General features: G+C 33.3%; 2 protein-coding genes across 4 annotated transcripts; one reads left to right on the top strand and one right to left on the bottom strand.

The window, feature by feature from the left end:
- Nucleotides 1-36,163: 36,163 nt before the first annotated feature.
- On the bottom strand, nt 36,164-37,140 carry LOC126885185 (uncharacterized). The gene is made up of 2 exons (XM_050651619.1): nt 36,615-37,140; nt 36,164-36,512 (listed from the first exon to the last, which is right to left on the bottom strand). The coding sequence occupies exons 1-2, from the start codon at nt 37,085-37,087 to the stop codon at nt 36,164-36,166; spliced, it is 822 nt and encodes a 273-aa protein (XP_050507576.1). The 5' UTR covers nt 37,088-37,140.
- Nucleotides 37,141-68,012: 30,872 nt separating this feature from the next.
- On the top strand, nt 68,013-285,759 carry LOC126885184 (uncharacterized). 3 transcript variants are annotated; one of them, XM_050651617.1, is made up of 4 exons: nt 68,013-68,179; nt 247,506-247,638; nt 278,028-278,319; nt 284,218-285,759. In XM_050651617.1, exons 2-4 carry the CDS (start codon nt 247,530-247,532, stop codon nt 285,728-285,730), a joined length of 1,914 nt encoding a protein of 637 aa, XP_050507574.1. In that variant the 5' UTR covers nt 68,013-68,179; nt 247,506-247,529; the 3' UTR covers nt 285,731-285,759. The 3 variants fall into 3 exon arrangements, with proteins under 3 accessions (XP_050507574.1, XP_050507573.1, XP_050507575.1); XM_050651616.1 differs by lacking the exon at nt 68,013-68,179 and adding an exon at nt 181,096-181,351; XM_050651618.1 differs by lacking the exon at nt 68,013-68,179 and adding an exon at nt 224,698-224,807.
- The last annotated feature ends 2,599 nt before the right edge of the window (nt 285,760-288,358 follow it).

Raw genomic sequence — 288,358 nt, 5'->3', positions numbered from 1 at the left:
TTGTAGCCAAAAACCTAGGACTGCAATCAGAATTAATCACGCTGGACGAAGGATCAACTGACCACCACCCCATCCTACTAGAAATCGGAACATGGGAAGAGACAAACCCGCCAAAAAGAACAAAAAAGAAAATAAAGTGGACTAACTACAAAAGGTTAGTAAGTGAAGGAATAAACATAGTGCCAGTAATAAACAATCCAGAAGAAATAGAAGGAAAAGTCCTAGAGTTCGAAAATATCATCCAAGAGGCAATTAGAAACAGCACAACAGAGGAAGATGTCGAGATATTCATGGGAAGGTTCAAAGACATACCACAAGAAACACAAGAGTTGATAAGGGAAAAAAATAGAGCAAAGAAAACAGCAAGAAGAACAAGAAACAGAGTAGATAAATCCTGGGCAAATATTTTAAATAGGGAGGTCCAAACGGCCCTAAAACTCCACCGTAGCGAAAAATGGGACAACTTCGTACAAGAGATGGAAGAACAAGACTCAAACATGAGAAATGTCTGGAAGCTCCAGAAAATGCTGAGAAGCGACAGGAAACCCATCCCCCCACTACATGGAAGATACGGCATGGTATACACCATAGAAGACAAAGCAGAGGCGATGAGGACTACACTCGAAGATGAATGCAGACTGAACTTCCACCAAGACGAAGACGACGACTTCCTGGAAGAAGTCGAAGAACAAGAAGAAGGACCAGAAGACCCAGATGACTTCATCCCCCCAACATCACCGGAAGAAATCAATGAACATATCAAAAATAGTTCACCGAGAAAAGCGCCTGGCCTCGACGAAATAACCAACAGAGCCCTAAAATATTTGCCCAGAAAAGCTATAGTGTATTTCACAAATATTATAAACGCAATATTAAGATTCAAGACATTCCCAAACAGATGGAAAGAGGCCCGTGTCATCATGATTCCAAAACCTGGCAAGAATCACACATTCCCACAGAACTACAGGCCAATCAGCTTACTTCCAGCGATCAGCAAGATAGTGGAAAGAATCATCCTCAGCAGACTGCAAGCGGAAACAACCCGACTAAATATCATCCCAGAGGCTCAATTCGGATTTAGAGCAGAGCACTCCAGCGAACTACAAGTCCTCAGGCTAACCGAGTACATAGCAGCCGGTTTCAATGATAAGCAGTACACTGGAGCAGCGTTCCTGGATGTAAGCAAGGCATTCGACAGAGTCTGGCACAAGGGGCTCCTATTCAAAATGCGGGATTACGGGTACAGCGGAGCGATTACGAGGCTAATCTCGTCGTACTTGGGCGGCCGGAGGTTCAGGATTCGGATAGGACAAGTCCTGTCCGAACTCGGAATCCCGGAGGCTGGAGTACCACAGGGAGCGGTCCTGTCACCCCTGCTGTACACGATATACACCGCAGATGTACCTAGAACACCAGGTACCCTCATGAGCCTCTACGCCGACGATACAGCAATAGCGGCCAAGCATAGAAACGCAGATATAGCAGTGACCAACCTACAAACTGCACTAGAAGAAATTGAAGCATGGTGTATCAAATGGAAGATAGCCATAAATTCAGAGAAAACACAAGCGGTTCTATACAAGAAAGGGAGACAGCAGCCAGAGGAACAATTGAGGGTGCAGAACAGGCCCATCGAGTGGAAAAACGAAGCCAAATACCTAGGAGTCATTATGGATAAAGGATTAACCTTCCAAAAACACGTAGAAGCCACAGTCCAGAAGGCCAACATAGCAAGAGCGAATCTAAGAGGACTCACAGGCAGAAAAAGTAAACTAACACTCAAAACAAGGTTAAGATTGATAAATAGTATAATCCTACCGGTATTAACTTATGCGTCTCTCGCATGGGGACACGTATGTAATACACACAAGAAGAAGATCCAAGCAGTCCATAACAACAGCTTGAGGGAGGCCGTCAGAGTCCCAAGATATGTAGCTGAAAGATTCCTGTTCAGAGAACTCCAACAGGTGAGAGTCACAGAAACCATGACAGACAAGGCAAGGGTCAAATTCGCAGAGTTAGAACATCACCCAAATTACATACTGCGAGAGACGCTAAGATACGACGAGTTCCACCGATGGAAGCACAGACGCCCGAAACAACAAATTATAGGATAAACTAAAAGTGATAAGTGATAGTAGTGTGTTCGTAGCTCGAAACAAGTGCCGAAGATAGCGTTACCCACGAAGTCCAAGTACCACGACCACCTCCAAGGTAAGCAAATATTAGAAAATTAGAAGGGCCTTAAGCCCCCAAAAAAATTTATATAAAATAAAAAACGGCGAAAGCCCCCAAAAAAAATTAAAAAAAAACCAAAAACACATAAAAATTAGAGCATCGAGTCATCGGGCGGGGCCCAGCAGGGCCCAACAGGGCTCAGTGGGGCTCGGCACGATGACTCGGGGCCCAAGCAAGCAATTTTTAGTACCGCGGATAAGTTATTAAGAAGATAAAGGCATAGAGCGCATCACGCTGGGCCTAGTTTTTTGCATTCGATTAGGGTACCACAGTGGAATCTTATTACCCAGGGTTCCATTGTGAAGAGCATTTGGCTACGATAGTTGTGCCTCCATCGCGCATCAGCGTGCTATGGGGGGGAAAGGGATGGCCTGGGGCATTGGAGCGGTGATCCCTGGTGGGGTGATCCCTGTATAACTCGGGTCAAAACACCTCGCCCCAATGACTTGTTACACCCGAATGTACTCCTTCGAGAGGGTGAACAAATCCCACAGGTCGGGTTAAATCAAATTGCTTGCTTGCTTGCTTGCTTGCTTGCTACCTCATTTGAAAGGTTATTCAATTCTCTATTCAGTAATATTAACATTGACATAATTATTTATACAGTGTGTCCAAGAAAAACTATTTTGAATTAAATTAATTGAGAGAAAAAGAAGAATGTATGCAATTTATTTAAATCAAAATAAATTCTATTACTGACAGAAAACAAAGAAAAATGTTTATTTGACAAATGGATATTGTTTTTCGCTTAAATAATATTCAACCTACCAAGAGGCAGATGGGTGGCAGCTTGAATATTGAAATTAAGCGAAGAGCAATATTTATTTATCAAAAAACATTATTTCTCTTTTGTGACAGCAGTATCATGTATTTTGAATTAAATAAATTACATACATTCTTCTTTTTGTGTCAATTAATTTAACTAAAATATTTTTTTCTTGAACACCCTGTATACATAATTATGTTAATATTTATATTACTGAATAGAGAATTGAGTAACCTTTTAAATGAGCTAGCACACGACCCCTACTCCCTATTTAAAAATAAGGGGTGGGGAAGTGGAAGGGAGGGGGTTAACAAATGACAAATGTATGTACCGTAAAAATGTGTCCCACTTAGATCAAAAATCGACCTGTTTCGTCATTTCCTTAAAATCCAATAAATACTGCCAAATATCGAGTTGGACTGTTTTCTTTGGCCCACTCTGTATATGTATGTATATTACAGTCTAATAAAATGTTCGCACTTGAAATTTTTAGATTCCTAACCTGGTTTAACTTAAAATCAACCTTTTTCTATTTTGTAAATAAAATTTGAAAGTCATCAAGTATGTAATTGGTTCTAAGTACTTCATCTAAAACTTCAAATTTCTTAACTGATTTGTGGTTAAGTTTTTATTTTTAGTCAAATATTTTTCAACAATTTAGTATAACAGTAAGTAGACACTTTTATGTGAAACATTTTTACAGACCCAGAAGTAAAGTGAATGTTTATATTATTTCTGTTTTATTTTTTTTTAATATACTATGGTAAATGTATATTGGACAACAGATACTTAAAATCTTTATTTTTCAATGAAAATGACAGTAAAAAGAATATAAAATACAATTTCTTATTTAAAAGGTGATGATAAGTACATAATTTTAAAATTCGAACAATATTACCGCTTCATTTAGCATTGCCGGATGAAAATGAAGGTTCCCATATGACGTCACGCGTTCGCCTTCCATGCGTGCGAACATACCGGTTCTCGGTGTACCGTGGTTTTAACCATTCAAAACCAGTCAATAACCATTACTCGGGGATTTTTGGGGCCTCGAAGTACGAATTTCATGTCGGCGATGGTCTCCAAAGTACCTGGTGCCTAGGGTGGAACTCGTCGCCTGCAGTTTTATGTTATATTCATTCAAAATCAGTCAATATCCATTACTTCGGTGTTTTGGAGGTCGCTAAATATATTTTTCATTAGTATTTTTCTTAAAACACTTTTATATTATATCTTAAAAAATTACCTATTTAAAAATTATTTTAAAATTTTGTCGCTTTTAAAGCAGTTGTCGTTAAATTTTGACACTAATGACATTTATGAAATTTTGACATAATTGGCATTTCAAGGGTAATTCAGTTATATAATCTGTTCGCTAAACTCAGACGCAACTTTCTAGATATTTTAGTCGGTAATTTTGCCAATTTTAGCAAAATTGGCAAAAAATAATTTTTAAATAGTTAATAATCACTAAATATTTAGTAATTTTGCCGATTTTTTCAAAATTGGCAAAAAACAAAAAAAATATCGACTAAAATATCTAGCCAGTTGCGTCTGAGTTTAGCGAACCGACTTTATCAGCGATTTTTTGTGTTTTTTGCGGTATTATTTTAATTTTTAGATTTCTAGTCTGCTTTTATATAAAAAAAAACAGTGGTTTTTAGAACTCTTTAGCAACGTATTAGTATAATATAACGTTGATGGATTACCGTCGAAGGCCGATATGATCAACCAAAAAAGAAGATGTAGGTATATGGTGATTTTTCTATTGACTTTCTTGGGTGTGAATCTGTCTTTTTATATTACTGCTCCTGGTTTAAAAATAAAGCATAACATAAAGCATAAATACCTCCAAGCTACACTTTATGTACTAGTTCTGTTCTTTTAAAAAATTTTAATTAATTATAAAAAAACATCTAAAAAGTGATACCGTATTTAAAGCAAAGTAAGTTTTTAATGTTGGTGTTTTGAAAAAGTCATATATTTTATACTTATTAGTTTTGTTAATTACAGACTAAATAATAATAATATAATATCAAGATGTTCAAGATTGGTATTAAAGGAATTTTCGGTTTCGAAAACATTTGGTTTTCGAAATTGCGGAAGAGAGAAATTTGTGTAACTTCAAGTAAGTAAATATATTTTTTTATTTTATTTTACTTTTTTATTAATTTTTTCATTATATTATACAAATAAATTGATTATGAATACGTGCACTAACATTTAATTTACCACGTATTTTTTAGATTATTGTATACCTACCTTGAAGACCATCGCCAACATGAAATTGATGCCCAACGACCCTAAAACCTTCATAGTAATGGTTATTGACTGATTTTGTATGATTATACCATAAAACTCCAGGCGACGTGTTCCACCCTGGGCACCAGGTACCTTGGAGACCATCACTGTCATGAAATTCATGTTCAGCGACCCCCAAAACTCCCCAAGTAATGGTTTTAAATGATTTGTAATAATTATAACATAAAACTCTAGACGACGAGTTTCACTTTGGGCACCAGGTACCTTGGAGACCATCGAACACATGAAATTATTGTTCAGCGACCCCCAAAATCCTCAGAGTAATGGATATTGACTGATTTTGAATGATTATAACATAAAATTCCAGGCGACGAGTTCCACCCTGGGCACCAGGTACACAGGAGACCATCGCCGTTATGAAATTCGTGCTCAGCGATCCCCAGAACCCCCCGCGTAATGGTTTAAAATGATTTGGAATAATTATAACGTAATACTCCAGACGACGAGCTCCACCCTGGGCACCAGGTATCTTGGAGACCATCGACCACATGAAACTCTTGTTCAGCGACCCCCAAAACCCTCAGAGTAATGGTTATTGACTGATTTTGAATGATTATAACATAAAACTCCAGGCGACGAGTTCCACCCTGGGCACCAAGTATCTTGGAAACCATCGCCAACACTAAATTCGTGGCCGGCGACCCCAAAAATCCCCCGAGTAATGGATATTGACTGATTTTTAATGATTATAACGTAAAACTCTAGGCGACGAGTTCCACCGTGGGCACCAGGTACCTTGGAGACCATCGCCGATGTGAAATTCGTACTCAGCGATCCCCAAAACCCCCGATTATAAAAATTCAACTCATTTCCCTCAATATTGCCCGAGTTCTAAATTTTTCATTTTCACCTCTTCGAGATGCACATTTAAAATGCATTTTCTTATGCACAAAAATTTTTTCCCTAGATGAATTTAGTTCACAAAGTTGCCTGACACTCTCTCTAATCGAATGCAAAAAGTTTCATGACGATTCATCTTACTGCACAAAATTCCTAGGTTTAATGCTTCGTTGCTTCGTCTATTATAAATATGTAAAAGAGCGCATGCCGTATCCATTTGAACACGGAGCACAGAGCACCAACCTAATGGATACGTACCTTTAGACTATGTCTATAATTTATCTAGCTCTAGTTTAGGGTATCATAGTAGGAGAGCTAGTGAACCCTCCGAGTAACGGTCTTCCTGTAGGCTAAAAATTTGTATAGTGATACTGATAAGGCATAGCACACCAAGGCTAAAAATGACCTGGCAGGCATCAGCCCTGTACGTGTATCTACCAGGTGAATCGAAAGGTGCATAGTTTAGGTTTAGTGGGTAAAATAAACTTTCTCTTATAAAGTTTAGATTTAAGTATGCGTTTGAGTAAGTCATTTAGAAGAAATGTGTACAATGACAGGCGATTCTGAACAGCATAAGACGCTTGCCAGGCGAGGTAAAAAGTAGGGTTTCTTTTGTTTTTTTTTCTAAAATTTTTTTTTTGCATCGAACGAAGTTTTTTTGGTTTTTTGAATCATTCCAAACAGAAAAGGTCTTTAGTGACTTTTCTCTTATTTTAATAGTTTTTGACTATTAAGAGATTAAAAATTTGAAAATTGCGAAATCGGCCATTTTTAACCCTCAAAAACTATGTGAAAAACTGAAAATTTCAATGTTGCCAAGGTAGGTAGATATTCTTTAAACATCGATTAATGATGTCGCGAAGAGATTTTTGCAATACAATACAATATAGAAAACCCCTTAGTTTTTTAATTGCTAATCAAGCGAGCGCGACACTATAGTATTGTACTATGCGTAAAAACATTTATGTGCAGAAAAATATTCTGGTTCAATTTTTTTTCACCATCTCGCTTGAAAAGGCCTATTAACAAATTTGCATGTCGCCATGGTCAAAAATGTTTCAAAAATACTTTAAACAATTTTTTTTTAAACTTGAAAATCTTCCGCATATACAGGGTGTAAGAAAAATGCAGGTCGTAAATTAAATCGCATATTCTAGGGAAAAATAGATGGATTAAAACCTAACTTACCTTAGTACAAATGTGCACATAAATAAATTTACAGCCCTTTGAAGTTACAGAATGAAAATTGATTTTGTAACTTCAAAGGGCTGTAATTAGATACACGTGCAGGGCTGATTGATGCCTGCCAGGTCATGGTTTTTAGCCTTGGTGTGCTATGACTTATCACTATACAAATTTCTAGCCTTACAGGAACCGAGACCGTTACTTGGATGGTTCACTAGCTCTTAGACTATCACGATAAATAGTTTTTTCCGATTATAGCGCCTTCTATCCACAATTCCAAAAAATGTCTCGAATCAAAATTGGTTATTGAAATCCAAATCAACAATAAAAGATTGGGGTTCCTATTTAATATTTTTAATTTACCCCCACCACACATCCAGGGGTGGAGTGGGGGGTTGTGTTTGGTGTCATTCGATGGATTTTTAAAATACGGATATTGAATATATATTTTTCAGAGACGAAGTAGTTTTCAATCCTAATAGTAAATTATTAATATTGAAAATATCAAAAATATTACTAAAAGATTTTTAAATTGAAAACTTATGGTATACATTTATGAATAAAAATGGTATACATTTTTATTTTATTATATATTTTTCAGTTTTTCGATCCAATATTTTCATTTCGCTAAATACTCGACCGTCAGGACCGTTGGGACACCCTGTATAAAAATCGACTAGTCTCAGCGTTTTTAAATTTATTGTAAAACAAGAACAGAAATAATTTTATTCCATAAGTGCCCTTCACCCTATATGTCTCTTGCAAATTGACTGCAAACGTCTGGCATGTAGCCGCCAACACTATGAATATTCATAACTTTTTATCGTGTTAAGTTTTTAAATAATGTTATTGTTATTAAATAGAATCGTTTATGTACCCATAGTTCGTGTTTTTACTGCGGGACACGTACATTTATGCCCGAAAATTACGGTTGTGCAAACGGGAGCAGTACAGAAAATATTTCCCATGTTGGTGAGAATAATCAGTATTTCTTAAGGAATTTAAAAACGCAAAAAATATACAGGGTGTCCCATTTGAAATAAGTTTATTAGATTTCGAGAAAAACGGAAGATCTGACAACCATGCAAATACCACCATAATATCGGCCGCATCACAATACCCTTAGGCTGATGCCACATTATGCGTTTTGACCGGATGCGGTGAAAACGCATCCGTTTCCAACGCAACCGGACCGACCTGTCACACTATGCGTTTAGTCTGGTGAAGTTTGTAAGCGTGTACCGATGACTCAAAACGCATCCGTTTCCAACGCAACCGGACCGATCTGTCACACTATGCGTTTTCACCGGATGCGGCGGAAACGCATCCGGTCAAAACGCATAATGTGGCATCGGCCTTACTTGCTAAAAGCAATAAAAATCGTGCAAGCCGTTTCCGAGATAATTGAGGTGCTCAATACATAAAACTCGCTCTGTATGTTTAGAAAGTGCAGATTTATATTTAAAAGTTGACGGGTCTCAACGTTTTAATTTTTTTAAACTAAGTACCTACACAAATAATTTGATTTCATAAGCGGTTTCCACACTGTGTATACAGTGTGAACAGGGCCGCCGAGAGGGATGAGCGGGCCCCGGTAAAAAGTGAAGGGCGGGCCCCCGGCAAAAAGTGAAGAGCGAAGAAATTGTTTAGTTTTTATAGAAATAAAATTATTAATAATAAATAATAAGAAACATTTCAAATATAAATTTTATTAAATTTTGATTATATTTATAATAGGTAGTGATTATTTAATTCATAGGAGATTCTGACCAATAGAAAGCTACAGAAATAAAAATTAAAGTGATAATTTTTGATAATATCCCGTCGTCAAGCATTACATCAGATGCCCTTCGTTACTATGCAAAAATGACAATTCAGTGATACTAATGACAATTAATGTTTTCAACTTGTCACAGAGAACATCAAGAAACACGTTTTAGCAAATATTCAGGTGAAGATATCAATAAAATATTAGTTAAAATTATTTAAAAAACAGTTTTATTCATGAAATAATCTCAGCGAATTCCCCTTGATCTCTAAAAATATTATCGACTTGTTGCCCTCGTGCCACTTTGACCAATTAAAACTGTCAAAGTGTCACTCGAGAAACAAATCGATAATTTTAAAACTCTCGTGCAATTACTACTGAAAATATTTATGATAAAGGTGATTTTCGAGTTTTCTGAACGGCAAAAATGTCTCTAATTTTCGAAAAATCGTATGATTTTGCCAAATCATTCTCAATTCACAAAGTTGATAGGCAGCTAACCGATCCTGTTTCATTGCAGCTATTATTACCTCATAGCATTTTTTATGCGAAAAAGAAAACTAAAGGATCTTTCTGCTTCTGCGACTGTAACCGGTAATGTGCAAAATATTCTTAACGCAATAACGATTCAAATTTGAGATGTTTAATTTTATTAAGCAAATATATTGGAGAAAGTTGAGATTCATCATTATCCGTATTATCCGTGTATATATCACTCTCAAATGAAAAATTTCATCTATCAATTCTTTACTGATGTCTTCTTTATAAAACTCGCGCAATACATATCATTTTTTTTTAAATTGTCTTCATCTTCATCTCGGAATATCCATAAAATTTTAAATAGCGAATGAATTTTATTTTCCGCATTAATTTAATTATTCTTCTGGTTAAATTGCTTATTATATGACAATATTAAATATTTCCCAGCGAAATATTGCGCCGGGCTTAAAATTATCAGTCGCATCACTACTAGACCCAGGCAATTATCAAAAAATCTCACAAGCTTTTTGCGTCGTTTTTCTTTATTTGATGTAAATACTGGATTATTCCATAATTGCTGGTAACTAATTTAGATTCTTCAACATAGATTCTTCTGATTTTTTGTAAATCTTCTAGAAGCCCTGATATATTTTTAATCTACATATCCATACCATAGTTTTATTTGATTGCACTGTGTAGTACTTGACTCCTGTGATTTATTGCTGTTAAAATTTTAAACCAAATCGATTAAAGGTCATAATATTAAATATAGCCGAGTATTAATTAAAAGCATTATGGACATAAAGTGAAGAGCAAAAAAAAACGGGAAAAATTACGTCTTTGGTCTGGTAGACGCCGCGGCGTGGACCAGACCGGCCCGGCGCGCCGGGCCCCTTACATCGCCGGGCCCCGGTAAAATGTACCGGCTGTACCGCCCTCTCGGCGGCCCTGAGTGTGAAAGCCACTTATGGAATAAAATTATTTCTGTCCTTGTTTCAAAAAATTATAAAAAACGAGTAACGTCAATTTCTATACAGGGCGTTTCATTGGGAAAGTAACATACATTAACTGTAGAAAGAGGACACTTAGGCGATCTCAAAAATACCATACTTAATGGATCTTACTCCATTAATAACAAAGACACTGGGTGTTTTATCTATTTTGCCATTTTCTTATTTGGTTCATAACTTTTTAACCACACTGTATATTCATTTTATATTTGGCACGCAAATATTCTTTAAGGTGTACAATAAATTAATTTATTTACTTCTTCTTCTTCTTTTCTTCCTCTTTATAAGCAATTCTGCTTGCTCATTGGCGGATTGATACCTCTAGGGAAGGTTGTCACTCCATCTTTTGCGCGGTCGGCCGATACTTCTTCTACCGATTGGTGATTTATCTCGTGCTATTTTGACCACACGTGTCTCCCCCATTCTGGTTATGTGGTTGTTCCATTCTTTTTTTTCTATTTAGTGTCCATTCGTTTATACACTGTACGTTACATTGTCTTCTAATATCTTCGCTCCTCTTTCGATCTCTCAATGTACTTTCTGTAATTCTTCTCAGTACTCTCATCTCTGCCGTTTCCAGTAGTCTTTCTGTTGTGGCTGTATCGGGTCTTGTTTCTGATGCATATGTCATTATTGGTCTTACACTGGCTTTATAAATTCTTGACTTCATCTCAGTGTTAATACGTCGGTTTCGCCATATAGTGTTATTAAGGCATCCTGCCAATCTATTTGCTTTTTGTACTTGATTTCTCACTTCTTTGTCTAGGTCTCCGTAACTTGACAATGTAATTCCAAGGTATTTTACTTCCATTACTTGTTTAATACTGATACCATCAATTTCTATTTTGCATCTGATTGGTTCTTTACTGATTACTATTGTTTTGGTTTTCTGAGATGAAATTGTCATATTGAATTCTTTTGCTCTTATGTTAAATCTGTGGACTAATCTTTGCAGACTATCTTCACCTTGGGCTATCAATGTTGCGTCGTCTGTGTAGCAAAGTATTTTTACTTCTTTGTTTCCCATTCTATATCCTCTTCCTTTGTTGACGTTTTTGATGATTTCATCCATGATTAAATTGAAAAGCATAGGACTCAATGAGTCTCCCTGTCTTATTCCGCTGCCTATATCTATAGGTTCTGTAAGTTGTCCATCTATTCTGACTTCCATTTTGTTGTTTTGGTAGATGTTCTCAATAGTTTTTATGATATCTAGAGGGACTTCTCTATTATACAGAAGATGGATTACATCTTTGAGTCTTACTCTGTCAAATGCTTTCTTTAAGTCAATCAGACATAGAAATGCTGGTCTATTATACTCTAGTGATTTCTCAGTAATTTGCTTTATGACGAATATTGCATGTTTTATTTACAATTTATTTTGTATTTATTTACAATTGGAATTTATTTACAATTGTAAAAATTCCAGGTCCGGATTAAAAAATATTGTAAAAATATTCCGACTAAAAAACCACACCCTGTACATTAAATTTTTTTAAAATGGATTTTGCATTTGAACAAAGTATGAAAAACTTAATTTAGTGGCATACTTTAAATTTTTTGGCAAAATTATTTTTCGGGTAAAATTTTAAATTTGAATTCTGAAATTATGTGAATTGCGAGTGTTCTAAGTAGAAAAAAAATTAAAATACAAGTTACAACTTGTTAACCACACTGTACATTTATTTTATATTTAATACGCGAATATTCTTTAATGTGTCCAATCAACTAATTTATTTACAATTATAAAAAAATCCAGGTCCGGATTTAAAAATATTGCTGCCCAAAAAAAACTTTTTTAAAAATGGATTTTGCATTTGAATATATTATGAAAAACTAAATTTAGTGGTACACATTGAATTTTTGGCAAAATGATTTTTCTGGTAAAATTTAAAAATTGAACAAAACTAAAATGCGCCTTGATTTTAATTAACCCCATTACTTACTCTAAATTGGTAAAATGTTAACATTTCAGTGTTTTTGATTATGTGCGACCAATAGTTTATAGCGAATATTCATCTTTAAATAATGAATAAATAATAAAGAGCCAATAAAAAATACATCAACAAAGTATCTTAAAATTAAAACAAAACAGCGAAAATTTGCAGGGTAATAACTAGGCAAAACTAAAGTGCTTATTCAAAATTATCACCATTAAAAATTATTGTTGTATCAAAATGTTAATATTTTACCAATTTAAATTAAATAATGGTATTAATTAAAATTAAGTCATATTTTAATTTTTTTACGTCGCGCTTTGCAATTCACATAATTTCAGAATTCAAGTTCAAAATTTTACCCTAAAAATCATTTTGACGAAAATTCAAAGTGTACCACTAAATTTAGGATTTTATCACATTTTGAAATGCAAAATCCACTTAAAAAAATTAATGTACAGGGTGTTTCTTTGGGTCGGAACATTTTTCCAATATTTTTTAATCCGGCCCTGGATTTTTTATAATTGAAAATAAATTAATTGATTGTGCACCTTAAATAATATTCGCGTGTTAAAGATAAATAAATATGCAGTGTGGTTAAAAAGTAGTAAGTCGTATTTCAATTTTTTTCTACTTCAAGCTCTCGCAATTCACAAAATTGCCGAATTCAAATTCAAAATTTCACCAGAAAAATCGTCTTGCCGAAAATTCAAAGTACCTATACCACTAAATTTAGTTTTTCATCCTATTTTCAAATGCCAAAATCCATTTTAAAAAAATCTAATGTACAGGGTGTTGTTTTTGGATCGGAATATTTTTCCAATATTCGTTAATCCGGACCTGGATTTTTTACAATTATAAATAAATTGGTTGATTGCACACTTTACAAAATATTGGCGTGCCAAATATAAAATAAATATATAGTGTGGTTAAAAAGTTATGAACCAAATAAGAAAATGGCAAAATAGATAAAATACCCAGTATCTTTGTTATTAATGAAGTAAGGCCCATTAAGTATGGTATTTTTTAAACCTACTAAGTGTCCTCTTTCTACAGTTACCCAATGTTACTTTCACAATGAAACACCCTGTATAAAAATGCGCACTATTTAAAAATATAAATTTAAATGTACAGGTTGATTTATGCAAGCCTATCAAAGCCCATAAGCTTTATTTTTAACGAAGCACCTTGTATATTTTTATATTTTTAAAAGCTGCTTAACAAGCTAATTTCAAAGAACTATATCATATAGGCCAGGGTGTATTTTGAATAATGCAGGTGAAATTTTCAAATTATAAAATATGGAAACCACTTATGAAATAAAATTGTTTGTGTCCTTATTTTAGAAAATTATAAAAACTACTGGGACACGTGAACTTTTAAATTCAAATGGGCGTTGTAAAAACATAAACGCAAGTTTAGAATAGTCCCTTATCTTTAGTTTTAATGAACCACCCTGTATATTTTTATATTCAGAAGCTACTTAAGAACCTCATCTTAAAAAAGTGTATTAAGTAGGGTCACACATTATAAAGTCAAAATTTAGCTATATGATATAGTTCATTGAAATCAGGTTGTTAATCAGCTTTTAAAGTATAAAAATGTACAGGGTGTTCCATTAAAAATAAAGCTTATGAACTATGCTAGACTTGCATGAATAACCCTATACAGTGAAATTTATGTTTAAAAAATGTACATTGATAAACATCGACGGGTCTCAGCGTTTTTCATAATTTTTTATAACAAGGACAGAAATAATTTTAATCCATACGTGCCTTGTACACTGTAAAAACAGTCTACATTCGCAGTCGGACGGACAGACAGCCTAGGTCAAATTTTTCACATTTAGTACCATCCTTGCATTATAAGCTTTTATTTGACACCTCATTTGTCATTCTACCTGGTATAATGACGGAGGAGTTATATTCGCGGTCGGACGGACCGACGGACAGACAGCCTAGGTCAAATATCTCACCTTTAGTACCATCCTTGGATTATATGCTTTCATTTTACACCTTATTTGTCATTCTACCTGGTATACTGACGGACGAGTCATATTCGCGGTCGGACGGACCGACGTACAGACAGCCTAGGTCAAATTTATCACCTTTAGTACCATCCTTGGATTATAAGCTTTTATTTGACACCTCATTTGTCATTCTACCTGGTATAATGCCGGAGGAGTTATATTCGCGGTCGGACAGACCGACGGACTGACAGCCTAGGTCAAATATCTCACCTTTAGTAGCATCCTTGGATTATAAGCTTTCATTTGACACCTCATTTGTCATTATAGCTGGTATATTGACGGAGGAGTTGTGATTACAGACAGATAGACGGACAGACAGACGTGGATAATTCAAAGTTTTCACATTTTTTCAAAATTGGGTGAAAACAAAAAATGGGGGTCCTATATAAGATTGCAAAGTTATCCCCGCCTTAACCCCAGAATATGGACGTGGAAGGGTGTAGTGTTTAGTGTCATTTGATAGGTTTTTGAAAAATATTAAACGTTTTTTCAACGAAAACTTTTCGTTTATAAATTCGCAAAAGTGTGTGTTATTGCGTTGCCGCTCCTGCAATACTCAGATCAGATTTTTCGATGGATTCTTATGGAGTTTTTTCTTCTGAATCCAAATCTGAAAACGACATTTCGATATCTCTAACCGTCTTCGAGATAATCGCCCTCAAAGTCTAAAATGTAACGTCACAATCCATTTATTTTCTTTCGACACACTACACCTCAGCTGAAATCGTTGATAGTAAGTAGTAGTGATGTAACGAATATTCGTATTGGCATTCGCATTCGCGAATATTCGCATGTTTTTGCATATTCGCATTCGCTTCCGCATTCGCGAAATTTGTGCGAACGTTTTGCGAATATGAAAACCAGAAAAAAAAATAACTTGAAGATAATATTAGGTTAATAAAATCAAAATCTATTCACTTCTAATCTTTTTTTATTAAGACGAGGGCTGAAAACCATAGGGTTCCAAGCGACATTCACAAAAATTTTCAGGAAACGAATTTTAAAGTTTGCTGTCAAATAAAACGGTTATGACAAAATTATACTTTGCTAGATATGTCATATATTATTGTTTAAGGACTTGATAATACAGTGATTCTTAAATCAATGTTGTCATTGTGGTATAAAATGCAGATTTCATGGTTTTTTCAAAATGTTACACTTGTACTTGGAACCTTAGGGCACTGTAACCGCTGTACTTGGAACTTTGTGTCCCTAAATAAATTTGAAGTTTTAAAAATGTCATATTATGACATATTATGTCAACATTGTAGACTTTATTGACTTTGTAGCACTGAAAACAATAATAGTGTATACCATGATGTTGGAAGAATTTTTAAAACGAAGGAACAAGAAAATTAAGGAAGCATAGAAATTTACTAAAATTAAATATTTTAATTAATTAATTTAGTTACTTAATTAATTTATAAATTATATGTAATTAATCAATTAATTAATTTATAATTAATTAATAAAATTAATTATTTTCATAATTTTTCATTGCTATTTTTTAGTAGATATTCAGAAGAGGAGCTACTCTAATGCGCCCAAAATTCATTTTCGGACATAGAGGACATTGCAAAACAAGAAAATGGTAATTTTAACTGATAAAACTGACATTTAACTTTCACCAATACTCTCACTGTAGTACATGGAACCATATGGTTCGAACTTTAAAGCATTTCGCGCGCTTGGAACTAGATTTCAATGTTGACTGTGGCGCTATATGTTAACGAATGACAGAACTTTCAATACCATGCGATGCAGAACTCAAAGAACAATAGATTTCTGTTAAAAAACAAGTTTTGTACAAACTGTCGCTTGGAACCCTATGGTTCTCAGCCCTCGAAGAAAAGGTAACTTAACCTCAAACATGCAGCTACTCTCAAATGGAAATATGCAGGGCACAACAGCAGACAAAGAGACGGAAGATGGAATGAAGCGATTACTCACTGGAGACCTTGGGACTACAAAAGGGGAAGGGGCAGACCACAGACGAGATGGTCGAATGACCTAAAGAGATACGCAGGGACCAGATCGACAGCATTAGCACTGAACCGAGAAGAGTGGAAAAATAAGGGGGAGGCCTACGTTCAATTTTGGACAAATGAAGGGCAGTAGATAGATAGAACTTAACCTTGTATCCTAATCACATTATCAGCCTTCACTTTTTTTTATTATTTGGTATTATGTAATAAAGCTTAAGATTCAGATTGATTTACACTAAATATCAATTAACTTTTCATTATAAATTTAGGAAACATTACAAAAATAGAAACAAATTACAAAAATTGGACATTTGCATTCGCATCCGCATTCGCGAATGTCAGTAGCACATATTCGCATTCGTATCCGCGAATGTTAAAAAATGACATTCGTTACATCACTAGTAAGTACGCTAGTTTTTGAATCTCGATTTGTTAAGCAAAGCATAGGTTATTTACATTATTTGAGTTTGACACTTCGTGAATGTCAAACTAAATTTTAAATTAAGTATTAATAAAATATCAATGACATTTAATAGTGAATTTAATTAGGTATTATTTAAAATAAATAAGATGTACAAAAATACAATTTGAGTATATTTTAAAAGCAATAATTTATTAACCGCTTTAAAAAGGTTTATACGAGTAAACTCCCTCCCCTTTAATGATAAATGGACTGTTCCATTCATTATGAAATGAAAATTGTTATTATAGTCGGTTCGCTAAACTCGACACAACCGGCTAGTGATTTTAGTAGGTATTTTTTTGTTTCTTGCGAATTTTGCCAAAATTGACAAAATTACTAATCATTTAGTACTTATTAACTATTTAGTAATTATTTTTTTTGCCAAATTGGCAAAATTATTGACTAAAATCACTAGCCAGTTGTGTCTGAGTTTAGCGAACCGACTACATGGAATAATATTGTTTGGAATAAGAAATTATGGTCTGATATGTGCAATTACATCCTTCTAATGGAAAAAAATATTTGAAGATTTTTCTCAAATTATGGATACCAACAACATTTTCATTTATAACTCTTTTATTTTAAATTTGATGAAGAAAAGTTATTCTTCATAAAAAGCTCTTCGTGGTCTAAGATTTATGATGCAACCATCACATATAAAATTTTATTAATTTTATACGAGGTATATAAAAAATATGAATTTCGATCAAGAGTAAAGTGCCTTTATAGTTCATAACATTTAAATTAGAATGATATAATTGCACATTAAAACATAACTATTAATTCTTAACAACTTTTCATAATAGCAATTTTCCATATTATGAATTAAAATACGTAAATAAACGAAGTTTTCGTTATGATAATGCTCGCATTTTCAGCTTGTTTGGTTTTACATTTGGAAGTGTACTTCTCTTTCTCGAGATAATAGACCGTTTCTATAATTATTTATGTAGGGTATCACGATAAATAGCTTTTTCCGATTAGGGCGCCATCTATCCACAATTCGAAAAAATGTTTCGAATCAAAGTAGGTTATTGTTATTCCAGAGGCCCGAATATTGAATGCGTATTTTTCATTTTTTCGATCCGATGTTCCTTTCGCGAAATATTCGACCGTCCTCTACTTTTGGGACACCCTGTATAAAAATTAACAGGTCTCATCGTTTTTTAAAAAATTTAAACAAGGATAGAAATAATTTTATTCTGTAAATGCCTTTCACCCTATATAGTCTAGGCGCCAAATAGAGGTCACCGTGTCCTTTTCAATTCTGATGGACAAACTCAACGGTTTATTATGCATTTTTGGCTGCTGATTACGAATTTCGAAAGTGGATTTCGATCCTAGTGGTCAAAAAATTGTTATAAACAATTTAATTGTTTATAAATTGTTTATAAGACTCTGGCTCATAAACTAAGAGATAAACAAATGTTTTAAATAAAATTTGTTCCTTAATAAAAAACGAAGAAAAACGTTTAATAAACTTAACTCCAACAATTAGAACTTAAGATATTGTAAAATTAGTGCACAATGCAAATCGCAAATTGCAAAATAAGTATTTTTCGAAGCTTTATCGATCGTAACTCGGCTTCTACGCAAGCAAATTAGCCTTAGTAGGTCTCATTTTAAAGCTTAATTAATAGGCTTCCAAACGAAGTTTGTTAAATTACTGATTTGATCTTCATTTGTTTTAAAGTTATACCCGTTTGAAGTTATAATTTTCTTAAACAGTTGTACATTAAGTTGTTTATAAGGGTTTCAAGCAAAGTTGAGCTATAAACATTTATACTTTAATTAACAACAATGATAGAAGAACTCAAAGAAATTGTTCGTAAATTTATTTTTGGTCAAGATATCGATATTTTAATGGCGCGCTATGAGGCGCAAGATTGGCTCACAAGGTTCACGCGCTAACTTCTCAATGCAAATTATAATTTCTATGTAGTATATATTGTATATACGTTATGTTCATTTTTCATTTTTGAAGATCCTAATAAAATTTTATCATATACCTCGTATCACCTTTCATTCTATTTAATTTGTCTTCTATTTTTTGTGCTAAGTGAGAATAACAACCATTAAAAACTAATATTTCAGAAATACAGCTAAACAGTAAGTTTATATTATTTATTATTACTATTTTTACAGACATTTTCTTTCATACATCTGCATCGAGATATACAGGGAATCTTAGCTTTTTTACATCTGCATAAGTTCTTAGAGCAATTTTTACAGGCACATGGTGATACTAAATCTGATCTTGAAGGCATTAAAATTAAAACTTTTTGGGGCTTCAGAATACTTACTTGACTGTGAGCCGATCTTGCGCCTCATAGCGCTCCATTAAAATATCGACATCTTGGCCAAAAATAAACTCACGAACATTTTCATAAGCTCAAATTGGTCCTTTTGAGTTCTTCTATCATTATTGTTTCTTAACGTATAAATGTTTATAGCTCAAATTTGCTTGAAACCCTTATAAACAAATTAATGTAGAATTTCTTTAAGAAAATTATAACTTCAAACGGGTATAACTTTAAAACAAATGAAGATAAAGTAATCTAACAAACTTTGTTTGGAAGCCTATTAATCAATCTTTAAAATGAGATCTCCTATGGCTTAATTGCATGCGTAGAAGCCGAGTTAAGATCGATAAAGCTTCGAAAAATACTTATTTTGCAATTTGCAATTTACATTGTGCACTAATTTTACAATATCTTGAGTTCTAATAGTTGGATTTAAGTTTAGTAAACGTTTTTTCCACCTACCTCTACCGAAAGTATACTTTTCCGGACCTGATTGTAGGGAGCAAAGTTGTACTTTTCCTCCCTAGGGAGGAAAATATTTTTCCTCCCTAGGGAGGAAAAGTAAAAGTGACGTCATGGTATTTCATTCATGAAATATAACTTATTGACGCCCTGTATAATATCTATTTTCTATTACGAAGTATCTATACATTTTAACGTTTATTTATAAAACATCCTGTATTTTGCAGAATGGTAAAAAACAGTAAATTGTTAGTTTGATTTAACAATGTTTACATTAATAATTTGACTTATATTTGACAGTTGACAGTTATATTGTACCTACTTGTTGTTTTAGTTCTAATACATTTTGTTGGTTAGTTACATAAATAAATTAAGTAAAAATTAAAAAATGACTTGTTATTTGAGGAAGGTGGAAAACCCATATGTATAACATGGGAGTAAAGTGCCTTTTCCTCCCTTGAATGATTACTGCCCTCCGCTACGCGTCGGGCAGTAAACTTCATTCTCGGGAGGAAAAGTTACACTTTCCTCCCTTGTTATACAAATAGCTATTTTTCTTCGTTTTTTATTATGGAACAAATTTTATTTGAAACATTTTTTTTATCTCTTTTAGTTTATGAGCCAGAGCCTTATAATCAATTTAACAATCAAATAAACAATTAAATTGTTTATAACAAATTTTTTGACCACTCGGATCGAAATCCACCCTCGATATTCGTAATCAGCAGCCAAAAATCCATAAGAAACCATTGAGTTTGTCCATCGCAGAATTGAAAAGGACACGGTGACCCCTCTGGCGCCTAGACTAATATGTCTCTTGCAAATTGACTGCAAACGTCTGGCATGTAGCCGCCAACACAATGAATATTCAATATTCATAAGTTTTTATCATGTTAAGTTTTTAAATGTTATTGTCTTTGTCATTAAAATAGGATCGTTTTAAGTAGTTCGTGTTTTTACTGCGGGACGCGGGACACGCATATCCATGTCCGAAAATTACGGTTTTGCTTTTGCAAACGGGAGCTGTACGAAAGTTATTCCCCATGTTGGTGAATTCGATAAAAAGGGGTGAGGGGAAGTTCATTGACTTAGGGTGGTGTTGGTATCGCACGTGTTGTTGCCGATTCAGCGAAGGAACAGTTCAGATCAGTGAAAGTTTTTAATAATTTAGTTATTTAGATGTTGAAACAGTTTTTTGAAAGTTGTGTACGGAAAATGAAACTGCTTCCACAAAAAGGTAATTTAATTTCATTCTTTTTTTATGATATAACAGAGCATTCAGAAAATTTTAAGGTTATGTTGTGTTCTATGCGAAAATGTGCATCGACTTGATTATTTTTTATGTAGGTAGATATTTACGTATTTTTATGAATTACAATTTCATTATAAAGTTGTAATAAATATGTATGTGTAAAATATATAGTAGTAAACATGTATATTATGTATTATGTTGATTTATACAATATTATGCAAATACAGGCAATGCTTAATGATATGTGAATTATGCATATAAATATAGGTAAATGATTTTTTAAGAGTATCTAACGTTTTTGTAACTTTTTCATGGTAAAATGAGTGTTTTATCTGCTTGATTAAGAATTTTACACACAATTTTTGTTAGGGGTGGCAACACAGACTGGTCTCCCCTAATGCATTAACATTAACATTAGCATGTAATTTATTTAGCATATTTATACAGGAAGAAATTTGCGAAGAACAAAAAATAATGAAAGAATCAGAAACAGATCCCTACACCTCAGGGTAGAAGGGATAAAGATTATATATCTATATACAATATTTATACAGGGTAATCGAAAAATATTTAATTTTTGAATTAGGTAGGTATAGTTGTTCTATTATATCTTTGCACAAACGTCATGATTCATTTGAAAACAAGTTAAATCAAAACATTAATAGCCCGGGAGATAGTGTCAAATTTAACCGGAGCATTTTAGCATGGCTGTTTTCTTTTTATTCGGTTAGGTGTTCCAAAGCTTATTAACAAATCATGTATCAGCTGGCCCAAAACCGGGGATTTTAGGCAAGAAAAGGTAAAATGTGAAACTTGATGGAAAAACGCTACAACTTATATGTCAAATATTTATCTCCGTGACTTATGTGTATAATAGTCAAGAATACCTAGCTACTGTCTTTCACCCAGACGACTTGGGTTCAAATCCTGGCCCTGGAAATCTTTTTTGTTTTTAAAATTGACATTTTGATTTGAAAAATGATTATTTTTTTGATAATACCACGTTTTTATTATTTATACGACACAATATAAAAAAAGTCTGTATAGAATTGTAAACTTTGCATTTGATCATATACATATATTTAGCTGACGCTTTTTTCTTACAATCTAAAATTCATAAATTAATGATTTATACTTTTTAGTATTTGCCAAACTACATAGTTCAAGAATATTTTTTTATTATTAACTAGCTGACCCGACAAACTTCGTACCGCCTTAGAACTAAAAAATAATGTTTAAAAGTTAAATAAGTACTTAAAAATTACCAGAAAGCCAAAAAATACTCAAAAATATTGCGTATAGGTACTTTTTTCTAATAAACAATATTGTTTTTGTAGTGTCTGCGTAAATAATAATTACTTAGATTGGTCGTATTAACTCAGAAACCTTCCCGGTTTCATGTACAACAACTTTGCTTGAGTTCATCATAATTAATTATGATCAAATGCATAGTTTACGATTAGATAAGGGGCATACAAACAAACATTCATTTTTATATATCATAGAGAACAAGAAAATATTTAGATTAATAAGGGGTTGGTGATAGAACGATGAAAAATTACGGTTCAAAAAAATAAAAAAGAACGTCGGGAGGTGGAGGGGGACAACACCCTTTTTCACTTAGATTGGTCGTACTAACTAAGGAAGCTTTAGGGGATTATGTACAACAACTTTGTTTATTAAGGAGCTCAATCATAATAATATTATGATATTATCATATTATGATCAAATGCATAGTTTATGATTTTAAAGACATACAGACTTTTTATATTGTGTCGTATAAATAATAAAAAGGGGATATTATCAAAAAATAATTAATTTTCAAATCAAAACGTCAATTTTAAAAACAAAAAGATTGTCAGGGCCAGGATTTGAACCCGAGTCGTCCGGATGAAAGCCAGTAGCTAGGTATTCTTGGCTATTATACACGTAAGTCACGGAGATAAATATTTGACATATAAGTTATAGCGTTTTTCCATCAAGTTTCACATTTTACCTTTTCTTGCCTAAAATTACCGGTTTTGGGCCAGCTGACACATCATTTGTTAATAAGCTTTGGAACACCTAACTAAATAAAAAGAAAACAGTCTTTCCGGTTAAATGCTCCGGTTAAATTTGACACTATCTCCCGGGCTATAAGTGAATGGCTATTATCGGTGGCCGTATTTTATAAAGTTGTATGGTACATTTATATTTAACTGTGTTTAATATATTTAACACAATATAACTTTATAAAATAAACAGAATATAAGTTATAAATTGCAATAGGCACAAAAATGCGCTGATTTCACTGAGATTGAAAACGATAAACATCAAAATACTGTTCTTACGATGTCAGTTGGACCAGTATAAAAACAAAATTCGACACCGATTGTCGGCGCCGTTTGTAAAACATAGGCGGCGCAATAGAAATTAATGAGTAAACTTTTATTTTTAAATTATGGTTCAATATTTGTTAAACAGTAATAATGTTGTTAATTGTTCACATTTCTTTATGAAATTGACACCAAAGATAATTAAAAATACATAATACAAATGAAATTTAACGTGCTTATTAATTTGAGAACTAAAGAAATAAGACTACACTTTGAATATACACATAAAATACATGAAAACGAACAATTCGTCTTCCAGTCGAATTGTCTTAATTCATGACTAATGGAGAGATCACTTTTACTACTGTACATGGGACATATTTTTGATAAGTTGAAATATATCACTATCCGTGTGTTCAGAACTTGATTCGACACTTGTTGTGTTTATAACTACCACACCAATATTGGAAAAGAAGTGAAAGGCGCAATTTACACAACAGTTATCAGACCAATAGTGACATAAATACGCGGCAGAAACACGACTTGATACAGAAAGGACAGAAAGAATGCTAGAAACAGCAGAGATGAAAATACTTTGAAAAATCGATGGGATATGGGAAGAGCTAGAAGTGCAGATATACGACAGATATGCAAGGTGGACAACATTAATAACTGGGTAAAAAGCAGAAGAGTATAATGGAACAACTACATGAGCCAAATGACAAAAAACAAAGTAGTAAGGACGGCGAGAGACGGTTCCCCAATAGGAAGACGATCAGTTAGGTCTGTATCCCGCGTATGAAAAAAAAGTTGATTAATAGTAAGCTGAAAATTTGTTAATAGCTTAAACGGTGTCTAGTGGGATAAACTGTGATATATGAGAACACTGTAACAGGGGCAGTTTTAATTGTGGAACAGGTTAAAAATTTGGAACGGTCAGACTTAAACTCTCCGAACAGAGATTAAACTCTCATGCAAAAATCAGACTGCTATTTATCACCTGTCATAATTCCTGTCATTTGACATATTCTACATGTTCCACTCATTAAAACGCCCATTTGGTGATAAATAGTAGGCTGATTTTTGCATGAGAGTTTAATCTCTGTTCGGAGAGTTTAAGTCTGTTCTGTCGGACAAAATACATGTGCCGTTTTCGTGGTCTGGCCGTTCCAAATTTTTAACCTGTTCCACAATTAAAACTTCCCCTGTTCCAGTGTTCCCATATATCAAAGTTTCTCCAACTAGACACCCTTAAGCTATTAAAAAATTTTCAGCTTGCTATTAATCAACTTTTTTTCATACGCGGGACCCAAACCTAAGTGGTAAGACCACGAAAACGATGGAATGACAACTTACTGGAGGCACATTGAAAAACACACAGAGTCATGTCTACACAAGAAGAAGAAGAAGGAAAAGAAGAAGAAGGAAAAGAAGAAGAAGACATTAATATTGGTGACAAAGCAAGATAATATTTTTATTTTACTTGAACATGAGCTACACAATTTTTCCAAATGTCACTTTTGACTTGTAAGTATATATATTGTATTAAAACAGAAAATAGTGAAGAATTACAAGGAATGATGGAAGCACTAGATAGTGAATCGACAAAGATGGGACTGAACATCGCTTACAGTAAAACAAAAGCCATGACCAATCAACAAGGAGAACCAATAATTACAGTGGCACAAACAAGAATAAAGCAAGTAAAAGAGATATTCTAGGCCAAATCACTAAATTAAATAAAAAAAATCAGACCGAAGAAATAAAAAAATTAATGAGATTGGCCTGGGCATCATTCGGAAAACTGTCTTTTATTCTAAAGAAAAAAAATACCCCCAATACCTAAAATCAAGAGTCTTCAATCAATGTACACTCCCTCTCCTCATATATGGCTCTTAGACATGGACACATACAAAGGAAAATATGGAAAAAATAAAAATACGAAACATGAAAAATTCCATTAATTACATTATCCAGTCAGCGGACTGAGCAAATTGACGTCATTAAATCTCGCATAATATATGGGACATCCTGTATAAACAATACAGTTATTAAAATTTAAAATTGATCATTAAAAGTAGAACAGTACTTACAAATGCAATTTAATGTGCTTATTCATTTTTTAAGTACTAAAGAAATGAGACAAAAAATGTATTATAAAAATAAAATAATTGTAAGTTATGACGACGACACTGTTTATATAGTGTTTATATTGCTTGCCGCCTTTGAAACATGAGAAGGTATTTTGACCAGAAAACGATATGATTTGAGCCTAAGCACTTCCGAACAATTTGACCAATTACTCTTCAGTATTGCCCAATAAGATACGTTAGAAAGTAGTAAGCCACACCCGCGCCCATGTGGACTAATACAAGGAGTGATTAATTTTGAAGCAAGCAAATGTTTATATGGTTTATCTTTATTTATATGCTCTTCGTAGAATTACTGACCGGACCCCAAAAATGCTTCTGGTCCAACTGACATCGTAAGAACACGTAGTAAGAAAGATATCGATATCGTAAGAAAGACATATTGTATTGTTCATCCTTGTTTAACTTATTGTGGTTTATAGGATACTAGTTTCTGTGAGTAAAAGAGAGACCTAGTGTAAAAAGTAATTCGTGAATAATTTCATGCATGTGCAAAATTCCGTTGGAATAGCTGTACGTAAACATTTACCTATAAAATGTTTCAAAATCTTTTATTTTATACACCTTGTTATTACCAGAGAACGGCAGTTCTCGCCAGTGGCGCATACCTATACCCCCTACACGCGACACTATAGGGTGAGGCAGATAACTGGCCTATTAGAAATATCTCGAGAACTAAAGGCAACAGAATCATGAAAATTGGAATAAAGGGGTTTTGAAGGATGATCTATTAAATGAAAATATTTTCATCTCTTTGCAACTTCCGGTTATACCGGAAGTTGCTTATAACTTCGTTTTTTTAAATGGGACACCCTGTATATTTTTACATTTTTGAATTCTCTTCGATGTCTTCTTTCCTAAAATATAAGGTTTTGTAATATTATACAGGGTATTGTAAAAGATAATTACGTTTTTTTATTAATTTCGTAGCAATATTCACACCCTGTAGAATTGTAATAGTTTGACATTAAAAACTCTGCTTACGTTCAAGTGATTTTTAATATAGTCTACTATTGTTAAGAATCATTAGTATAGATAATTTTGAAATTTTAGTATACAGGGTTAGTCGAAACTTGGAATGAATATTTTCTGAATTTTCTTAAATGGAATACCCTGTATTTTAGTATTGTAATGAAATGATATTTCATGGTACAGTGGAACCTCGATAACTCGGATTAATCGGGACCGCGGCCGATCCGGGTTATCGAAAATCCGGGTTAGCCGGAGAATATAGTAAAAATTAATAAATAACCTCCATTACAATTACAAAAACATGAAACACATATGCACAGTACACATCTAAATTACGTATAGTTGTATAGAGTGTAGAGTTTTGTTCATTTCTTGGTAAAAAACTCAGTCATACTGTAGAGATGTACCGACACCATAATATGGTAGGTCTGGATCCTGCGTACAAAAAAAATTGATAAATAGCAAGCTGAAAATTTGTTATTAGCTTAAGGGTGTCTAGTCGGACAAACATTAATATATGGGAACACTGGAACAGGGGAAGTTTTAACTGTGGAACAGGTTAAAAATTTGGAACGGTCAGACCACGAAAACGGCACATGTATTTTTTCCGACAGAACAGACTTAAACTCTCCGAACAGAGATTAAACTCTCATGCAAAAATCAGACTGCTATTTATCACCAAATTGGCGTTTTAATGAGTGGAACATGTAGAATATGTCAAATGACAGGAATTATGACAGGTGATAAATAGCAGTCTGATTTTTGCATGAGAGTTTAATCTCTGTTCGGAGAGTTTATGTCTGTTCTGTCGGACAAAACAAATGTGCCATTTTCGTGTTCTGACCGTTCCAAATTTTTGACCTGTTCCACAATTAAAACTGCCCCTGTTCCAGTGTTCTCATATATCAAAGTTTATCCGACTAGACACCCTTAAGCTATTAATAAATTTTTAGCTTGCTATTAATCAACTTTTTTTTCATACGCGGGATCCAGACCTATGGTAGCATAATATCATATTATGATGCTGCAATAAATTTATTTTAAAGATTCGTCTTTATCAATCCTACCTAATGTTTCTAGTTTCTTTTCCATTGTCACTGCAACATTTTTACGTTTTGTTACCATTACGTAGACAAAGCAAACACAATCTGAAGCACGATTACATTACAGAACGGAAGTGATTAATAGGCTGTACTACACACAATACAAGAATTTTTAAATAGTCACGTCTTTTTTAAACAATGCTAAGACAGTTTGACATAAATAAAGAAAAAGGAATACAGACAGGTGTCTGTTCTTTCCGATAAGCTGAGACGGTCGCTCTGGCTGCCGCCGTGTGCATGAATCATTTTTACTATTGTACTTATGTGTTCAAATTACACAAATACACATTATCTCTGAAATATTATTTGGCCTACATACATTTTTATTTGGTAAAATTGTTAAATTGTTTATTTGTTAAATTTTTGTCTGATGAAAATCGGTCCGGGTTAGCCGGACTTCCGGGTTATCGGGGGCCGACTTATCGGGGTTCCACTGTACTTTTTTTATTTTATAAGTATTCCCTATACCAAATTGCTCTAAATTGTGAGTTATTGGTGATTCAAGCTAAACATTAATTGCAACAAAAAATACGTAAAATTTTATTAGGTTGGCCGTGAATAAATTCAATCACAAATAATTTTTCAGAAATAAATACATATTAATCCAGACTGATCCTTAAAATTACCAATAATGGTTTAGCTATCAAAATACCTACATAGTTAAGATTGTTGGTGCGATTAACAATTAAGCACAAATTAAAGCAGTTAGGTATAGGGAATACTTAAGAAATAAACAAGTACCATAAAATATCATTTCATTACAATACTAAAATACAGGGTGTTCCATTTAAGAAAACTCAGAAAATACTCATTCCGAGTTTCGACCAACCCTGTATACTAAAATTAAAAATTTAGCTATACTAATGATTCTTAACAATAGTAGACTATATTAAAAGTCATTTGAACGTAAGTAGAGTTTTAGATGTCAAACTACTACAATTCTACAGGGTGTGAATGTTGCTCAGGAAATTAATAAAAAATCGTAATTATCTTTAAAAATACCCTGTATAACATTACAAAACCTCATATTTTAAGAAAGACGACATCGAAGAGAATCCAAAAATGTAGAAATATACAGGGTGTCCCATTTAAAAAAACGAAGTTATAAGCAACTTCCGGTATAAGCGGAAGTAGCAAATAGATGAAAATATTTTCATTAAATAGATGACTCTCCAAAACCCCTTAATTCAAATTTTCATGATTCTGTTGCCTTTATTTCTCGAGATATTTCTAATAGGCCCTTTATTTGCCTCACCCTGTATATATATATATACACTGTGTCGGTAAAGTATGGAACAAATTCTTTTTTAGCTAAACAGAGCATTTTAAGAAATAATCCTGAAACACGTCGATTTTTGATTTTAATTTACCGTATTTTAAAATAATACTCTAATATACAGGGTGAATTACTTTCGAGTAATGACGTCACCGTCATTTTTTTTTAATGGAACACCCCCATTTTGTCTCAATTTTCGGATTACTCTAGCTGAGCTGATTCCAAAAATGTATCACATGTTGATTCAAATTGGTACAGGGTGGACAAAAATACAATAGTTTTGTGCTACTTATCAAAACTATTATGAACTTATTACTTACTTGAAAATTACTATGAACTTATCAAAAAAATTTAGCCCTACGCGCAGATGAATGGCAGCGGATACGTTATACGTTTGCTCTGATTGAGCATTCCAATGGCCTGTCAAAAATTATTAAAACAAATATTGCTCGCACCTTTGAGCAAACAAATGTTGTTTTAGTTTTTATTGTTGTGAGAACAGCGACAAAAGTAAGTTTATAGTTCAAGTGAATTATTAAATAGTTTTTAAAAACAGCAGGTACTTAACGTTTAAGTATTGTAATATGTTTGTATTGTAATATTGTAAATATAGTACTAAAAGATTATATACCTATTTGGAAAATATAAAATGTAGTAGTACTTATATTTTCACAATTTGATTTCCAACAAAATTTCTACCAATCTTCATCTAATATAGATTATTCTATATTTTGTTGTATTTTAATATTTTAATTCCACAAAAATCAAACTAATTTGATTAATTCAGACAATAAGTAAATACGAGCAACTGTAAAAAAGTTTAAAACATCCAGTTGGCGTGTCTAATTGGGTGAATTTTTGTCGACGGTCTCCAATACACGCTGTACGCAGCCTGCGGCGTCTATTGGATACCACCGGCGAATTCGGTGGTCACTTCAATTCACCTCGTAATTTAAATTTGTTTTAGAATTACTCTTTTTGAATTATTTTCGGTTGCAAGATAGTTTTTGTCCTTCAAAGTTTATTAAAAGTAATGGAAATGAACAATTTTCCTACGGCGCGGCGTGACGTTGTACACAGCCTACAGCGTCTATTAGAGACCACCGGCTTAACGTTCTTGATTCACAACCTAATATACATGGCTTCGATCCCCACCGCGAATTTTTATTTTTTATTTTTTTTTATACATTTTATGATTATAAGTAGCTATATATTATATAAATTATTTTTTTAGAAAATACGTATTTAGTTAAAATGTTTGCCAAGCATTGTTCCGAAATCATTGTGGCATCTTTCAATTAGTTTTGTGTGTGTTTTATTGGCACGATTTCAACAACCAACTGGTCAGTCAATTTTTTGAGTTCTCTTTATATACAAGATAGGGCTGGTATGTACATTTAATACTATTGTATTAAATGTAAACCATTTATCCATGTTATCCATTTTCGGGCTTATTTTAAACACTCGTTTTTTCACCCCCGAGAAGAGGTGACTGTCATCCCCCAAGTAAATGCAACCAACGGCACAAATTCAACTTTGAACTGGAGGGTAAGTAGAACCTAAATCCAAATTTTCATGCAATTCGAAGTTGCCCAAGAAAATTACACTCTAAAATGGTCATTTATTGGGCTATTATGGAAATGCCCTGAAATAATAGATGAACACTTTCTGTTTAATTAAGTAAGCGGCAGACAAAATAATCAATTCACAGTAATGTTCGAAATAGTGACCGTTCCCTTCAAGACAGAACTGGAGTCATTGAGAAACATTGAGAAATTTATTTCAGCCATTGCAAGTCATAAACGTCAGTGTATTGAAATCGAAGATTGTACAGGGTGTTTGGTAAAGAATGGGCCATAGCATAGTCTCAGATTCCTGAGGTTAAAATAGGTCGATTTAAGCAACTTACCTTAGTAGGAAAGTTGATAATAACCGAAATACAGGGTGTCAAAGTTAATTTTTTATTTAATTTATTCTTGAATATCTCCTAACAGGTATGGGATAATAACACGAAATTTGGTGAACGGGGGTTTTTCGGGACGAGAAATCTAAATTCGCCACCAAAAATGATGTATTACCCAGAGGACGCCACATACGCCTTTCAGCGCTCATTTAATATGTTCAATTTTTTTTATTATCCACTCTACATACTTTTTGAATCAAAACTTTTATTATCTTAATATCTTTACTTAAAAAAGGTATACTAACTTTGACACCCTGTATTTCGGTTACTATCAACTTTAGTACTAAGGTAAGTTAGCTTAAATCGACCTATTTTAAGCTCAGGAATCTAAAGTTAAGCTATGGCCCATTCTTTACCAAACACCCTGTATATTTGAATTTGTATTTGGCTGTTAAGTCCAGTCATCACAGATTTAATGTCTAAAAATGAGACAAACAAGCTGAATTTTTCTGAGAATTCCAATTTTGGGACCCCATAACAAATGCAGAAAAGTTTGCCATTCTTCCCCCTAAAACCATCCCTCGCATGATGGGGCGGAAAACTTTGATTTACCAAGAATCTCTACGTCGTAGAAAAAAAAAGAGTGTGTGTTGTGTACTTTGTACGCACGTAAGAAGTTATACTTCTATTTTTATGAGTTCAACAAAACAAATATATTTTAAACATTTTAATTGTATTTTTATTTAAATATTAAACTAATTTTACTACTTAAAATAATAACAAAGATTAAAAATAACCTTTAATACGTCATTTTTTATGAACTAGAGCGTCCCCGCAATTGCTTTTCTCGTGAGGAATCGTATAAACTCTAAAAAACGTTTTTCGACAAACAATTTATACTATAATTTTTTCATGGGTTTTTCTAGTTTCTGCTGTATTTTCGTCAAATTTTAAAATCATTAAAAATGGTAAATTCTCGAAAATTAATGTTAATAAGTCATTTTTTGACGAACTGTAGCGTCCCAACAATTGCTTTTCCCTTGAGGAATCGTAGAAGATTTTCAAAAAAATGTCAAAAACGTTAAATTTTCTACACAATTTTAATAGAACTATAACTTCCAACGTGCGTACAAAGTACACACACATTATTTTTTTTCTATATTAATAAGTCCAAAAATATATTGTTGTGATCTACTTTTTATTACTTTTATATCAATTAGTCTTTATTTGATTACTCCAATTAATTATTTAATCAATTATCCAATTGTCACAAATCATACAAAAATAATTAAGAAAAAATCTCAGGGTGCCTTTTTATAAAAAAAAAATATCTAAATTATCTTATGTTATACTTATCTTGTCTCGTGGTTTCAGTATCTCTTAGTTGGTTCTAATCGGGAAAAATATTAGGAAAAGGAATTAAATAGAAATATAAAATAAGCATATGGAATTGTCTTTTATTATAAAAACCAATACTCTAAAAATTGATCAAATTAAAACCTGTGGACACAGCTGTCCGAATGAAATTTTTACCACTTAAATTTATTTTAGTTCAAATAACAATTTATCGGTTTGTTTCCGATGACTTTGATAAAACAAGCTAAACAAACAAATCTAAGTATTTGCAAAATTACTTATACTTCCTATTTAAGTTTTGAAATATTGGAATCTTAATTCATATGCTTTTACTCAAAATTTTAGTTTCCGAACATAAAAATATCTTTCACATAAATTGGCTGACCTTTTGCTTCACTCACTCTGACGTCTTCTCTTGACCCAAAACAGCTCTCCCTTGTTGACTGTGTTAGGCTAACCATCAAAGCCCTCTCCGTTCTCAAGTTTCAATCTAGCAGCACACCAGCACCAATTCTCCAACGAGCCAGGCCTTTTTTTAACCAGTACTCGATTCAAACAGACTCCAAAAATTCTCTCCTCTCCTTCTCACAATAATACAGAATCAAAGAGGTATTTCGTCTCAATTTGATCTGTCTCTCGTTCCACTTTTCAGCTCTATTCTCCACTATCAAACAACCACTGGTACTTGCTATCTAACTATCCACGAAAACGTTGACTGCTCTTCAGCGATGCCAATAGCATAATAATCTTTTCTTTTTCAAACTGTCTCAACTTTCAAGCTTCTCTTTCCCCATTCCAAAATTCCCTAGCCAATCAGAAACATTTATCTCTCCACCTTCCTCTCTTTTCATTCGAAAACAAACAGTAATTCTTTCAAAAATATTCCTACCATCATATTAATTACTTTCGGGGAATTCTACAACATTTACTCGGGGTTAAACAAAAAGAGATTAAAATTCCAAACTTTCTTTTAAACTATTTTTCTAGAAACTAATAATTACCGCTACCTGTAGATTCTACCTTTCCCGTAATAAACAATCTTTTTACATTATAATCCTAAATAAATCTTCCTTTCACTTTAATTATTCACAAAAGTCTTTAAGTCTTTATCGAAAAACTCATTAAAGGAGAAAGCCACTTACATGCTCGCTAACTTCTAATAAATATTTACAAATCAATATACAGGGTGGATGAAATTTATGTGCCCGTGTTATATAAAAAAATAAATTTTTTATTCTATCTTTGATTGATAGATTGATACACAATAATATATAAAAACTATTTAAAATATTTATTTAATAACTCTACCTTATCGGTAATACTCTACAGGAAGTGAAAAGAAATGTATGTATGTCTTTGCACTGACTTTATAATGCTCAGAAAATTACGGGATCTGGATTTCAATGCATATTTTTTGAAGTTATACTTCTTTACCGGCGATAGAGGGTGATTTTTTTATATGTTAAAACCTATCAGCCCGGCGCATGCGCATTATAACTTTGTTCTGATTGGATGTTCAAATGACATGTCAAAAATTATCCGATATGGCAGCTGTGGTTTGGAGGTAAAGGTAAAGGTAAACAAATGTATAATATATTAGTTTTATTGTTGTGAGGACAGAAACAAAAAAGTTTATAATATTGTAGTGACTTTTAAATAGTTTTTAAAAGCAACAGGTACGTAATAATTGTTAATGTATCATGGGTATAAACCTACCTATTTGATCTGCCAAAATACATAGTATGTAATACTTTTATTTATATAATTTGATTACCATCAAAATTTATATCAATATTCACCTAATATATTGTTTTTTACTCTATGTTTTGTTGTATTTTTTCAATTCTAAATCATTTCAATTCAAAATTAAAATAATTTGATCAATTTTCAAAATATCAAAATATCACAAGTTTAATCCGTTTAGTTAGTCGACCTTCGTAAAGAATGACACATAGTGCCCGTGGCTAAGCGGAGAAGGCGAATGAATTCCAATACCAACCGCTCTTATCAGCGCTGGTTCGAGTCCCAATAGAAACTTTCTTTTTTGTTTTTTTTTTAATACATTTTATGATTGTAAGTATATTTATTATATAATTGTATTCTCACAAAATACGTATTTAGTTAAAAATTTTTTCGACAATTAATGTTCAGACATCATTTGTGGCTTGTTTAATGTGTTTGTGTGTGTTTTATTCTTTTATTATTTTAATTTTTGGCACTGTTCTAATAAAAATGTTTGAGAAGTAGTAAGTATAAATTAGTTTAATATTTAAATAAAATATAAATTAAAAGTATGTGTGTTCTTACGTGCGTACAAAGTACACACACATTCTTTTTTTTTATAATTCTCGTATCAAAGTTGCGCGTGAAGTTAGGCATGCTGAGATTTTTGGGTCGACCGCATTTGCGGCCCAATGGAAAAGTGCATACCAAAGCTGCACTTTTCATCTTTAACCCTTAAACGCCCAACCTTTTTTAGGTTCCATGTACGCCCAAGGGTGGGTAAAAAATGTCCACCTCGAAAATAGCCAATATATTTATTGAGAGTTGTTGGAAATGGATTAAACTTAAGAATCTTATGCTTAATAAACACAGCAACTTCTAAAATATTAATATAAATAATTTACAAACCTTACAACAAAATTACAATGTATTTCAAAATTAACATACCAGTAAAAGCCAGTAATTCAAATTTGTCGATTTTCTCCACATTCTTCCTTTAAACCTCCTCATTGGCGGACAATTATGTAGATTATGTAATTATACGTCGATAATTATATGGATGATCTTTCTACCAACGAGAAATTAGATAGAAACCTTTAGTAACAAATTTTACCAAGGGTTTATTTTTTATGCCCACCCATATTTAACTCAAGATGCTACTTTTATTTTCAAAAATATCGATAGAAACAAATTAACATTCGATAAAGGGCTGTCTTTTTAACAATAAATAATTTTTAAAAAAATTTTAAACACGTAATAAATATGTAACAAGGGAATACGCATTAGGTGGACATTTTTTACCCACCCTTGGGCGTTTAAGGGTTAAAACGCATTTTGATTTTTGTCCATAGAACTCTGATCAAAAGATATTGAATATTTACCGTGAAGTTGATACAAATTTTATTTTAAAAATAATTGATTTTGTTAGATTTTCTAACATAAAGCTAATTATCATTTCTACTTATATAAGAATCTTAATAAAATTCGTTGAATCATTGATAATTTCAAACGAACACTTCTGCCCTTTGTAGCTTCCAAAATTAACCAATTCCGAGAAAACATTTGCTTGTCCCGTGGCCTCCCATTTCAGTCGGCGATACAAGGACCCGTGCACTACGAAAACATTCTAGGTTAAGATATATCCGGTTCCCAGGGTTTGGATCGAAATTAAGAACAATTCTTTCAACTTGACAATGTGTGAAGCTGTCTTGCTGTCGGATTTATGTATCCTTAAACCAATAAAGGCCTTTGTCGTTACTGGACTAAATTAAACCTTCTGTTTATTTCTGAACGTAAATTAGACACGCATAGGACATTGATGAATGAGTTCCACTTCTTTTTGGGGACCCAAAGGAAAAAGGAATTCTTATGCCTAAGTCGTTTTTAGTCTCTCGTCTCTCAATCTCAATCACTTATTCGTCAACTACCGAGCTAATCGGTCGCGTCTCTCGCTCAACTCTGAAAGTGTTCACGTCTCGTATTTTCCTATCGCATTACACGGTTTTTCACGCGAATCTTCTCTCACTTGTTACTAATCACATGTTTCACTCTTAAATCGCGGTTCACTTTACTGTCAATTGCACATAGCAAATTTATGTATGTTTTTTTGTTGTAGTAAAAACAATAATAATTATTTTGTACGATACTTGTAAATATTAGTGTTTGTGTTAAATAAACTAATTATCTCACACGTATTTTAATCATTTCAACACCGATTTACACCTTGCTTCGACTCGACAAAGAATATCAGAGTCTAATTATATCAACCACTATAGAAGCTGGTTCCCCTCTTGTGTGAAGGACAGGAGATATTCAGCAGGTCCTTTTACCACAGGTGAAGCGTCCTACACATAATTTGGTACCCCTGGTGGGACGATTCAAAGAATCGTCTGCATACCCAGAAGCAAGGCTCGCGGTGTTGAAATTGAATCGAATCGTTATCGGCTGTTCCGGTGATCCTATTACCTCTACTTGGACCGTTGCTGTCCCGCTGACCGCCTCTACCTTGGACCGTTGCTGTCCCGCTGATCGACTCCACCTTGGACCGTTGTTGTCCCGCTGATCGCCACCACTTTGGACCATTGCTGTCCCGCTGACCGTCTCCACCTTGGACCGTTGCTGTCCCGCGGATCGACTCCACCTTGGACCGTTGCTGTCCCGCTGACCGTCTCCACCTTGGACCGTTGCGGTCCCGCTGATCGACTCCACCTTGGACCATTGCTGTCCCGCTGACCGTCTCCACCTTGGACCGTTGCTGTCCCGCTGACCGCCTCTACCTTGGACCGTTGCTGTCCCGCTGATCGACTCCACCTTGGACCATTGCTGTCCCGCTGAACGTTTCCACCTTGGACCGTTGCTGTCCTGCTGATCGCCTCCAGCTTGGACCGTCGCTGTCCCGCTGACCGCCTCCACCTTGGACCGTTGCTGTCCCGCTGATCGCCTCCACCTTGGACCATTGCTGTCCCGCTGAACGTTTCCACCTTGGACCGTTGCTGTCCTGCTGATCGCCTCCAGCTTGGACCGTCGCTGTCCCGCTGACCGCCTCCACCTTGGACCGTTGCTGTCCCGCTGATCGCCTCCACCTTGGACCGTCGCTGTCCCACTGACTGCCTCCACCTTGGACCGTTGCTGTCCCGCTGATCGCCTCCACCTTGGACCGTTGCTGTCCCGTTGACCGCCTCCACCTAGGACCGTTGCTGTTCCGCTGATCGACCCCACCTTGCACTGTTGCTCTCACGCTGATTGCCATCCAACTTGGACCGTCGCTGTCCCGCTGACCGCCTCCACCTTGGACCGTTTGCTGTCCCGCTGACCGCCTTCAACTTGGACCGTTGCTGTCCCGCTGATCGCCTCCACCTCGGCCTGGTTCTGCTCCCGCTGCCCGCCGCCACGCTGACACAGTCCCATTCTTCAAGAACAACGCTTTCTTGACGCATACTAAGGTAACATCGCAATAATAAAAAAACTTTATGAACTTTTATTTTATTTCCTTAAATATTACTCCACATATTATCTTTCACTCAATAAGTTTGTGTACGCATGTGCTTTAAAGGACAATTTATTTGTTTACTCTTTATTTTTTATATATATCTGCTCATCTCTTTTTTAAATATTTTGCATAATTTTTATTTCTTTTTACACTACATACTCACTTTACTCACTCTATTTTCAACCACGATCTCTCTTTGTGTAATACCGTTAAAATCACAATATTTACAGATTGTCACTGGACAATCAATATTTTAATTTTTTTTAAATTTTGGTATATTTTAATTATGGACGCACTGAAGAGGGAGATTGGTACATGCAAATCATCACTTGAACGAAATTTGAATTGGATAAGCAATTTTCTCGATAGTCAAACTGAAACATTTGAACTAAGTCATAGAAGAATTCACTTAATTAATGCATTTAATAATTATAATGATATTTGTAATAAGATAGACACTCACAAAAATGCTGATTTGCACACAGAAAATAGAGAAGAAGTTGAAAATAAATACTTCTCTGCTATGTCTCGAATTGACGGTAAATTGGCGCAATTTTCGAAAGTTAATTCTTCTTCTTCGGTACCTTCTCAGTATCAACACGGTAATCATGCTAACTCCAACGTACGCTTACCACCTGTTTCTGTTCCTATATATCATGGCGAGCCCAGTAAATGGGTCTCATTTTACCAATTGTTTTCCTCAATTATAAAGGATAATCACACACTCACCAAAGCTCAAAAGCTAATTTATTTGAAATCTTCCCTCCGCGGAGAACCCTTAAATTTAATTGATTCGCTTGACGTAACTAACGAAAACTTTGATCTCGCTATTGACATACTCGAAAAGAAGTACGACAACAGTCTTGCTATTATCAATTCTCACATCAATCTTATCATAGATTTCCCTACACTCACAAGGAGCAACTATCGGTCACTACGTGATTTTACAAACGATTTAAAAAGAAATATTGACTCCTTAAAGGCTCTACAAGCTCCCGTCGAATCGTGGGATTATCTCTTAATTAATTTAATAACAAGAAAGCTCGATTTTGCCACCAAACGATATTATGGGGAAAGAAGAGATAGAAATTACACTCCCACAATTATCGAACTTTTTGAGATCCTCAATGAACGCTGCAACATTCTTGCAGACCTCACAAATATCCCTGAAACAAAAAGGGACAAACCACATGCTAAATCTCACGCCACTGCTCTTCTCTCAAATACCTCTCCACCTCTCTCCCCTAGTAATAACATCAAATGCAATTACTGTAATAATTCAGCGCACAAGATATATTCATGTAGGCAATTTGCTGCCCTCTCTCACTCAGAAAAATATAATTTTTTAAAATCGCGACACATGTGCTCTAATTGTCTTGGTACAAAACACACTCATGCTCAGTGTACTTCTCGCGGTTGTTTTATTTGTTCTAAAAACCATCACACCCTTCTGCACCAAAACTCGTATGCAGAAAACACTAAACGTACTCGTTCTTCTCACGCTTCTCACCCCGAAGATAATCGCAATGCAAGCACACATGTAAATTCTGCTAGATTTACGCCCTATGCACAAACCGATCAACAGAATAGTAACAGAAATACACGTTATAATGCTTCTCGTTTTAATAATGATGCAAATTCGCAAGCACAAGTTGCTGATGCTCGCAGTCTCTCACCCCGCACCACAAATGCCATAAATTCCACTAACTCACTCCACGCAAATATTGCTCAGCCATCTTATTTTAATGACTCCCAAGAAGATGAATGTAACCCTAACGTAGCTCTAACCGTCACAAATAAACCTTTTACACACTCTTCGACTCTTTTACCCACCGCTCAAGTAATTTTAATTGACAAATCTGGAAATGCCATATTTGCTAAGGCAATCCTTGACTCTGGTAGTCAAAATTCTTTTATAACGGAAAATCTCGCTAATAAAATTAATCCCGAAATTTCTCGCAATGAACTACAAGTTTGTGGCATTGCCCAAAGTTCTCTCACTTCGAAATCAATGGCAAAAATCATGCTTTACACACCTGGTTTCGAACGTAATGTCAATTTAAACTGTGCAATACTTCCAAAGATTTCTTGCCAGCTACCGCAATTAGATATCAACCCTGATCTTCTTAAAATTCCAAAAGATCTCATCCTGGCTGATAAATATTTTTATATGGAATCAAATATTGAAATTCTGATAGGAGCAGATGCTTACTACGAAATCCTCTTACCGGGTATCGTAAAATTAGGAAAAAATCTACCCACACTCTTCAATACAATATTTGGATGGGTAATCGCCGGTAATATTCCAAACGCAGCCCATTCTAAACAACAAAACATTTCTTTATTTTCTCACTCTACAAATGTGTATTTTGACAAAATCAATTTAACCCATAAAACACCATCCGAGAATTTGAATATTGACGAATCATTTCCTATCCCAAGAAAACGTCTAAAATCTCATTTTAAAAGGCATTAACAAAAATGAAAATATTTCTTCCCTTTTTAGGAAACACAGTTCAATAACCGACCTTACCCTCAAAATATTACCGCTAGCATTGCATAACTAGACAATGCCTCTATCTACTCAAGTACCCAAGTCACCCGCACTTTCACTTGTTGACAATAAATTTGAAAAATAAAAACACCACAACAGTTCACTCAGGGCAAAACGCCTATAATTTATGACACATTTACAGTTACCCGCGACAACTGATTTGTAAATTTAGGTCAAAACCCTTTTGTACAAAATAGTATATACACTAAGAAAAATGAAAAAAAAAAAACAAGTTTTGTTTATTATTGTAAAGAATTATCTCTTGATTTTTCGCAATTTATTTGTAAATATAATTTTTAAATAACTCACAACTGAAGATAAAGTTTCCCATAATCTCTTCTTCTCTCAAGCAAATTTACTAAAAACCGCACTCTCTCTCTCTCCCTCTCTCGCTCTCTCTCTCTCTTTCGATCTCTCTCTCCCAATCGCTATCTCTCTCCATCGCTCTCTCTTTCTCTATCTTGCTCTTAACATTTATTTTTCCTCCTCTGGCGCGGGGGGCAATTTATGTTAGATTTTCTAACATAAAGCTAATTATCATTTCTACTTATATAAGAATCTTAATAAAATTCGTTGAATCATTGATAATTTCAAACGAACACTTCTGCCCTTTGTAGCTTCCAAAATTAACCAATTCCGAGAAAACATTTGCTTGTCCCGTGGCCTCCCATTTCAGTCGGCGATACAAGGACCCGTGCACTACGAAAACATTCTAGGTTAAGATATATCCGGTTCCCAGGGTTTGGATCGAAATTAAGAACAATTCTTTCAACTTGACAATGTGTGAAGCTGTCTTGCTGTCGGATTTATGTATCCTTAAACCAATAAAGGCCTTTGTCGTTACTGGACTAAATTAAACCTTCTGTTTATTTCTGAACGTAAATTAGACACGCATAGGACATTGATGAATGAGTTCCACTTCTTTTTGGGGACCCAAAGGAAAAAGGAATTCTTATGCCTAAGTCGTTTTTAGTCTCTCGTCTCTCAATCTCAATCACTTATTCGTCAACTACCGAGCTAATCGGTCGCGTCTCTCGCTCAACTCTGAAAGTGTTCACGTCTCGTATTTTCCTATCGCATTACACGGTTTTTCACGCGAATCTTCTCTCACTTGTTACTAATCACATGTTTCACTCTTAAATCGCGGTTCACTTTACTGTCAATTGCACATAGCAAATTTATGTATGTTTTTTTGTTGTAGTAAAAACAATAATAATTATTTTGTACGATACTTGTAAATATTAGTGTTTGTGTTAAATAAACTAATTATCTCACACGTATTTTAATCATTTCAACACCGATTTACACCTTGCTTCGACTCGACAAAGAATATCAGAGTCTAATTATATCAACCACTATAGAAGCTGGTTCCCCTCTTGTGTGAAGGACAGGAGATATTCACCAGGTCCTTTTACCACAGGTGAAGCGTCCTACACAGATTTCGAGTGCGTAACTGACATTCCTTCAGTTAAATTTTTTATTTAAAAACATTTTTTAGGCGTAGAGATTATTGGTCAATCGATTTCCTCGCCCCCTTCCCCTTCTGAGGGGGGTGTGTTTACACCGGGAGCAGAGGTGGCGAATCTTTATGCATCTTTTTTGGGCTCTTAAAATTGATATTCTCATCAAAATTCTGCTTGTACGATTTTTAGAGGTTCAGTAGCATTTTCGTCTCTGACGACTGGATAAATTATTTATTTTTGGTGTTAAAAAATGTGCCATTAAATTAACGAATGGTACTGATGTCCGATACTTAAGGGGGTAGACGCAAAATCTTGGTTCAATGCTATTTAAATGCATTCATTTTTTTTCGAATCCTGAGAAAACTAATCTAAGTTTTCTAAAATATTAACTTTCTATAGTGAAGCCATTCGGAGCAAAATAAGATGCTAAATACTGTTTCTTCGACAATAAGGCTTCGCCATCATATATTATAATTTTTTTTACAATATTCGGTATCGGTCAATAGATAAACAGAACAGGAAGAAATTTATTATAGGTAGGCGGTGGATTTTATTACAGCACTACCCTCGATAACCGCACAGATGTTGGGAATTTATGTATACAGGTAGTTAAGGTATTTACTTATAGCCATTACAGCGCTAAAAATAGATAAAGAATAATAAAGATACATATTTTACGATTTCATTTTTCCTCGTTATATCCAAATATGCCTCGTTATAGAGGTGTTCAGTTCCATAGGAATTTCATGGAACATCTAGTGTACCTAGCACACGACCCCTATTCTCATTTCAAAAATTTGGCTTTGTCACACTGTATACTAAATGATAACTTATGATAAATTAAATATCTTAATTATGACAATGAATTCATTAAATATATGTGGCATACCAAACTTAAATTTACAGTAAGACATTCAGCAGGTAAGATGGGGTTCTTGTTGAAATTATTCCATGTCGTGGCCAATTATTAATTATTTGTTTTGTTTTTTGAGTAGGTAGTCAAAAGTCTCCATATTCACCCTGAAATATGCTTTTAATTTGACGAGATCACCCTGTAGCTCTTTGAATAAATGGCGAAATTCACCTTGATTACCGCGGGATTGATTAATACGATGATTTCTCTAACATTTTCCGCGAGTCAGAAAGTACCACGTTTTCAATGAGGAGTTTTCGAAAAAAAAAAAAAACAAAAAAATCCCTAAAAAATAACTATCTATGACTGCCGAGTGGGAAAGAACTAAACTCTCGTCTCGCGTAACTACCAGCTCCCACTCTGGTATAGCACTTCTTTGCTCTTTGCTCGTGCTTTTTGCTCTTTACTCTTTGCTCTTTGCTCGCACTCTTTCTTCGCTCCACTCTGAACGTGCACTAAGGAAAAATCCTGAAATAGGTCGATTTTTATTTTTAAATTTCAATTTTCTGGGCTATATATCGTTCTAGTGACGTCATCCATGTGATAGCTCATTTGAAAGGATATTCAATTCTCTATTCAATATTATAAACATTAACATTATTTATACAGGGTGTTAAATTTTTTTTTAATTAAATTAATTGAGACAAAAAGAAGAATGTCTGTAATTTATTTAATTCAAAATACGTTTTACTGTTATTAGAAAGCAGGAAAAAAATGTTTATCTGACAAATATATATTGTGTTTCGCTTAAATTCAATATGAAAGCTGCCACCCACCTACCTTTTGGCAGTTTGAACATTTCGTTTAAGGGAAAGTCAATGTCTATTTTTCATATAAAACTTTTTTGTGTTTTTGACAGCAGTAAAATATATGTAGAATTAAATAAATTGCATAAATTCACCTTTTTGTGTCAATTCATTTAATTAAAAAAAATTGGGACACCCTATATAAATAGTTATGTTAATGTTTATATTATTGAATAGAGAATTGAAAACCCTTTCAAATGAGCTATCACATGACCCCTATTATCATATAAAAAAATCATCGATTAAGTCATCACGCCCAGATTTATGACGTCACCAGTATGATATATATGCCAAAAAATCGTAATTTAAAAATAAAAATCGACCTCTTTCGGGATTTTTCCTCAAAGTCGCCGGTTTACGAAATAATGAATTTATGCGTTACTTTATGGACGCACTGTAGAAGTTTTCAGGGACTTTCGATCCTCGGTAATAATGTAATCTTTCATTCTGCGTTTAAATTTTTCAAAAATACTAAATACTTATCAGTTTTCGCAAGATTCGAAAAAAATGAATGAATAGCATGAGACCAAGGTTTTGGGCCTATCCCATTAATGCAAATAAGTTTAAAAATAGTTGACCATAGTATAAATAAACTCATAAAGGTTCAAAGGGGAAATAGATTATCTCATCATTACAGTAATTAAAAATATAACAGTTCCATTCAATTTTCATTTTCGAAATGGATTAATGGAAGTTCCATTAATCCATTTCGAAAATGAAAATTGCACGAAAACAATTACACAAAAACGTTAATAAATAATATTATTAAATTTTACACATTTAATAATTAAGGGTTAATTAATTTTAGTGCATTTTGAAAATAAAGTGAAATACGAAGTGTTCCATTTAGGTTAATGTAGTTCTTTTGTTCAATTAACTAGAAAGTTACAACTAAAATAATAATTTATTTCTTTATAGGTACTGGGTTTATACAGGGTGTAACAAAAATACAGGTCATAAATTAAATCACTTATTCTGGGACTAAAAATAGTTCCAATAAACCTAACTTACCTTAGTACAAATATGCACAGAAAAAAAGTTATAGCCCTTTGAAGTTACAAAATGAAAACTATATATCGAATATATCGAAAACTATTAGAGATTTTTTATTGAAATGAGATATGTGGCATTCTTATGACAGGAGAATCTTAAAGAAAAATTATAGTGAAATTTGTGCTCCCCATAAAAATTTTATGGTGGTTTTGTTCCCTTAAACCCCCCAAACTTTTCTGTGCTTTCCAATTAAATTATTATTGTGATACTATTAGTTAAATTTAATATTTTTAAAACTTTTTTGACTCTTAGTTTTTTTTGGATAAGGTAGTTGTTATCTAGTTGCGGCTTCTTTTTTAATATGTTTACATAAAAATTTTATGGGGGTTTTGTTCCTTTAAACCCCCAAAATGTTTGTGTACTCTCCAATTAAACTATCACTGCGATACCGTTAGTTAAACAAACTGTTTTTAAAACTTTTTTGCCTCTTTGTATTTTTTCGAGAAGGCACCTTTTATCGAGATATGGCTTCTTTTTTACTACGGTTCAAAATATACCTAAAAATGTAAATCATACATAAATTTTCATATTATTACCAAGTCTCCATAATCGTACTTAACCATACAGTGCGTCCATAAAGTAACGCATAAATTCGTTATTTCGTAAACCGACGACTATAAGGAAAAATCCCGAAACAGGTCGATTTTTGTTTTTAAATTACTATTTTTTGGCATATATATCACACTAGTGACGTCATCCATCTGGGCGTGATGACGTAATCAATGATTTTTAAAAAAATGAGAATAGGGGTCATGTGATAGCTCATTTGAAAGGGTATTCAATTCTCTATCCAATAATATAAACATTAATATAAATATTTATACAGGGTGTTCAAAAACCGTTTTTTTTTTAAATTAAAATAAGTGAGACAAAAAGAAGAATATATGTAATTTATTTAATTCAAAATACATTTTAATACTGTCAGAAAACAAAAAAAAATTATTTGACAAATAAACATTGATTTTCGCTTAAACGAAATGTTCAAACTGCCAAGACACAGGTGGGTGGCAGCTTTAACATTGAATTTAAGTGAAAAACAATATTTATTTGTCAAATAAACATTTTTTTCCTGTTTTCTGACAACAGTAAAACGTATTTTAAATTAAGTAAATTACATACATTCTTCTTTTTTTCTCAATTATTTTAATAAAAAAAAATGTTTTTTTGAACACCTTGTATAAATAATTATATTAATGTTTATATTAGTGAAGAGAGAATTGAATACCCTTTCAAATGAGCTATCACATGATCCCTATTCTCATTTAAAAAAATCATCGATTACGTCATCACGCCCAGATGGATGACGTCACTAGTATAATATATATGCCAAAAAATCGGAATTTAAAAATAAAAATCGACCTGTTTGGGGATTTTTCCTTAATGTCGCCGGTTTACGAAATAATGAATTTATGCGTTACTTTATGGACGCACTGTATACAAATATGTGGTGTATTTGACAAATATTCAAAATATCTTAATAAAAACTGACTTTTTGAAAAAGTACTAAGAGCCAAAAAAGTTTTAGAAATATTGTGTTTAAGTAATGGTACTACAATCATAATTTAATTGGAACGTACACAAAAGTTCGGGGGGTTTTAAAGGAACTAAACCCCCATAAAGTTTTTATAGGGTGTCCAAATTTCACTATAATTTTTTCTTAAGATGCTACTGTCATAAGAATGCCATATGTCCATTTTCAATAAAAAATCTTTAATAGTTTTCGATATATTGAAAAAAATCGATTTTCATTTTGTAACTTCAAAGAGTTGTAACTTTTTTTATACGCACATTTGTACTAAGGTAAGTTAGGTTCAATCAAACTATTTTTGGTCCCAGAATATGTGATTAAATTTATGACCTGTATTTTCGTTACACCCTGTATATTATGATAAAATATTATGAGATTATCAATAAATTAATGTGTGTGCATGTAAATAGTTGTTACGGTACCTTTTTGATGAGTAGCTCGACTTCTTCTTTTCCTAGTCGACTAGGCTGGATTGGCTTGGTTTTCTGAAACTTTATATTTGTTGGGAAGATAAAACATAACACTGTGTGTCTTTCGTGAACATTTATACATTACTAGAAGGTGCGTGTGTATGCTTAGTTTGCCTAAAGCCCTCTTAACTTGGTTTGGGCTTGGGGTAGTGCCTACAGTACCCCCAAATATTGGTAAAATATTGGTAACGTGGTAAGGACATATACACACAAAAAATTAAACTAAATATAAAATGAATAAAAATGAAATACTTAGATATTTATTACTAGTTAACATATAAAAGAAAATTATAATATGTGGAGGGACGGAACAGTAGTAATTATACCAAATTTAAAATATCTCTTTTTGTTTGTTATTGGTTTTGTAGTTTCACGTACACCAGATACAATTCATGTTTTAATAGCATCCCAGATTCGAGTTGGTGGTGGTTGTGGTGGACCAGTCTATGGTTTCGGTTGACAGAATTCACTGTCATTAGTTTTATGGCAACGTAAGACTTAGCTTATGGTCGAAGCCGCATATGGTACCCTGTGAAGTACAGGAAATGGTAACTGATATTCGCCAACGCGTTCTGATTCATATTTAATCTACGTAGTTTTAATTTAACTAACCATAGTTAAATAACGCTCTTCTTCGTCAACCATTTTCCATATATTCCCGAATGTAGGTCTCCCCCAATTTCTTCAATCTTTCTCTATATTGTGCCCATCTAATCTACTGTTCGCATGTCACTTCTCTTATGTCATCTATCCACATGTTTTGAGGTATTCCCATTCTTCTTGTCGTCCTCCTTGGTCTTCATTCTATGATTCTCCGTGTCCACCTTTTATCATTATATGTATCTGGATACATGACCAGCCCACCGCCATTTCATGTTTGTAATTTCTTCTTTCTACGTCTGATCTTCGTTCTACGTCTTATCGCGGTTTTCTAATCTTGTCTCTCAGTGATACTCCAAGCATGTTTCGTTCCATGGCCCGTTGCGTTGTTTCTAGTTTTTTAACAGATTTTCTTTAAACCGTAGGTACAAACTGGTAGTATGCATGTGCTATATACCTTTTTCGTTAAGTTTATATGAATGGAGGTGTTTTTCAAGAGATATGCTAGTTTACTGAAATGCTGACTGGTGTAACGTTCCTGTTTTCTTTGAGAAACATGTCTCACTTGTAGTCAAGATTTTTTTGATGGGTGAGAGGAGTGTGTATTGTTAAAAACGTCACATCTTTGCTATTTTATTTTTAAATAATTATTTTATTCTATTTTCTTTAATATTTTATTAATCATTTTCTTCTATTTGTTTTACCTGTTTTCTTCGTTAAAAACTCGTTGGCGCCCGCCCACTTTTATTATCCTCTATTTACTATATCTCTTTTCATTTAAATCATCAACTGAACATACTGAACGTACCCCGTATATCCTTACTCTCTAGATATCTGTCTTTTAATACGGAATATGCCTGCCACCCCATACGTTGCACTGTCATGACAATGACACTTCGTCTCTCAATTCTCAAAATGGTGGTGGAAAATTAATTTTGTTATAAAAGCCAATTACAGGGCTGATAATAGCTATATATTTAGAGACTTTGATATTCTCTTGGGTTTTTGGGATAAAGATCACCGTCCTTCTTTCGGGAGCTTCAAGCCATCCTCACCGGTGATGGAACTAATAAGGCTAATACAATGAAGACCATGTCATCTAGACTGCAACAACTACCATCTCCAGCTGCAGGGGCTAGGGCCACAACATCTGCCCAGGTCTACAAGAAGTCTACAGCAGTAGGTACCTAGTGTCATGTGTAGTGTCTTGAGTAAGTCTCTTCTTACTTTGCAAAGTCGACGTCATTATCTTTGCAAAGAGACGCTAATTGTATCCGAACGTCTGCGGTCCCTCCGGTGAGTACCGATCCCATAAGGACAGAAACTATTTTCATTTATTAATTTATAAAAAACGAAAAATTTCTGACCCTGGTGAGATTCGAACTCACGACCATTCGGACCGTTCGATCCAAAGGTAGGCGCCCTTACCACTGAGCCACAGAGGGGGTAGACGTCAAGTTATTATTATATTCGTTCAAAAGATATCATTCTGAACGTAAGTCACATCTAAATGACGTCAGTTAAATAAGTTTAATTGACGTCAGAAGAATATTCGGATGTCAGAATTTCGCATGATTAACGAATAATATTAGATGTAAATTGGACGTCGCGTCGTCCGACGAGCGTAGTTTGTGTCTTCTTGAATTAAAATTCCAAGGCCGTTATAAAAAATGATAAACTGTGTAGTCCGTTTACTGACGGTAAAATATTGCAAAACATATAAATTTTAAAGAACCGCTTGGATTGAAATGAAATTTGGCATACACATAGCTAACATGTCAAAGAAAAAAGTGATATTGTGCCGATGTGTGCTTTTGCCTTGGGGATGACCCCTTCTTAGGGGTGAAAACTATACGTTCAAAATAAGTCCCAAAATGGATAAACTGACTAATTCTAAGATACTTGCATTCCGTAGCGTTTTTTCACTGTTAATACTTTTCGAGTTATTTGCGAGTAAATAATATGTTACTTTTTCAACAGAAAACCATGTTTTTCGTAAATAACTCAAAAAGTAAGTATTTTATAGAAAAAATATTCCTATCAAAAATATACATAAAAAAGTGAAAAAAAATGGTGTAGTTATGCGATCTCCAGACCCAGTAAAAGAGGAGTTGTAGCTAATGAAAAATAGGTTCACACTCGCCAAATTCCAAATCGAATATTACAACGTGAAATAACCAAAAATGAAGCACTTTTTGGGGAAAACTCATTACAACTTTTTTAAAGTATTTAAGAAAAGTCAAAAATGACTAACCATTTTCAATTTCGTTGCAAAACGAAAATACAGCCGCATCATATTCAAGTCCAATCAGAGAGTGCAGCAAGCACCTCTACCGGTTTCGAAACTTGTCTCTCATCAGGAGGCACATATGCTGCTCTCTCTGATCCAACCAAAACAAACCCCGGCGTGCAGTCACGGATTGCAACGAACGAAATGGCATAGATGCCCTAGCGGTAACTGCTAGCAAAAGACTAAGTATTCACTCTAATGACATACAAAACAATATAATGTTACTCTATATCCCACCAGACTGAAAACAATGGGGACCTTCTCTGGTTACACCTCCGAGGCTTCTACAATTCGCAAACCATACGGATGCTGAGACTAATTAACAAAAGCTTTATTTTTGTTTTTTTTTAAGATTCTAGCATTAAAAGTAAGCACGTTACGCTCAAAATAAAGTTACCCCCTTTTTTGGTAAAAAAAATCGTTTAAATCACCCCCTAATTAGCATCCCAAATGAAATTAATAGTTACCACTTCACAAGTTGATTTGCTCGTATATGTATTGTTTATATTTATGATCTGTAAGTTTCATCTGTTCAAAGTGCTTATTTTTAAAAGGGCTGTAGTTGAAAGGGCTGGAACAAGTCACTAATCACGAGTGTATGCAAATTTTGGACAGCCATATCTTAACCAAGTCTTGTCTTACAAAAAAACAAAAAATTCAAACTAGAAAAGCAAAACCTACATTTTTCTACACCTTGAGATTTTTGGTATCACTAATAATTTTTAAGTTATTTTGAAAAAAATGCACTTTTTTCAAAATTAAAATTACAAAAAAATAAACTTCAAAACCAATTTTTTTCAAAAATAGACACTTTCAACCGATGAACTTACAGATCATATAAATAATATACATAAGTATAGTAACTTGTGAAGCAGTAACGATTAATTTCATTTGAGATGCTAATTAGGGGGTGATTTTCCCGATTTTATTTTTACCAAAAAAAAAGGGACCAACTTTATTTTGAGCGAACTTGCTTACTTTTGATGCTGAAAACTAAAAAAAAGAACAAAAATAAAGTTTTTTTTATACTCTGGGCTAATTAGCAAAATACAAGGAAAAGTTATTTACCAGCAATTTTATTGCTGGAATCGAATCTTATGATTGTATATATTAATAATATAGCTATGCAAAGTCCGCAGACAGTGTGCTACTTTTTTATAAACAAAATGGTGCCCGAAAATCGTGTTTTTTTTTCTCAATTTTTGCTCTATAACTCCAAAGATTTTAACTTTACACCAAAAACACCCAAATAAAAATTCACCGTAATTTAATTCTGCATAGAGACGTGTTTTTCCCGATTTACTTCGACGAAAATTTTCCCCGGAAAATGCGAGTTTTTCCAACAAAGTTTTTAATTTTCAATTAAAATTTTAGACAAATAATTGTTTATCAATAAGTAAATAACTTGGTAGTATAAAAGCTCTTTTCGTATAGATTATTGAATTGGTATTATAGGTAATTGAATTGTTAATTAAAAATTTACGGTCGATATAATAACCACAGTACTTATGATACATAAGAATAACTATGATTTTTGTATAAAAAGACACTGTACCTATCTAATGTACTATACAGAATTGAAATTGGGCTATTTAAGCGGCCTCAGGAATATTTTAAAATTATAAACAATTTTTTGACTTATAAACAAATATAATATCTCGGGAAATATTAAATTAAATTAAATCGTGAAAGCGGTATTGGAAAAAAAGCGGCAGGACGCTTCTTTTAAAGACAAAACGTTTTATTGTGATAGTGGTTCCTGAGATACAATCGGTTAAAGTTGACCGGCATTTAAGGCAAATTTTAACTATTTATAATGGGAAATAAGCCACAATATTATTAAAGAATGATTTTTATTAACGTTTCGACGCCCAAATCGGGTGCCGTTGTCAAAATACAAAATACTATTGATAGTATTTTGACAACGGCACCCGATTTGGGCGTCGAAACGTTAATAAAAATCATTTTTTAATAATATTGTGGCTTATTTCCCATTATAAATAGTTAAAATTGTAAAAATGCCACAAGAAAATAGATTCAAAACAACATTATTTAAGGCAAAGATATAAACAATAGGATCATCATTTTTAACCGTCACCTTTTTATTTTTATCCTCTTTCTTCGCACCAATTTTCATATCTTTAAAATAATCATAACATTATATTATTATAATAAAAACTATCGATATTACGAGTGAAAATTGCCAAAAATAGCAAAATTTCAATCAAAAATCAGGTTGGAGAAAATGTAATCTCAAAGTTCAAAATCGGTATATTTTAAAAAAATGCATTTTTTCGGCTTCCCAGGGAGCAATTTTCTTCATTCTTTTTTTGTTCCCAAGTAACTCGAGTAGAGCCATCTAACTAACGCATTACTAAATGTCAAACTTACTTTTGTTTTGTTATATCATTATTTATTTATAAGAAAAGAAAACTACATATTTTGTCCAGTTGTAGACTTTTTTTAGATAAACTTACTACACGTGTACCTTTTAACGTTAAAAACACAAATATTCTCATTTGAAAGCTGAATAATTATTTAAACAATCTTTATTTAAATAAATTAAAAATTGTGTTATAATAAATAAATTAATTTATTATAACAAAACAAAAGCAAAATTGATATTTAATAATGTGTTAGTTAGATGGCTCTACTCGAGTTACTTGCGAACAAAAAAAGAATGAAGAAAATTGCTACATGAGAAGCCAAGAAAATGCATTTTTTTAACGTATACCAATTTTGAACTTTGAGATTACATTTTCTCCAACCTAATTTTTGATGGGAATTTTGTTATTTTTGGCAATTTTCACTCGTAATATCGATAGTTTTTATTATAATAATATACGTTATGATTATTTTAAAGATATGAAAATTGGTGTGAAGAAAGAGGATAAAAATAAAAAGGTGATGGTTCAAAAATTATGATTCTATTGTTTATAACTTTGCCGTAAATACCTGTCAACTTTGACCGGTTGTATCTCAGGAACCACTCATCACAATTAAAAGTATTTTCTTTTAAAAGAAGCGTCCTGCCGCTTTTTTTCCAATACCGTTTACGTGATTTAATTTAATTTAATATTTCCGGAGATATTCTATTTGTTTATAAGCCAAAAAATTGTTTATACTTTTAAAATATTCCTGAGGCCGCCTAAATAGTGCAATTTCAATTCTGTAAAGTACATTAGATAGGTACAGTGTCTTTTTATACAAAAATCATAGTTATTATTATGTATCATAATTATTGTGGTTATTATCTTCTTCTTTAAGTTCCATCTACTATCGAAGGTTGGAAATCATCATGGCAATGCGGACCCTGTTGACTGCCGCTCTAGACTGCAGTGGTTATTATAGCGACCGTAAATTTTTAATTAACAATTCAATTGTTGCTAAACTGTTCATTCAATTTCTATCGGCTTCTGGAATTATAATTTATAAGAAAAGAGCTTTTATACTACCAAGTTATTTAATTATTGATAAACAATTACTTATCTAAAATTTTAGTTGAAAATTAAAGATTTTGTTGGAAAAACTCCCATTTTCTGGGGAAAATGTTCGTCGAAGTAAATCGGGAAAAACACGTCTCTATGCAAAATTTAATTACGGTGAATTTTTATTTGGGTGTTTTTGGCGTAAAGTTAAAATCTTTGGAGTTATAGAGCAAACAGTGAAAAAACACGATTTTCGAGCGTCATTTTGTTTATAAAAAAAGTAGCACACTATCTGCAGACTTTGCATACCTACATTATTAATATATACAATCATAAGATTCGATTCCAGCAATAATATTGCTGGTAAATAACTTTTCCCAAAAATGGCCTATTCTCCGATAATCTGCCCAGACTATAATTAAAAAAGCTGTAATGAGCTTTTCCCAAAAAGTGCATCATTTTTTGGTTAGTTCACGTTGGAATAGTCGCTTTGGAATTTGGACGAATATGAACCTATTTTTCATTAGCTTCAACTCAGCTTGTATGTCTGTTTTTAAACAAAGAGGAGTAATTCAAAGTTACCGCGCCGTAATGCTTGTTTGTAATTGGTACAACCTCGAGCAAGTTTACTCCACTGTTATCAAATTTTGACACTAATGACATTTATAAAATTTTGGCACTACTGGCATCTCATAGGTTAATTAAGTTATATTGGCTATTTTTTGTGTTTTCTGCGTTATTCCTTTAATTTGTAGATATTTAGTCTGCATTTATATAAAAAAACAGTTGTTTTTAGAACTCTTTAGCGACGTATTACTACCTATAATATAGTATTTCTGGATTACCGTCGAAGACCGACATGATCAACCAAAAATAAGATGTATTTCTTGGGTGTGAATATGTCTTTTTAGTTTACTCCTCCTGGTTTAAAAACAAACCATAGAGACGTCGTAGATACACCATAGTTTTTACTTTTTTATAAGCTATATTTTTGCTAAGATTATTTTTTTTCGATAAAATAATTACTTTTTGAATTATTTGCGAAAAAACGTCTAAAACGTGTTTTTTTTTTTTGTTGAAAAATGAACATATTCACTCGCAAATAACTCGAAAAGTATTGACTTAGTGAAGAAACGCTATAGAACAAAAGTTGCTTAGAATTAGTCAGGTTATCCACTTCCGGACATATTTTGAACCCAATTTTTTCCACACCCGAGGAGGGTTAAAACTCACCCCCAGGGCAAAAGCACACATCGACACAATATCACTATTTTTCTTTGACATGTTAGCTATGTGTATGCCAAATTTCATATAAATCCAGCGGTTCTTTAAAATTTGGAGCAAAATCCGTGAGTAAATGGACTTAAGCACGATATAAAATTCATTTATTTTTAGTATCACTACCATTTTAAAACAATTTAAATAAGTTTAATTAGTTTCTAGATTTGTCCTGGTGTACTTTTGTAGTACAAATAAGTTTGGAATTTCATTAATTGCTTTCCTTAAAAAAAACTTTTATTTGCTCGAAGGCTTTAAAATGTCTATCACATACACAAATTAATATTTTCGTAAATACAGTAGTAGGTAGTAGGTATTTAACCATTAACAAAAGGTATTTCTTTCATTCTTCTGGCCTAAAAACAACACTGGTTAGTTGAAATCTCGGTACAATCCGGGACACATTTTTTTATTTGTATCGTGAGTTTCTTTTGTTTTAACAATGTTTATGTTTAAGGCCATCGGTACATAATTCGCAAATATTTTACGGCTATCCCTACTTTTTCTGTCTTTACACGGCAAATAACGCGTAGTAAAATTCACACTGGTATGGATATGCAAACATTACTAGAATGTCATTCTACTTGAAAATGTCATTATTAACTTTAAAGAGATGGCTTTTGAATGTTCTTGGAGAACTGATATATGTATAATTGCAAATTATTAATTCAGTTAATAAATGTGATAATTTTTTCACTAACTATGTATGCAGTGATTGTAATAATTTATATGTACAACAAAAACTAATACTCAATCGAGAAAAGAGGAAAAGTGGTAAAGTGATTTTTTAATAATATATTGTTACTATGGAACGCTTACAATTTTGAATATCTAACAAAAAAATACTTGGATCGCAGAATATACCCTGATGTATTCTCTGCTTGGATCTTTCCTAAAATAATAAACAATAAATTAATAACTTTTTATTAAGTTCACGTCGTAAATCAATTTTTTATCAAATACACTATCAATATTATTTAATCAACAACTCAAAATATTCCCGATGCCATGTCCAATATTTAAAACTGTCACTGTCTGGTCATCCTATTCTATTTGACTCAGTGCGTTGCATGACAAAGATAGCGAATGTTCGATTTGGAAAATATCACCACGGACATGGAGCCCATTTTTATCGAATCCTGAAAAAACTAATAAATATTTTTAAAAAATTTAAACGCAGAATGAAAGACTAAATTATTATCGAGGGCCTAAAGTCCCTCAAAATAAATAAAAAGTTTTTTTAATGAGATATTTGAAATTAAAAATCACACTACATTTTCTCTTTGTTTTTCACCCCTGTAATTTATTAAAATATACATTATAGAAGTTTTCAGGGACTTTCGGCCCTCGGCAATAACGTAGTCTTCCATTCTGCGTTTAAATTTTTCAAAAATACTTAATAGTTTTCTCAGGATTCGAAAAAAATTAATCCCCATTTGAATAGCATTGCAGCCGAAAATACGTACCCATCCCCTTAATATAGATATAAACTTACGTTTATGCGCTTTAGTGCGGCAGATTCGTGCCAAAAATTATAAGAATTGTGCATTTAATGATAGAAGCATATCATTTGGACCACATATACTACACATATAAAGGTTCAAATTCAGATACGAGGCCATCTCAGATTTTGCCTTTTACAAAAATGGCGGGCGTTCAAAATGGCGACTATACATATGTGACTAATAGCACGATAACTTTTGAACGAGACGTCAGATTTCAACCAAGTTTGCTACATAGGTTCTTTTTTTGATGTAAAAGATCGAGTTCTTCAACCGGAAGAATCGGTTTACCATAAGTTGTGTTTTTCCTGATTTTTTATGTAGAGATATTTTGTTTATTTTTTTCAATTCTTTCACCCTGTATATATTAATTTTTCAAAAAGCTAATACGGGCATTAAAGAGAGCATAAAAATATTTTTAAAAAATATTTTGAAATCTTTAGTTATGTTAATTACCACTTAATAAATGCATAACGTATGTACCTATGAACATATGTGCTGCAGATTCGTGCAAATAATATCAGAATTATTGTGCATTTAACGGTAGAAGCATATAATTTGGACCACACACACTACACATACGTAGATTCAAATTTTGATATGAGGCCATCTCAGATTTTGTCTTTTACAAAAATGGCGGGCATTCAAAATGTATCTGCCACAAATAGGTACATGTGAAGATACGTTATACATTTATTAAATGGCAATTAACATAACTAAAAATTTCAAAATATTTGCAAAAAGCATTTTTACTCTCTTTTCAATGGCCGTATTATCTTTTTAAAAAATTAATATACATATACAGGGTGAAATAATTGAAAAATGAAACAACATATTTTTACATAAAAAAACAGTAAAATACAACTTCTGGTAAACCGATTCTTCTAGTTCAAGACCTCGATCATATTCATCAAAAAAGAACCTTTTTACCAAATTTGGTTGAAATCGGACGTCTTGTTCAAAAGTTATCGTGCTATTAGTCACATTAGTCACAACCACACACTCTCCGCACTTCTGCCTTGGCATTATGTTTTTCGGCCGCGAAGTTTAGACCACCAGTATGGGCAAACTCTGCTCACGCAAAGAACGTCGACGTGGCTCTAAATGAAACGGTCCGTATAATATCGGGTTGCCTGAAACCGACACCTATCGAAGAGGTATACCCCATTGCTGGAATTGCTCCACCACCTATCAGGAGGAAGGTCACGTCAGAGGTAGAACGGAAAAAGCAGGAGACGGACCGAAGACACCCCTTATATGACCACCAAAGTCAGCCAAGCAGACTAAGATCTCGGAAAAGCTTCCTGAAAACATCAAGATCCATCCCCGAAGCGCCAGAGACGCGCCGAATACACCTATGGCAAGCGTCAGCTACCGCGACACATTTTCCTCCCTCGAAGGAAATGGCTGCTGGACACAATTTACCGTATCCGACTTGGAAAGCGCTAAACAGACTAAGAACCGGCGTTTCAGGTTGTGCTAGTAACCTGAAAAAATTGGGATACCAGGAGGACGATACCTGCGACTGTGGCGCGGTTCAGACCAGCCGGCATCTACTATCATGCATAGAGATGAGAGAGACCTGCACAGAACAAGACTTAATTATAGCAAATGACAGGGCCATCTATGTGACCAACCATTGGAAATACAGAATTTAAAGTTGTTGGTGTTCCGGACACGGAAAGTAAGTAAGTAAGTCACATATGTATAGTCGCCATTTTGAATGCCCGTCATTTTTGTAAAAGGCATAATCTGAGATGGCCTTATATCTAAATTTGAACCTTTGTATGTGTAGTATATGTGGTTTAAATTATATGCTTCTACCATTAAATGCACAATAATTCTTATAATATTTGCACCAGTCTGCCGTACATATGTACATGTGAAGATACGTTATGCATTTATTCAATGGTAATTAACATAACTAAAAAGTTCCAAATAGTTCCTAAAAAATATTTTTACGCTAATTTCAATGGCGGCAAAAACTTTTTGAAAAATTAATATATACGGGGTGAAAGCATTGAAAAAAAAAACAACGTATTTTTACATAAAAACCAGGAAAAACACAACTTTTGGTAAACCGATTCTTTCGGTTCAAGATCTCGATCTTTAACATCAAGAAAAGAACCTATGTACCAAATTTGGTTGAAATCGGAAGTCTCGTTCAAAAGTTATAGTGCTAATAGTCACATATGTATAGTCGCCATTTTGAACGCCCGCCATTTTTGTAAAAGGCAAAATCTGAGATGGCCTTGTATCTGAATTTGAACCTTTATCTGTGAAGAATATGTGGTCCAAATTATATGCTTCTACCATTAAATGCACAATTGTTTCACATATCGGCTGCACTACTTTTCATGTACCTTTTATGGAAATTTGATATGTATTATAAAAAAACCGATACTTCGGTAAATCACGGATATGCAAACATGCCTGTTGTCGCATGTACAATGAGTACAGAGTGCAATGGAAAGATGCAGCAATATTCATGGAAGAAACAGACATGAAAATGAGAAAAATCAAGGAAGCAGCGCACTCCGATCAGCATAATATAGCAGGGTCTGGTTTCAAGAAACAAAAATAATTTTCTTTAGATGATTTATTACGATTATTTTTTAATGATTTTAGTTTCCAATCGTGTAGTAAGATATTTTCATCACATATGTTTAATTCTGTCCAATCAGATTAACTGGGAATATTCTACTGTACATTATTATAGTGGTTATTTTTTAATGATTTTAACTTCCAATCGTACCCTTGTCCTTATCACAAAATGTTTATTAAGATTAATTTAACAAAAATTCACTTTGAAAAAAAATGTTTATTATATCTATTCTTAACAAAAAGGTCGGTTAGACTTAGATAACCTTAACTTAGATTACTAATTAGATAATTTAGATAAGATATATTATGGTTATGTATGTATTACCTACTTACTTTGTTTCTGGCCGCATGGTCTAATCCTAAAGCCAATAAAAAAATAAAATAAAAAAATTTCAACCATGTAGTGAGATGTTTCGCTGTGACTAGGTATACATTAACTTGTACGCAAATCAAAAAGTTAAATACATGCAAAAGAAACGTCATCAAGCAAGTGACGTCATTATTTAGCGTGCGCTGTGACTGTATTTTTGTTAATCTCCTTCTCAGAGGCATCTTTCAGTGCTTCACAGTTTTTCGATTTCTTTCTAACGTATTAAGTTGGAAGTGACAGAAAAAAAGGTACGTCCGTGATTAAAGTCATTTATAACATTTATTGTAGTTGTTGATAGATGGCGCTATAATCGAACAAAAAATGATTTATGTATTATCTATACGACTATAATCTGTACAATTTATAAGACTATACAAATCAAAGAAATAAACACAATTGATTTGTTTTTATACCAAATTACGATTACGATTGTGACAACTGTCAGATTTAACTAAAAGGTTATGCTATGATTCTCTACATTCTTAAAATCATATATTACGTAATTAATGACACACTGAAAGGCTGAGAAGAACTTTAAATTATAGTCGTATAGATGTAATAGGTAAATAATGGGTAAATACCTAAATCATTTATTTTCCGATTATAGCGCCATCTATCACCAACTGGAATAAATGTTATAAATGTGTCTGTATCTCGGACGTACCTTTTTTTCTGTCACTTGTGTCGCACTGAAAAAAGCCTCTGAGAAGCACCATACACGCTAATTTTCCGATTTTTTAGCGTGTTTAGTGTTTGTTTGACATACAAATATTTGTGATTAAGGGAAGGGGAGCAGAACTATTGAGATGCCTCAAACTTAATTGTAACAAATCAATGTGTATATAAAAATAAATATTCAGGTTAGCAAAATATACATTTATTTGATATCAAATGTACAAAATACTGTTAAAATAATTTTTATACGTAAGATAATAATTATTATTGTCAAAGCTGAGAAAATTATTTTTTAATTCGTTTTCGCTTTAATCTAATAATGGTTTGATCGGTACCACTTTTATTTTTTTGGGTGGTAATACAATTTTACTTATATCTAAAAAAATATATTAATTTACGATTAAAGCGATTACAAATAAAACGTATCTATGAAAATCTTACCTTGATTTTTCGTTGCTTTCTATAGTTAAAACTCATTCTCCACGCCAACTTTCGATTTTTTGCGAATTTTCTGAAAAAATTTCCTCTTTTACTGTTTTTGTTACGTTTTGTAACTGAAACGAATTCCTATTCGTTAGGTCTGACACTCATTGTACTAGCACAGCATACAAGCGGTACAAGTTAGCGTGTACCAAAAATACAGTCACAGCGCACGCTAAATAATGATGTCACTGGCTTGATGACGTTTGGCTTGCGTGAATTTAACTTTTTTATTTGCTTACAAGTTAGCGTGTATGTCTCTTTTCATGAGCATTTTTCAGTGCGTCACAAATCATAGAAAAAAAGGTAAGTCTGTGACAATGGCCGCTGGGCACACATTTATGGACACATTATAGATTGTTTTAAATATTTAATTTATTTAATCAGAGTTGATGATATTCGTTTCTGTGAAATAAAAAAATATCTGTGAGATAATACAGACTAAATTTTATTCATTGTTTTTAAAAGAATTCGATCGATCCGATACGTTAACTGATCCCTGTGCGCTGTGCGTAAGAGACTTTTCAAATTAATGATCCTATAGCCATGCACCCGATTGCGATAGGCCCGCTTAGGCAAGCCGTCATCAGATTGACGATTTGCTTGTAATAAGAAGCAAAGGAATATTAGCTGATAGGCAACCAATTATACATTCCCCGTATTTATTTGAATGGCAAGTCCGGCAGATACCAATCTGCCGATCGGTGATCTGCAAACGGCAGCAAGGCACGTAGGTACCTAGCCACGTACCTTGCTAGCGCTCCCGTGGTGAAACTATGAAATTAAGTAGTTTTACGTCGTTTAATTATCGATATTGTAGTTTTTTTTAGTTGCCAGGAATTGCAATTTAGGGGACAGGATGAATCGAAGCATTCGTTAAATCAAGTTAATTATAGAGAACAAATAAAATTGTTTAACAAATACGATCTGGAATTTTCTAATTTACTTTCTGTCTCGAAGAGATTTAGCAGCGTACCTAAAACAGCACAGAATGAAAGAATCAATAATTAGTAGTTACATTTTGATCCTTTTCGGTAGAAGTAGACGAAACTACTGATAGAGGAAACATGTCATTCACAATTATCAATTGTTCTTCGATACGCCTTACGTCTAATATTTATGAGAGGCTTTCAGACGTGAGTAGAAGCCATAAGACAGAATATATTTTTGGTGTTTTAAAGGACAGATTAAAATTTTTTAATATCAAAAATAAATTGGTAAGTCAAACTTATGACTGCGCTGCCTTGATGTCTGGTGAATTGTATGGTCTCCAGGCAAAAGTTAAAACTATGTATTACACCCCCGCTTTATTTACTCACTGTCATAAGTCATTTACCTCTTTGACGATTCAAAATTTAAAAGTTACGCCAAAGAATTTTCAAAATATCTATTAGACAAGTTCATTAAAAATTATCCATCATTCTTTAATAAAATAAAATAAGAAAATGAAATTTTATATGCTGATTCAAATATTTTCGGAAGGTGGGATAAGTTACAAAATATATATTACAATTTTATATAGGTACTGCAATTCATTAGGTACAACAAGCTGTTCCCGAAATTAATAAATTATTGTTCTCAAATGTGGGCAAATTCTGCCTCAAATGAACGGGATTTCTCTTGTCTCAAAAGAGTCAAAACGTATTGTCGAAACATCATGAAACAAGAGATAAAGATAAGCTTGTCTCAAATGTCAATAGAAAAAATTTTTTTATAATCTCTCCAAAACAATAATAAATTTTACAATGACGTTATAACCCATTTTACTACTTCGAAACAACATAGACTAGAGTTAATTTATAAACAGGTTTAGGTTCTAAATTTATAGGAAAAAAACAAAAAAAAAATAAAAAAAATAAAAATAAACAAAAACCAAAAATCTCCTATGAAATTGAAGCCTTTTAATTAGATGACATACCTATCTGAGGAGACAAAACCTTGCCGACCCTGTCCCTAAAGCCACGAGCCGCCACTGGTCTGTGATAATATACATTTTAGTGACATGGCATTTTAGTTAAATCTGACAGTTGCCACATTTTATTTGCAATTTGGCATAAAAACAAATCAATTGTATTTATTGCATTTATAAAATGGTATTTTCTTTGATTTGTAGTCTTTTTTTTTGAAAATTATTTGTAGAAATTTTTTTTTGGATTATAGCGCCATCTATTGACAACTAGAATAAATTTTATAAATGTCACCGATGAAATGTAATCACCGACGTGCGTTTTTTCTGTCACATACAATTTAATGCGTTAGAATGACATCGAAAAACCGTGACGCGCTGAAAGATGCTCATGAGAAAAAGCATACCTAGACACAGCGAAAATTTTTCATCCCGTGTTTAATTCTGTCCAATCATATTATTATTATTATACTATTATTCTACCTAAGTAGATTATTATACTGAGAATATTTTTAAGTAGATTGTTTCTTACAATGAGTTTCCTAGTTTTGACAACTGTCACATTTAAGAAAATAAACCATAATAAACTTTTAGTTCTGCATCTAATGTCAAATTGTCACGAGGACAACACAAATCGGCAATTTTAAGTGTTCGAGTGCACTTCGGTACGATTATTTCATGAATAAAACTGTATTTATAAATAATTTTAACTAATAATTTATTGATATCTTCGTCTGAATATTTGCTAAAATGTGCTGTTCACTTCGGTAAGTTGAAAAATGTGTGTCACATTAATTGAGATAAATGTCACTGAATGTTTTTATACAAAGACTTACATTTTGTATGTAAATATTAAAAAATAACCTATCGAATATCACACGATAGTAAGAATAAATAAGAAAATGATGCTCCAATTTTTTTCTCAAACTTGTTTCCATTCGGCAATAGTCACTCGAGCCTTCCGGGCTCTCGTGTCTCTTGTCGGGCAACAAGTTTTCGAAAACTTGTCGCATTATTGTCAATTTATTCTCACTCTCTTGTGATACCTATTAATGTTGAGAATAAAGTACCCCGCACAAATCTTATGGAAATTAGGTCCCAGTGGATTTAGTTCATACTTTGGGAAAATACTCTTTAAAGCATCCTGATAAAAAGTTCTCATGGGCACATCTCGATCGTATGGAGGATTTTCAAGATATAAAGGCACAAACTCGGAAAATTATTAGATTTACCGGGTATTCCAATTCGCCGAGTTACTGGTTATTTGGCAACATGTAGAAGTTTGGATTAAATAAAAGTACTATAGTCTGTTTTTAAACCAAGAGGAGTAATTCAAATTTACCGCGCTGTAATGCTTGTATGTAATTGGTTCATCCTCAGGCAAGTTTACTCCACTGTTATGAAATTTTGACATGAATGACATTTATGAAATTTTGACACTTCTAGCATTTCATAGGTTAACTAAGTAGTTATATCAGTGATCTTTTGTGTTTTCTGCGTTATTCTTTTAATTTTTAGACTTTAAGTCTACTTTTATATAAAAAACAGTTGTTTTTAGAACTATTTAGCGACAGTATAATATAATACCTATGGATTACAGTCGAAGGCTGATATGATCAACCAAAAAAGATCTATTTGTTGATTTTTCTAGTGACTTTCTTGGGTGTGAATCTATCTTTTTAGTTTACTCCTCTTGGTTTGAAAAACAAACCATAGTAGTCTATGATTGTTTCCTGGCTATCCAATGGCGGCCTCTACTTTGACCTTGACCTTCAACGGACGTCATCTTCTAGAGTTTAAATTGATATAAACAGATTACTCATGGGTTTTTGGGATCGCTAAACACGAATATACCATCAGAATTGACCTCCGGAGGACGTGGTGGCCAGGGCCACTGCAAGGGACGTCATCTTCTAGAGTTTCGATGGTTTTCGGCATTTAATTAATGCAAGTGAATTACTGGAGGGTTTATTGAGGTCGCTAAACACGAATATGCCACCAGAACCGGCTCCCGGAGCACCTGGCTTCCAAGGTCAATGAAAGGGCTCCTAAAGTTTCGAGGGTCTTCAGTACTACATTGGTGCAAACGGATTACTCATATTTTTGGAGCTTCTTAACACGATTACCCCATCAGAACAGATATCGGAGTACCCAAAAAGCCTCGAAACTCCAGAAGATGACGTTCCGTAGGCACGTTTAAGAGTAATCCCAAAACCCCAAAAACCTAAGAGTAATCCATTTGATTCCTCCTAAACTCCAGAAGATGACCTGTCTTAGGTACCAGATGCTCCTGTGTCTGTGCTGATCACGTATTCGTGTACAGCAACCCCAAAAACCTATAACTAATTCGTTTACATTAATGTAGTACCGAAGACCCTCGAAACTCCAGAAGCCCATTTCATTGACCTTGGAAACCAGGTGCTCCCGGAGTCGGTTCTAGTGGCATATTCGTGTTAAGCGACCTCAAAAGCGCAGCAGTAATTCATTTGCATCAATTAAATGCCGAAAACCATCGAAACTCTACAAGATGACGTTCCTTGCATTGGCCCTGGCCACCACGTGCTTCGGAGGTCCATTTTGAGAGCATATTAGTGTTTAGCGATCCGAAAAACCCATGAGTAATCTGTTTATATCAATTTAATGCCGAAAACCCTCGAAACTCTAGAAGATGTCGTCGGTTGAAGGTCAAGGTCAAAGTAAAGGTCGCCGTTGGATAGCCAGAAAAAAATCTTAGACTACTAATACTTTTCTTTAATCCAAACTTCTAGATGTTGCCAGATAACCAGTAACTTAGAGAATTGGAATATCCGCAGTAAATCTTATAATTTTCCGTGTTTGTGCCTCTATATCAGGGGTGGCCAAGCTCCATGATAGTCCGAGCCATTTTTCAAAATTTGAAATTTTTCGCGAGCCGTAATTAAACAATTATTTTAAAAGTGTAAAAAGGTATTCAACTTTTCTCTCAGTTTTTGGATTTATCACGAATTTTAAAGTGAATAAAATGGTTCACATCGTTATTTCAAATATGCAAATAATTCTACAAGCAGCCTTTATTATTTCAGAATACTTCGATTCTTCATCGTTCTTCCATTTTTTTCTGGGACGGCCTACTGATCTTCTACCGTCTCTCAAAAAACACTGTCTTTAACACTCTGTCTTCCTCTAATCTTTCGACTCAACCTGCCCATCTTATCTTAGCTTTTATATGTCTAACGATGTTTTCAGTACCATCCACAGTCACCAATTCAGCTTTGCGGCGCCTTCTCCACTCTCCTGTCAATTCATCTCTATGAGAGCTTTTCAATATGATTTTGAAAACTTCCCTTTCAAAAATCAGCAGCATATTTATTTCCAGCTGATATAGAGTCCATGTTTCACTTCCATGTGTAATTATTGGGCGAATAATTGGCTTGTAAAGTCTTAATTTAGATTGTCTTTTTAGTAACTTAGATCTTAATAATGATGATAGGGAGTATAATGCTCTATTCACCGCAGCTCTCCTTGCGGAGACTTCTTTTTATATGCGGTTGCCATCTGTGATTACCGCCCCTAGATATTTAAACTCTTTTACTTCTTCGAAGTTGTGGTTATTGATGTTTTGCCTAACTCTTTGTCTTGGATTTTTGTTTACTAGCATGTATTTAGTCTTCTCTTCATTTATTCGAAGGCCCGGACTACCTGTTTCTTCCTCGAGTTGTGAAAACACCTCTCTCACGTCTCTTGTAGAATGAGCGACTGCACCTAGATCATCAACAAACGCAAACAATAGTTTTGATCAGCGATTCGCAAATCCTCCTGTCAAATCAAATGATATTTTACTTATTACATATTCTAAGGACAAATTAAATGGCAACGGTGATAAGGGGTCTCCTTGTCAAAGTCCGTATGTTACACTTAATCTTTTACATTTCTTGTCACTAATTTAAGACATTTTGAAACACAAAAATTAAAAGTAATTCAGGTACAAATAATCCTTCAAAGAGCCACATGTGGCTCGCGAGCCACAGTTTGGCCACCCCTGCTCTATATCTTGAAAATCCTCCATACGATCGAGTTGTGCCCATGAGAACTTTTCATCACTGCTTCAAAGAGTATTTTCCCAAAGTATGAACTAAATCCACTGGGACCTAATTTCCATAAGGTTTGTCGCAGAGGCGGCTTTACCTATTGTGCAGGGTGTGCGGTGCACACGGGCGCCGGTATGTTGGGGGGCGCCGAGCGCCAAAGAGCGGGTCCCTTACTTTGATTCAACATAAAATATGCTTTAAAACGATTAATGAAAAATTGCATTGGCACTTAAGTGCGATTTATAGATTGCCGCCTACCCGGCTGTGCTTCCACCGGATGGGCGGCAATCTTTTGATTCGTTCGAAGACATACCGACAATGATTCCGAAATCGGTTGTGGAACCTATAAAGAACCTATAAAGATCAAATTGCTTGGGACTAAAAATTGAAGTAAGTGATATTATTCAAGATTTTGCTAATGCAAAAGCACGAATTTTTGAAGTTATACTTCTTTACGATCGAGAGTGAATAAGTCATTAAAAGGATGTATTAGTGTTTTTAGTAAATGTATTATTTATTATAATTTTTGTGTCTTTGGATTTGTCTTCCTCGGAAATAAAATATTTTATAATAATAGTAAGTATATTTAAAGTATTTTTGTATTTTTCACTTCGTCTATTAAATTTGTCAGTATGTATGAGAAATCTTGTAACCTGTCAAAGCAAAGGGATATAGCTGAGTGGTAGAGTGTGTGATCGGAGATCAAGTGGTCCCGAGTTCAAATCCCGGACGATTCATTTTTTTTTTTAAGTTTTGGTATCGTTTTAATAAAATTTTTTTAAAAGTGGTAGGTAAGAAAGTTAGTTTAATATTTAAATAAAATACAAATAACCTGTTAAGTATATTAATTTCGTTGAAATCATAATAATAGAAGTATAACTTCTTACGTGCGTACAAAGTACACACACATTCTTTTTTTTTATATATAATTATATGTTGTAACGTTACACACGTCACATCTTTGCTATTTTATTTTTAAATAATTATTTTATTTTATTTTCTTTAATAATTCATTAATAATTATCTTTTTTATTTGTTTTACCTGTTTTCCTCGTTAAAACTTGTTTGGCGCCCTCTTTTGTTATCCTCTTTTAATATCTCTCTTTTCATCTAACATCTAACTAAGTCATACTTAATATTCTCTTACTCTCTATGTATCTCAATGATATTTCAATTATCGTGACAATGTGAATTTGTCGTAACAATGTTGTAGTACCTATGTGCGTCCTGTAATGATTCGTTAATTATTATTATTTTTTTAAATAATCACAAAGTTGTTCTTTTTTTATTGATCTAACCAATTCCTTCCTACAAGTACTATTTACTCGTGTACTCAAACCTGTCAAATTTCCTCAACCAATTTTCAACCTCACCTCATAGATAAAAAAGTTCATTTTTAATTAAATATTTTTAACAGATTTGGGTAGGTTGTTCTGATGTCGTGAATACATATTGGCTCCCGACATCATCTAATATTGCACTATTTGCATCTGGATTTTTGTTTACATTATAAGCGTACCTAATACCCTCTAATACTCTATATACTAGTACTAGGTAAGTACCTCTTCAACTATTCCATTTTGACTGCGCGTCTACCAAAGGGCGCCAGGGCATCGACTGCACACGGGCGCTACATGGGCTAGAGCCGCCTCTGAGTTTGTGCGGGGTACTTTGGGGTATTTTATTTCTGTTTAATTACACCGAGTTTCCTAGTTTTTACAACTGTCACATTTCAGAAAATGAATCATAATAAACTTTTAGTTCTGCATCTAATGTCAAATTAGCTGGAAGCTCTGGAGTGTACCTAATTCGGTGAGATTATTTCGCGAATAAAACTGTATTTATAAATAAGTTTAACTAATATATTATTAATATCTTCGTCTGAATGTTTTCTAAACTGTGCGGTTCACTTTGACAAGTTGAAAGACATTAATTGCGATAAATGTCACTGAATGTTTATTTATTCTTGCATTTTGTATGTAAGTATTAAAAAATAATCTTACGAATATCACACGATAGCAAGAATAAATAAGATAATAATGCTCCAATTTGCTTCTCAAACCTGTTTTCATTCTGCAATAGTCACTCGAGCCCTGCGGGCTCTCCTGTTGCCAGGAAACAAGTTTTCGCAAAATTGTCGCATTATTTTCAATTTATTCTCACTCTCTTGTTATATTAATGTTGATAATAAATTAATTATGTGTATTAAATAAAAATTATAAGGATATTAGTAAATCGACTTACGAAATAAGGAGAAACACTCGTGAATTTAGAACGATGTGTACTTAGCGAGAGCCAACCTAAGACTATCTACCTATAACTTTCTCTAACTTATTAAAGAACCCTCGTAGTGTACCTACGAATATTAGAGCTTCTGGAAACATAAATAAAATTCCTTTTTTGGCCTTGTTTCCTCCACAAGGCTTATGTTTTTAAAGCAATCATTATTAGCCGATCTTGATGCTAGAAATAATTGAATTTTGCGATTCCATCTCTAAAAGACCGGTCGATAGAGTTTCTCGGTTCATTTCGGAATTTTCTTTCATGGATTTGATACTCAGATGTTTATTTAGTTGGCGGTGATTGTAGCAGAATAGAAGCAGAGCAAAACGGAGACTCGACTCAACTCGGGAGAGTGCAATGCAATCCATGGCGCAATTCGTATGCAGTCTCGTTCTCGTAGCTGCAGTTGCACGGCCAACGCAAGGGCAGTTGCGTATCGACATTGGGTTCTCGCACTTTGGGCGGACCGGGGATCTCAAGGACGTTTTTGGTTCACAGTCGGTTAAAGAGTTAATACAAGTGTTGGTGAATTGTAGACGGCAGACGCGAAACATCGAATTCTTCCAGCTTAAATGATCACGTGTAAGTGTGCTTAAAATATAACGTAACTTACGCGTACTTACAAGTTCTTTGGCATTTTAAGTTACTTTTTACGTTTTGTATAATCTGTTAAAACAACACTCCATCGCGAACTTGCTTAATGCCAACTCTCTTCAAACTTAAATTTGTTAAAGTATGAAAACTATAAAACAATAATTAATTATGTATTTATAATACACCTAGTTTCAAAAGTTATGCACCACCTAAAATTATACTCATTTTCATAGTTGAGTTTTTCGTGAACAGATTATAGTGTAGGAAACAGAGGGTTAACCTCGCAAAATGGATAAAGTCCGGTTATATTTTTTTTCTGGTATATTAAGGGATGCTTGTTATGAGACTAACTTTTTCTTAAAAAAATTTGCCCCGGAACCCGCCTTTTCATCCCTTCAATCGGGGTAATTTGTGGTTTTTGCGAAACGTAGCCCTTCCTGTACGTTTTGCAAAAAAAATATTTAATAGTAAAATGAAGAGGACTATATTTCCTACTATTTTATTTCCCGACAGCATATGTCTATCACCCACCGTTTAGCGGGGGTGGCGCCCCAAAGTTGACAATTTTTTAAAAAAGATATTTTAAAAAACATTATTTTTCCCTAACTGTAATGAAAATTAAGAAGAAATTATAGGTTTCATTTAAGGGCAATTGCAAATTTTTTAATTACAGGGTGTTACATTTAAAAAAAAACCCTTTTTATATTATCTGAACCGCTTATAATAGAGTAAAAAAACTTTAAGCGATTATCCATGTACTAGTGTTATTTACAAATTTGTTTAATGCACCCCCATATTTTCCCGAAACCACCCCAAAAAAGGAGAATTAATAAAGAAAATAATCAAAAATTGATTTTGGGCCACCACTGTGGCTTTAGGGTGCAAAGAAAATAAAATATGCATAGGTTATAATGTGTAGCAGACAGTGTGTTCTTATTTTCCATAAGTACGTTTCCATAACATGAATAGGTGACGAACAATAAACAAAAACTGGAGCCCGCCAAAGCATTTCTGAGGTTTGCGGCGCCACTGTGCCGTAACGGTTGCTTATACGAAAAAAATGCATATAACCTTATTTGTAGAGAAAATAGTGGTCTTTAATTCTGTATAAGTTTTGTTAAAAAAAAAGCATAGGTAATGAGAAAATCGTCAAAACATGCTCTCCAAGGGATAGGGGTAGTTTCTGCAGTTTATTTTCAAGGATAGGGGTAGTTTCCGCAGGGATGTTGCAATAATCATATATATTTATGAAAACCCTATTGATGGAGCATATGCCCATATGGGTCAAAACCAAAAAAAAAAGAATTTTCAACCCCCCTTTATTTATCTTTTTTGCTACAGGGGTTGCATTAAGAAATCGCTTTTGTTGCCCATGTATGGGTAATAAGAACGTGCACAAAATGATATATGAAGCATTTTAATAAAGGGCATGGTGTGCGAGGGATTCCAAGAAAATCACTTTCTTTATTAATTCTCTTTTTTTTGGGTGATTCCGGAAAAAAATGGGGGTACATTATAGAAATTTGTAAATAACTCCATTATATGGATAATCGCTGAAAGTTTTTTTACTCTAGCATAGGCGGTTCAGGTGGTATAAAAAGGGGTTTTTTAAAATGTAACACCCCGTAATTAAAAATGTGCAATTTCCCTTAAATGAAGCCTATACCAAAAAATCAGCCACTTATTTGTGATTAATTTCCCCAGGGTTTCTTCTTAATTTTTATTACAGTTAGGGAAAAATATTTTTTTAAAAAACCTCTTATTAAAATTTGTCAACTTCGCGGCGCCACCCCCTCTAAACGGTGGGTGATAGACATATGCTGTCGGGAAATAAATAGTAGGAAATATAGTCCACTTTATTTTACTATTAAGTAAATTTTTTTCAAAACGTACAGGAAGGGCTACGTTTCGCAAAAACCACAAATTACCCCATTTAAAGGGATGAAAAGGGGGGTTCCGGGGCGAAATTTTTTAAGAAAAAGTTAGTCTCATAATAAGCACCCCTCGGTATACCAGAAAAAAATTAAAACCGCACTTGTGTCCATTTTGCGAGGTTTAACCTCTGTTTCCTACACTAGTAACGGATTCCGCTAATTTTTTTTATTATGTTACATTTTTCTTTGGTATTTACACAGTTGGGCAAAAGTTTAGTCAAACTTATTTTTTGTACTTCTATCGGATGGAAGAATAGAAATGTTTTTCTTGTGATTAGTTTGAGACACTCTACTTATAGGGAGGACAAGGTACAAGTGTGAGTATACCTCGAAATCGTATTTTATTCTCATGTTTTATGAACATTTTGTTTTTTGAATGTCCCTGATATCTTTAGAATTGTGGTTTAGCATTGTGGTTTTCAACGTCCATGTCTCACAACGATACAATAAAATAAGCCACACATAACATTTCAGGACCTTCTTGTGAATATTCGTCGACAGGTTTCTGTTACATAAAACTGGTTTCCAGGTCATAAAAGCCTTACGTGATATTCCGATATTGGTTATTATCTCTTCATCATAGTCGCAATTTACATTTAACCAACTGCCAAAGTATTTAAAATGGTTTACCCGTTTTATTTCTTCTCCATCAAGAGAAAGCAGAGGTATAACCAGGATGATCCTAAGGGGGGGTTACATCTACTTGAAGGTCTCTGGGGGGTATGGAATAATAATGGTGTTAAGCGTATAGAGCTCAAAGTACATCCAAAAGGGGGGTATAACCCCCAAAACCACCCCCTGGTTACGCCTATGAGAGAAAGCATACCTTGATCTATATTAATCTTTCCAACTACCATCCACTCTGTCTTTTCACTGACTAGATTTACTAATGTCTGGAGATTATATCGTCCCTACCATTTCCAACTATCGAATGTGAAAAATCAGGTTTTTCAGATTCGATACCTTGTCCTCGCATTATACGTGATACATCTTGTGAAAAATTCTCGTTATTGTAGCTTGATCAGGAGCGCGGGAAATATGCTGTTTAAACTATCGAATATGAACATTTTTCCATTTGGTTGACTGCAAACTGACGAAAATGGTTGTATTCGATACTTTTGTTTTGTATAAATATAACTAAAGGTATATTTGTACAATTCTACATGTCTAATGTGTCACATTCGTTAGTTTGTGTTGTAATTTATTCAACAGTTATTCAATTATAATCTGTAAACTTTCGAAAATACTAAACTGCTGAGAAGATCAAAATGCCCGTGTTTACAATTTGTGCGTATTTTATTTCAGTATCGCTTCCAAGAAATTTTTGTGAGGCAGTTTATGATTTCATTTTCACGGATTTTCATTATTTGATTATACAGTTATTCGCTATTATACATTCGCTACAGTGGCGTAGCATGAGTGTCGGCCGCCCGGGGCGGAAGACAGTTTTGCCGCCCTCTTATTTAGGTATTTTTATTTATTGTATAAAAAATTACATACATTAATTTTAGAGAACTATTCGGCGAGAACAGTCATCATTATTTTGCATTATACAGGTTGGACTTTAAATAAAAAAGTTTATCTAAGTTTTACAATCACTTTTGTTAATACAAAAATTCTTTTACTTTAACCAACTAGATACATTGATATAACTTGGTACACCTTAACGATCGACAAAATTAAATAAAATCAATTTTTAGTTAGAACTAGAACGATCCTATAATGTTATATTTTTATTTTTATTGAAAAGTATAAGAGTATTTGTTAGAATTAAAAACAAAATTTCCGTCTTCAATTAAAAATGTTTACGTCTATTTTTTTTTAAGAGCAAAGTCTTTTATTGCACCATCAATGTCTATCGCATCACACACCTCTTGCTCAATAGACAAAATAGCCAAATTAGTTAGTCTTACAGTACTCTTTGTCGATCTTAAATAATTTTTAATCATTTTAAATTTTGAAAAACTCCTCTCACAGCTGGCATTGCTTATAGCAACTGTGAAAAATATTCGGAACATTATTAAAATATTGTTCTGAAGCTATTTCCGTGTGGCATTTTTATAATTAACTATTTTCTATGGGAAATAAGCCACAATTTTACTGAAAAAATGAATTTATTAACGTTTCGAAGCCCAAATCGGGTTTCGTTGTCAAAATACAAAATACTTCTAAAATAAACATTTATTGTAGAAGTATTTTGTATTTTGACAACGAAACCCGATTTGGGCTTCGAAACGTTAATAAATTCATTTTTTTTTAGTAAAATTGTGGCTTATTTCCCATAGAAAATAGTTAATTATTAAAATATTGGGCAGAGTATCTTCCAGCTTGGATTTAACAATAAATTTAAATAATTCAAGTGAGTCTGCATTAATCAATTTCGTTGCCTGTAGCAGCAATAAAAGTCCGCAGTCGAAGTTTTTCCAGCTTGAAACCCTGCTCGTCAATTTCGTCAGATGCGTAGTCTAGATTTCATTCAGTGTTGTCTGGATCTAATAATATAGCCTGAGTTAGATAAACAAAATTATCCGTTAAATTCTGTGCTTTTGAAAATGCTCACGAATTTCTACAATAACTTTATCTAACGAAGAAAACAGCTTTCGTGTCAACTCATTTTTCTGTCATCGAAAATATGTTTTCTTGTTATGCGCCTCCGAGGTTTTATGGAAATTCCAAGTTCTTCACACATATTTTTGCATAAGCTACAGCACCAGTTGCCCATTCCTCTCTTTTCTCTATCAATATCATCTGCAAAGCATTTACTTTCTGAGCGCACAATCTTATGTCAAGTCCCCTCGATTGTAAATATTTTTGTGCATCATTCACTTCATGTAGCACCGGTTGCCACAGGCCAAAGAAACAAAGAAAGGAAAATGACTGCATCGAAACTAGTAAAGCACCTGCATCATCTGTTCTAGTGTTTAAGCTTTCAACTGCCTCTGTCAGTTTTTCCAAAGTGACAAGAATGTCTTTGTAATGATGTCATGTTACATTTACGTCATCACCTCTTGCACTCCACCGCGTGTCTTGAATCCTTCTTTTGCCTGTAGCTGCTATCAGAACTTCCCAACGATGTGTCGATGAGAAAAAAAAAAAGAATAGCAACGTTCTAAAGTGCCGAAAAAAGTTGTGCTGATTGTTAGTCCTTAACGGGGAATTCCCACAAGTCAGTATAGACGTTGTTGCCAATCGCTACAAAATATCATTCAAAGAAAAGGAATTTCCCGAATTCGTCACAAAATAAGTAATGAAAAATTCCGTGCTCCTTTCAATCGGTCCGAATTTGTAGTTGCGATTGTAATATAAAATGGTTCAAATATTTACAAAATATTTTTATTATTTATTGTTAAATTTTGCCGCCCCCTAAAAAGTGCCGCCAGGGGCGGGCCGCCCCTGCTGCCCCCACTACGCTACGCCACTGATTCGCTACTTTGAAACATCGGACCGAAACAAATCTTTGATTAATACAAAAAGCAAAGTAACGAATGTGATTTTGGAAAGAAACAAAAATGATAACAGTTCAAATTTGTTATCAATCTAACAAGGATTAAACATTACATACAAAAAATATAAAAATTTTCCCATTTGTCAATGCGCTGATTTAGGAGTTTCTAAAAAAGAGTTTTTTTGCTCTCCTGAAAAGTACAACTTTTCAAAATGGCAGGGACGATATTAGAGAAATTTTCTGCAAGAATGACTGTATCGTCAGCATATCTGATATTGTTGATTACTTCTACGCCGAGTCTTACTCCCTTTTTGTCTGTCGTCCAAAGCCTCCTTAAAGATTTCTTCAGGCTGGGTCGCTGGGTGACAAAACGCAACCCTGTCGTATTTCACGTTTGATGGGTAGTTTTTCAGTACGACTATCTCCAATCTCCAACTTGGATAGGGGCTACTTTATTGTAACACAAGTATTTTAACCGTCTTATATGGTAATAGTCCTGCTGCCCGCAGGCAAGTATTTAAATTGCCTGACTTGTTCGATTTTTTCTTCAGAGACAGAGATCTTTGCATTGGAGTAATTATTTCTACTTATAATTATTTTCTTTGTTTTTTAATATTTATTTTCAAACCCTGAGCTTCACTTGCAAGAGTTAGATCAATTAAAATTCATTGAAGATCTTCGATGTTATCTGCCACTATTGCTGTGTCATCGGCATCCCTGATGTTATTAATAAATATGCCGTTAACTATAATACTTTTATGAGAGTCTGCCTCTGCTTCTGTGAAGGCTTTATCGACGTATACATTGAACAACATTGGAGACAGTGTACAACCTTGCCTTACTCCTTTTTTTATTGAAAAGTCTTCTGTTTCGTTGAAATTTTGAAGTCGTTCTGTTGTTGTCTGGTTCCAATACAGATTTTCGATAATTATTATGTCCTTGGCATCTAGTCCCAACTCTTGTAGGTATTTTTCAGCTCGTGTTTTAAATTATCGAATGCTTTCTCATAATCGATGAAACAGATAAACACGTCCTTTCTTTAATCTAAACAGTTCTATATTAATGTTTGCATACTAAAGATAGTTTTTCTCGTGCCAAGTCCATTATTGAAACCAAACTGACTAATAATTTATACTAAAATCACAATATAGGTGCACTAGAAATAAACAAATCACAACACGTTGAATGTTACAAGGAGCACTCCCAAATCATGATTTACAATGTATGTATATATGTTACAGTTCAAGTTGATTATCCAGTTGGAGTTGACTTTTACTAGTTCGAGTCAACTCTAACGGCTGGTTTCAGTAAAAGTTGATTATAAATATAAAATGAAGATTTATATTCAACATTTACTAGTAAAAGTAGACTCCAACTAGTTAAAGTATACTCTTCCCAATGTAGTCCTGTCGCCAGGGGGGGTACAACGGCCTTCTTAATTCAGATGGACTTACCCAAGTTTTTTTTATGTATGTTGATCCGGATGTCGATAAGATTGTTATAAACAAAGAAGTTGAGGAATTACATAACAGCGATTTCTCGCAAAAAAAAAACATTTTTTTGTATTTTTTGGGTCATTCTAACCAAAAAATGTTCCTACAAGTTTTTTCGTAGGATGCATAGTTTTCGAGATCAACGCGGTTGAACTTTCAAAAAATCGAAAAATTGCAATTTTTGAACCCGAATAACCTTTGAATAAAAAATAAAATAGCAATTCTGCTTACCGCCTTTAAAAGTTTGAGTCAAATTATATCTGTTTTGAATATTTGTATTGCTAAAAATTTATTTTTTGATTGTTAAAAAAAGGTATAAACACATAGTGTTTCCCGTGCCTAATACATGCGTTTTAATGCATGCTACGTAGAAATAGACCCGCTTGCACTTTTACCTATTCTACCTACTCGTTCGATTTTAAATGAGAAATCATTGAAAACATCACTCAAACACTGGGTGTTTGTAGCTTTTTTTACCAATAAAATAATAAATTTTTAGCAATACAAATAATTAAAACCGATATAATTTGACTTGAACTTTCAAATGCGGTAAGCAGAATTGCTATTTTATTTTTTAATCAAAAGTTATTCGGGTTCAAAAATTGCAATTTTTCGATTTTTTGAAAGTTCAACCGCGTTTATCTCGAAAACTATGCATCCTACGAAAAAATTTGTAGAAACATTTTTTGGTTAGAATGGCCCAAAAAATACAAAAAAATGTTTTGTTTTGCGAGAAATCGCTGTTATGTGATTCCTCAACTTCTTGGTTTATAACAATCTTATCGACATCCGGATCAGCTGTTACCCAAAAAATTCGTGTTCTACAGGTCAAAATACATAAAAAAAACTTGGGTAAGTCCATCTGAATACAGGAGGCCGTTGTACCCCCCTGGCGACAGGACTAATGCTATTTAGTAAAAGTTGATTGTGATTCACACAAACAGCCGACTCTACAAATTAAATGTTACTGAATATGTTCAAATTAGTCTAGGCTGTATCGTCGCCCCCGTTAGGTAAATTACTCTGATTCGAATTTTTTGCACAAACTTGCTCAAAAAGAGGTCCTCATAACAAATCTACTGGGTGCCAGGCAGTACCTTGATCGATAAATTGTTTAAACAAATTTTTTTTAGACAAATTATTCACAAAAATGATTTTTTCACTCCGAACAATTTTTTTTAGATCATTTGGGTTATTCTGAGCAAAAAAAGGTATTTTGTGATTTTTGTATAAAATTGATTGTTGTACTGTAAAGAGTTATACGCGATTTAAAATTTGAAAAATGCGAAAATAGCCATTTTCAAGGCTTAATAACTCGGTTAAAATCCATTATTATGAAAGTCAGAAAGTGACCAAATCAAAGTTTATAGCCCCCTCTACAAGATAAAGCAGAAATTTTTGTCACTATTTTATTACTAAGCTTTATCTTTAATTATTAACAATGAGCGCTAAGTGCGTACTAGTCGGCCGTCAATGGTGAGTGCTAAAGAGATGCACCATTCCGGCCGTCCAATGGTGAATCTCACTCGCACTCACATTGACGGCCGCCTCAATACACGCTTAGCGCTCATTGTTGATAATTAAAAATAATATCTTATTAATGAAAACAATTTCTTCAGGATCTTATACAGGTAGCTTTAATCTTTGATTTTTTTTAGTTTCTGACTTTCATAATATATAATATCGTATGACATTTTTGCCTTTCGGACAGTTCCGGCACCAATTACACCTTTAACCCTGTTTCAAGTAACTAGTGTCGATGTACACTAGCCCAGGGGGACCGACGGTTTAACGTGCTCTCCGAGACACGGTGAGACGACTTGTGTCATTATTGGAAATGAAAATGGTTTGTCTTTGGCAGGGCTCGAACTCACGTGCACTGGCGTATGAGGCTAGCGATTATGCCGTTACTCCACGGCCGCTCGCTCGACTTTCACAATAATTATCTTTAACCGAGTTATTAAACCTTGAAAATGGTTATTTTGGCGTTTTTCAAATTTTAAGTCGCTAATAACTCGAAAACAGTCAATTTTAGAGAAAAAAAGGCTCAAAGGATCTAAAAAATATTTGTACGAAGTGAAAAAATTATTTTTGCCAATTTGTTTAAAATCATTGTTTATCGCCAAACGTCACTAAAATCATTCATTATTGTACTCATTTGCCCTCATTTTCGGCAGTAAAGTAACACTTTGTTGTATTGAAAGAAGAATGTTACTTTACCTGCCGCGATTATTAATCAAATTAACCGAGATTGAATGTAAGTTGTCAATGGCAGCAATCGATTATTTATTTGAGTGAAATTAAAATTTATTTACTTTAATTATTAAAAATATTGTACAAAATGTATCTTATTATTAATAAAATGTATGTCAAAAAGTAAAATTCTGTAGTGTTTCGCAATTATATTCATACAAAATAAATCAAAACTTTACAGATTTAGTAATTAGGTAGGTACAGTAGGAAGAATGAAAGAATACCCATGAACGAGCACATAAAACACGCTGTGTCACCGTGTCACACAAAAAAATAGCCAGCGCAAGTACATGTAATAATTATTATTACATGTAATTGCGCTGGGCAATTTTCTTTGTGACACGGTGACAGGAAAATACAGCGTGTTTTATATGTTCGTTCATGGGTATTCTTTCATTTTTCCGACTGTATACAATATTGATAACTATCGATTAAACATCAAAACCGGCCATCATGCAAAAGTCATCTGTCATTACTGTCATACGAATTTTTTATTTCGTCTAAAATTAAAAAAATTTCCTCAAAGTTGTAAGTAAGTGTTAATGTTTTTTATGATTGACGATACAATTTTGTACGCACCACCTCAATACTCTTTATCGAACGCGTCTGTTGCTCGCTTCGCTTCCTCTGCTCGTAATATCAGACTCGTTCGATAAAGAGCCACTTTACGGACTTGGTACATAAATAACTATTAAACAATTTTTCGACCACGGTACTGCCTGGTACCATCTGTCCGACAGCGAGTATAACTCCTCCTTAATTATAACAGGTAGAATGACAAATGAGGTGTCAAATGAAAGATTAATATCCAAGGATGGTACTAAAGGTGACAAAACCCTAGGCTGTCTGTCCGTCCGTCCGCGAATATAACTCCTCCGTCATTATAACAGGTAGATTGACAAATCTTCTTCTTCTTCTTTTTGTATAGACATTACTTTGTCTGTTTTTTCAATGTGTCTCTAGTAAGTTGTCATTTCATCGTTTTCGTGGTCTTCCCACTAAACGTCTTCCTATTGGGGAACCGTCTCTCGCTGTCTTGACTACCCTATTTGTTGTCATTCGACTTATGTGGTCATTCTATTCTATTCTTCTGTTTATTACCCAGTTATTAATGTTATCCACCTTGCATCTCCGTCGTTTATATGTACTTCTAGCTCTGTCCCATAGAGTCTTACTATCGATTTTTCGAAGGGTTTTCATCTCGACTGTTTCGAGCAATCTTTTTGTCATCTCTGTGTCGGGTTGTGTTTCTGCCGCGTATGTCATTATTGGTCTGATGACTGATTTGTAAATTCTGCCTTTCATTTCTTTTCCGATATGACAAATGAGGTGTCAAATGAAAGTTTATAAACCAAGGATGGTAATATTCATTTTCTTCTTTCATCCATTAAATCCAATATTTCCTCTGTCATCCATCTTTGCTTCCGTGGTCGCTGTTTTGTGAGCATTTCAGTTGCCGTTGCAAGGGCGTGTCTGATTTCCTCCCGAAGGCGAAAGTTAAGGATGTTTAATTATATGAAAGTGTGCTAAAAAACAGTGCGAAAAAGTAAAACCCATTTAAAATACATTGTTACTTCAGACACAATTTAAACCCTTCATGCACTGCTATCTATATTTACAATTTTCACACAATAAAACCTTTACATCAGCGGTTCTCAATCTTTTTGAGTCTTGTACCATCTAAAATTTCTTTTATTATATTTCTATATTTTTAGATTGTATAATCAAGACTTACTATGTACTACTATTTTAAGTTTTTGTGTGTTTTGTGTACCACCGCAAATAATGATATGTACCACCAGTGGTACATGTACCACAGATTGAGAACCGCTGCTTTACATAATATGAGATAGAGTAGATAAAAATTATTTTTGTGAATTTGGTTAACAAAAATTGGTCAAACAATTTTTCGACCGCGGTACCGCGTGACACCCTGTGTATTTGTTATAAGGATTGTTATACGGATGTACATATTTCTTTGAGTAAGTTTGTGCAAAAAATCCAATCAGAATAATTTACCTAACGGGGGCGATGTTACAGACTATACTAATAAGTAGTTAAAACGGTCAAAACAAAGAAACGCACACTCATCAAAAATGCACTTGAGATTCTCGTATAATCAACATTTACTGAATCGATCCAGGAAGAGTTAACTCCAACTAGTAAAAGTTGATTTAAATTTTTAAAATCAACTTTTACTGCTCGTTTCAGTTGGAGTTGACTCCAACTACCTAGTTGGAGTCAACTCTAACTGAGAATCAACTTGAACTGTAACATATACATTGTATATATCCCAAATCATGATTTACAAAGTTTATACATTGTAAATCATGATTCGAGAGTGCTCCTCGTAACATGGAAGTGTCTTGGTTTGTTTACTTTTAGTTCAAGTTGATTGTGACTTTAGTATATACTAAATTTACAATCAAGATGCAGTAGAAATGAACAAACCAAACCGCGCTAAATGCTACTAGGAGCACCCCCGAATCATAATTTACAATGTATATATGTTACCGGTCAAACCCGATTTCAGGACAAACTAGTTTATCCTGATATAAATACACACACTTCAGGCCAAACTAGTTTATCCTGTTTAAATAAAGACTCACACTTCAGGATAAACCAGTACGGCCTAGTCTAAACCAATTTAGCCGAGTCGAAAGTAATTTAGCGAACATGTAAGGACTTTTACATGCGGGGAATTCCCAAATCACGTCCCAACAGGGATGGCAAAAAAAATTATACATCGATATATTGTATCATATCGTCGCCTTAATACTATAACTTGATAACTCGAAATTAGTAGTTCTGAGATAAACGGTTTTGATGATTTTAAAGATATTTATGCTGCTACCATGATGTTGGTAAATACGGAATTCACCCTGCAGCTCTAAAATACTGTTCCTTAACTTTTTGGCTACTGATCTATTTGGGAATACGATGCAAATTTGTTTTCCAATATGGAAAATAACATGAAAAAGTAAAGTTATCAACTTTTAGCACTACCATAATGTTAACATTTGGTAATGTCGCATGTCGTGCCAAGTTGCATCTAAGTTAATTTTTTAACAACACTAATAGTTTAAGCAAGCATTATTTTGGTGAAAATTAGCCCTCCGCCATGGAGGTTGCCAGAACTGCTTAAAATTCTCGAATTTTTGCGTTAACATGAACCGAATCAACAGATAGCAAATACGTGGTAGGCTCAATGGTTTCAGAAAAACACGTTCTACAACTAAATAACTATAGTTAGCTAGTTGTAGCATTCAGTGTATGTCGCATTCACGATTATTTTGATTAAACAATACATTGATAACTCATCTTGTCAAGTTTTAGCACTGAATATTAGGGGCATTTGAGTTTTATCAACTTTTGTCAATCATAAATAAATACTTAACCCGTTTGGAGCCAGTTATCAAGTTCTTACACAATATGGAGGCAAATAAAATATACTAGTTTATCCTAACGCGCTTAGGACAAACTACTTTGGCCTAGGCCAAACTAGATTGCCTTGAAATCCGGTTTGGCCGGTAACATATACATTGTAAATCCTAAATAATTATTTCCAAAGTTTATACATTATAAATTATGATTCGGGAGTGCTCCTAGTAGCATTTAACGTGTCTTGGTTTGTTTATTTCTACTGCATCTTGTATTTAGTATAATGTGTAATATTCCCAAGAAAAGTTTTAAAAAGTGACTCATGAGACTTATTAACAGGGCCGGCTTTACCTATTGTGCAGGGTGTGCGGTGCACACGGGCACCGGGATGTTGGGGGCGCCGAGAGCCAAAGAGCCTTTACTTTGTTTCGCCATAAAATATGCTTTAAAACGATTAATCAAAAATGACATTGGCACTTAAGCGCGATTTATAGATTGCCGCCCGCCCGGCTGTCCGTCCAACGAACGGGCGGCAATCTTTTGATTCGTTTGAAGACATACATATACCGACAATGATTCCGAAGTCGGTTGTGGAACCTGTAAAGGTCAAATTGCTTGGGATTTGCCGGGCATTTTCAAAGGCGTTTGTACACGTGTCGCGGGAAAATTTTGCGAAATAAGCTTTGACGGAATGGAATTAAGTATTACATTTAAGTTAACATGTAAATATAAATTAAAGCGGCTTTTATTTTGATTAAAATTATTTAAAAGGAAGTTTTCTTTTATTACTACCATAAATTATTGCGACTTTCAGCTAACTAAAAATTAACTAACCAATTCCTTCCTAAAAGTACTATTTACTCGTGCACTCAAACCTGTCAAATTTCCTCAACCGATTTTCAACCTTACCTCATAGATAAAAAGTTCATTTTTAATTAAAAATTTTTAAGAGATTTGGGTAGGTTGTTCTGACACCGTGAATACTTATTAGCTCCCAACATAATTTAATATTGCACTATTTGCATCTGGATTTTTGTTTACATTACCGGGTGTCCATTTTTTCCCCATTATAACTGCCTATAACTTCTAAACGCTTCAAGATAGAAATATGCGGTTTTCGCTGAAATGTTTTATTTTAGTAAAAGTTTTGTCTGAATTGATTGAATTTTTTATATCGCTTTCAAATACGAAAAAAAAATGGCGGATTTTGGAAAAAAACGTTGTTGACTTTTTTTAATGGAACACTCAGTATATTTTTTTGTAAATTGAAAGAAGGGTCATTCACCTATCCAGCGATATAAAGTTTTTTAAAATCGGTGGTCACCTCACTGAATAATTAATTTTTAAAATGAGAGGTGCAACGTGGATATCACATACCTAAATAACATTACATATAAGCAAATTGATATTATGTTATGTGATTTCCACATTGCATCTCTCATTTTAAAAATTAATTGCTCAGTCATTTGATAACCGATTTTAAAAAAATTTATATCACTGGATAGGTAAATGACCATTTTTTCAAGTTACGAAAAAATATACTGGGTGTTTTAATAAAAAAAGTCAACAATGTTTTTTTTGAAGTTATACTTCTTTACGGGCGTAATGACGGTGAAATTTTATATGGGAAAACCTAGCGACCGGGCGCATGCGCATTATAACTTTGTTCTGATTGGATGTTCAAATGACATGACAAAAATTATCCAATATGGCAGCTGTGGCACTGTGTTTGGTTATAATGTATGCTTGTTGCGTTTTAAAATTTGTAGGAAGAGAAACAACAAACAAAAAGTTAGTTAATGGTTATACTGCCTTTTTAAATAGTTTTCATATTATATTTTCGGACTTATTTACATAGAAGAGATGATTGTTGCATGCCAATGTGAAAGCTCATCAAACTGTGCCTAGTATGAGTGCCGCAGATCTCGCTTATTCAAAGCTAAAGAATCTTTCACTGGTAAGTGTTTTATAAATAGTTGATCAAATTTTGTTATGATATTTGAACATAGCCACTTTGCACGACGCAAGTGGTTGCGAAATTTATTAGTCGTTATACGGGCTCCGATACCTACCTTGAACCTACCAAAATACATAAGTAGTATGTAATACTTTTTTTTACATAATTTGATTACCATCAAAATTTCTATCAATATTCACCTAATATATTGTCTTCTTACCCTATGTTTTGTTGTATTTTTTCAATTCTAAATCATTTCAATTCGAAATCAAAATAATTTGATTTACATAAGTTAAAAATGTCAAAAGGTTAATCTGTTTAGTTAGACGATCTTCGCACATAATGACAAGCTGTCTCTGTGGCTCAGTTTTAATGCGAGTGAATCCCAATACAACGCAAATACCAGCCGCGTGGTAAGTTGGTTCGAATCCCAATAGAAACTTTTTATTTTTTTTATACATTTTATGATTGTAAGTATATTTATTATATAATTTAATTTTCAGAAAATACGTATTTAGTTAAAAATTTTTCCGACAATTAATGTTCAGAAATCATTTGTGGCATTTTTAATGTGTTTGTGTGTGTTTTATTTTTTTATTATTTTAATTTTTGGCCCTGTTTTAATAAAAATATTTGAGAAGTATTAAGTATAAATTAATTTAATATTTAAATAAAATATAAATAAAAAGTATATTAATTTCGTTTATAATCATATAATCATATAATAGAAGTATAACTTCTTACGTGCGTACAAAGTACACACACATTCTTTTTTTTTTTTAATTCCGCCATTTTGTATTTAAAAGCGATATAAAAAATGGTCATTTACCTAAAAACTTGAAAAAACGTTCATTTACCTATCCAGCCAAATAAAAATTTTTAAAATCGGTTGTCAAATGACAGCAATTCATTTTTAAAATGAGAGATGCAATGTTGAAATCACATAACATAATATCAATTTGCTTAGTTATGTTATTTAGGTATGTGATATCCATGTTGCACCTCTCATTTTAAAAATTAATTACTCAGTGATTTGACAACCGATTTTGAAAAACTTTATATCGCTGGATAGGTGAATGACCTTTCTTTCAACTTAAAATATACTGGGTGTTCCATTAAAAAAAGTCAACAACGTTTCTTTCAAAAATCCGCCATTTTGTTTTACGTATTTGAAAGCGATATAAAAAATTCAATCAATTCAGACAAAACTTTTACTAAAATAAAACCTTTCAGCGGAAACCGCATATTTCTATCTTGAGCCGTTTAGAAGTTATAGGCAGTTAATATGGGGGAAAATATAAGTGGACACCCGGTATAAGCGTACCTAATAACCTCTAATACCCTATGTACTAGTACTAGGTAGCATAGACGCCCATACCTATGGGCAGGGTCGTGCCCCCCTGTCTTTTCGGGTACAAACTATAGTCATCCAATGTATACAAAATGTAATGTGCAACATCTTCACGTCTGCCCCCACCCTAAAAATTTTTATATCGGCGCCCATGCTAGGTAGGCACCTATTCGACTATCCCATTTTGACTGCGCTTCTACCAAAGGGTGCCAGGGCATCGACTGCACACGGGCGCTACATGGGCTTGAGCCGCTTTTGCTTATTAACGTCCATCAAGTTAGCAGAACACAATTATTCTTATACCATAATTGAGTGTAAATTAAAAGCAAATTTAATGTTCCAAGAAAAATTTTATTGCTCTTCTTCTTTAAAACTTATCGCATGTTCTGCTAACTTGATAATCAAGCTAGCAGAACAGTAGTTCAAAAATTGATAAATCATTTATAATTGAATTCCAAAGTATTATCTGAATTAAATGCTAATTTAATGTTCCAAGAAAAAATTTATTGCTCTTCTTCTTTAAAAGTTATCACATGTTCTGCTAACTTGATAATCAAGCTAGCAGAACACTTGTTCAAAAATTTGATAAATCATTTATAATTGAACGCCAAAGTATTATCTGAATTAAATGCTAATTTAATATTCCAAGAAAAAATGTACTGCTCTTCTTCTTTAAAAGTTATCGCATGTTCTGCTAACTTGATAATCAAGCTAGCAGAACAGTAGTTCAAAAATTGATAAATTATTTACAATTCAATGCCAAAGTATTATCTGAATTAAATGCAAATTTAATGTTCCAAGAAAAAATGTATTGCTCTTCTTTTTTAAAAGTTATGGCATGTTCTGCTAACTTGATAATCAAGCTAGCAGAACAGTAGTTCAAAAAATGATAAATCATTTATAATTGAATACCAAAGTATTCTTTGAATTAAATGCAAATTTAATTTTCCAAGAAAAAATTTATTGCTCTTCTTCTTTAAAAGTTATCGCATGTTCTGCTAACTTGATAATCAAGCTAGCAGAACACTAATTCAAAAATTTGATAAATCATTTATAATTGAATGCCAAAGTATTCTCTGAATTAAATGCTAATTTAATATTCAAAGAAAAAAATTTATTGCTCTTCTTCTTTAAAAGTTATCGCATGTTCTGGTAACTTGATAATCAAGCTAGCAGAACAGTAGTTCAAAAATCTATAAATTATTTATAATCGAATGCCAAAGTATTATCTGCATTAAATGCAAATTTAATGTTCCAAGAAAAAATTTATTGCTCTTCTTCTTTAAAAGTTATCGCATGTTCTGCTAACTTGATAATCCAGCTAGCAGAACAGTAGTTCAAAAATTTCATAAATCTTTTATAATTGAATGCCAAAGTATTCTTTGAATTAAATGTTAATTTAACGTTCCAAGAAACAATTTATTGCTCTTCTTTTTTAAAAGTTATCGCATGTTCTGCTACCTTGATAATCAAGCTAGAGTTTCTGGGCACCCTGTATATAGGCTGGTTAGGCTGGCAAGGTGTTATATTTTCTCGACTCTGCTTTACGGGATAGAAACATGGACACTTAACGCGTCGACTACTAAAAGTTTGGAAGCATTTGAACTGTGGGTGTCTAGAAGAATTCTGAAGATATCATGGACCGAGCATGTAACAAATAACGAAGCCATGGGAAGAGTCAACAACAGAATGGAAATATTGGAAACCATTAAGACATTAAAGCTGCAATACCTGGGGCATGTTTTGCGTAATGAGAGATACAACATACTTCAATTAATTATACTAGGAAAAATCCAGGGCAAGAGAAGCGTAGGAAGGAGAAGAATCTCATTGTTGCGTAACTTGAGGGAATGGTAAGGATGAACATCAACCGAACTATTCAGAGCAGCAGCATCTAAGATCAGATTAGCCGTGATGATTGTCAACCTCCGTCGAGGATATGGCACGTAAAGAAGAAAACCAGAGTATTCTCTGAATTAAATGCAAATTTAATGTTCCAAGAAAAAATTTATTGCTCTTTTTTAAAAAGTTGTCGCATATTCTGCCAACTTGAATTCAAGCTAGCAGTAGTTAAACTTTAACATTGAAGTAGTTCAATGATTATTGAATTGAAAATTGAATACCACAGTATTCTCTGAATAAATGCAAATGAAATGTTCCAACAATAAATTTAATTATTTTTTTTTTGGAAAACAAATTTAATTCCACTGGTGCTATCTAATACCTAGAGTTACGTTGTTATTCTTTGTAGGGGTCAAACCTTACCGGGGCTGTATTGTACAAATTCGTTTACAGCTTTGCTTAACTCTTTACGATATGAGATTTTATAGCTTTTCTAGACACTTGCTGCACGGAATCAATTAATTGTATGTACAAAATGGTCTTACCCTCACATTTTAAGAAACTGATGATAACCATTCCCGTTTGGCTGCACGAAGCTAAACCGTGGGAATTTTAACAATAATTACCAAAAGCAGATGCGATTAGAAACTCTAGATCAGCGGTGCTCAAAGAGTCGATCGCGATCGACCGGTCGATCGCCAACGTTTTTGAAGTCGATCGCGATTCACGGAAAAAATACAAATGGAAAGGACGCGGATTTCGCTGACTCACGGCATGCGCAACTTTACAACTTTTTATCAAATAGAAATGCGCAATCAAGGTTTTTATTTTCTAAATTGTTTTTTTTACTAGCAGTCGAGCGCTGGACGCTTGCAGTTTATGTGGTAGATCCCACGCAGTTTAAGTCTGAGCACCACTGCTCTAGATCAATCTCCTTCACTGCACAATTGAAGTTTTTTACCATTCGTCAACATTGCTTCAATAATATTGTCCGTGTAAAGGTCGCCTTTCTGACAATTCAACAAAATTCAATTCTTAGCAATTCTCAACGGTTCGGACTGTAACGTTTTCGATAATAATAAAAAATATTATTTTACAATGACTTTCACCGACTGAGCAATAAAAAAAAAGGATTTCGGTACCACTATTAATATTAGGGGAGTAAAGTATGCTAAATGTGCAGTCACTCGAGCGCTTTGGGGACCTATTGGGTTGTGAAGAGTAGGTCCTAAAACCAAAAAAAGTTACGTAAAGTTTTCCATTTTAGTGGGCGCTTGCCATTTTTTAATTAAATTTTCCATTTCCAACAATCGTTTTTTCCGATTATAGCGCCATCTATCCATAGTTCGAAAAAATGTTTTGAATAAAAGTTGCTTATTTTTACGTAAAGAATCCAAATCTGGAATATATTTAAGATTTTAAAGTAACCCCCACCCCACCTCCGTGAGGGGTCGTGTTTGGTACCATTCGATAGATTTTTCAAAAATATTGATTAAGTGTATATTTTGCAGTTTTTCGATCTAATGTTTTTTTGCGAAGTATCGCGGGATTTATATTTAAAATTTTAAATTTACCCCCACCCCTCTCCGTGGGGTGTCATGTTTGGTATCATTCTATAGATTTTTGAAAAATATTGAACACGTATTTTTTAGTTTTTCGATTTAACGTTCATTTCGCGAATTATTCGCTTTTTTTTGTGAAACTTTTTAACCCACCCATTTCCTTACGCCCCGCTCAAATCGTCAGATTTTTTAAATATACACTCTTTTGCATGTACTTAATTTACCTTATCTTAATCTGACAATTTCGAGTATTTTTAAGGATAGATTTTTTTTCGGGCCCCCCTTAACGAACTCCCCTGTGTTAAGAGCCAATATATGGTAGAGGTACATCTGCAGGGCACCAGGTTTCTCCCCATATGATAATCTGACGCGCTCGAGTAACTGCAAAAATCCCCGCTTGGGCTCCCCTACCATAAGAATTTGTATGATTCTATACAAATACCAACTTCGAATGTGCTTAAAAAATTAAAGGATGAAAATTTAATAGTCACTCGTGTCCCAGTCGAGGGTGTTCATTAAAGGGTTAAAGGGTTAATAATTTTTTTATTGGAACATTAAATTTGCATTTAATTCAGAGAATACTTTGGCATCCAATTATAAATGATTTATCAAATTTTTGAACTACTGTTCTGCCAGCTTGATTATAAAGTTAGCAGAACATGCGATAACTTTTAAAGAAAAAGAGCAATAAATTTTTTCTTGGAACATTAAATTAGCATTTAATTCAGAGAATACTTTGGGATTCAATTATAAATGATTTATCAAATTTTTGAACTAGTGTTCTGCTAGCTTGATTATCAAGTTAGCAGAACATGCGATAACTTTTAAAGAAGAAGAGCAATACATTTTTTCTTGGAACATTAAATTAGCATTTAATTCAGAGAATACTTTGGCATTCAATTATAAATGATTTATCAAATTTTTGAACTACTGTTCTGCTAGCTTGATTATCAAGTTAGCCGAACATGCGGTAACTTTTAAAGAAGAAGAGCAATAAATTTTTTCTTGGAACATTAAATTAGCATTTAATTCAGATAATACTTTGGCATTCAATTACAAATGATTTATCAAATTTTTCAACTAGTGTTCTGTTAGCTTGATTATCAAGTTAGCAGAACATGCGATAACTTTTAAAGGAGAAGAGCAATACATTTTTTCTTGGAACATTAAATTAGCATTTAATTTACACTTAAATATGGTATAAGAATAACTGTGTTCTGCTGACTTTGTTCTGCTAACTTGATGGACGTGACTTATTAGCCGGTGGTCCTTGCAAAAGTTCGCACATCGTGTTTTGGGTAGGGCGAAGGGCAATAAATGTAGAGCGAAGCCAATCTTTTGAATGTGGCCCGTATCGTAGATGTCGTTAAAGAGCTTCACAATAATGTCTAGGTTTTCTTCATTAAGTAACTTGATTGTTTCTGCATACATGTCATCTGGTCCTGGAGTTTTGTTAGTTTTTAATAGTTTGATAGCGTGTACAACCTCAGCCTTAGTATTAGGTACATCGCTAGGGTCCGTTATTAGTTCATTTTGGTCATTATATATACCAGTGACTTGTTTTTTCTTGAAGATACCAGCTGAATTAGTTAAAAACCACTAAAGTATGACTATAGGGGAAGGGAGGGCAAGATGGAAGGCTTAACTTTATGATGTGTAAAAAAATAAAACAACGTAATACAAAACTTCCATTTTAATCATTCTTGAAAGAGACCTTATACAGTTACAAAAGTCAGCCATTAAATATTATTAATAATAAGTTGAATTTTTTGTATGAGTAATTAAAAAATAATGTCAAAAATTCCATCTTGCCCTTACCCTGAGAGCAGGATGGAAAGCTTGTTCGGGCAAGATGGAATGTAGAGGAAAGCACTACATTTTACAGTTTACACACATAAAACTGCCATCTTCTGTGTCGGTACAAAATTCATGTGCCCAACCATTACATACAGGACATTGTACCCAGTCCGCTGTGGGTGGTTCCAGATAACGTTCACCACATACACAAAACACATCATTTTGTGAAGACTGTTCTAAATGTTGTACAATATTTTTAACTTTTTCTGGTTTTGTCCCTTTTCTTTTACCTTTTCTTTTATTCTCGCAGGTTCCTATTTCCTTGCTGTTATTTTTGCCTAACTATTATCTTCCAACTTGCCCTAAGTTGCAATTTTCCATCTTGCCCATATGCCCCTTTCCAATAAAAATATCAATATTTTAAAAATGCTTTATTATTTCTCTTATTTAAATATCAATTCAGATAACCTGTACCTAGTAGATACTTTGTATAAATGCATAATACTAATATTATACACCTTGTTTAAATAATCGGATCACAAAAATTCAATAATTGCGTAATATTTAACTGCAAAAATAAGAAGGAAGCGTGTACACCCATTAGCTGACCTGAACTGATTGAGCCGTCGTTTGTAAATGGAAGAGGTTCGCCTGCATCTGTGTGAGTGTGGATCCGGGCGCTTCATTGCGCAGTTCGGGTTTTATAGGTAATTTCCATCTTGCCCTATCCTTCCATCTTACCCTCCTTTCCCCTATCGTATGTTTTCTTTAGGTACTGAAAGTATTTTTTAATCAGTTTATTTTTTCAAAACCAAATTGCAGGAAAGACATTTTTAGTTAACATATCTTGAACGGATTTGATATTTATGTACTAAACCTCATTTAACAGGAAATAGCACTGATTTATTTTTTGCCCATTAAAATATACACCATTGACCAGGATGATAATTTTTATAACAAAATGAAGACATTATGATTATTTTTAGACTAAGACATTTAATTAATGTTTTGTGTTAGTAGTAATAAGAATAAGTTTATGGACTAACCTCATCTTGGTAAGTTTTTATTTTTCTTCGTATACAATATTTCTTTTTATACAAATCGTTTTCAAAAAAGATTGTTTTAAAATAACGAGTTAATATTATAACCAATAGTTGTTTGGCAGTTATTGTCTCGATACTGTACATGGTCTCGATCTTCTAGGCAAATAGCCATGCTTTTGGTTGAAAATTCGGGGAGTGATGTTTGTACCTTCAGCGTGATATTAAATTCTGATTGTTTTGTGTGTTTATGTATTATGTGTTTATTTATTACAGTCAAACCCGCTTATTAGAATACCGGTTGTAGGAATATCCCGGTTAAAGGAATACAATTTTGAGGTCCCCAAAACGTTTCTACCAGATAACTACCAGTGATCGCTTATTATAATAGCCCTGTTATAGGAATATTTTTGCTTGGCACGAAGGCTATTCCAATAAGCGGGTTCGACTGTATAATATTTTTATGCAGTATGGTGCAAATGAAAGGAATAAAGTCGTTATTTCGTAAGCCGGCGACTTTATGGAAAAATCCCGAAACAGCTCGATTTTAAGTTATAAATTGTGATTAATTTTTATTTACTTGTTATTTTAAGAATATTTATTTCTAACAATTTTAAAGCTAGTTGGTTCTCACCAAAGCCATAAATTCCACACAAAAAATTAAAGAAAAAATACCTACGCATTACTACAATCTGCCTCGAGGCACATACGAGTGAAAAGTTATGTTGTAAAATTTTTCATCAAGTTATCACCGAAAAGGATAAAATGTTAGACTTTTTCTAACGGCGCGACTGCTCCCAGGTTAAATCATTTTTAAACAAAATTGATGTAAGTCTCATTTTCCGCCCACACCGTACTTATGCTCATATTTTTTTTCCTTTTTATTACAACTATAAGAATGCTTTAATGTTCTTCTTTCATTTCCAATTTGTAAAATTTTATTTGATCAATTAGTTAAAAAAGTATAACAAATTAACTCTAACGCGCGCTGCGTCGAACGCTACTATACAGTGCGCCAATGATTGTGAGATGGGTGAGTTAAGCGTTAGAAATAAAAAATTATATATAGAAGCTGTAGATTTAATTTTAGAATAATTTTTATACAGTATGTCCCTGTAAGTTTGAATCATATGGAAAACTTTTTTATTATTAATTTTACGAAAAAAAGATATTCTTCATAAAAAGCTGTGCTTGGTCTAAAACCTAAGATTCAAACATCAGATATCATATTTTGTGAATATTATACGAGGTATGTCAAAAAATATAAATTTCGCTCAAGAGTAAAGTAGCTTTATTTTTCACAACATTGAAAATTGTTATGATGAAAAGTTGTTTGGAATTAAAAACTATATTTTATGTAATATGCAATTACATCCTTCTAATTGAATTTTTTTTTAAATTATGGATTACCAACAGTGTTTTCAGTTATTTCAATTATGATAACTCTTTTATTATTAATTTCACGAAAAAAGTTATTCCTTATAAAAAGTTATGCATGGTCCAAAATCTAAAATACAACCATCTATCAAATTTTATCAATTTTATACGAGGTATGACAAAAAAGATGATTTTTGATCAAGAGTAAAAGTAACTTCATAGCTCAGAAAATTTTAGCTCCTTTATTAGAGGATGTAATTACATATTGGAACATATTTTTTAATTCTAAATAACTTTTTATGATCACACTTTTCGACATTGTGAAAAATAAAGGTATTTTATTTACTCTTGAGCGAAATTCATATTTTTTGACATACCTCGTATAAAATTGATAAAATTTTTGATTAAAGATGGTTGTGTTTCAGGTTTTAGACCATGCAGAACTTTTTATAAAGAATTACTTTTTTTCTCAAAATTAATAATAAAAGGGTTATCATAATTATTGAAATAACTGAAAATAATGTTAGTTATCCATAGAGAGCGGAATATATGCAAAGTGCATATAGATGCATATATTACATATTTTCAGACAACAAACACAACATTGCATATTTAAGCTAAACACGATTTATTTTGCATATTTTAAAAATAAATTATATAAAAGTTTAAAATTTTCCTCTCTTAGTTGGAATTTTATAACTTCGATATGAACGAGCTCGTTATTTATCTATCTATCGCTCATTTGGACTTTCCCATTACTACCCGAATTTAACAATTATGGGTGTTCCCAGAAAAATATTATTTTATTAGCGTAGCAAGTCGTAGGTACCTACCTGCTTTTAAGGGTCTAATAATTATTTTGTCAGTTTCCGGCCAACATTTGTTTAAAGTAAACGTTGTATCGTATTTAGTGTTTTTGAAGTGATTGGTATATATTGTAGCGTGATTAATGTAATTACTTCTAATTACAATAAAACTAGCGGTTCGTAATTTATATACGACTTTATTTATATAAGTTACAGACGAATTTATCTTATACACTAAACTTATTCACAAAATATGCCCGTATTTATACCCAGTTGTTATTCTGGAACAATCGACTCCCATCTCGAGCTATCGGCTTGTTCCGCCTACGTGACGTACCTTCCAGAATTCTCCGGCGAGGCCTAGCACATCCGATTACGTCATTCTCGAGGTGTTTACTGTTATACGGGGATCGGCCAAGATTTCTCTTCCGCTACACTGCTCCCCTCTTAAGATCTGAGCGTCTCGATCAGCAACTCTAAATGAAGGCCCAGGATGGCGGAATCTACACGACTCTCCAGCTCTGCATACACCCTTCAAGAAGAAATAACAGTCTACTGTCTTTGAAGGGTACGACATCTTCGGGTTCATGCAACACACAGTGATTTGTACACCAGTTCCTCTGAAGACCACTTCAAGCATGCTTCTCACAATCTTCCAATCCAGATTTTCTACTGCATGGCCTATTTTTGGTAAAGCCAAATTTTTGATGTCATAATTACACACGATTTTCTTCAAATTAGTTAGAGCACGCCAAGATCGAGGACCATCTTCCAATCGCAGTACTCTTCCAATTTTAGGCTGCTGATTTCTTAACTCGTCCAGGCGGCCGAACTTTCTATTGAATACGGACGATATTCCTTTAGTCATCTCGAGGTCTTGGGCAACACAGTGGGCCAGAGAGACGTTTTCTGGAACACCAAACAGATCTTGCTGAACTTCTGTGGTCACGCCGAATCTAGCACTCTTTCTCGCTGCGTAATTTGACATAAATTGATTAAAACTTGGCTGTGAGACATCTTTCATCTCCTGTTGGAGGACTCGTGCTTCTTCTGTTTCATTTGAGCCAGCATATGGTGCAAGACGATTTATGTGAATAACTTTTGGTTTACCGTTTGGCAACTTCTTAATTCTATATATTACGTCATTTATTTTCTTCTTAACTTCATACGGACCTTCCCATTGTCTTTGCAGTTTAGGACACAAGCCTCGACGACGTTGCGGATTATAAAGCCAGACAAGATCACCTACTTCGAAGCTTTCATTCTTGCATCGAGAATCATATTGATCTTTCATTCTGTCACTGGCTATCTGGATGTGTTGTCGGGCAAGTTCATGAATGTTGTTCATTCGTAATTTCAGGCGGTCAACGTAGTCTTCGCCTGCAACATGTTCCTCGGAAGGTCCGCAGCCAAACTCTAGGTCGCAGGGCAACCGAACTTCACGACCCAACATCAGGCAGGTTGGTGTTTGACCTGTAGTTTCATTTACGGCCGAGCGGTAGGCCATCAGGAATAAATGAATGTGTTGGTCCCAATCTCGCTGATGTTCAGATACAACTTTGGACAAGTGTTTACCCATCGTTCGGTTCATCCTCTCGACCATCCCATCTGATTGAGGATGCAGGGGTGTTGTTCTGGTCTTATTGGCACCAATCAATTTACAAACGTTTTGGAAAAGAGCTGACTCAAAGTTTCGCCCTTGGTCGGAGTGGATCTCCAAGGGAACACCAAATCGGCTAAAGAATTCTTTAACAAGTACCTCTGCAACGGTAGCAGCTTCTTGATTTGGTAATGCATAGGCCTCAGTCCATTTTGTAAAATAATCCATGGCTACCAGGATGTATTTATTTCCAGCATCGGTTTCTGGAAATGGACCTGCAATGTCGATAGCTACTCTTTCCATAGGACTTCCAACATTGTACTGTCTCATGGGTGCTCTCTTTTTACCAACCGGACCATTACCGGATGCACACGGTTCACATTTTCGGCACCATCTTCTTACATCATCTTTACAGTTCACCCAATAGAACCGTTCTCGAACCTTTTGCAGAGTCTTCGTAATACCAAAGTGTCCACCTGATGTACCGTCATGCAACTGACGCAATACTTCTGACACTTTACTTTTAGGTACAATTAACTGAAGCTTAGATTCTGTACCATCATCGTTCTCAAAGGTTCTGTACAGAAGATCATCTTTTAGTACCAGGCAATTCCATTGGCTCCAGTAGGCCTTGACTTCTGGACTACATGCACTAATGTTCTGCCAACTAGGTCTCTCACCTTGCCGCATCCAATCCAATACTCTTTTTATACATGGATCATCTTCTTGGGCGTCTTGTAACTGTTGGGGCTGCCATTGCTCATTAATTACGGTGGTTCGTCTCACGGGGCAAAATCGTTCCTCTAATTTGGCACAGTGATTACAATTCGCACTGCATGGTCGTCTCGAAAGGGCATCAGCATTTGAGTGAACTCTTCCGGCCCTGTGTTCTATCTCGTAATCATATTCTTGTAATCGTTCTAACCATCTTGCCATCTGGCCCTCTGGATTACGGAATTGTATGAGCCATTTTAGAGCAGCGTGATCGGTGCGAAGAAGGAACTTTCTGCCATACAAGTATTTATGGAAATGTTCGCAAGCCTTCACTACACCCAGCAGTTCTCTTCTGGTAACGCAATAGTTTCTTTCCGGTTTCGACAGGACTTTGCTGAAATAAGCGATGACTTTTTCCTGTCCGTCCTGGATTTGGGAGAGAACAGGTCCTATAGCACTGTTGCTAGCATCGGTATCCAAAACAAATTTTCCTGCCTGTCCCGGGTAGCTTAATATCGGTGCACTGATCAGAGCCATTTGTAGTTGTTTGAAAGCTTTTTGGCACTCTTCACTCCATGTATATTCTTTGCCCTCCTCCGTCAACTTTGTTAGGGGCTTGGAGATATTGGCAAATCCTTTGACAAATCGTCGGTAATATGTACATAGGCCAAGGAAACTTCTAATTTCATGTTTATCTTTTGGTACTGGCCAATCTTTAATTGCTTCAATCTTTTCAGGATCAGCTGTTACACCATTACTCGATACAATATGTCCCAAATACTTAACTTCTCGTCGAAACATGTGACATTTCTTCGGACTTAACTTCAAGTTCGCTGCCCTCAATCGTTGAAAGACTTCTATTAGATTCTTGGCATGTTCATCAAAGGACCTTCCAACCACAATTACATCATCCAAGTAAACCAGGCATGTTTTCCATGTTAGACCTCTTAAAACTGCCTCCATTAATCTTTCAAATGTGGCAGGGGCATTACATAAACCAAACGGCATAGCCGTAAACTGCCAAAGCCCTGATCCTATCGAAAATGCGGTTTTCTCCCGATCGGCTGGCTCCATGTCTACTTGCCAATATCCACTTTTTAAATCGAGTGTGGAAAACCAACGAGAACCGGAGAGAGTATCCAATGTATCGTCTATTCTGGGCAAAGGATAACTATCTTTTTTTGTTACCGCATTGAGCTGGCGGTAGTCGATACAAAAACGCGTTGAACCATCTTTCTTCTTTACCAGAACTACTGGTGATGTCCATGGACTGTTCGATGGTTCAATTACCCCTTGTTTGTCCATATCCTTGATAATCTCTTCGGCTTCATCTCTTTTCGCAAATGGAAGTCGTCTAGGCCGTTGTCTGATTGGCTGAGCGTCTCCGGTATTTATTTTATGCGTTACTATGCTTGTTTTGTCCTTATCCTTCCTATCAATAGCAAAAACATCTTGATACTCTATCAGCATAGACCTTACTTTTTCCGTTCGTTCATAGTCAAGGTCTTGGCATCTTTCAATGATCATCTCGACAAGGTCTTTTGGATATTTTGACTTTGATGATTTCTCATTGGTATTCATAGAGCAAATTGAAGCCACGGGAACACACTGTCCGATCAAAGCTCCTCTACTTAACTTAATAGCAGTTTCCCTTAAATTCATAACTCTTACAGGGATGACATCTCGAACTTTTACCAAAGTTTTCGCCGTTAGGAACTCGACATTTTCTACATCTTCGACCATCCTTAAACTTCCCTCTCGGCAGTGTCCATCAAGCATGGTCATCAGAATTTTCTCACTATTACCGGGTATGGTTACGTCGCATGTAGTTAGTAAGCGGATGACATCTTCTTTGTCGTCGTGAAAGGGCAACTCTTCACCGTTGATCCTGAGAACTCCATTTTGAACATCCAATATTGCCCCCACTTTTCGTAGTACGTCCATCCCCAATATGAACTCGTCGGAGATCTCGGCAATTAATACTTGATGTTCAACTGTGGTCTGGCCAATGGATACTGACATATTAGCCTCGCCATATGTATTAATTAGCTCACCAGTCGCTGTTCTAAGCTTTACTGTTGCAGGTGATAATTTATTATGGTCTCGTACTACATCTGGACGTGCGATAGTTCTCGTTGCACCTGTATCCACCAAAAATGATCTACATCTATTACTGATACGACCTTCGATGTATAAGTTGTGGATTCCACCGGAGGACGTAAGGTTGACAGTTACTATGGGGGCTCTAGTTCTCGAGGTCGGCAGTTGCCCCTTGGTGTCGACCCGCTCTAGTTTTCCGACGGCTGTACGATCTTCTTACAATTACGACGAATGTGGCCTACGTCTCCACAATTCCAACATCTAGGCTCGCGTCTCTTTGGCATCTGATTACTTAATACTCTCCGTATCATTTCCTCCAGACGTTCATCGTTGTGTTCGTCACTTTCTTCAATGGTTCTTACTCTATGGCCTCGTGAAGTTTGACTAGCCGTTTCGTGTTCCAATGCAATAGCAAGTGCTTCATCTAAAACTTTCGGTCTTGCTAGTCGTAAAGCTTTCTGTAGTTCATTATCTTTCAGCCCATTGACGAAGGTATCTACTGCAATTTCTTCTAAAACGCTGTCTGGCACCTCTGGATAAGCCAACCGCACCACACGAGCCACATCTGCTTCAAATTCTTGCAGATTCTCACTTGCTCGTTGACTTCTACTTCGCAGTTGTGCTTTGTATACTTGTTGTAGATGGGCATCTCCATAGCGTTTTTCTAGACGAGTGAACAAGGTCTGGTAACAATTTTCTTGACCCTTGGGAATTGACCTTAATATATCTGCAGCATCACCTCGTAAAGCAGCAGTCAAGGAAACAGCCTTTTCTTGTTCGGTCCAATGATTGGCGGTCGCAATAGCTTCAAACTGTCTAAGATATATGGACCAAGAGGACTTTCCATCAAATGGTGGTAATTTGAATCTCATATTATGCGACGTTTCGTCTCTCGGTAGTTCATCTTTCACTAAAGGATCTAACGCTGCTGCATTAACTGATGGTTGTACTTTTGTATCGGTTATCCTGCTCTCTAGCTGTTTGATCTTTTCTTCTACGGTCTCTACACTTTTCTGCATCTTATCGAATGTTCTAGAAACTTCTTCAAATTTCTCATTGTTCTGTTTACAAACTTCTTCTAGTTTTTCGTTGTTTTGCCTACAGACCTCTTTAATTATTTGAGAAGTCTCATCGAATCTTTTAGCAACATTTTCGAATTTCTCGTCGCTTTTTCTACTAACTTCTTCAAGTTTCTCGTTGTTCTGTCTAGAAGTTTCATCGATCTTTTGAGAAACACTTTCAAATTTCTCGTTGCTTATCTTAGAAGTATCATCAATCGTTTCAGAAACAGTTTTTAATTTCGATAAGATTGCTTGTTCTGCTGACTGGAAGTGGAACGTCTCTGGATCATCTCCATTCTTCGTTAGGACTTCCTCGAGTCGTTCTTGTAGGACTATCTTGAGCCCACTGCTGTCCAGATCCCGTTCCTCTAGCTGTTCACGGAGCTGTTTTACTGTAAGTTCTCGTAGCAACATCTTTGGTCGGCACACACGTACTTTCCAAAATGTCTTTTAAAAGTCTTTCCGAATACCGAACAATCAACGCACTTTAACTATTCCCGACGAATAAAGTCCAAAAGTCTTTTAAAGTCTTTCCGAATACCGAACAATTAACGCACTTCGGTTATTCCCGACGAATAAAGTTCAAAAGTCTTTTAAAGTCTCTCTGTAATTCACTTATTTATATCGCACTAAGTTTACCGAACACCGACACCAACTGTAGCGTGATTAGTGTAATTACTTCTAATTACAATAAAACTAGCGGTTTATATACGACTTTATTTATATAAGTTACAGACGAATTTATCTTATACACTAAACTTATTCACAAAATATGCCCGTATTTATACCCAGTTGTTATTCTGGAACAATCGACTCCCATCTCGAGCTATCGGCTTGTTCCGCCTACGTGACGTACCTTCCAGAATTCTCCGGCGAGGCCTAGCATATCCGATTACGTCATTCTCGAGGTGTTTACTGTTATACGGGGATCGGCCAAGATTTCTCTTCCGCTACAATATTAAATTTAAATATGTCTACCATTCAAAAAAGTGCTTGGATCAAGTGTTTTCCCGAGTTAAAGCTAAGTGGAGACAAAGTATTTTGCAAGGCCTGTTCCAAAATCGTAAGTTACATTCATTTTCACATTTCATTTTTTAAATGAGGAACTACTTCTGTAAAGACGGACATAGAGAGAAGCATCAAAATACAAAAATCCATCAAATTGTAGACAATTCCGCTTTTGTTCTTCAGCTTAAGTAACGTACTTTGTTCTTTAAGTAACGTACAAATTGCTAAAGAACTTATGTTCATAAAAGTTAATTTTAGTTTTTTACCAGATCTAATAAAGTCATTAGAACAAAGGAATTTACAATTAAGTGATTCGGTTAATCTTGTTAACACTTTTTCTGCTCATTGTCAAAAAATTCCCGGAAATACAGGGATTACAATTAGAAATAAATTAAAAAATGTTTTAGAAAAAAATGAGGGCTTCGATTGTTTGAGGAAAGTTGTACGTATTTTTGAAGGCAACTTTTCTGAAGATCTTACGACTTAATATATTGTTTTATTTTTGAGTATTTTTAATATGCATTTGCATATTTAGACAAATTTAGAAAAAATACCTGCATATTTGTAGTAAAAGAAATGCATATATATGCGCATATTTTGGTAATGTTGTGTTGCATATATTCCGCTCTCTAGTTATCCATAATTAAAAAAAAATCAATTTTTTTTAATTAGAAGGATGTAATTGCATATTAGGATATAGTTCTTAATTCCAAACAACTTTTCATAATAACAATTTTCAATATTGTGAAAAATAATGCTACTCTTGAGCGAAATTCATATTTTTTGACGTACCTCGTATAATATTCACAAAATTTGATATCTAATATTTGAATCTTAGGTTTTAGACCAAGCAGAGCTTTTTATGAAGAATAACTTTTTTTGTAAAACTAATAATAAAAAAGTTTTCCATATTTCTGAATTTCTCAATGGTTATGTCAGGTTTTTCTAAAATTTATATTTTCGTGGGTCTTTAAAAAACAACTAATTTCGCAGTTCATTTGTTTAATAAAAAGTGAAGCACCCACTATTGGAGTAGAATTTTTTGATATGTTGTTTGTTAAAAACATTTCTTAATGAAATTACAAAAAGTTACAAAAAATTACCGTGTATCAATGGCATTTTTTGTAGATAATGTAAAATAACAATGTATTATTATTTGATGATTGTCTTATAGTCGAAAAATAAAACTGAAAAAATGGCAAAACCTCGCAATTTTTTCGTCCAGCATCGATTTGTACAAAAATTTGGGATTGGGCTCATTTCACCCTCTAGTTCTAGTTCATTTTCTATATTGAGCCGTTTTTAAACATTTTAAACTTTAATATTGTCAACATTTGGTTCTTATTAGTTACATAATGATTGTTTTATGCTTTAAGATATACTATCATATTTCCACCCTTAAAACCACCCTTGTTAGAGCTATATATAAAAAATTTACTTATCCTAAAAGAATAATTTCGGCTTGCATCGATTTACATAAAAATTTGGTATCTCACCCTGTACTTCATTTCTATATCATGCTCAAGGGCGCTGATTATTTTTAGGGGTGTAAACTACCCCTTATTGTCAAAAATTATATAAAAACATTGTAAACTTTAATATGGGTAAAATTTGGTTTTGATTGGTTAAATAATGATTGTTTTATGCTTTAGGATATATCATAATATTTCAACCCTTAAAAACCACCCTTAATAACATTACAATTTTTATAAGTAGATACTTTAATAGATCTATACAGAAAAAAAAGTAGATTTAAAGAATTAAAAAAGCATTTATTTACACAAAAATACGAATTTACAAATATGTACAAATACAAATAAAAATAGTTTTTTAGTCACCTTTCAGTATACGAACCGGTTCTGTGGTATTAAGGATTCTACATATTATCATGCACTCATCGTTTCCGGAACTCATACTGTCCGGAACGTATGGTATCAGACACTTCTTTGTAAAATCAGGTTTTTCGGAGACTACGCTACGTGCCGGAAACGATGAGTGCATGATAATGTACCTTTATACATACATAACATTGAAAATGCTCCAAGCGGACTACTCGAATTTTTCGAAAAAAAATTTGTTTTAAAACATACCTCCTTCATTTTTGGCGATAAAAAGTTTTTCAAAAACGTTTTTGTAGAATTTTTGAAGAGATATAAGAAAGACTATGTAAATTAAATTCCGTAAGATCCCTTAGTTTTTAATTGGGGTGGGTTTAAAAGGTTCGAATAATGGGGTGTTTGCTTGTAAATAGAGGTTTAAACAACTATATCTCACTAACTATTCACTATAATGAAAATCTATGCACAAAAGAATTTTAGTTATTAAAAAAGCTACAAGTTAGTAGTGTATCAGTTTTTCGTATCTCCAGTATTTTAGGAGATATATTGAAGTAAAAGGTAAAAAATACGAAATTGCAAAAAATCCATTTTTCTTTAAACTCAAATTTTTCTAAAACTACGCCTTTTTAGGTCAAGCTTCTTGGGTGTATTAATAATACAAATATAAAAGGAATTACAGAAAGGTGAAGACAAATTTTTAATAAGGAGGGTAGTTAGGGGATTGTTTTCACTGATTTTTTCGTAGAGAAAAGCAGGTACCGACCTTTTTTGATCATAAATCGCTCAATTTTCATGCTAGAAACTTTTTATTATTATTTTTTGAAATATACATAATTTTTTAAATATTTTGTATATTTGTATACTTGAAAAAATATTATTTAAGTTTTCCTCGAAAAAATGCAAAGCTTTCCCGTTATTTGGCTTTGAAAATTTCAAATTATGAATTTGACGAAAAAGGCTAACTTTTAACATGCCGTTTCTCGGTTTATATTGGTCTTAACGATATTATAGAAAAATAATTTTGTTTCTTTTACTAAAAGATACAATTTTAATATCTACCGATTTTTTGATTAAATGCATAATTATGTTTCGAGGTATTCTCAAAAAACCCTCTAAAAAAGTCGATTTTTTCGTCGACAAACTGTTACTTTCAAGCGCGAATAACTCGAAAAATATTAGTTTTACAAAGAAAATGCATATAACATTTTTTTCTTAGAATTACTTTTTACATCGATCTACATGGTTAAAATGTAATAAAAAATTCCCACCCCCGACATGGGGTGGCAACCAATACCTTAATCAAAATAACTGTACCGTTACATGTTTAACTTCAATATCTCGAAAACTAATGACTTTAGGCATCGTTACGAATAAAGAGTATATAATTTACATAGACAGTATTGGAAAATCTAAAAATTGTGCTAAAATAGCAATTCCGGCAGTGGCGTAGAATTTGGGAAGGTAATACCTACACTTTCTGCCAAGTATGACAAGGATACGTTAAATAGTTTTAAAGTACTGCGTACAAAAATGTTTTAAATTTTTAAATAAAACACCCTGTAACTCAGTAAGCAAAATTTTATCGTTTTGCTACAAAACTCCGTTGGTAGTGATTTACCTAGTATATTCTTCAGACTTTTTACACATATACATAACAAAAATAAAATAGCTACAAAAGTGGCTATCGATTTAATTCCGTCACCGATCACAAATCTTGTTTATTTATTCCATATGATGTGAGGGCGTACTTGTCAAGAATGCTGATAGAGAATAATAATACTTGAATAATACATTCTACAGCCAAATTGGAATAACGGAAGAAGTGACATATTATTACGTACAATATTCTATTATTCAATGAGCTTATAATGATGGCTATTATTCACAAGGGTGAACTTAACAACACGAGCCGTGTGAGGTCAGTGTCGTAAATCACCCGTGTGAATAATAGCCATTATAAGCGAATACAATACTATATTTTTCCACAACTGTTCGGTATTTATAAAAATAATTTATTTCGCCAAATATCTATTATTTTTATTACTTATAACACAAAAACAATATCAATATTACTTTGTAACTGATTATAATCTAATATTAATTAAGTTAATTGTTATATTTGAATATTTTATTAGGTTATTAGCAGGAATAGAATTAATATCTAAATTAATATTTTAATACTTGGTTACAAATGTTTTTAATGTTTGAATAAGAATTAAAATTATTTATTGTTTGATATTTTTTTAGCTGTATAATAATTGTTGTTTTTTATGGAATTGTCTATGTAGCTTCCAGCCACTGTTCACAATTTCCATCCACCAGGCTTTTCAAAGCGCTCATGTCACTGATGCATCAACGAGAGGAGTTGCAAGAGATCTGCGAAAAATATGTACATAATATTTTTCCGGATTTGATATTTTTATTAAACATCTTTCCCCATTTTACTAACTTTATTAATACCAGTTCTCGGGAAAGTGGGTTTACCGTTCGCGTTCTGATAGTTTATAAATAGGAAATTACTTGTGATATAACAAGGACAACTAGGTACTTACGTGTTTTTTTGCATGTTTCATAAAAATTATCAGTAACTGTAAATTTCCATTTACGGCATTTTTGTGTTTTACAAAATACCTTACTATAAGTACATTTACAAAATAAGCTGATTTTGTAAAAAAATTATTAATTTTGAAAAAAGTTCTTATATGTACCTACATTATTAATGTTCATGCATTACATCTCAATACTTCGACAAGCTTTCACCGTTCCGATTATTAGTGCAAACTTAAAAAAATACCTAAATGTAATATATGAAGAAAAACTTTAATCTATCCCTAATTCGCTGTAAGGTACCTACTTATCGTCTGATGCTTTAGTAAGAAAATCATTAATATTTAATCATTAATGCATTGTAGGCTTTGGTCGAAAAAAGTCAATTTCATACCCTTAAGATGAAACTTATTTTATTTGATAGATTACGATGCCAAATCTTGTTTCCATGCTATTTAAATTGATTCATTTTATTTTCGAATCCTGAAAAAACTAATAATTATTTAAAAAAAATTTAAACGCAGAATGAAAGATTACATTAATACCGAGAGCCATAGAATAAACAAAAGTTTCTTTTGAATGAAATATTTAAAATTAAAAATCACAGTAAATTTTCTCTTTTTTTTTTCACCCCTGTAACTTATTAAAATATAGAAGTTATAGAAGTATAGAAATTATAGAAGTTTTCATTGACTTTTGGCCCTCGGTAATAATATTTCATTCTGCGTTTAAATTTTTCAAAAATACAGTTATTTACAGAATGTACTTCTTAGTTTTCTCAGGATTCGAAAAAATGAATGCATTTAAATAGCATTAACCGAAACAAAGAAGAAAGGAATAGGTATAGAAAAAGTAAACAATTATGTACATATATTCAGCGGAGTTTCAAAACACGAGAGAGCGAAAAGAGGAGTATCCGTTCTAATACACAAAAAACATAAACATAAAATCACTGACTTTGAAGCAATAGACGAAAATATAATAAGAGTAAACATAACGATAAAAGAAACACCTATTACGATACTTGGGATTTATGCAATCAGTGATGATGAACCTTACACAAACAAAGATGAGTTCTTTGCTAAAGTTAACGACGAAATTACGAAAATTGGAAATAGAAGAGAATTGGTAGTTATGGGAGACCTGAACAGTAGAGTAGGTCGTAAAGTAGATAATAAGGTGGTAGGTCCCTACGGAGAAATAAACCAGAATGATAATGGTGAAAGGCTAATTGAAATATGTGAAAACCATCAATTAAAAATAACCAATGGATTTTTTAAACATAGAGACGTACACAAGTACACCTGGACCCAAACTACAAGAAATTTAAAATCAATTATAGACTATGTCATCATAAAACAAAATACTAATATGCAAGTACAGGACACGAGAGCATACAGAGGAATAACATGCGGTTCAGATCATTATGTCGTAAAATCAAAAGTAACCTGTCCATTTAGATATAAAATAACACATAATCAAACAAATTGTCAACCCCAACAAGAAGAAACTTTGGAAAAAAGAAGTTATAATTTGGATAGTTTGACCCAAGAGAGTACAAGAATACTATATCAACAAAGACTGGATGGCAAACTAATGACTATAACTGAAACATCAACAGTAGAGGAGGTATATAGAAACGTAGTCGTTAGCGTTAAAAAAGCTGCAGAAGAAGCACTCGGCTTTAACACTCAAAGACAAAGTGAAAAACTATGGTGGAACAAAGAAATAGAAGCACTCGTAGAAGAGAAAAAGCAAGCGTATATCAGATGGCTGAGCAATAAACAACAAAAAGATAGAGATGAATACCTGAAACTCAAAAGAATAACAAGAAGAACAACAGTAAAAGCAAAAAGAGAAATGTGGGATAAGAAGTGCCAGGAAATTAATACCTACCTGGGAGGCAGAAAATGTACAGAAACATGGAAATTCCTAAATAAAATAAGAACTAACGAAAGGAAGAGCACAAACATTCAATTAATATCCACACAAAAATGGGAAAAGTACTATGGGGAACTACTGACAGAAAATAGGGACGAATACTTAACTCAATCACCAACAGAGGTTAACATTGAAGGAGAAGATATAACAATACAAGTGACAGAAATTAGAAAAGCTATAAAAGAACTGAAAAACGGTAGGTCTCCAGGACCAGGGGATATCCCAGCCGAACTAATAAAATGTGGATCACAAAAATTGTTTGAAACCGTCACTTGGTGCATAAATCAATTTATAAATGGTTCTCCCGTACCAGACGAGTGGAAAATTGCTTATATTTCGTCGATCCATAAGAAAGGAGATAAGCTTAAATGTGAAAACTATAGAGGGATATCAGTGACTAGTACATTCAGCCGTTTGTATGGACGAATAATTAGAGACCGCATTGAGAAGGAGTACAAAGACCAAGAGGAAGAAGAACAATCCGGTTTTCGAACAGGAAGAAGCTGTACTGATAATATCTTCTGCCTCAAACAACTAATAGAAAAAAAATTAAGCACAAATCAAGAAACCCACCTCATGTTTATTGACTTGCAGAAAGCGTACGATACAGTTCCTGTAAACAAACTCTGGAACGTGTTACGACAGACGAATATTAGTGTCACCTTAATAAAAGCCTTAAGAAATTTGTATGAAGGGTCAACATCACAAATAAAAACTGGAAACAGATTATCGCAAAGCTTCCTGGTTAATAAAGGTCTACGTCAGGGGTGTTGTATATCACCGACCTTATTTAAAATATATGTTGCAAAAGCATTGAAAGAGTGGAAACGAAAATGCAGAGGCATGGGCGTAGACCTTGGAGAGATTTGCTTATATACATTGCAGTTTGCTGATGACCAGGTTGTTATAGCAAACGATAAAGATGATCTAGAGTACATGGCAAGGAAATTACAAGAAGAATATAGAAAGTGGGGATTAGAAATTAATACAGAAAAAACAAAATACCTGCCAATAGGTACCGAACTATCGAACATCACATTAGAAAATAATGAAATCATCATGCCCTGCGACCATTACACATATCTAGGAATCGTTTTTGACACAACGGGGAAAGATGATGAAGAAATAAAGAGAAGAATAACACAATCCAGAAAAACAATAGGTTGTCTAAACAGCGTACTATGGAGTCATGAAATAGGAAAAAGAAGAAAACACAATATCTACGAATCTCTTATTAAAAGCAGTCTATTGTACGGAGCAGAAACTTGGCGGATAACCGAAAACAACAGAAGAAAACTGGAGGCAGTAGAAATGGACGCTTTTAGAAGATCAGTAGGAGTGTCACGCAGAGAGAGAATACGTAATGATGAGATAAGACAGCGAATGGGGGTTGACGGCTCTCTAACAACAGACATAGAAAGAAAACAGCTGATATGGTACGGACACGTCCAGAGGATGGATAACTCAAGACTCCCTAAAATAATTATGCAATGGGTACCACCAAACCGCAGAAAGAGAGGAAGACCCAAGAAATCTTGGAGAGAGGGAATAACGAAGGCGATGAGCGCAAGAGATCTTAGAGAGGGCCAATGGGATGATAGAGTGTCATGGAAATTAGGCATCGGACAACGTCGCAAGACGTTTTAAAACCGATTGATATATATATTTAAATAGCATTTGTCCAAGATTTTGCGCCTACCCAAAACGTTTTTCCAACTTTAACGTTCCAAATACATTGATTATATTATTTCTTACCCATTATTGCTACAGTATTACAGTAAAAACACAAACTTTACCCAAATTTTACCAGGGGAACCTCCTTGTTATAAAACGTCTATTACGCCAGATCATCCATTTCATAAGTCCATATTTGGAATAGTTTCATATTTTTTTGCTAATTTTTTGCTAATTTATTACCACAAAAACAAATTTTTTGCTCCACCCCTAACCGAGAAACAATGGTTGATGTAGCGTAATATTACGTCACATCAACGATAGCCATATCTCGCGAACCTAAAGAGCTAGAAAATCGTACTACGCGGCATATTTTTTTGCTAATTTATTGCTGTCGATCTGCATATGCAACATACCCCAACACCACCCCTGCTTCCCTTACAGCTAAACAACACCCCCAAAAAACAACGAAAAATCTTGAAAAATGATTTTTGTGATATAGTTGACGGTTGATATTTAATTGCTAATTTTTTGCTGTCATTAGCCGCAAAAAACAATTTTTTTGCTCCACCCCTAACCGAGAAACAATGGTTGATGTAGCGTAATATTACGTCACATCAACGATAGCCATATCTCGCGAACCTAAAGAGCTAGAAAATCGTACGACGCGGCATATTTTTTTGCTAATTTATTGCTGTCGATCTGAATATGCAACATACCCCAAAACCACCCCTGCTTCCCTTACAGCTAAACAACACCCCAAAAAACAACGAAAAATCTTAAAAAATGATTTTTGTGATAAAGTTGACGGATGATATTTAATTGCTAATTTTTTGCTGTCATTAGCCGCAAAAAACAATTTTTTTGCTCCACCCCTAACTGAGAAACAATGGTTGATGTAGCTTAATATTACGTCACATCAACGATAGCCATATCTCGCGAACCTAAAGAGCTAGAAAATCGTACTACGCGGCATATTTTTTTGCTAATTTATTGCTGTCGATCTGAATATGCAACATACCCCAAAACCACCCCTGCTTCCCTTACAGCTAAACAACACCCCCAAAAAACAACGAAAAATCTTGAAAAATGATTTTTGTGATATAGTTGACGGTTGATATTTAATTGCTAATTTTTTGCTGTCATTAGCCGTAAAAAACAAATTTTTTGCTGCACCCCTAACTGGGAAACAATGGTTGATGTAGCTTAATAATATGTCACATCATCGATAGCCATATCTCGCGAACCTAAAGAGCTAGAAAATCGTACAACGCGGCATATTTTTTTGCTAATTTATTGCTGTCGATCTGAATATGCAACATACCCCAAAACCACCCCTGCTTCCCTTACAGCTGAACAACACCCCCAAAAAACAACGAAAAATCTTGAAAAATGATTTTTGTGATATAGTTGACGGTTGATATTTAATTGCTAATTTTTTGCTGTTGATCTGCATATGCAACATACTCCAAAACCACCCCTGCTTCCCTTACAGCTAAACAACACCCCCAAAAAACAACGAAAAATCCTAAAAAATGATTCTCATGATGTGGTTGACAGTTGATGTTCAATTACAAATTTTTTTCTATGATAAGTTCTATCGATCCATAGCTTACTTTAAATGTTTTTTAATGATACTTATGCACATGCACGTATTATAAAAATTGAGTTATCCATCGCATTTTTTTGGTATGTCAAAAAAAAGTGTTTCATTTTTTGTTTATTACATTTTCTGTTATATCTCGAAAACTGCTCGATGGATTTTAATGATCCTCTTCTCTTTTTATTTTGTTAAACGTGCAAAAATATGAATTTTTCATTTTACCATATCAATGTATATCGAACCATATCTCCTAGATTTATCGATCGATTTTTGACTATTATTAAATATAAGTCACTTCGATACCACTCCGGCTACACTCATAAAAAAAGTAGTTACCGATCTTAGAAAAAGCGTTGTTGAACGAAGAAAGGCTGTTTTCTAGAGCCAAGAGTAAAATAAATTACAACCAAGAATTTTTTTTCAATACATTCTTATGAAGAATAAGTTCTTGGCTATAGTTTATTTTACTCTTTGCTGTAGAAAACAGCCTTTCTTCGTTCAAGGACGCTTTTTCTAAGATCGGATAGCTATACTTTTTTTATAAGTGTATGAAAACTCTTTCATTGTCCCCCGGACTAAAATGAATCAGCTATCAAATAATTATTTATTTTTCTTGAAAGTGATTCTTAGAAGTTTCTTTAATAACTGCATCAAATGCCGCGCCGCTATTTTATGTTTACAATGCTTAACGATGTATAAGTATATCCATGTACTAATGTACATAATGTTTATTTATGTGTAATTCAATCCCATAATTAGTCTAAAAGTGTTTTAAAGTTTTCACCCCCGTACTTCGTAGAAGAGATATGGAAGAAACAGACAATTAACGTAGTACATACATCCCATCAAATATTTATTGGACATTGATGTTATTTAAAATCATCAATAATTTACATTTGCTAATTTACATTTAATAGTTACATGCTGCTTGGAAATTTGTTATCGCTCGGACTGTCGATTTGTCGATGGGTGTGTATTACATGTCATGTAGAGATAAGAAACGCTGTTTAAGAAGTCTTGAGTCATACCAGTGCTGTTACAGCTAAATATTTGCGCAGATTGACTTCGGATATTCAATCAACGATATTTGTTTAGTACATATTTTACAATATAAATATGGCCTGCAATATGGCCTCTTGGCGACCATTTGAAAATGAGAAAAATATTAACCCAGAATCGAGTTGTGTTGAAAGCAGTTTAGAGTTTAAAAACAAAGACCTACATGTGCAGTGTCAACGTTGTTTTCAACATATTTATACGAGTGCTTAAAAAAAGAAAATGATCAAAACTCCGATAGAACTATTCTAAATAAAATAAGTGAACTTACCAAACTATCAGCATCGACAATTTATCGTATAAGGGAAGGAAACGTTATAAATCACGGTTTAAAACGAATACGAACGAATCAAAAATTCAGAAAAATAGACGATGTCGATAAAAATATTCGAAAGACTGTGTATAATTTCTACAAGGAAAACAAGGTGCCTACATTACATATGATCCAATATGCACTAATAGAATATCCTAGTTATTCTTACAAATGTTTAGCAACATTGCGAAACATTTTGATAGACTGTGGGTTTAGATATAAGAAAATAAATGACAGAATGGTAATAATGGAGTGGCAGCGAATAGTCCAACTTAGGCAGGAATATTTACGCAAAATCAAAGAATATCGACAGTCTAACAGATTAATAATATATCTAGACGAGACCTGGTTTGACACACATGACGTCGTTAAGTATGGTTGGGTGGATAACTCTCAGAGCTGCAGTTTAAATACACCATGTTCAAGGGGGAAACGTATAATAAGGGCACCTCAGTTGGTTCCATGTAGTAGATTTATTTCAGTCAAATTTCAGTAGGTTCGGATTATCATTGGCAATCAATAATTTGTAAAAATGTTACCTAACCAAATAAATTTCCATCGCCAAGAGTGCAAAAAATTATGAGAATTGTAACGTTGATGTCGTCAACTTCCACTGAAGCTTTTATTTGCAAGGTGCGAGAGGTATGTGTATTGTTTTATATATTTTTTAACTTCTAACCTTAACAACATTTTTAAAATTGTATAGAATACATATCGTATTTTTTAGTTACTTCTATCTAAAAGTATGTTAGTTGTCAATTTAAAAAAAGTTCTTTTTGTTTATAATTTTTAAATCCCACTTTGATTTTTTTATAATATGTAAGTTGGTTCCTTATTGCAGAATTATTTTATAGGTCCAGCCAATTAATAGCGAGGAAAAGCAGGGACCAAGTACACAGGAAGATTTTTTGAGTACCGCAAAATTAGAAAAAAGGATCACCAACAGAAAAAAATAAAACCAACCAAACAATAAGTTGGTTACAAACCAAAGAAATTAAATTATTTAATGGAAGACTCAGTGTACTCTTTTCTACGATTCCAATATTTCGTTAACAGTCGTTAACATCATCAGGGACGCAGTTTGAGATTTTAGTCAACGATGTTATAAATGTGTAAAAAAGCGGCATTAACAAAAAGAATTTCAGTGAATGTTATTAAAAATTAAAAATATAACAAATAAAAAAAATAAAAATAACTATAACTATATTTAATATAAATAACTATGCTAAAAACCACTAATTAATAAAATCTTTTAAATTCGTCGCACAGAAAGGTATTAGAGACAATTATGTCAATATACTGTCAATATAATATATTAGAGACAGTATATTGACATAATTGTCTCTAATACCTTTCTGTGCGACGAATTTAAAAGATTTTAATAATTAGTGGTTTTTAGCATAGTTATTTATATTAAATATAGTTATAGTTATTTTTATTTTTTTTATTTGTTATATTTTTAATTTTTAATAACATTCACTGCAATTCTTTTTGTTAATGCCGCTTTTTTACACATTTATAACATCGTTGACTAAAATCTCAAACTGCGTCCCTGATGATGTTAACGACTGTTAACGAAATATTGGAATCGTAGAAAAGAGTACACTGAGTCTTCCATTTCAGCTGTTAACCCAATAATTTGTAAATTGATATCTCCTTATATATAATATATGCTCCAGTCTTCTCAGATATCTCCTTATCTTGCTCCAGTTTTCGATAAATTTTCAAATTAGGGGAACGCTTCTGCAACTTCGATTTCTTTGTTCTTTAGGGTATTGCGTACCCGAAAACAATAGTGTACAAGGGAAATTCGAAAAGTTATTTTTCTAAATCGAGAAAAATACAATTTTTAACCGATTTTATTTAATACCATTTTTCAAAATTTCCGTGCATTTTTCGCCAGAAATCAATTTTTCAACCATTAAATATTTTTTCAAGCAATGCAGTATGAAAGTATTTTTTTTAAAACCATCATAACTTTTGATTGGAATGAGCAAAAAACTGTCTTAAAAAAGCAAAATGTACGTCATGGGATGTAGATTCGTAATGTTTATCGCAAAAATTTTATTACCGAGTCATTTTTTATCAAATAACAGTAGTAACAGAAATATTATAAAAATTATACCAAATTAACCTTATTTTGCAATTTTTGCGTAGTATATTCTTAAATTGGTTGTAACTTTGCTTTCGGAGCTCCTAAAGACATCCATATGCTCAAATTATGCTTTTTCGCTTGTACTTTCGTACTGCATTACGTGAAATAACTTTGCATGGTTGAAAAATTGAGGTATGGCGAAAATGCCCGGCAAATTTGAAAAATGAAATTGAAAAAATCGGATTGTATTTTTAGATTTAAAAAAAGAACTTTTCGAATTTTCCTTGTACACTAGTATTTTCGGGTTCGCAATACCCTAAAGAACAAAGAAATCGAATTAAAATAAAATCGAATAAATTAAAATATTAAATGCGAATGTAACCTCACGAGAGGAAGCATATTGTCAATTTATTGATAGCAGTTTTTTAATTACAATAATTAAAATTATTTCAGGTGACATATTCCTTTTTGCGATGTATAATGATTTCGAAACCAATAGATTGATTAAACTTAATCAATTACACCGCAAACTTCAGCTAAAAAATTGCGAGGGAGAAGAATTGTATTTGGTAGGAGCAATATCGTACCGGGGTTTACCGGGCACTAAATGTTCTGATCCTTTACAAAGCTGTGGACATTACATTCTATATGCATATCGTCGGGGAAATTCTGGATGGATGATGGTTGATGATTTATTAGCAAAATCAAAACATGTCAAAAATACCACCTCTATTGTTCCAAGATTGCTTATGTATGTTAAATGTAAAAAATAAATTTTATAGTTATTTAAAACCTTTAATTAAAAATATATGTATTAGGATGAACGTTATTTCCCAAATTTAAAAATTTGGTCTTCCTAACCCCTACATCGATAGGTTACCTCGAAAAAATGAGATTCTATCTGTGAAACTCCGTAAAATATGTTATTCACTCTTATGACAACTTTCAATTTTCGATTTTTCGAGATTATTTTTTAGGGGACGTTGCAGTGCACCAAAAAATCTGAAAAAATTCATGAAGGTATTTTTTTATCGTAAAGATTTTTGTATAGAAAATAATATTGGATTTGCAAAATTTATATCGATTGATCAAATGGTTTCGAGATAAAAAAACAGAGACGAAAATATTGTTTAAACGAAAATTTTTTGCTCAATTAGAAATACAATGAAATCAATTAATTTGTGGTCATCTGATTGAATACAACCAATAAAACCAACATTATACTGAAAACAGATCCCATGGGCTGTTTTCACTCAATCATGTAGCTATGGATACCTACATTTCGTTTCATTTCGATTTTGACATTTCAAATATTCAATATTTCAAAATGTCACGGTTTGGTTGTAATACTGATGAGAATATTAATGAAATTATCGAATCAAAAATATACCAAAGAATACTGTTTACAGTAAAAAATTTGTATGGAAAGCGTTTATGGACTTTTGCAATGATAGAAAATATGAATTAGATGGAAATCGGACGGTGGAAGAATTGGCGTCGATTTTAATTTTTTTTTCATAACCAGCAAAAAATTTTCTATCCGAATAACCCTCGAACATTGATAAATGCTCAAAAATTTTTTAACAACTTTCTCAAGTTTGTTGCTTACAGGCAACAGACCTCCGCCTACAGCGTCGGTCTGTTTCCAAGCAACAAGCTTTCGAAATCTGTTATAAAATTTTTTCGAACAATAGGGAACTTGCACAATTTTTTTTTATTACATAATAATGTTCAGTTTTGTTTAAAAATGAGATTTCCAAAATTTCACGCTTCAAAAACTCGTAATAACTTAGAAATACATATTTAAAGTCTTCTTCGGTATAAAATAGTTCAAACGACCCGTGACGTCACATAGTTTTACATTAGTTATTATTATGGTTATATTTCGCTGTGTCTAGGTACACGCTAACGTGTACGCCAATAAAAAAAGTTAGGTATGAAAAAAATACACGCGAATTAAACTTCATCAAGATAGTGACGTCATTATTTAGCGTGCGCAGTGACTGTATATTTTGGTACAAGATATTTTGATATGTTTAGTGTTTGTTTGATAGAAAAATATTTGTTAAAGGAAGGGAAGTAGAACTATTCAGATGTTTTAAACTTAATTGTAATAAATCAATGTATATATAAAAGTATATATTTAGGTTAGCAAACTAAATATATGTATTCAGTTGACATAACACGTACAAAATATTGTTAAAATAATTTTTATACGTAAGTTAATTATTATAATCAACTATTCTAAATGGGAAATAATTTGGGAAATACGTTTTGGGGTATGTTGCATATTCAGATCGACAGCAATAAATTAGCAAAAAAATATGCCGCGTCGTACGATTTTCTAGCTCTTTAGGTTCGCGAGATATGGCTATCGATGATGTGACATAATATTAAGCTACATCAACCATTCTTTGTCAGTTAGGGGTGGAGCAAAAAACTTGTTTTTTACGGCTAATGACAGCAAAAAATAAGCAATTAAATATCAATCGTCAACTATATCACAAAAATCATTTTTCAAAATTTTTCGTTGTTTTTTGGGGGTGTTGTTTAGCTGTAAGGGAAGCAGGGGTGGTTTTGGGGTATGTTGCATATTCAGATAGCAATAAATTAGCAAAAAAATATGCCGCGTCGTACGATTTTCTAGCTATTTAGGTTCGCGAGATATGGCTATCGATGATGTGACATAATATTAAGCTACATCAACCATTGTTTCTCAGTTAGGGGTGGAGCAAAAAAATTGTTTTTTACGGCTAATGACAGCAAAAAATAAGCAATTAAATATCAATCGTCAACTATATCACAAAAATCATTTTTCAAGATTTTTCGTTGTTTTTTGGGGGTGTTGTTTAGCTGTAAGAGAAGCAGGGGTGGTTTTGGGGTATGTTGTATATTCAGATCGACAGCAATAAATTAGCAAAAAAATATGCCGCGTCGTACGATTTTCGAGCTCTTTAGGTTCGCGAGATATGGCTATCGTTGTTGTGACGTAATATTACGCTACATCAACCATTGTTTCTCGGTTAGGGGTGGAGCAAAAAAATTGTTTTTTGCGGCTAATGACAGCAAAAAATTAGCAATTAAATATCAACCGTCAACTATATCACAAAAATCATTTTTCAAGATTTTTCTTTGTTTTTTGGGGGTGTTGTTTAGCTGTAAGGGAAGCAGGGGTGGTGTTGGGGTATGTTGCATATGCAGATCGACAGCAATAAATTAGCAAAAAAATATGCCGCGTAGTACGATTTTCTAGCTCTTTAGGTTCGCGAGATATGGCTATCGTTGATGTGACGTAATATTACGCTACATCAACCATTGTTTCTCGGTTAGGGGTGGAGCAAAAAATTTGTTTTTGTGGTAATAAATTAGCAAAAAATTAGCAAAAAAATATGAAACTATTCCAAATATGGACTTATGAAATGGATGATCTGGCGTAATAGACGTTGTTATAAACGAAAGAATAAATTGGTTTCAAATATTTTTTTTTATTTATTGAAAAATTGTTATAAATTATCAGGTTCCCGTGATAAACATTGGGTAAACTTTTTACTGTAGCATCATAATCTTTTATATAAGCAAGGTTTACCTTGTTGGTAAGAAATAACCAATGTGTTTAGAACTTTATAGGTAAGACGTTCGTCAAGGCTATATATCTCGAAATTCAAAGGTATATCTATTTATTTATGAATTTTTTAAACTGACTTATGCCATATTAACTATTTCGAGTCCAGATTATTTTTGGGTTTAGAAGTTTCACATTCATTTCTGACTAGCGATTACTGATAGAACTGTCAAATAAATCAATACAGCGTCAAATAAATCAATGCAATGTCAAATGAATCCCAATGCAGTGTCAAATAAATCAATGACAGAACTGTCAAATAAATCAATGCAACATTGCGATGATCCCAAATGGGATCATCTGACTGGAAAGGATTGCGTATTCTGAAATTACTGAACTTACGCTTGCACCTCATATTATTTGTTGATTAAATTTGATGTTAAACTTATTAAATAAAAATGGCTGAAGTTGGTTTTTTCGAAATTTTTAATTGTTTATTTGCATTTACCGACTAAAGTAAAAATCTTACGAAAAAATGACAAGAATAACTTTCGTCGTAAAATAACCGAAATTAAACAAAGTGGTCTAGAAGCGGAAAAAGCATTATTTTATAATTTGATTAGAAATTGGTATAAATAAATAGGTCACCACTCAAAATGTTCGCTAAACTTTTAAACATATCATATTGGCATTAAAATCTATCAAATAAAATAAGTTTCCGCTTAAGGGTATGGAATCGACCTTTTTCAACAAATGCCACTCGCCTATTTGCTTTTCTAGGTTGAAAGCCTTCACGGTTTCGCTGCAATAAGGCTTGTAGTTTCTTTATTCCTTGATTTATAAATAGTAATTCTAAACATTGAATAATGGGTCTATAGTGTCAGGGATATATATTTTTTAGCTAATTGTGAAAGATATACCAACATGACACATTTTGAGAACGATTTTGTATTGTTTTCTTTTCTCCAGTTTAAGAGTGTCTTATAGGCCGCCATGTAAAATTTTCTTGATTTTTCCTGGTAATAAATTCAATATTACAATTTCAGAAGCTTCTTTTACTTCCGGTTCAGCTCACTTTTCTTTTCTAAAACCATTTCATTAAAATATTACATAAATTATTTCGCAGTTAAAATTTGTCGTTTCTGTTAAGGTACTTAAGGCCCGGTGCCGAAACGGCCTCCGTGCGGCGGCCGTTTCGTCCAACAACTACTTTCACGGACATACTCTGGAATGGAAGAAACGACAGCATAAAGGTCGATTTATACATATCCGTGCCGTGTCCGTTCCGTGTCAGGGCCGAGTCTGGGTATTTTTAATGTTATATATTTACATACAACCGTGTTGTGTTAGTGTGCGTACCGGGCCGAATATACTAAAGCAAAACGTTATTACATATTTCTGTGTAAAAAATAGTTGAAAATAATGGCGACTTATTAGAATAATCGAATTGGTCCGGGTTTGCGGACCAATTCGATTAATTTTTCATCGTCCATAATAATATAAACTAGTACGTAAATGGCATCCGTAAAGAATGTTACACTACAACCAAATGTAATAATATGTAATTAGAAATAAGAAATAAAATATGTAAATATATAAATAATACATATGTATTATAAAAAAACCATAACATACTAACCGCACAACATCTCCTGCTTGTCTATTTACCTGCAGTCGCGATCATAAAACAATAAAATAGTGTTTATACAAGTCCGTGCGGTCCGTGTCATTTCCGTGTATCGACAGTGCCCAACCAAAAATATCGGTTGGGATTAATTTCAGGCTGGGCACGGACGGGCGCCCCGTCCGGGAAACGCCAATGTATAAATATACTCATAAGAGTACATACTGTTTTTTTGACCGGGCCCTGTCTTAACACGGAACGGACACGGCCCGGATATGTATAAAGGCCCATTTATACATATCAGGGCCGTGTCCGTTCCGTGTTAAGAGAGGGCCCGGTCTAAAAAAAAACAATATGTACTCTTATGAACATGTTTATACATTGGCGTTTCCCGGACGGGGCCCGTCCGGGCCCGGTCTGAAATTAATCCCAGCCGATATTTTTGCTGTCGGCACTGGCGATGCACGAAAATGACACGGATCGCAGGGACTTGTATAAACACGATTTTATTGTTTTGTGAACGCGACTGCTGGAAAACAGACAAGCAATAGATATTGTGAGGTGAGATCTTCTATCCAAGCCGAAATATTTTCAACTATCTTTTACACAGAGATATGTAATAACATTTTCCTCTCTTATTCGGCCCGGTACGCACACTGCCACAACCCGGTTGTATGTGAATATCGCAATAAAAATACCCGGACTCGGCACTGACCCGGAACAGACACGGCCCGGGTATGTATAAATGGGCCTTAAATCGGCCTTTAATCATTTAAAATGGACACTCGATACTGTGTGCAGTGGTCGCGTCTTCAACTATTAAAAACAAAACGATCAAAAATACATACATAAATACTGGGTATACTGTATACTACATTCTATAATGAGTAGCCGTTTAGTAAAACCGTTTTTTTCTGCATCAGATAGATTTGAAAAGTTTGGAAAAAGTGTAGAACAGGCCCAAACCACGTAGAATCTTTCAGATTACGGTCTATTTATTACTCTTTCCGTATATACCTCACACAAGATCTTTTTTTCACCTCCGTAATTAACAATTGGATATCCACGTTTTATATTTGCATTGTAGACAAAACAAAATATACTGCACAAAGAAAGCAACGTATGCGCTTGATGTATGCGCACGGTTTCTTTCCAGTCGTGGGTACGATCCAATACACTTCAATAGAAATAGCGCACCAACGGCGACCTTGCGGCAATAAAAGGATGGTTTCGTATGGACGCTGCGGCTGGATTGCGAAAACGTTTCGCGGACGCAGAGTTTCCGTCTCATGTGTACGTCCCTATTAAAACCTTCAGCCATAACGACGCGGCGCCGGCGGTCGCACGGAAACTTTCCTTTGCACCGGGGCTAATTATATGTTAGATGACAGCGATTGCTTTTAAGGGGAAAGGCGCAAAATGTCGCTTGTCAAAATTTTCAATGTGTTTTAAATGTAGTCATTTTTTTAATCCTGAGAAAAGTAATAACTATTTTTTTTTAATTTAAACGCGGATTGAAAGATTACGTTATAACCGAGGGCCGAAAGTCCCTTATAATAAATAAAAAGTTATACAGTGCGCTGGAATAAGTGTTACCCCCCTTATTAACTTATTTATTTTTAGCACATAAGCAAAACGCTCGGACATGTCGATTTTTAAAATAATCATAATATATTATAGCATCAATGTTTCGAACTTTACGCGATGCTTCTTCAGGTGACAGGCATAACTTTGATTTTTTTAAATGGGAAAGTATATATTATGTAACGCCTCATTTAAAAGCTTTTGAAATACTGATTTTAAAAATGTATAATACTTAATCTTGTTTGAGAGCGTAGGCGCAATTCTTTCTAAATGCAATTATTTTTTTCGAATACTGAAAAAACTAATAATAGTGGAGTCACTGAAGGTTTTCACCTCCGATTTCGTTGAACCTTCATCGATTTTAATGGAAATTGGTGAGTAGTTATAAGATACTTCAAGGAACAAAGGTGACATGATGCCAACTTGCGCTTTTACCCTGGGGGTGGATACCACCCCTTCTCGGGGGTGAAATTTTTTTAGTAAAAAAATATCAGAAATCGATAGAGGGGCAGTTTCTAAGCAAAATTTGTTATATAAAGTTATTAACATAAATCAATACTTTTTGATTTATTAAATATCAAAAATTTTATTTTTTCTTAAAAAAAATGCATGTTTTAAAACTGTTTTTCACGTATTATTCAAAAACTAAACTTTTGTAAAAAAAACTATAATTACCAAAATTAAAGATAATAAAAAAATTTAATACACTCCCCACTTAAAGAAATAACTAATGTTATTTCAAAGTGAGTTATGGGTAATTGAATGTAAATTTTTTTCGACGAGTACTCAAATCTAAGTATTCAAGCTTACATAACGGGAAAACGATGCATTTTATACGATGCATGAAATATACTTGTTAAGCACTTGTCAAAGTACTTCGGAGTACCTATCAAATGAGCTCCAGTAGAAGTTAATAGCATCAAAATTAAGCAAGCTATGATGAAAATAAGAGAACCCTTTCGATTTTTTTAGGAAAAAGTGAAAAATAAAACATACGCCATTTCCCCAAAAATTAAAATTTGTAGTAATCCTCACAAAAATTTCTTTAGGTTAACATAGTTAATGATTTCAACAATTTTCACCGGTTTAGAATGCATATTTAAAAAAATACAATTTAAAAAATCAGAATTTTTAAAATTATCGTACTTTTCATTTTCTTTTGATAATAACTTTTAATAAAATGATACAAAACAAAATTTTAGTTTTTTCTGTTCCAAATACTCTACCTTTTTTACTATTTCCGTAGAGTAAAAAATAACCAAGATAGAAACGTTTAAAATTTCAATTTTGCTGCGAGAACCATGTAACTCGGGCCATTTAACCTTTTATTGTTAAAAAAGTAAGAGGTTTAAAAGACTAATTTTGACATTTTTTAATAGCCCTTAAAATAAACTTTTAATTAGTTATTTTTTGTAAAAAATTTTAAAAGATACATTTTGAAACATTTTTGCTGCATAAATTTTAATGCTATCAACTTGTTCGAGGGCTTATTTCATAGATATTTCTATGAGCTTTGACAAATGTTTAATAAGTTTATGTTATAAAATGCATCATTTTGCCGGTATTTAAGCTTGAATACTTAGATTTGGGTAATCGACGAAAGAAATGTACATTCAATTACCTATAACTTACTTTTAGTTAACCTGGAAATGTTTTTCTAGTAAGGAGTTTATTTGACTGTTTATTACGTTTACGTTTTGACGTTTCGATTTCCACTTATGAAATCCTGAAATCAAAATACAGAACATTAATAAAATAATCAAATTTTGTTTTTGTTGCTTAAGGCCGATGCCACATTATGCGTTTTGACCGGATGCGTTTCCGACGCATCCGGTGAAAACGCATAGTGTGACAGATCGGTCCGGTTGCGTTGGAAGCGGATGCGTTTTGAGTCATCGGTACGCGCTTACTACCTGCACCAGACTAAACGCATAGTGTGACAGGTCGGTCCGGTTGCGTTGGAAACGGATGCGTTTTCACCGCATCCGTTCAAAACGCATAATGTGGCATCGGCCTAATAAAAAAAATCTTCTCCGATAATTTAATTTTATTAGGTTTTAGTAGGTAAATACAATACAATTACATATTATAAAATTTCGCAGAATTGTGAAGAATGGAAGCAGAATGAAAGTTACTGCTTGAAAAATATTAAAATTGAAATAATTTTATGATACCTGATACAGCTTGTCCTATTGTATTAAATTTTTAAAATATTATATTGCACTACCTACTTGAAATTTTGTAAAACATTTTAGGGTACCTATAAACGGCATTTCAAAAATGTAAGGATATAATTATTAATATTTTAAAATTTTATTATAATTTTGTATCGTCCAATGTGGTAGATATATTAATCCTGTATGGACGATACATTGAATCTCAAATATCGATATACGTATGTTCCGATATATGTATATCGAAAGTTGAATATCGATATAAAAATATCAATAAAATTTTAAAATATATCGATATATTTAACGTATTGATACATCGTTGCCATCCCTACATAAAAGTGCATACTAAACCCTCCTCCTAGAATATTACATATAGGAAAAATACTGATAAAAAGTAGTAAATAATGTTCTTTATTTATTTAGCGTACGAACTTTCACAGTACGCGAAATATACATTATTAAATATACGTATATTATACGTATATGCAAATACTAAAATATATAGAATAAATCTAAATATTATAGTCTAATTTACACAGCCATTCATTTGCTTCTGGGGAACAATGCACCTCGTGAATAATTATTATTTATTGCTAATAGTGCATAAGTAATATCATTTTAATGATAAAACGAATAAAAAATGGTTTATTTTAGTGCAGTCATGGACAAAAGCATTTTAACGTTTAATAGGTCTGGATCCCGCGTATGAAAAAAAAGTTGATTAATAGCAAGCTGAAAATTTGTTAATAGCTTAATGGTGTCTAGTCGGACAAACTTTGATATATGGGAACACTGGAACAGGGGAATTTTTAATTGTGGAACAGGTTAAAAATTTGGAACGGTCAGACCACAAAAACGGCACATGTATTTTGTCCGACAGAACAGACTTAAACTCTCCCAGCAAAGATTAAACTCTCATGCAAAAATTAGACTGCTATTTATCACCAAATGGGCGTTTTAATGAGTGGAACATGCAGAATATGTCAAATGACTGGAATTATGACAGGTGATACATAGCAGTCTGATTTTTTCATGAGAGTTTAATCTCTGTTCGGAGATTTTAAGTCTGCTCTGTCGGACAAAATAAATGTGCCGTTTTCGTGGTCTGACCGTTCCAAATTTTTAACCTGTTCCACAATTAAAACTGCCCCTGTTCCAGTGTTCCCATATATCAAAGTTCATCCGACTAGACACCCTTAAGCTATTAACAAATTTTCAGCTTGTTATTAATCAACTTTTTTTTCATACGCGGGATCCAGACCTATAAGGTGTGTACCAGATATCATATTGATAAGCATTCCTTAATTCAAATTAAAAATATTCCTTATTTTATCACTTTCATTACCGTCACGGTAATAATTTTAATTGATAGTCATCGCTTTGATGACACGAATGCGTTTGTTGCATGCGATCAGCGAAGCTTGCATTATCGGTCATTAGCCCTTTAACTGACATGTGTGTCATATCGACGCACACGACCTTTATATTAAACGCCATATTTATCTTCTTCTTCTTCTTCTTCTTCTTCTTCTTCTTCTTTAGTTTATTGGCCTCCACCTACTTGGGTATTTGGCCAGCTCATCGTCGCGGAATAAGGGAAAAATTCCTTACTCACTTATAATTTGGAGTTAGTACATTGTACAATTTGATTCTTCTTCTTCTTCTTCTTCTTCTTCTTCTTCTTCTTCTTCTTCTTCTTCTTCTTCTTCTTCTTCTTCTTCTTCTTCTTCTTCTTCTTCTTCTTCTTTAGTTAACTGGCAATTTTGGTTAGTGTGGGAAAAACATGACAAGATAAAAAAAATTTCACGCTAGGGCAACTGTCTATCAATAAACAATCTTCTTTTTCTTCTTTGATTTAGTAGAAATTTTGAGTTGGCATGGGACAAATACAACAAAGACACAGACTTTTTGCTTTTAGGGGCAACTGCCGACCATTACACAATCTTATTCTTCTACTTTTTTTTGAGTTTTTTATATTTATATTTATCAATAAGACGCACACGCAGTATCGTCAATTTTTACTTTGTGCATCTAAAGCTGCGATCCCATGGAATGTGGCATGGCTCGCAAAGAGAAACAGAAAATATGTTATAGAAGAAAATAAAAACTAACGACGGGAATCAACGCAACGTGAAATATCGTTATTTCCCTAAAAATTTGTGATTTACGATCCTTGGGTTAGGACCTAACCCTCTATGTATGGCCGCATGCCGGCGCGAATCGACGCGAGGTCTCCTATCGTTTATCGGTAAATAAACACAGTTCAAAGGAAGTCAGCAGCTGATACCGACCAGGTACGCACTCCTCCAACCCTTCCGACTCGGCTAGGGGCTGGTACGGTCAGTGGTAATTCTCCTATGGAGTAGTCTAACGACGTTGTGTTAGAATTTTTTATTATTGTATGAACTAACCAACTTAGTAAAATTTCTACCGCTAACTCTGGTGGTGTTGGCGGTATTTTGTTGTTATTAAAAACTGTATTTTTTATGAAAATGATGTATCATTTATAATAAGTATATCAAATTCTGGAAGAGGGACATGCCAGATGCCTGTGTGAGGTTTTTTAGGTTGATTTATTGAAATATTCCATTATTAAATTACAAAATACACTGTGACGTACCGAGAATACCTAATATTGTATCATTATTGATACAAAAAACTTAAAAATATTAACGTTTATTACATAACATTAGCTTGGAAATGGATTTTCCATTTAGTGGAGAATTACCCACATATAACTGACACATACTTAAGTTGTGCAACCGTATATTATAATTTAAAACATATTGTTGTTTGTGTCACTAATCTTATAATACTTAGGTAATAATAAAGTTTGTTTTAGTATTTGATATCTAGGGATGACTAATATTACTATCTGTTACTTTATACATTTGTTGTGTACATATGTATTTGTATTAAGTAACTAGCTGTGTACTTATAAGCTTAATAAAGCAATATTTACATTTTACATAGAGGTAGTCAAATACGCATTTTTTTTTAACTAGAACTTTAACAGGTACCAAAGTTATGTTTTGAAAAATTTAAAATATTAACTTTTTATGTTTACCTATTTCTTTCCGGACAATTGCACCCCATGTTTGAACCTTCTTTGAGTTTCTAAAATATATAAAGAAGGAAGTGTTAAATACCGTGATCCTTGAAGTAGCTTCTGCAGTGTGTTGTTCTTCTGAGGCCAAACAGATATCTTATTGCTCTTTTTTGTAATTTAAAAATAACATCGGATTGGGCAGCTGTACCAGAACCCCAAAAAGGAAGACCATATCGAAGATTCGACTCGAACAAAGAAAAATATGGTATTTTGGAAGAGGCTAAATTGAGTTCCTTCGAAACATATCTTATTGCATAGCAAGTTGAGGATATTTTCTTACTTAACACATCGATATGAAGGGACCATTTAAGGTTGCTATCTAAAAAATACCAAGAAATTTTATAGAATCAACGGTACTGATCTGGCTGTTATTAAGAGGTAAGGATTGAAGAGCTCCTTTATAGGATAATGCTACTGTTTTATCTACAATAAACGAGAGTAGAGAGTAGATCAAAAGTTATAGTATCATGAAGAGTTGCAATATTTGAGTTGATCCAAGTAATACTGGTATCATCAGCAAAAAGAAAAATTTTCCATCGATTTTTAAACTAGTGATGTCATTGATAAAGATAAGGAAAAGTAGAGGACCCAATACTAAACCTTGTGGTTGCCTTGTGGGTTTGGACCCAATACCAAACCCCACATAAAATGCTTTTGAGACTAGAGTCTGTATCATTTGCTTTAAACCAGTTTGTTTCCTATTATCCAAGTAAGATTAAAACCAAATAAAAGAAATACCTCGAATTCCATAGAAATTTGGCATAGTCAAAAAAAGCTTTGGCATAGTCAAAAAACAGTGGCAGTGTGAAGATTATTGTTCAGTGCTTGATAAACCTCATGTAGTACAGAAAACATGGGATCAGTGGTACATTTATTATTTAAAAATCCGAACTGATTTTGTGATAAAATATTGTTTTTAACTAGAAAGGACCATAGTCGGGCTTTTATGAGTCTCTCAATAATAATATTGATTGAATAAGAAGAAGACTGAATTAATTCAATAAACACATAACTATTTACAGATCATATAGAGAACTCCGAGTCTCTTGCTTTCTAAACAGAGAGCAAAGAAAGCAAGAGATTTTAATCAGATTAGATGTATCCGAGGTGAAAATAATAGAATACTAATTCACGAAAAGGATGTCAGAAAGAGATGGAGAAAGTATTTTGACAGTTTATTAAATGAAGAATGTGACAGACAGCCTGTGGAGTTAACGGAGACAGTAACAGCAATGGTTACCAGAATAACAAACGAGGAAGTGGCTCAAGCGCTTCAAAAAATAAAGAAAGGAAAAGCAGTCGGACCAGATGACATTCCTGGGGAAGTATGGAGAGCATTGGGAGAGACAGGAATAAGTTGGCTAGCAGGTCTATTTAATAGAATTATGGAAGTTGGACAAATGCCAGACGAATGGAGAAGCAGTATATTAGTATTACCTGTCTACAAAAACAAGGGAGACATACAACAATGTACAAACTACAGGACTATAAAACTACTTAGCCACACCATGAAAATATGGGAGAGAGTAATTGATAGACGGATACGTGAAGAAACCGAAATATCCGATAATCAATTTGGCTTTATGCAGGGCAGATCAACAACAGATGCAATTTTCATTGTAAGGCAACTGATGGAAAAATACAGGAATAAAGAGACCAACGCTCATATGGTATTCATTGATCTTGAGAAAGCATATGATAGAGTTCCTCGAGAGATTCTGTGGTGGGCACTCAATAAGAAAGGAGTCCCTGGCGAATATGTAAAGATTGTGAGAGATATGTATGAGGGAGTAACGACTAGTGTTAGGACAGGTGTGGGAGAGACTGATAAATTTCAGGTGAAAGTAGGATTGCACCAAGGCTCGGTGCTTAGTCCTTTTTTATTGTCATTAGTTTTGGACCAGATAACAGCGAAACTACAGGGTGGTAGCATTCCATGGTGCCTAATGTATGCTGATGATGTAGTGTTAATAGGAAATAGTGAAAGAGACTTTGAACAAAAACTGGAACAGTGGAGAGAAGCTCTGGAGGAAAAAGTTTAAAACTTAGTAGGACAAAAACAGAGTATTTGGAATGTTCATTTAAAGATGGAGTTACTACAAATAAAATGGTATCTTTGGATGGTGAAATGATTGTGAAAAGCAATTGTTTTAAGTACCTAGGATCGGTATTACAGAGTAATGGAGAAATGGATGGAGATGCATGCAGTAGAATTAGGGCTGGATGGATGAAGTGGAAAGAAGCGAGTGGTGTGTTGTGTGACAGAAAAATTCCAATGAAGCTGAAGGGAAAATTCTATAAAACAGCCATAAGACCGGCTATGATGTACGAAACTGAATGTTGGGCAGTAAAAAAGAAAGAGGAACAACGAATGCATGGAAATGAGAATGCTTAGATGGATGAGTGGAGTGACAAAGAAGGATAAAAAGAAGATAGAATTGTGTGGAGAAATGCAATTAGGGAAGCCGACCCCGCATAGGGATAAGGCAAAGAGAATGATGATGATGATAGAGAACTCCGAGTCTCGAAGGGAGTCCGACGAAAAGAAGGAGAAAATGAGTATTTTAGCTCAGATGAAGAGTTTGACGAAGAAGTGCAAGATTCGGACACAGCATTAATTTAATTTATATTTTTATACTTTTATACCTATATATTTATAATAATAAATGTATCTTTTTCTATGTAATCATATTTGCAAAATTTTATTTGTAGTTCGTATTATCTTCTTTTAATTAATAAAAAGATATCTGAGAAATCTAAAATATATAATAATATAATATAATAATTACTCCACTAAGACTTTACTGGTACACCATTTTTTTCGTTTATTTATAGGCTACACTTTTGCTAAAAATATTTTTTTCGATAAAATATTTACTTTTTAAGTTATTTGGGAAAAACGGTCTGAAAACGTAGTTTTTTTGTCGAAAAATCAACATTTTAAATCGCGAATAACTCGAATAGTATTGACTTACATAAAAAACTTTATAGAACAAAAGGTGCTGAAAGTAAGTCAATTTATCCATTTCCGGCCTTATTTTAAACACGCGTTTTTCACCCCCCGAGAAGGGGTAAATGTCACCCCCCAAGTAAAAGCAACCAACGGCACAAATTCAACTTTGAAGTGGAGGGTAAATAGAACCTAAATCCAAATTTTCAAGCAATTCGGAGTTGCCCCTGGAAATTACACTCCAAAACGGTAATTTATTGGGCTATAAGTTACCTGAAAAATGTTGAGATTACCTAAAATACCTACCCAAAAATGTCTAACAATTCTCGTGCTATTAGAAGAAAACTCTTTTTTTATGAGGCAAAATTTTTCCAGGTTTTCTTTTTCAATGAAATTTTACCAACTATGATAAAGGATTAGTGGAATGAGTGAAAATTCAATTTGGACTTGTTTCTATGTAATTATTATTGGTATGTTAGTTTACAACTTGTTCGTATGTATTTGCTAATTTCCAAAGAAAATATATTCACGCATTACGTATTTAAATTGCAAAATTACCCCCTCTGTGACGCAGTGGTAAGAGCGACTACCTTTGGATCGGAGGGTCCGAATGATCGTGAGTTCGAATCTCACCAAGGTCAAAGATTTTTCGTTTATTATAAATTAATGTAGGAAAATAGTTTCTGTCCTTGTGGGATCGGTACTCACCGGAGGGACCGCAGACGTTCGGATACAATTAGGGTCTCTTTGCAAAGACAATGACGTCGACTTTGCAAAGTAACAAGACACTTACTCAACACACACACTGCACATGACACTAGGTACCTAACTGCAAAAATTCACCGTACCTACCATGCCAATGGCCATTAGTTGTCGAGGCATTAGCTAAATAAAAAAAAATGCAAAATAGTTCGACAGCAAGAAACGGAAATATATCGTGTTATCGTGTTTTTATTTTCAAGAGATGAATGTCGATAATTTAAATTAACAAAATTAAGATTGATTTACGAAGTAGAAATTTTGGCAAAAAATAGAAAATCTGATGTTTTATTTAAATTAATGTACCTATTGTGATTTTTAATTCCAGTAAACCTTTTTTTAACACGTTGAGCACGGGTGTACATAACAAATAAATGGTCTCTGAGCCGGGATATTTTAAACCATTTTTTTAACTGTACATTTAAATATTTTGACGTACCTATCTGATTACCAGCCTGGTGAGACTTTAATGAAATATCATGTTCTGCAAGTCTCGACACATATACATTTTTGAAAAAGCAAATTTGAGTGGGTATAATATATTTGCAAAGCAGTTGTGTATGTGATTTTTAATCAGTTTATTCAAGATATTCGGTTTGAGCAAATGAAAAAAAAATGTTCATGCTATGTTGTTTGATACCAATTAAGTAAACAAATATGGAAACTATCTTTTATTATATTATTTAAATTTTATATTAACATGCCACCTTTTCCCTCCCACCTTTGTTTATACATCCAGCTTGTTTATGGCTTTTATTAAGTCTTCTCTTTTCTCTGCAACAACTGTTAAATTATCCGAATAAGCGATAATGTGTATTCCGTCCAGTATTAGGTATATCCGTTCCGTTTAGTTTTCCTTGTCTCCAAAACTAGGTTAAAAAGGGTGGGAGAGATTGGGTCTCCTTGTTTCACACCTCTCATGGTATTAACTTCGTCTGATATTGTTCCCTGAAACTTGATTTTTGCTTTGGAGTTCTGCAGCAGATCTGCTGTCGTTTTATCAGTTTGTTTGGGATTCCTATCTTCTTTAATGCCCTTCCCATTTTGGTTCTATTTACTGAGTCAAAAACACTTCTGGAGTTAACAAAAATTATTTGTAGGTTCTTATTATATTTCCTCTATTTCTGTATTATTTGTTCTATCGTGTGTATTTCGTTTATCTTTGATGTTCCTGGATGGAAACCGTTGTGATAATTTTCTATTATATTATCTACCTTTGCTTTTAGTTGATGGTTTACTATATTTGATCTTGTAGGCTGTTTTAAGGAGTGTAATAGCCCTGTAGTTAGAGTGTCAATCAGCACTACTCAACAAGTTTTCGTTTATTCGTTTTAATATTTTATTGCAATAGTACAGAATATACAGTGCGCTGGAATAAGTGTTATCCCCCTTGACTTATTAATTTTTAGCACATAAGCAAAAAGCTCGGACAGGTCGATTTTTAAAATAATCGTAGTATATTGTAGCATCAATGTTTCGAACTTTACGCGATCCCTCTTCAGGTAACAGTGATAACTTTGATTTTTTTAAATGGGAAAGTACATCATGTGACACCTCATTAAAAGCTTTTGAAAGACTGATTACAAAAATGTATAATACTTTAATCCTTTTTGAGACCGTAGGCGCAAAATTTCGGTCGAAATATTGTGAAATGTATTCATTTTTTCGAATCCTGAGAAAACTGATTAATATATTTTTGAAAAATTTAAACGCAGAATGAAATATTACAATATTATCGAGGGTCAAAAGTCCCTGAGAACTTATATAATGATTATTTTAATAAGTCACAGGGGTGAAAATAAAAAGAAAATTTAGTCGGATTTTTTATTTCAAGTATATCATTCAAAAGAAATTTTTGTTTATTCTAAGGGACTTTCAGCCCTCGGTAATAATGTAATCTTTTATTCAGCGTTTAAATTTTTCAAAAATACTTATTAGTTTTCTCAGGATTCGAAAAAAAATGAATGCGTTTAAAAACAATTCGATCGAAATTTTGCGCCTAAGCTATATAAAACGGATTAAAGTATTATACATTTTTGTAATCAGTATTTCAAACACTTTTAAATGAGCTATCACATGATGTACTTTCCCATTTAAAAAAATCAAAGTTTTGTCTGTCACTTGAAGAGGGATCGGGTAAAGTTCGAAACATTGATATTATAATATACTTTGATTATTTTAAAAATCGACCTGTTCGAGTGTTTTGTTTATGTGCAAGAAATAAATAGGTTATTAAGACATTAACACTTATTCCAGCGCACTGTGGCTTATTTAAACAGTGAATTTACATGTTAATGTTTTTTAATTTCTTGAGACGTATTGTATAATGTTGTTTTAGCCCATAATCAAAGTTATGCCTTTACAAAAGCATATTATTTAAAAAATATAAGGAGCACCATGTGTCATAATTCATAATTACTATAATCTCCTTTATATACGTAAAAAAATTGTTTAGTAAATATGTATTTCTTAAATCCAGAAAATGATTCATGGTATTTAAAAATATCTATTAACGACACCGTTATCGACAAAGTCGATCAAATTCAAACTTGTCGTCATATTAGACTTTTGTTTATCGTTAAAAATTAAATGATGGTTGTGAATTGTATTGGTGTTATTTAATATTTTAGCAAAATACATAATCAGAAAAAATCTTATTTAAAACATGCGAACCGTTTTTGCAATCACTACACTTGTTTAAACCTTTTGTTTTGTTGAAAACTCTGAAGTGATTTATTTCCAGTTTGTTTCAAGGATATATTTAATACAGTGTCTGGAGAAAGTAAAGTCCTGGATGTATTTTATTCAAATTTGGACATACCAGCAACTTGTCAAGTATTTTCCAATTTTACTGCATGCAAAACCATTCGTATAATTTTCATTATACGCAAAATAGAGATCTTAATGAACATTTATATAGAGATCTGTATATACATATTATATTCATTTTATTTGTCTTTGATAGAGTAAAATCTAATATTCTTACTGAACATAAAATACAGAAAATTAAATAGTTTTACTTTTCAAGCGATCGGAATTAAATATTAACGCCCCACTGTTTGAGACTATTTAAAACATCTCTTAATTGCATATCGGCCGTCATAGGGTAAAAGGACTTAATTTCAAAAATATAAACATTAGACCTTTGATTTATTATTTTAATTTATGCAGGTTTATTTTGTTAATAACTGCAGGTGAATAAAAAATGTTCCGTTAAAATTTATTAATATTATTGTATTGTATAAAAGTTACTTTTTAAAGCTCTGGAGAGATTAGGAAATGCCAAAAGGTGTTAATCTCGATGAAGGAAAAATCCGAATCTGCACCTTCACGTGGTAGAAGGTGGGCAACATCAATATTGATGGCTAACGCAGATAGGAACCGAGTGATTGCCGGTATAAGCAATCCCCTGCTTACCGGCTAACGGCTTCGGGAGCCACTCTTTTGTCCTGGAGCTGAGAAATCGACTCCAAAGGCGAAAGAACCAATAAATTGGTCAACGGCAGAAGAATGCAGAAGGCAAGGGGAAACCACTGCATTAAAGGTTCAACAGAACATCCCTAGCCATTCATCATGGCAAACACGCAAAAAAGTAAAGTCGTTACTGATCATGGAATTCGGAAACCAAGATCTGGCAGGGAAGGAAAGGATCATGTTAAAAACGAGGCCTTCGAGGTCGAAAGCAAGCAAAATCCTCGTTTAGATAATAAAATTCATCGTCTAAGAACAAGAAAAGTAGACCAATAAGACTTGCAACATGGAATGTAAGAATTTTTCATACCAGCCAGGAAAATTACACAATTTAATACAAGACATGTAGTTCACTGAAGGTGGATATGAGCTATTACCTCTGATTTCGTTGAACCTCCATCGATTTGCATGAAAATTGGTGAGTGGTTAGAGGATATCTCAAGGAACAAAGGTCACATGGTGCCAACTTGCGCTTTTACCCTGGGAGTGGATGCCACCCCTTCTCGGGGGTGAAAATTATTTTATTAAAAATAACTCCATAATTCAAGAGAGGGACAAATTTCAAGCAAAATTTGTTATATAAAGTTATTACAATAAATCAAAACTTTTTGAGTTACTAAAGATCAAAGACTTTAATTTTTCTTGAGGAAAATGCATGTTTTTAACCAATTTTTCATCAATAACTCAAAAAGTGTAAGTTTTACAAAAAAGTTATTTACCAAAATTGAAGCTAATAAAAAATGAAATAAACCCCTTACTACAAAAACTTTTTAATTTTAACTAAAGTGAGTTATAGGTAATTGAATGTATATTTTTTTCGGCGAGTAAAAAACTCTTAAGTATTCAAGCTGAAATAACGGGAAACTGATGCATTTTATAACATAAACTTATTAAACATTTGTCAAAGTACTTAAAAATATCTATTAAATGAGTCCCCAAACATGTTGATAGCGTTAAAATTTATGCTGCAAAATTTTTTCAAAATTTATCTTTTAAAAATTTTTCCAAAAAAAGTTATTGTTTTTTTTTTAATAACTCCGTTCCTGTTTACGATATCAGGTTCATCTAAAAATTTTTTTGAAAGTTAATTACAAGTGCTATTTAACCACGTTGAACCTAATCTTTTAAACCCCTTACTTTTTTTATAATAAAAGGTTAATTTGCATGGTTCCCACAGCAAAATTTAAGATTTAAACGTTTCTATCTCGATTATTTTTTACCCTATAGAAATAATGAAACAGGCAAAATATTTGGCACAGAAAAAACTAAAATTGGGTTATATATAATTTTTTACGTATATTGAGTATTTTTGGAGTAATTATCAAAAGAATATGAGAATTACAATAATTTTAAAAATCATGAGTTTTTTAAATTATATATCTTTTTTCAAAAATATGCATTCTAAACCAGTCAAAATTATCGAAAACATTACTTATGCTAATATAAAGAAGTTTTTGTAAGGATTACTATAAATTTTAATTTTTGTGGAAATGGCGTATGTTTTATTTTTCAGTTTTTCCTAAAAAATTCGAAACGGTTCTTTTATTTTCATTATAACTTGCTTAATTTTGACGCTATTACCTTGTTCTGAAGCTCATTTGATAGGTATTCCGAAGTACTTTGGCATATGTTTAGCAGGAATATTTTATACATTGTATCGTTTTCCCGTTATTAAAATACTTAGATTTGAGTACTCGTCGAAAAAAATACACATTCAATGGCCAATAACTCACTTTGAACTAACATTAGTTTAGTTCTTTATGTGAGGAATGTATGTATTTAATTTTTTATTATCATCAATTTCAGTAATTATAACTTTTTTGTAAAAGCTTAAAGTTTTTGATTAAAAAAAAAACCGTGAAAAACCGATTTAAAACATGCATTTTTTACGAAAAAATAAAATCTTTGGTCTTTAATAACAAAAAGTGTTGATTTATTTTAATAACTTTATATAACAAATTTTGCTTATAATTTGTCCCTCTATCGACTTATGGTATTATTTTTAATAAAAGAATTTTCACCCCGCGAAGGGGTGGCATCCACCCCCAGGGGAAAAGCGCAAGTTGGCATCATATCACCTTTGTTCCTTGAGGTATCCTCTAATTACTCACCAATTTTTATGAAAATCGATGGAGGTTCAAGGAAATCGGAGGTGAAAACCTTCAGTGACTGCACTAATGACCAGAATCAAAATAAATATACTAGGCGTAAGTGACGTACAATGGCCAGACACCGGCATAACCAAAAATGGGAACAACGAAACAGCCCATCGCTATGGAGTCGCAATCATGTTAGACAAAGAAACTAATAAATCAGCAATTATCACTCCTTCAAGTACATATACGCACCAACAGCGCATAAGGATGAAGAGGAGATAGAACATTTTTACATGGAGTTAGACACAATTTTAAGATCTATTAAAAAAGAAGACATTACGATCGTACTGTGGGACTTTATTGCTAAAGTCGTGAGAGGAAAAGTTGACAAATATGCTGGGGAACTTGGACTAGGTGTCAGAAACGAAAGAGGGGATAGACTTGTGGATTTTTGTCAAAATGAACATTTTGCAATAATGAGCACAATGACTACCCTACACAAGATTGTACATTTCGAGATCTCCTACAGACAACAAAGACCGCATCGTCAGAAACCACATAGACTACATAGATACAAAAATAGATACAAATATTCAATTAAAGCAGTAAGGCGTACCCCGGAGCAGATGTCAACTCAGACCATAACCCGCTGATAGCAGTAATGCACGTGAAACTCAAAAAAATCTGTAAGACCTAATAATAAACCAACATTTGATTATACAAAATTAAGAAAAAAAGAAATACATCAAAAAGTGATCCAACAAGTCAACTCAAATCTAACACAAGTAAGAGAAGAAATTTTAACATCAGAAGATGTCAATAAAAAGTGGAAGAATTTACAGAACGCATTGCTAAAGGCTGGAGAAGAAAATATAAAGCCTGAAAAGACAAATAAAAAGCAGAAGTGGATGACTTCGGAAATTCTAGCATTAATGGAAGAAATGAGAAAAGTCAAAGGGAGAAATGAGACAAAATACAAAGAACTACAAAGTAGAATTATTAAATTAGAGTTAAAAATGGCCAAGGAAAAGTGGTTAAAAGATCAATGCATACAAATAGAAGAGCTTGGCAGATAATACGACAGCTTTAATATGCATAAAAAAAATAAAAGAACTAACAAGTACCAAAAAGCGAGCACACTATGGGATACTTAAAGATGATAATGGTAAACTCATTGCAGACATCAAAAATAAACTAAGTCTTTGGTAAGAGTACATAATGAAACTATTCGACGATGATAGAATGATACAAGAAGAACCACAGGAACAAACAGGACCGAAAATAATAATGTGCGAATTAGAACAGGTAATTAGAAATGCAAAGACCGCAAAGGCAGTAGGCCCAGATCAGATACCCACTGAGCTAATTAAATGCATTGACGAATAAACACTACATATACTTTTAGATCTATTCAACAAGGTATACACAATAGGAGTAATACCCCATGATTGGTTGCTGTCCACGTTTGTAACACTACAAGTCAGTTCATGCGACAGAATGCTCCCATTATAGAACAATTTCCTTAATAAGCCACACACTTAAGATATTCCTCAAAATAATACACGAAAGACTGTACAAAACAATAGAAGAAGATATAGATGACACCCAGTTTGGATTCAGAGGAGGACTAGGAACGAGAGAGGCTCTGTTCGCTTTTATCGTTCTCGCACAAAGACGACTAGATATGAACCAGGATCTCTATGTCTGCTTTATAGATTGTCAAAAGGCTTTTGATAGAGTACGACATTAGAAACTCGTAGAACTTTTAAAAGAAAAGAATGTGGACAGTCGAGATATACGGGTTATTGTCATTCTGTACTGGAACCAAAAAGTAAAGGTTAAAATCGAAAATGTCGAAACGGAAACCATAGAAATCAAAAGAGGTGTTAGACAGGGTTGCATGTTGTCTCTATTGTTATTCAATCTGTACAGCGAAGCTATTTTTAAGGAAGCAATATCAGAGGAAGAACAGGGTATATCAATAAACGGAAAAATCTTGAGCAACATAAGATTCGCAGACGACACCGCTATTTTTGCAGACAGTCTGGAAGCACTGCAACGATTAGTAAATATATTACATCAAGTCAGTATACAATATTATATGTGGACTACAAATGAACGTTAAGAAAACCAAGTTCATGATTATTTCTAAGCAACACACATTAGGAAGACTAGATATCGAGGAAAAACAAGTAGAAAGAGTGAATAACTACAAATATCTGGGAACCTGGATAACAGAAAACAACGACCAAGGTAGAGAAATAAGGACACGCATCGAAATTGCAAGAAAAGCATTTATACAGATAAAAAAAATTGTTAATCGAGACCTACCTCTGGCGCTGTGAATAAGAGCCTTAAGATGCTACGTGTTCTCGACTTTGTTGTGTCGAATGGAAAGCTGGACACTAAAAGTAGACAACGTAAAGAAGTTGGAAGCATTTGAGATGTGCTGCTATAGAAGGATTTTGAAAATACCATTGATCCAACGAGTTACGAATGCGGAAGTGTTAAGAAGGCTACAAAAGGATTTCGAGGTGATAAAGAATATCAAAACAAGAAAGCTGGAATATTTGGGCTACATTACTAGAGGTGCGAAATGTGAGATATTAAGGCTCATAATGCAGGGTAGAATTAAGGGGAAAAGATCCATAGGTAGAAAAAGAATTTCCTGGCTGAGAAACTTATGAGAGTGGTATAGTTGCAGCTCAGTAGATCTTTTCAGAGCTGCCGCCAATAATGTACGGATATCTGTGGTGATAACCAACCTCCGATATGAGAAGGAACTACAAGAAGAAGACGAATTAAAGTTACAATCTCCTCATAGAGATTATAATAAAATTATTCACATTATTATCATTCATTTTAAGTATTTTGTTAACAGTCGTTGTGGAATCGTTATAGTAAACAGACGATCCTTAAAATCACATTAAGCGATAGATAAGTTTCTGCGGTGATTAAAAATCAATTTTTATTATTTAAATTTTGTGTACCTAAATATACCGGCTAAATATTTGTAATTGTTGTTAAAATTAAGTGATTTACCTCCCCTGACGGGGGAGGAAAATATCAATAAGACGCAAATATGCGATTTAAGTGTTGCGACAAGTTCTCCAGGCCAGGACATGGAAATTGGTGCGAATTCCGGTGATGATAACACTGACAAAACAAGGGAAGTAAAACTTTATAACATTTCTTCTAATAATTATGATTTCCATAGTTGTTGCGTATATATCGAGAATTTAAATAATCAGAACATTTCTCGTTTACACCCAACGGTGGTGGGGGAAATTTTGTATCAAAAACTTAAAATCAAAAACCTAAAAGAAATTAAATCTATAGGAAAAAATAGAGTTAAAGTCATTTTAAAATCTATTTTGGATGCAAACCATCTAGTAACACATAATAAGTTAAAGGATGAAAATTTAAAAGCCTATATCCCTAACCATCTCTTGGAAATCAAGGGAATAATTCACGATGTAGATACGAGGTATGATACTGATTATTAAAAAAAACATATAGACTCTTCCGCTAAAATTACCGGCATTAAAAGAATGTATAGAAAGATAGATAAAGACGGTAAAACAGAATACGTCCCCAGACGAAATATTATAGTTACATTTGAAGGAAATGTTTTGCCAACTCATGTCATAGTTAATTTTGTGTATTTGCTGGTAGAAAGCTGGCAGGGTAATACAATGCTACAAGTGTCTGAAATTTGGTCACATTTCTAAGCAATGCAAGGGCACACAAGAATTTTGTATACGATGTGCAGAAATTAAAAATGATAGTCACATATGCGACACTAAAAAAACTTTTTGTATACACTGTAAAAGTGAAGATCATATTTCGATCTCCAAAAGTTGTCCCGTTTATGAGGAACAAACAAAAATTAAAAACATTATGTTAGATCAAAAAATATGATTTCTAGAAGCAAAAAGGTATAAAGAATCAAATCCACGAGGAAAAATTTCCTGTAGTTGGCTGTATACCATTACAAAAACATAAAATCCTTTATAAAAGGTATATTTGTTAAAATCCCTATACAGGGCTACATCAAAGACATAACTAGTTTTCGATCCGTTGACCGATCATCATCAGTGTAATACTAAAATGTGTACAACCAGATAAAATGATGCAAATTATTTAAAATGTTGACTAAGGTTATAAAAAGTTATAGGTTATACTCACTTAGAATCTACATGCTAACCACCAAAGTAAAAATATTTGGGTATAAACCCTTTATAATTGATCCGTCATAGGAACATATGAAGAAGATGTGATTTATAACATGGATGTATAAGTATCCAATGTTATACACCCGAGGTACCAATGAGCTCAATTTGACAAGTTCACATCATGGCTGTATGGAAGCAAGTGATTTTGATAACGGAAATTCTGAATGGTGACATGACAGGAATGACAGTTCCACAGGAAGTTATAATTTCCCTGTTGTTTTGTTATATTTATTGTAAAAATTTTTAAATTGATAACAATAAAAACAGTCGTTCGCACTGTGGTAAATAGTCTATTAAAATGGAAATAGACTTGATGTAAATGTTAGAAAATTGTAATGAAAGAAGTAGGCAAACCACATTACACGTAATACCGAAAACTTAATAAACGTTATCAAACCCTTTATATGTGATATCTAGGGCTTAGAAAAGCAATTGTATGTTTATTTAAAGTTATCAGTTATATTAGAATAATTGGAAGTTGTTATAGTATGTGGAAGTACCATAAAAGATCACTGTGTGGGTGACAGAGGTGTAGAACTGTTTTCTGATCTGGGAGGGGTATATAATACAAGCTAAGATACATGCGACCATTTCTCAAGATCTCTGCATACTGCCTGGAACTCGTAACGGTTCGACAAAACAGACCAGTATATGATATAGTTAAACATAGGGGAAAGGGTTGGTGTTAGAGGTTTATGAGATTATAATTAAAATGTAACATAAACGGGACCCAGAAAGAGTAGTGGGACTATTAAATTTAGTTACAGTATGAATATATGGGGTGGAGATAGTCATAGAAAAATTATTGATGAAAATTTAGAGATGAATAGGTATGTATGTGGGTGATGATAACAGATGCTGGATTGTGTATGCATAATTGGGTAGATGATAGTGGTTAATGGATAGAGATGAATAAGGAAAGAAAATCATTATGGATTGTGTCAAATCAACTGTAAATGTGAATGTATGAAAGTGATAGAAGTAATAAAGAGGTGAAAAGTACTATTGTAATTAAAAAAGGAGTTAAGAAAAAAGTTGTTGATGAAGTAGATGGAAGTCCCGGTTAAACGAAACATGGCGGTTGACACAATTTGGACTTTTTTGTATTTCTTTGACTATTTCTAGGTCCTCGTACAAGTCCAACTTTAGGAAGTCTCTCTGTGGGATATTGTGTAGAAGAGAAACATCATCTGGGATGTTCAGAGTATGATTTTTCTCTTTAAGATGTTGTGAAAAGGTAGAGGTATTCTCTCTTTTGATGTGTTCAAGAGAGCGAGAAGCGAGTGATCTACAAGTTCTTCCTAGGTAGGTGGCATCGCAGTCAGAACATTGTAATTTATAAACACCACTACGATTCATATAGTTGATAATATCTTTGGTGTTAGATAGAGACTGTCCTATGTTGTTGGATACCTTAAAAGAAATTTGAACGTTATCTACTGATCTTTTTATAATATTTGAAATATCCCCAGACAGTCTATCTTCGTGAAAAGGTATGGAAGCATAAGTAGGTTTGGTTGACATGCTGCGTTCCCTAGGGATTTGACATAACTTCCTGTGGAACTGTTATTCCTGTCATGTCACCATTCAGAATTTCCGTTATCAAAATCAATTGCTTCCATACAGCCATGATGTGAACTTGTCAGATTGAGCTCATTGGTACCTCGGGCGTATAACATTGGATATTTTATACATCCATGTTATAAATCACATTTCTTCATATGTTCCTATGACGGATCAATTATAAAGGGTTTATACCCAAATATTTTTACTTTGGTGGTTAGCATGTAGATTCTAAGTGAGTATAACCTATAACTTTTTATAACCTAAGTCAACATTTTAAATACTTTGTATCATTTTATCTGGTTGTACACATTTTAGGATTACACTGATGATGATCGGTCAACCGATCGAAAACTAGTTATGCCTTTGATGTAGCCCTGTATAGGGATTTTAACAAATATACCTTTTATAAAGGATTTTATGTATAAAGAATCATATTTTTCCGGATTTGTTAGTAACAATAAATTTTCGATATTGTCAAATCTTGAAGAAAATTTTCCAAAACTACCTAACGTATCTGATGACATTACGTCATCTCATCCTACTTTTCCAAGACCGTATATGAAAAAATCAACAAACTTTACTCATCCTGGACCTAGTAGTATTAATACTGAACATAATGCACATAAAAAAAGGAAAGTATCTACTCCTGTTTCACAATCTCCTACAGATTCTACCACCTTTCCTGTTAGATTTGGCCCGTTACAGCCTATACCACCTAATCTCAATAAACCTAATAGTTCAATAGATGGTGATAAAAACAAGATAGCTATTTCGTTAGTCAATTTTTTTTCTGAATTTATAAAAAATGTCAAATCAGTTGAGGATGCAAAAACACTGGATAATAATTTGTTAGCTAAAGGTTTGCATACTGTTCTCGAGGATATTTTTAAAAGTACTTAAATTTATGGCTTTAAACACTAAACTTAAAATTATGCAATGGAACGCTAGATCAGCTGTTGCAAATAAAAACAGCCTACTCAATTTTCTTACTAAAGAAGATGTTGATATTGTTCTTTTAAGTGAAACCTGGTTCAAAAATAATGTTGTATATAATTTTAAAGGTTATAATATTGTTCGTCAGATCGTACATACGGTTTTGCTGGTGTCGCTGTTTTGGTAAAAACGGGTATCCGTTTTGAAATCTTAAAATTAAATAAAAACTTCAATAAAGAGCTGCTTGCCTGTGGTATCAAAATTAATTACGATAATACTCACTTGCGTTTTCTCTCTGTATATAGATGTCCAAAAACCAAAACCAGAATAGAAGATTGGACAAACTTATTTTCCCAAGTGAAGCACCTCTGCATTATTGGGAGTGATATGAATGCCCACAATGCGCTCTGGGGATCATCAAAAAATGATAATATTGGCGATCAAATTGTACAGACCCTACAGGATCATGATTTCATTGTGATGAATAACGGTCAACCTACTTGTCAAGGAAATCCAGGACATTCAGATTCTATGATTGATATTACGGTTTGTTCCCCGTCCATTTTTGCTAAGACATTTTGATCTGTAGATTCTGATTCACTTGGATCAAATCACTTTGTTGTAAAAATAGAATTCGAATACCCAAGAGCTGTTAATGAGACTATATACCCCAAAAGTAAATGGAATATTAAGAAAGCCAATTGGGATATGTACGCTGAAATCATCGAGAATCTGTTAAATGAAAGGGGACCTATATCCCCAAATGCTGAAGAAAAATATAGTTTTTTATTAGACTGTATCAATAAAGCTTCCACACAATCTATTTGCCAATATAAACCCTTGAAGTGTAAGAAACGGACTCCTTCACCGTGTTGGGATGCAGAATGTGATCTAATTGTTGCAGAAAGGAAAAATGAATTAATAAAATACAAGCAAGATCCATCAGTTGAAAATTTTATTAAATGTAAACAAGCTAGTGCTCACGCTAAGAAATTATTGAAATCGAAAGCCAAACAAAGCTGGGTTGATTGGTGCTCAAAATTAAATAAACAAACGTCGCCTACTTCGATTTGAAATGAAGCGAAAAGGATGAACAGGAAAAGGGTCAATGCTCCATTACCACTAGAAGATTCGTGGATAGCAGAGTTTTTCGACAAAATTGCACCACCATATGTGAACAATCACGAAGATTTAATGTTATTCAATCCGAATCATAGTCATTTTCTCTTAAAACCGTTTACCATGCTAGAATTGGATTGTGCCCTTAGTGATCGCCCCAACACTTCTCCTGGTCATGATGAAATCAAATATATTATGCTATTGAATTTACAAAATAATGCAAAAGAGTTACTTCTAAATATTTTTAATCAGATAATTAGAGAAGGTTCTAACATTTCAGCCTTCAAACATATTATTCTCATCCCTATACCCAAACCTGGGAAAAATCTAAAATTAGTTGAAGCTTACAGACCCATATCTTTATTATCTTGCGTACAAAAAACTCTAGAGAGGATAATTAAGGCTAGGTTAGAATGGTGGTTACTAGAGCAGAAACTTCTACCCAAAGAACAATACGGATTCAGGAAAGGTTTTGGTACTTTGGATGCATTGGCTACCCTAGTTGTAGACATTCAAAACAATTATTCCCGGAACAATTACTTACCAGCATTATTTCTTGATATAGAAGGTACAACACTTAAAGAAAAAATGGCAAGAATATTTCAAATTCCAGCCCAATTTGCCGCTAGTATTGTTAATCTTTATTCAAACAGATTAGTTTATTTAAGAAAAGAACAAATGCTCAGAGGTCCCAGAATCGTGAACAAAGGATTACCTCAGGGTTCTGTATTGAGCCCTATCCTGTTTAATATGTACGTAGCGGATTTGTACAATATTAAAATAAATAACATACCATTCAACCTCATACAATACGCAGATGATTTCTGCATTTACACAGAACACAAAGAATATGAAAAAGCAATTAAAAACTTGGATAGTACCTATAGGCTACTTCAAAAATGGCTCCATAAAAACAGTTTTGAATAATCTTATAATAAATCTCAGGTTTGCATTTTTACGAAAAAATTATAAACCTAACGATCAAATAATTAAATTAGGAGAGCATCAATATCCACTAAAAAATAAGGTCAAATATTTAGGGATGACACTTGACAAACATTTGACTTGATGACATTGACCAAATGCAACAAGGGAATAAATTTCCTTAAATCGATTAATAAAACGTGGTGGGGTGCTGATGTAGACGTAAATTTATTATTATTACGGAAGCATATTTTATGGATCAGCCAGTAATGTATTGCTAAATAAAATTAACGTAATACACAATTCAGCTTTACGTACATGTTTAGGTGCTATGAAGTCCACACCAATTCAACCCTTGTATTTGGAAGCCTTGGAACCACCTTTAAATATCAGACGAAACTTCCTGACCGAAAAATTTCTGGTAAAGACATACATAAAAAATCAATCCTTATACACAAAGCTCATCACTCTGAATTGCTATGATTTGTCTACTAAATACTGGGAAAAAAGAAATCGCCTTTAGTCTGCGAAGCTCTGCTACATAATATGGAAGCATTAAAAGAGATAGATAAAGCTACGTATACACTTCAAAACATCTCATATGCAACATATTGTTCAAATACAGATATCTTGGTACCAAAATATAGTGAAAATATACACATAAATAGAAAGATTATTCACTCAATATTATCAGAATTCGAAAACTCCGTCGTTATATATACCGATGCTTCCAAATCATCAAACGGTACTGGATGCGCTTTTTTTTGTCCCGTTCGAACGAATAGAACACATTTGAGTTGAACTCCCAGACCTCTATTTTAACAGCAGAAGCTCTTGCAATATATGAGGTCTTACTTTATGCAACAGAAAGTAACTCAGACCATATAGTGATATTATCAGATTCTTTATCAGTTTTGACCTCTATTGGGAAACCGGGATTTCCAAATACGTACAGTTGCTCTTATATTTACAAAATTAAGGATATCAAACAAAAGTTAGTAACAAGGGGCAAAAATGTACTGTTTGTTTGGATTAAAGCACATATAGGTTTGGAAAATAATGAATATGTAGTATTATGTTTTCAATTTATCAATCAAAAGCAAAATGAAAATTAAATTAAATTTTTTTTAAATAACGCGGGCACATAAATTTGATACACCCTGTATATTGAGCTGTAAATATTTATTAGAATTTAGTTTGGATGTAAGTGGATTTCTCTTTTAATGAGCTTTCCGATGAACCATTAAAGACTTTTGTGAATAATTAATTAAAGTGAAAAGGACGATGTATTTAGATTTAAAATGGAAATAGATTGTTTATTACGAGAACTATAGAATCCACAGGTAGAGGTAATTAGCAATTTCTAGAAGAGTGGTTTTAAAAGAAAGTTTGGAATTTTAATCTTTGTTTCAACCCGAGTAAATATTGTAGGTTTCTCAGAAAGTAATTAGGATGGTCGGAATAATTTTGAAAATGACTGTTTGTTTGCCGAATGGAAAAGTCGATGTTTCTGATTCTTGGCAATGTGGAAGGGGAAAAATGGATTGGATGATTGAGAGAGTTTGAAAAAGAAGTCAGTATGTTATTTGGCAGCGCTGAGGAGCGGTCGACGTTTTGGTGGATAAGTAGTTAGCAAATACGAGTGGTTGTTTGATAGTGGAGAATAGTGGTGAAAAGTGGAACGAGAGACAGATCAAATTGAGACGAAATACCTCTTTGATTCTGTATTAGTGTGAGAAGGAGAGCAGAGAATTTTTGGAGTTTTGTTTGAATCGAGTAGGTGTCAAAAGAGGCCCGGCTTGTTGGAGAATTGGTGCTGGTATGCTGATAGTTTTGAAGCTGGAGAACGGAGAGGGCTTTGATGAGTAGCCTTTAACATAGTCAACGAGGGAGAGCTGTTTTGGGTCACGACATCAGAGTTTGGGAAGACATCAGAGTGAGTGAAGCAAAAGGTCAGTCAACTTATGTGAAAGATATTTTTATGTTCAGAAACTAAAATTTTGAGTAAAAGGCATATGAATTAAAATTCCAATATTTCTAAAAGTAAATAGGAAGTATAGCTAATCTTGCGAATACATAAATTTGTTTTGTTTAGTTTGTTTTACCAAAGTCATCGGGAACAAACCGATAAATTGTTTTTTTTAACTATAATAAATTTAAGTGGTAAAGATTTCATTCGGACATCTGTGTCCACAGGTTTTAGATTTGATAGATTTTAGAGTATTGATTTTGACAAATAAAAGACAATTCTGTATGTTTATTTTAATATTTTGCTTTATTTCTTTTCCCTATTTTATCCCGATTAGGATCAACTAAGAGATACTGAACCCACGAGAGAAGATAAGTATAACGTGAGATAATTTAGATTTTTTTAATAGTATAAAAAGGCACCCTGAGATTTTTTATTCATTTTTATGTATGATTTGCGACAATTAAATAATTAATCAGATAAATAATAATTAATATAAAATTAATAAAAAGCAGATCATAACAGCAGATACATAGTACATTCTTTAACGGTAAAATATTGCAAAACCTCTAAATTTTAAAGAATCGCTTGGATTGACATGAAATTTAGCATACGCATAGCTAACACGTCAAAGAAAAAAAGTGATATTGTGCCAATGTGTGCTTTTGCCCTGGGGGTGAGTTTCACCCCTATTGGTTGTGAAAAAATATATATCCAAAATAAGTCCGGAAATCGATAAACTGATTAATTCTAAGCAACTTTTGTTCTATAGAGTTTTTTCACTAAGTCATTACTTTTCGAGTTATTTGGCAGTGAATATGTTCATTTATTCAACAAAATAACCACGCTTTTAAACGGTTTTTCGCAATTAACTCAAATAGTAAGTATTTTGTCGAAAAAACATTGTTAGCAAAAATATAGCCTGTAAAAAATTTTAAAAAATGGTGTATATATCACGTCTCTACACCTAGTAGAAGCAGATTTATAGCTAATGAAAAATAGGTTCATATTCGTCAAATTCCAAATGGAATACTTTAACGTGAAATAACTAAAAATGAAGCACATTTCGGGGAAAACTCATTACAACTTATTTAAAGTGTTTAAAAAAAGCTTCATTTTTGTTTTATAAAAAAAATTCTAGCATCAAAATTAAACAAGTTACGCTCAAAATAAAGTTAGCCCCTTTTGGTTTTAGTAAAAAAATCGAGAAAATCACCCCCTAATTAGTATCTTAAATGAACTTAATCGTTACCACTTCACAAGTTTCTTTATTCGTGTATGTATTGTTTATATTATGATCTGTAAGTTTCATCGGTTCAACATCCTTATTTTTCAAAGGGCTGTAGTTAAAAGGGCTTGAACGATTCTCTAATCAGGAGTGTATGCAAATTGAGAAACACGAAATTTAACCAATTTTTGTCTTACAGAAAAACAAAAAAATACAAAATATTTAGAAAAGCAAAGCCGACTTTTTTTATTGTTTGAGATTTTTGGTATCTTTAACAAATTTTAAGTTATTTTAAAAAGAGGCATTTTTTTCAAAATTAAAAGTTTTACTTTAAAACCGATTTTTTTTAAATAAGTGCTTTGAATCGATGAAACTTATAGATCATATAAACACAACATAATTAAAACAACTTGTGAAGCGGCAATGATTAATTTCATTTAAGTGTCTAATTAGGGGTTGATCTTCCCGATTTTTTGTGCCAAAACAAAAGGGACCAACTTTATTTTGAGCGTAACTTGCTTACATTTGATGCTAGAAACTTTTTTTATAAAAACAGAAATAAAGCTTTTTAAAACACTTTAAAAAATTTCTAATGAGTATTCCTCAAAAAGTGCTTAGTTATTTTGATATTTCACATTTAAATATTCCATTTGGAATTTGGCGAACATGAACCTATTTTTCATTATCTATAACTCTGGTTTTTCTAGGTGTAGAGACCTCATGCGTACACCATTTTTTGTACTTTTTTTACAGGCTATATTTTTGCTAGAATGTTTTTTTTGATAAAATTATTATTTCGTTAAAAAATTATTTCGTTATTTTGTTAAAAAATTAACATATTCACTCGCAAATAACTCAAAAAAGTATTGACTTGATGAAAAAACTCTATAGAACAAAAGTTGCTTAAAATTTGTTAATTTATCCATTTCAGAACTTATTTTGGACATATATTTTTTCACCCTCAAGAGGGGGTGAAACTCACCCCCGGGGCAAAAGCACACATCGGCACAATATCCCTTTTTTTCGTTACCATGTTAGCTATGGGTATGCCAAATTTCATGTCAATCCAAGCGGTTCGTTAAAATTTACACCAAAAACCGTGAAAGAATGTAATAAGACTAATTAGCAAAAGAAAGTATTTTGTCTGGTAGAGAAACTTCGTATAAAATCACGGCTTGCGACTTCCTGGCTTCCTTAAAATCATCGACCATTAGGCATAATATTTATTGATAAAATACTGATAACAGTGATATAAAAACAGCATAATATTTGTGTTTCTTAAATATCTAATAAATAAGGTTTGTAAAGTTTGTAACTTACATGAAAATTTTTTATTACACAGAAATTCGGGTTCTCTGAAGATTTTGTTTTGAAAGCATCTACAAATCCTTAAACTTCGAGGTAAATCGACTTGATGTACCTAAATCTTGCACTAATTATACACTATAGGTACGTAATTAACATGATACTTGCGATCGAAATCATGACTATACCACAACAATACGATGTACTCTCGGGTTACAGGTAATTATGATATGACTGTTTGTGTTTACAATTTTAAATATTATCTTCGCTATGTCAAAATAAATAAAACTGCCGGGTTGCCAAATATAAATTTTAGTAGAAGACATTATTTTATTTTTTTGAGGCAACAGATGACTTTAGAAAAAAAATTTATAAGAAAGTTTTCTTTTAAATGGTGCATTCTACCCACGCCTTTAAGCAACGCACTATTTTCCGGGACACCCTGTATAACTTTATTTATCTCACATATTTAACCTAAGTTATACGCTGTTCAGTTGCGTAAGTTAGGCTATTTTCTATGTTAGTAATAAAGAGTAGCCGATAACAACATTGTCCTAATCCTTATTAAGCATTGCCTAATCCCTATTCTTATTGTATATATTAATAATGATACATTAATAACGAGAACTTAAAAGGTTTGTATATTATGCTCCCAAAACCTAAAATCTTCAGTAACAACGATCGATGTGGCTCTCTCTTGAAAGTTTAGGGAAAATATTTTGGAACCGAGCCAAACTAACATATTTATTTCCAAACTGTTTTTGCGTCGTTTCGAAGTAGGACACAAACAACTTTGCATTCAAAATAGTTTCTTCTTCTTTTTCTAGTTCTTTCCTACGTTAATACTGATGCTTTTGATTCTTTCATCGTCATTTCCACGAGTCTTATTATCTTTCCAGGTACTTCTATATTCCTCATATCGTTTACTACTTTTGGTCTCTTAATGGTGTAAAATTCTTGCTTGACATCAATAAAAAGGATATGCAGCCACATGTCATATTCATAGAATTTCTCGATAGTCTGAGTCACTATGTATATGGCATCTACAGTAGATCTTTGTCTCCTAAAATCATTTTGATATTCACCTATTTTTTTTTCTGTATTCTGCATCAATCATTATTTATTTATCATTGTGGTCAAGATCTTATAAACCACATTTAGAAGAGTAATACTTTTGTAGTTTTCCCAAACTTATGGGTTTCCTTTTTTTAAATATCGGAACAATTAACCCATTTTCCCATAGTTTAGACATTGATTCAATTATTCAAATCTGTTTTGTCTGGTTATACCTTTTTTTTTGCTATAAAGCTGTCCCTCCATGTTTAATCAGCTCGTTAACTAGACATCCTCCTGCTTTATTTTGTCTAAGTTGACGTATCACTTCGTTAAATTCCTCCACCGTAGGTATGTTTTGTTCAAGCCATTCTCCTTCTGTTATTTATGCATCCTCTTTTGCTTCATTTGCTTGTGTGTTTTCTTGTGAGATTTTTGAAATATTTTCTCCACTCTTTTTTCCTACTGTTGTTATATTTATTTTTTTTATATTGCTTGGTAATATATTTATACAATTTTCAGTCGTTTTCTAGTGCATCCATGGTTTTCCATGGTGCATCCATGGTTCAGTCTACCTCACCTTTTTGTGTTTTATTAGTTTTGTGGTATGTCTTCTGTTTTTTTGGTATATTCTGTATTCGTCTGTGACTCCCGTTCTTAACCATTTAAGCCTTGCTGATTTTTTCTTCTTTAATGTTTCTTTCAGTAGTCCCTTCCATTTTATATCGAACCAGTCATTCCATCTCTCTACATATTTCCTTCCTAGCACTGTATTTTCTGTGTTTCTATACTTCTTCGTATATTTTCCCACTTATATATGTATAAATTTGGTACACGACAATCAGACAGAAATCATTAGACCGAAAGCAGTAGACCGAAAAGCACTTTACCGAAACCTCACTAGACCGAACAGCATTAGACCGAAATGGTACATAAATTAAAAAAGATTGCAGTAAATTATTTTAAGACTTTGTATATCTCTCTTGTTGTTTATTGTGTTTTTTGTATTATTTTATATATAGACTGTGCACAGTACAGTACTGTACTGTACAGTCTGATATAAAATAATTTTCATCCGTTAAACAAATTAGTGAAGGTAAAAATAAAGTAAGGGTAGAGTGACGTTAACACCATATTAACTATTTCTAATAACCATACAGGGTTGCAACAACGCATTGTGCGAAATAAAAGTGTTAAACATTTTCACCAGAGTTTATTCCGATTTTTGAGGTAATAGTGCGAAATAAAATATTAACTATATGCGAACATTTGTATAAGGTCATAAACTATCTAAAGTGCAAAAAATAGTGGCAAAAATCGGCCTATAAGTAACTTATAGAACATTTTATGTTAATCAAAACAAACGACATTTTATAAATTCCAGTTCTTTTGACAACAGATAAGAGAACAAGTCTTGATCAAATTAAAAGCGACGTTGCCGGTTTTCCAAAAAGTTTTAAAAATCCAAGAAAGGAAATCAATCAATTAATAATAAACTAAGTAAACAAGATTTCGAAGTAAAAAGAATTTTAATATATTTAAAGTCATACTCAATTATTGCTTGAGAAGTTCTAGAGCCTTCGCCGGGTCGACTGGGGAACTAGAGCTTATCGCTTGCTTTAATATAGAGTACAAATACATAAAAAATGGTGGATAGTGATAATGATTACACCTCAGAAGACAGTAAAAAGAGAAGTCTAGAGATAGATGCAGACAATATTTTTAACAAGAGCAAGAAACTATCCAGAACACCAACCAAACAACAGAAAGATGAAAACAAAATTGATCAGCTTTTAAAAATGATGCAAAATTTAACAGATCAAACACAAAGTTTAACATCGGAGGTAAAAGGAATAAAAGAAGAACAACGAGAATATAGAAATGACCTCCGAGAATTAAGAAAAGAAATAAATTAATTCAAACAAAGTAACCAACAACTACAAAAAGAAAATGATGAAATGAAACAGGAACTAAAGATAGTGAAAATGAAGGTAGAAAAGTTCGAGAAAGAGAGAAAAGCTAACAATGTTATTGTCCAGGGTCTACCGATGGATACAAATAACCCAAATGTAGTCAATGAGGTTATGGCAGATTTCGTGGAAAGAGAATTAGGTATTAAAGTAGAAATAGAAGAAGCTTATAAAATAGGGGACAAAACATGTCTTGTAAAACTAAAAAACAAAAATGAAAAAATAAAAATTATGAAGAACAAAAACAAACTAAGGAATTCAAAGCCGGAAATATATATCAATAACGATCTAACGCAAGAAGAGATGAAAATACAACAAGAAATACGGAGAATTGCAAAATTTCAAAAAGAAAACGGTAAGAACACTAGAGTAGGTTATCAAAAATTAATTATTGACGGGACTGAATGGAAATGGAACAAAGAGAAGAATGAACTGGAAAGGGCAAAGCAGGACACGCCAAAAAACTGATAAAAAAACAAATATTGGATACAACACAAAAAACGGACACGAAAATGGCAAAGGAAAAGGACCTGAACAGATTAGATAAAATAAAACATACGAACACAAAAAAATATAATAAAAAACCGAAAAAATGTGATCAACTAAAAATAAGTACGTGGAACATCAGAACAATGCTTGAACCAGGAAAAATGCAGGATATCGTCTCAGAACTAGAAAGATACCAAATTGATATTGCAGTGATTCAAGAAATCAGATGGGCAGGTCAAGGAGAAATAAATAGAAAAAACTACACACTACAGTACTCGGGACATGAAAAACAAGGTCAATATGGAGTTGCTTTCATAATTATGGGAAAAATAAAAAATAACATTATGCAATTTAAACCAATAAATGAACGTATGGCTTACCTGAGAATTAACGCCAAACCATTTAATATATCAATCATAAACGTATATGCCCCAACTGAAAGTGCTACTGCGGAGGAAAAAGACAAATTGTATGAGGAACTCGAACGAGAAATGGAGAAGTTACCTAGAGAAGACACAATACTGGTAATGGGAGATTTTAATGCCCAAATAGGTAAGGAAGACTACATTAACCAAGTAGCAGGTAAGCACACAATACACGAAAAAACTAACGACAATGGCCAACGATTATGTAATCTAGCATTTAGTACCAATATGATTATCGTTAGTACAAAATTCGAACATCCCAAATACCATAAAGTGACGTGGATTTCCCCAGACCAAAAAACATGGTCACAAATAGACCATATTCTGATTACAAGAAGGAAGCAAACATCGGTAACAGACGTGAGGTCCTACAGAGGTGCACATGCAGACACAGACCATTTTATGGTGACTGCAAAAGTAAGACAAAAAGTCAAAAGAACACTAAAAAACACGACAACAAAAAATAAATGGCACGTAGAAAAACTGAATACTCCAGACATAAGGATTAAATATGCTGATGACATGAACAAAAAACTGAAGGAACAATCTAAACCTACAAAGGATATAGAAACAGAATGGAGAAATATAAAAAAATGTATAAATGAAACAGCGGAAGTACACGTAGGGATAAAAAAAACAAAAAAAGACAAGAATGGTATAATGAAGAATGCCATAAAATGTTAAAAAAGAAGGTAGAAATGAGACAAATGTGGATAAGAACAAATAGACAGGATTATAGGGAAGAATACAATATAATAAGGCATGCATGTAAGAAAAAAATAAGGAAAATTAGACGTGAGTGGTTGGATGATAAGATAAAAGAAATAGAAAAAGAGAGTAAGAACAGAAACACAAAAGAATTCTATAAGAAAATTAGTGAGCAGAACAAAACGTTTAAAGGAAAGATAAAAAGCATAAAAGATAAAAATGTAAAAGTATCAGAAAACGATGAAGAGTATAAAGAAATTTGGACTAACTATTTTAAAGAATTATTAACAGAACAACAAGATCAAGACCTAAATGAAAACAGAGGAGAAGAGACAATGATGTTAGGAAACCAGCTACAAATACCAACAAAAGAGGAAGTTGAGGAAATTATTAATAGCAGCCGTAATGGTAAAGCCTCAGGATCGGACTGTATCAATATGGAGCTTATAAAATATGGTGGTGAAGAATTAAAAGATAGATTATACAATTTAATAAAAGACATATGGGACGAAGAAAAAATGCCGGAAGAATGGTACAAAGGACAAATTATCACGATTCATAAAAAAGGAGATCAACAGATGTGTAAAAACTACAGAGGACTGACGCTATTAAACACAGCATATAAAATCATGTCCGCCTTAATACAACGAAGACTGACCGAAGCTACCACGAATATCATAGGACACTATCAATGCGGATTTGTTAAGGGAAAGTCTACAACAGATGCCATACATACAGTTAAACAAATTATGGAAAAAGCTCATGGATATAAAATAGAAATTGAACTGCTTTTTATAGATTTTCGACAAGCATTTGATACAATAAATAGATCAAAACTAATGGTAGCTCTGAAAGAAATGGGAATACAACATAAATTAAGAAGATTAATACAAATGACAATGAGTAGAACTGTAGTTAGTATAAAAACTCAAGTAGGCGACACAGAAGAATTTGTCATCAATAAAGGGGTGAGACAAGGAGATTCATTATCAGCAACTCTGTTTAATCTTGCCCTAGAATACGTCGTCAGGAAGATCAACAAAGGCACCCTCCGAACGAGAGAAGGACAAATAATAGCATACGCTGATGATATTGTGCTAATAACAAAAAATAGAAAAACAATGGAACGAATGTTAAACGAAATGGTAACAGAAGGAAAAGTAATGGGATTAAAAATAAACCAAGAGAAAACCAAAATAATGAGATTTGACAAAAACTTTGAAAACAGAAAGGTTAGAGTAGGAGAATACACTTTTGAAGAAGTCGAAAAATTTAAATATTTAGGAATATTAATAACAAACAATGGAGAAAGAGAAACCGAAATCAAAGAAAGGATTATTACAGCAAATAAGAGCTTCCATGCAAATAAAAAATTACTTAAAAATAAGTTATTGAGTAAGAAATCAAAAATGAAAGTATGCAAAACAATAATTCGACCGACGATGATGTATGCAGCCGAAACTCTTAGCATGACAAAAAAACAAGAGGAAAACCTTAGAATACAAGAAAGAAAAATACTAAGAGCAATATTAGGACCAATAAAAATAAATGACAATGAATTTAGACAAAGAACGAACCTTGAGTTACTGGAAGAAATTGAGGAGGATATAGTATGTAAAATAAAACAGCAAAGAGCAAAATGGCTAGGACACATATGGAGATCCGGATCAACTACGACGATATACTCAATATTGGAATGGACACCAGCTGGCAAAAGAAGACGTGGAAGACCAAGATCTACATGGTTACAAGAAGTAGTAAGTGATCTCAACAATGCGGGCATACGACATTGGAAAGGGAAAACCAGAGACAGGAAAGAGTGGAGAAAAATAACAGAGAAAATTAAATAACGAACATGAGGACTGATCTACCTCAAAACATAGATCTAGAGAGCGTAAGCGGCGTAACCCCTAAAGGGGTGTTTAGCCACTATATATATAATAACCATACAAATAACATTTAGTTGTAATGACATTTGTCTTATCTCTTTTACTGCGACAAGTAAAAATAAAGTAAGGGTAAATTTTATTTGCTTCTAATTTGAATTTAATGATTATGACAACAATCATTATGGATAAAGGGTGAAAGGAGGTTGGTGCTATCCTTGCTCAGATTACAATCCTGTTTGAGCACCCTGTATTATGATCAAATGCTTTTCGGTCTCCTGCTTTTCGGTCTCCTACTGTTCGGTCTCCTACTGTTCGGTCTAGTGAGGTTTGGGTAAAGTGCTTTTCGGTCTAATGAGTTCGGTCTACTGCTTTCGGTCTAATGATTTCGGTCTCTTTACAGTAAACCATAAATTTCTATATTACTGTTGAAGAGCAGTCGATAACAACATTGTCCTAATCCTTCAATTAAGTATTGCCTATTCCCTATTCTTATTGTATATATAAATAATGGTACATTAATAACGAGAACTTAAAAGGTTTGTATATTATGCTCCCAAAACCTAAAATCTTCAGTAACAACGATCGATGTGGCTCTCTCTTGAAAGTTTAGGGAAAATATTTTGGAACCGAGCCAAACTAACTATTTATTTCCATACTGTTTTTGCGTCGGTTCGAAGTAGGACACAAACAACTTTGAATTCGAAATAGTTTTAGTAATTACATTTTTAGTTTTAGTTTGAATTGTTTATAATACAGTGCACGTCTAAAGTTTCACTTTCTTTAAACTTTCTGGAATAAAAAACTTAATTTAAGAAATGATCCCGGCACTTTTATTATTTTATTAGGGATCCGATATAAGGTCTTTCGAGACCGATTTGTTTAATGGATAAAAATTATTATTTTTTTTATTTAAAGGAAGCCGCATCAACCATATTTCTTATTAGCGGATGGATTTCCTCCTCCTCTGTCCTTTATCCTTCGTAAGGATGTGGTGACGTTATGGTATTTGACGAATGGTTGCTATCCATTCTTCTCTCTCCTGGGCGCGGTGTGCTGCCTCAGACAGAGAGTAACCGGTGGCGCATTTTATTTGGTCTGAACCATCGGAGTGGCGATCTTCCTCGAGTTCTTTTACCCTCTACCTTGCCTTCAACCACCAACCTCTCCATGCCTTCTCTTCGTCTGGTAATGTGTCCAAAGTACTGTTCTTACGATGTCAGTTGGACCAGAAGCATTTTTGGGGTCCGGTCAATAATTCTACGAAGAGCATAGAAATAAAGATAAACCATATAAACATTTGCTTGCTTCAAAATTGATCACTCCTTGTATTAGTCCACATGGATACGGGTGTGGCTTACTACTTTCTAACGTATCTTATTGGGCAATACTGAAGAGTAATTGGTCAAATGGTTCGGAAGTGCTTAGGCTCAAATCATATCGTTATCTGGTCAAAATACCTTCTCATGTTTCAAAGGCGGCAAGCAATATAAACACTAAATAAACAGTGTCGTCGTCATAACTTACAATTATTTTATTTTTATAATACATTTTTTGTCTCATTTCTTTAGTACTTAAAAAATGAATAAGCACATTAAATTGCATTTGTAAGTATTATATACTTTTAATGATCAATTTTAAATTTTATTGTATTGTATTATACTGAAACTGTATTGTTTATACAGGATGTCCCATATATTATGCGAGATTTAATGACGTCAATTTGCTCAGTCCGCTGATTGGATAATGTAATTAATGGAATTTTTCATGTTTCATATTTTTATTTTTTCCATATTTTCCTTTGTATGTGTCCATGTCTAAGAGCCATATATGAGGAGAGGGAGTGTACATTGATTGAAGACTCTTGATTTTAGGTATTGGGGGTATTTTTTTTCTTTAGAATAAAAGGCAGTTTTCCGAGTGATGCCCAGGCCAATCTTATTATTTTTTTTTATTTCTTCGGTCTGATTTTTTTTATTTAATTTAGTGATTTGTCCTAGAATATCTCTTTTACTTGCTTTATTCTTGTTAGTGCCACTGTAATTATTGGTTCTCCTTGTTGATTGGTCATGGCTTTTGTTTTACTGTATGGGACTGAACCATCTTTGTCGATTCACTATCTAGTGCTTCCATCATTCTTGGTAATTCTTCACTATTTTCTGTTTTAATACAATATATATACTTACAAGTCAAAAGTGACATTTGGAAAAATTGTGTAGCTCAAGTTCAAGTAAAATAAAAATATTATCTTGCTTTGTCACCACTATTAATGTCTTCTTCTTCTTTTCCTTCTTCTTCTTCTTGTGTAGACATGACTGTCTGTTTTTCAATGTGGCTCCAGTAAGTTGTCATTCCATCGTTTTCGTGGTCTTCCCACTTAGTTTTGGATCCCGCGTATGAAGATAAAGTTGATTAATAGCAAGCTGAAAATTTTTTAATAGCTTAAGGCTGTGTAGTTGGAGAAACTTTGATATATGGGAACACTGGAATAGGGGAAGTTTTAATTGTGGAACAGGTTAAAAATTTGGAACGGCCAGACCACGAAAACGGCACATGTATTTTGTCCGACAGAACAGACTTAAACTCTCCGAACAGAGATTAAACTCTCATGCAAAAATCAGCCTACTATTTATCACCAAATGGGCGTTTTAATGAGTGGAACATGTAGAATATGTCAAATGACAGGAATTATGACAGCTGATAAGTAGCAGTCTGATTTTTGCATGAGAGTTTAATCTCTGTTCGGAGAGTTTAAGTCTGACCGTTCCAAATTTTTAACCACAATTAAAACTGCTCCTGTTACAGTGTTCTCATATATCACAGTTTATCCGACTAGACACCGTTTAAGCTATTAACAAATTTTCAGCTTACTATTAATTAACTTTTTTTGTCATACGCGGGATACAGACGTAACTGATCGTCTTCCTATTGGGGAACCGTCTCTCGCCGTCCTTACTACTTTGTTTTTTGTCATTTGGCTCATGTATTTGTTCCATTATACTCTTCTGCTTTTTACCCAGTTATTAATGTTGTCTACCTTGCATATCTGTCGTATATCTGCACTTCTACCTCTTCCCATATCCCATCGATTTTTCAAAGTATTTTCATCTCTGCTGTTTCTAGCATTCTTTCTGTCCTTTCTGTATCAAGTCGTGTTTCTGCCGCGTATTTATGTCATTATTGGTCTGATAACTTGTGTAAATTGCGCCTTTCACTTCTTTTCCAATATTGGTGTGGTAGTTATAAACACGACAAGTGTCGAATCAAGTTCTGAACACACGGATAGTGATATATTTCAACTTGTCAAAAATATGTCCTATGTATAGTATTTTTACTACAAAAGCGATATTACGTAGGTCAAAATTTTTGACGTAAGAGAACTGTCAAAACATTAGAATGTGAATTTTCATTATTGCCATGTTTATTATAAACATGGATATAATGAAGAGTCACATTCTAATGTTTTGACAGTTCTCTTACGTCAAAAATTTTGACCTACGTAATATCGCTTTTGTAGTAAAAATACTATACAGTAGTAAAAGTGATCTCTTCATTAGTCATGAATTAGACAATTCGACTGGAAGAGGAATTGTTCGTTTTCATGTATTTTATGTGTATATTCAAAGTGTAGTCTTATTTCTTTAGTTCTCAAATTAATAAGCACAATAAATTTCATTTGTATTGTGTATTTTTAATTATCTTTGGTGTCAATTTCATAAAGAAATGTGAACAGTTAACAACATTATTACTGTTTAACAAATATTGAACCATAATTTAAAAATAAAAGTTTACTCATTAATTTCTATTGCGCCGCCTATGTTTTACAAACGGTGCCGACAATCGGTGTCGAATTTTGTTTTTATACTGGTCCAACTGACATCGTAAGAACAGTACCTCAATATATTTTGGTTGATGATGGTGGTAAGCCTAGTGTTGATGTCGAGTTCTGATAATATTGAGATATTTGTGCGATGTGCTGTCCAGGGTATGCGCATCATTCTACGATATACCCACATTTCAAAGGCCATTATACGTCGTGAGTCGGACTTTTTAATGGTCCAAGTTTCTGAAGCATAGGTAGCGATAGGAAAGATAAGCGTCCGTACCAGGCGCAGTTTCGTGTTCCTGGTTATGGCCGTATCTTTCCATATTTTAGTGAGTTTGACTGCTGCTGATCTGGCCATTGTAAGGCGTCGGCGTATTTCTTCTTCGCATCCACCATTGTTTGTGATAACAGAACCTACGTAATTGAAACGGCTTACCACTTCAAACCCCGCTACGTTTCGTATTTCCGACTGGTTATTTCTAATTCGATCGATTATCATTACCTTGGTCTTCTGTGCATTAATTTTAAGTCCATATTCACGACTAATAGTATCTAGTCTGTACATGATGTATTCAAGTTCATTTGTTGATGATGCTAGTACTAAAGTGTCGTCAGCATAGCGGAGATTGCTGATTTTTCGGCCTCCGACTGATATTCCTCCTAGCCATCCGTCGAATACAATGCGCATGATGTGTTCGCTATATATATTGAATAACGTGGGAGAGATAATACATCCTTGACGAACACCGGCTTTTCGAGTCGTCGAGTAGTCGACGAAGCACAAATATGTTTCTAGATTAAATTCTCTAGATTTTTCTATAATTTGTCTGAGATTATGAATTTGTTCTCGTGTGCCTCTTCCAGGGACAAATCCACATTGTTCTTGTGGGATCTGTGGTAAAAGTATTGATTTTAATCCTCGTTAATTATAGTTAGAAGGACTTTACTTGCGTGGGAGATCAGGGCTATAGTGCGGTAGTTATTACAATCAGTTGGTGAGCCTTTCTTATAAATGGGTATGAAAGTAAGCTTACACCAATCATCTGGCCATTTTCCTGTGTTCCAGATTTCATTACACAGTTTGAACATCACTTCAACTCCTATGTCTCCCATTTCTTTAAGTGCTTCCGCCGTGATTCCGTCTTCTCCTTGAGATTTTCCAGTTTTCAATTTTTTTATTGCGGTTTCTATTTCCGATTTTTAAATATTTGGTTCCTTTTCGTCATTTATTTCTTCTGGGTTCACATCTTCATCGTCACTATGAAACAGCATTTCACAGTATTGTTTCCATGTCGCTGCTATGCCCTCTGCATTGGTGATGATCGTTCCCAAGTTATCTTTAATGACCTGCGTTTGTGGTTTACACTCTTTAGTTAAGTATTTCACTTTGGCAAACAGTTATTTATTTATTTAGCGTATGGACTTTCTCAGTACGATACTGAGAACTGGCAAACAGTTCTCTAGATTCTTGACGGTCGGCGTGTTCTTCTAGTTGTTTGCATATTTCTTTAATGTGATTATTTTTGTCTCTTCTACTTGATGATTTTATACATCTGTTTACATCTGCTATCTTGTTTTCAGTTTCTGTTGGATTTGCAGCGTTGTTTCTAATATTTCTTCGTTCTTCTACTAGGTTCAGTGTCTCATCAGTCATCCAGTGTTTTTCTTTCCGTTGGGTTTCTTTGGGGTTTGTAATATTTATTGCGTCTATAATCCACGTCTTTGTATGTTCCCATGTTTGATTGGGATCGCCAGTAATGTTTGGTGTGTTACTATGTCTTAGTGTTTCTTTGTATTTTCCAGGCTCTTTAGGAATATATTTAATTGTTCTAGTTGTTTCAATTTTCTTACAAAATTTGATACGGGATTCGGATTGTAACAGTTTATGGTCTGTTCCGCAATCCGCCGCTGGTTTTGTCTTTACGTTTACTACCGAACTTTTCCATCGTTTGCTGACAAGAATATAATCTATTTGATTTTTATATCTTCCCCCTGGTGAAGTCCAAGTTGATAGTCTTCGCGGGTGATGTTTAAACATGGTGTTCATGATACTAAGTTCAGTGTCGATGGCAAATTGTAATAGCCTTTCTCCTCTCTCATTTCGTTCGCCTATTCCAAACCCACCAACTGTTCCTTTCAGCAGCTCTTCTGATGTTGTTTTGCCTATTTTTGCGTTCCAGTCACCCAATATTATGACTGGCTCTTTTTTGGGTATGTTAGCGATGTTACTGTTTATTAACTGGTACATCTCTTCTACTTCTTCATCTGTCCCGTCGCATGTTGGCATATATACTTGTAGTACATGAACCTTTGTTGGCTGTCCATCAAGAGTAATTTTAATTAGGCGCTCATTTATTGGGAGATATTCATATACACATTTTGCGAGGTTCTTCCGTACCAGTATTGCTACGCCATTTTGGCCAGTTTTATTGGCTCCCGACATGAATATTTTATAGTAGTTGGATTGTCAGTGTCCTTGGCCTTCCCAGTGTGTTTCTGAAACCCCACATATGTCTACTTTTTCTCTAATAAGCTCTCGTTCTAAGATATATAGTTTTCCTGGTTCTAGCAGACCTCGGGCGTTCCATGTGGCTATACGGTGTTTTGTGCGTAATTTTAATTTTGGGTTTCCAGTCACCAATTTCGCAGATGTAGCCTGGTTGCCCACATCCATCTGCCCGGTCGTCCATTTCACACCCGTCGACCCGGAATCGACGTGGCGCCGGTTGCTTGCCGGATCGCATAGCACTATAATTACTTTCCTTTGTCATTCCATAACGTGCTCTGGAATATGTAATCAAGTGGTTTTCCGTTTGCCTGCTTGATCCTTATGCCGTTGACACATTGTTGGTTCATCCGCCTTCGTAGCCGATTTCTCAACTCCAGGGCAAAAGAGTGCCCTAAACACTTACTAACTCATCCGCCCGAAGCCGTTGGTCAGTAAGTGGCGGATTGCTTATTCCGGCAATCATTCGGTTTATCTGTAACCCTAGACAAGGGGCCCTTACAGGGTGCTATTAGCCGGGCCAGCTAAACCCTGGTTTTTTATAGAGGTGTTACTCCTCTCCCCTCCTCTTTTATCCTTGCTTGGGACCGGCTGCATCATGTGTGAAGCTACTCAGTTCACCCCACACCTAACACAGGCAGAGTTGGATGGATTTAGTGTATACAATAATGATTATAAATAACATAATTATATGTGGTTCAATATGTTACAGTCTCTGAAAAATATAAAAATTATTGGATATCTAATTTTGTATGTTAACAATTATAAAAAACAAGGTGTGCCCGATCTAATTTTGTTCTGACTATAAATAATTAATAATTATTAAAAAATGACTTTTTATATAAATTAAAAAAAAATTTCGACCCGGGCAGGTACCTATTATTTGAAATTTTTTGGATCATTCTAAACAAAAAAGGTCGTTTGTAATTTTTTTTGTTAAGTTAATATAAAGAAAATAAACAGGCCATGCGATTTTCGAGAGCTTTTAACTCTGGAAGATGCTTGCATGGGATCCCCAGGATTATTTTCAGGGGGCGCATCTGAACTTCAGAAGATTGGATCTGAATCTGTACATACTATTAACCAGTATAAAATATACAAATATACATATAGCTATGTAGGTACTTTTTTTCCGGACTTACGTACAATTGTTATTTTGACAGGGTATTTTTAATATTATAAAAATATAATTAATATAAAATAAATATTATAAAAAAGAGAGTTTTTTTTTGGTGAAATGTTCTAAATCACAAAAATTACGCGTACATGTGAATGAAAAGCGCTAGAGGTAAGCTGCAGTGTGAGAAAGAGCGTATTGTCGATAGCTGTTTGCATCCTCGATCGCAAATATCAAATTTATCAAAAAATTTATAAAAAATTATCAACACAGTACGATTTCAAATATTATGCCGAAATTATAAGTCTAATAAGAAAAAAGAGACTTTAAAAACATATTGAAAATGGTGTGATCCATCTATTTTGCCTCCGTGCAAAGCCGAATTGAGACAACATCTGCTAAGAACTCAGTATATCACGAGCATTTGGCGAAACGCATATTTGCAAGTCTCCAGTTCTTTAACACCTAACGGAAATGGATAAATACTAAATATGGATAAATTTGATTTTAGTTTGTTTGAAAGATATTGTTTGTCGCAATCAGTTTGTGATACTATAGTTCATTAGCGAACCAAAGAGAATTTCAGAAATATTGCTGCTCTTTGCCCATGGGCATATTTTCCCATGGCTAGCATAGTTTTTAGATTCCACGTTCCTATATTTATTAAACCTTTCAATTTTCTATTTCTATTACTTTTCGGTGCTTTCTTATTCGTTTTCCGTATCCACGCCTGGTCATTATCCTGTACATCCACCCTTTGACCATCACTTGCTAGTTTTTTGGGTCTGTTTTAGTAAATTTCCTTTGTTGTTCATTTAGCCGATCACTCTCTGGGGATTGTTCACTTGTAGAGCGTTTGTAGTATTTTTCTTTTTGTTCTTGTTCATTAAAGTTTTCCACTGTATAGCTCTTGTCATTTACAATTAATTTATTTTGTCTGAGATATGCTCGTTTTCCATTTTCTCTTGCTTCTCTGAGATATGGTAGCAGCATTTTTCTTTCTTCTTGCACCTTTTTTGGGAAGTCATCAGATATCCAAATATCGGTGCCTTTTAGCTTTTTAGATCTTTCGAACACATCTCTTTTCTTTGCCCAATTTTGCAGCTTTATTAGAATTGGTCTGTTTTTGTTTGCTTTGAATACTCCCAGTCTACATATTTCTGTGGTGTCAGTTTTCACATTGACCTCTGCTCCGATGTTATTGAAAACTTTCTGTACTTTATCTTCCACCTCTCTCTGTGTTTCGTTATTTATGTCTTCTATGCCAACACATACAATATTATTTCTTCTTATTTCTTTCTCTACTATATCTAGCCTTTTTTCTTGATTTTTTATTATTTCTTTTAATTTTTTATTTTCCCTTTTGAGACCTATTATTATTTCCGAATTTTTATCCATTTTTTCTTCCATCGTTGTTAATTTCGCCTGGATTATCGAAAACATGTCTTTAATCTCTTCCATGTTATCCATTTCTTTGTGCTTTACAGCTGGCTCCAGAAAAAAACACCCTCGGTTCAACCCCGCGGAAGAGTGTTTTCTACCTACTGAACGTTTTGACTATTATTTTGAATTTTTTAAGCCCTGACCTGTTTAGATCTCAAAAATTTTGAAGTGATTATTTCTACTTTTGTACGACGGTTTTTATCTCTATTATTACTAATCACCTTATCTTTTTATGAATAAATTGGAATTTAATGACATGTAATTTGTATTAATTTCTATTTTTCTATTGTTTACGAATTTTAAAATTGAGAAGAAGCATGCAATATCTTACAGATTCTGACTGTTGTTTTACACACTAATTCACTGCACTTTATATTTTGTTCTATATTAAATTTCATTAATTTACTGTTCGTTTAAACCACTGAATTTTAATTTTTAACAGGAGCTACTTCTAACTGCGTGTTAACTGTCCATTTACCAGACCCGGAGTTTAATTTAAAAACCCATGATTAATCTGTTTATATCAATTTAATGCCGAAAACCCTCAAAACTCTAGAAGATGACGTCCGTTGAAGGTCAAGGTCAAAGTAAAGGTCACCATTGGATAGCCAGGAAAAAATCCTAGACTACTAGTACTTTTCCTTGATTCAAACTTCTACATGTTGTCAGATAACCAGTAACTCAGGGAATTGGAATATCCAGTAAATCTTATAATTTTCCGAGTTTGTGCCTCTATATCTTGAAAATCCTTCATACGATTGAGTTGTGCCCATGAGAACTTTTTATCAGGATGCTTCAAAGGGTATTCTCCCAAAGTATGAACGAAATCCACTGGGACATAATTTTCATAAGGTTTGTGCGGTGTACTTTAAAAATTGATTATTTAACAATGTTCGGTTACTATCAATTTTTTGTACTATACAAATAAGCAAGCTGTTTGAACAATCTGGAATTTCCATCTTCTTCGAATATTCTTAAAATATTTATATCATAAAAATGTTTTTCAAATTTTCAAGTAAAATAAACTATACTATAGAATTAATCTAAACAAAATATTTTGACAAGTCTTTAGTTTCCGTCTATTTTGAATAATATTAAAACATTTATATTCTAAAATGTTGAATTTAAAAAATAATATTGGTTATCAAAGAATATTTATCATTTTTTATCAAAATGCGTGAGAAAGTGGTATTGATAAAATAAATATATAGTGGTGGTTTAAAGTGATTACACTTACCTAGTACGATAAGTTCCATAGTCTACCGTACACAAAATAAAACACAGGAAATAAAAAAAAATTGGGAATTTAATCAAATTCACATCGCAGTCGTCAGTGTCTATGTCTGATAGTATATTTACTCACGGTAAAATATTCCAAAACCTCCTGATTTTAAAGAACGGCTTAGATTGACATGAAATTTATCACACATATAGCTAACATGTCAAAGAAAAAAGTGATATTGTGCCGATGTGTTCTTTTGCCCTGGTGGTGAGTTTCACCCCTTCTGGGGGTGAAAAAATATACGTTCAAAACAAGTTCGGAAGTGGATAAACTGACTAATTCTAAACTACTTTTGTTTTATAGCATTTTTTCACGACGAATTTTTAATTTAAAACCAATTATTGTTTTCAAAAATAAGCACTTTGAACTGATGAAGCTTACAGATCAACTTGTGAAGCGGTAACGATTAATTTCATTTGGAATGCTAATTAGAGTGTAATTTTCACGATTTTTTACAAATAAAAGAGACTTTACTTTGAGCGTAACTTGCTTACTTTTGATGCTATATAGAAACTTAAAAAAAACAACAAAAATAAATGTTTTTTAAACACTTTAAAAAAGTTGTTATGAGTTTTCCCCGAAAAGTGCTTCATTTTCATTTTTTCTTAATTTAACGCTGAAATATTCGATTTGGAATTTGACGAATAATAACCTACTTTTCATTAGCTACAACTCTGCTTCTACTGGGTCTAGAGACCTCATATACATACACCATTTTTTTACTTTTTGATAAGCTATATTTTTGCTAAGAATGTTTTTTCGATAAAACACCAATTGTCTCAGTTATTTGCGAAAAACCGTCTAAAAATTTAATTTTTTTGTTGAAAAATGAACATAAATATTCTCACCCCCAGGGCAAAAGCACAATACGGCACAATATCACTTTTTTTCTTTGACATGTTAGCTATGTGTATGCCATTCAAAGTGGTTCTTTCAAATTTGGAGCAAAAACCGTGAGTAAATTGACTATGACAAAAATGTGGTCTTCGCTATTACTCTGGGAAAATTATGAAAAAAGAAGGAAATTTTTTTAGCAGCTATTTTGTTGTTGGAATCGAATCTTAAGTTGGAATCGAATGTGCTATTTTGTTTATTAACAAATTAGTGCTCCGGAGTCTTCTTTTTTTTTAATTATTGCTCTATAACTCCGAAGATTTCACCGTTAAACCAAAAACAACCTAATTAAAATTCACCGTAATTTAATTCTGCGTAGAGATATTTTTTTCCGACTCCCTTCGGCAAAAATTTTCCTCGAAAAATCCGGATTTTCCCACACCGAACAAAATCTTTTATTTTCAACTAAAATTTTAGGGCGAGACAAAGCGAGACAAAGTATGCGTTTGGACACTAGGAATCTCTGATTTCGTTGAAAAAAAAAACAAGAAAGTAATCGAAACCTTTTGATTGAAAAACATGATATAAAAAACCTACGATTGCAGCAGTTACGACAGATTTAGAAATGTGAAAATATTTATTGTGTTTACTGATGAAACGTATTTACTTTTAAACCATAATCGCAGAAATAGTTGGCGGTATGGGACGATTGCGTCGATTTTACCTGAGGTGCGTTCCAACCAGGGCACGATTGCGCTAAACTAAGTTAAAATCCTTAATAGACGGAATAGGTTATTATACATATGTTATACAGTATGTCCCTGTAAGTTGTATCCGTATGGAAAACTTTTTTATTATTAATTTTACGAAAAAAAGTTATTCTTCATAAAAAGCTCTGCATGGTCCAAAACCTAAAATTCAACAATCAGATATCAAATTTTATGAATATTATACGAGGTGTGTCAAAAAATATGAATTTCGCTCAAGAGTAAAGTAGCTTTATTTTTCACAATATTGAAAATTGTTATTAAGAAAAGTTGTTTGGAATCAAGAATTATATTCTAGTATGCAACTACCTATTTTTACCATTTTTACAATATCGAAAATTGTTATTATAGTATGGTATAGTTAGACCCAAACCCAGACATCCAAAGTGAAAGTTATCTTCCATCTTCTCCCCCATCTTCCCCCCAAACCGGACGCTCAAAATGGTGAAACTTTTTACTGAACAAAATGTGGATCATATAGAACAATTTGGTGTTGAAGGAAAACTTTTACTTTGGATGTCTGGGTTAGGCCTGTTTTGGACCAATTATACTATACTACCTTCGTAACTTTGGAACCGTTCATTTTAGAAACATTATGCATAGGACCTTTTTTATTTCAATTTCAAATTTAATGTAGAATAATTTTGTATAGAGGGTTGTTCATGATAAACCGCATAGTTTTAGAAATATTGACGAAAAACGTAAAAAACTACGAATTTGCAGATTTCTCCCCCCCCCCCCCCCACAAACCCGACGCTCAAAATGGTGTGACTTTTTTCTGGACATTGTGTGGACCATATAAAACAATTTGGTGTTGAAGGATAACTTTCACTTTGGATGTCTGGGTTATGCCATCTTTTGGATCAACTATACCATACTATTATGAAAAGCTGTTTAGAATTAAAAATTATATTTATGTAATTACATCCTTCTAATAGAAATATTCTGGACTATAAAGGTACTCAACTTTTGATCTAAATTTATCTTTTTTGACATACCTCGTATAAAATTGATAAAATTTGATATAAGATGGTTGTATTTTAGGTTTTGTACCATGCAGAACTTTTTATTAAGAATCACTTAATTAGAAGTAAGAAACAATTAATTAGAAGTGTGTAATTGCATATTAGAATAGAATTCCAAACAACTTTTCATAATAGCAATTTTCAATATTGTGAAAAATAAAGCTACTTTACTCTTGAGCGAAATTCATATATTTTGACACACCTCGTATAATATTCATAAAATTTGATATTTGATAGTTGAATTTTAGGTTTTGGACCATGCAGAGCTTTTTGTGAAGAATAACTTTTTTTCGTAAAATTCATAATAAAAAAGTTTTCAATATGGATACAACTTACAGGGACATACTGTATAATTAACGATGGAAATAAAATTTAAGAGTTTATTTCAAGAATATGCTTTTACACTTACATACTTGTTTAACTTATATCTATTAATCTACTATCTATATTGATATTTCTTTGATGGAATTCATGCTGAGTTTTTTAAGCACAGTGACAGATTTACTAGGCAATGGCTTGCAAAGTTCTTCTCAGACTTTCTTCAGGCGGAAAATGTTCCTCATCAACTAAAAAGAGCAAACATCGTCGCCATGTTAAAGCCTGGGAAACCTAAGGATTTACCAAAAAATTACCATTAAGATAATAATGAAAATGTAAAAAATGAATACATTCTATATTATATTTACCACATTCAATCAAACAAGGTGACAAAATCGGCTAATTCGAAATAGTTCCCATATACCAACCATAACATTGTTCAGCTTAATTTCCCTATATACCAACGATTTACCATGAATGTGATTAATACTTGAGACATGTCATACAGTTGAGTCCCTGAATCTTTATCCGTGCGTCATCATTTAAAGCATACGAAATAAGAGTCGGAAATTGAAATTTACTAAACGCAAGATCAAGTCACTTACTGTCACGCGTTTAGTAAATTTCTTAAATTTCAATTTCCGACTTATCATCGACTTATTTCGTATGCTTTAAATGATGACGCACGGGTAAAGATTCAGGGACTCAACTGTATATCCAGTCCCACAAAAGTACTGAAACATAAAATATATCTGCAGACAAAATCAGCCAAACTGATTTGCGATATCTAATGAAAAGTCGTACGAAGCTGGTTTTGTTGAATATAGTACGATAGCACGACGATACTTTATTGATAATCAGATATAAAATTTCAATACTACATAATGCGATATAGGAAGTAATCACTTCTGTCGCAAGTGCCAAATGCCGTTATTCATTGTCTTTCGTTTTTGAAATATATATCTATATATTTATAATAAAAATAAATTAGAGGGAGTCAGAGGAAATTGAAGGGTGCCAGAAAAATAAAAAATAGTCAGAAAAAATAGAGGAATTCAAAAGAAATTGGAGGGAGATACGATAAAATAGGAGGAAGTAAAAAATGAGTACAGTGACTATATTGTATCCCCCGTCGCATGGCGATTGGTAAAATCACTAGTAGATAATAAATGACAACGGTTTAAGCTCTAATCGTCTTAGCTAACGCTGGCTTTAACCCTTTGACTGTGGGAACCGCATATTTGCGTAATTTCAGTAGTGCACGAGATGTGCGGGAAACGCATTTATGCGACAGCGCTAACCGCTTCGCTGCGGTTAGCGATTATTTGCGGATAGACGAAAAATAACGTAAACAAAATATAAAATATAATGTCATCAGATGTTTTCTTATGAATGGGCGTGAACCGCCCACCTAAAGTGCCTCGAGCGGGATGAGTAGGAGGGGTAACTGAGAAGGTGTTTAGTATTACGAATGCGTTAGTACCGTAAAGTGAAATTGTCGCTAATTATTACGTTTTGTTTGAGATAAAAAATACTGGTAATAACTATTACATCATGCCGCTGCCACCAAAAAGGGGTAAACATTATTCGATGGCGGAATTGGAAGAACCATAAGAACAAATGAACCCTATTATTTGTTTTACTACATTATTTATTATATATATTATAATAGTTCTAGAATTGACAATAAATAGTTGAAATAAAATAATAAAGTAAAACAAATGATAGAATTCCAACAATTAAGTCAACTGTAACCTAAAAGCCAAAAATATTTGCTTCACTGCGGGAGACGTCTATTAGCGCCGCAGTGACGAGATGCAAATACTCTCAGTCTCAGTAGCTCCGCAGCGAAAGGGTTAAGATGTTTTGAATAGCACCTAAACTATTTTTAGTAATAGTATTTGTGAATGGCACTTTTATGGACTTCGAAAATATGATTTCGATAAACTTCAATTACAATTCTAGACGAAGACGAACAGATTCGAGACGAATCTATTCATGTAAATTTTATTGAATTTGAGTGACATTATATTTTCCATAAGATGAGCGCGGTCTTTTCTCACTTTTAATACCATTTTAGGATAACAAGCTTGCATGTCGACAACACAATTGTCATTTTATCTGTTCTAAGAATGGAGGAGTTGTGTTCGCGGATAGCAGATAGACCGACAGGCATGCATGAATCCGGAAGTATATATTATTTGTTTTCTTACTGCTGAGGTGCGTCGAATAATATGTCGCTTGTAGTATTTCTGCGTCTTTAAAAGAGTGCTTATGGTTACAACAACTTTCAACTCTGGAACCGACATTCTTCATTCGACACCTCATTGTCATTCTAGCAGTTATAATAACGGAAGGTTTATGTTGACGGGCGGACAGACACTTGGATAATTTAAGGTTTTCATTTTTTAATGTTGTAAAATGGGTGAAAAAACAATAAAGTTAATATCTTAGTCAATATCTTTACAGTACATTTATAACTTTTCATATTACTTAAAATATTCATAAGAGGCGGATCCATGAATATTGATTTGTCCACAGCACATTTACAGAATCTAATATTAAATTCCAATACAAGTGTTTGTATTACTTTGGATGATAACGAATAGAAATCTTAATGGAAATGCTCACGCACACTTGACAAACAAGGATAATTTTCTTTTTTTTTTGAGAAAAATGATATACAAATATAATATAATAATCACCATACCAATGATAAATTATTGGACACTCACCGGCACAAAATTATGCCACTAAAATTTTTGCTTAGATGGCATTATACGGGGCTGAATGGAAGCGTTGTATTTTCTCCTAACTTTAAAAAATTCTGTGGACAAATTAGAGATTTTTTTTCATATTTCTTTATTATCCCGGAGACATCACTAACTAAAATTTTGTTTTTGGGATTATCCGAATATCTCTTTTCTTATAAGAGCTGCACAAGTTCTCGTAAATAAAAGTACTGATTGACTTGTAACAACAAAGAAAGAACAACTTCTGTTGAGTGAAAGTAAAGAGGATGATATACTCCAACAGAAGTAAGGAAAAAGAAAGTAACTAGATGGGAACAAAAAAATGTGTGGCTTCTACGTTGAGAACCCGAAGTAAGAAAATACTAAGAAAAAGCTGAAGTATTATGTAGGGGAAAGTTATAAGATGGATGGAGTGTACCTCCACACATTTACCTGTACATTTACTTCAATTTCTTAAGTGTAATCAAAGGAAAGAAAGAAGAAAAACGAGGAAAGTGTTTTTTGGATAGATAGTAATGTTAAAAAAGGCCATTAGTTACACACCAAAAAAATTACTGAATACATGAAGTCTTGACCTTGACAAGAATTTATATGAGAATTCCTAATTGCAGACATGTGGAATTGGGATTTAAATACAGAATAAATATGATTTCTTTAAAATACTTATATGATACTGACTTATTAATGATGTTGGAATAATCAAACGAAATTTTGACTTTTGCATGACAAAAAAATAAGGTTAGGATTTTCTCTGAATGAATATTAATTATTTCTTGGAATGATTTAATATACCGAATTCACTGAATAAATTTACACATAAGATTTAATTTGGAAAGATTATATGTGTCACCATGAAACAGAGTGACAACAGGTTGTTATAAAAAAAAATTAATATAAAAAGAAATATGTAGTTACCGTGTGACTGCGATAATTCTATGCCAGAAAACTCGATATATCTATTTCTTGAGTTCTTCTAAACACTCCTAAATACATTTTATTGATCCACATTTCGAAATTCAATTATGTACTTTTAATGATAAAACTAGGTCTTTACCTGTAAATTTTGACCCCAATTTGTCACACGCCACTCACGAAGTTCCAACCAAAAGTGAAAGCTGTGGTTCTTTTCGTCTGTCACAAGGACGACCTCAGAACACGAAGTAATATTCACCGATACCAACCCAAGAAACTAACAAGTAGTTTTAAGTGTGTTCAGGTATGACGTCATATTTTTTTTTAAATATAAGAAAAAATAATAGTTATAAATGGGAATTACTTAGAGAAATTTAATTAAGCAATCAAGAGAAAATAATTATAAAAATATTTAAAGAATTCCAAAGTGATTCCGTAACGTATCAGACCGTTACAGACTCCTAAACATAAATATCTTAAATAGAGGCTGGATTGACAAGATTAGAATGGCCCGCATGCAGCCCAGAACTCAATCCTATCGAGCATTTATGGGATGAATTGAAAATAACTATTCGCCGTCATCCTAGGCCTCCAGAAAATTTGGCACATTTATAGCCCTGGTAGAGGACTATCGGGCTATTCCCCAGGATAACACATCTTATTTATTCAATACCAAACAGATTGCGTACGAGCAGTCATTGCTGCGAGAGGTGGACCGCTATTGAATTGTTTTGTTTTGTTGTTAATTTTATTTTGTGTTGTTCATTTTAGTGCGTGTAACATTTTTAATTAAATAAACCTTCAAATCAGTTTTTTATTTACATATTTTAAAAGAAAAGACATATTCAGTTAATTCAAAAAACAAAGTTTTAGGGATGCCTCCGAAATAATACAAAAGGAGTATGAAACAAAATCAACCCTTCAATTTTTTCACAGAATTTTTTAAAGTTAGGAGAAAATACAACACTTCCACTCATCCCTGTATAATGCCATCTAAGCAAAAAAACTTTGTTACCAGTATAATAACAAACGATATTATTACATGTACATACCTACAAACTGATGCAACAGTCTTGAAAATGGGAGTACAAATAATAAAGTTATAAATTATCAAACTTAATCAAAAATTTTTAGTGGCGGGATTTTTTGCCGGTGAGTGTATATAGAACTACATATATCCGACTATAATAAAACGTCAATATCCGAACGTTAATTTTCTAATTGAAATTTCGTTTAATATTTTTGTTATTTATGTATTTAGTTTAATTTACATGCGACTTTATTTATACAGGGTGATTCATTAAGAATGTCCAATCTCTGAGTTGTAGACTCCAGACTTTAAATTATTAAGATTTAACCCGAGTCACTTAAATAAAATGTGGCTCGTTACAGGGTATTTTATTTAAAAATGTAATAACTATTTTTACCCAGTACTTTAAAACTATGATGGAGAAAAATTGTACATGCAACTAACTAAAGACATTACACCCGACACCTTAGGGTAAATGGGTTTAGGATTATTTAATATATTATATACTTTAAGACTATTTGAAATATCCTCCTCATACTTGGCAGGAAGTGTAGGTACTGTACATCCAACGAAATTAGTTGGATAGTGAATGGTTGACCCTTCCCGAATTCTACGTCACTGGCGGAATTGCCATTTTATCGCAATATTTAGATTCTCTAATACTTTCTATGTAAATAATATACTCTTCATTCTTAACGATAAAGTCATTAGCTTTCGAGATACTTGAAATAGAAAATTAATCGGCACAGCTAGTTTGGGCTATGAATTGTGCCCTTTAATTTTTAACTTCAAATATCTCGAAAACTAATGATTTTATCATTACGAATGAAGAGTACATTATTTACATAGAAAATATTGAAGAATCGAAAAATTCCGCTAAAATAGTTATTCTACCAGTGGCGTGGAATGTCACCTTCTCGCTGGGAAAAGGCAATTGAGTCGTGTCAGCATTGAGAGGGAGATGGTGTGATTTTTTTTCAGTCGTAGAGGAACACGGTATGACTAAGAGTAGAAATTTAGCCTGTATAATGATTCGTCGAGAATAAAGTTTGTGAAATGGCCAACATAGAAAAGCCGATTGTATTATGTAAGTAAGTTTTGCTGGAAATTTTGATGACAAAATATTTAGAGAAAAGTCAAAATTGTACTGTCCATCTCTTTCTGTTATAAAAGTTTAAAAGTTTAATGACGTGACAAGGATATTTTCAAGTGATCAGAAGCAGGAGGGTTCCTAAAACCAACAAAGGTATTTAACATGTAAACTTTTTTTATAAAACGCAAGGACAAATCTTTCACGTAATAGAGACCGATGGCATTACAGAGCCACTTTTCACCGATAATTTCAAACGAGATCTTATGGCAAGTCATATTAGTCCTGTCGCCAGGGGGGGTACAACGGCCTCGTTAATTCAGATGGACTTACCCAAGTTTTTTTTATGTATTTTGACCCGTAGAACACGAATTTTTTGGGTAACAGTTGATCCGGATGTCGATAAGATTGTTATAGACCAAGAACTTGAGGAATCAAATAACAGCGATTTTTGGCAAAACAAAACAATATTTTGTATTTTTTGGGTCATTTTAAGCAAAAAGTATTTCTACAAGTTTTTTAGTAGGATGCACAGTTTTCGAGATAAACGCGGTTGAACTTTCAAAAAATCGAAAAACTGCAATTTTTAAACCCGAATAACTTTTGATTAAAAAATAAAATAGCAATTCTGCTTAGCGCCTTTGAAAGTTCAAGTCAAATTATGTCGGTTTTGATTATTTGCATTGCTAAAAATTTATTGTGTTATTGTTAAACAAAGCTACAAACAACTAGTGCGTGAGTGATGTTTCTATGATTTCTCATTTAAAATCGAACGAGTAGGTAGAATAGGTACTAGTGCAATCAAGACTATTTCTACGTTACATGCGTTAAAACGCATGTAAAAGCACGGGAAACCCTACGTATTTATAGCTTTGTTAAACAATAAAAAAATAAATTTTTACCAATGCAAATAATCAAAACCGATATAATTTGACTTAAACTTTCAAATGCGGTAAGCAGACTTGCTATTTTATTTTTTAATCAAAAGTTATTCGGGTTCAAAAATTGCAATTTTTCGATTTTTTTAAAGTTCGACCGCGTTTATCTCGAAAACTGTGCATCCTACGAAAAAACTTGTAGAAATATTTTTTACTTAAAATGGCCCAAAAAATACAAAATATTGTTTTGTTTTGCCAAAAATCGCTGTTATTTGATTCCTCAAGTTCTTGGTCTATAACAATCTTATCGACATCCGGATCAACTGTTACCCAAAAAATTCGTGTTCTACGGGTCAAAATACATAAAAAAAACTTGAGTAAGTCCATCTGAATTAACGAGGCCGTTGTACCCCCCCTGGCGACAGGACTATATCTGGTTTGAAAGGTATTGAAAATACTTATTCAATTATACTAATTTTAGTTGGGTTTAAGTTTATTTTGCTGAATAAATTAAATAAATATTAAAATTGCAGTTTTCTATTTAATTAATAAAGATTCAAAAGTCAACCTAGGGTTATTTTTGTCCAAAAAGTTGACATTTTTCAATTCTCTAGTTTAGTTGTTTTTACGTCAACGCCAAATTTTTTTGACAAATAACCATAGGCAAACGTTTGAATCTTTATTAGTCATGCGAAAAGTATTAAATTAGTAATGCGAAACTACAATTTTAGTAATTATTTAATTTATTTATTAAAATCAACTTAAACCCAAATAAAATTTGTATAATTAAATAAGTATTTTGAATACCTTTCAAACGAGATATCACTTGCCACAAGGTTCCATTTAAAATTATCTGTCAGAGTGGCTCTGTAACGTCATCTGTAACGTCGCCTTTTATGACTATTTGAGAAGGCTACGTCCGTTTATTTCCTCCCTCTAAATTTCACTATTATAACTTTAACCGTTCAAAAGATACGAGGGGGGAGGGTACTTTTGGCTAGCAGTGAATGAAAATGTAACTTATAAAAAAATAGTTAAATTAATTTTGACTGTATGCACTGCATCTCTCGCTTTAATATACGCTACGCACTCGATTTTCAATTTAAACTATTGCGTAAAAAAATTATCTTTCTAAGTAGTCCAGCCAGCAGTGATTTGATTTCTACAAACGAAACGAGCGTGAGCATGCTGAATTTAGATGAGAATATCATTTTTGGGACCCCAAAAAGATGTAAATAAAAAGAATGTGAGTGTACTTTGTACGCACGTAAGAAGTTATACTTCTATTATATGATTCCAACGAAATTAATATGTACTTTAAACAGTTTATTATGTATATTTTATTTAAATATTAAACTAATTTTAATACTTACTACTTTCCAAAAATTTTTATTAACCCTTAAGTACTAACACACCGTCTCTCAGACGGCATCGTTTGTTGAAAGTGGGATATTTCCATTCCTAGAAAAATTTGAAGGTCATCCGTTTATGACTTTTCAAGTTATGTTGTTATTTACTAGTATTGAATTCGGCAATTTGCTGCAGGTTGTTATTCGAAAGATATTTAGACTCAAAGTGTGATTTCCGTCTAATAGACGGGGTGTTAGTGTTTGTGCCCAGTTCGTCATTAAACATAATGTGCCCCAGTTCGTCAAAAAGTTCAAATAAGGGGATAAAGACTATGAGGAAACTCTTTTGAAATGACTTGATGAGGTAGAAGACGACGTAAGCGAAGTGGGATCAATTTGTGATGAAAATGTTGCCACTGACTACCATTGCTACACTGTACAAATTTTAGTGCCTGTCAGTTTTTTTTTGTTTTAATATTTTTTAAATTTTTTTTTATTTTCATGTTTATTACTCTTTGTTTAACTCGATTATAAATTTTTAGCAAGATTCTTTAATTTGTTTCATTTTTATCACACTTTTTTTCAGGAATAAAAAGTCGCACAGACAATCCTTCTGATTCATGACAGCAGCAAAATGTATTTTGAATTAAATAAATTACATACATTCTTCTTTATTTTGTTAAATATTTTAATTAAAAAAATTTTTTTTGGACACCCTTTATAATTGATTATGTAAGTGTTTATGGTACTGAATAGAGAATTGAATAACCTTTCAAATAAGGTAGCACACGACCCCTATTGTCATTTAAAAAAATCATCGATTACATCATCACACCCAGATGGATGACGTCACTAGTATGCCATATTTTATGCCAGAATATCATAATTGAAAAATAAAAATCGACCTGTTTCGGGATTTTTCCTTAAAGTCGCCGGTTTACGAAATAACGAATTTATTCCTTTCATTTGCACCATACGGTATATAAAAATAGGTTGCTACAAAATATCATGCAAGGAAAAATAGTAGGCAAACGCAGTCCAGGACAAAGAAGAACCTTATGGTTGAAGAACTTGCGAGATTGGTATGGTGTTGATACAAGCATGCTATTTAGGGTGGCAGTGAATAAAATTAAGATAGCTATGATGGTAACCAACAATCTGAAAGGACATGGTACATGAAGAAGAAGTATATAAACATATTATTATTTCCTTGTTTGTATTTATGAATATGTTACCCATATTATGATAAATAAAGACGTTTTATTTGTTTTTAATAATTACTTCTTATATTTCTGCAACTACTTTCAGAAACATCTTAGTATCTCATTTTAAACACTTATTGACTTAGACCGATTGGCTTCTGAGGCATCGATTTATCAACATTGGCCATTTGCTTCTGGCCACTGTCGTTATTGATCGGTTATTGATGAAAAATCTAATTTTACGTTAAGTTTTTACAACATTGGCCAATATTTAAGGTTATTGTCGTTAATGGCCGGGCATTGTCGTTAATAACCAAGGAAAATGGACATTCACGACAATGGGTGGAATGCATAAAACGTAGTACCTGCTCAGGGGCGTAGTTAGGGTGGGGCGGAGGGGGCGGTCCGCCCCGGGTGTCACCCCCGAAAGGGACCCGATCACAAAAGAATGAATCGTTAATTTGTAACTTTACTCACTTTGCAATCAAAATAACATTTGATATTATTTTATGAACAAACGAAACCAAAAAAAAACCGAGGTAAAAGTGGATTTGAACCGTTAAAAGGAAAAAAGCAGTTGATCTAAGTAACGAAATTCTCAAAAAGCTTGATGGTTTAGTTTAGATAATATTAAGTGTCGTTCACAGGAATAGGATAATGCAGCTTATGAGCGGCGTACATGGAGGAATACAAGCTATTATCAAAGCAACAAACAAAAAGGTCATTTTCTTTGGATGTATTGATCATTTAATTAATTTATGTTGCCAGCACTCTTTTTCACACAACAGATTTTTCGGATGTGTAGAGGCAATTTTTTATTTTTTTGTGCTTCCACTAGCTGCTGGTAAGTGCTTTTAAACACAGCAAAGCATCTGTTAAACGACTTTCCACAACGAGTTGGAGTGCTCACTATGTTGCAGTTAAAGTATTGGCAGAACATTTTGATAGTGTTGTTGCTGCAATTATTGAGGAATTATGTCATCAACAAGAAAATTTGGACACCAGAGGTGCTGCACATAAACTTATGCACGCTGTGTGTAATTTCACATTTCTTTGTTATCTTTTCTTTTGGGGTGATGTACTGAGAGAAATCAATTTTTGTCAAATTGAATTGCAATGTAAAGGCGTAACCGTTGATCAATCAGCGAAAAAAATAGGGGCATTTTGTCTTTATATTGAAGAAAAACGTGGTGCTAATTATTATAGATGAAGCAATATATTTTGCCACGAAAAAATATTAAGACGACGACATTCCTACCGCAAAACGAATTCGACGTCAAAAACGAATAGATGGTGAGTTGACTACCGATACAGGACTCACACTTCAGAAGGATGTGTTGAAATGCTCTGACCTATTCAATGTTGAACTCTAAACCAGATCAAAGTCCATTCATGATGCGGCTTCATTGTTCGAGATTGTGCAGACACACACTTTGCTTTTCAAGAACAGTGAACAGTTGAAATTAGCTGTTACAATATTTTGTGACTTTTACTATCAAGAGGTATCAGAAGCAGACCTGCTAGAAATACCAAGGGTCAGAAGACATTTACAAGCGGCCAATACTACAGCCTCTAAATGGTTAGCTGCAGACTTTTTAAAAGTCATTGTGGAATGGTTTTTTATGGAATCCCTCCCAAACTTAATGGTCGCATTAAAATTTTTTATGATCATTTGGGTAATCAGTTGCTTTATGTGAGAGAAGTTTTAGTAGATACGCCAAAACTAATCAAGAAGTACTTGCGAGCAACAGTGACGCAAACAAGGCTAAATAACCTCGGTTTATTAACTATCGAACATGAAGCAACACAAAACATAAATATAAAAAATCTGTTTTAGAGATGCCGCTAATAAAGCGAGAGAGAAAAATACTTTTAATTCATTCACACAATGCAAAACAAAAAATAAATAAACTGTTACATACTATGTACTGCAATTTCATTAACTTAATATTTTCATTATTCAAAACATACGCATATCGGATTTTTGTTGATTTTAACAACATTTATTTTTAGGATTTGGGGTGACACCATCGATTACCGCCCCGGGTGTCACCCATGCTAGCTACGCCACTGTCTGCTAATGCTTCAAGTATGTACTACATTTTTGAAGATGTTACTACACTTACAAAGCATTATTACACTTACAAATGCTTTGTGTTTTACTATACTTATAAAGCATTTAATGCTTTGTAAGTGTAGTAAAATCTTGAAAAATGTAGTACATACTTGAAGCATTAGCAGGTACTACGTTTTATGCATTCCACCCATTGTCCAATTTACATCATTGACCGTAACATATAATATATTGTATTATTTATCGTATCATTTTAATATCACTATAATGTTCGGATGACAATAATGAGTATAATAATATTGTTTTTCCTTTACATAAGATATAATTATATTTTTTAATTTATTTATTTTAAACTGTATATAATTATCTTAAATATATTTACTTTGTTTTTAACCTGTGTTTTACTGAGTCTGTCGTCCTAAAAGAGCTACCCGTTGGTTACAGCATAATATTCAAAACTTATGACACGAAATTTCGATTTTGATTTTTTTCAACGATAGGCATTTGAAATAAGCGTAATAAACGCCGAATTCAAACTTTCACACCAAAAAGTATCTCACGTCTGGGAAATGCTTCCACGAAGACGGAATTAGGTGGAATTTGTAGCTTAAGTTGTGTAATTTCGAAAAACCTATTTGTGCTTGCAGCGTTTGTTAGACATTTCAAATGCTTCAAACTGAAAATCGAAATTTCATTTTATAGGCACAGTTTAATGCTAAAGAATCAGTTAAATCACTCTAGAATCTTGACGGTTCCAATTTTGCACATCTCCTGAGACAAAATTTTGAATGTGCGACTATAACGACCAATCATGGCAAATGTGCGACAATAACGATCAATCTGATCAATCACGGCAAACGTAGGATGCCGTTAATTGTGATTCATCTGCGCGGATGACCATTTCTGATGAATTTGGTGACAAGTGACAATGTCACCAAAATGGAACAGCGAGAACAAAGGATTTTTCGCGGAGTGACCCCATTGATTCTTTAGCATTATACTGTGTTATAGTTTTTGAAGATTAGGCTCTTACAATAGAAATTACATAGTAACCGGTCAATGGTAGTGACATTTTGATTTTTAATGATAGGATACTCTGATCAAAAAATATAGAATTTTTACCGTCGAATTGATACAAATTTTATTTAAAAAATTGATTTCGTGCACGTAACTGACATGCAAAATCGCCGGTCGCTTCAAGCGTCGTTTTTAAAAGAATTAATTTTACCTACACAAAAAGTATAATAAATGTTTTTGTTTAAAATTATCTCAGCTACATTTTTTGTTTGAACCATTTTTTTTCTACGGCATACAGAATGTTTCCCCCCTACGAGGAGGATTTTAGGAGAAACCCTGAGTAGTAAACTTTTTTGGGGTCCCAAAAGGCTTTTTAGAGATTTAGTGGCATTTTCGTATCTGACGACTGGACTAAAAAGTATCTTTGAAAATATCGTACTATCAATCAATAATTTTAAATTGTATTGGTATGTTATAATATATAAGATTGCTATGATTTTATAGGTCAATATTGCGAAAAACTTTATTGGTGTATTTAAGTTTAATTTAATAACCTTTACTGAAGAGTGTTTTGGTGTGTAAAAATGTGGAACAATAGGAATAACTTATTTAAAACGTAAGTATTTTTTGGATCAATAAAATAAACAAAAGTATTAGACCAGGAAGAATCTGTTTTTAGGTGGATGTGAGAGGTGGCATTCAGATTTTTGCGGATAAAGTTAGGTGATAACTTCGTTAATAATAATTGACTTATGCTCCTTTTCAAATATGCCCGGAACATTAATAAAAAAAATAAAATATTTAAATATTTCAAAAAGTTTCGTTTTTTTCTACTTTCTTTGCTTATAACTTTAAAACGATTCATTTTGGAACAAAGTCGTACAGGAATAAAACAAAGATAATTAAATTTTCTATCAGATACGATTAGTTAAAAATGTCTTAATTTATCACCCTTGCTGCAAAATAGCAATAAATATAAAATAAGGGGGCAAAACAAGCCTGTCCTTATTCAATGTTTTTCCATCACTTAGGTTACACTTGTAACCTTCCTTCCCTTAGAAAATTTTTGTAATGTGCTAAAACCGTCCACCAAATTTCATTAAAATTGACTTACTAGATTTTGCATAATAATTTTGCAATATAAACTTTTTTTAAAAAATTAAAATTTTTTAAAATCTTGCACAACAAAAACTAGAACATACAAAGATTTGTCAATTTTTTTACATATAAAGAAGTACTCCACCTATCTAATGCACTTTACAGAATTGAAATCGGATTATTTAAGCAGCCTCAGCAATGTTTTAAAGTTATAAACAATTTTTTGGCTTATAAACAAATTAGTGCTGTGGCCAGGAGGGGATGCTACGGGCTCCTTTATTTAGATGGACTTACCCAAGTTTTTTTTATGTATTTTGACCCGTAGAACACGAATTTTTGGGTAACAGTTGATCCGGATGTCGATAAGATTATTATAAACAAAGAACTTGAGAAATTACATAACATCGATTTTTCGCAAAATAAAATATTTTTTGTATTTCTTGGGTAATTCTAAGCAAAAAATGTTCTTACAAGTTTTTTCATAGGATGCATAGTTTTCTAGATAAACGCGGTGGAACTTCCAAAAAATCGAAAAATTGCAATTTTTGAACGCGAATAAATTTTGATTAAAAAATAAAATAGCAATTCTGCTTACAGCATTTGAAGGTTTAAGTCAAATTATACCGATTTTAATTATTTGCATTGCTAAAAATTAATTTTTTTATTATTAAACAAAGATACTTGTTTATAAACCAAAAAATTGTTTATAATTTTAAAACATTGCTGGGGCCCCTTAAATAATGCGATTTTAATTCTGTAAAGTGTATTAGATAGACAGAGCACCTCTTTATATGTAAAAAAAATAGCCAACTTTTAAATGGTCTACTTTTTGTTCCGAAAGATTTTAAAAAATTTGACCTTTTTTAAAAACATTTAGATTGCAAATTTATTATGCAAAATCTATTAGGTCGATTTTAATGAAATTTGATAGACCATTTAAGTAAGTTATAAGAATTTTCTAAGCGAATTACTAAGGTTCTAAGTGCCATCAAAGTGGTTAAGAAACATTGAATAACAACAGGCGTATTTTGTCCCCTTATTTTGTATTTATTGCTACATTGCAGAAAAGGTAATACCTTAAGACATTTTTGACTAGTCTTATATCATACAAAATTCAATTATCTTTATTTTATTTCTGTACGACTTTGTTCCAAAACGAATCGTTTTAAAGTTATAAGCAAAGAAAGCAGAAAAAAATCGATGTTTTTCGAAATTTTTAAATATTTTAATTTTTTTATTAATGTTCCGGGCATAATTGAGAAGGAGCATAAGTAAATTATTTTTACTGAAGGTGTCACCTAACTTTATCTGCAAAAATCCCAATGCCGCCTCTCACATCCAAAAATAGACTTTTTTTTACAGATTATTCCTGGTCTATATTTACTTATATTCAATATCTAAACTGATAAACATTGATAAAAAAACGTTATTTCAACGTTCTGCACGATTTTTTTCGTAATTCACGCTGTTATAAATTACACATGGTGTATGTGCATTGAAACAAAAAACCTAGACTGTCAAAATAACTGTAAAAAATAATAGTTTTAGTGATTTTTATAAAGATAAAATAGTAGTTAATAATTAAATTAGTTTGAGTTTGGTTCTGCATCGAAAACTGTAATGTTATATTCAATGTGGGCTTCGAATGTTTTGAATTTCAGTCATATATTTCCATTGAGGCTTTAGGATTAGTCCATGCAGCCAGAAACGAAGTAAGTAATAAGTCTAGCTTTTTTGTTTTTAGTTTTGTTTTCAATCGTTCTACATCATTCAAAAATGGTGAAAATGTTGAATTATCCACGTTCGTCTGTCCGTCGGTCCATAATCACATCTCCCCCGTTATTATACATATAAGATATAGAAAAAATAAGATGCCAAAAAACAGTACTTAAATAGGGCAAGACAGCACGGGTAAATAATTTCAGTTGGGACTTCCGGTGCTGGAGTTACAACCGAGAGTGACATATATTTATCGTTTAAATGGGATATATTATGATATATTATTCGACCCGTCTTGATAAAAAGAAACCGAATATGTATTTCTGCTTTCGATTTTCGATATCACTTCCGGTTTCAAAGATAATCTACAAAATGTTAAATCTTTTATTTCTTTACATTCCATTTCTAAAACATTCATTCACGTGGGTGACAAACTAGGACTTACGAAGTTCAATCCCTTGTTTAGTGTAAGGTTGTCGCAGCCGACATTATGACAAAAAAAATTTTTCAACGTATTTTTTATCGGAAAATTAATCATAGTAAGTATTTAAGGATTAGGTTAAGGGTCATACTTTTCTCGCCCTGGAGTCGTTCTGAACATTTTTGTTATAAAAAATACTGAGTAGACCACGGTAAGGTAGGTATATAATAAACAAAAGGAAAGCCATTTAAGGTTACAAGCCTAATCTACAACTTAATTTTAGACAGAAATATGAAAAACAAAATAAAAGATGTGTGTGTTTTTGTTTTATTGGCACTATTATTTTTTTTATTATATAAATAAAAGATAAAACATGTTTATTATTAAGTGCCAAAAGATTCATAACATTGAAGTGACCATAAACGTTTAAACTTCTTACGATTTTTTCTATACTAAATAAAGTCAACTAGATTGCAATTATTTGTTCTTGTTATCAATAAACAAACTCAATTTTATCGGCAAAATATCCACTTTTAGTACAAGTTCATATACCTGTTTTAGCAGGTGTGTAGGCTCAGATTTATTTTTCACAATATTTGTCGAGATGGAATCAAACAACAGTTCTACAACTCAAAATCATTAAAGTCAAATAAACTCTACACAAACTCATTCTTTAGCAGCGTAGAAACTGCAATTTCCCTTAGGGGGAACAGGCAATTATTTTTAGTGCCTTAGAAAGCACTAAACTTTAAGACTACCTTCTGCCAATGAGAAGTAAAATTCAACCGAAACATGTAATACTTTCTTCTAGATTATCTAATAATCGCATATGTATGTGCGTGTCCAATAAACAAATGGTGTATGATTTTATGAATAGTCATGGCCAAATAGAAAATGAAATTGTCAGAGCAAGAAGGTTAGTTACACTAGCAGAATGACTTGTTCATATATTGTCCTACAATACCACATGACTTACTAATCAATGAGGTGACAAAAAATGGTGTAATTTCTATTTTCCCAATGACATTCCTAAAATATTAGTGCTTTTATGCCGCAATTCAATCACATTTTGAGTTTTAGAGGGCAAATAGGTATCAGTCCACACTATGTAACAAAACCAGAGTCATTTTGGCTTTTTTTGACAACACTTCATATAGAATATTCATCTCTCAAGACTGTGTAGTATGCTATAACTGCAGGAAGTCAGATCACGTAGCATCACAGTGCTCCGAACCACAATCTCAATTAACCCCCAACCAAAGCAATGAAAAATCGTTATCCAGCACAACATATATATTTTTGCAAAAACTCAAAGATACAAACCGTTCTCAATGTGAACAAATGTCTATTTCTAATGACCTAGAGATGGAACAAAATAGATGCATCAAATAAAGACAAATAAAGACATGATCAACCAAAACGTAGCTACGATGAAATAATTTCACCTGATTCAGATCCATCTTCAAATCAATGTAACATTTTTACATCACCTAAATTCCAATTAAAAGTTAAAAAAAGCAAAGTCAGTTCAGTAAACTCTGACTGCTCAGTATCGCACTCAGTTGAAAATGCTAAAAGCTAGACAATCACTCTTCATCTTTCACTCTTTGACTTTGTACAATTTAACATGCTTTAACCAACTTAACATGCTACTAATGAATATAGGTAGATCAACATATCCTATAAGCGTGGTTTAAGAATATACAACAGACTAACTAGCCTTGACCTATATTCTTAGTCAAGTTTGTCCCCATTTGAAGGAAAGATCCATAAACCTCAATTTCCCCTCTATAAGCAACAAATCTTTAATTATCTTGGTCATGTTGCATCGGACTGGGAAAGTGACTAAATTCAATCCTAGATTAACAGTACAATGAATGGCTTAAAATATATTCAGATGCATCCAAAGGTCAACTCAGAGTCGGAGCAGCAGTCGTAACCTCAAATGACTCTTTTCAATTTCAACTCCTCAAAATTCTAGCATCTATACTGCAGAACTAGGGTAAAAGTAAATTGAAAGAATATATAGAAAATAATGGAATGCAGCAACTTGTAAATGAATATACAAGAATTTTTAAAGATTCAAAATCTATGATTGATCTTGTCATAAGTAATGACCATACGGTAACTGCTCATGTAGAAAAAAATTACATAATATCTGATCACTGTATTGTCCATGTGCTCAATAATAAAGTAACTAAAAGTGAAGTCATTGAAACAAAACAAATTCGTTCTAAAATAATATATGATAATATGGTAAACATGTTGATTGAAAAAGATTGGGCATATTCTTCGGTAAACATCGATGAAGTTGCTGATACTTTCATCAATAATATCGTAGATGTTTTGAATAGAGTGTCACCAGTTAAAACTGTGGAAGTTAAGAACTTTGGTAATAAATGGTTTGACAACACTTGTAAATTGGCAGTTAAGAATAAAAATCTTGCTTATAAAAGATTTTTGTTTACAAACGATTGCGTAGATTGGAATAACTATAAAATTGAAAGAAATAACTGTGTTAGAATTTTAAAACAAGTTAAAATTAGATTTTATGAGTCAAATATTGATAGGAATAGGGGTAATTCTAAACAAATGTGGAAACATCTCAAACAGTTAGTAGGAACTAATAAAACTATATCACAATTTCAAAGTCTTGAACATGAAGGTGTAACATATAGTGTAAATTTGGCAAACATATTAAATCAATATTATGTTGATAGTATTAAAGATAATATTGTAAGTTTTGACCAAAATAGTGATATTAATTTAAATTTGCAGACAGTTGTTTCATCTGATGTAAATTTTGAAACTTTTGAGAGCATATCACTAAACCAACTATATGATATAATCAAATTTCAATATAAAAAAAATAGTACGGATGAAGTAGGTCTTGATATTATCAAAAATCTATTTCATGTGTTAGGTTATCCTTTATTAAATTTAATTAATATGAGTTTAGAGAAGGGCCTGGTGCCCAAGCAATTTAAAATATCAACTATAGTACCTGTTCCAAAAGTTCCTAATACTAATAAACTTGATCAATTACGTCCAATAAATATGCTCCCATTTTGTGAAAAAGTTTTAGAAATTGTGGTGTACAATCAGCTGACTAAATTTATTACTTCAAATAATATCCTGTATAATTACCAGTCTGGATTTAGAAATTCTCATTCATGTGAGACCGCATTACAGTTAGTTGTCACAGATATGAAAAGTATTTTAGATACGACAGGGGTCGGTATATGCGCAGTTTTTATAGATCTCAAAAGAGCATTTGAAACAATAGATCGTCATATACTTCTTTTGAAATTAAAGAAATATGGTTTTAACGGGAGTAGATAGACAACCTGCGTTCTGGCGCATCCCCTAAATCGCAACCCTTAAATATTAATAAATGCCAAACGGCTTAACGTAGGATGACGTGTGACGTATCGTTGGAAAGGGGATGAAAAGGGGGGTTGAACGCAGTATGTGGCGTGCGCATCGGAATATGCCAAAAGGGCATTACGTCATATCTTCTTTTCTATTGGTCCGATTTTGACGTAAGAGGGCTCGTCGGAACGGGGAGGGGGTAAAGAACACACAAAAAACAAAGATGGCGCCAGTGCCAAAAGGGCATTACGTCATATCTTCTTTTCTATTGGTCCGATTTTGACGTAAGAGGGCTCTTCGGAACGGGGAGGGGGTAACGAATACGTTGAGACAAAAAACAAAGATGGCGGCAGTGCCAAAACGGCATTACAGCATATCTTTGTTGCTATTGGTCCGATTGTGACGTATGGAGTGTCAAATGAAAGCGGCGGTGACACAGAAGCCAACTGTCAATTCTTCTTCTGTCAACGTTAACTGTCAATTCTTCTTCTTCTCCGTATAGTGCCTAACAGAACGTGACATTTGACGTATGACGTGACATTTATGTGTGACGTGGCAAAGCGCTGACATTCGACGCAGAACGTGACATTTGACGTAGATATGTGACATTGTTCAGTTTTCCGTCCGACATTTGACGCAGAACGCGGCATTTATGAGACATTGTGACACTGAACATGTTCAGTATTGATATGAATCCCACCGAGTACATACATAGGGTTATGGAATTTCAAACTAAACTTAATCAGTTAAATAAAGATATTAAATCATATGAGGATATAAAACAAATTAAAAGACATTTCGATAGTCTGCATATTGAGGACAAAACGTGGAAGCCTGAAGAGTTGAATTTACAGCAGCAGCAGCAAGGTCTTTACGCTTTTAGAAAACTACCACAAGCTACATATCCATTGAGACGTATTCAGCCTACACCATGGGTGCCAGCAACACCAGCGAGTATGTGAAAAGTGAAATAGACAATGTCTTTGCAATGTCTTGTGTAATATTAGCATCTATATTTATCTTAATTATAAAAATTATGTTTGAAATTGTAAAGAGAAAATTTGAATCTTCATGTAATATAAGACTTGATCAGTAAATAAGGTGTTTAAATAAAAAAGCAAAAATCTCTCTCTAAAAATATTTATTTATACATAGAAAAATTACAATGGTAATATTGTATAAGAAAACCAGTGACGTAGACGATCCACATTTCTTTCTGTACACGAAAATAGTCCAACGGCGTGACAGGGGTTTGTAGCAGGACCAACGTTTCCAGTAGCAAGAGGCGTGCCATCAAACTTGCAAACATCAATAATAAGGGGAAAAACTCCAAAAATGTGACATTTCTTGCTTAAAAATTCTGCTTTTTGTTCTCCTCGAACGTATATGTAATCGGCTGCATACAACAACTTGGTTTCTAGTATTTCATTTATTTTGGACAATTCTACTGCTCCATCAGAATATCGAATGCCAAGCAGTTTTTTCTCCACGTATGATGCTGTCTTCTTATCATCATTACTTAGCGCATCGAATGGTTTCGGAGGTAAAAAGATATAATGACTTCGTTTAAAACCTATTTCGATGGTAAGTTCTTTGGGAACAAACCACCCGTCCACAGCGAATCCCTGAATATCTACGAATGCTACTCTCATGATGACTGCTCTTGTACTACTGACACTTTATGCGTCTAATTTAGACTTTTTACAATTTCGGTAAGTGGGTAGTACTCCATTACGCAGTCGTGAATTATAATGCAGTAGGCCTTGGTATTTTCGGGAAAACCATTATGTGCTTCAATATCGAGTTTTACGTCAACAGTGGATGCTTTCATGCTTTCTTCTTGTTTTGAACAGTCGATGACGAACCATGCACGATTCTTAAAAGCTGAGAAATCGAGTAGAGGTCGCTTTTGTTGGGAATGTACGTAGCTGGGATAAAATTCGGTATAGTTGAAATAGGCCTCGTTGTAGTCAGTTTTGCTGAAATCCAACTGCATTCTCTCGTTTGGCCAATATTCTCCATTTAAGGATAATCTAATACTTTGGATGCTAACATTGTCAAATAAGGTAGGATCAGCTGTAATCGTGTTACGTTTGCCTGTTTGAAAGAAAACAATGACATAACGTGGTCTTTCAACTGATGTGCTAGTTTTAACGGCCCAAACTTCACGCCTAGCCCCTTTGGTAATGGTAGGCAATTCGTGCAATTCCCACTTTCTAAATGGAATAACTATAGGTTGATCTTGTTGAATGGACTTCATTAGTTCTAGTTTAATTTCGTCATTTGGAAATATGTGCTTCACTCTGAGTTCAATGTTGGTGATGTTAATCTTTGCTTTTGTAGTTTCATCAGTAATAATTAAACAATCGTTGTCGTTTCGAGCTCGAACTAGTCTTATTGTTTGACGACCACACGTAATCATTGGATAATCGTTGAAAATGTTAAAAATATGCTTAAGAGGTATCTGTATGTTGAATGAATTATCTGCATCGTGTAGAATGGGATCATTAGGGTAATTCCAACCCGCCATAACCATATAATGGGAATCTTCTTGATTGTAACACGTCATGGCACGTACAGCACTTACGATACCAGGATCCCGCACTGTTTCCATCTCCCGTGCGCTTTCGCTGTACGTACACGAATCGAAAAGAAAAGCACCCACATTGTTGGCTAGTTTGACTACGCCAGATCCTTCTTTATCGACGAGTGATCCTTTAATGCACAACAAGGTTTCGCTCATTGCAAAAAACGAGTCAACTTGATTAATGCTAAATTCTACAATATCATTACAGTTGAATGATTTGATGAATGGTGCATAAGTTCGGTATTCGGCCTTTCGAATCGACTCATCAAACATTGGCTTACGATAAATATCGAATATTGGAGGCATTACGATGTTGTCTGAACATTCTTGTTTTTCATACATTGTTGTAATTTTTTAGTTTAAAACCAAGTGATTGTAAAAACAATTTTTTTGCGAACGTAAGAGGTTTCCGCTTCGACACAACTAATGGTGTTCTTTTAATATGATGTTGTCGCTTGGACGGCTGCACAACTAATTGTGTCCTTTGAGCAGTAGATGACCTTATTACTAGTCCCATTTCTCTCTTGATCTAAGTTCCAGCACCAATGTGCTCTCTTCTCCTCTAAAGTTTACAGGTCGTCCTTCTTGATCGAGAGCCAAGACAGTGATATTGGTAAGTTCACGCTGCGACACAACGGGTAAATACAACAAATTGTGAGGAGTTTCGTCAATTGCGTACCCAGGATTTGATTGTATGACAAATTCGTAGATCGTATGAGCAGGTCTGTTACCGTCGAAGGCTCCAGTACTAATGTTACATTCAAAGCGTATGCTAGATACTTTAATAATCCTAACAGGTAGATTCGAAGAATGTATCCGTCCAGGATTGAGTATTGCCGGAGAAAATCCCAATACTGTACCAAGGCTATCAGGTTGCTTAAACGAAATCCTATATTTGCTAAATATTTGACACTGCAACGTGTTGTGGTTAGGTTTTAGACTAAATATCGATTCTGGTTTAAGCTCATTGTCAGCACCCAGTTTCTTTTGTATGTATTCTTCAATATCGGCAATTTCATAACATCCATCGGGAAAAGCAAAGTTTTGCCATTTGTTTTTGTCATTGCAGTAATAAAACTTGTTATTTTCAATGTTTGGTATACTGTTGTAGGAATGGAAGGCACGAAGAGCTATTTCGTAATCTTTTTTCGGATCCAACACGATTGGTGTGGGTGGTTGAAATGAAAATGTATAAGTGGTACTAACTACTCTCAACAACTGCGACATGATGACTGATTCAAGTCGATAGATTAATAGATTTATATATATAGGTGAATAAACACCATTTTTTTTCACATATTTTTTATTTGTTCTAAAGCAAGTTTACATAAATGACAAGATGCTTGAGAATCGGGTGGTCCATCCCAGTGAGTCCTCCAATCTGGTCTGTTGTAATGTACGAAGCACGGAAGTAGTATCTGCAAGTTAAATTCTCCTCGATATTCCCCAGGCAATTTATGCCATACACTTAACAATTCTGAAGGTCTAACAGTCCGTATAATATACTCTAGCGGTATGTGTTTTAGTTCTTCTTCACTATATTCTGTAAAACATTTTTCGCGAAACATATGGGACATAAGCAATCTACTACTGTCCATTATATAAAAACTTTAAGCATAAATGCCCACAAACGATTTGATTGTAAGTTTGATACTGGTGATTATTGTAGAAAATTCTGGCACGTGCACCCAGATATTTCACAAGTTCTTTGGTCGGCTTGAAATTACCAAATGAATCGAAATATTCCACGTCGTTGTTTATCTTTCTGTATGCTACCCAATGTGTTCCGTTATGCGCGGACACATCCAAGTTAACTATTGCACATTCTCGTTGTCGAGGACCGTCTCTAGGCAGAGCGTCATTCATGAAAACTCCTCGAAAATGTGGTATGTTAAGTATTTTCGCGTAATGTGCAATGTCCAAGTCGTACAGCGGACGATTGGGCAGCTTTATTGGAAGTTTTTTTTCAAATACAAGCGGAATCCGCCTCTGGGTTTCTTACGTAGGTACAGGCCTGAACCGATATGTTCCATTGCCTTATTATGACGTATATCCTCTTCCAATTTCTTTTGGGCATTTTTTGCGTCGACCACAGTTTTTGCCACCCCCGCAGCACCACCCGCTAAAGCCCCCAATGCCGAAAGACCAGCAAAGAGAGGTATGAGTGGTAGGAAACCTCCAGATTTTAGTGGTAATACGCGAGGAACGTCAATTTCTTTTCGGCCGCCAAGTCTTTTGATTATGGATTTTGCAATTCGTACAGCAGTCAAAGCAGTATTGTGTAACGATGCTCCTCTCTTCATGGACTTTGCAATTTTTGAGACAACATCGCGATTGAAAGAGTAACGCCCCTTTCTTCCACGACGTAACTGACATCCCATTCCCAATTTTCTTTTCGTCTTCATTCCACCGGTTACAAGTAAGGCAGCAGTTTTTTCACAAAAGCTAGCGTCTTTCGACTTGAATCGCTCCCAGGCTCTATTTTCCAATTCCTTATCGGCCTTGTGACGTTCTTCGAGAGATGAATGTTGCGAGTAAGCGATATCGTGTTGTTTACAAGCTGCGTCTAATGGATTAATGCCTGGATCTTCACGTGCAAGACGTTTTTGTAGTTTTGTTCCAGCTATAAAGAACGTATTTTTTTTTACTTATAAAACACAACAAAATTGTCGCAAAGTTACTTACGTCCACAGTACTGATAACCGCCAGGAATATGTAGCTCAAATGGCAGTTTATTAATTAAAGAGTTCACGAGACCTCCTCCTTCGACGACCAACATTGGACTGATGCCATGCAAGTGATGACATCTATAATATATTGCCGTACTTATGTACTACACTTGCCACACGATGAAGATCGTTCAACAAGAGCAGACGTTGCCAATTGATAATCTGGACATTGTCCAGAAAGTGACAGTCAGTAAACATGGTAAATTGCTACCAAACTCATTTAGAGCCATTATTTGCGGTCCAAGTGGGTGCGGAAAAACGAATGTCATGCTATCACTTTTATTTAATCCGAATGGCGCCAAATTCAAAAATGTCTATGTTTATTCGAAATCCCTTTTTCAACCGAAATACCAACTACTGCAAGATGTAATAGCCCAAGTCAAAGGTGTTGGGTACTTTCCATACAAAGACAATGAAGAAATTATCGATCCAGATGAAGCACAACCAAACTCAATTTTTTTATTTGACGATGTTGCATGTGATGGCCAACAGAAGATTCGCGAGTATTATTCCATGTGCAGACATAAAGATATTGATGCCGCTTATTTATGTCAAACATATTCAAAAATACCGAAGCAGCTAATAAGAGACAATTGTAACATGATTGTATTATTCAAGCAGGACGAGATAAATTTGAAGCATATATTTGATGAACACGTATCGCCAGACATGTCGTTTGATGAATTTAAAAAACTCTGTTCAGAATGTTGGACGACAGACCGCTATGGTACTTTGGTCATTATGAAAGATTTTCCCCTTAACAATGGCCGATACCGCAAAGGATTTGATAAATATATAAAATTGTAAGTTGATGTATTGTTTAGTCGTCAACAAGATGTCTTATGATGCGGTCGCCATTGCCATTCGCAAGAAGAAAATTGCCGAATTGGCTAGATCAATTCGCAAAAAATATTTGGCATTGAAATTAGGCAAGACAGAACAAGATGAGTCACTAAATAAACTTTTTAAACCAATCTCGAAACCTCTCAAGGATATTGCGCAATCATCAAAAACGTTGCATCATGCTATCGATAACAAGTTTAGACAAGTTAAAAAAGAAGAAGATGTGAAAAAGGAAGAAGTAGGACTAAAAAAAGAGCCGAATATAGCAGAAAATCGTACACCAACACCACCAGTATCATTTATTAGTGATGGAGATGTGTTTGAAAACAACGATGAAGAAGATGAAGAATATGAAGATAGCATAGAAACAGACCAATCGCAAGATAACGAAACCGAACAAGTAATGTTTGATCCTGATAATATTTCTGAAGATGCTTTCAACGAATATATGGAGCAATATCCTCCGATGAGTCATGAGTATATAAAAGAATTTTGGATGAAGTCTGATAAAATCGATAAAAACTATGGACCTATTTACAATGATTTGTTGGGCTGGACGTGGGGTAAACGACGAATAAAGTTTAACAAAGACGGTGCCATAGAGGTTATTGATGACGCCAAAAATGGTCAAGGAGGATCGGTGCAGGAGACGCCTGGACTATATCACCTTATTTTCTATGATAATCCTGATCCTGAATACTACAATGAAGAAGATAAAAATTTATACAAAACGTTATTAGAGAAAACCGAAGTTCATCTGAATTCAATAGGCCGCCTTAAAGGTTCAAGTGGAGACAAATATCATTATATTATTAAGCCATTGTTTAGACCTGCATCTACATCAACGGTAGCAAAGAAACCGTCACAGTCTACATCAACGATAGTTCAGAATCTGTCACAGTCTAAATTAACGGTATCACAGAATCCGTCACAGATAAATACTCGATCTACTACATCATCAGCACTAAAGCAACCACCACATAGTCGTTTACCAACTCATTCAACATCATCTCAATCAGCGTCTCCACAGCTACCTTCGCCAGCTGCATCCTCCAAAGGATCAGGGCTTATCGATGACTCTCGTTTGATTTACAGTGAAACACCTAGGGAATATATTTACTGGGACGACCCAAATGAATTGGTGGAGCGTCTTCAACTCTTGGTGGCTTCGAAAGACGCCGGCAACACATCTCTCGACAACGAAATTGTAGCCATCATCAATGAACTAAAAGAAGCTAATATAATAGAGTAACTGGGAATGACAATATCATTTCCATTATGAGTGTCGACAAATTCGGTCATCATTCTCGTGGTGGTGGTGGTAGCGCTCAAAAGGTGACGCGAGTTACATTTCCACATACTTCTGACGGAAATATTAATGCCGAAAATGTGAAAATTTGCAATGTCAAGGACCCATCAGAAAATGGTGATGCTGCAACGAAAAAATACGTCGATGCACAAATAAATGAGTTGCGTAACATACAGTCACCATTAATTCAAACACATGGTGAGTTGTTGATGAAAAAAACTGGGGAGATAGAAGGCTTAGCCATCGGACTAAATGAAGTAAGAGAAGAGCTCCATAAAACCACAGTTCCACTTCTCGAGCAAAAGTTGCAGAAAATAATGAAAAATGATTTGAATACACTAAAAAAGGATACGGAGAATAATGTAAATAAGTTGTTGCAGCAAAAAACTCGTGATATAAAGAATTTAACCATGGAACTAAACGAAGTAAGAAAAGAGCTTCATAAAACCACAGTTCCACTTCTCGAGCAAAAGTTGCAAAAAATATTCAAAGATGATTTGAATACACTAAAAAAGGATACGGATAAGAATATAAAATCGGCTGCAGAAACCATTGCACATCATGCGATATACGATATGAAGATGGAAAAGAAGATAAAAGAAATGAACGCGGCATTGCAGGATGTAGTAGACAACCTTCATTCGATGAATATAGATACCCGCCTAACAGCAATTGAAAGTCGTTTATAAAAATGTCTAAAGAAAAGGAACAGGTGGTGTATGAGTTGCATAAACCAGCACGAAAAAATTATCCTCGTCGACGAACAATAATCAAAGGAATCGATGACTTGTGGCAGATGGATTTGGCTGAAATGCGTCCTTATGCACACCAAAATAAAAATTACAAACTAATACTAGTTGTAATTGATTGTTTTTCAAAATTTGTTTGGACACGCCCTCTAAAGAACAAAACAGGTGAGGAAATTACTCGGGCATTTTCGGATATTCTCGCCCATACTCAACGAGTTCCGAAAAACCTACAATCTGATCAGGGAACCGAATTTTACAACAGAAAATTTCAAAATTTAATGAAAAAACACGAAATTAATCATTACAGCACCTACACGGTTAAGAAGGCTGCCATTTGTGAAAGAGTTATTAGAACGTTGAAAGCAAAGTTGTACAAGTATTTCAGTTTACATGGATCATACAAATGGCTAGATGCACTACCTACAGTCACTGAGGAATACAACAATACAAAGCACAGTAAAACAGGATACAAGCCATCTCATGTCAACAAATCCAACGAAAAAGCCATTTTAAACAAAAGTTATAGTCATTTAAAGATTTGCTGGTCCACGAAGATTTAAAGTTGGCGACATTGTACGTATATCAAAGGCAAAACATTTCTTTGAAAAGGCCTACACGCCCAATTGGACTACAGAATTATTTAGAATTGTACAAGTTAAGATAACGAATCCTATAACGTATTTGCTCGAAGACATGCAAGGTACACTGATTAGCGGCGGGTTTTACGAAGAAGAATTACAGAAAACAAAAAATCCCGACATTTACTTGGTTGAAAAAGTACTTAGACGAAAAGGCAATAAAATGTATGTTAAATGGTTAGGATTGGATAGCAAACACAACAGTTGGATTACTAGTTCAGATGTAGTTTAAGGATCTATATTTCGATACGCCGCGCAGACATACATTTTTTAGAAAATGCTGACAATTACACGCAAAGAGTGGGGGATTGAAAAAGTATAAATTCTCTCAGCAACCATCCGTCACATTCAGTTTGAGTTTCTCCAACCGACTTGTGTATTCAGTTGCAACAGCAGTAATATGGCTTCTCAAGATAGCGGATACGAAAGTGAAGAGACAATTATCTACGACGCTGAATTAGATCGAGTACTGGAAAAATATGAAGAAGCTGCCAAAGATGAGCCATATTATCTATTGGAAACTACCTATCCAATAGGATGTTTTCACATAAAAATTGGTCTATCTCCAGCTCGACAGTTTTCTCCATCCATTATTCTGTACCAACATGGTGAATGTACAAGAATCAGTTTAAACACATTCGAGTGGACTACCCTAATTGAGATGTTTATACAAATTATGGAAGAATTTTTCATACCACCTTTGCCCACCTGTTCCGATGAGTATGATCCAATCGAATTTGAGTGTGGTGATTTCTGCAAACTAAGACAATTGGTAATGGAAAATGTAAAGTTCCTGACTATCGAGAAACATGGAATCGAATATTATTTATGTGAAGATGATGTAAGCCAGATCCTGAGAGCAAACATTGATTTAGTGTCTCAACGAGTGTCGTTATTGGACAATTTACAGTTTTTTTCGTATTATAGAAATGTTGTATACTTTATTCAGCAAAATTGTCATAAGAGTAACAGTTTATATAGTCGACTTCACGCTTTAACTGCGTTTTGTGGAATTTTTCCAGATACTTTGTTAAGTCAAGCTTTGAATGAATATGTATGGTATTATAGCAATAAAGTTGTAAATGATTTGGATAATTGTTAATAAATAATATTAATAAAATATGTTGTCTTTTATTTTTTTGACTTTAGAGAGTGTAACAGAGGTTATCAGAGGTCAGCAGAGGGTAACAGAGGGTAGCAGAGGGTAGCAGAGGGTCACAGACGTCATCAGAGACACGCTAACAGAAGGCATAGACGATCACAGAGCGGTATAAGGGGTCAGCAGAGTGTAGCAGAGCGAAGCAGAAGGTAATAGAGATTAGCAGACGGTAGCAGAAGATAGCAAGTCGAATGTCACGTCATTCACGTTCAAATGTCACGTTCTGCGTCGAATTTCACGTCATTCACGTTCTGCGTCGAATTTCACGTCATTCACGTTCTGCGTCGAATTTCACGTCATTCACGTCCTACGTCAAATGTCACGTTCTGCGTCAAATGTCACGTCGTTCATGTCACGTCCTACGCCAAATGTCACGTCCTACGTCAAATGTCACGTTCTGCGTCAAATGTCACGTCGTTCATGTCACGTCCTACGCCAAATGTCACGTCATACGTCAAATGTCACGTTCTCTTAGGCACTATACGGAAAAGAAGAAGAATTGACATACCGAAAAGAAGAAGAATTGACAGTTGGCTTCTGTGTCGTTACCGCTTTCATTTGACACCCCATACGTCAAAATCGGACCAATGACAACAAAGATGTCGAATGTCACGTTCTCTTAGGCACTATACGGAAAAGAAGAAGAATTGACATACCGAAAAGAAGAAGAATTGACAGTTGGCTTCTGTGTCGTCACCGCTTTCATTTGACACCCCATACGTCAAAATCGGACCAATGGCAACAAAGATGTCGAATGTCACGTTGTTAGGCACTATACGGAAAAGAAGAAGAATTGACAAACGAAAAGAGGAAGAAGAATTGACAGTAGGCTTCTGTGTCACCACCGCTTTTATTTGACACCCCATACGTCAAAATTGGACCAATAGAAAAGAAGATATGACGTAATGCCCTTTTGGCACTGCCGCCATCTTTGTTTTTTGTCTCAACTTATTCGTTACCCCCTCCCCGTTCCGACGAGCCCTCTTACGTCAAAATCGGACCAATAGAAAAGAAGATATGACGTAATGCCCTTTTGGCATATTCCGATGCGCACGCCACATACTGCGTTCAACCCCCTTTTTCATCCCCTTTCCAACGATACGTCACACGTCATCCTACGTTAAGCCGTTTGGCATTTATTAATATTTAAGGGTTGCGATTTAGGGGATGCGCCAGAACGCAGGTTGTCTATCTACTAACGGGACAGTTTTTAATTGGCTGGAAAATTATCTGTCAAATAGGTACCAAAGGACTAAATTAAATAGTGAAATGTCAAATCCACAGTTAAATGATATTGGTGTGCCGCAAGGCAGTGTACTTGGACCTCTACTTTTCATATTATATATTAATGATTTGGGAAACGTATTAAGCAAATGTAAAATTCATCTTTTTGCTGATGACACATTAATATATTTTTATGGGGAAGATTTTGTTGATGTAGTGGACACGATGAATCGTGAATTGCATTTATTAACTGAAAGATTTAAGTTAAACAAATTGAAAGTCAATGAGTTAAAACCCAAATACATGTTTATTGGTAATAATACTCTTTTCGGGAAATTCTTAAGTTTGGATGTTCACATTAAATTAAATAATGAAAAAATTGAAATGGTTCAGGAAATAAAGTATTTGGGATTCATATTGGATAGGGAACTAACTTTTAGTAAACATGTTGATTACATTTGCAGAAAGATAGGGAAAAAATAGGTTTTTTTTGAAGAGTATCACCATTTTTGACATTTCAAACTAAATTAACAATTTATAATTCGTTAATATTACCTCACTTTTTATATTGTTGTTCATTGATTTATACAGGATGTTCTAATTATGACAGGCTTCAAATTCTCCAAAATAAGGCTATGCGAGTAATATTGAGATGCAATCGATATACTCGAATTCAAGATATGCTGAAAACTTTAAATTGGTTAAAAGTTGAACATTTTATGTATGTCCAATCTATGACATTCTTATTTAAGATGGTAAACCATTTATTGCCTGAGTATTTGAACAGTCAGTTGGTCCCGATAGCAAATGTTCATGAGCATTGCACTAGAGCTGCAAATTCAATAAATTTTTATGTTAGAACAACCAACAAGTCCAGTTTAATGAAAAGCTTGTTTCATAAAGGAATTGTACAGTTCAATAATATACCTTATCACATTAAAAATAGCCATAATGCAACTATGTTTAAGAGATTATTAGTCCATTATATTAAAACTAAGACCTAGAAACCAATTGGCAATGTTTGTTGTACTTCCAGTGTTTTTATTTTTATTTTATTTTCTCTTTTTTTTTATTTGTATATTGAATGTTTCTGATCCGAATAGGACTTGGAAACTGTGGGTATATTCATGCCTATCTCTTCTCAAATAGCGAAACTCCAAAATACGAAACTTGGCAATGCAGTAGACAGCATACAGCACTTCTTGATACACTCTCCTAAAGACATAGCACTTCTTGATACACTCTCCTAAAGACATTCATGTAATTCAAAGATATTCTTACAATTTTCCAAATAACCTGAAAGCATTACTTGATAAAAATTTTGTTCGGAACAATTTATTAGGTTATAGGCCTGGATCCCGCGTACCAAAAAAAAGTTTATTAATAGCAAACTGAAAATTTGTTAAGAGAACACAGTAGCGATCAACAGGTAGCAACAAACGCGGTCCAAGATTGCGAAAGTTCTGCGAACTTTCAAAAGTGAGGCAACAGTGCGTCGGTAATTCGACACTGACAGTGACGTTTACACTATCAAAAACAATAATTTTTATACACATAGGCGCGAAATGTTGCCAAGTCAGTGACGTTCGATTTCTTGTTATAAAAAAATCTATTTTTAGTAGTTCCAATGTGACACAAAATCTAAGCACGGGATAAAAAAGTTTATTTGAAGAAAATGTATTTTTTGTCTTTCTTAATGGCGGTACAGGCTCCTTTTTGCAATATTTTATTTAATTATAGAATAATTTCCACATACTAACATATTTCTGAAAAGTGGCTCTGTACCGCCATTCTTTATTATATTACGAATATGTGTGCCAAATATCTCGATAAAATATTCAAAATTACAGCCGCAATCTTGGAACGCGTTTGTTGTTACCTGTTGATCGCTACTGTTTCCTCTTAATAGCTTAACGGTGTCTAGTCGGACAAATTTTGATGTATGGGAACACTGGAACAGGGGAAGTTTTAATTGTGGAACGTCATTTTAATTGTGGAACTTGTCATCCTGACAAGTTTATGATTGTGAAAACTACCAGGTTGTTTTTAAGTTTATTCAATAGCAAACTTAATACAGTATGTCCCTGTAAGTTGGCACCATATGGAAAACTTTTTTAATATTAATTTTACGAAAAAAAGTTATTCTTCATAAAAAGTTTTGCATGGTCTAACTAAAACCTAAGATTCAACCAACAGATATCAAATTTTATGAATATTGTACGAGGTATGTAAAAAAATGAAATTCGCTCAAGAGTAAAGTAGCTTTATTTTTCACAATATTGAAAATTGTTATTATGAAAAGTTGTTTGGTAAGAATCATATTCTAATATGCAATTGCATCCTTCTAGTTGAAAAAAGTTGAAAATTTTTCTTAAATTGTGTATAACTAACATTATTTTCAGTTATTTCAATTAAGATAACTCTTTTAGTATTAATTTTACGAAAAAAAGTTATTATTTATAAAATGTTCTGCATGATCTAAAACCTCATATACAACCATCTAATATCAATTTTATACGAGGTATGTCAAAAAATATGAATTTCGCTCAAGAGTAAATAAAATACCTTTAGTTTTCACAATATCGAAAATTGTGATTATGAAAAGTTGTTTAGAATTAAAAATTATGTTCCAACATGTAATTACATCTTTAATTGTAATTTTCTGAACTATAAAGGTACTTTACTCTTGATCGAAATTCATCTTTTTTGACATACCTCGTATATAATTGATAAATTTTAAATTATATGGTTGTATATTAGGTTTTAGACTATGCAGAACATTTTATAAAGAATAACTTTTTTTCGTGAAATTAATTTTCGAGTTATCCTAATTGAAATAACGGAAAATAATGTTGGTTATCCATAATTTAAGAGAAATTTTCAAAAAAATTCTTTTTTTCAAGTAGAAGGATGTAATTGCACATTAGAATATAGTTCTTATTTCCAAACAACTTTTCATAATAACAATTTTCAATATTGTGAAAAATAAATCTACTTCACTCTTGAGCGAAATTCGTATGTTTGACATACCTCGTATAATTCATAAAATTTTATATGTGATGGTTGAATCTTAGGTTTTAGATCATGCAGAACTTTTTATAAAGAATAACTTTTTTTGTAAAATTAACAATAAAAAAGGTTTCCATATGGTTTCAACTTACAGGGACATACTGTATAATACATATATGAAAAAATGTTTGTCCGACAAATATGTCAAATGATAGGAATTATGTTGGTGATAAATAGCCAGCCGTCTGATTTTTGCATGAGAGTTTAATGAAAGGGTAACAAATCAATTGGAAGATCTGTCCGACAAAATACATGGGACGTTTTCGTAGTCTGACGTTCGAAACCAGTAACCTGTTCCACAATTAAAACTTTCCCTGTTCCAGTGTTCCCGTACATCAAAGTTTGTCCGACTGGACATCGTTAAGCTATTAACAAATTTTCAGTTACAAAACTGCTATTAATAGGTATACTTTTTTTTGTACGCGAGATCCAGGCCTGTTACTTAGATGTACAAACATATTATAACAAAACAGTTTATTGTTCCAAAGTCACAGAAATGTCGGTAATAACCTGCAGGTGGATGCGATTTTGTTTTTTAAATAAAAAATACAAACACAGGCCTGGAACTACGTACCTAATTTGCCATTTCACTGTTAATTAGAGTCTTTTTTTACTTCAAACGATTATAATTTGCATGATTCGATTGGATAGAGTCTGGACGTAATCGGATTGACCGTTGGTTCGTTTTTCATGCTTTTATACCTTTTCACGTGAGTCCTTCGATAGAAAAAGCTATCTTTCAATAATCAAGACTAAAAAGAAAGGATTGACATGCTAGTAAGAGATTTCAGGAAGGTAAATACAGGAATACATGATATATAAGGTCATACACAAGATCAGGAATATGTTCCAGCGCAGGAATAAGTAAAGTACAAGAAATTATTCAAAAAATAAAAAAAAAATAACAAAAATAAGAAAACATGCAGGTTGAGAAATAAAAGATTTAAAAAAAATAGCCCCCTCTGCAAAGTTTTATCTTCTCATTCATGTAATGAAGGGTTACAGTAGTTCACAATAAAACACTGAAAAACGTTTGTTTTCTATACTTCCACAAAATTTTTTACAACTATGTTATTACTACAGCTGTTTCGGCAAAGTGCCTTTCTCAAGTGATATATTTTACAATGTGTTTGCCTTTTTAAGTCTTTAACTGAAGAGGTTGAGGAGTGGGGAGCTGTTTGTCTCGAGTTGGTCATTCAGAATTATATCTGTATTTTTCAATTTATTAATTTCCATTGATTCTAAAAGTGATAGCTTAAGGCCTTTATTTTGAATATGTAGAATTTGAAACTCTTCATTGAAAGAATGATTATGATCTAGAAGGTGAAGTGCGTATGTAGAAGTGTCTGTTTTTCTATTGTTGAAAGCCCTTTTGTGTTCTGATATCCGTTTGTCAAAAGTTCTGCCAGTTTGACCGATGTAAGTTTTCGGACAGTCACCACAAGTTAGTTTGTACACACCACTCTGTAGTTGCTTTCTCTTTCGGCTTTTATTGTTTTTAATACGTTTGCTTAAGTTGTTGTTAGTTCTGAAAGCTGGTGTTATTCCTTTCTTTTTTATGTATCTGGCTATTTCTGGCTACCTCTTCAGTTAAATACTTAAAAAGGCAAACACATTGTAAAATATATCACTTGAGAAAGTCACTTTGCCGAAACAGCTGTAGTAATAACATAGTTGTAATAAATTTTGTGGAAGTATAGAAAACAAACGTTTTTCAGTGTTTTATTGTGAGATAAAATGAACTTCCATCAAGTAACGGTCGAATCCATCAATTATTTACAGTAGTTGTTGAATTTTCGTAAGTATGTATATCTTTCTAATCATATTCGAATATTTGTGGTCTATTCTGCGTTCTGACAGTGCTTTTAAAATAGTGACTGTTCCACTGTGTCAAATCTTTTGTGGAAATCAACAAAAATTAGAACCAGGAGTTCTTAATGACTACACCAGGGCTCTCCTCTCCCAGGGCTCCATGTTTTTTTATATTTTTTCATTCCGTGGTATATTATCTGGTATATCCTCCGATATTACATATATGTATGTACATTTCGTATTGAGTGTTTGATGTTGTTCTGAAGCTATTTCCTTGTGGCATTTTTATGATTAACTATTTAGATGGGAAATAAGCCACAATTAAATTGAAAAAATAATTTTATTAATTAAAGTTTCGACGCCCAAATCGGGTGTCCTTGTCAAAATCGAGTGTTTGATGAGCTCTGGAATAGGAATGAGCTCTGGAGCTTGTGCGATCTACACACTCATGCTAACTTTTTGATTCGAAAACAAACTAGTATCTTTTTAGATTTTTGTTAAATGGTGGATTTTTTATTTTTTAACACTTTTGCAACGTGTACAATTTTCCTAAAATACAAACAAAATAACTAGTATGACTCTTGTGAACATCAGAAAAAGCAGTAAAACGGTAACCAGTAACCACAACATGTGGTTACTTTTGGAACTTTTTTCAGAATAAATACTTTGACTTGTTTTCGTTACAGCCTTTACAATAGCGCCTAACCTCATGCGCGATGCCTTCTTTTTTTCCAGTAAGTACATAAAGCTCCCTTTTTTCGGATTTTGACGTTGACGGCATATTGATCCCTTCATCTGTGAGCATGAGACTTTCTACATTGCTTTCTGTGAAATCCGTGATAGGCATGGATTTGTCGTTTATGGATTTATAAAAAAATTGGACGTTAACCAAGGCAGTACCAAAGATCAGTTTAATCGCTATTTTCTTGTATCACTGCACCGTTTTTCTTAATGCGTTGTTGTAGCTTGACATTTGATCCGATCAGTAAATTGAACTTTTTTCGCCTTGTTGTATTCCATCACAGAATCACAGCTATTGGTTTCTTTATATCGCCAGTGTGCCTATGCACATATTATCAGTTTGATCTGCATCTGCATGCTTTGTTGGAAACATGAGAACATTAACGAGGACCGCTAGACGGTCCGCTATGGCGCATGCGAAACATTGTTCCGTACACGCCATGGTGATTACTAGGGACCGCTTGACAAAAAAATTGTAAAAGTCAAAAAATTAATGTAAAACAAAAATTACTAATGTTTTTATATTGTTTGTCGACTCATAAACCAATAGAGATGAAACTGCTACTTCGCACGAGGGGCCTTTTTTTTAAATTTTGTCTAGCGTTAACGACAGAAAATCTAAATTTGCTATTAACTGGATATTAAACTCAATAAACTTAATACAAATTCTTGGAATTAAAGAAAAATTCTAAGCAATTCTAAAGGAATATTTAGTTGCTCCTTTTCACACTAGAAATGAACGACCTTGCTGAAACTTTTTTCTTTAATTTTGTCATTGCGATGGTCTCGCTTTAGTCCGACCCTTGGAGATATTTTTAACGCTCAAAACATTGTCAGATATTTAAATCGTGTTGGAAAGAGGGTAAGGAATGTTGCTCACTGAATATTTAATAGCATATCGATTGATAGAAGTACATTAACTTTACCTAATCTACGGTAATCTACGGTAAAAGAGTTTCTTTTTGTCCATAGCCTGTGGTAGAGTGTTAAGCGTGTATTTTTGTGTTTTCTGATACCCAAGAAGTAAGTTATCATTTTTTAGGTAGATAATTTGTTGCTAAGTACATTATTAACACATTACCTAATGAATATTATACATGTCCATTATGCAAAACTGTGAAAACTACGAATTACTACCGAGAAACTGCTGCATAAGAAAAAATGCTTAATAGACACACCAGAGGAGTTCTACGAGGTATTTGTTAATTTTTTTTAAATGAGATAAATAACTAAAAATTTCCTGTTTATGTGCAAAAAAAAAGAGCTAACTACAACGTTAAATATATTTTATTGTTTCATGTGGTCAATAGACCCCCAAATTTTATAAAAACCGCGCACTGGTTTAAATACCATTTAAAGGGGTTGCGATGAGAAAGGGGTAAATTAGTCCATCTTTATTTTTAACTCGGGTTCTATGCAATCTTCGTACATATATATATATATATATATATATATATATATATGAAAGGAAACGGCGATTGCATTTTATTTCACTTCGACCACCACCGATATTCTACACGACGTGTTTCGAGCTCATGTCAAGCTCTCGTCAGGAACATCTAGGTGGATGGTCGAGGTGTAAGAAAATGCTTTTGGCCTTTCTGGTAATAATAAAATAACCAGACTTCAGTACACTTGGTACGACATCTATATGAATTAAACGAAAAGATTTCTCTGATATACAGAAGAAATCTTTTCCGTAGCGGACGCGAAAATGTAAATTTCAAAGTCTTCATAAAAGACGATAAACGACAAAAGACACCTCTTTGTGTCACAGATTTGTCTACAAAGCCACGTTATTCGCTACACATTCTTCAATAACGGAGAAAAACCGTGATATGAAAGGAAACGGCGATTGCATTTTATTTCACTTCGACCACCACCGATATTCTACACGACGTGTTTCGAGCTCATGTCAAGCTCTCGTCAGGAACATCTAGGTGGATGGTCGAGGTGTAAGAAAATGCTTTTGGCCTTTCTGGTAATAATAAAATAACCAGACTTCAGTACACTTGGTACGACATCTATATGAATTAAACGAAAAGATTTCTCTGATATACAGAAGAAATCTTTTCCGTAGCGGACGCGAAAATGTAAATTTCAAAGTCTTCATAAAAGACGATAAACGACAAAAGACACCTCTTTGTGTCACAGATTTGTCTACAAAGCCACGTTATTCGCTACACATTCTTCAATAACGGAGAAAAACCGTGATATGAAAGGAAACGGCGATTGCATTTTATTTCACTTCGACCGTTTCACCTTGCAATCGCCGTTTCCTTTCATATCACGGTTTTTCTCCGTTATTGAAGAATGTGTAGCGAATAACGTGGCTTTGTAGACAAATCTGTGACACAAAGAGGTGTCTTTTGTCGTTTATCGTCTTTTATGAAGACTTTGAAATTTACATTTTCGCGTCCGCTACGGAAAAGATTTCTTCTGTATATCAGAGAAATCTTTTCGTTTAATTCATATAGATGTCGTACCAAGTGTACTGAAGTCTGGTTATTTTATTATTACCAGAAAGGCCAAAAGCATTTTCTTACACCTCGACCATCCACCTAGATGTTCCTGACGAGAGCTTGACATGAGCTCGAAACACGTCGTGTAGAATATCGGTGGTGGTCGAAGTGAAATAAAATGCAATCGCCGTTTCCTTTCATATCACGGTTTTTCTCCGTTATTGAAGAATGTGTAGCGAATAACGTGGCTTTGTAGACAAATCTGTGACACAAAGAGGTGTCTTTTGTCGTTTATCGTCTTTTATGAAGACTTTGAAATTTACATTTTCGCGTCCGCTACGGAAAAGATTTCTTCTGTATATCAGAGAAATCTTTTCGTTTAATTCATATAGATGTCGTACCAAGTGTACTGAAGTCTGGTTATTTTATTATTACCAGAAAGGCCAAAAGCATTTTCTTACACCTCGACCATCCACCTAGATGTTCCTGACGAGAGCTTGACATGAGCTCGAAACACGTCGTGTAGAATATCGGTGGTGGTCGAAGTGAAATAAAATGCAATCGCCGTTTCCTTTCATATCACGGTTTTTCTCCGTTATTGAAGAATGTGTAGCGAATAACGTGGCTTTGTAGACAAATCTGTGACACAAAGAGGTGTCTTTTGTCGTTTATCGTCTTTTATGAAGACTTTGAAATTTACATTTTCGCGTCCGCTACGGAAAAGATTTCTTCTGTATATCAGAGAAATCTTTTCGTTTAATTCATATAGATGTCGTACCAAGTGTACTGAAGTCTGGTTATTTTATTATTACCAGAAAGGCCAAAAGCATTTTCTTACACCTCGACCATCCACCTAGATGTTCCTGACGAGAGCTTGACATGAGCTCGAAACACGTCGTGTAGAATATCGGTGGTGGTCGAAGTGAAATAAAATGCAATCGCCGTTTCCTTTCATATCACGGTTTTTCTCCGTTATTGAAGAATGTGTAGCGAATAACGTGGCTTTGTAGACAAATCTGTGACACAAAGAGGTGTCTTTTGTCGTTTATCGTCTTTTATGAAGACTTTGAAATTTACATTTTCGCGTCCGCTACGGAAAAGATTTCTTCTGTATATCAGAGAAATCTTTTCGTTTAATTCATATAGATGTCGTACCAAGTGTACTGAAGTCTGGTTATTTTATTATTACCAGAAAGGCCAAAAGCATTTTCTTACACCTCGACCATCCACCTAGATGTTCCTGACGAGAGCTTGACATGAGCTCGAAACACGTCGTGTAGAATATCGGTGGTGGTCGAAGTGAAATAAAATGCAATCGCCGTTTCCTTTCATATCACGGTTTTTCTCCGTTATTGAAGAATGTGTAGCGAATAACGTGGCTTTGTAGACAAATCTGTGACACAAAGAGGTGTCTTTTGTCGTTTATCGTCTTTTATGAAGACTTTGAAATTTACATTTTCGCGTCCGCTACGGAAAAGATTTCTTCTGTATATCAGAGAAATCTTTTCGTTTAATTCATATATATATATATATATATATATATATATATATATATATATATATATATATATATATATATATATATATATATATATAAAAACAAAAGATGTAGATCTTTGAAACACACTCAGTGATCAAAAGATCCACAGGTACTGGTTTAACGACCACTCGTACGAAATCAAACAAATGAAATAGAGAATGTGGAAAAATCCCCTTACGAATAATTCACACATCCACCACTTCGGGCTGGGAAAAATTTTTTTGAATAGAATCAAAGACCCAAACACCAGTTCTTAGAAATGTGTTTCGCCCTCTTCAACCTCCCTGGGCTCGTCGGTAAAGATGAGAGGTTGAATATCTTTAGACACATTCCAATCAAAAAACAACATCCGAGTCCTAGACATAGCAGGAGCGTAAATCTACGCCCAACCTGAAAATGTCAGTCTCAAGTTTTAATTCCCTAATTACTTTAGAGTAAGTAAGTAAGATAATGTTTATGAAAAAACAAAAGATGTAGATCTTTGAAACACACTCAGTGATCAAAAGATCCACAGGTACTGGTTTAACGACCACTCGTACGAAATCAAACAAATGAAATAGAGAATGTGGAAAAATCCCCTTACGAATAATTCATACATCCACCACTTCGGGCTGGGAAAAATTTTTTTGAATAGAATCAAAGACCCAAACACCAGTTCTTAGAAATGTGTTTCGCCCTCTTCAACCTCCCTGGGCTCGTCGGTAAAGATGAGAGGTTGAATATCTTTAGACACATTCCAATCAAAAAACAACATCCGAGTCCTAGATTAACATTCGTTAAACCAGTACCTGTGGATCTTTTGATCACTGAGTGTGTTTCAAAGATCTACATCTTTTGTTTTTTCATAAACATTATCTTACTTACTTACTCTAAAGTAATTAGGGAATTAAAACTTGAGACTGACATTTTCAGGTTGGGCGTAGATTTACGCTCCTGCTATGTAAACAAATGAAATAGAGAATGTGGAAAAATCCCCTTACGAATAATTCATACATCCACCACTTCGGGCTGGGAAAAATTTTTTTGAATAGAATCAAAGACCCAAACACCAGTTCTTAGAAATGTGTTTCGCCCTCTTCAACCTCCCTGGGCTCGTCGGTAAAGATGAGAGGTTGAATATCTTTAGACACATTCCAATCAAAAAACAACATCCGAGTCCTAGATTAACATTCGTTAAACCAGTACCTGTGGATCTTTTGATCACTGAGTGTGTTTCAAAGATCTACATCTTTTGTTTTTTCATAAACATTATCTTACTTACTTACTCTAAAGTAATTAGGGAATTAAAACTTGAGACTGACATTTTCAGGTTGGGCGTAGATTTACGCTCCTGCTATGTCTAGGACTCGGATGTTGTTTTTTGATTGGAATGTGTCTAAAGATATTCAACCTCTCATCTTTACCGACGAGCCCAGGGAGGTTGAAGAGGGCGAAACACATTTCTAAGAACTGGTGTTTGGGTCTTTGATTCTATTCAAAAAAATTTTTCCCAGCCCGAAGTGGTGGATGTGTGAATTATTCGTAAGGGGATTTTTCCACATTCTCTATTTCATTTGTTTGATTTCGTACGAGTGTTCGTTAAACCAGTACCTGTGGATCTTTTGATCACTGAGTGTGTTTCAAAGATCTACATCTTTTGTTTTTTCATAAACATTATCTTACTTACTTACTCTAAAGTAATTAGGGAATTAAAACTTGAGACTGACATTTTCAGGTTGGGCGTAGATTTACGCTCCTGCTATGTCTAGGACTCGGATGTTGTTTTTTGATTGGAATGTGTCTAAAGATATTCAACCTCTCATCTTTACCGACGAGCCCAGGGAGGTTGAAGAGGGCGAAACACATTTCTAAGAACTGGTGTTTGGGTCTTTGATTCTATTCAAAAAAATTTTTCCCAGCCCGAAGTGGTGGATGTGTGAATTATTCGTAAGGGGATTTTTCCACATTCTCTATTTCATTTGTTTGATTTTATATATATATATATATATATATATATTGTTGTGATCTTATTTATTTATATGTGATGATATTCTTATATGTAATTTAATTTAATTAATGCATTAGTGATAATCTAATTAATCAACCAGATCACATCTCAATATGTTTTCAATCTCAGGGCGAATTATAAATTACTTACTTACTTTCGTGACTTCTAAGTATTTCTCAGTGGTTCCTAATCGGGATAAGAAAAAAATAAAATAATACACACATATGTATTACAATTATAAATCAAAATTTTGTTTATTTTATATAAATGGCAATTACTGCTTAATATTTGTTAGATCTTATATTTATTTACTACAAACATTTAAAAATGGGAATCTTATTACCTTTTGGTTTCCAATTTAAAACTTTTATTAATAATGAAACTATTAGGATTTATTAGCAACAAATTGATTTAAGTTTGATGAAAATCTTCTGATATTAGCGATTATGTTCTTCAATTTTTAATGTGGTATTTAATACAAAAACCCATACATTCATGTCTTGACAAATGAGACTGACCTTTATCTGGTGAACTGCGAATGTCCTCACATAAAACCCGTTTCCTCCTACCCTTGGTTGCGATGAAAAACTCGTCCTGGCCTCCAGTAATGTTCTCCTTTGAAAACAACCTCGTACAGCTCTCGTTCTTGCTTTTCTCGTGATGCCGTGTTCTACCTTTTTCGAACCACTTCAATCAGCCACCGGGACACTCTTTGCTCAAGGAGATTCTTTTCTCTCGACTCGGCCTACCTCTCGTTCCGATGGGTACTCAACACTCACGGAACTATACCGGCGTTTTCACTCCTCGTACACTACCGTCCACCACTGGACTTCACCTCTCTACCTCTCAAAACATTCTGATCTCTCATCCTCATTCATTTTCCTACTTTCTCAATATCCCTTCCAGATTCAAAAATGAACATTCCACCACAAATTTTAATTCGCCGTATTCCTCAATACCAACTTTTAATCTTTCTAAATATGTTTAATGGATTTCAAGAAAAAATAATCATTTCCCAATTTAAACTTACTTTCTACTTTTTACAAAACTTAATGACCTATTATCTATTTCACTGAGTCTTATTTAGCGTAGGCTAATGATCGAATCTTCCGCGAACACTATAATGTTCCGCGTCACTCAACTTGTTTATCTTATGCGCATTGTTATCGAGTTTCGTACACTTCTTCGAATCACTTTCTTAAAAACGAAATATAATAATTTGTTGTATACAGGTTGTTCTAAATTTACATGCCCGTGGTTGAGAAAATTGAAGATCTTTTATATTAATTTGAATTTTGCTTATAATTATAAAATTTTAATTCTCATATCAAATAAGAATATAACAAATCCCCGCCTTGTATTCGATACAATTTATCTGCATTTTTAAATAAATTTTCTCGAGGCAAAACCAACTCCCTGTATATTTCCTTACTTTAATCTACGTCTTATACCCCTTCTTCTTGTATTACTTTAATTAGTCCCACCTGTAGAGTAATTGTTTCCTTATTTTCAGTGTCCTCATCCTGTGTTAGAGTGTCGGCTATTATGTTGTCTTTCCCTTTTTCCCATATCAATTTTCTGTCTTTTTCCTCAGATTCTTCACATACTTTTACCGTGCATTCTGCATCCTCGTTTTCATATGCCTCCTCTTCAAATGCCACTGTTTCGATCATATCTTTTTCGCTTTCATTTGTTAGCTTTATTTCTTCTTCTCCTGAGCTCATCTCTTCTTTTGAGGAATCCCAGTTTTCTTTTGCTTTTGATACTCTCAATGTTTCTTCTTTTGGGCTCAACTCTTCTTTTGAGGAGCCACAGGTTTCATTTTCTTTTATCTTTTTCTGACTTTTTCTCCCTTTTCTTCTTTGTCCTTGCTTCGTTGCCAAATTCATTTCCACTGTTTGTTCTTTACCTGATTCGTCCGTATTTTGTTTCTCCTGTTCCTTGTCCTGTTCTTCTTCTTTTTCTTCTGTTAGATTCATCGTATTATTTTTAAAATCTATCACTACATGTTTTTCTGCCAATTCGTCAACTCCTACTATCATGTCATGTGACATGTTTGGCATTATTACACATTGTAGTGCATACATCTTCTGACCCAGTCGTACCATTACTCGTATGCCTTCATTTATAGTTGCCAATGTCCGTTTGTTTGCGCCCACTAAATTTACCCTAGGTATTTTGTAAATTAAATTTGTTAAGTTAACTTCTTCTATTAGTTTTCTGTTGACCAATGTTATTTACGATCCAGTATCTATCATAATTTTAATTGGTTTCTCGTTGATAAATCCATCCACAAATTTTAAATTAACTCCATTTTTCTTTTCGTTGTTTCCTGCCAATTTAATAAACTCCTTGGGGTGACAAAAGATTCCTGTTTGATTTTTTGTTTTTAGTGAGCGCCGTCGTGAAAAGACGCCGGTTGCTCATCGTTGTTTATATTTTCGTCATAATGTCTCTCTCCGTCATATTCTTCTGTCTGGGTATTATTTACCTCTCTTCTATTTTCTCTTGGTCTGTCGGATCTGTTTCGGTTTTCTCGATATCCCTGTTCATTTTGTCTACCATTATTTCTGTTTTCTTGATTTGAGCGTGTGGTGTTTCCATTCTGGTATTCTCGATTTCTGTCCTCATTCCATTGCCTATTTCTTTGTTCATAATTTCCTCTTCCGTTGTCTCTATTTTCGTTTTCCCTTCTGGGATTAAAATCTCGTCTTGTATAGTCTCTCCTATTTTGATTTCTCTCTCTGTAATCCTGTGTCTCTCGGGGCCTGTAATCTTCTCGCGACCTTCTTGATTTTCTTTCTCTTAAACGTGATTCTCTTATTTGTAAGAATTGGCATAGACTATCTATGTCTTTGTAGTTTTGCAATGTGATATGGTCCTCCAGCGTTTCTTCGAAATGTCTTGCAATCAGTTCGACTAATTGTTCCGATGAGTAATTATATTGTAAATGTTTTGCATTATAGTAAATTTGTAATGCATATGTCCTTTCTGAGATACCCATCCTATCACTGTATTTCCCATTTTGCAATTCCTTGTTAATTTCCAATTGTTGGACTTTTCCCCAGAAATAATTCAAAAATTTTTGTTCAAATTGTTGCCAACTGTCAAATTCTTCTTCTTTGCAATCGAACCATAGGGTTGCTTCATATTTGAGATGGTTTCTGATAGTTTCTTTTGCTGTTTCGAAATTTCCGATGTGCTGTATTTTCTTTTTCAGGCTATTTATGAACGGCACTGGGTGTAATCTTCTTACATCCCCGCCAAACCTTATCTTATCGTAATCTGTGCTATGTATATCCATTTCTGTTCTTTCTCCGACATTTTGTTGAGTATTGATTTCCGCAATCTTTCTTTCCACTTCTTCTCTGTCTGCTTGAATAGCGTTTTGCAACTTGTTTTCCAAACTTTCCATTTCTTTTTTCTGGCAATTCGTTAACTCCTTCATTTTATTTTGAATTTTCATTTCTTGTTCTTTCATGTGGTCCTTCATTCTCATTTCTAGTTCTTGCATGTGATCTTTAATTTTCATTTCATACTTTTCTATGCGTTCCTCCATTTTCTTGTTGTTCTCTTCTATGGCTTGTTTTGTTTCCTGTTGGTTGTCTTGGATTTTATCCATTTTCTTTTGTGTTTCATCCATTTTTTGATCCATTTTTTGTTGTGATTCATCCATTTTTTGTTGTGATTCATCCATTTTCTTTGATGTTTCTTCCTGATTTTTATCCATTGTTCGTTTTGCTTCATCCATTTTTTGTGACTGGAGTTGCATAAGTTGTAATATCTTTTCTAATTCTGACAATTCTTTTTTTCCTGTTTCCATGATTGTCGTGTCTAAAATATCTTCTTGGTCTGAATTATCCTCTTGATTTGAATGTTCTTTTTGTTTTTTGTTGTCTTTGCTTTGGCTTCTTGTCACAGACATTTGTTTTCAAGAAGTACTATCCCCGCCAAATATGAAATTTTACTAGTATGTTACCAAAACGACTTTTTCTCACCCAAATATTATACATTGTCCATAAATATATCAAATGTAAATATCGTAAAAATAAAGTATTAAATCAGTTATGTAAAATTTGTACCTAAAGAGATCTAAATTTTTATGTTATCAACTGTAAGTATCTCACTTTTTACCACAGGCATATAAATTTCCAACTACCGGCTTTTCTCTTTCTATCCTTCAAATTTGCCACTAGAAATACTTTTCAATGCTTACCACGTTGGACGACATTTGTTGTGATCTTATTTATTTATATGTGATGATATTCTTATATGTAATTTAATTTAATTAATGCATTAGTGATAATCTAATTAATCAACCAGATCACATCTCAATATGTTTTCAATCTCAGGGCGAATTATAAATTACTTACTTACTTTCGTGACTTCTAAGTATTTCTCAGTGGTTCCTAATCGGGATAAGAAAAAAATAAAATAATACACACATATGGATTACAATTATAAATCAAAATTTTGTTTATTTTATATAAATGGCAATTACTGCTTAATATTTGTTAGATCTTATATTTATTTACTACAAACATTTAAAAATGGGAATCTTATTACCTTTTGGTTTCCAATTTAAAACTTTTATTAATAATGAAACTATTAGGATTTATTAGCAACAAATTGATTTAAGTTTGATGAAAATCTTCTGATATTAGCGATTATGTTCTTCAATTTTTAATGTGGTATTTAATACAAAAACCCATACATTCATGTCTTGACAAATGAGACTGACCTTTATCTGGTGAACTGCGAATGTCCTCACACAAAACCCGTTTCCTCCTACCCTTGGTTGCGATGAAAAACTCGTCCTGGCCTCCAGTAATGTTCTCCTTTGAAAACAACCTCGTACAGCTCTCGTTCTTGCTTTTCTCGTGATGCCGTGTTCTACCTTTTTCGAACCACTTCAATCAGCCACCGGGACACTCTTTACTCAAGGAGATTCTTTTCTCTCGACTCGGCCTACCTCTCGTTCCGATGGGTACTCAACACTCACGGAACTATACCGGCGTTTTCACTCCTCGTACACTACCGTCCACCACTGGACTTCACCTCTCTACCTCTCAAAACATTCTGATCTCTCATCCTCATTCATTTTCCTACTTTCTCAATATCCCTTCCAGATTCAAAAATGAACATTCCACCACAAATTTTAATTCGCCGTATTCCTCAATACCAACTTTTAATCTTTCTAAATATGTTTAATGGATTTCAAGAAAAAATAATCATTTCCCAATTTAAACTTACTTTCTACTTTTTACAAAACTTAATGACCTATTATCTATTTCACTGAGTCTTATTTAGCGTAGGCTAATGATCGAATCTTCCGCGAACACTATAATGTTCCGCGTCACTCAACTTGTTTATCTTATGCGCATTGTTATCGAGTTTCGTACACTTCTTCGAATCACTTTCTTAAAAACGAAATATAATAATTTGTTGTATACAGGTTGTTCTAAATTTACATGCCCGTGGTTGAGAAAATTGAAGATCTTTTATATTAATTTGAATTTTGCTTATAATTATAAAATTTTAATTCTCATATCAAATAAGAATATAACAATATATATATATATATATATATATATATATATATATATATATATATATATATATATATATATATATATCTAGTAACTTTTTTCCACATAGGCGAGTTTACATACAGCTCTAACGTGTTTAAAGTAAGACGGATCGTTATGAAAACTTTTGCATTGGCTTCGGGAGAGCATCAGAAAAATTCTTGACCACTTGGCATAAGGGATAAATGAAAATTGCAGTTTTGTAGGCGAAAATACATTTTCCAAAGTGCTTCTCAAAGTACATACTCAATAAATAATAATTCACAACTCTGAAAGTAATTACGGAAATTATTTCAATTTTAGTACTCGGGGGGTTTTTGAGGTCGCTCAGCAGGAATATCGGGTCGGCGAAGCTGTAAGAGGTACCTGTGTCCGGTATCCTGGTAGCATATTTACAGATACTAGCGTGTGTTGGCACCAGGATGTTGAAACTCTGATCTATTTTGAAGTCTATAAAATGAGGAAAATCCCCAAGCCCCATAAAAAAACACTTTTAGATTTTTTGAAGGTGGCGCAACTTATGTAAAAATCTGAAAATATTAGGCATATAGTTTTTAAAATCCTTTATAAAAGGTATATTGAGTTTAGGCTCAAATGGTACCCTGAGCAGAATACATGTGATATTTTGTTCATCCATGTTCACTCTCACAATTATAATCAATGTTTCCATGACGGATCAAGTTTAAAGGGTCTTTATCAGAATATTTTTGTATTTTGGTTGTTAGCATGTCAGCATCTTGCCAGCACCAATGATCTGTTATCAGATCGAAAACTAGTTCTGTGATGTAGCCCTTTTTAGGGAATTTTAATAAATATACCTTTTATAAAGGATTTTACTTGTTTTTTGTAATATATGTTATACAGCCAACTACAGGAAAACTTTTTCCTTGTGGATTTTTATATAGTTTTTGATAAAATATACAAAATACAAAAAATAACTTTGTAGCCAGCCACCTTCAAAAACAAGTTGTATGCTTTTAATAAAATAGTATTTTTTGAGGTTATGTACACTCAACCTACAAATCTATAAAAAAATATACATGTTTTTTAAAAGCCTCAACTATGGGTGTGACTTTTTTGAAATTTCTAAATTGAGTGCATCCCACCTAAAAAAATAAAGACTGAAAATGACGTTTTTGGTGGTGGGGTCCGGAGTACGGAGAACCCGTACGGGGTACGTGCGGGTACTTATTTTTTAATCACATAAAATGAAAAAAATTTAATTCTTATAGTGAGGACATTTTTGTCTCTCTTAACAAGGAGTATGTACCTACCTATTGAAGCCTGATGCATTTATTGATTTTCCACTTTCGATTGCATGTTCGTTTTAGTCATATTGCTGTTATTACCCTATAAGTATACAAGAATAAAAAACCGATAAACGCCTTAAAAATGAGTGGCGTATACAATATTCCAGCTACAAAAGATCTGATATGAATATTACGTGGCGCGAAAATGTATTTTCATTTTGATGTAAAACAAAATTCTAGTTTTATTTTTAAAGATTTTTCCATAATATTTGCTAAATTTGAAGTAAACGCGCCACAAAAGAGTAACTTTGATACAGTTTGAATTTTGAAACTCTTTTGTGGCGCGTTTACTTCAAATTTAGCAAATATTATGGAAAAATCTTTTAAAATAAAACTAGAATCCACAAAGAACGGCAGTTCTCACCAGTGGCGCACAACACCCCTACGGCCCTACATGCGACACTATATATACACGAAATTTTCGATTTTCTAAACATGACTGAATTTAAAATTGGGCCAAATCCCATCTTAAAGTTTAGGAAAAGACTCGTCCATCCATATGTTACCTCTCCATTTTGGTCCAAGGGTGTGGATTTTACGGCCCTTCCCACTTAAAGCCTGTTTTTCGTTCTCGTCCCCAAAACTCCCAAAAATTTCAAAAATTTAAGCCCGACCTTTGCGACTTCTGATAGCACAAATCATTACCTTTCCAACGCATGTTTAATTTTGAAAATCGGTTATACCATTCAAAAGTTATCGAGCTCAGAAATATGACTCAATTTTTATTTAAAAAATGGAAAATGTTTGTGGATATGTATGTATGTATGTATGTATGTATGTATGTATGTGTGTGGAAAAGTTACACCGATCTGAATTTTTTTTCTGTGTTTCAATAGGGTGTGAGGGTCGATTCAGAACCGGTCTAATTTTAGACTTCTGACTACCCGTAAGCCAGCTAGAGGGCTAGGTAGATACAAAATAGCATATTTTTAGGCGTATATATCTTAAGTTCAAGGAAAGACAGGAAAACCGCAAATACACCAAATCAGTAGAGTTGAGTTAAGCTTTCAAATGGCGCTTAAGCGATCAAGCTTAGATATACACTCTGCTCACCATAGCCAAAAAACTGAAAAATTAAACTATGAAAATTTTGGTTTTTCGACAATTACTCAAAATTACAACCTACGAATTGCGCCAATAACTGAGCGTTTGTAGAAGGACTCAGGATGCGTCTAACGGTGTATACCTTATATCTGGGAAAATTCGAATTTTTAAGTTATAGGCTTCATAAATATGATCAAATCTATTTCTTATGTGAAAACGGTTTTTCAAGCTCAATAATTCCTGTAATACGTTCAATTATTATACTCGATCTTGGATGCATCAGATACTACTTGTCAATACGTTTCAAATTCATGTTTAGTGATCAACATCAGGTAAGCCGTTCAGAAGTTATAGAGCTCCAAAAGTATAATTAGTCCAGGAACTGAAATTTTTCACTTCGCAATTTTTACAGAATGGATAGATTTGCTTGGTAATAACAAGTAGTGGATAGTCCAAGGATCTAAATCTATATGATTGCCGAAAGACGCTTTTACCATGGGATGGTTGCCACCTCATCTCGAGGGTGGAAATTTTTTATTATATTTTGACCGTAAATGCCCTTCCTATTTAGGGTCTCTTTTTCGCTCTGGTCCTCAAAACTCCCAAAAACTTCGAAAATTTAAGTCAGACCTTTACGGCTTCTAACAGTACTGATCATTACCTTTCCAACGGATGTCTAATTTTGAAAATCGGTTATACCATTCAAAAGTTATAGAGCTTAGAAATGTGACTCAATTTTTATTTAAAAAAGGGAAAATGTTTGTGGATATGTATGTGTGTTTGAAAGTTAAACCGATTTGATATTTTTCTCTGTGTTTGAAGAGGAGGTCAGGGCCGATTTAGAATCGGTGTAGTTTGTCACTTTTGACCACCCATAAGCCAGCTATAGGACTTGGTATGTACAAAACGGCATATTTTTTGGGGGTGTATATATTCGGATCAAGAAGAGGCAGGAGAACCGCAAATACATCAAATCAATAGTGTTGACTTAAGCTTTCAAATGATGTCTAAGCCGTCAGGATCAGACATACACACGACTCAGTATAGCCGAAAAACTGAAAAACTAAACTTTGAAAATTTTGGTTTATCGACAATTACTCAACATTTCAACCTACGAATTGCGCCAATAACTTAGCGTTTGTAGAAGGACTCAAGACGAATCTAACGGTGTGTACCTCATATCCGGAAAAATTCGAATTTTTAGGTTATAGGTTTCATAATTACGACAAAATTTATTTCATGTGGGAAAAACGGTTTCTCAAGCTCAATAATTCCTGTAATAGCTTCAATTGTCATACTTGACCTTAGATCCATCCGATACTACTGGTCAATACGTTTCAAACTCATGTTTACTGATCAAAATCGTTTAAGCCGTTTGGAGTTATTAAGCTACAAAAGTTTAATCCAATTAACGATTATTCCCGAAATAGTTTACGTATGTTAATGTATGTGTAATGTAGTTGTAGTGGTTACGACGCTAAATTTGATCTGGCAACGGGCAATCCGACTTCATTTACCGGCCATCTCAATATTTTTTTTCAATCTATTTCGAATAGAAAAAAATCTAGTGTACATTCGATGGACACTAGATCATTTGTGAGATAATGCAACAAAGGTGACCATTTACAAAGCTTGACGTGTAATAGAGGAACATTGCATTCAACTTCATACATTTAATTTATAAATAACTTTGAAAAACTCCTGATACAAGAATAAAAAACCGCTAAACGCCGTAAAAATGAGTGGCGCATAAAATATTCCAGCTACAAAAGATCTCATATGAATATTACGTGGCGCGAAAATGGATTTTCATTTGATGCAAAACAAAATTCTAGTTTTATTTTAAAAGATTTTTCCATAATATTTGCTAAATTTGAAGTAAACGCGCCACAAAATTGTTTCAAAATTCAAACTGTATCAAAGTTACTCTTTTGTGGCGCGCTTACTTAAAATTTAGCAAATACTATGGAAAAATCTTTTAAAATAAAACTAGAATTTTGTTTTGCATCAAATGAAAATCCATTTTCGCGCCACGTAATATTCATATCAGATCTTTTGTAGCTGGAATATTTTATGCGCCACTCATTTTTACGGCGTTTAGCGGTTTTTTATTCTTGTTTTGTTTTACATCAAAATGAAAATACATCTTTTTGTAGCTGGAATATTGCATGCGCCACTCATTTTTAAGGCGTTTAGCGGTTTTTTATTCTTGCATCAGGAGTTTTTTAAAGTTATTTATAAATTAAATGTATGAAGTTGAATGCAATGTTCCTCTATTACTCGTTAAGCTTTATAAATGGTCACCTTTATTGCATTATCTCCCAAATGATCTAGTGTCCATCGAATGTAGGTACACTAGATTTTTTTCTATTCGAAATAAATTGAAAAAAAATATTGAGATGACCGGTAAATGAACTCGGATTGCCCGTTGCCAGATCAAATTTAGCGTCGTAATCACTACAACTACATAAACCATTTCGGGAATAATCGTTAATTGTTTTTTTAATTTTGTCTTTAGTATGAGAGAAAATTGACTTGATGTTATCTTTGCATTTAAATGAAAGTTTTAAGTTAGGAATGTTATTTAAGATTTTTGCTATATTGTCTGAAGGATAACCTATGTATGATATAGATCTATACATAACTGCTGAGTTGGAGTTGTCTGGGGTCGCAATATAAGCTAGAGATCTGTTTCTTTTATTCCTTAATTTGTTGAGAATGTTATCAACCAAAGTAGGGGAGTAACCGTTACTATGTGCAAGTTGTTTAATAATATCCAATTCAGAAGTAAAATTTGTATCTGATAATGGTAAGGTAAGTAAACGATGGATATAGCAATAAAAAGAAGACATCTTCTGTTGAAAAGGATGATTCGAAGATCTAGGGATAGTATGGTCAGTCTGAGTTGGTTTTCTAAAGACTGAAAAACTTAATTTGTTCTCTATTCTAGTCAATGTTAAGTCTAGAAAATTAATAGAATTGTTAGACTCTGTTTCTAAAGTGAAAGTTATGGCTGGATGTAAATTATTGAGTGAAACTAGAATATTTTCTGCATCTGAGGAATTTCCTTCTATAATAGCCAACACATCATCCACATACCTAAACCAATACAAGATTTTTTGTAAAGGATTGTGATTTGCAGTCTTTTCCAATTTAAATTTTTGAAGTTTTTGGGAGTTTTGGGGACGAGAACGAAAAACAGACCCTAAATAGAAAGGGCCGTAAAATCCACACCCTTGGACCAAAAGGGATGGTTGACATATGAATGGGTGAGTCTTTTCCTGAGCTTTAAGATGGGACTTTGCCCATCTTTCAAATCAGTCAGATTTAGAAAATCGAAAATTTCGTGTATATTATAGTGTCGCGTGTAGGGGGGGGGGTGTACGCCACTGGCGAGAACTGCCGTTCTCTGGTAATTACAAAATTCTCCATCTTTAATTGCCGGTTTTGCTAATTAATCAGCTTTTTCATTTTCCATTATTACTATTTGTCCCATTACCCGAACAAGTATTATATCTAAATGGTATAGGTATTCTGTTATTTCACAAAATACCTATTCGACATTTCATAATTTTGGAAGTTTATCCAATAAAAAATGGTTTGCAGTTTGTATAAAAATAAAGTAACCTAATTCATATTATTCTGAAGCTATTTACTTGTGACATACATATTATACCATTTACTATTTCAGTTGGGAATAAGTCACAATTTAACTTTGATTTATTTGACGTTTCAACTTCGACTTCGGAAATCGCTATCAAAATACAAAACATATAATCTAAGTAAAACATTGTTGTTCCCATAATGAAAAACATCGTTGCAATATTAGTGCCTTCATTTCAATTTGGCCCTTTCCAAAAAATAAAATATATGATCTCAAGATTAATTGTTTTAAATAATTCAATATACACGCCAAATAGACCAGGGCGCATCTGTAAAAATATTAGTACATTTGGATGTTGAGAGGTGACTCATATTTTTGCAGAAATGGCTTGAAAATAACTCATATAATAATATTTGAGTTATCCTCCCACTCAAAAATGTCCGGAACATTGTTTAAATAGTCAAAATGTCAAAAAGTTAAGGAAAAATTCGATTTTTTTCTTCGTTTTTTGATTATAACTTTGAAAGTATTCGTTTTCGAGAAAAGTTACACCAAAATAAAAGTTGCGCAATTAAAATTTCTACAATATAAGATTGCTTAGTACGTTTAAAAATTGTCACCCTTGTTGCAAAATAGCAATAATTGCGAAAAAAACATAAAAAGCAAGTATTCGCATTTTACGTTTTTCAACCGTTTATGCTGCACATAGAACCTTCATATTTTACCCAGAAAAACTTTGTAATATAATAAAACAATGTTGTAAATTTCATTAAGATCGGTTCAATAGATTTTGCAAAATAAATTTTGCAATCCAGCTTTCGCAAAAAAAATTCATTTTTTCAAAATGATGCAAGCCTGGAAATAAAGCAGGCAGCAAGTTGATTTTTTTTACATATAGAAGAATACTGTAACCCTTCATTTGCAATTTGCAAAATTAAAATCGGTTTACTACCACGACGTCAGGAATTTTTTTAAATAAACAGTAATTTTTGGTGCTACGCGCAGGACAGCGGATACGTTTGCTCTGATTAGGCATTTCAATGACCTTTGATAATGATTGATAAATTTAAATTTTTAGTAAATTTCGATATAAATAAATAAATTTATTTATTACAAAATAAAAACACATACTCTGTCCTTTGAAATAACACTTTTTTTAGCAAAAACTTTCTTTGTTCATATATTTTAACTTAGAGAATAAAAGTTTATTATTTTTAAACATATGCAATTGTATAAACAATATTTCACAAACAATAATCAAATTAGTTTGATTTTTGTGGAATTAAAATATTAAAATACAACAAAATATAGAGCAAGAAAATAATATATTAGATAAATATTGGAAGAAATTTTCGTGGAAATCAACTTGTGTGAATCGAATACCGCTGTCGCTCGCGTAGCACCAAAAATTAATGTTTATTTAAAAAAATTTCTGACTCCGTGATAGTTAATCGATTTTAGTTTTGCAAATTGCAAATGAAAGGTACAGTATTCTTCTATATGTAAACTTGCTATCTGCTTTATTTGCAGTCCTGCAACATTTTGAAAAAATAATTTTTTTTGCGAAAGCTGGATTGCAAAATTTATTTTGTAGAATCTATTGAACCGATCTTAATGAAATTTACAGTATTGTTTTAATATATCATAAAGTTTTTCTGGGCAAAAAATGAAGGTCCTAAGTCTAGCATAAATGGTTAAAAAACGTAAAATGCGAATACTTGTTTTTTTATGGTTTTTTCGAAATTATTGCTATTTTGCAACAATGGTGACAATTTTTAAAATTTTTAACCGATCCTATATTGTAGTAAATTTAATTACGCAACTTTCATGCTAGTACAGCTTTTCTCGTAAGTGAATACTTTTAAAGTTATAATCAAAAAACAAAGAAAAAAATCGAATTTTTCCTTCATTTTTTGACATTTTGATTTTTAAACAATGTCCCGGACCTTTTTGAGTGGGAGGATAACTCAATTATTATTATATGAAATAATTCCAAGCAATTTCGGCAAAAAAATATGAGTCACCTCTCAACGTCCATCTCAAAACAGATGCGCCCTGGACTAAAAAGGAGAACAAACAAGTTCATGACGAGTATCAAGAATTTTGAAAACGAGATCCGAAGTGGAAACCGTAACGTCAAATAAATTTAATCTCAAACCTTAATTGGGGCTTAGTCCCAACTAAAACAAGTAATTTGGACTTCGTACGTCCTAGGTTTTCACCCAAAGTAATCGATAGAACTGGAAGTCGATATTAGAACTCTTCGTGTAACTTTGCGTCATCAAACTTCGTTTTACTAATTTTGAGTCATCTTTACTAAACTTTGGGTCATAATTGTTTAAACAGAATGACTTCAAAACCCAAACTAAAGATTCAAACTCGACTTTTCAATACGCTTCGATTGATGTGTTACATGTATTTCTGCGACTATAATATGGCACTTCCGGTTAGAACCTTTTAACCGGAAATGATATAAAAACCAAAATTTTACATTTGTTCTCATATTGCTAAGGCACGTCGAGTGCTATATCGCTTATACTATTTCGGTGACTGTAAAACAGTACTTACGGTTTTGCAAATTTAAAACGGGAAGTCCGATGTCAAATTTCTCATCTTTAATACCATCCTTGGGTTATAAGCTTTCATTCGACGCCTTATTTGTCATTCTATCTATATTAATAATGGAGGAGTGGTATTCGCGGACTGACGGACGGACTGGCGGACAGACGGACAGACAGTCATGAAACCGGAAGTACCTATATATTTGTTCTCGTCTTGACGCATCGAATAATATATCAATTGTACTATTGCGGTGACTTTAAAACAGTACTTCCGGTCGCATTTCTAAAACTGGAAGTCGTAGGTCAAATTTCTCACCTTTAGTACCATCCTTGGATTATAAGCTTTCATTCGACACCTCATTTGTCATTCTACCTGGTATAATGACGGAGGAGTTGAGTTTACGAACAGACAGACGGACGGACAGACGGACGTGGATAATTCAACGTTTTCACATTTTTTCCAAATTGGTGAAAACAATAGTTTTATAGAAATAAAAAGCAGATATCGAGCACCTAGTTTATTAAATATTGCCCAAGTATACTTTCTCTCCTAGAGCATCATCAGGGGCATTTCGTCAAAACAGGAAGGTATCCTGGCAAAATGTCATAACATTTGTAGAGAGAATTGGCAAATAAACACTTAACATAAAACACACACTGGACAAAGGACAAAACAGATTAAATTAATAAATGCCGGTAGGTACTACATGATTAACAAGTCGAAGATGGAGGAACAACTAGGTGCTAGATATCTGCCTTTTATTTCTATAAATTCCATGTATTCGGGAATTTAACCTACCTACTTCTATTTTAAAATAGTAATGGTAAAGGAGCCCAAGCGGCTATTTTTCGCGTTACTCGAGCGCGTCAGAAAATCACATGGGGAGAAAGCTTATACCCTGTAAATGTACCCCTACCAAAGGGACTCTTAATACAGGGGCGTGCGTTTGGGGTCAGTATGTAAAAGAATCTATCCTTAGAAAAACTCGAAAACATCAGATTAAGACAAGGTAAGTTAACACATTCACGGACACTCTTTAGATGTAGACACATCTTCTTATGGAGCAAGTAACTTCATAATATGCAGTCGTGTCCGTGAATGTGTTAAGTACATGAAAAACAGTGTATATTTCAAAAATCTGGGATAAATAAAATCTTAAATAGAAAGCCCTACCCCATTCTTTATTGCAGTTTTCTTACGTAATAATATAATATAATACTATAATATAATAATACGTTATTTAAATTGACGGATGAGGAGATACCATTCTTTCAGTTCATAATTCCGAGGGTGACGTTTGCATCCTCAGGACGATCTCAAAATCTGATTATTTTGTCTGTTTATGTATTACGACATGTTTTTTTATTATGTGTTGTATTTGTAAACAATAATAATAATTATTGTAGATGATGTATCTCGTTCTATTAATCCGCTAATGTTGGTATGTTCTTATTGCTGACATCTTCTTTTAGTATTGGCAACCAGAGAATGCTACATTCTGCTGTTGGCTTTACTATATCGATGCCTCAGAAGCCAATCGGTGTAAGTCAATAAGTGTTTAAAATGAGATAGTAAGATGTTTCTGACAATAGTTGCAGAAATATAAGTAGTTATTAAAAACAAATAAACTATCTTTATTTATCATAATATGGGTAACAGCTAATGAGTAAATGCTAATTTATATTCATAAATACAAACAGGGAAATAATAATATTATATATAATAATAAGTGTTATATCTCATAAATCATTTTTAGGGAGAATGTGACTTACACCGTTTGACTTCTGAGGCATCCATATATGTACATTCTTCTTCATTATGTATCTTTGCTTTCCGTGCTCATATATCTATTCCGCCAGATTAAATCCCTCAGGAAACCAGATATTCTCGCTGCCTTCTTTACCTGCTGTTTTGTTTCTTGCCACAGATGCCTGTCGCTAGATATTTCCATACCCAGTTATCTACAATTTATTACCTATTCGATTATATTATGATCGTCCACTGCTAATTTATATCTAATTAGTTTCTTAGATATTACTATCGATTTGGTTTTCTCTGTTGATAGTCTCGGGTTACACTTTTCGGCGGTTATTTTAAATTTTTGCGGTAAGCGTTTTAAGTCATCCTCGTTTTCGGCTATTAAGATAGGACCATCTACGTAGCAAAGTATTCTCATGGTTCGGTCACCCATTCTGTAACTCTGATTCATTTTGTTAACACTAGCTATAACTTCATCCATTGTCAAATTAAATAGGCATGGGTTGAGGCTGTCATCTTGTCTAATGCCGACATTGATTTTGATTTCTTTCGTGAGCCACTGTGTGGTTCTGAACGTAACATATGTGTGTAAATGTGGTTGGATATATGTGACTACGCATTGGGCTTGATATGGACCTGGAAAAGTACAATTTATTTTAATAAGTACTTTATTTGTTATTCGATGCTATTATTAGAAAATAACAACGAAAAGACTTGACCGTGAATAAGTAATGGTTTTGTAGTACTTAAAAACTGCATAAAAATGCACATTTTTTGTAAAATAATTCAATTTAATATTAAAACACAATCATTGATTATCGTTTAAATCTCCTAGCTGCAAACATGTACTGAACACGAACTCAATATCGTATAGCAATTAGTGATAGTGATAATTAATGTTTATTAGAAACAAACTGGAACAGTGATGTAGACAAAAGCTGGTAGGTAATTTATAACTTGAGGTTTATTTATATACTATATAGGGAGTATGGTTAATCATAAAAACATTTCTTCCGCAAGTCGTTTATCGAATTTTGGAGTGTGTATACCTGTCAAATAAATAGGTACTTATAATTTCAATAAGACGTGCAGTACATGTAATGGTAGGGGAGCCCAAGCGGGAATTTTTGCAGTTACTCGAGCGCGTCAGATTATTACATTGGGAGAAACCTTGCACCCTGAAAATGTACCTCTACCATATATTGGCTCTTAATGCAGGGGAGTTCGTTAAGGGGGGGGGGGCGAAAAAAATCCATCCTTAGAAAAACTTGAAATCGTCAGATTAAGATAAGGTAAGTTAAGTACATGCAAAACAGTGTATATTTAAAAAATCTGACTGTAAGTTAAGTACATGCAAAACAGTGTATATTTAAAAAATCTGACTTTTAAGCGGGGCGTAAGGAAATGAGTGAGTCAGAAAGAAAAAGGCGAATATTTCGCGATTTGAATGACAGATCGAAAAACTAAAAAATTCGTACCCAATATTTTTCAAAAATCTATCAAATGATACCAAACACGATTTCCCACGGAGAGGGGTGGGGGGTAAATTTAAAATTTTAAATACTAATCGCGCGATATTTCGCGAAATGAACATCAGATCGAAAAACTGAAAAATACACTTATTCAATATTTTTCAAAAATCTATCGAATGGCACCAAACACGCCCATTCACGAAGGTGGGGTGGGGGATTACTTTAAAATCTTAAATGGGAGCCCCCATTTTTTATTGCAGATTTGGATTCCGTACGTAAAAATAAGTAACTTTTATTCAAGACATTTTTTCGAATTATGGATAGATGGCGCTATAATCTAAAAACGATTGTTGGAAATGGAGAATTAAATTAAAAATTGAAAGTCCCCACTAAAATGGAAAACTTTACTTAACTTTTTTTGGTTTTAGGACCTACTCCTCAGAACCTAATATGTCCCCATAACGCTCGAGTGACTGCACATTTGGCATACTTTGCTCCCCTACCATAAACAACGATTTAAGTTGTTACGCGAGTTCAAAATTTATCTACCTACTCGTTCCATAGTAACAGTATACTATTAAAATCACTTTATTACTTTTTATCTTTTCTCGATCTTTAGTTTTTATTGTATAGTAAATTATTGTAATCACTAAATACATAGTAAAAAATAATCATATTAATTAAATTAATGAATAATTTACGCCATTATACAAGTAATTGTTATCCAAAAATATTCAAAAACTGAACGAAAAAGCCATCTCTATGTTCCTGATGCTGATATCGCTGTCAACTAATGTTTACATGAAGTGCATAGCTTATGCGAATCAACTTGTAGTTGGTGATCATGTCCCGTATCTTTCGGTAGCGGGTAAGAACTCCTTTTGGATGGTCCTATCGGGGAAAGTGAATCAATCAACTAGTATCTGTTAAGGGTACCTTGTTCAGGATGAAGGGATGAAGTCCACAACGATATCATGGCGGAGAAGAAAGTCTTCACAACGCTGTAGAGGACGAAGGTGGAAGGAAGCTTCCTGGTTTTAGGGCTTATAGAATCAAAAAGGCATTATTTTGCCAAGGCTCTAGAATTTGTCTTAAAGGCAGATGAGCCAAATTATAGTCAATTGCATAAGGATGTAGAAGGCAAGGGGAGATAAGAATCTTACTGATTATGGAATTCTGAGCCAAGATCCGGTAAGCGAGGACAATCTCGAGACTGTGGAATCTCTCCGTGGAACGCAAACGGCTGGAACGAACTGAAACGAAATGGAACGCGTACAAACAAAAAATATGCTAGGAATCAGTGACATGAGAAGGTATGGAGCTGGAAAATGTACAAGGAAAAATGGAATGCTGTACTACTCTGGTAACGAAGGTCCATCTCAATTGTATGGTGTAGGCATTCTCGTAGACAACACAGTTAATAGAGCGGTTCTTCGTTTTACGGTAATTTCAGACAAGGTTAAAATTATGAAAATTAATACAGACGGAATCCCAGTAAACGTAATACAGGTGTATGTCCCACAAATGAGAAAGAGGTTAAAACTTTTTACAATCAACTAAACAATGCTCTGATTCTAGCAAACAAACATGGATGGGGTAATTATAAGAGGAGATTTTAACGTCAAAACTCATGTATTATAACTATATTAAATAAAAGACACGTAAAGATACGGCTATAGGAAAAATGTCATGCAATTGAAGATATACCAAAGAAATGATTACTTCAGCTTAACATAAAAAAATGAAAGAAATGGGAAACGTAAGAAAAACCTACTCTAGCAGGACAAGGGAAACAATTATGCCCATGAAAAAAAAACTAGAAGATACCACAACTGAAACAACTTGAACCTTGTTTGCATTTTAAATTGTGTATAAATCAACATATGTTTTCTTAATTTTTTTATATTCATTCTCATATAGTATCTTCATTTTTAACACAATCATTTAGAACTTTCAATAGTTTTACGATGGGGTGGAATTCATTCTCTCGTTTATATTTTTCTGTGCTTATATTACTTGTTGGAAAATCATCTTATTCTTTACTTGGAAATGATTCTTCATACCCAAAATTAATACAAATTTAAAGATAATATTTCTCCTTTAGCCTTAATTTCGTTAGTTTTCTGACATCTTCCTGCAGTCTGGACCCCCTCGAGGCAGTGCAGTGGTCGTCGTGATGTTGTATGATCCGTCTCCATAGAGTTCTATCTTTGGTCTTTTTTATTACATCGTGCATAGGTGTTTTTGCAACTTCCGGCCATATGTTCTCAATATTTAAAGAAATATTGTTTAAAAACATTAAATAGAAAATCAAACATTAGTTAAAATGTATTAAATAATTATGTCAGTCATTAAAATAATTAATCAAAAATACACATAATTAATTTATGTGATGAAAATAAAAGACAAACATTTATTTTTTAAGTCAAAGTTTATCAAAATTTAAAAAAATAATATCTTATAATATATATAAACTAAGCTATACAGGGTGGGCCACTGAAAATATTATATCCTAATATTTGTCAATATTCATTGGATTTTGTGAACATGCTAAAACAGGTCAATTTTTATTCCAAAGAGGACATCTTTTAACGATATAAATATCTATCATTTGTCAACACCCTGTATAATGATGTATAGCACATCATTATTTTGCTATAGAATTCATGCATCCATGATTTTTTTTCATATTAACTACATAATATTCTTGTGAAAAAGTGTCCTTGAATGTTTTACACCTCTTAAAATTTAAATGTAACACCTATGTTACATCAAAAACTGCAATAAAACAAAATTTGCAACATTCTTAAGAAATTCTATAAAACGTGATGTAAATAAAACAATCTAAATTTTAAATCAATAAATTCATATCTATTATTGTTGTCTGAAGCTATTTTCTTGTGGCATTTTTACAATTTTAACTATTTAGAATGGGAAATAAGCCACAATATTATTAAAAAATGATTTTTATTAACGTTTCTATTATTTATTTTTTTTAATGGCTTATTTCCCATTCTAAATAGTTAAAATCATATCTATTAGTCCTGTCGCCAGGGGGGTACAACGGCCTCTTTTATTCAGATGGACTTACCCAAGTTTTTTATGTATTTTGACCCGTAGAACACGAATTTTTTGGGTAACAGTTGATCCGGATGACGATAAGATTCTTATAAACCAAGAACTTGAGGAATTACATAACAGCGATTTTTCGCAAAACAAAATATTTTTTTGTATTTGTTGGGTCATTCTAAGCAAAAAATGTTCTTACAAGATTTTTCGTAGGATACATAGTTTTCGAGATAAAACGCAGTTAAACTTTTAAAAAAATCGAAAAATTGCAATTTTTGAACCTCAATAACTTTTGATTTAAAAATAAAATAGCAATTCTGCTTACCGCATTTGAAAGTTGAAGTCAAATTCTATCGGTTTTGATTATTTGTATTGCTAAGAATTAATTTTTTTATTGTTAAACAAAGCTATAAACACATAGTGCTTGAGTGATGTTTTCAATACATTTCTCATTTAAAATCGAACGAGTAGGCGAGCCTACAAACAGGCAATTTCTACGTAGCATGCATTAAAACGCATGCATTGGGCACAGGAAACACTATTTGTTTATAGCTTTGTTTGACAATAAAAAATTAATTTTAAGCAATGCAAATAATCAAAACCGGTATAATTTGACTTCAACTTTCAAATACGGTAAACAGAATTGCTATTTTATTTTTTAGTCAAAAGCTATTCGGGTGCAAAAATTGCAATTTTTCGATTTTTTGAAAGTTCAACCGCGTTTATCTCGAAAACTTTGCATCCTACGAAAAAACTTGTAAGAACATTTTTTTGCTTAGAATGACCCAAAAAATACGAAAAAATGTTTGTTTATTGGCGAAAAATCGATGTTATGTAATTCCTCAAGTTCTTTGTTTATAACAATCTTATCGACATCCGTATCAACTGTTACCCAAAAAATTCGTGTTCTACGGGTCAAAATACATAAAAAAAACTTGGGTAAGTCTATCTGAATAAAGGAGGCCGTTGTACCCCCTGGCGACAAGACTATAATTCAAACAGTTCAAAACAAACTCATCAGCTATAATTATTTAATTAAATGTTTAAAATTATATATATATATATATATATATATATATATATATATATATATATATATATATACCAACGTTCATATAATAATAATTATAAAGTTGCTGCTCGAAATTACGACGCATATTTTGATGCATTTCAGGGATTACATTCATGCACTGTTCGTCGTTTTAGTTCTTCCAGTAAAACAGGAATGGTATTATAAATCTTGCTTTTTAAATAATCCCATAGGAAGAAGTCCAGGAGAGTTAAATCGGCGAATCTAGCTATTCAATAAAACCTCTTTGTCCAATCCATTGCCTATGAAACCCTTTATTAAGGTATCGGCTTACGTTTATGCTATAATGCGGAGGTGTGCCGTTTTGGACCAAGAGCTAGCAACGTCGGAAAAACAAGTACTTTAAGACAACTGTTTCTTTAATATATTATGTATTACCTATGTTTCCTCGTGGATTAAAGTGGATGACCAATTGACAGAGGCAGTCTCCATAGATAGAGGAGTGAGGCAAGGATGCATCCTGCCCCCGGTGCTGTTTAATATATACTCTGAATGTATCTTCGAGCAAGCGCTGGGAGAACTACAGGAAGGCGTATTAGTCAATGGAGTGCGTCTGAACAACATTAGATATGCCGACTGTAGTTTTTGCAGACAGTCTAGATGGTTTGCAAAGAATAATGTCGCGCATATCAGATATAAGTAGAGAATACGGACTTGATCTCAATACGAAAAAACAAAGTACATGGTAGTCAGTAAGCGCGAAATATTAAATACACAGCTTTTGGTTAACCAACAATTAATTGACAGAGTCGATAGTTACACATACCTTGGTACCAACATAAACAGCCAGTGGGACCACTCAAGTGAAATAAAACAACGCATAGGAAAAGCGAGATCAGCGTTCATAATGATGAAGTCTCTTTTCAGAAGCCACGATTTTCATCTTGCTACCAAAATCTCTATCATCAGATGTTATGTATTTTCTACGTTATTATACGGAGTAGAGGCCTGGACACTTTCCGAGGCTTCTTTGAGAAAACTCGAGACATTCGAGATGTGGTGTTACAGGCGCATTTTGAGAATTTCGTGGGTGGATCGTGTGACTAATGTTAAGGTTCTACGTGGAATAGGCAAGGAATGCGAGATTATTAACACAATCAGAGGGGAGAAGAAGAATATCTTGGCTTCAAAACCTGAGAAAGTGGTTTAATACATCGACAACCGGACTATTCAGAATAGCAGCAAGTTAGGATAGCCATGCTGATCGCCAACATCCGGAACGGATAGGCACCTTAAGAAGAAGATGCTTCCTCGAACACCGTACCGACCATCTGGCTACTGATACAGGTCGTGTTCATTACTGCGCAGCACATTTGTACAGGTAAATATATCGAATTTAAAATTATTTTTAAACGAAAAATTTTTTTGTCGTTACTTTTTAAACAATATTAGAAATATTATGAATTATAATTGCCAGACATTTCTGTGGTTTAAAAAATACTGACAAAAAATGTTTAAAAAAACCTATACAGAAGTAAAAACTTCAAATTGTATTTTGGTATAAAATAGTTTATTTAAAACTTCTAAAAGTCATCCACATGGATTGCAAAACGTTTTCGTTCTGAACAGAACATCTTCAGTGCATTCCGCAAAGTGATTTTTTTATTGGGATTTTTCCATTGATTTTAAAAAAATGTTTCGTCTTAAAATAATTTTAAATTCAATATACAGGGTGATTGATTAGTGTGATAAAGCTCAGTAGATCCGCTATAGTAATAGATAGCAATAAAAGTTAATAACAAGAATTATAGCCAACTTTGAGCTTCACATTACAAAATTAGTTAGAATGTTACAGGGTGTTCGATAACATAGTGGCAGACCAAACTTATGTTTTTTTAAATAGAACACCCTATATTTTATATTCGAAATCCTCTTAACTTCCGCATCACAAATATATAAAGGTTTGTTATGTTATATAGGGCTTTAACAAAGTTATACCCAATTTTCTATGAAAATCATAAAGAGTTCAGCTCCCTGTATAAATAAAAATAAGCACAAAATCAATGGTTTATTGGTGCCATATTTTTTTGTTGGGTGTGAAAATTTTTAAGATTTGTTGATATTACTAATTTTCTTTATATCGAATACAGGGTGAGTCAAAACGCAAGTGCCTACATTCTTTTCTTAGAAATTGTCAATGGAACAGCCTGTATTTTATATCACTATCGAAAAGTGACATTACCGTACTTTAATTTTTGTATTATATTCCCTATGTCTAAATTTGTTAGTTTTCGAGATATTTTCATTTTTCAGAGCAAGTTTTAATTAGGGTGTTCTATTTAAAATTACTGAGAAAATAATGTACTTGCGTTTTGACTCACCCTGTATTCGATATAAAGAAAATTAGCAATATCAACCATTTTAATAAATTTTGACAATCAACAAAAAAAATATGGCGCCAATAAACCATTGCTGTTGTGCTTATTTTTATTTATACAGGGAGCTGAACTTATTACGATTTTCATAGAACATTGGTTATAACTTTGTAAATACCCTGTAGAACATAACAAACCTTTATATTTATGTGATGGGGAAGTTAAGAAGATTTCGAAGATAAAATAAAATATAGGGTGTTCCATTAAAAAAAAAACAAAAGTTTGGTCTGCCACTATGTTATCGAACACCCTGTAACATTGTAACTAATTTTGTAATGTGAAACTCAAAGTTGGCTACAATTTTTGTTATTAACTTTATTTGTTATCTATTACTACAGCGGCTCTACTAAGCTTTATCAATCTAGTCAATCAACCTGATTTTGTATGTTACCTGTACAGATGCGCTGCGCAGTAATGAATGCAACCTGTATCAGCAGTCAGGAAACAATACATTAAAGAATCAGCTGTCTTAAAATACTTTCTAGAAAACGTTGGACCATTTTGTTGGAAAAGAAAATCGTCTTCTGAGTACCTGTTATCATTTTTGATTATATCTGTCTGTTTATGTAGGAAATATTAGAGATAGCTGGTTAATTAATTAAAGCCGTACAAAATGAAATGAAGAGTATGTAATAGTCGTAAATAAGAAAAAAGAATCGATCGTCAAACTCACAAATTACAGTACAGCCCGAAATAAACAGTATTGAAACTGAAACATAGGTGTATCTTTGTGCTCGCTTAACTTGTATAGACCTGTCATTCAATCCTAATAAAATTAAATAGTAAGGCATAATTGTTAAAAATGGTGTTAACTACAGAGGAGAAAGTGTTTCTGGTGAAGCATTGTTTTCCTCATACGGAATCGGCCGACGTAATGGTGCAAGTCTGCGATACGTGTGTGATACTGTGATACAATTCACACAATGGTTTAATAAACGTTCTCCAAGTAATGCTGTAATTTTGAAAGTTATTGAAAGGATCAGAAATACGGGTAATGTATAGTGCTAACAAAAAGGAAACTCTGGGCGTTACAGGGTTGTTAGCACAATATGCAATTCTTGCGTTACAGTATGAAAATCTTGAATGTTTGAAAAATTTATGGTTTTCAGACGAAGCACATTTTCATTTGTCAGGCCATGTAAATCGTCGCACAAATCAATTTCTGGGCGTTGAAAGACTAGATGAAGTTCAAGAAGTTCCACAAGTGCAAAAGTGAGTGTCTGGTGAGCAGAGAAAATGGTAGGCAAGTCACACTTAACAACAGAGGTACATACAAATTTTAATACTCTTTATCCCTGATCTACGTCTATTCTGTCGTGCACGTAATTTGCATTTTGAAACCAATTTTTCCAGCAAAACGTGGCAACTTGCCATACTGCTGTCGTATTGCGTCAATTTTTTCAGGGACATTTTCCAAGTAGATTCATTTCACGATTTACTGACTTCTCCTATTCTTCATATTGTAGAGAACTGACATCTCCAGACGCATGGCTAAATCTGCCGTTTTTAAACGGACACTGCAAACCATAGATGAATTAAAGGATGCCGTTAAAGCCTTCTTCGCGGTTCTGAGACAACCCTTGTTCCGTTATTCCATAACATGATAAACTTGGAACATCGGTATGTAGTCTGTCTTGAGCGATGAGGAGCACATTTAGAATAAGTAATAAAAAAGTGACAATAACATGTATTAAGTAAAACAATAAAATAATTACAAGTTCAGTACTGTTTATTTTGGGCTATACTGTATTATCAACACAAAAGAAACGCACCAACCGCTTTTAAATATTGTAGATATGAGGTCAGCTCAGAAGAACAGCGTCGAATTCTTTTGTCGTCGTCACAGGAAGACGCGGGCAGTAATGATATCTCGACGCCAAATTGTAGGTGCTTGCGCCACTAAGTATTGGTCAGTTGTAATTCTTTTCCAGGAACGACTACCCTATTTACATGAACGGACATGGGATGAAACTTCCTGTGGGAATATTTTCGAACGTCGAGTCGCAACGTTTAAGAGACGTAATAAATTAAAGAATTCTTAATCTTTATGGTCGGAGAGATAGAAGCGGATTTTGCTCGTGATAAGTAATATGGACAAACTATACGGGGATATGTTGAATTAGTTGTGTACATGACTTCCAACGGGCGGAAACCAGAGTGGGGAACGAGGGTAGGTATACGGGGTCTAAGTCGCGGTTTTTATTACTTTTTTTGTGACACTCATGATCGAGATAATGGATCAAAATTTGGGAATAAGTAGGTCATGACGTAACTAAGTAAAATCTCCAGGGGTGGAACGCTGCGTGGCCGACAAAGGGGTAAGGGCAGGGGTGAATATAAAAATTATAAGGGGTTTTTGTGACGTTCGCGATCGAGATAGAGCACCAAAATTTGGAAATAAGTAGACCATGACATAACTAAGTAAAATCTCCAGGCGGAAACCAGAGCGGCGGACGAGGGTAGTTATAAGGGGTCAAAGTCGCGGTTTTTATTATTTTATTTTGTGGCGCTCATGATCGAGATAATGTACCAAAATTTGGGAATAAGTAAGTCATGATGTAGCTAAGCAAAATCTTCATGGGCGGAACGCTGCATGGGGAACAAAGGGGGGACAGGGGTAAATATATAAATGATAAGGTGTTTTTTGTGACGATCGTGATCGAGATAGTGCACCAACATTTGGAAATAAGTAGACCATGAAATAACTAAGTAAAATCTCCAGGGGAGGAAACCAGAGCAGGGGACGAGGGTAGTTATAAGGGGTCAACGTCGCGGTTTTTATTATTTTTTTTGTGGGGCTCATGATCGAGATAATGCACCAAAATTTGGAAATAGGTAGATCATGACGTAACTAAGCAAAATCTCAAGGGGCGGAACGCTGCTTGGGGGACAAATAGTTGGGGGCAGGGGTGAATATAAAAATTATAAGGTGTTTTTGGTGACTTTATTGATGGAAATAGTGCACCAAAATTTGGGAATAAGTAGATCATGATGCAACTAAGCAAAATCTCCAAGTGCGGAATGCTGAGGGGGATAACGGGGTAGGGAAGGGGTAAATATAATTATAAGGGGTTTTTTGTAACGTTCGTGATCGAGATAGTGTACCAAAATTTGGGAATAAGTAGATCATGAGGTAACTCAACAAAATCTCCAGAGGCGGAACGCTACGTGGGGGACAAAAAACGGACCCCTGCCCGCCACCCGTTTGTCCCCCACGTAGCGTTCCGCCCCTGGAGGTTTTACTTAGTTATGTCATGATTTATTTATTCCCAAATTTTGGTGCGTTATCTCGATCACGAATGACACAAACAACCCCTTATAATTTTTATATTCACCCCTGCCCCCCCTTTGTCCACCACGCAGCGTTCCGCCCTTGGAGATTTGGCCTAGTTACATCATGACCTACTTATCCCCAAATTTTGGTACAGTATCTCGCTCATGAGCGTCACAAAAAAAAATAATAAAAACCGCGACTTTGACCCCTTATAACTACCTACCCTCATCGCCGAAAAATGGTTAAAAAAATGGAGAATTAAACCGAATGAGCAAAAGTCGATACATGTAACATTTACAACCCGTTGAGGAACCTGTCCACCTGTATAAGAAACAAATACCACAGAAAAATGATGTACAGTACCTTGGGATTCACCTGGATAGAAAACTGACCTGGAAAAAAACACATTGTAATTAAATATTTTGATTGGAAAATAAGCCACAATTAAATTGAAAAACTAATTTTAATAACGTTTCGACGCCCAAATCGGATGCCGTTGTCAAAATACAAAATATTACTGACAACGACAATTATATTTTGACAACGACATCCGATTTGGGCGTCGAAACGTTAATAAAATTAGTTTTTCAATTTAATAGTGGCTTATTTCCCAATCAAAATGGTTACTTATAAAAATGCCACAAGGAAATAGCTTCAGAACAACAAAAAACACTACCTATTTTCCAAAAGAAAACAACTGGGCGATAAAGTGAGAGGCATATACTGACTAATAGGAAAACAATTCAAGTTAACAATTCAAAATAAATTACTCCTACACAAAGCGGTGTTGAAGCCAGTATAGACCACTATGGGATCGAACTGTGGGGAACAGCGGCAAATTCTAATATAGAAATTATACAAAGGTTCCAATCCAAAATATTAAGGATGATTTTAAGTATACCGTGGTATATCATCACCAACAACGCCGTACATCGAGATGCAGAAATAACTTATGTAAAGGAAGAAATTTGGAGCACACTAGTTCGCTCCCAAGGTCAAAAAACTTTCTTAATTACATACTAGTTCGCTCCGAAAACCATAACCTAAATAGTTTGCTCCCATGGTTAAGCGGATTAAGTATTTATCTTTTAAGTTCTAGGAAAATTAATATCGGAAAAATTGGTACTGTGACTTTTGTATTTTATATAGAAATAATATTTATAAAATATTGGTTGTTACATTTTTAATAAATACATAATATGAGACAGTGCAAATAGATTATTTAGATTTAGAAAAAATCCACAAGGAATAGCTATTTGTATAACAAGGGAGGAAAGTGCTAATTTTCCTCCGGAGAATGAAGTTTACTGCCCGACGCGTAGCGGAGGGCAGTAATTATTCAAGGGAGGAAAAGGCACTTTACTCCCATGTTATACATATGGTTTTTCCACCTTCCTCAAACAACAAGTCATTTTTTCATTTTTACTTAATTTATTTATGTAACTAACCAACGAAATTTATTAGAACTAAAACTAACATGTAGGTACAATATAACTGTCAACTGTCAAATATAAGTCAAATTATTAATGTAAACATTGTTAAATCAGAATAACAATTTACTGTTTTTTACCATTCTGCAAAATACAGAGTGTTTTTAAATAAACGTTAAAATGTATAGATACTTACGTAATAGAAAATATATATTGTACAGGGCGTCAATAAGTTATATTTCATGAATGAAATACCATGACGTCACTTTTACTTTTCCTCCCTAGGGAGGAAAAATATTTTCCTCCCTAGGGAGGAAAAGTACAACTTTGCTCCCTAAAATCAGGTCCGGAAAGGTATACTTTCGGTAGAGGTAGGTGGAAAAAAGTTTTCCTGTAGTTGGCTGTATACCATGTGATACAAAAAACAGTAAAATCCTGTATAAAAGGTATATGTATTTAAAAACCCTCAAAAGGGCCACATCAAATTCACATAACTAGTTTTCGACTGGTTTACCAGTCATCATCAGTGCTTACCTAAAATGAATATAACCTGATAAAAAAGGCAAAGATGTTGAAATTTTGACTAGGGTTAAAAAATATTAGGTTATACTCACGTGTAATGTACATGCTAACCACCAAGATAGTATTATATAAAATATGTGGGTCAAAGCCCAGTAAAAGTAGTCCGTCAAGGAAACATCGGTATAAAATGCTACCTTAAGCCTGGATGTTTAAAATATTATCTAATTTGCCCTAGGTAACATCTGAGATCTAGATATGACTTGTTTAGATTTAGCTCAATAAATGACCGTTTTAAAGTGTAATTTTCCCGTTACGATGGATTTGCTTGAAAATATGAATTCAGGTTCTACTTACCCTCCACTTCAAAGTTGGACTTGTGCCGTTGCTTTGGTTGCTTTTACTTGAGGGGTGAAAGCCACCCCTTCTCATGGCTGAGAAAACATACATTTGAAATAAGTCCAGAAACGGATAAATTGACTAATTCTAACGAATTTTTATTCTAGAGTTTTTATAACTGAGTTTTTTTTTTCCTGGAAGCCGTCTGTTGTGAACCGGTTGTACTGCAGCCACTTGGCTTATTGTACATCTTCCATTCGTTTATGAAACCCATTCCAGAATTCTGGAACCCTGTACCAGCTTGTACAGGTCTAGTGGGTGGGTGCCATATAAATTTGGAGTCATTTCGATGTCTCCGAAAAGTGTTTGCCGCCTCCGATCCAATGCCTCACAGTCATGCAAAATATGGTTGACTGTTTCAGGTTCTCTGTTACAGAGTCTGCAGCTCAAGTCTCCATGAAACAGCCCCATTGTATGCAGGTGACCCTTAACTGGCGCATGTCCAGTGAGGAAACCTGTTATGACTCTGAGCTGATTCCTGCTTGCAGGGCCGGCGATAACGGGCCTGCAAGGGATGCACTGCAGGCGGGCGCCCCTGTTTGTGAGCGCCCTGGGGGGCACCAAAATGAACTTTTTCTGCTGGTGCTATACAAAATACTAATGTAAAAGAAACCGAAGGGCGCCTATACCAGTTTTGCAGGCGGGCGCCTTATACCCTAGCGCCGGTACTGCCTGCTTGTTTTCAGCAGTAACTCAGCTCTACTAGCACATGTCCGTCCGATATACATCTTGCCATGTGTTTGACCGGGTACACTCTCCCAGTGTGAGTTGTGTTGGCTTCGGGTCCAGGCTTTTTTTCGTTCACGGACGGTGTTTTTTGGCACTCCCACGGCCGGCTCTGGACCCAGGTATTTTGTAGCTGATGCTCTCTTGGCAAGTGCATCAGCTCTTTCATTGCCGTATATGCCCCGATGACCTGGAACCCATACCAGTATAACACTGTTATGTTGTGCCAGTCTATCAAGTTCTTGTCGACATTCCCACACCAGCCTAGAGTTCACCTTAGGGCTTATAAGAGCCCCAATGGCTGCTTGGCTATCTGTGCATATGTTAACCCGCTGCAGTTCGAATGCCCTCAGGTTGTTTTCTCTTGCACACTGCAAGATTGCAAAAATCTCTGCCTGAAATACGGAGGTACATTCTCCCAGTGGAATAGAAACGTTGAAATTTCCACCACTACAGAATATTCCTGCGCCCGAACCGTCTGCAGTTTTAGACCCGTCCGTATACCAGGTGCAACCCTGCAGTCTGGGTCGAGAGTTTCCTCTGTCCCATTCGTCTCGTGGGCAAATGTCCACTTGAAAAGGTACTTCAGGCATACCGGGTGGTGAATCGGAAAACGGGCCATAGGAAACTCAATGTAAAATTCTAAACTGTTGAATTCCTGCTTCCCTAATTATGTTACATCAAAAGTCATGAGAAGTTATTTGTAGAGGATTGAAATCTGTATTAAAAACAGAAGTTACAATTGTTCTACGATTTAAACACATTCCAAAATTTTGAAAAATATAATGTATTTACCGCAGTAGGTATGTGTGGGTATGTTAGGCCACACGTTACTATTTAACTGACAGTGAGCACATTATTGACTGAAGAAAATATCTTTATTATTAATATTTTCTCCTTAACTAAGGGTATCTTATCAACTTTATTGTGTTTTAAACAAAAAATGATAAAATAATTAAAAAAATTGACAGTTCTAATTGTTAATATAATAAATTCATTGTCAACAAATGCAATCTTATACACATTATTGTATTGTGTGTGGCCTAGCTTTGGCGTATTACTCTGAAAATTGTATTATATTTTTACAAAATTTTGAATAATTATTGTTCATAGAACAATATTAACAGTTGTTTTCAATAGAGAATTCAATTCTCTACAAATAGTTTCTGATGACTTTTGATGTAAAATAATTAGGGAAGCAGGAATTTAACAGCTTAGAATTTTACATTGAGTTTCCTATGGCCCGCTTTCCAATTCACCACCCGGTATATCTTGATGTCATATGGTCAGAAATCATCATCCATTCGGCATCATTAGTTTCATTCGTTATTTTACATGTCCTGATTTAACTGGTACGTTGCTCAGGTTTTCTCGCAGTCTATAATAGCCCATTCTCGCCTCACCTCTTATTGTTATATGTAAAGGAGGGAGATCCAGTAGTTATAACTGAGTTAATAATTCTCGAGTTATTTGCGAGTAAAAATGTTTATTTTTCGACAAAAAACACGTTTTCGGGCGTTTTTCCACAAATAATTGAAAAAATAAGTATTTTGTTGAAAAAAGGATATGCTTAGCAAAAATACTGCTTGTTTAATTTCGCTGTGTATCAAATTCAATGTTTTTTCACACAAATCGTCCATTGCCTTCCGCTTAACACCATTACTGAATTTTTGTCGGTTTAACGCTGTTTTTGATAAACTTTCATGGGTGTGGTTATCACTATATTCAACTATACTGTTACAAATATATAAAGTTTTAACAAATGCTTTGCAACTTCTTTCTATACACTGCCAACGATATTAGCAAGCATTTTATGGAAGTTATACTTGTAATTGCCAATAAATAACATAGACTTGCCCTTTTCGCTTAACATTTCACTTCTTTCAGATTTCTCTATTATGAACTAAAGACATTCAAACCGTAGGTAACTAAAGTAATAATGTTGAGATTTGCACCACCCCTGTATCTTATCATAAAATTTCAGGTGACTACTAATTACCAATCTTTTCAAACGAGAGTATATATCCCTTGCAATGTCTTATAGGGAAAAACCCAATAAAATATTGAACAAGGAAATATGAGCTCTAACATGATACTACTTTAGTGATACATAGATGGTTATAATTTTATTATAATTTTAAGTAAGAAGTATTTTTATATTTAGGTAAATACAAAGTTTCAGAAATATTCATTAAACATTGTGTTAATAAAATTTATCAAAGTAACCTGCTTTATGAAGTAAACATTGTCTGTATACGCTGACCCTGGCTATTCATTATTATTCATTATGTACCCAGTGAAGGCATTTTTAAACTATCTTTTCTAAGAAATATGTGGCCGGAGCGAATTTACCTATGCCCCTTTTCTATAGGGTATTAAAATCTGGCCGCCGCGCCGGAGCGAACTAGTAATATGCCCAAGAAATTACATATCGAATAAAAAAATACAAGGACCGATTGCAGGAGCACCCCAACCACTTAGCAAAGAACTTGATGCAGATGTTTACGTACAGTGCGCAGGTTAAAACGTAAAGTGTCCAGTGATCTAGTGTGAGCAAACAAAAAGTGTACCTAGTGCTAATTCATGTTTTTCCCAGAACCAATAATAGTTTAGGTAATAGACCAACATTAAGAGCGGCATATATTAATGGATATGTTCGCCACATGTCAATAGTTTAACCGCCATAAACTATTATTGCCATTATTGGTTCTGGAAAAAACATGAATTAGCACTACACTTTTTGTTTGCTCACACTCGTTTAATTTCAATGGCTGTTGGGCACGTATTTTGGGAAAAACTTTGGTATTTTCAACAGCCCAATAACGAAGATTGTGTCGAATTACAGTACCATTTTGAAGAAAAAGAACATTCATCCGAAAAACAAATCTGAAAAAGAAAGTTTGGATTATTATTAATTTTCTGTCATAATTTCACAAAACTTTAGTCGCCTATCTGGATCATCTTAATATATTTACTGTACCAAGTGTATTTTGTGGGGATGAAATTTATATTATTTCAGTATTATGCGGACGGTAGGGTGCGAAAAACTAGATTCTTGAGCTATTTTTTAGTAGGTACTTCAAATAGGTTTCAATTTAACATCACCTTAATAGCTACCAATCCCGTTTCATGGAATTTCTTAACTAGTTTTAATACGTTTAAGTGATGAAGTAACTTATCTTGATGAATTTGATTAAATAATTTCGATGTTGATGGAATAGACATAGACCATTTCGAACGCATTGAAAATATATTTATTTATGATCGCTGATAAACGCTACCAATAACTGTTTAAGTAACTGTAGTAGGGGAGTCAATATAGAAGAAAAATGTGCATTCTTTCGGAAAAATTCAAATAAGCTTATATTTTTCTAAAACTTTTTTTGTTAGTTTATATACATGTTAAAGTAAAAAGTTCTACTCACATATTTTGCCGTTAATTGTTTATTAATTGTTTAAACAATAACAATAATTGTTTTGTATAAATAATTTTAAAAATATCGTTGAATTCATCATTTTACTTTGAGCAAATATATTTCTAATGATGAACTAGCTGCTGGTATGAGCACATTGTGAAATGCTACTAAATAAGGAGTCTAATGCTCATCTTTTAAAGGTTTTATTAACTACAGTATGTGGGCGACCGATTTCGGCATTTACATTTTGTATGCCATCATCAGGCCCTAAGAAACAAAGCTAAAAATGAATAAAGCTGTGGCAAAATACAGTTTGCCCTACGTTAAGTTTTAGGTGTTAGGTTTAACAATAGGTAATAGAACACAGAAGGTGTCACAAAGGTGTTCGAATAGACCAGTACTAATCTGATGTTAACTGTTGTAGTCAGTATATGATATATTAAGTATTAATAATTAAAATTGTTGGTACTTACATATCAGTACAAGAAGTTTACAGTGTACAATTTGTTGTTAAAATTGTGACAAATTAGCCCCTGTGTCCTATCAGATTTCAAACTCATTTGGTCTTCTAATGTGTTCGTCAGTTGCCTAGGTGTTCTAGAATTGTATCTCTATCAATTCTGATGTATGTGTATGAGATACTTGTAGTTAATTTGTGCAATGTTTGTTGGAACTTACAAAAAATATATGACAAAAAACAACGATGTTACTTGACTGCACAAACGAAAAATGACAAACAACACATATATCAACTTGTAAAAAACTACATAGGAGAAAAATCCTTTTTATTAAGTTGTAAAATTATAGTTAAGTTGTAAAATATAAATAAAATATAAATTAAGTTGTAAAATATATTTCTATTTAGTTTTTGATCATGCTGAATCCGAATATCGCATTACAATTTGAAAATTCTTATACAGAAGCTCTTATACAGTATGTCTGCGTCGCTAGGAGCCACATGGGAAACTTTTTTAGTATCAATTTTACGAAAACAAGTTATTCTTGATAAAATACTCTGCATAATCTAACTAAAATATAAAACTCAACCATCAAATTTTATCAATTTTATACGAGGTATGTCAAAAATATGAATTTCGTTAAAGAGGAAAGTATTTTATATTCCAGAATATCAAAAATTGTTATTATGAAAAGTAGTTTGGAATTAAAAACTATGCTTTAATATATAATTACATCCTTCTAATTGAAAAAAATCATCATTTTATTACATCATCATTTTATTACAATTATGATAATTATTTTATTATCAATTTTACGAAAAAAAAGTTATTCCTCATAAAATGCTCTACCTAGTCTAAAATATAAGATATCGCCATCAGATATCAAACTTTTTTAATTTTATACGAGGTATGTAAAAAATATGAATTTCGTTTAACAGTTAAGTGCCTTTATAGTTCACAATATTTCAATTAGGAAGATGTAAATTCTTAACAACTTTTCTTAATAACAATTTTCGATATTGTGAAATATTCGATATAGTGAAATTCAAATGTTTTGGCATACCTCGTACAAAATTAACAAAATTTGATATCTGATGGTTGCATCTTAGATTCTATATTATGCAGAGTATTTTATAAAGAATAACTTTTTTTCGTAAAATTGATAAAAAAAAATTTTTTTAACCTTTATTATTTGATACTTACTAGTCCCAAAGCTGAATCAGTAACCCTCGTAATATAATATTAGCCATGCCAATTAAATTGAAAAAAATATATACAGGGTGTTTCATTAAGAATTATCCATATCATAACTAGAGAAACCTTAGCACAAAATACGAACATTTAACCCAAAACAGTTAAATAAAATATTCTTCCTTACCGAGATACAGAGTGTTTTACAAATGTTTTAAAATGATTTTAGCCCATTGTTAAAGCACCTTTTAATATTTGTGTTCAAACTTGACACACAGTTTACACATGTTAGGATACTTTAAATAGTGTTAAAAGATAGTTTTCCGCTGTTAGCAGAGGCGTGCTGTAAAGATATATACTTCATTTTTGCCTCTTTTCTCCTCTTACAATCTACATGACAGTGGCGTAGATTGTGGGGGGGGGGGGAAAGGGGCAAATATTAAGAATATATATCCCTACAGCACGCCTCTGGTAACAGCAGAAAACTATCTTTTAATACCAGTTAAAGTATCCTAACATGTGTAAACTGTGTGTCAAGTTTGAACAAAAAATATTGAAAGGTCCTTTAACCATGTACCCCAGTTAATAGGTAAAAAACATGAAAAAATGTTAAACAGGGTTTTGAAGGTGCTAAACGGTAGAGGAGTGATAACTGATGATAATTCCGTCAAGACGTACAGCTAATTTTTCTTCTTCTTTTTTTTAAACAGTTACAAAGAATGAAAAACTTCAGTTTTTTGACGATAAAACGTTTTTTGTTCATTTTAGAGAAAAATGTTTCAAAGAAATATTGTAGACCTTAAAAAGTTCTTTACTTTGGTGGGACACATATTGAAATATATAAACAATTGACCGAGATAATTGCAAAAAACCCTCATTTTTGCACTAATTTATAAATATTGATAACTTTACTTTTTGCATAATGATTTATAATTTAACTACTTTAAATTATGCTATTTAATGGGCTATTTAAGTGTGCCAAATTTCAACCAGATCGACCAAATAGTTTATAAGTTATTCAATTTGTTTATCCAAGAGAGCAATTGTTTATACAACTGTTCTTGCCCTAACAGTGACTCTAGAGACATTTAGCAAATCGCAATCAGTTATTCGAGAATCTATTTTTAAGATATATTAAAAAAATTTAACATTTTATTAAAATTGTTATTAAAAAAACCGTTTGAAAAAGGCCCTAATTTTTAGGTTATAAACAATTAGAATAACTTTGACAGTTTTTATGTCACACGTTTGCATGTAGGCTCACTGGAAAGCTGATGAAAAAATACATATTAAAATAGAAAAATTAATTGTATATGACTAATATGAATCAAGTTATTATTTTTTTAATAAATCAATTTTGCCTTGTTTATAAACATTAAGAGCTGAAAATTGAACATATTGTATTTATGGGAATCTATATTTTATGATCCAGTGTATAGATTGCATAGGCAGTGAAATAATAAAAAAAATTATTATTATAACGGTATCGCTAACTGACGGTACTCGTGAAACACCACCAACGAAAGTGAAGGTGGGAACTGTTCGAGCTTCGCTTCCTTTTTTGGAAAAAAAACTGCAATAAATTATCACCTTCCATAGCTCGCGCAACCTTCTTTTTTTAACTGGGTTAGCTCAAAAAAATAATAAAAACTGTGCAAATTTCAACTTCCGGGAAAATGGGAAAATCCGTGAAAATCAATTGATTTAATTATACTATAAAAGTTATTGAATTTTACAAGTATTTCGTAAAAATTCCTTTAAATTTTATTAAACAAAGTATATTTTTTATATAAGTATAAAATAATTATAAATTAGTACAATACAATATTTATTTATTTTAATTGCATTAATTAAAAGTATATAAAAGTCCTTAATAGTTTTTAAAAAATTAATTTTTGTTTTATTATGATTTAATTGAAAGAAGCTATTAATATTTGTCTAGGTAGGCATCTAATAAGTATAAAAATAAATAATAAAACATTGTTTATGAATTTTAATTTGATTATTCTAGTGAACATCTACAACTTCTAGACTTCTCGGCAAGTTACAGTTAGTTCATCGTCTACAAAGTCTGACTCGACATCGTCAAGAACCACTGCAGCGCGATTGCAACATTTTTTCTCCTGTTCTTCCACTGCACACTCTGCACAGTGTGTACAAAGATCCGTACAGTTTATACCATATTTTTTACAGCCACATCTTGTACTTTTGCAACCCGTTAAACATTTACATGCTATTTGTTTTAATATCACTTAAGGAGTCAAACAATATAAGGTGTAAATGGGTTCAAAATCAATATCAGTCTTTTTCTATCCATATTGGGTATGGGTAGCATCCAGTTTTTTACCTAACCAGTGTTGTAATTGATGATAAACGCAAATTTTTTTCCCTGTATTTCTTACAAATTTTAAAAATCGTAACTCATTTAATGCCAATATGTTATTGTGTTTTTTATATGTAACATCAATTGCAGCAGAATACAAAGCAACAATGATATATCCGTTTTTCATGATGTCCTCCTTGTTAGCATTCTCGTCATAAAAAATATTTGTCAGATCTAAAAAGTTGTATCACACCCAGTAAAACTATATAAGAAGAACCCAACGTATTTTCTTATATGAGATTGTTTAAACCTATTACAACTATAATAGATAGATAGATTGTCCTTTTTCGCTTTTTTTTTCTTTCAAAATATATGTAATTGTCCGGAACAGAGAGTTGCGTCAATACTATGATTATATCGGTATCATTACAAATTATTACAACGATCTTGTCAGGTTCATATGTATGTTCGTAAAGAGATGTCTGCACTATTAATACGTCTGCATCTTCATCTGCTACTTTAGTTCGGTACCCAGATTTGTTGAGCTCTGCACATAAAAGTTGAATTAATTGTAAATTGTTTTAAATTGAGATTCCATTCTAAAAAATAAAACGAAGCTATTCTCACCTTCACATTCGTTGGCGGTGTTTCACGAATACCATCAGTTTAACGGGTCATGACTCATGAGTAGTCATGACTTTTTATTTTTTCACCGCATATGCAATATATGAAGTGGATCATAAAATACAGATTTTCTTAAACAACTCATTCAATTTTCAGCTCTTAATGTTTATAACAATGGAAATATGATTTATTGAAAAAAAATTCTAACTTGATTTATATTGGTCACATAAAATTCTTTTTACAATTTTAAAGTATATTTTTTCACCAGCTTTTCAGTGAACCTACATACAAGCGTGTATCATAAAAACTGTCAATGTTATTCCAATTGTTTATAACCTAAAAAGTAGGGTCTTTTTCAGACGGTTTTTTTAATAACAATTTTGATAAAATCTTAAAACATTTTCAATACATCTTAAAATTAAAGTCTCAAATAATCGCTTGGGATTTGTAAAATATCTCTAGAGTCACTGTTAGGGCAAGAACAGCTGTTTAAACAATTGCTCTCTGGCATAAACAAATTGAATAACTCATAAACTATTTGGTCAATCTGGTTGAAATTTAGAACACTGAAATAACCCTTTAATTGGCATAATCTAAAGTAGTTAAATTAAATTTCGTTGTGCAAAAAATACAGTTATTAACATTTATAAATTAGTGCAAATATGAGGGTTTTTTACAATTATCTCGGTCAATTCTTTATATATTTTAATACTTGTCCCACCAAGTTAAAGAACTTTTTAAGATCTACAATATTTATTTGAAACATTTTTCTCTAAAATGTACAAGAAACGATTTATAGTCAAAAAACTGAGTTTTTCATTCTGTGTAACTGTTTAGAAAAAAGAAGAAGAAATATTAGCTGTACGTCTTCACGGAATTATCATCATTTATCCCTCATCTATCGTTTAAAACCTTCAAAACCCTGTTTAACATTTTTACGTGAAATCGATGAATTTTTTCCCTATTAACTGGTGTAATGGGCTAAAATCATTTTAGAATATTAATTTGTAATAAAACACTCTGTATCTCGGTAAGGAGTAATATTTTATTTAAAGGTTTTCTTTTAAATCTTCGTATTTTGTGCTAAGGTTTCTGCAGTTACTATATGGAAAATTCTTAATGAAACACCCTGTATATTTTTAAACCAAACAAATTAACCTTTAGACCTAGTTATGATATTAAAATCATTTACAATGTATATAAAGTTTCATTAAAAATATCTAAACATTTTCATGAATTCACAAGTTAACGAGCGTACTATTTTTTTTTTCAGATTTCAGGAAAACTACATCGCAATATGTACCATCGACCTTCAAAAGGATATTTTGTACTTCTTGTAGTAGTGATTTTGCTGTACTACACTCTTTATTATAATGAAGAAAAAAATACCTATATTCTGCAAAAAGGTAAGATTTGTAGTTCTATATTATTTGGCATCATTCTCTTTACCAAGTAGAATTTATTATCTTTTGTAATACATATGAACGTTATTAATTCCATTAACCAGCATACATAATGATCTCACACATCTTTTCCGGTGATTTGCTCTTAATGAATTATTAAGATTAAATCAATTATTAGAAGCATTTTTTTCTAAGCAACCACATTTTTGTTTAATTTAGCAGTATTTTGTATTTTGACAACGACACCCGATTTTGGCGTCGAAACGTTAATAAAATATTTTTTTTTTCAATTTAATTATGGCTTCTTTCCCATCTAAATAATTAATTATAAAAATACCACAAGGAAATAGCTTCAGAACAACATTAATTTGTCCAGTTGTCAATCGTAACGTCTTTACCATCTACCATTTACACTACCATTTAAGCATACAGTATGTTTAGTTTCAAATTAGATATACACTCTATAAATGGCAACACTGCGCGCTGTCGAGTACCAGACGGTCCCCACTTCCCACGCTAATGCACCTGATTCTCGCCGATCCTAACTCCGTCGCTCCCTCATCCTCCTTCATTCGGCGATTAAACAACAATAGTGGAATAAGCAATGTTGCCGATTTTAACGCTTCCTTCAGTGGCCTATATCGAATCAAAAACTAAACGTAATGTATATAGGGTGAGCCAGATAACTGGCCTATTAGAAATATCTCGAGAACTAAAGGCAACAGAATCATGAAAATTGGAATGTAGGGGTTTTGAAGGATGGTCTATTAAATGAAAATATTTTCATCTGCTTATAACTTCGTTTTTTAAATGGGACACCCTGTATATTTTTACATTTTTTTATTCTCCTCAATATTTTCTTTCTTAAAATATGATGTTTTGTAATATTATACAGGGCATTTTAAAAGATATTTACGTTTTTTTATTAATTTCGTAGCAACATGCACACCCTGTAGAATTGTAACAGTTTGACAATAAAAACTCTGCTTACGTTCAAGTGATTTTTAATATAGTCTACTATTGTTAAGAATCATTAGTATAGCTAATTTTGAAATTTTAGTATACAGGGTTGGTCGAAACTCGGACTGAAGATTTTCTGAGTTTTCTTAAATGGAACACCCTGTATTTTAGTATTGTAACGAAATGATATTTCCTGGTACTTTTTTATTTTATAAGTATTCCATATACCTAATTGCTTTAATTTGTGAGTTATTGGTGATTCAAGCTAAACATTAATTGCAACAAAAAATACGTAAAATTTTATTAGGTTGGCCGTGAAAAAATTCAATCACAAATAATTTTTCAGAAATAAATATATATTAATGCAGAGTGATCCTTAAAATTACCAATAATGGTTTGGCTATCAAAATACCTACGTAATTAAGATTGTTGGTGTGATTAACAATTAAGCACAAATTAAAGCAGTTAGGTATAGGGAATGCTTAAGAAATAAAAAAGTGCCATAAAATATCATTTCATTACAATACTAAAATACAGGGTGTCCCATTTAAGAAAACTCAGAAAATACTCATTCCGAGTTTCGACCAACCCTGTATACTAAATTAAAAATTTAGCTATACTAATGATTCTTAACAATAGTATACTATATTAAAAATCATTTGAACGTAAGTAGAGTTTTATATGTCAAACTGCTACAATTCTACAGGGTGTGAATTTTGCTACGAAATTAATACAAAAACGTGAATATCTTTTAAAATACCATTTATAATATTACAAAACCTCATATTTTAAGAAAGAAGACATCGAAGAGAATCCAAGAAAATGTAAAAATATATAGGGTGTCCCATTAAAAAAAACGAAGTTATAAGCAACTTCCGGTATAACCGGATTTCCGGATTTTCATTAAATAGATTACTGCTCAAAACCCCTTAATTCAAATTTTCATGATTCTGTTGCCTTTAGTTCTCGAGATATTTCTAATAGGCCCTTTATGTGCCTCACCCTGTATAGTTTTCACACTAGGATGTTCCGAAAAAAATCAAAGTTTAAAAATGTTGATCTCCCCGGCTGTTTAAGCCCAAATTCTTAACCCTAACACTTGTCCCAAGGCCCCCAAAAAAATTTTTTTGGGCTTTTCAAAGATTTTTGTAAGAATAAGAAAACAAACAAGTAAACTCAGTTTTAAATTTTATTTTACATATATGTTCAGAATAAAATCATAAGACGTGGTAACACGTTTAATATGGGGATTAAAATATAATAAATATAACCCATTTTTCACGTTTATTGGTCTTTCTCAAGATATCTTGAGTACTTAATTTCTTAATTATTAAAATTATTCTAGTTAAAATAACAACACATTTTTTCCAAATAATTACACATTTGAATATAAAGGAATGCACAAAGTTATTACAAATTGATTTAAATGGAAAATAGTAAGTACATGAGTAAAAGTTTGTTTAAATATTAACTATGTAAGTTGCCGTTCTGAAATTGTAAATTACTTTATCTACTCTATCTCATATTATGTATAAGTTTTTAGTTTCTAAAAACTGTCATTATAGATAGCAGTGCGTGAAGTAACAATGTATTTTAAATGTGATTTACTTTTTTCTACGGCCGTGCTAAAACAGTCACTTTCCCGCACGCGTTTTGTTTCAGAAAATTGCACGCCGTGTGGGAAAGTAGATACCTTGTAATATGGCATTATAATAATGGTAGGGGAGCAAAGTATGCTAAATGTGCAGTCACTCGAGCGCTTTGGGGACCTATTGGGTTGTAAACAGTAGGTCCTAAAACCAAAAAAAGTTAAGTAAAATTTTCCATTTTAGTGGGCGCTTGCCATTTTTTAATTTAATTTTCCATTTCCAACAATGGTTTTTTCCGATTATAGCGACATCTATCCATAATTCGAAAAAATGTTTCGAATAAAAGTTACTTATTTTTACGTAAGGAATCCAAATCTGCAATAAAAAGTGAGGGTTCCTATTTAAGATTTTAAAGTAACCCCCCACCCCACATCCATGGGGCGTCGTGTTTGGTGCCTCTCGACAGATTTTTCAAAAATATTGAATAAGTGTATTTTACAGTTTTTCGATCTGATGTACATTTCGCGAAATATCACGGGATTCGTATTTAAAATATTAAATTTACCCCCCACCCCTCTCCGTGAGAAGTTGTGTTTGGTATCATTCGATAGATTTTTAAAAAATATTGAGCATGTATTTTTTAGTTTTTCGATCTGTCATTCATTTCGCGAAATATTCGGTTTTTTCTTGTGAAAATTTGGGGCTCACCCATTTCCTTACGCCCGGCTCAAATCGTCAGATTTTTGAAATATACACTCGTTTGCATGTACTTAACCTACCTTATCTTAATCTGACAATTTCGAGTTTTTTTAAGGGTAGATTTTTTTTTTCGGGCCCCCCTTAACGAACTCCCCTGTGTTAAGAGCCAATATATAGTAGAGGTACATCTGCAGGGTACCAGGTTTCTCACCATATGCTAATCTGACGCGCTCGAGTGACTGCAAAAATCCCCGCTTGGGCTCCCCTACCATAATGTATTATAATACATGCAATAAACTAATATTTAGATATTATTTACTAATTTATTTCAAATTTATCTTATCGTGTTCATGTTTTAATGAAATTAACACGATTATTTCATTCATAGGAGATTCTGACCAATAGAAAGCTACAGAAATCTAAATTAAATTGATAATTTTTGATAATTTCCCGTCGTCAAGTATATTACGTCAGATGCCCTTCGTTGCTACGAAAAAATACATTCAGTGACATTAATGACAATTAATGTTTTAAAAATTATAAAAGTGATGACTTTCAACCGTAAAATATTTATAACAACTGTATGTTTAATTGTACTAATTTGTACTTACATAAATAAATTACAATAAAATTTTGGTTTTGAACAGTTTTATTCATGAAATAATCGCAACAAATTGCACTCGATCTCTAAAATTAATATAGAATTTTTGCCCTCGTGACACTTTTGACATAATTAAAACTGTCAAAGTGTCACTCGGGAAAAATTCAATAATTTTAGAGCTCTTGTGCAATTACTACTGATAATTCGTTGAAATAGAGTTATTTTGACATAATATATAAAAAAAGTCAAATCAGTAGACAATAGGGGTTTTCATTCCCAGTAATTTGTTTCGAGCGTCTGTCATATATTGTATAATCCGTGTATATTAATATTATACACGGATTATATGACATTTGACAGAACCTCGAAACAAATGACAATCGATGAAAAGCCCTATACTCATGGTTTTGAATCGTCGTCATGGTAACCAATTTTTTTGAAAGTTTTATTTTTACAACCTTGTCAAAGAACGTATTAATTTGTGTATTTTCACTCCTAAATAAAAATTGATATCTCTATCTGTTGTAGCTTTTTTCCAAACGTACGCGCCTAGAAAAAATATTGTTCCTAATTCACGCGGAAAGTGTCTTTCCCGCATTCGACTGCTTGTCCGAACTCCACTATCGCGTCGTTCGAGTCAACGGCAGTCTCCCCCAGCAGTCTTCCCCGGCGGGAAAGTATCACTTTCCGCACTAGTTAGGAAAATAACTATTTCGCACTGTTTTTTGGCACACTTTCATAATATAATCAAATATCCTTAACTTTCGCGTTGTCATGGTGATGACATGTCATATGAGCAATAAATTACAACAAAAGTTTTGACAGTTTTGTGGTTTGAAAGATGTTACAATTTTTAAATGCCAAAGTTCTAAAAATTGTAGAATAGAAATGAATTCCAGTGACGAAGAGTTCCGCTGTCGCTCGTGCTCTAAACATCGCATGCGTTCGCAAAAAGCATACTTCACGAACTGTTTCATAAATAACTATTCTGTGGTTTTCAACTACTTCTGACACACTTTGGTTGCTTTTCTAATCTTTTGTGAGGGCCAATGAAATGTCTGAAATAAAAAAAGCAAGCAAAGTGTGTTACAAATAGATGAAAATCACAAAAAGTGTTTACCAGATTTCAGAAATGCAACTTTTACTCGTATTAACCTCTAAACAAACTTTTACTGATGTAGTTAGAACTCTACTACTACTCTGTAGTTCTATTATTCTCTATTTAAATTATTTATTTGTAATAGCTTTGTTGTTGTTTTAACGAGAATAATTTTAATGGTTATGTTCAAGGTATCTTGAGACAGACCAATAAACGTGAAAAATTGGTAATATTTATTATATTTTAATCCCCATATTAAACTTGTTAACATAGCTTATTAGGGCAGTCAATGAGGGCATTTGGCTCCTAATTCCATCCTACTACATCGATTTACTTGATATTTTCACAGTAAGTAGGGAATAGCTCATGAAACAAAGTCTACCCTATGCCGATGTGCGCTTTTATCTTGGGGGTGGTTCCCACCCCTTCTCGGGAGTGAAAAAGTTTTGGTTAAAATAGCCACGGCAGGGGCTAGAGAACCTAATTTTAAGCAAAAACTTATCTATCTATAATTATTTTCTGAAAATTCAATACTTTTTGAGTTATTCGTGGTTGAAAATTGGCTATTTTCATTGAAAAATATGTAACACCTTTTCGGACGGATTTTTGTGAATACCTTAAAAACTATGCATCTAACAAAAAAAGTATATAAAATATTTCTGTAGGTCATAAAAAAACAAAGAGATTCGTTCCTTCATAAATCTTCTAGTTAAAATAGAAAGAAGGATATAGTACAGAGGTTCTTAAAGTGGGTGATGCGGCACCCTGGGGTGCCTCAAGCATTTGCCAAGGGTGATGTGGAACATTTAAAAAAAGTCGAAAAACCGGCGCTGCGCCACTGTCCAATCTAAACATGTTAACTATTTGTACTTGTGTATTCTCGATGGCGACCGAGAAACAAACAGCCGAATTCGACCGAAGCGACTGCTACCTGCATTCTGCATCTGCATTCATTCCACAGTTTAATTCTTGCAGCCGATAAGTGGTTTTGTAAAAATTAGAGTTAGATTTCAAAGTGGAAGTTATAGATATAACTGCAGAAGAAAAGTGACGATGTAAGTAATTATATTCATTGGAATTAATATCTGTATAATATTATGTAAAATAATATATACTTTTGTTGCTATTTTTGCCATAAAATATGTCTTGCACTATTACAGTTGGAAAATACCTTTCATTGTTGGCAATGTTTTGCTCTCTTTTATTTGGGACATTCTTTTCATTCCAGAATAATGGAAAATTGGCTGAAATCTGGGTCTTTGAAAAGGAAATGTCGTGAAGTCACTGAAGCATCTGAATCAACTGATTCAGTGATAACTAGCAGAGATGGAGAAGATGCAAATGTCCACGAGATCCATTCGAGTCCAGCTCATCCAAGTTGTTCTCCCTCAATTTGTGGAAAGGAAGTTCCTTACCAAAAAGAAATTCGCTGAAAAATAAGAAGGTATGATCCCAGCTATCTCATAAGACATTTGGAAAGTAATCATCCTGGTTTAGCCGATAAGGCCGGAAAAACCTTTAAACGTCGTGCTTCATCTCTTCAGGCAGGGTCTTGCATGATGGAAGGTCTTCAAAAATGAAAACGAAAACGCCACTGAAGCATCATTTATTGTTGGTTTGCACATTGCTAAAGCTGGAAAACCCTATACCATTGCCGAGGAACTGATTAAACCTAGCGTGAATGATGCCGTACAATGCATGTAAGGTACAGATATGACCAAGAAGATTGATAATGTGATATGATTCACACTATTTCAGACCTTGTAGAGAGAGAAAGCTTATAAATAGATTAAAAACTTGTAGTCCAGAAAGCCACTGCGCATCCGCTAGGAAAAATATTCTAATTCGGATTTTTTGCACAATCTTACTCAAAAAGGACTCCTTTTAACAAATTTGCATGTTGCCAGGACCAAAAGGTGGTCAAAAATTTTTTAGTTTTATTTTGTTTTTTTCCTAAAATTATTATTTTTGCATGGAAAAAAGTTTTTTTAGGTTTTTTGGATCATTCCAAACAGAAAAGGTATTTAGTGACTTTTAGAATAAAAACAAAAAAAACGTTTAAAACATTTTTGACCACCTTTTGGTCCTGGCAACATGCAAATTTGTTAAAAGGAGTCCTTTTTGAGTAAGATTGTGCAAAAAATCCGAATTAGAATATTTTTCCTAGCGGATGCGCAGTGGCTTTCTGGACTATTGTGAATTCTTTAGTTTACAGCTTGATAAAAGTACCGACGTTGCTGGACTTTCTGTTCTGCTTGTTTTTGTGAGGTTTCCATTAGGTATGAAAATAGAAGAAGAACTCCGTATGTGTGAAGAGCTTAAAAGTTATGCCACTGGTGAAAAATTTTTTAAGGCTATCCACGAGAATATAAGAAAAAATGATATAGAGTGGAGTAAATATGTGAATATTTGCAGTAATGGAGCGAGCTGCAATGGTTGATAAAATTAGAGGCGCGGTGTCTAGAATAAAGGTAGTGGCAGAAAATTCCTCCAGCACTCATTGTATCTTACATCGCCATTCTTAATGTTGTTCTGAAGCTATTTTCTTGTGGCATTTTTACAATTTTAACTATTTATAATGGGAAATAAGCCACAACATTATTAAAAAATGATTTTTATTAACGTTTCGACGCCCAAATCGGGTGCCGTTGTCAAAATACAAAATACTACTAACATAAACAAAAATGTTGTTGCTTAGTAAAAAAATTCTTCTAATAATTTATTTAATTCGACTCATTTATATCGGCAATTCAGATACATATGATACATTTTAAAGCAGAAGACTTTAAAATGTTATTGCCAATATTTATGAGTTGCGTTCCTGGGACGACTTTGTAATCGAATGAACTATCTTTCAGTAAAGTCGTCCCAGGAACGCAACTCATAAATATTGGCAATATCATTTTAAAGTCTTCTGCTTTAAAATGTATCATATGTATCTGAATTGCCGATATAAATGAGTCAAATTAAATAAATTATTATAAGAATTTTTTTACTAAGCAACAACATTTTTGTTTATGTTAGTAGTATTTTATATTTTGACAACGGCACCCGATTTGGGCGTCAAAACGTTAATAAAAATAATTTTTTAATAATATTGTGGCTTATTTCCCATTATAAATAGTTAAAATCGCCATTCTTTGGCAACTAAAAAGCTTCAAGCACGCCTTTTAAAGCTCACCGCTGAAGATATGAGTATGGATCACTTCAATCTTTTGCTCCACACAGAGGTCCGGTGGCTATCGAGGGAAACAATTTTAGGGAGACTATTTGAACTAAAAGATCCACTGATTATCACATTTACAGAGGAGTCTTTCATCAAAGAATTAAAAGATGTCAATTGGCTGCTAAAATTGGGATACCTTTCAGACATCTTCGAAATAATAAATAAAACTACCACTTCGCTCCAAGACAAAGGAGGAGCACAATCAGATAAAATCAATGCCTTGCGTAAAAAAGTTGCATTTTTCAAAGCATGTGTTGAAAAGAGGAACCTCACAAATTTCTCTCGATTACAGGAATTTGTTATAACAAATGAAATCAATCCTCAAACGAACTTCTTTGAAATTGTTATTACTCATTTGCAAGGCTTGGAAGAAATTATGTAAACTATTTTCCTGACATTAACTGAGATGACTTATATACATAGCTGGATGATAGACCCGTTTTCGTGCAACCCAAAAAATAAACCTGTCGGAATGACAAATGAAGTCTTTTAAAATCTACTTGAGATCAGCGAAGAGCAGTTTAAAACTCAAATACCGTGAAGGAAGCCAAGAAGAGTTCTGGATGCAGGTATATTCAGAAAATAATGTTGTTGGCAAGGTTGCAGTGAAAAGACTTGTGTGTTTCACATCGACTTATCTCTGTGAGTCTTCTTTCTCCGCATATGCTTACATTAAAAACAAATACAGAAGCAAACTTCAAGCCTCAAGGGATTCGAGGGTCAAACTTACAAAGATTCCCATAATTATAAAGGACATAATGAAAACATCATCGAAACAGTTTCATTCATCACATTAAGTAAGGATATTTGAATATCAAATGTACTGGATTTTATTTATCTGAAATAAAGTTTATATTGAAATCAAATGAATTGCCTCAGAATTGTATTTTTTTTCATTTTTTGTCGTTTCCCAAATCGCTTCAAGGGTTGGTGTGCCTCGAAATATTTTTAGCCCTACAAGGGTGCCGCGACTAAAAAAGTTTGAGAGCCGCTGATATAGTAGGTAAGAAGAGTTTGTTTTTTTGCTGCATGCTCAAATCGGTGTATTCAACTTGAAATATCAGAGAAACGGTCGATTTTAGGTGTATAATGATACTTACATTAAAGTGCTTGAAAAGACCTTTAAAATGAGTAATACTAAATGTCGATTACATTCAAACTTCTGCAAAAAACTTGATGACTAATGTATTTTAAGAAGAAATCAGAAGTATATTTAAAACCTCATCCATCAGAATTTAAATACATCGTTTTCCTTCTACAATACTTTTTATTATAGTATCATTTATATGTTCAAAAAGTTGGACTGGTTTAAATTGAATGGTTTTTGAAAAAAAAATAAGATCAAATTATAGAGCGCATTTTTAAATTTTCATAAAAATTTTCCTTTTTCTCCATGTAACTCGAAAATGATAAGAGATACGAAATAAAGATACCACACAAAAATGTAGGGTTTTTTTAAATAAAAATTTTATTTTTGTTTTTCATTACTGTATTTCTTATCATTTTCAAGTTACATGGAGAAAAAGGAAGATTTTTAAGAAAATTTAAAAATGCTCTCTATAATTTGATTTTTTTTTTCAAAAAACATTCATTTTAAACCCGTCCAACTTTCTGAATAGAAATAACACTATAGTAAAAGGTGTTGCAAAAGGAAAACGGTGCACTTACATTTTGATGGATGGGGGTTAAAATTACTTCTTATTTTTTTTAAACACATTAATTATCAATTTTGTTTGCAGCATATCTTGCTTAGTTTTAATGTAATGGACCTTTAATATAGCTAATTTTAAAGGTCTTTTCAAGTACTACAAAAGGTATTGGTAGCATTATACACACCTAAATCGACCGTTTTTCTGTTATTTCAAGTTGAGTACAACAAATTGCGAATGTACCAAAAAACAAGCTATTTTTACCTACCATATCTCTTTTTGTACTATAACTAAAAGAGTTATGGAGGTAAGTGTCTCTTTGTTTTTTTATAACTTACAAAAATGTTGAATATCGTTTTTTTAGTTAGATGCATAGTTTTTAAGGTATTCGCAAAAAACCGTTCGAAAAGGTATTATGTTTCAATGAAAATGGCCAATTTTCAGCCACGAATAATTGAAAAAGTATTGAGTTTTCAAAAAAAAATTATAGAACAGTTTTTGCTTAGAATTAGGCTCTCTAGCGAATTCCGTGATAATTTTAACCAAAAAATTTTCCACCCCTGAGAAGGGGTGGGAACCACCCAAAGAGAGAAGCACACATCGGCATAGGGTAGACTTTGAATTAGGAGATAAGTAGAGGCTAGGCCCAAAATTTCATTAATCATTTCTTATGGCCAATTGTAAATGTCTAGGAATTATACGGGTCTTCTTGTTATCTCTAGCTGCATTTCCTGCCAATTCCAAAACTTCAGCAGCTTTAAAATCCATGCAGTAGGATAGAATTCGGAGGTAATATCCTATTCTTGCTCCCATTGACTGGCGTATATGATTTTTTTCTGTTTAAAACATTGATAAAAAATGAAAAATGAAACATAAAATTGATTTCTTACAAAAAGTTATAGATTAAAAATAATTAAAAATCTTTGAAAACCCCAAAAAAATGTTTTTTTTGGGGCATTGGGACAAGTGTTAGGGTTAACATTTTGGGCTGAAATTTGAAATTTAGTGTTTTTAGGCTACCGTTCACCAGAGAACAGCGAGAGATCAAAATTTTTAAACTTTGGTTTTTTTCGGAATACTCTATTTCACACCCACATCTCTACTGAGGCAAGTGTGCAAGTTTGTTTTTAACTTTTACAGTTTTATGATTTCATTCTTATTTCTGCAACATAATAATTCATTGTCATCCCCTATTTCTTTAGGTGTCGCTCTTAAGAAGTTAGTAATAATTACGGCTATTTTCAATTTTATATTGAAGGTCCGAGTAGGACAACGGAACTACATTTATTCCACTATTATGCGCCTTCTGTCAACGCTATAGTTTCACTGTATTTTACCTTGCATTATCATCTGTATTAACAAATTTATTTACCCAATTTATTTTTATTATTTCGCTTTAAGTCCACAACTCAAGTACTTTTACTAATCCACTAATTATTTTTTTATTTAAAGTCCATTCCTTTTTCTCCGGTGTCGCTTGTTTGCCCGTGGTCTCCACTCAAGTAATTTTTGTCCACCTGTCGGCTTTCATTCTTGCAACATGTCCCGCCCATCTCCATTTTTGCCTTGTAATACATTCGATATAATCTTTCGCTCCGGTTCATCTACGCACTTCCTCGTTTCTAGGGCGCGTCCATAGTGCACGCTGGTTTCTGAGTCAGAAAGCTGAGTCCGTGTGCGAATAATCCTAATAACAGCGGGCAGGTGCACTTTGGACAGGCCCGTTTAAATACGAAGAATTGTTTACACACGGACTCGGAGCTGACTTCGGAAACCAGCGTGCACTATGGACGCGCCCTTTTAATCTATTTTGTCAGCTTATTCCAAGCTTTGATCTCTCCACTTTACGTGTCCATTGTACCATTTGTGCTTGAAGGACTCAATCCCTCTAAATTCCGTCAGGCAAACTCTATGTATTTAACTATTTTTAATGGGAAATAAGCCACAATTTTACTAAAAAAATAATTTTATTAACGTTTCGACGTAAAAATCGGATGCCGTTGTCAAAATAATAAACGTTAATAAAATCATTTTTTAGTAAAATTGTGGCTTAGTGCCCATTAAAAATACTTAATTACAAAAATGCCACAAGAAAATAGGTTCAGAACAACAGCAAACTTCATGGTTTTGGACTTCAAAGGCTTATAAGCCCTTCATTTGGCTTAATGTAGGGCTAATATGACGTGACGTATCACTTACTAAATAAATAGAAATTCTGAAATTGACACACTCAGGCTACAAACAAAATGCAACAGAACATTATTATTGTGCAATTTATTAGACTGTTTTAATTAATAGTCCTGGATCCCGCATACAAAAAAAGTTGATTAATAGCAAGCTGAAAATTTGTTAATAGCTTAATTGTGTCTAGTCGCACAAACTTTGATGTACGGGAACACTGGAACAGGGGAAGTTTTAATTGTGGAACAGTTTAAAAATTTGGAACGTCACATTACGAAAACGTCCCATGTATTTTGTCGGACAGAACATCCAATTGATTTGTTACCCTTTAAACTCTCATGCAAAAATCAGACTGATATTACTAACCAACATGATTCCTGTCATTTGATATGTTCTTCGTGTTCCACTCATTAAAATGCCCAGTTGGTGATAAACACCAGTCTGATTTGTGCATGAGAGTTTAATGAAATGGTAACAAATCAATTGGAAGTTCTGTCCTAGAAAATACATGAAACGTTTTCGTAGTCTGACGTTCCAAATTTTTAACCATTTCCACGATTAAAACGTCCCCTGTTCCAGAGTTCCCATATATCAAAGTTTGTGCGACTAGACACCGTTAAGCTATTAAAAAATTTTCAGCTTGCTATTAATCAACTTTTTTTGGTACGCGGGATCCAGTTCTATAAGTAATCCGCGTGTACGAGCGAATTTACCTATTAAAAATTAAATATTTGTTAGTTTAACAGTGACATACAACACTGATAAAACACTTTTATGTATTAAGAGGAAACAGTAGCGATCAACAGGTAGCAAAAACGCGTTCCAAGATTGCGGCTGTAATTTTGAATATTTTTTCGAGATATTTGGTACACGTATTCGTAATATAATAAAGAATGGCGGTACAGAGCCCAATTTGAAAAATATATTAATATGTGGAAATTACTCTGTAATTAAATACAATATTAAAAATACGAGCCTGTACCGTCATTAAGAAGAACAAAAAAATACACTTTCTTCACATAAACTTTTGGAACTACTAAAATTTTTTATTTCATTAGTAGTTCCAAAATGATACAAAATCTAGGCATCGGATAAAAAAGTTTATTTAAAGAAAGTGTATTTTTTTGTTCTTATTAATGGCGGTGGTACAGGCTCGTTTTTTTAATATTGTATTTAATTACAGAGTAACTTCCACATATTAATATATTTTTCAAATTGGGCTCTGTACCGTCATTCTTTATTATATTACGAATACGTGTGCCAAATATCTCGAAAAAATATTCAAAATTACAGCCGCAATTTTGGAACGCGTTTTCGCTACCTGTTGATCGCTACTGTTTGATCTTAATAGAAAAATACAGACTCCATAAATTATAAAAACTTTCAAAAAACTGTTAAAACGTGTAGAAAGATTTGGTTGTGACAGTTTTGGCTGATTCACTTAAGATTAAAGATTATTTTGGTTGCTAACATAACAAGACAATATAGTATCCATTTACAATCAAATTCACTTTTTATTTTATATATTAAAAATTTAATATTTTTAAATTATACAATATAATATAATATAATATAATATAATATAATATAATATAATATAATATAATATAATATAATATAATATAATATAATATAATATAATATAATATAATATAATATAATATAATATAATATAATATAATATCTTCTTCTTCTTAAGGTGCCGAGACCGCTTGTCGATCGTTGGCTCTCATGTTGCCCAGCATATTAACAATCATTGTCTTATTTACAGCCGCACGAAATAGTTCAGTGCTAGTTTTCCCCAAACCATTGGCGTAGGTTTTTAAGCCAAGAAGTTGTACGGCGGCCCACACTTCTTTTTCCCATTATTTTACCTTGCATGACAAGGTGAAGTATGTCATATTTTTCTGGGTGACGCATTATATGACCAAAGTATTCCAATTTGCGCCTTTTAACCGTGTTCACTACTTCGCAACTTTTATTCAAACGTTGCAAAACCCTTTCGTTTGTGACTCTTTCTACCCAACTGATCTTCAGAATACGGCGGTAAACCCACATTTCAAATGCTTCTAGGTTTTTTAAAAGCGATTCTGTCAGTGTCCATGCTTCGACCCCGTAAAGTAGTACTGGGAATATATAACATCGGACCATTCTTATGCGAAGTTCCAAATTTAGATCATGACTGCACAGGATTTTCTTAAATTTCATAAGACTTGTTCTTGCTTTGGCAATTCTACTTTTTATTTCTGTACTAGGGTTCCAGCTTTCATTAATATGAGTACCCAGATATACAAGATTACTTACTCGTTCAATTGAGTCATTACCGATTGTTAATATAATATAATATAATATAATATAATATAATACAATATAATATAATATAATATAATATAATATAATATAATATAATATAATATTATATAATATTATATTATATAATATTATATTATATAATAATATATTATATTATATTATAATATATTATATTATATTATATAATATAATACACTCACCGGCACAAAATTCCGGCACCCAAAATTTTTGATTAAGTTTGACAATTTATAACTTTATTATTTGTGCTCCGATTTTCAAGATTCTTGCACCAGTGCGTAGATACATGTATTGGTATCGTTTGGTATTATTCCGGTAGCACAAAAATTTTGCTTGCATGTCATTATACGTTATACAGGGGTGAATGGTAGCGTTATATTTTCTCCTAACTTTAAAAAAATTTGTGGAAAAATGGAAAAGCTGATTTTGTTTCATAGTCCTGTCATATTATCCCGGAGGCATCACTTAAATTTTGTTTTTTGAATTATCCGAATATCTCGTTTCTTGTAAGAGCTGTACCATTTTTTGTAAATAAAAACACTGATGGACTCATAAAATAAAGGTTAGATTGATAAGATTAGAATGGCCCGCATGCAGCCCAGATCTCAATCGTACTGAGCATTTATGGGATGAATTAAAAAAAGCTATTCGCCGTCATCCTAGGCCTCCAGAAAATTTGGTACAGTTATGGCCCTAGTAGAGGAATATCGGGGTATTAAATTCCCCAGGCAAGGATAACACATCTTTATTCGACACCAAGCAGATTGCGAGCAGTCGTTGCTGCAAGAGGTGGACATACCCGCTATTGAATTGTTTTGTTTTGTTGTTAATTTTGTTTTGTTAATTTTAGTGAGTTTGATATTTTTAATTAAAAAAACCTTCAAAGCAGTGTTTTTATTTACAGCTCTTACAAGAAAAGAGATATTCGGATAATTCAAAAAACAAAACCATAGTGATAAAAAAGTTAGGAGAAAATACAACGCTTCCATTCACCCGCGTATAATACCATCTAAGCATAAATTTTTGTTACCAGAGTAATAACAAACGACATCAATACATGTACCTACAAACTGATGCAAGAATCTTGAAAATCGGAGTACAAATAAGAAAGTTATAGATTGTCAAACTTCATCAAAAATTTTGGGTGTCGGAATTTTGTGCCGGTGAGTGTATAATATAATATAATATAATATCGAGTCATAATAGCGAAGACGAAGATGACACTTATAAAAGCCGTTGAAAAATTAGATAAGGAAGCGAAGAGAATAGGGCTACAGATAAACCAGCACAAAACAAAATACATGACGATAGGGAAGGACGACACAACAAATCAGAAATATGTATCTAATAACACAGAACCATAAATTTGAAACTGCATCCACCTTTTGTTACCTGGGAGCAACAATTGGGAAAACTGGAAAATAGAGAACAGAGGAAAGAATTCTGAAAGGCAAAAAAGCATATGGAATTAATAGAAATCTGCTGAGAAGCAAGACCCTGAGCAAGAGAACCAAGATGAAAACATCTTGGGATGGAAACAACAACGATTACCAAGAAAAAAGAAGATAGTCTTCTGAATTTTGAAAGAAAAATAATGAGAGCAATACTGGGCCACAATGTAACAAGAGAGGGAGAAATACGAATGAAAACAAATGCCGAAATTGAAGAAGAATTAAAGAGAGAAAACATAGTCAGATACATAAAATCGCTTCGCTTAGAATGGATAGGACATATACAGAGACGCCCACAATCAGATATGTTGAAAAGGATAACTAACTGGGCACCACTATGGCCCAGGTGCAGAGGAAGACCCAGAAGAAGATGGCTGGATGATGTAGAAGAAGACATAAGAGCAATGAATGTGAAAGACTGGAAAGTTCAAGGAATAACCTTTAAAACGAACTAGCACACGACACCTATCCTTATTTAAAAAAAATCATCGATTACGTCATCACGCCCAGATGGATGACGTCGCTAGTATGATATATGTGCCAAAAAAATCATAATTTAAAAATAAAAATCGACCTGTTTAAGGATTTTTTCTTAAAGTCGCTGGGTTACGAAATAACGAATTTATTCCTTTCCTAATTTTATTCCTAATTTTATGCCTAAATAACGAATTTATTCCTTTCCTAATTTTATTTCTAAAATTAAAAATAACATTCAATAAAACTAAATAAAACTAAGTTAAATAAAAATAAATTAAATTAAACCAAATTTAATAAAATTAAATTAGATTAAATAAAATTGAATTAGATTAAATAAAATAAAATCAAATTATATAAAATTAAACAAAACTAAATAAAGTTAAAAAATAAATAAGATTATTTAAAATTAAATATAATTAAATAAAATAAATAAAATTAATTAAATACAATTAAATTAAATAAATCGTGTCGAATCGAGTATAATCGAATCTATAAGAAGTATTCACTTCTGTCGGCACTCCGCAAATGCCACGCTCTTTTTTTTTATTTGAGTTAAAAGAAAATCAAATTGCCGACTATGAGACTGAACTCATTTAGGCAATATATACATTAGTATATACATAATACTACACATATGTACAAAAGTTTGGAATATTGGAATATTTCATCTTTTTATTGATTTTTATATATAAACTCTTCTGAATAGTTAAACATCATTTTGTTTCAATTATCATCAATACTAAATAAATCTCAAAACCAGTTAAACGATTTGCAAAAAAATGATTTAATCTCTTTAAGTGAAAAACTTACAATGTACAGCTTACATTTAAAAATAAATTGGTATAGATAAAAATAATTTTTAATAAAAACAATAATCAGTATTTCCTCCATAGGGATTTTCATCGATTGCCATTTGTTTCGAGCTTCTGTCATATATTGTATAATCTGTGTATAATTATTAGTATACACGGTTTATACAACATGTGACAGAAGCTCGAAACAAATGACTGTGAATGAAAAGCCCTATTGGCCTGCATGCATGTCTGTATAGCCCAATAAAATAAAATAAAATCCAAATGTAATTCCGTACATTTTGGAATAAATTGTTTATTAAAGTTTAGGTCAAGACAAAAGATATTTTCAACAAAGTATATGATTCATATAAGGTGATCATTGTTTAAATAATTAAAAATTGGTAATTTTTGCACAAAATTTACTTTTTTAACTGCTGAGGCAATTTTTGTTTTTATTAAGGATTTTACAATTATTTCTGCAAAGATGAAGAAACAGTATTTTATATGAGACTTACTAAATTATATTTGACCCGTAATTTATTTAAATAATTTTAAATCAAAATTGAAAAACAAATTTCCAAAAAAATATTATTTGCAATATAAATAAGCACTATAAATTATTTTGTTTGGCAGAGAAAGTTGCGCTATCATATCACTATAAATTGACCAAAAAATTGGTTGATAAATATTAAGTAGTTTATGAGAGATTTAATTTGTTTATAAAAAATTACCATTTTTTCAATTGCAAAAACGCGGTTGTTGCCGATAGAGTATACAAGTTTTTGAGGTCTCATTTCGTTTGAAAATTGGTGTAATTTCTTTAAAACTTGTTTTTTTAATAACATCACTGGGATTAAAAATTTTGATTTTTTTTTTTTCGATATTCGTGTTCCTGGTAGTTTTTGACACACTTACAAAAGAAAAAAAATTCTAGATCCATTTTTTGGCGAGATAGCTTTTCTAAGTTTAAAAATTCATAATTTGTTTATTTATCAATATTAACATTTAAAGTTCGTGAGTACATCTACTACTTAACAGTGTGATTTATATATAGAGTTAAAATTTTAGAATATTTAAAAAAATAATGATTTTCGTAGCGACCTTAACTGAAAACTTTTTGATGTATTACATCTTCGTCTGTTCTGAGAGCTTGACTGATGAGCTGTAGACAGCGAAAACGTTCTCAAGATGGCAGCAAAGACGAGGGTGAGAATATTTATTTCCCGTATATTATTTTGCATATATATATATATATATATATATATATATATATATATATATATATATTATTGTGTTTTCAAATTTATCAATCAAAGGCAAAAAGAAAATTAAATTAAATTTTTTTTAAATAACGCGGGCACATAAATTTGATACACCCTGTATATTGAGCTGTAAATATTTATTAGAATTTAGTTTGGATGTAAGTGGATTTTTCTTTTAATGAGCTTTCCGATGAACCATTAAAGACTTTTGTGAATAATTAAAGTGAAAAGGACGATGTATTTAGATTTAAAATGGAAATAGTTTGTTTATTACGAGAACTATAGAATGCACAGGTAGATGTAATTATCACTTTCTGGGAAAGTGGTTTAAAAAGAAAGTTTGGAATTTTAATATTTGTTTCAACCCGAGTAAATGTTGTAGAGTTTCCCCGAAAGTAATTAAGGATGGTCGGAATAATTTTGAAAATGACTGTTTGTTTGTCGAATGGAAAAGTCGATGTTTCTGATTCTTGGCAATGTGGAAGGGGAAAAGTGGATTGGATGATTGAGAGAGTTTGAAAAAGAAGTCGGTATGTTATTTGGCAGCGCTGAGGAGCGGTCGACGTTTTGGTGGATAAGTAGTTAGCAAATACCAGTGGTTGTTTGATAGTGGAGAATAGTGTTGAAAAGTGGAATGAGAGACAGATCAAATTGAGACGAAATACCTCTTTGATTCTGTATTATTGTGAGAAGGAGAGCAGAGAATTTTTGGAGTTTTGTTTGAATCGAGTACGTGTCAAAAGAGGCCCGGCTTGTTGGAGAATTGGTGTTGGTATGCTGATAGTTTTGAAGCTGGAGAACGGAGAGGGCTTTGATGAGTAGCCTTTAACATAGTCAACGAGGGAGAGCTGTTTTGGGTCACGAGAAGACATCAGAGTGAGTGAAGCAAAAGGTCAGTCAACTTATGTGAAAGATATTTTTATGTTCGGAAACTAAAATTTTGAGTAAAAGGCATATGAATTAAAATTCCAAAATTTCTAAAAGTAAATAGGAAGTATAGCTAATCTTGCGAATACATAAATTTGTTTTGTTTAGTTTGTATTACCAAAGTCATCGGGAACAAACCGATAAATTGTTTTTTTAACTATAATAAATTTAAGTGGTAAAGATTTCATTTGGACATCTGTGTCCACAGGTTTTAGATTTGATAGATTTTAGAGTATTGATTTTGACAAATAAAAGACAATTTTGTATGTTTATTTTAATATTTTGCTTTATTTATTTTCCCTATTTTATCCCGATTAGGATCAACTAAGAGATACTGAACCCACGAGAGAAGATAAGTATAACGTGAGATAATTTAGATTTTTTTTAATAGTATAAAAAGGCACCCTGAGATTTTTTATTCATTTTTATGTATGATTTGCGACAATTAAATAATTAATCAAATAAATAATAATTAATATAAAATTAATAAGAAGCAGATCATAACAACATGGCGAGCCAACGTAGGACATTAAAGTATCTCTGGTTGTGAATTTGAAGGGAATAGGAAACGGAAAAACAGGTGAAGGAATATTTAAAAATTTTGAAATATTTGTTTGACTTAATTTTTTATCTAGGTACAGTTTTTACATATTTATTTTATTTTTGATTGATTTGAATTTTGAAATATTTAAAAATTTGTGGGATAAATTGATTATATTTGGGGAGAGAAAAATTTTCGTCTCGACAGCATACAAGGTATTTTCGAATTTCATATTAGGCGGGGATAAATTTTAACTACATGTCGATAACAACCAGAAGCAAAAGCAAAGAAAACAAAAAACAAGAAGAACATATAGAACAGGAAGACATTTTCGAAACAACAATCATGGCATCAGAACAACAGGAATTATCAGGAATAGATAAATTATTACAACTGATGCAACTCCAGTCACAAAAAATGGATGAAACACAACAAAAAATGGGTCAAAAAATGGGTCAAAAAATGGATAAAAATCAGGAAGAATAAAACGAGTAATGAAAGAAAACCAGGAGGAAACAAAACAAGCAATAGAAGAGAACAATAAGAAAATAGAGGAACGCATAGAAAAGTATGAAAAGGAAATTAAAGGATGTTTGACAACAATGAAAAACGAGATGAAAGAAAAAGAAATGAAAATTCAAAATAAAATGGAGGAGTTAACAAATTGCCAGAAAAAGGAACTAGAAAATTTGGAAAATAAGTTGGAAAATGCTATTCAAGTAGACAGAGAAGAAGTGGAAAAAAGAATCACAGAAATAGAAAAACAAGTCACCGAAAACAGGACGCAACAGAATTTCGGAGAAAGAAGAGAAACGATTATCCATAGTACAGAGGATGTAAAAATAAGATTTGGCGGGGATGTAAAAAAATTACACCCAGTAATTTTCATAAACAATTTAAAAAAGAAAATACGATACATCGGTAACTTCGAGACAGTCAATGAAACGATAAGGAACCATATTAAAGAAGAGGCAAGTTTATGGTTCGATAGCAAGGAAGAAGAATTGGACAGTTGGCATAAATTCGAACAAAAGTTCCTGAGTTATTTCTGGGGGAAAATACAACAGCTAGAAATAAACAATGAATTGCAAAATGGGAGGTACCATGATAGAATGGGTATTTCAGAGAAAACATATGCACTCCAATTATATAATAATGCAAAACATCTACAGTACAATTATTCATCCGAACAGCTAGTAGAACTGATAGCCAGACATTTTGAAGATACCTTAGAAGATCACATAACTCTACAAAACTACAAAGATATCGACAGTTTGTGCCAATTCTTGCAAATACGAGAAGCAAAAATGAGAGAAAGAGAAATAAGAAGATCGCAAGATAATTATAGACAACGCGAAAATCGAGACTATAGAGATAGAAGACAGAACTTTAGGAGAGATTATACAAGAAGAGAAAACGAAAATAGAGACAACGGAAGAGGAAACTATGAACAAAGAAATCGGCAATGGAACGAAGACAGATATCGAGAAAACCATAATAGAAATAACTCCCGCACAAATCAAGAGGACAGAGATGATAATAGAAGGAATGAACAGGAAAATCGTGGAAACCGATACGGGTCCGACAGACAAAGAGAAAACAGAAGAGCGGTAAACAACACGCAAATATATGAATATGAGGATGAGAAACAAAGCGACGGAAGAAGAAGCGAAGAAGAACAGCAAGCGTCTTTTCACGAAAGCGCTCACTAAAAACAAAAGAACAAACAGGAATTTTTTGTCACCCGAAGGAATTTATTAAATTAGCAGGAAATAATGATAAAGGAAGTGGATCTAATTTAAAATTTGTAGATGGTTTTATCAATGAGAAACCGATTAAAATTATGATTGATACTGGTTCAGAAATTACTTTGGTTAACAGGAAATTAATAGAGGAGGTTGATTTGACGAATTTGGTTTACAAAATTCCCAGGGCAAATTTAGTGGGCGCAAATAAACGGACTTTGGCAACAATAAATGAAGGAATACGAATAAGGGTTCGATTGGGGAAGAAATGTTATGCACTACAATGTGTTATAATGCCAAACATGATGCATGATATGATCGTAGGAGTGGATGAATTGTCAGAAAAACATGTGGTGATAGATTTCAAAAATAACACGATGAAAATCACAGATGGAAAAGAAGAAGAACCTAACATTCTGGAAATGGACAAGGAACATGAGAAACGGAAAAAGGATAATGCAGACAAAAAACAAACGGTGGAAATGAATTTGGCAATTAAGCAAGGACAGAAAAAGAAGAAAAGAAAGCAGGAGAAGATAAGTAAAAACAATGAAGCTCGGGATGCCTCGAAAAAAGAGATGAGCCCAGAAGAAGAAAAAGAAGAAAAAAGATTGACAAATGAAAATGAAGCTTGGGATTCCTCAAAAGAAGAGATGAGCCCAGCAGAAGAAAAAGAAGAAGAAAGATTGACACAAGAAAATGAAGATTGGGATTCCTCGAAAAAAGAGATGAGCCCAGAAGAAAAAGAGATCAGATTAGAAAAAGAGGGCGAAAAAGATACCATGGAAACTGTGGTACTTGAAGAAGAAGTATGCAAAATGGAGGAGGCAGAATACACAATAAACATGTGTAAAGAATCGGAGGAGAAAAAAATAAAATTGATATGTGGAGAAGAAAATGAGAAGGAACTGCGTGAAATATTGAGGGAGTATGAAAATTTAATAAATGAAGAAAACAGAGTAGCCAAAAAGTATGAACATTCATTTGAGGTGAAAAACTTAGGAAATTTTCGATCGAAAACTTACCCCATCCCATATAAGTACCGACAGGAGGTGAAAGGATAAATCAATAAAATGTTAGAAAATCAAATCATAGAGAGATGTGACTCTCCGTATATCAACCCAATCGTGATTGTTAAAAAAAGTAGTGGAGAATTGAGGCTATGTTTGGATGCCCTGAATATAAATCCACACACGGTATCTCAATATGAATCACCTCTCAACATCGAGGCTATTTTTGGGAGAATTACAGGATCACATATTTTTTCTAAATTTGACTTAAAACATAGTTTTTGGTTGATACTTTTAGCAGAAAAATGTAGAAACTACACCGCTTTTTCGATCGATGGTATTGTGTACCGATTTAAAGTAGTGCCTTTCGGGTTACAAAGTGCTTGTGCAGCACTGGTAAGAGCTCTCCATACAATATTAAACAGGTATGAAGATTTTATAGTACACTACATTGACGACTTACTAATTTTTTCACCAGATAAATCGAGTCACTTAAAACACATAAAAATTATATTAGAAGAGCTGGACAAGGCCGGATTAAAATTGAATATTGAAAAATGTCAATTTTTTCAAAAAGAAGTGACATATTTGGGTTTTAAATTGGAGACAAAAACAGTTAGTTTAGCCGAGGACCGGATAAAACTCATAGATGAATACCCAAGGCCAACGAATTTAAAAACATTGAGAGGTTTTCTTGGTACGATCAACTATTTCAAAAAACTAATTCCTGATTTGAGCCAGAAGGAGATTCCATTGATAAAATTACTGAAAAAAGGTGTTAAATGGAATTGGAAAGAAGAACAAGAGAAAGCTTTCCAAATATTAGAAGAAGAATTCTCGAAAGGAACTAAAATATATCATCCCATGTACAATTTACCTTTCATATTACGAACTGATGCGTCCATCCAAAAATTCGCGGGAGTTTTGTCGCAGATACAAAACAATGAAGAAGTGCCAATTTGTTTTATTTCCCGGGTGACAAAAACACACGAAAGAAAATACAGTGTGACTGAATTACAGTTTGCTAGCGTACTTTTTTGTGTAAATAAGTTAAGGTTTTATCTATTGGGAGCAAAATTTACAATTGAAACAAATCATGCAGCTTTAGTGCATATCATGAAAAATCGACTGGTTAACAATCGTATACATCGAGGAATTTTGTTGCTGCAGGAGTATGATTTTGAGTTTCGATACATAAAAGGAAAAGACAACATTATAGCCGACGCTCTCACACGTGATGAAGACACTGGAAAAAAGGAAGGAATTGTTTTTCAGGTGGGACTAAATATCTTGACACAAGAGGAAGGTGTATTTTCGTTAAACGAAATAAGAATAAATCAAGAAGAGCTGGAGGAAAAAGAAAAAAGAAGAGCGGAGAGAGAAAATGACATATTCTTCAAAAGAATCGATGGAAAGGAACTATATTTGGTAACACAGACATTGGCAGAGAGGATCATACAAAAATTACACAATGACAATGGGCATATCGGTAGCAGGAAGGTTTGGCTGGTTTTTCGAGAAAACTGTATCTGCCGAAAGGATTACCGGATTGCCAAAGAAGTGACCCAAAAATGCGAAATATGTCAAAAATATAAAAGCAGAAATTTCAGAAATGAAAATATTGCTAAGAATATTGTATCCCGTCAAAAATTGGATATTGTGGCAATAGATATGTTAAGTGATCTGATAATGACCACGCAAAGGAACAAGCATATTTTGGTGATGGTTGATATATTTTCAAAATACGTAAAGTTATACAGTTGCAAAAATACAGATATAATTCTGAATGACCAACTCGAGACAAACAGCTCCCCACTCCTCAACCTCTTCAGTTAAAGACTTAAAAAGGCAAACACATTGTAAAATATATCACTTGAGAAAGGCACTTTGCCGAAACAGCTGTAGTAATAACATAGTTGTAATAAATTTTGTGGAAGTATAGAAAAACAAACGTTTTTTCAGCGTTTTATTGTGTTATACAGTTGCCGTACAACAAAGGGGGAAGAAATAATGAGAAAGATTGACAATTTTATAGCCACCGTAGGAACACCAAGAAGAATTCTTTTAGACAATGCGACGTATTTCCGGAGTGAGCGTTTCAAGGGACAGCTTCAAGACAGGGGAATAGGGACAAATTTCGTCAGTATCCGACATCCTCAAAGTAATCCTTCAGAGCGTTTTATACAGGAGACTACGAAATTCCTTCGCATTACTGCAAATGGACAACATAGACGATGGGACAGGAAAGTGGCAGAAATAGAAAATTACTTAAACACCATTCCAAGCACGGTGACAAAAGAGACTCCGGAATATATCATGAAGGGTGTTATGCCATTACGGCCATGGGAAGAACCTGAGCAGAGGGAATACCAACGAGTTTTGGAAACTGTGCAGAGGAGGCTGCAGCGCAGTAATGAAAAATATCTCCAAAGACAAAATCATAATAGGAGACGACGTCCAGTGACTTTTCAGAAGGGAGAAAAGGTGCTTGTAAGGGCATTACGAGTATCAAATCTCACTGGGGACGTTTGCGCAAAACTAATGCCTATTTTCGAGGGTCCATACATCGTGCACAATGAAAATGGAATAAACAGTTATGTCCTGAGGCATGTGGATTCAGAAAAGATACGAGGAGTTTACAATATCCATGATGTGTACAAATACCACGAATAAAGACAAATACATAAAATTTAAGGTAGGATAAGAGAATTAGATTAGGATAATATGATAGCAAGAGAAAAGTGTTGTCGAGAGAAAATCATATTTTTGTTGCACTTATTAATACTGATTTTATCTCAAAACAAGGCGGGGATGTTATTGTGTTTTCAAATTTATCAATCAAAGGCAAAATGAAAATTAAATTAATTTTTTTTTTAAATAACGCGGGCACATAAATTTGATACACCCTGTATATTGAGCTGTAAATATTTATTAGAATTTAGTTTGGATGTAAGTGGATTTCTCTTTTAATGAGCTTTCCGATGAACCATTAAAGACTTTTGTGAATAATTAAAGTGAAAAGGACGATGTATTTAGATTTAAAATGGAAATAGTTTGTTTATTACGAGAACTATAGAATCCACAGGTAGATGTAATTATCATTTTCTGGGAAAGTGGTTTAAAAAGAAAGTTTGGAATTTTAATATTTGTTTCAACCCGAGTAAATGTTGTAGAGTTTCCCCGAAAGTAATTAAGGATAGTCGGAATAATTTTGAAAATGACTGTTTGTTTGTCGAATGGAAAAGTCGATGTTTCTGATTCTTGGCAATGTGGAAGGGGAAAAGTGGATTGGATGATTGAGAGAGTTTGAAAAAGAAGTCGGTATGTTATTTGGCAGCGCTGAGGAGCGGTCGACGTTTTGGTGGATAAGTAGTTAGCAAATACCAGTGGTTGTTTGATAGTGGAGAATAGTGTTGAAAAGTGGAACGAGAGACAGATCAAATTGAGACGAAATACCTCTTTGATTCTGTATTATTGTGAGAAGGAGAGCAGATAATTTTTGGAGTTTTGTTTGAATCGAGTACGTGTCAAAAGAGGCCCGGCTTGTTGGAGAATTGGTGCTGGCATGCTGATAGTTTTGAAGCTGGAGAACGGAGAGGGCTTTGATGAGTAGCCTTTAACATAGTCAACGAGGGAGAGCTGTTTTGGGTCACGAGAAGACATCAGAGTGAGTGAAGCAAAAGGTCAGTCAACTTATGTGAAAGATATTTTTATGTTCGGAAACTAAAATTTTGAGTAAAAGGCATATGAATTAAAATTCCAAAATTTCTAAAAGTAAATAGGAAGTATAGCTAATCTTGCGAATACATAAATTTGTTTTGTTTAGTTTGTATTACCAAAGTCATCGGGAACAAACCGATAAATTGTTTTTTTAACTATAATAAATTTAAGTGGTAAAGATTTCATTCGGACATCTGTGTCCAGAGGTTTTAGATTTGATAGATTTTAGAGTATTGATTTTGACAAATAAAAGACAATTTTGTATGTTTATTTTAATATTTTGCTTGAGATTAAAAAGGCACCCTGAGATTTTTTATTCATTTTTATGTATGATTTGCGACAATTAAATAATTAATCAAATAAATAATAATTAATATAAAATTAATAAGAAGCAGATCATAACAATATTTATATAGAGGTTGTCCTCAATTTTTTTATATATTATATTTTGTATTCACATTATCTTTGCGAGATTTTGCCCATGATTTGTACAAAGAAAACAGTTTTTATGATTCTTTAAGAAAAATTTACTACTTTGTTAAATTTTTAAAATAAAAAGTTGTTTTAATCCTCTTTTGTGATTATCTTTGGTGCTAACTTTTGTTTATCACAATACTAGAGAAAAAAAATTGCTTATAACTAATTATTGATTATTTATGGCAAAAAGGGTCATGCAGATGCTATTATTTTTATATGCTACCCCAAATTAAAAGAAAACATTGAAATTGTCGCATTATTAACAGAGATATTGGAAACTACCCCTCCGCCAATTTTCAGACAAAAAGTTTTCATTTAAAATTTAAGGTGCTTCGAAAATAATAATTTTTCATAATATTCTACAATTTTGATTATGTGTATAAATTACATTATTAAGTAGTAAGGTTAATAGATGTAGTCACGTACATACTTTAAAATTCAATATTGATAAATAAACAAATTATGAATTTTTAAACTAGGAAAAGCCATCTCGGCCAAAAATGCTTCTAGAAATTTTTTATGCCTTTGTGGATATGTCAAAAATTAACAAGAATACGAATATCGAAAAATAATTTCAAGATTTTTAATCCCGGCGACGTTATTAAAAAAAATAAGTTTTAAACAAATTACACCAATTTTCAAACGCCATTTTGAAAGGGCGTCTAATTGAAATTTTGATTTATCAATACATTTATCGAAAATATACATAAGAACAAAACAAATGAGACCTTAAAAACTTGTATGCTCTATCGACAACAACCGCGGTTTTGCAATTGAAAAAATGGTAATATTTTATAAACAAATTAAATATCTCATAAACTACTCAATATTTATCGACCAATTTTTTGTCAATTTATAACGATATTATAGCGCAACTTTTTCTGTGAAACAAAATATTTTATACAGCCTATTTATATTGCAAATAATATTTTTTTTGGAAATTTGTTTTTCAATTTTGATTTACAATTTTTTAAATAAATTAAGGGTCAAATTTAATTTAGTAAGTCTCATATAAAAGACTGTTTATTCATCTTTGTAGAAAAAAATTGTAAAATGCTTAATAAAAACACGAATTACTGCAGCAGTTAAAAAAGTAAATTTTGTGCAAAAATTACCCATTTTTAATTATTTAATCAATGATACCCTCATATGAATCATATACTTTCTTGAAAATATCTTTTGTTTGGGCCTAAACTTTGATAAAAAATTTATTCCAACCTGTACGGAATTACATTTTGATTTACATGTAGTTTAATTTTATTTGATCAGTCTAGTAGGCGATTTGGCATGCTGCCGATTAACTGGTCGAGTTGGGCTTCGAAATTCTCTCCCATTCTTCACGAGTAGTATCTTTTAGTTCTAGAAGTGTAATATTGGGATTGTTTCGCTTCTTGATGCGTGTTTTGAGAATGTCCCAAGAACGTTCAATGACGTTCATGTCGGGGGAATTCGAGGGCCACTGTAATGTAGATATTCCTTCTTCTTCTAGAAACTTTTGTACTGCTGCTGTTCGATGAGGGGGTGCGTTTTCATGCATAAACGCAAATCCATCACTTACTGCCCCTCAGAAAAGACGCACGACAGGATTTCAAACTTTCTCGATGTACACAGCAATAGTGACTCTTCTCTCCAGCACCAGCAGCGGCGTCCGTGTACCACTCATAATACCGCCCCAAATCATAATACTGCCACTTTCAAATGGCGCACGCGGTTGGGCTGTTTCTAGTCGGGCTTGTGGTCCTGGGGCCCTCCAAACCAGTGTTCTTCGCGAATCAGAAACCAAGCCAATTTTTGATTCATCAAAAAACATCACGTTATTATAGTTAGGACCATCATGCACCATTTCTCTAGCCCATTGCAACCTTACTATTTTGTGTTGTTAGTGTTTGCCCTGAAATATTCAGTCCTTGAAGTCTATCAATTTCTGTGGATATACCACTTGTAGATTCCAGACGATTTCTTCGAGTTATCAATGTTATCTGCCGGTCTCGTGCTACTGTTGTACATCAACTTCTATAACTTCAGGGGTGATCCTTCACGTCATTTGTATCTTGGATTTTTTTTTTAATTTACGATACAGCACTCCCGAGTAACATCAACAATACTCGCGATATCACTTTGAATAACTGCAACTGCCTGTTGTCACAAAGCAATTACTCTAAATCTGTCAAAATGAGATATCAGGTTTCTAGGCGTTTTTAAACGGTCCAATTCAAATTTAAACAAAGACTGAAATAATGTGTAAATACGCTAATCAGTTGAATGTGACTAAAATATCAACAACAGTTTTGAAACTCTTACATAAGCACCCTTTTTCTTTTCTTCTCTAGCTATATCTATGTTTTTCCGTATTTTTTGTTAATTTCTTGTAAGTTCTGCGTTTATGAAGTTCCCTTCAACTTTGCTTTGTCTTGTAATATCTTTATTTTGTCTTTCTATTCCGCGATTTCCAACTATGCCTCTTTCTTGTCCTATCTTCTAGGCCCTTCGTAGCTTAGCTTTCAACAAGAGTTCTTTCTCAAACATTATTTCCAAAGCTTGCTTAAGTATACTTCATTTTCTTCATCCATTGTAATTCTAGTTGTTAAGTTATTTCAAATTCCTTATCTTTCTATCCTTTCCATTCTGTCTTCCATCTCTTTACCTTTACTATGTAGTTTTTCTTTATTTTTTATCATATCCTCCCTTATTTGGGTGATCTCCACGGCCATACTTTTCATTTCTGGTCTATTCTTCTGTATCTATTTTTTGTTTCCTTTATGTCTATAAGTTTAATCATGATTAAATTATTTTTATTATTTAAGATATTTTACAATCTGTTCCACATTAAAAACAATAAGGAAAATAATTGTTTGTCTTACAATTTCAGAGAGATGTGTAGGATCCAGTGACCAAAGCTACATAACATATTATATTGGCTTGTTTACCGGTCACATCATTCTCGGGTTAAAAATGTCAATCGGAGTTAACTTGTGGACATCATGTACCTACCTCTTCGTAGAATAAATGTAATATGTATGTGTAGCATTTGAGTTCATTTTAATTCTCCAGAGCTTTTACCATTCATTAGTTCTATTTATTGCTTGTTGGTAAGTTAGCCGTATATATCAGGTAGAAGTCGGTCCGAAGACACTATCCTGAGGTATAACAGATAAGATGAGGAGAGTTTTGTGTAGGCTTCGCTATACTTTACTGAATATCTCCTTTCTGTAAGGTGTGATTTAATAAGGATAAGGTAGTAATTTCTTTAACTTTTATAGAATTCCTGTATGTCAGAAGCTTGAGAGCCGTATAAAAAAGCATCTAGAAGAGAAAAATGAAATTAATAAAGATAAAGTTCATGTGACCTTCTGGCTAAGGTCTGATGTTGGGGTTTTCAGTTGCGCGAGGACCCCTAACATGAGTTAACGATTACTTATGTAGCCAAGAATGACAGCCTTCCGAAGCACGGTGACGACTCGTATAAGTTTTAGAAATGAAAAATTTCGTTGTCAGTCAATTATACCTTAGTCCTGAATCATTTCTTCGTCCTCCCCGATTCACCATTAAAATAAATTCGAAATATACATTGAACATTAACAATCAAAGTACATAAACCTATTTTTATTTTATTATAATTGTATGCTTTTAAATTTCAATATTTTGTTTTCCAGAGCAGGTTGACTCTCCGATCAAGCAAGAAATATCATACTTAATCAACACCTCCCAATGTAGAATTCCAAAAAGCAATCCATACAGCGAAGATATTATCAACTTTATTTCTACAGAAAAGTACTTTAAATGTTCAGATAAAGCTTTGCTATCATACATTAGCAAAACGAACGATGTTGTTACTCTACATTTCAACCACAGCGCACAACGAGAATACAGTTTTTTCAACATAAAATGCTGCTATTCAAATATTACTCGAATTAATTACGAAACAGAGGTGGATGACGAAATCAAGTAAGTAGTTATATAAAATAATAATTAAAAGTTAAAAATTAAAAATTAAAAATTAAAAATTAAAAATTAAAAATTAAAAATTACAGCATTTTCTGCTCTAATAAGAAGTTTTTATAATAAATTTACTTAAGGGCGTAGGTGCAAAATTTCGGCTCCAATGATTGAATCCTGAGAAAAACACTTATATTAAACATTTATATTAAGTATTTTTGAAAAATGTAAACCCAGAATTAAAGATTACGTTATTGCCGAGGGCTGAAAGTCCCTGAAAACTTATATAATGTTTATTTTATTAAGTTACAGGGTGAAAAAAAAAGAGAAAATTTAGTGTGATTTTTAATTTCAAATATACCATTCAAAAGAAACTTTTTATTTATTTTAAGAGACTTTCGGCCCTAGACATCCTCTTGTTCTTCTTTAAGTGCCATCTCCGCGACGAAGCTTGGCAATGATCATGGCTATTCTGACCTTTGAGGCAGCTGCTACGAACAGTTGCCTTGAGCTTCAACCAAATCATTCTCTCAGGTTCTTCAACCAGAAAACGCGTCTCCTTCCTACGCTTCTCCTACCCTCTATTTTTCCTTGAATTATGAGCTTCAAGATGTTATATCTTTTGCCTCTCATCACATGTCCGAAATATTGCAATTTCCTTTCTTTTATTGTGTTTTTATTTTCCCTCTCTCCGCCTATTCTCCTTAACACTTCTATACCTATTCGTGACTCTACTCATGAAATCCTTAACACTCTTCTAAATGTCCACATTTCATACGCGTTAAGTCGATTTATTGCATTTCGGTTCAATGGCCATGATTCAGCTCCATAGTAAAGCACACTGTGTACATAACATCTCTGTATCTGTAGAGTAGGGAGTGTGAGTCAAGTCCCACAGCACTTAGGCCACAATTGACCCATTGTACATCCTCCCAAGTGGTTGCCGTCCTTAGTTCATCATCCATCCTGCCATTTCCAGGAAGGTGGACAAATCACCTGGTGACACCTCCCCTATATCGGCAGGTGTAGGCCAAGGCTCGCCGAACGCAGACTCTCGTATTGACGATAACTCCGGACATTCACATAGGACATGCTCGACAGTTTCGTCATCTCGTTGACACCTCCTGCATAGAGATGTGTCTACTAGCCCCAGTGTGTGGAGGTGTTTTCTTAGTTGACAGTGGCTAGTTAAAAAACCAACTGTCAAGCGTAGGTTTTTTTTGGTCATTCTCAAGTACTTTTCTGATGCTGACTTCCCAAGGTTCCTTAGTGTTACCTTGGCAAGTCTACATCCTGGCCCTTCTTCCCATCTTTTCACGGTTTGCGTGTAGGAGTGACATTTGACAATTTCCGCGATTATTACAGTTGACCAGCAAAAAAGATCACCAGGTCCCAAGAGTCTTAGGCCTGCTGCCTTCCTAGCTAGCTGGTCAGCAATGCGGTTGCCTTTATTTCCGTTGTGTCCTTTAACCCACCTCAGGATGATGTTGTTACCATCCGAAGCTTGGGCTAGTGATTCATGACACTCCATTACTAGCCCTGATATGACACGTGGTCTGTTCAGGGTTAGTAGCGCTTGTCTGCTGTCTGTGCAAATTATTATAGTTTTGCCGGCCATACCTTTCCCGATTATCTCTTTTGTGGCTATGGAGATACCAGCCAGTTCGGTCTGAACTACGCTGGCATTTTTGCCCATACCCCATTTTATACTAAGGTTCAGTGATCTGGAGTGTATTCCGCATCCTGAGCCTTCTTCCGTTTTGGAGCCATCTTTGTAGATGCAATATGCATTTGCCACGTTTGACTCCCTATGTTGTCTTGTTTCGATTTTGTAGGGTTTGTCGAAAACAAACGTAGGTTTATTTGAGTCGCATCCATGGCCCCGCATGTAGCTGGGGCAGTGCCTCCAGTTCACCATGCCAGAAACGACATCTCAATAATTGTCCCATGCCTACATCAAGGTTTGCACCGGCTGACCGTAATCTCATCATCGTCATCAGCGCCACCTCTCTGACATATAGGTCTAAAGGGGTAATGCCAATGAGCACAAAGTGTACATAACATTAAATTAGCCTTATTCTGAGGGCCAATGTCAGATTTTGCTGCATAAAATCTTTTTCATTTTCACGAAGTTGGCACGTGCTTTTTCAACTCACTCTTATGTCTGCAATATAACCGTTATTTTCTGTGATTATCGTTCCCAAGAAGTTATTTTTTTACTCTCTAAATCTACTGGGCCTCGATTTTTGACCCTTCGCTTCGTTATCCAACGTATTCGCTTTGTATACTAAACAGATACGAAGCGAATACGTTCGATAACTAAGCGAAGGGTCAAAAATCGAGGCCCTCTGGCCGCCTACCTTTAATATTTCGTTTGTATTGTTGTTCTCGTTAATTTTCATAAATTGGGTTTTTTGATGTAAGGGAGAGTCCGTCCTCTCCACTATATGTATCTTAATATTTTGTTCATTATTATTTCTAAGTCTTCCAAGTTGTCGGCTGTTATGACTGTGTCGTCGGCATACCTAATGTTATTAATTAAACTTCCATTCACTTTTATGCCGACCGTCTCGTTTACAAAGGCATCATGTATGATTTCTTCAGAATAAACATTAAACAATAACGCCGACTGTGTGCAATCTTGCCTGACCCCTCTCCTTACCTCCATTTCTTATGACACTTATCTTTCAATGTTCACATTCGATCGTTGGCTGTAGTATAAATTGGATATCAATGTTACATCCCTCACATCCAAATTCTTATTTTTGAGTACTTTCAAAGTCGTTTATGTTTTAACTTATCGAATGCTTTGTTGTAGTCGATAAAGCATACATAAAGATCTCGGTTAACATCCAAGCATCTTCCTCTGCATGAGAAATTTTGCGAGGATATCGCTTGTCCTAAGGAGTCTTCTTGTGGCCTGGTGGAAGAAGTATATTGTCGTGTTCTCGGCCACCTCCCTCAGTAGTGTGTACTGGAGCCTTTCTCGGATGTTTGAATTTGAAACTCGGTCTTGCCATCTATCAGCCGGTAACATGACCTTTCTGTAGCTTTCAATCTCTTCCAGTTGGTTTCTGCCGTGTAACTCCATACTGGAACTGCATACAACATCACAGCCCTAACATAGGCCTGGTATAACTGGATCTTCTTGGCCTTCGTCAGGGGCGAGGTCCTAAAAATATAAGGTTGTATTAGTCTTTTTATTAATGAAGCTTTTACCTTAATTTGCTTTGTGTGCAGCGTAAAGTTCAGTTTTCTGTCTAGATGGACTGCTAAGTACTTGATGAATGCTTCTGATTGGATTATGTTTCCTCTCATCGTGAGTTCTACAGTTCTCGGCGTTGATTTTGATTTTCCATTTGTCCGTAAATTCCAAAATCCTCTCTAAGGGGTCTTCTAGTGTACGGACAATTCTTCTGTCGTCTTTTCCGACTGTATCGTCTTCTTACAAAGCTGTACTTGTTCTTACATCTGTTAGTAAATCTGAAATAAAAATGTTATATAAAATGGGCGATAAAATGCTTCCCTGAGGCATCCCTTCTTGGATTTCTTGTATCCTGCACATCTTTCGGTCAGCTGAAACTTGAAATTAGTTATTATTAGATAAAATATTTATCACAAATATTAACCAAACAATAATAGACCAGGGCGGATCTGTGAAAAAACGTCTCTTTTTGGATGTGCGAGGTGGCATTCGGATTTTTGCAGATAAAGTTAGGTGACAACTTCAACAATAATAATTGACTTATGCTCCTTCTCAAATATGCCCGGAAAATTAATAAAAAAATTAAAATATATAAAAATTTCGAAAAACATCGATTTTTTTCTACTTTCTTTGATTATAACTTTAAAACGATTCATTTTGGAGCAAAGTCGTAGGGAAATAAAAGAAAGATAATTGAATTTTGTATGATATACGACTAGTTAAAAATTTCTTAAATTATTACCCTGTCTGCAAAATAGTAATAAATACAAAATAAGGGGCAAAATAAGCCTGTTTTTATTCAGTGATTTTCAACCACTTTGGTTGCACTTAGAACCTTCGTAATGCGCATAGAAAATCCTTACAACATACTTAAATCGTTCACCAAATTTCATTAAAATCGACCTGATAGATTTTGCAGAATAATTTTGCAATCTAAATTTTTTTAAAAAAGTTCAAATTTTTTAAAAACTTTCTAAAGAAAAAGTAGACCATTTAGAAGTTTGCTAATTTTTATTCATCTGAAGAGGTTCTCTACCTATCTAATACACTTTACAGAATTAAAATCGGATTATTTAAGCGGCCTCAGCACTGTTTTAAACTTATAAACAATTTTTTGGCTTATCAACAAATACAGTGAGGATGTTTGAGTTGGCATAAATTCATTTTCTCGAGAATAGGCGTCTCTGGAGATAAATCCCGAAACAGGTCGATTTTTATTTTTAAATTCTAATTTTTTGGTATACATATCATACTAGTGACGTCATCCATCTGGGCATGATGACGTAACCGATGATTTTTTTAAATGAGAATAGGCGCCGTGTGATAGCTCAATCGAAAGGCTATTCAATTTTGTATTCACTAATATAAACATTAACATAATTATTTATACAGGGTTTGAATTAAAAAAAATTGAATTAAATTAATTCCAATATTTAGATTACGTTGTCACACCCAGATGGATGACGTCACTACTATGATATTTATGACAAAAAATTATAATTTAAAAATACAAATCGATCCGTTTCGAGATTTATCTCCAAAGTTGCCCATTCCCAAGAAAATGAATTTATTCCAACTCAAACGTCCTCACTGTGTTTGTTTATAAGCCAAAACATTGTTTATAACTTTAAAACAGTACTGAGGCCGCTTAAATAATCCGATGTTAATTCTGTAAAGTGTATTAGATAGGTAGAGAACCTCTTTATGTGTAAAAAAATTAGCAAACTTCTAAATAGTCTACTTTTTGTTCAGAAAGTTTTTAAAAAATTTGAACTTTTTTAAAAAAATTTAGATTGCAAAATTATTATGCAAAATCTATTAAGTCGATTTTAATAAAATTTGGTGGACGGTTTAAGTATGTTGTAAGAATTTTCTAAGCGAATTATGAAGGTTCTAAGTGCAACCAAAGTGGTTGAAAAACATTGAATAAAAACAGTCTTTTTTGTCCCCTTATTTATTCTATTTATTGCTATTTTACAGAAAGGGTAATAATTTAAGACATTTTAAACCAGTAGTATATTATACAAAATTCAATTATCTTTATTTTCTTTCCCTACGACTTTGTTCCAAAATGAATCGTTTTAAAGTTATAAGCAATGCAAGTAGAAAAAAATCGATATTTTTCGAAAATTTTAAATATTTAAATTTTTTTATTAATGTTCCGGGCATATTTGAGAAGTAGCATAAGTCAATTATAATTATTGAAGTTGTCACCTAACTTTATCTGCAAAAATCCGAATGCCACCTCTCACATCCACCTCAAAACAGATCCGCCCTGGTCTATAAGGTAACCTGGCTCTTTCCATCTTGAAGATAAGGGCTTTCTTTTAGACCGTGTCGTGGGCTTTTCTATATCCTGTATGGCACTTCCTATCGTCTGATTTCTGTTGAACCGGATTTTAGTTCGCAGTTTCTTCCTTTCCTGAATCCAAATTGGTAAGGAAAGTAAAAGAATAATAAGTGGTGCTACTATTGTCTAGTACTCCAGATTCCGTCTCCAAAGTTCTTAAATGCAAGAATTCTAAAAAGACGATGAATTATTATTATTATAATATTTTAATTCTCCTATATTGAGTTATACATATACTAGTTTATATCGGTCATAGCACTTTTTCATTACATTTTAATTGCCAAATTATTAAATCTGCTCAAAATAATTTATGTCACAAAAATTATATTTATTGTTTTTCTTTTTGTTTTAGACTGACCGATTGTATTCCCTTCGAAGACTCAGTAGAAATAAAGTTTTCGTACGTAAAAGTCAAATGTTCAACATTTTTTAGTAACGTATACAGCAATGTCCACGCTACCACTTTGCCAGTGTCTAAAAAATCTAAGAAGCCTGGCGAGAAACCAGTATTCAGTATTATGTTGCTCGGAATAGACAGCATGTCAAAATCTAATATAGAACGCACTATGCCAGAAACCTACAAATGGGCCGAGCAAAACATGGTTAGTCTTAAGGGTTACAACAAGGTCGGCGACAACACTTTTCCTAATTTGATGGCAATTCTCACTGGATATAACATGGATCAGTTATCAACTTTTTGTAACCGAACCATTAAATTAAACCATTGTAGGTTTATCTGGGACAAATTTAAAGAATCTCAATACATGACAGCATATGCAGAAGACGAATGCAAAATTAACACGTACCACTTTGACCGTCCAGGATTTTTAGAAGAACCAACTGATTATTATTATCGTCCTTATTTTTTAGCAGCAGAGGATTTGAGTGTTGTAATGAGAGAAGATATGACCTACTGTACCGGTCCAGAAACTTCTGGAGAAAGGATACTAAATTCAGCTAAAGACTTTGCTGTTACATTTAAGGACGTTCCATCGTTTGGATTATTTTGGAGTAACAGTTACAGCCACGATAGTATTAATATGCCCAGGGTTATGGATAAACCACTGCTACAGTTGTTGTCTGATACTGAATTCAACAATGCTTTAAATAATACTGTTTTAATATTTTTTAGTGATCATGGTTTCAGATTTGGTGATGTTAGATTTACTCATACCGGATGGGTAGAAGAACGGCTTCCTTTTATATATTTTAGATTTCCAGATCATTTCAAACGGACATACGCAGAAGAATACAATAATTTAATAACCAACACTAATCGGTTAACCTCACCCTATGATGTCCACAATACACTACAATACATATTGAACATCTCCAATAATTCTTACGTACCATTGTGGAGTGAGGGATGTCAAAGATGCCAGACTTTGTTCACTGAAATTCCTGAAAACAGGACATGTAAAGATGCTGGAATTAGTCAGCATTGGTGTACTTGCAATGGACATACATACATTAAACCAACTCATCCCAAAGTAACGGAAGTCTCCAAATTTGTTGTAAACCAAATTAATAACATTCTACACACAACCGATGGTGGTTCATTATGCGCAGATTATACTTTATCTAAAGTAATTACTTCGGGGGTATCTGAACCGTATTGGAACGAAGGTCACAAACACGTCCATTACTTTTTAGTGATGCTGGAAACAAGTCCTAAGGCTAGTTTTGAAGCTACCGTTGAAGCTGCATACGACGGAGTAGATAAGAGTTTTAAGCTCTTAGGTGATATTAGTAGAATAGATAGATATGAACCTGTTACAGGATGTATTAAAAATGATGGCTATTTAAAAAAATTCTGCTACTGCAATGGATACAAATTTACAAAAATGTTTCGTATATTTAGGTAGCACTCAATTATACTTATGTAGGATTTAAAGTAGGCAATTTTGATTGATACATATATATATATATATATATATATATATATATATATATATATATATATAATATACGTAAATATATATTAGAAAGGTTCATTCCTTTTGTTTGATTTGTGTAATATTGTGCCATATTAGTAAATATGTTACACTGTCTTCTATATTTATATAGACTTTTAAAACTTTTATACTTTTTTATAAAATATTTTCACCAGTCTCTTTCCCTCTCAGTTTTAGAAGAGTTAAACAAAATTTTATTATCAATTCTTTCTTTAAACTCATTCAAGTTAAACTAACTGAATCGGTAAACCAGCTAAGCAAAGAAGATATGCTGCTTCTTAGCCTTCTATCGTCCATTTTTGAACTCCGAGTCTCCCAACTCCTTCCAGCGATCTCTATCCTGAGCAACATACTTCCAAATTGTTCTGGCTATTCTGTATATGTATATCATCTACCCATCTCACATGTGGATTTACTCTTGGTCGTTTACCTTCGTAAGGTCTCCAATATTGTATTGTGGCGTTCCAACGTTGGTCTTTTTATCTATAGTCCATGTGGTGAGACCGCTCCCGTCTGAAAAAATTTCTGATTCGGTTTCTTTGTGGATTCCTATTCAAAAATGTCCCCTTTTAGGAGAGTGCATATAGATTTTCACTTCGGAAAAAATCAAACAAGATAGAACTCTTTGTAATTTCATTAAGAAATGTTTAATAAACAACATATCAAAAAGTTCTACTCGAGAAGTGGGTGCTTCATTTTTTTATTAAACAAATGAACTACGAAATTAAATGTTTTTTAAATAACTCCGAAAATATAAATTTTAGAAAAAAACTGACTTGACTACAGAAAAATTAAGAAAACTTTACAAAAAAAACCTTATATAAAGAATTTGCTAAAATTAAATCTGTATCTTCTATAATTTTTTATTTATAACGCTAAAGTCACGCTTCCCACAAACATTGGCGCACTGTGAACTAGCGTACGGCGAAGTGCACGGTTGAGTTATTTTAATGTAATTCTTTAACTAATGGATCAAATGAAATTTTAGAAATTGAACATGAAAGAAGAATATTTAAGCTATCTTATGGTTATAATAAAAAGAAATAAAATGTATGGGCATAAGTACGGTCGGGGCGGAAAGTGAGCCTTACATGCATTTTGTTTAAAAATGATTTAAAAATGTGTAACTAATACAATTTTTCTTATAGAATCCTCAATTTTGCACAACTTACCTTTCAAGCATCTTACTAAATGATGTTTTATTAAAAAAAAATCTCAAAAATTTAATTCAAATGATTGACGTCTCAAAAAATGTAATTTTTGATATCTTCGTAGTTTTATAGAATTACCACCACTTTTAGACGGTATTACTCAAGTTTGAACAGATCTATTACAGTTTTATAAGTGCTTTTTTAAAGCTTAGGATATAATCTTTAAAATGCACTAAATTATTTTACTTTACAAATGAAATATACTATTACTTTTTGAGAAAATTAAGAAAGATAACAAAAATGTAATACAAAAACCACATACTACCAGCTAAAAAAATGTTTATACAAAGTGATCAAAACTTTTTTCTGTAAAACGTACCTAAAATACATTTAATAATAAACTTCAACAATAATAAATGTGTAGCAAAAAAAATTTTTTTTAGCTCTTATACAGTATGTCTGCGTTACTTGGAACCTATTGATAACTTTTTTATTATCAGTTTTACGAAAAAAAGTTATTCTTTATAAAATACTCTGCATCATATATAATCTAAGATGCAATCATCAAATATCAAATTTAATTATTATACGAGGTATGTCAAAAAATATGAATTTCACTCAAGAGTAAAGTACCGTTACATTTCACAATATCGAAAATTGTTATTAAGAAAAGTTGTTTGTAATTAAAAAATTTGTTTTAGTGTTCAATTACATCCTTCTAATTAACATATTGTGAATAATAAAGATGGCAGTTGGAAAGATTAATATAGATCAAGGTCAGCTTTCTCTTGATGGAGAGGAGTTAGAAAGGGTAAATCATTTCAAGTACCTTGGCAGCTGGTTAAATGTAAATTGTGACTCTGATGAAGAGATAATAACTAGGATCGAAATATCACGGAAGGCTTTTATGACCTGGAAACCAGTTTTATGTAATAGAAACCTGTCGATGAATATTCGAAAGAAGGTGCTGAAATGTTATGTGTGGTCTATCCTATTGTATGGTTGTGAGACATGGACGTTAAAAACCACAATGCTAAACAAAATAGAAGCATTCGAATTGTGGTGCTATCGACGAATCCTAAAGATATCGTGGGTTTCGCACACTTCCAATGAAGATGTTCTTCAAATGATGAATTCGGAACGTCTGCTCATAAGCATCATAAAGAGGAGAAAAACAGAATACTTCGGCCATATAATTAGAGGACCTAAATACCATCTGCTTCGCCTTATAATACAAGGAAAAGTGGAGGGAAAGAGATGGATTGGTCGAAAGAAACTTTCATGGCTGCGTAATATTAGACAATGGTGTGGCTGCACAGTAGAAGAATTATTTCGCGTTGCAGCCGATAGAGAGAGATTTCAGGAAATTGTAAACATACAGACACGG

This window comes from Diabrotica virgifera, chromosome 5 (assembly GCF_917563875.1).
Source record: "Diabrotica virgifera virgifera chromosome 5, PGI_DIABVI_V3a".
NCBI lineage: Eukaryota > Metazoa > Arthropoda > Insecta > Coleoptera > Chrysomelidae > Diabrotica > Diabrotica virgifera.
Note: the sequence above shows the minus strand (reverse complement) of the source record. Positions and strands in the feature narration are given on the sequence as shown.

What these genes read in the sequence shown, in the direction of transcription:
- LOC126885185 (XM_050651619.1), bottom strand. Translation starts at nt 37,087, where the DNA reads ATGGCAATCAGCGTGAGAGCAACAGTGCAAGGTGGGGTCGATCAGCGG. An exon ending in CGGGACAGCAACGGTCCAAG is followed by an intron (nt 36,513 to 36,614) that starts GTAGAGGCGGTC and finishes CAACGGTCCAAG; the next exon opens with GTGGAGACGGTCAGCGGGAC.
- LOC126885184 (XM_050651617.1), top strand. Translation starts at nt 247,530, where the DNA reads ATGTACCATCGACCTTCAAAAGGATATTTTGTACTTCTTGTAGTAGTG. An exon ending in TACCTATATTCTGCAAAAAG is followed by an intron (nt 247,639 to 278,027) that starts GTAAGATTTGTA and finishes TTTGTTTTCCAG; the next exon opens with AGCAGGTTGACTCTCCGATC. An exon ending in GAGGTGGATGACGAAATCAA is followed by an intron (nt 278,320 to 284,217) that starts GTAAGTAGTTAT and finishes TTTTTGTTTTAG; the next exon opens with ACTGACCGATTGTATTCCCT.